This window comes from Mauremys mutica, chromosome 8, assembly GCF_020497125.1.
Source record: "Mauremys mutica isolate MM-2020 ecotype Southern chromosome 8, ASM2049712v1, whole genome shotgun sequence".
NCBI classification, from domain to species: Eukaryota; Metazoa; Chordata; order Testudines; family Geoemydidae; genus Mauremys; species Mauremys mutica.
This window is the reverse complement of record NC_059079.1, coordinates 97,229,113-97,517,470: the sequence shown is the minus strand read 5'-3', so window position 1 is coordinate 97,517,470 and position 288,358 is coordinate 97,229,113. Positions and strand designations below refer to the sequence as shown.

Here is a 288,358-nt window from a genome sequence, read left to right as displayed (position 1 = left end):
TGAAGCACTGGGGATGCTTGGCCTGCCCATATCTAAAGCCCAACCCATCTTAAGGGGCGGAGCCATTGAACTCAGACATCAAATAATTTCAGGGGACAACAAATGAAAAACTGGACCAGGTGTGATGTGCCCAGGGATCCAAAGAGGGACACCGACCAGAGAACCCCGGACAGCGTCCACTGTTCCTCGAAAGCATCCAGGGAAGCAGTGGACACAGCCCAGAGGCACTCTGCCAGCTGAGGGAGCAGCCCCGGCTTGGCTGCGAGTTTACCTCACAGAAACTCCGTATACTGTAGTAAAGCATCTTCCCAGTTTGTTAAAAACAGAGCATGCATTTAAACCCCTGCCCTGCACTACTCCAACTTATCTTTCAACTGCTCAGCTCCTCAAAGATGATAATCAAAACATAGTGGGATCCTTGGCATTTATTCTAAGCCTGCTCCCTAAATTGCTGCCTCTATTATAACCACTGACTAATAGAATACCCGTCAGTTCTGAATATTCTGAAGTATTACTCACGCTGCTGTTTCTGTATCAATGTTCAACCTCTATTATAGTTCAGAATTGTGATCTTTTTATGATACATCATAGTTGATCTGGATAATTGTAAAGTAAGAAAAAAAATGTACTTTAAACTAAGGGCCACTCTCTCATATCCAGAAGTCTCATCACTCATGCATGACGGATGTTATTGCAGAGGTGGCATTATGGCATTGCTATTTTGAAAGTATATTTTAAGCAATTCTTCATTCTCTGGAAGAATTTTTTTCCTAAGTCAAAGATATTGTTAACCATTGCTTCCAGGAACATGCAGAGTATTCTGCAACTGTTAAAGTAAATGCAGATCTTTAAAAAATATCTGTAGCATCTTCCAATGACTGACTTGAGAGCTGAGGTTTTTTCCCTGGGAACATTCCATGTAACAGCATCCTATCAAGAGTGGGGAATGTTTCTAGTCATGCCAGCCCCCGCCTGGACATCTCCTCTGCAATTTTATAGCTTCACGAGCCCGAGTCAGCTGACATGGGACAGCCGCATCACTGGTAAATACACTGAAAAAGAGGAGACAGACAGACACAGAAACCAATAAATCTCCTCACAATACTGACGTGACTGAAGCCATTCATGCTGCTGAATAAACAGCCAAAAAATATTCACACAGCTGTCAAATTCTGCTTTCAGTTATGAATATAAATCTAAAGGAACTCCATTGAAATCATTAGATATTCTAGGGACCTATACTCATGGAATAGAATTTGGACCAAGAACTACTCAAAATGTGTCTTTGTTTACTAAACCATTCACACACACCAGCTATGGCCAGAAAGGAGTGTCCATAGAATAACTTCAAGACAAAGACACACCTGAGCATCTTTACAGCCCCAGACTTACACAGGGTGAGGAATCGTACCAGAACAGCACCAACGCGTTCATGTTAAGCAAACCAAAGACCCAGTCATTACTGATGAGAATGATGCTTCTGCAAGATCAGGATACCTGTATCTAAGTGTTTCTTCATACATAGTTAGAGCATGGGACATGCCCAGGATTGAATGGTCCCACCCTGGAAATACAAAGAGGGGAGAGACTATTTTAAACTACTCCCAAGGGCAGAAATAAATCACAAAAATTAGATATGAAAAACGATTTGTTATTCCACCCCCTGCCAGCGCAGGATTCTTTCCCCATGGTTTATTCTTGAGTGCTTTGTTCAATCCACATTTTAAAATGTCTTCAGCCCCAGGGCTACCACCTTGACGAGATAAAAAGAGCATGTTGAGTTCTGCGAGAAGGTCAGTTTCCCTAACTCACCTGTTTTGAAGCAGTTACCACAACACATGATGTTACCCAAAGCACCCAACAATTAACTGGCATATGCTATCCCAAAAGTACTGTACTTTCAAGGAGGTACTTCTTGGAGCAAAATAGACGCATAAAACTGAGCCCAACAGCTGAGTATATTTCTGTTTGTGCTCTATATAGCTACCCTAATTTCCTTCTGGAAGGCAAAAAATCCTCAGCACTGACTATGCCAGTGTAATCATTTCCAAGAAAAAAAAATCCAAATGTGCAATTGGAAGCAAACAGGTGGTCTGGCACCACATGATATTAAGCAGTAAAAAGCCCCACAAATGTAATGACATTGCACATAATTTGGATCTCCCATGCCAGTTCTCTTTAGCAGGCTTTATGGCGAATGCCAACCACTACTGAGTAAATGCACACCATGCACTGCACCCTTGCAAACTAAGTCAAAGAACACGGCGTGGGATACTAGAGAAAAGCACGTTTTGCCTGTGGTATACAAGGCAGTGGTATACAAGTTTTGCCTGTGGTATACAAGAGCTGGGACGGCTCCACTTTGTTTTTTAGTTGTTAGTCACTTATTTGACTCTAAAAAAGGGTGGCTACTGAACACAAACTCAGATAATACCCGATGCAGAGTGGATTAATTTAATAAAACACGGCAAAGCATCAGTTTGTGAAGAAATCATCCTTTTTATTGTATTAAAATGGAATGTTTTTAAAAATCTCTAGTGTGTCAGAAAGACACGCAGGCCAAGTGCTGTCCTAGCTTTCTGCTCCCTGTGCAGGGTATTCCCATACACGGTCAATCCACCAGCCTGGAATCTGACTTTTGGTTTAGGGATAGCTCAGTGGTTTGAGCAGTGGCCTGCTAAACCCAGGGTTGTGAGTTCAGTCCTTGAGGGGGCCATTTAGGGAACAGGGGGTTTAAAAAAAAATACTGTCTGGGGATTTGTCCTGCTTTGAGCAAGGGGTTTAACTAGATGATCTCCTGAGGTCCCTCCCAACCCTGATTCTATGCCCATCTGGGCCCACAGAGGCAGCTCATTGGTGCAGACCTTGGGCACCAAGATAGCTCCTCCTAGACCTCATTGGATCAGAACTCAAGTATTCTGCATCTGTGCTGAGAGAAGCAGCTTGCAATGCTGCAAATTTGTATTAAAATGTTGCTTAATTATGGTACATGTCTGCAGAAAAACCACTTTCCATGGCCTCTCCTGGGCTGTGCACTCCTCTGTGGCTCTCTGCAAGGCTCCCAGCTGCCGGTGGTGGGACCGTTCAGGGCTATCTTCACCTTTGGCTCCTCCTCCAGGAGCATCCTCTTTAGGTGACTGACCTTGCAACTTCACCTCTCTCAGGATGGAATCCTGTGATTCTCCCACTCTCGTACAGGGCCCCAGAGTACAGCCCCCTGCGTGCCAACCATGATTCCTCAGCAGGCCTGACTGGGCTCAAGCCTTGTGAATCTGCCCCCCGGGAGCTGTGAACACAATGACAAAACAGTCTTTCCAAAACAAAGTATCGTCTAATCTCAGGAGAAGGAACAAAGCATAACAAGAGCAAAGGGCGGCGGGGGGGGATGATAACCCAACAGTGTATTTGCATGATTGACTTATCTAAAGATTAGGCAGGTCTAGTTTATCCAGACAACTCCAGTTTCAGGATTGTGGAGTTGAGTCTGGCTGGCACCTCCACAACCTCTGCCTCTCTAACCTGAACTTCAGGGCTGTCCATTTCTCAATCCCAAAGCTCTGTGTCTCCCTGTATCTCTTGAACCACTGGGGCTGAAGATAGACTTGAAAGGAGTTGGTTCTCTGCACAATAACAAACACAATAACAAACAGATGTCCTTCACAGGTGGGTTTTGCGGAAAGCTCTAATTAATGCTCGCATACGTTTCTAGGTACTTGGTTTCAATCTGCTTTCTTACAACGGATGCAGAGTAGCCAGTCATAGCAATGTCTCTAAAATGTTGACTTTACTGAATTTAGTCAACTTTAACAAAAAGTTACCTGACTGACTTGGGAAAACTGTGAGGCAGGTCTTCGCTTTTTCTGATTCTTCCTGCCCACAAAGATTCAAACTGGAAAGCTCACACCAGATGAGCTCATGTTGGCCGATTTTAAACCTGGACTGAATAATTATAACACACAGCAATCAGAGCAGGTGACCTGGCCGGGAAATACATGAGGATCATGTAACTATTTGATTTACTCAAATGAAACCACATTTTAAAAAAAACAAGGCCAAGGAGGATATGACCTGAGGAAGCATGAATCACTAAGGGGATATCATTAGGGTAGTAAAGAGATGGGAGAAGATAGGGAATTTTTTTTCAATTATGCCAAATTCTAAATTGCCCCATGTGCAAATCAAATCCAGTTGGAAGATCCAGTGCACCCCTTCTTTAAACTCAAGCCTTTGTCTGCTTGTCTTTAGTGAGACTGATTCCCAGCTAGTCGTTAAGTGAGCAGAGCTTATACTGGGCAACCGCAGGCAACATTCTCTCCGGCTTGAACTACCAAACATTTGAATAATGTATTTCTCTGAAGCCTGCTAATTAGTTGTTTGAAAGCCACAGGGTTGTTTTCTTTTCCTTTTTTAGAAGTACAGACCATTTCCTAGCAGCACCCTTTGAAAGTGTTTTGAAAAGGCATAAATCCGAATTTAACCTTGTTTTTGCAGCTGCTTCCCCTGGATATGTTCTGCAAACAACTTATGTCTGGCCCTATCCTTAATTTTTGCTATTAGCTAGTACAGACACCAATTAGCCATAAACTCTCCACAGGAGAAAAGCCAGTTCTGCTGTGGGGAGACCTAATGACTATGATTCATTTTTTCTTATACATACAGACCCCTCCCTCCAAAAAAAATGAGTTGCCTTTTCTTACAAATAAACAATATCACCCAGTGGTGCTGGAACTAGGGGTACTGCTGTACCCCCTGGCTTGAAATAGTAATAACAAACACCAAATACACGGTTTCCCTCATCAGCACCCCCGCTAGAAAAATTGTTCCAGCACCCCTGATATCACATGAACTAACAGTATCAATGTCAAAAGGAAAAACAATGACTTGCAATGTGTTCACGCTCTTAGCTGGCTGATCCACCAGGCAGCTTTCCCTGTTTATGTCCGGCCTGACTAGGAAGAAAAGCCCTTGATTCTTTAAGGTTATCAGTATATATGTAGACACAAAGGATAATATATATTACCCATCTATGGTATCTATCTATTTGATGGGAGATATAAGCTATTCAGCACAAAAAGCATAAAATGCAGGCATTATTTCATAGTGATAGACATTTTACAGTTATAGCTCACATCTCTATTCTGGATTTCAATACAATCTTATCAAAATAAGTAAGTAATTTATATGCAGAATTGCATAAACCCTCTCCACTCTGTCTCTGTCAAGGGAGGTTGTCTTCTTGAAATACAGACAGGCTACACTTGCCTTTCAGTTACTGGAAGAAACAGATCACTAATATAAGCAATATATGGAATAATATTCCTAAAAGTACCATTTGATAAGAGAGTGCAGAATTATTTGACCCAGGCAATTCCCACTATGCTTCATGTGCTGCTGCCAATAGCAATCACTCCTGCTTCTGACTCCAACATAAATGAAAAACAACAAGCTAAAGGCCTTTGAAGCATGCCTCCTGCATAAAAGAACCAGCACATCTGCAGCAATTATTTTCTCATTGGCTTGAGCAATTTTGAACTCATCATAGGTCTGAAAAGTCCTACCATCCAGTGACTTATCAGAAACTGTTTAATTATCAACCATCGGAACCTATAGCATCCCTCTGTTTTATCTGAAGACTAAAGCATCAAATGCCTTGCCGCCTCATTTCAGCCAAGCACCAAGGGCCAGATGTTTAAAGGTATTTAGGTGGCTAAAGATGCAGCGAGGCACCTAGTAGGATTAGCAACCAATGGGAGTTAGGCACTGAACTTGCATAGATGCTTTTGAAAATCCTAGTGGGTGCCTATCTGTATCTTTATGCATCTAAATACCTTTGAAAGCCTGGCCCTGAGTGTCTGCAGGAAGTGTACTGGTGAAGGACACAGCTCCAGTCATATGCTTGCCCCATCAGTCCATAAGTTATTCATTGCCATTGTATCCAAGCATTTAATGAGACAGTTAAAAAGCATATTAAAAATAAAATGCCTTGCCGGCATTACCAATAAAGCTTTAGATTATAAAAGCAGAGAATTTTTTTAAAAGAACACCTGGTTTATGTGTCACCAGGTTAGCCCAGTTTAAGCATGGAAAATAGACTAGCCAACATCACATTTATTTTCTGGTCAGTTTTGTTTCTTGGTCTTCATGCATTAGCACAATACTGCATTGTCTGGATTGCCAACCCCACAGTGGAATGTTTAAATCCAAGCAAAAAACTGTTTTCACTTTAAAACAAAATCTTCACAATATTTCTTTATCTGAATGTTGGGCCCAAACCACTTTGATCTTATGTCAAGATCAGCTGGATTTTAGATCTTTATTTCTGACACTTAATATTTCCATTTCCTCTCCCTCATACTGAGTGTCATGGTCTGGATATATAAGTAAAGGACTGGCAGCTGGTAACTCCAGCATTCCAATCAAGGGTCTGACACTGACTGAATATGTGTAAAGAATGTTGACGCTGAACTCTATATATATGCTAAGTATGATTAACTTTCCATTTCCATACCCCACAGTCTCCAATGAAACAAATTTATACATGCTTAATTTTCATTACTAGAATCACTATGTATGCACTTGTACATGTTTCAGGAAGCACCATTGCAAGCTAGTTTTCAAAAAACACCCATGTGTGAATCTCTCAGCAGCAATGTATTAATAGAAAATATTTCTTACTAGCCACATTATTCTGAGGTTATTAAAATTGCTCAAGTGTTTTGGCCAAAATTTTCAAAAAAGGGTGCCTAAAGTTAGCCATCTGAACGCAGATTTAAGCTGCTAAATAAATGGCCTAATTTTTAAGGGGTAAGTATCCAGAGATCCCATTGACTTGTGTTTAAGAGGTATCTTTGAACTTAGGAAACAGCTTCACTCATTGTTTCTTCAGTCTTGTTTTTGTATGTCTATTATAGAAGGTTATTTCTTGTTCTTGGGAGTATTAGACTTAATAAAACACAACTTCACGGATTTGTGTAGGTTTCTATTTGAAGACGCCCGTAAAAGTTCTTGTCTTTTTCTATTTGCATTTTCTTACTGAAGTAAAACAATTTGTTCTCACTTTATCTCCCTTGCTGCGATCTTTGCTTGACTATTCCTGTCTCATAAACTGCAGTATAGATGTTGCCAGATCAAATAATCCTGCATTATCACCTCCAATTAAGCAATCAGACTAAGTGAATTCACCAGGGGATGGAGGTGCATTTAGATCACTCAACCTGTTTTTTAAACTCCCTGTAGTTTTATATTTTCATTTCTTGGGTTGCCACAGGCAGTTATATGGACATTATACAGGGACTGAAATACTGCCATCAGTTATCCTGTAGAGTTCCCAGGAGGGAAAAAAAAATGTAACAGCACAGCAAGACCAGACCGGCTATTATGGAGGTAGCCTACAGTATGTCATAGCTTCTTGCTGGGAAACAACTACACTACACAAGCAGCTACTTTCATCCCACCTTCTACTACTCCATCTTATTTTTATGTCTTTTAAAACTGCAGAGTTTTGTATTAGCAGCACTGAGCTTGCATTGCATTAGGAAATCACAGCCGCCCCTTGTTTAAGATGTGGGATGTGTACCTAATGGACTAGCTACAACAGGTCTCAGGGGTAGAGAAAATGGTGCAGCTAAGCGGGACACAGCCAGTTAGTCCCATACAGAAGCAGCATATTGTCAGGGAGCAATATTATTGGCTTGTAAAGGAAGCATGATGCAGTGGCAACCTGCTTGCAGTAATATTCTGCTTATTTTTGCCATGACAGCTCTGCGGTCATTACCAGCTGATAGTCACCTGGCTAGAGAAGGGGGTCAGAACTCTTTGCATTTCCTGCTGCTATTTCACGTACCCCTTTCCCTCTCAGAATGTCATTTCCCCAATCCTCTGGCTCCGATCTTGTCCTTTCATGTTGAGGAGTGTAGGGGGCAGGAAGAGCTATGCAATGGCAGTAATCAGGGCCGGTGCAACCATTTAGGTGACCTAGGCAGTCGGCTAGGGCACTGGGATTTGGGGGGCGCCATTTTCTTCGGCAGCGACTGCGGCGGCCGGATCTTCGGCCACCCTGGTCGCCTCCGGCATTTAGGCGGAGGGAGCTGGGGCAGGGGAGCACGGGGAGGGCCGCCTACAGCAAGTAAAGGGGTGGCGGTACGCAGGGGAACTCCCCGCCCCAGCTCAGCCCTGCCCCGCCTCCTCCCCGAGCACGCCGTGGCTGCTTCACTTCTCCCACCTCCCAAGCTTGCGACGCCAATCAGTTTAGGCGCCGCAAGCCTGGGAGGTGGGAGAAGTGAAGCAGCCACGGCGTGCTCGGGGTGCTCGTGCTCAGAGCAGGGGTGAGCTGGGGCAGGGGTGCCTCAGGAGCTGCCGCAAGGGGGGTGTCTCAGGGAGGGGGCGCAAGGTGGAAGTTTTGCCTAGGGCACGAAACATCCTTGCACTGGCCCTGGCAGTAATCCCAGCTTTACTCCGACCCAGGTTTCCTCCATGCTTTGGGATCCCTCAGCTACTCCTTTCAGACAGCTTTATGCCACTCTGGCAGCACAAAATGATCTCAGTGGGGCTTAGGATCTGGCCCCAAGTGCCCAACAAATCCAAGAGCTACAGGCAGGTGAAACCTTGTGCAAAGTGCTGTTTTACCTCTCATTTTAAAAGTGGTCAGGTTCAGCGCGAGGATCCACTGAAAGAGAAGCGAGGGCCCACCCCTAAAAAGTTGCACCCACCCCCCTTCCCTATGTAGATGCCAGTTGGCAGCCACATTCTGCACTAGCTGCAGGCTTTTGAGGTTATCCTCAGGTGTAGTGTACCATAGTAATCTAGCCTGGAGGTAATGGGTATGTGGGTGACCACTGAATAACTTATCATGTAGCCGTATCCTCAGGTCCACCCAAGCTGCATTCAGTGCAGGCTCAGGGGGCTGGAGGATGGATAGATGGGGGGAGGAAAGGTTACTTAATGCCCCTTTTGTAGCTTCCAGATCCTGGGACCAACCATGGGCTGGCTTTCTCCCTAGCACCACTTAGAGCAGCCTCGGTGCCACTCCCAGTTACTCCTAGCTGTCTATGGCTCCAGGGGGGCATGCCAGAAGCCAGGCTTCATCACCCTTACCATGGATGGAGAAAAAATTATACCAACTCTGGGCCACCCAGGGATTCTCCCTAGCCTGGGGAAATCCTCAGAACGCTAGTTCAGATGGCTGAAAGGCCCCTTTGCACTGCCAGGGACCTAGCCTCTTTGTTACAAGGCCAACAGGACTGAATGAAATGTGTCTTTCCTTTTTTAATATTAAATTTAAAAAATATGCTTGAGTTTTCTTTGTAAAATGTATAAAACACCAGCTGAAGTGACATTCACTCTGTGAAGCTGCATCTCTCCACCAAGGCTTCCAAAATGAAACACAATAATATTACAAATACTGGCCATTAATAACTGAGGAAAGCTCCTTCCCTGTGTTATTTTTCATCAGAATGTTGTGATATTAGTAGATAGATAGACAGACAGACTTTTTTTTTTAGGCTGTAATTTGGCCTTCACGATAATGGGCTTTACTGTATGTAAAGCCCTGGAAAATAATGCATTGGAGAGAAGTTCAATAGTGAATAAAGCTGGTTTGTGAAAGGGAATTTGCTTTACAGGGAAATAGAAAAACACTGCCATCTTTTGGACTAAAGAGCTATTTCAGAACAGTAACTAGTTGACTATACACAGTAAATAGTTTAACAAATTTATTTAGGCATAAGTTTTCGTGGGCTAGAACCCACTTCATCAGATGCATGAAGTGAAAAATATTTTTCACTTTATGCATCTGATGATATTTTTCACTTCATGCATCTGATGAAGTGGGTTTTAGCCCACAAAAACTTATGCCCAAATAAATTTGTTAGCCTCTAAAGTGCCACAAGGACTCCTCATTGTTTTTGCTGATAGACTAACATGGCTACCACACTGAAACCAGTAAATAGTTTGTCACCTTATACGTACAAATATGGATGCAGCGCTAGCCAGATGTAAGCCTGAAGAGCCTTAATTTTACCAAGACCCACAAATAATTTCTGGGTCTAATTTAATTCTACAAATGAAAGGATATTTAGGCTACAGTGTCAGGACTCTGTCCCTAACTCTCCTTATCATGCCTGATTAGCAGTGTCAAAAATATCAAGTGTACTCTTTCCTGGTGTTTACTAGAGGCCTTGGACATCCCAGTGATATGGATCGTGTGAGATCTCAGTACTTAATTGAAGGGGCGGGTGTGCTGAAACGTTAACTAAATACTTCTGTCTCAAGGGTTATGCAGAGGTTTTCATCAATGAGGTTTTACAACAACAAAAGTTCCTTAACATATTTGAATTAAAAAAATCATTCACCTCTTTAATTTTCCCTTGCATGTTATAATACTGTCACTTCTTTAGTCATCCAGGAAAAAGATGGTAGGCAGCACCTGAACTTTTTTACTTCAGTGGGGGCAGGATTTCAACGCAGAAGTCTTCGCTCTCTTGTTCCTTCTCTAACCACTACACTTTTCTTTTGTAGAACTCATGAATACATAGGGCCAGTTCACTAACCAACATTATCCCTTTCCCAAAAAGCACTGTGTGTGAGTTTGATGTTGCTCTAATTCAGGTTTACTTTACCTCTCTGTGGCCTCTCCGGAGCTGGAATTTTAGAATTACAAAAGCAGTTTAACTCTGAAAATAAGTTTCCCCGGTCCAATGGACCAAGTTCTGCAGTGCCCAGGCCCAAAGGGATAAGGTGACCAGATATTCCGATTTTATAGGGACAGTCCCAATTTTGGGGTCTTTTTCTTATATAGGTTCCTATTACCCCCCACCTCCTGTCCTGATTTTTCACATTTGTTGTCTAGTCACCCTACAAAGGGATGAGTTAAAGATGGAATGTCAACCTCTCCTTCCACTTCTCTTTTTTCTCAGTTTCAACATCAGATTTTCAATGGGGTTTTTCATATGGATTTGTATATATTATCTTTTTGTGCATTGTGTTTTGGTTGGCTTTTCTTGCAGAAGCAGAACTTGTATGGGAAATTTCCTTTGAGCTTGAAGATATTATGAATGGAATTAGCAATCATCTAGGGCCTCATCTAAGACATAGAAATCAACGGGAGCCTTTCCATTGACTTCAATGGGCTTGGGAACAGGCACGTAGATTGTTCTTCATAGGAGAGTCTTCCAGTTTTCACATCTGTTGCAACAATGATAAAGTGCATGGGAAACCACCTCCACTGGTATCACATTTACTCTTTCATAATGCCTGATCTGTTGCCAATTACATCTGTTGCATGGTGGTCTCAACTCCACTTCACTGACAACTAAAAAAATCCACGATAATGAAAATCAAAATGCACAAGGAATAAAAGTTAACTGTTTCGGGGTTCTTAAAAGCTACTTGGTAACAAAATATCAGAAATCAGTTAATCTAAAATACCAAAAAAGGAGCAGAGAGCAAGCTGCCAGCAGAATACCATTTTTATCATTACATGTTTTTTTTAAGCTACAAACTGTCAAAAATCTAAAAACTCTTTTCAGCTGGTCTTTCAGAACAGCAGCATTTCAGTACCAGCTACAGTGGATTAAATGCAGCAGCTGGAAGAGTTGTTTCTTTTTAAAGACCTGGAACTAAAATAGTAGATTATTCCCCTGTAACTCACACCCAAACTTCACAGCACAATATTTGCAGTGCTTGGCTCATAGCTCATTTGAATTTCACTTACGTAAACTTAAGTGGTGTGACTGGTGGTGATGGTAACCCTTGAAAAGCCACAGATGAGTGTCAAAAAACTGCTCTGAGGAATAGCAAATATTATCCTCTAAGTGGGAAAGGAGCTTATTGAGGATTTTGTCCACAAGGCAAACGGCCCGAAGTGCACGACAGATATTGCACCCCAAAAGGGCTGCCTTCTCTGTGCAAGGCTTACTGCCCTAGAAATAGAAAAGCGACTGTTAATAGCTTCAGAGATTTCTACCACTTTCAGCACTTACCTACCTGCCCAAATGGGGTCGGCCCTTTGGGAAGTGGCTGCCTCTGCCCCTTCAGCACTATGCCCAAGAAGTCTGTTACCAGTCAGTTGATGGCCCTGAACATATGGCTCATTATTCAAAGGCTTTGGAGCACCTAAAGATGCAGATAGGCACCAAGTAGGATTTTCAAAAGTTCTAAGGGCTGGTCTACACTGGGGGGTGGGGGGGAGATCGATCTAAGTATCTTAGATCGATTTACCTCTCGTCCTCACAGCGTGAGATCAACGTCCGCAGCTCCCTCTGTCGACTCCACTACTGCCGTTCACGCTGGTGGAGTTCTGGAGTCGACGGGAGTGCTTTCGGGGATCGATATATTGTGTCTAGATGAGACGCGATATATCGATCCCCGAGAAATCGATCGCTACCTGCCGATACGGCGGGTAGTCTAGACGTACCCTAAGTCAGGCACCTAAGTCTCACTGAAATCAGCAGACATTAGATGCCTGTTTTTGAAATGCCAGTTAGTGCCTATCTGCAATCTTTAGGTACCTAAGTAACTATGGAAAAAAACTATGAAAATTTGGCTCTTTGAAGCCTACATCACACTGAAAGCCAATGGCACAGACTGGTTGTAAAATTTGTGCCCAGTATCTGTGCCACACCCAATTGATCAGCTGCATGGAGCTGATTCTTGGACCAGTGGTATATATATTTTTACCCAAAAAAAAGGTCAGTGTTCACAACAATTTTGAATGTTGTACATTTTCACCAGTGAGATGGCTTTTTGTAGTGAAAATGGTAACATTCAATCCCACCACAATAAAGCAATACAAGTACTGGGTACTGACTAGCTTACTGACGAGCAATCATTGCTTCTACACTGGAGTGCATTCGGGCAACATGGGAATAGTTATACAACACCATCTTGGACAGACCACCAAGGACACAGAGAAAATGCAAACGGTTGGGAAAACTATAGGAGGTTTTCCAGATTTAGGTCCCATTTTATTTCTAATCAGAGCCCCAGCAGGTTCAAATAAACGGCCTTGGCCCATCTTTACACTAAAGCGATGTCAGTTCAGGATTAGCTCTACCAATTTCAAAAATCCCATCAAGACGTAAAATGTGATGAACAAGAAGCAGCTATTAAGCTACATGGTTTATTGTCTTGTCAGCTTGCCTTACTTACGTCTGAAATGGAGATGACAAAACCAAATGAGGAGGAAAAAAAACCATGAAGCATGTCAAAATGGATTTTACTTTGTCATGGAAACACTAGATTTTTGTGAGAACCGAAAACAGGATTTAAGGATACTCCTCAGTAGATGTTCAACTTCCAGCTAATTCTCCTTGGCAATTTAGTGAAGCATATTATAATCCTCACCAGAGACTGGGACTGTACAACTCAGGTCACTCTCTACCCTCCTCCCCCTACACACACTTCATAGAATAACTAAATGAGGAAAATCCTCTCACAATCACACTCCATGTTGTGTGGTTCTCTGTTGAACACCACTTAACTTGCAATGCAGCAGGACTAAATCCACTCAACAAGCCAGTTCATTGGGGGAAGTCACATTTCTTCAAAAAGATGCAAATTGATGCAAAAAAATAAAAAAGCCAAGCATTAGAGTACTAATTTTGTTAGAAATGGTATAAATCCATCATAGGGCTGTCTGCAAGAGCCAAAAACGACAGCTCAATTGATATTGCAACAGCAGGTTTTTACTGAGACAGAAAGATGACCCACATAATAAAGTGAGGCTCAGGGATGCAAGACAGTTTAGTCAACACATAGGCAGAGTAAGTGATGGGCCAAAAGGCCGCTTCAGAATTTGTCTCTGGGGGCTTCCACCTTAAAAAGTCGAGCGTATTGACAAATACTGGGAATGCTTTCAAAGTAATACTCTGTATTCACTGTACCTGCGCTCTCTTCTGGTGATGGATTCGCAAGGCATTGACAGCATTGTGATCAAAGTTAGTGGAGCATGAAACCATACAATGCAGTCAGAAGGATGAAGTTACAAGAAAATAGCAGCTGAATGACTCAAACAATTGGGATGTTTTTAAAAGGTTAACTTTCTTAATGGTCAGGTACATAAAATGGAAGGAGTGGTGGAATGGGGCATGGATTTCTCAATGGCTTTGAATCACCAAAAACCTCACAATTAAAGATATTTTAATCATTCTCAAAATTCACCATTAAACAATTCTTGGCTTGAAACAAAAAGAAAAAGAGTTAGGATAGAAAGGAAGGTAATTCAGGGCAAGGTCAGGCTAACATTAAAGTAGCGAACGCAGTAAAAGCTCTTAGCAAATTCCACGCAGAACAATTCCCTTGGCCAAAGACCAAGTGAAGGAAAAGAGTTGGGACCCTTTGCTAGGCCAGTAGAGGTTAATTGCGTTGTGGAGGTGGTGACTCCAGTCTCTGGAAGGGAAGTCGTAGCCATGCCATCAGGCAGCCCTGCAGCAATACTGATAAAGTGCATACTGCCTAAGTAAGATACTCTGGTGATATCTGGTGGACATAACGGGGAGGTTTGATAAAAAACACAGCCCTAGAGCTTTAAAACTCCTCATGTACTACAGGAAAGGAGTGTCTTATTAACCAGTACTCAACACCCTGTGCTGTAGGATAGAAAACCCAGTGAAGGACAGGAGGAATTGTAAAGGGCCAGGAATGTACTTTCCACTGTACGTGTAACAATCCTTCCATTGGATCCTTGTAGGCAAACCCCTGTGGAGATCCACTGGCTTCAACATGGCTTCCTAGGCGCACCGAATTGCAGGGTTGAGGCCTAAAATACTACGGAGTGTTATCTATCTTTAAAGGTGCATTTGCAAGTGACACTGTACGTTTTTAGAGCTGTTATTTGTACATTAAAAAAGGCTCAGCCCTGGTGTAAGGGCTGAAATGGGCTGTTTGAGAAACGACTGACAGCACTAAAGTTCTATTGAGGGCATTGCCTGGTAATGAAAATTAGTTCATTCTGGGTGCTGGTTAACTTGTGCAATTTTCCCCCTCCAGCAGACGTGTCTCAGAACTCTTACATTACTGGTCTACCCAGCTATGCAAGCCAACTCGTGTTAATCTATACAAAGAAATATGCAACATTTATTCATAGTACTTAATATTCGCTGACAGAACTGACATGTGGATAGAATTCAGCTATGTGTCTCTTCATTCTTTGCGCTATACAGAACAATGCTAGGCTTACTGTTTTTTTCCATTCTAGCTGTATGTCACTGAATTATTGATCTGAAGAATTTTAGTTGGCCACACATCATTTGCCCATTGAAGAAACCTGGCACACTATTGACACTCACAGAATGCAGTACTTCTTGCTGTCACAGCCACAGGTAGGCACAGAACAAACATCTGCATGATAACTGAGACACTGCTGTTTAGAGCACAGAGCAGAGCAAGATGTGTTCATGGTTTTGTTAGGTATTTCAAAACGTGTAGTACAAGGAAGAAGGAAATCCAGGATGATCAGCTAGAATTCCTGGCTTTGTAGTGTGGGTTTGGTTAACAAATAGAGGACACATACAGGGACTGTGATATTCTTCTGTTCTATGCTATGAACCGAAGTCCTCTGATGCTAAAAGTGATCTTGTTTGCATCTCAAACTATGAGAAGTCATCCAAGGATGGAAGACAGCAGAGAACCATCTATACTATCCAGGACAAAGTATATTCTTCAACAAGATCAAGTAAATATGCTTACTGCTGTATGATGAGAGGAAGGAATCTGGTTCAAACATCTCATGGAAACAGCTTGGATACTGATCTGAAATTTAAATGAGCAATGGACTCAAATTATTTAAGGAAAGTAAGTTTAAAATAGGTTTTTCCTATAGCCTAAGCAGGGTTGAGAAAGAAAAGAAGAAATATATAATAAATTAAAGAGAAAGGCAATGTAACTGACTCTACTGTTTCCCCACTTTGTTTTTGGGTTGTTAATATTTATGTTTCCCACTTAAACTATAATTATGAGAATATCATAATAATAATAATAATCACACACACACCACACTTTCCATGTGAAGATCATAGACTTTAAGGTCAGAAGGGTCCATTATGATCATCTAGTCTGACCTCCTGCACAACGCAGGCCACAGAACTTCACCCACCCACTCCTGTATCAAACCTTTAACCTATGTCTGAGCTATTGAAGTCCTCAAATCATGGTTTAAAGACTTCAAGGTGCAGAGAATCCTCCAGCAAGTGACCCATGCCCCACGCTGCAGAGGAAGGTGAAAAACCCCCAGGGCCTCTGTCATTTGCCCTGAAGGAAAATTCCTTCCCGACCCCAAATATGGCGATCAGCTAAACATGGGAGATCAGAACTGCATACAGTATTTCAGACGAGGTCTCACTTCCTTATCTCTACTGGAAATACCTCACCTGATGCACCCCAAGACCGCATTAGCTGTTTTCACAGCCATATCACATTGGCGGCTCATAGTCATCCTGTGATCAACCAATACTCCAAGGTTCTTCTCCTCCTCTGTTACTTCCAACTGATGCGTCCCCAGCTTATAACAAAAATTCTTGTTATTAATCCCTAAATGCATGACCTTGCACTTTTCACTATTAAATTTCATCCTATTACTATTACTCCAGTTTACAAGGTCATCCAGATCTTCCTGTATGATATCCCAGTGCTTCTCTGTATTGGCAATACCTCCCAGCTTTGTGTCATCCGCAAACTTTATTAGCACACTCCCACTTTTTGTGCCAAGGTCAGTAATAAAAAGATTAAATAAGATTGGTCCCAAAACTGACCCCTGAGGAACTCCACTAGTAACTTCCCTCCAGCCTGAGAGTTCACCTTTCAGTACGACCCATTGTAGTCTCCCCTTTAACCAGTTCCTTATCCACCTTTCAATTTTCATATTGATCCTCATCTTTTCCAATTTAGCTAATAATTCCCCATGTGGAACCATATCAAATGCCTTACTGAAATCTATGTTTCCTTTGTCTAAGAAATCTGTTACCTTCTCAAAGAAGAAGATTAGGTTGGTTTGGCATGATCTACCTTTTGTAAAACCATGTTGTATTTTGTCCCATTTACCATTGACCTCAATGTCTTTAACTACTTTCTCCTTCAAAAATTTTTTGCATACTACAGATGTCAAACTAACAGGCCTGTAGTTACCCAGATCACTTTTTTTTTCCTTTCTTAAAAATAGAACCTATGTTAGCAATTCTCCAGTCATATGGCACAACACCTGAGTTTACAGATTCATTAAAAATTCTAGCTAATGAGCTTGGAATTTCATGTGCCAGTTCCTTTAATATTCTTGGATGAAGATTATCTGGGCCCCCCTATTTAGTCCCATTAAGCTGTTCGAGTTTGGCTTCTACCTCGGATGTGGTAATATCTACCTCCATATCCTCATTCCCATTTGTCATCCTACCATTATTCCTAAGCTCCTCATTAGCCTCATTAAATACTGAGGCAAACTATTTGTTTCGCTATCAAAGAGTTTTACAGAAGGAGTCCCCACTCTGTAACACACAGAGAAAGAGAAGCACAGAGAGGTTAAATGACCTTTCCAGATTATATAAGAGGCAGAATCAGGAATAGATCCCATACCTCCTCACTCCAGCTCCCTTTCTCTAATAGATAACCCTCGTCATCCATCCAGCGCAAAGGTGTTTTACGAAGGAATCACTATCCCCACTTTTCAGATCAGGATACTGCAGCACAAGGTGAAGACGTGGGATGCCTAACGTGGCAGTGACGGCACTAGGAATAGAACCCAGGTCTCCTGAAGATGAATCCAGTGCAGTAGCCACTGAACAATGCTGCCTCTCAACACAAACTCCCGAAAGCTGTGTTTCTGCCAGTACCATTGCTTGACAAGAGCCAATAAACAGGAATTTGGACAAATGTATTTAGTGTTTGGAATATTTTTGCAGCTAATTCTTTGCACCACTTATCTAGTCTACACACTGTATGTAGAAGGAGGGAATCAAGTATATGAACATAGGCCACACAGCTGAATTACTCTAAACTGTGAAGTATTTCTCTCTTCAAAAGATAATGCAGCCAGAATACTTCTCACTGCCGCAATAGGTGTGTGTTTGTACTTTAGTGCACACAAACATGTGCCTCCTCTGCACACACAAGCAATTGGACGAGTGCCCACACATAGGCATGGGCAAACTGAGGGTTTTGCATGTTCTATGTAGTAGGGCACAGAAAATCAGACCTCTTATTTCTGGCCACTTGACAAGAACTGGTGACAAAAATGAGATGGGCTCTCACGTGTATCTCATTAAAATGGAAGGAAGACAAGCATCACAAAATCCTACCAATTTAGCCCACTTGGTAACGCTACTGTCTTTGCACCACTCACGGCTCAGCAGCTGCAGAGACAAGATCGTTTTGTGATTGAGGCCCTGGGATTCCTGAAATGTGGGTTCAATTCCTGTTTCTACCACTAGGTGAGCTTAAGCAAGTCACAGAATCTTCAGTGTCTCTGTTCACCATCTGTAGCCTGGGAGTCCCCGTACTTCCTATAACTACTCAGGGCAGGACAGTTTCTTAATGTGTGTGTGTGTGTGTGTGTTTGTTTTTTACAATGCCTAGCACAACAAGGCCCAGCTCCTAGTTAGGAGTCTCTGGATTCTATTGTATTAATAATAATTAATAATAAAGCATATCGCACATTGCCTGACAACTATTTAATGTCCTAGTGGACTTGGCAGGAGTTTTCTTTTTTCTTTCCCTAGCACACTTTGGTATTCTTGATGGGAGATGTCAACTTCTCTTCAATGTAAGATGTCACTTCTACACGGTGGGAGAGCATATTATTAAGCCCAGTAGCAGTTGCTGAGTATTTGTACTGGATTTGAAGAGGAATGTTTTAACAAAACGACAGTCAACGCTGTATTTAATAATTTAATTGGCTAATTTCTCATTGACCAGGATCTCGAGTTCTGTAAGCCTGTGGCTTCACAAAGGTCGGTTTTTAAGTTTTACACTTTATAATTGAATGAGAATGATTTTTTTTTAATATGTGATTCAATCATTAAGGGCTTTTCAGACTAGCAATGCTGCCACGGCAAAACATCTGTCTGTAGCAACAGACTAATCACCTTCCTCCTCAAATCTTTTTTGCATACAGAACTGCAGTGAAATATTCTATTTCAGGAAACAAGGATAGCAGAAATTCAAGAATCTCCCAAGCTTGTAGTGCTGCTATGAAATAAATAAATACTTAAATAAAGTCACTGCCTGGGTACTGGCCAATGTGCATGACACTTACCTACAACTATACAGACTATTCTAATACCAGTGGATTCCCCCCCTTTTGCTTTCGACTAAGCAAAGAGGCTATTGCACTACCACTACAATGAAAAGAGCAAGCAAGAAATAATGCCTTTAGCCCAGAACATTGTTTTTGTGTGTCCTTGATTAATTGTTTGTTCCTTCTGATGTCAACTCCATGGTTGGAAACCATATGTCCTTGTTTAGACGTCACATCTTCAATTACATTTAATTACTTCCCCCACCACTGTAAAACTGAGGGTGACTTCTTTTAAATGTAATTAATTTCTTCTACAGATGGCAAAGGTGTGACTACTAAACACAGTGATTACTGAATGAGGGTGACTTCCAAACAGAGATACACTGAAGAAACAGCATAAAACTAATACCTCTTGTAGTTGAGCATGGTTCAGAGACACTGGCACTTGATGGGGATATGCATACGTAATAAATACAATCGGTCGGACAGATGTAATAACGACATGTGGTGAAAATCGATTTGAGAGAACATAGAATCACAGAAATGTAAGGTTTGGAAGGGACCTCAAGAAGTCATCAAGTCCAGCCCCCTGCACTATGGTAAGACCAAGTAAGCCTAGACCATACCCAGGACCGTCTTTAGGATTTATGGGGCCCTATGCAGTATTATTAAACTGGTGCCCCATGCCTGACGGCAGCCCGGGGAAAGGGATGAGGCAGCAGAGGATAGCAAGACGCCCGACCCACTGTGGCGGAGAGTCACAGTTCCCCACAGAGACCCATGTACCCTCATGCAGAATGGACATGCAGAAGGTACCTAATTAAAAGCACTAAACTTGGGAATAAAAAAAGTCAGTCACAGGTTTTTTGATATGCTCTGAAGTTTGTCAGAGATTTATTCGCAAAAACTTTGTAGTAAGGGTGAATCAGCTGTCTTGCTGACCACAACATTAAATATTATGGAATACATGATGCAGCTCTTCTCTGTTTTACATTTTCTTAATCAGCATTTCTAAGCTGATCTTATATTTAAAATGTACTCTTAAGCCTTCACAACATAATCATTCCAGATTACTGCATATTTAGCTCACTGAAACAAAGACATTATTTTAAATTAATCAGTCACAGAGGTTTAGTGTGTTCATAACCATGTTCATTGTGTTTAGAAAAAGGGAACACTAATTTACTGTGTGTGATCTCCATAACAATACACGTGTTTATGAAATGTCACCAACTTTAAAAAATATGTTTCCAAAGATTTTAGGCATAACAAAGGATTTAATATCTTACTAAGGTACTGATTTTGCTGGAGGCTTCTCTTAAAACTAGTTCATCAGATAGAAGTAAAGAAAGGGAAACTTTTTTTCCAGCTATCTGGAAGGAAAGGGGTGTTGTCCCTTTAAGGGCTCTCTTCAATGGGTGTGGGGTGCGTGTGAAGGGAGAAAGGGATGGACAGAAAGGACAGGAAGACTTTGGAAGCATTTTAGATAAGGGTGGTCTTTTGAAAGATTTATTTAAAAAACTGTGTCTGAAGATCCAAGCATAAAAGGCTAAAGATGATTGTGCATCTAAAAATCTATGCAAGAATTTGTTGAGATATGATTTTATAATCTTCACTAACTCACTAAAGAAATATTTTTAAAGCAAATTTTAAACTAAGGTCCTGTAGACTTAACATGTTGTGAGTAAATATTAGAGTCATGCACAACTGTTTTGTCAGTAAATTCAGAAATTGACAGTAGATACCTGGGGGTTGGCAAATGCCTGTTAAATGGCTTCATTTCCACTTGAATGGTTTCAATGTTGTGCTACTAGGTCTGGCAGGCTGGAAGGCTTTTTCACTTTTAAGTTACTAGATCCCCTCCGGAGTAAGAGTCACCAGGCTGCAGCAGCTAGGAAGGGTCCGAACAGGGATAGGAAGAGGCAGGGCCGGCTCCAGACCCCAGCGCGCCAAGTGCGCGCGTGGGGTGGCATTTTCCCTGGAGGGCGGCAGGTGGGTCCGGCGGACCTTCCGCAGTCATGCCTGCAGGAGGTCCACCGGAGCCGCGGGACAGCGGACCCTCCGCAGGCATGACTGCGGAGGGTGCGCTGGTCTCGGGGCTCGGGTGGACCTCCCGCAGGCACGCCTGCGGATACTCCACCAGAGCCACCGGACCAGCAAACCCTCCGCAGCTGCGGGAGGTCCACTGGAGCCGTGGGACCAGCGGATCCTCCGCAGTCATGCCTGCAGGAGGTCTGCTGGTCCCCCGGCTCCGGTCACCTCCCGCACGCATGACTGCTTGGGGCGGCCAAATTGCTAGAGCCGCCCCTGGGAAGAGGCAGCGGGTGGACACTAAAACCTGGGGTGCCCCACGCAGCCGCATATTCTGCATATGCCTAAGGATGGCCCTGACCATACCTGGGAAGGTGTTTGTACAACCTGCTCTGAAAAACCTCTAATTATGGGGATTCCTCAACCTCCCTTGGAAGCCTCTTCCAGTGATTAACTGTCCTTATAGTTGGAAAGTTTTCCCTCATATCTAACCTAAATCTCCCTTGCTGTAAATTAAGCCCATTACTTCTAATCCTACCTTCAGTGGACATGGAGGACAATTGATCACAGTCCTTCTTATCACAGCCCTTACAATATTTGAAGACTTATCAGGCCCCCCGCCTCAGTCTTCTTTTCTCAAGCCTAAACATGCCCAGTTGTTGTTTTTTTAACCTTTCCTCATAGGTCAGGTTTTCTAAACCTTTTTTGTTGCTCCTCTGGACTCTCTCCAATTTGTCCACATCTTTCTTTAATGTGGAGCCCAAAGCTGGACACAGGACTCCTGCTGAGGCCTCACCAGTGCCAAGTAGAGAGGGACAATTACCTCCATGTCTTACACACGACCCTCCTCTTAATACACCGCAGAATATTAGCCTATTTTTGCAACTGCATCACATTGTTGACCCCTATTCAATTTGTGATCCACTATAACCTCCAAATCCTTTTCAGAAGTACTAGCACCTAGAAAGTTATACCCCATTTTGTAGTCGTGCATTTGATTTTTCCTTCCTAAGTGAAGTACTTTGCACTGATCTCTATTGAATTTCATCTTGTTGAATTCAGACCAATTCTCCAATTTGTCAAGGTCCTTTTGAATCTAATCCTGGCTGCCAACATGCTTGCAAGCCCTCCCGAATTGGTGTCATCTGCAAATTTTATAAGCACACTCTCCACTCCATTATCTGAGTCATTAATGAAAATATTGAATAGTACCAGACCCAGTACTGACCCCTCTGTGGGACCCTAGATACACCTTCCCAGCTTGACAGCAAACCATGGAGACCTATTCTTTGAGTAAAGTCTTTTAACCAGTTCTGCACCCACCTGATAGTAAATTCATGCAGACCACATTTCCTAGTTTGCATACGAGAATGTCAAGTGGAGCTGTGTCAAAAGCCTTACTAAAATCAAGATATATCACATCTACTACTTGCATCCACTAGGTCAGTAACATACAGAGGCTCAATAAGTAGCCAGCTGCACAACTTTGATGAAAACTGTCTGATCTAAACCCAGCAAAACAGAAAAGAGCATATTCTGGATTCCAACACTCCACTGTGGATTAGCTCAGAAATATCATACACAAAATCATTATGTATCAGCACAGAAAGCACATCAATGACTGCACAGACAAGTTGTAAACAATTTATGCAATGGTAATATATAGAGAAGAAGCAGAAAAAAAATGTACAGTAGAACCCGGAGTTATGAACACCAGAGTTACAAATTGACCAATCAACCACACACGTCATTTGGAACCAGTATTACACAATCGGGCAGCAGCACACACACACACACACACACACACACACACACACACACACACACACACAAGCAAATACCGTACAGTGCTGTGTTAAACAAACTACTAAAAATAAAGGGAAAGTAGCATTTTTCTTCTGCATAGTAAAGTTTCAAAGCTGTATTAAGTCAATTTTCAGTTGTAAACTTTTGAAAGAACCATAATGTTTTGTTCAAAGTTACGAACATTTCAGAGTTACAAACAATCTCCATTCCAAGGTGTTCGTAACGTTGTGGTTCACCTGTATGGCAGTTCAATCAGTTCTGGAGGACAAAGAGATGGTGAGGTTGTAACCGAATGCATCCCGTATTCACTCCCTACACCCTCTGGTAAGAATCTTTGTACAAAATATGCCTACTGAGGTATCATTTGAAAACTAATAACTCGCAGATCAATAATATTATGACAGAATGTATAGGAATATTATATGTAAAGTTATGAATTCCCCCTGAATGATGTTTGTAGCACATATTCAAACCCATGTAGCCCTGATTAGGCAGGAGAGATTAAGCAGGTCTATTTTAAGCAAAGGAGTATGTGTTTACGTGTTGCCTCAGTTTACATATAAGTAGTAAACAACGTCCATGAGACAGCAAGGGGTCAGGAACAGACCAATCTGCATTTTAGCAACCAACAGCATGGAACCACTTTCACCATAAGCCTCCTTGCCTCTGTCCTCATAGCGAGAATTAACTTTATCTAGGGATAACCCTCAGGAAAAAGCATTTCAAAGGGTGATTGGCCCATAAAAGTGAGGGACAAAAACACCCCATGGTTAGGGTTGCCAACCCTCCCGGTTTCATCAGGATTCTCCCAGAATCAGGCTCTATCTCCTGGAGGTTACTGAAGCCAAACCAGAAGATTTTAGGCCGCTAAAAGTCTGGTGGCACAACAGGGCTAAGGCAAGCTTTCTACCTGCCCTGGCCCCACTCCCGGAAGCGGCCAGCATGACCTGAGCCCCCTGGGGGGGAGCAGGGGGTCTCCACACACTGCACCCATCCTGAGTGCCAACTCCACAGCCCCTGGGACATAGGGATTCACTGGCCACTTCCAGGAGCAGTGCACGGAGGGGACAACGCGCGGAGCCCCCTGGCCCTGCTTACCTCAGGTGGCTCTTGGTCGGCGGCGCAGTGGGGCTAAGGCAGGCTCCGCCCCCAAAACTCTCATTGGCCACAGTTCCCAGCCAATGGGAGCCGCAGAGTTGGCGTTCGGGCAGCATCTGGAGACCCCTGACCTCGCTGGGGCTGCAGGCATGTGCCTTCCACTTCCAGGGAGCCTGTCTGAGCCCCACTGCACCGCCGACCAGGAGCCACCTGAGGTAAGTGCCGCCTGGCCGGAGCCTGCACCCCTCACACCCTCCCACACCTCAATCCCTGCCCCAGCCCTGAGCCCTCTCCATCACCCAAGCTGCCTCCCAGAGCTTACACCCCACACTCCCTCCTGCACCCCAACCCCTAGCCTCAGGCCCAGCCCAGAGCCCCCTCTAACACTCCAAACCCCTCAGTCCCAGCCAAGACCCCGCACCCCCAGTTAAGGTCATTAGGCTAATGCCGGCACCTGACGTCAATTAACTGACAAAGGGTCAGTTAAGGCTGTTAGGCTAATGGAGACAGCTGGAACCAATTAAGGTCCCACTTACACTGCTTTAAGAGCTCTCCTTGCCAGTTCTCTGGAGAGGAGCCCAGGTGAAAGGAGCTGGAGGAGAGGAAGCATTACTGAGCCCTGAGGTAAGGATGAAGCTTGGAAAGGGGGAGCATGGGGAAATGGCCCAGGGTATCAAAGCAGCGTCAGTGAAGGAGGGAAGCCGCTAACAGCTGCTACCATTAGGGTCCCTGGGCTGGAACCCAGAGTAGAGGGCGGGCCTGGGTTCCCCTCTTACCCCCCACACGCTCTACAGAGATCTATTTTAAAAGGGGAAACAGACTTTGGTCCAGGCAGGAGACCAAACGGTACCTACGGAGCTCTAAGGAGCAACAGAGACTGCGTATTCCACCTTCCCACCTCCCATGCTGGCCTGTGATGAAAATAGCTCAATAAGCTGTAACCTCTGCCACCATACCAGGAAAGGGAGGTCATCTTGAGGGCCTTAGGGAGCTTCTGAGGCCACTGTATCCGCCAGGAAGCGCGGGACCCACCAATACAGGCTCGGAGCCTTGTCACTCTTGGAGCATCCTTACACAGCATTAGCATTGCCAACTGACCCCTATTCACAGAATGGTTAATTCCATCATGTATCAACATCATCCTGAACTGGCAGCATGTACATTTCCTGCTCCAAATGTCTTGCATACTTACAATTCCCATGACTATTATACTGTAACATCGTTCAACACAAGTGTTGTTTACTAATAAATTAGTTTGAATTTATAATAAACTCGATGATGCCTAACTGATAGGTTTAAAAAAACCCCAAACAATTATCTGACACTCTCAGCTATGATCCTGAAACAGATGTTTGAGTGTGTAAAATTATGTTGTGTGGTATGATGCTGCAGATACAATTGCAACCTTCACTTTTATTGCTACTCATAAATGTTAAATGCAACTAGATCTACATTTGAAATGTAGTTATCATTTTTCCTCATATCTCCAAAGCCAAGATCGACGTACAGAGTTGTCATACTGGTAATTACTCTACTCCTCTAATGAATATACAGAAATGAATTGAAATGTTTGTGGAACCCGATTAGCATGCATCTCAAACAAATAGAAAAAAAATTCTAGGCTTCCAGGAAGAAAGGAACTGGCAGTTCAGCCAAAAAAAAAAGTGTTCTATTTACCCCCAGGAGAAGCATTCAACAGCAGGTAGAGAAAGTTGGTCTCTCATTCCCCGACACCATCCGCCAAGCTCTGTGTGGACCATCGAAGGATGAGCTGTGGGAAGAACTAAGGAGGAAAGACATTGCCCCTTTACGGAAAACATGAGGTCATTTCCCAAAAATACAATTCATGCTCTCCTTTAATGGTAAAAAGAACAGGAGTACTTGTGGCACCTTAAAGACTAACAAATTTATTTTGCTGTCAAACTCCCAGTGTGAACAGAAATCAGGACCTTCCACTTCAAAAAGCTCAGAGATCCTGAACTTGGATTAAACCAGAATCCTCCTTGGACACAGAAATAATTCATAATAATAATACTTAATGCTTATACAGCACTTTTCATTTGAGGTTGTAAAATATATTTGCGACAAAGGCCCAGATTTTTAAAGCCATTTTAAAGCCATTGCTGTCAATAGGATTTAGGGCCCTGAGTACCAAAATCTCTTTAAAAAATGAGTTAGACTCCTAAATCAGTTAGGTGAAGCAACACTGAGCTCAGCAATACTGTACCTCAATTCCTTTAAAAATCTGAGCCAGTCTCTCAAACATGCAGGAGCAGAGCAGGTGTGATATTCCATCCAGCAGAGGGCAGCAGTAACACACTAGTTGTTACATTATACTATGCCATGTCTTGTGGTACATCATGGGGTAACTGAAAAAAGTTAACTCATATCACCTTTGTACGCAGTAGACAGAAACCAACTTCCTGCATGACCAGAGCTGCACTCCCTGTTTCTATCATAAGTAAATGTAACAAAATAAATCTCCATGCCATTTGGCTGACAGACGAGAAAGAAAACAGCGAGAGTAACCAGAGGGCAACAAAGAATATCAAATATGACATAAATGTTTCAAAGTATCACCGAAATTAAAGTTGGAAAAGAACCATTAGGTCACCTAAAGCAAGACAAGGATGAAGGGCTGTTGCTAACCCACCTCTAGTGGAAGATTCCAACAAACACAAACTATAATTCTCTGTTGTTTGTTGACCAGGCTGATTCAAACTGAGCTGGGGTGGAGCTGTGGAGCCATTCTGTAGCTTTATGGCCATTCAGGCTCTGGTGGGTCCAGTTCTTATAGTGACTCTGCCCTCCAGCAGGTCACATATAGCCTCACCCCTTCCAGAGAAACAATGTCCCAACATCCAGATTTGAAAACACAACATACCACAAATGGATATTCAGCCCCTCTTTCCTAGGCCTGGGACCTCTGAGGCCCCTCAAAAATGTAAGTAATCAAGTAAATCGACTCCAGCATGTTCTGCGCTAGCAGGCTTAAAGCCTAAGTCTGCTCTGGATTCTTATTTTGTCCTCTGCCCCTCCCTAGGGCCCACTGCTGAGAGAACCCCGTCTCCTGCAGTCCTTGTCAGTTCCTTTCCCCTTCCTAAAGGCTGCTATTGCAGCTGGCTGTCCTGCTTCCCACAGCCTTCCTCAGCACTCCCTCGCCCCTCTTGCTCCAACAAGGAGGAGAAACCTGTATGTGCTCCCTTCCACCTTGCCTGACACCCCCTGCTCCCCAGGTGTAACAGCTACTGCCATTAACCCCCTTCTAGGTCCAACTCCCTTATGAGGCCTCTCCCCCCAGATTGATGCCTGTGTTGAACAGTTACCACAGGTTGGATGAGCCCCTCTTCCCCTTAGAGAGGCCACCCACCCACTTCTGCCACAGGGTTTAGAAGAGGAGGAAGTAGTCTTTTCCCCCTCCAATAGTCCATGAATCAAACACACAGAGCAAAGGCAAGGAGGGATTTTCAGCACTGTGTATCCTAGCAGGGTACACTGAGCTCTAATGCTGTTTCCCTCTCCTCCCTTCCTGGAGTACTTTATCCTCTTGATAAAAATAATGAATGACCCCTAACCAATATTTCTTGCAAACCTTTACAAGAGCCCCAGTGAGTAGAGCAGTCATTTTGGGGAGGAGGAAGAAAGGGAAAGCAGAAAAGCGGGCGTTAGATGTATTCTCAACTGTCGGGAATAGTTTTGTTCACCTCTCAAAGTTTATTTTTATAGCAAGCAGAAAACAGACTTTTCTAGCCAACAACATCTGCTAAATTAGCACTAATTCCCCTTTGTGCTTTAAGGAAGATTAATCTCCCTTTTCAGATTTACTTTGGAGAGGCAATTCTTGACTTTTCCTCAAGCACATAAAACTGTGATATTCTTCCAGTGTAATAAGCAATTACTAATTCTTCCCAGTAAAATCTGTTTGCGACTTGCTTTCCAGCAGAAAACTAGAAGATATTTTGGCTGAATGCTCTCGGTGAATGAAACTCAAACTTCGACCGACAGCTCTTTTGTACAGTGAAAGTTTGTCAGCAGATCTGGTGGAAATAAGCATCTTGAATAACGAAGCACCGATACACTTAGCAATGCACCACTCCCAAAATAGTCAATAACGGACAAGCTGGGAAATGGAAAACAAGATAGTGTCAGGAGTAGGAGCTGATTTTGTAAATTACATGACTGGTTCTGGTTTGTTTTTAATTATTATACATGATCCTGATTTTCATGTTACTTATGCTACTACATGGCATGGAGTCTGGGGAATGAAAACTCATGGTCGGTATTCTCTCTGCTTTGTTGCTGACTCACTCTGTGAACTTGGGCAACTGTGTTAGTGCACCAATGTGCAAAAGAGGTACAAGAACGTTCATCTACCTCACAGGAGCATTGAGAAGTACGCACGGATGTTAAATGCTCTGAGATCCCTTGACAAATGCACTGACGCATCGTAAGTGCAAAGTATGATTTATTAACACAAAAATGCATTCCTTTCTTTTTCCATTCATCAACAAGCCTTTCTTTCCCTCCCCCTCTACTCACACTTTTGGGTAGTTGGCATCTATTCTCATGCTCCTGTATAAGCATTTAGAAGTATCCCTAGGTTAGCTGGCCTTATTCCTCCTCCTTCCCTAAAATGTGTGTGCAGTACATCTAATTAAAAAAAATAATCAGTGCAGCCAATAATGCTTTGCCTTGATATACCATATACTCCACATTAAACACCAGGAGGGCACATTAGGTACTTTGCTGCAGCTGGGCAATAAGAAAAGCAATTACTCACTAGGAAGTTGCATGTAAAACAGGAAACATATCAAGCAAACCTATTGTCTGACATCTGCTAGGAAAAGAGTTCAGAGGTGAGAGTAAATAGATTTCAAACATTATCCCAACACAGAACATCTCGATTCCTTTTAAGAGCTGCAGGAGATCACAATTATTAATAAAACTCTGACTCCCTAAGGAAGGGAAGGGGGAAAAACTTGGATGAATAGTTGACATTAAACGCCACAACCTCACTGCAAACAGCCACCCGCCTCTGCTGCTCCCTCTCCTCTCAGCTGTCGGGGGCTTACCTAGAGCATGGACATCACAACAAATAAATTATTGGCTGGCAGCAGGTTGAATCAGTTCCCTAAGGACTTAAGAAAAATAGACAAGATAATTTAAGAAAAATGCCTTATATGAGTTACCTAATGGACCACATAGACGTCCTATTCTGTCGGAATGTGTGATTGTGCAAGTGTGCGCATAAGACCTTCCTTCCCCTAGGTTCTCCTATATATGAGATGAATATTTCCCAAGGGCAATACGGGTTTCAGAGAAAAATAAACCAGAAATACCAATGAAAAGGGAAGTGGCAAGTTCAGGACGCCAATATCCATATGGAAATAACGTCAGTGACACAGAATCATATCACAATTACAGGCTTTACCAGCAAACCCTGGTTCAACCATCAACATCCTCACTCTTATTTTCAAAGGCCTTATCGGTCCTCATACGCTTCGAAAACTGTTGATTTCCATTTCAGAGGAGACCGAGCATTATGCAGTTAAGCCTGTGGCAGGGCAGAGAATGCCTGTATCCGTTAAAGACACTACCCTCCCCCAAATGTTTCTTTCATCATGAAGCATTCACTCTGTTGGGCTGGTGCTACAGGCTCAAGTCTCAACTATTTTCCTTGTACAGTGCATCTCCTGTCCATAACTCCTGGATCTGGGACTACTAGGGTGACCAGATGAGAGGGAGACAATATTGGAACACATCGGGGGGAGGGGGAGGGGTGTCCGCCGGCAGAGCAGAAAAAAAAAAGGCAAGTGCTGCCCACAAAGCAGCAAGGGGGGGGGGGGAAATAATAATAAAAGCCGAATGCTGCCAGTGGAGCAGCAAAATAAATAAATAAATAAATGATAAAGGCGAGTGCTACCGGTGGAATGAAATATTGGGACAAATTGCGTCCCGACTGAAGATCAGTCGGGACGCGGGACCAACATCTAAATATCAGGACGGTCCCGATTTTATCAGGACATCTGGTCACCCTAGGGACTACTCATGAGCTTAATGTTAACCATGTACTTTAATGCTTTTCTGGACTGAGGCCTATATCAATCAGGCCTTTGCAGGACTCTGCATCCCACTGCTGTGCAACGTAGTTAGGGAGCTTTCTTAGCAAGCCAGAGATAGTAGGGTTATTGCTCACATTCTCCAAACTGGTCAAGGGCAAGTGGCCTCTAGTCGACTAAGCACGGGGCTTGGAATCAGGAAACCTGGGCTCTAGTCCTGATTCTTGGCAGGTCTTAGCCTCAGCTACCTCATCTATAGCATGGAAATAATGATGCTTTTCCACCTTCGTAAAACATGTAGAGATCTACAGATGAACAACTGCTATATAGATCCAAAGTATTGTTATGCTGAAAAGTACTAGTGGCTGCCATGAGGAGTGTGTGTCTTGCATCCACAGACCTCATTAGACCCAACAGATGTACTAAACACGCTCCGGTTCAACAGAGTGTGCAACCTAGCCCTTTTATGAAGTAAACCAGCTGCAGATGATAGGGGCTACCACCCAAGGACTAAGTCACATGGCCAAGCCAGACCTAACTCTTGTGCACGAACAGGGTTTTTCCCTAGCTGCAAACACAGGATATTGGTTGCAGGCTATGTGTGTATTGGAGGGAGCATGTCAAAGCCGAAGGAGTTGTAAGCATGACCCTGAAAGGAAGTAAAGAGATGCAACTTCTCAGGCACAGAGCTTGCTGCAGTGGTACATTTGGGGATTTCTGACCAAGGATTTCTGACCCATCCTGTTCTCTGTTTCTAGTGTGCTCTGGGAAACAGAACTGTGTGTACTTTTTTTGGTAAGTGAACAAGATTACACCAGGCATATACCCAATGTGTATCACTGATTTCTCATCCAAACAGAAGCAACCTGGCTAAGACCCATATTTTGGCTAACCACTTAGACCAAAGGGGCAACATTATCATTAATGTGACAACTAATGTATGAAACATCCACAATAGAACTATCATTTCTGTTTCCCATTATAGACGCCCCAACAGATAGGGAAGGATATTTACAAAGATCACTTGCGTTCTCCCCAGGAATCTGACTCAGTCAGAGGCTTCAGTGCCCGTTAGGATTTTTAACATACTGATAATTCTTTGCTAGCACTGGCTTTTCAGGGGATTCAATTTTCCTTTTACAAAACAAAACTCTAGCTTTAAATGCATGAAGAAAGATATCGTAGTGGTTGGGAATATTGGACTCCTGGTTCCTGCAGCTTTCCCTGCCATAGCATCTAATCTACACTCAGCCTCTAAAGCACACACATGCAGTTTGGGTATTTCAACATAATAAAGACTGCGATCATGCAACAAGGACAATTTGGCTTGCAAGGATAATACAGCTTGCATTTGTCAATCATGCCTTAATACTTCTAATCGACTTTCTATCCACAGACATTTTGGAAATGTTAATGACTAGCCTGATAGCACGCCTAGGATGATGGTGAAATATCCCCACTTTACAGATTAGCAAATCAAAAGATGTTAAATAATTTCCCCCCAGGTCACAAAGGAGGTGAGTAGCAGAAGTGAGAAAAGATGTCATGTCTCCTGCACATAGGCCTGTGCTTTCACCACAAAGCCATCCTTACCATCCAGAGTAAACATAGCCTTCTCAATGGGATCCCCAGGGGTTAATCTTTAACACTCGGCCAGCTCTTTTTTAACCCTGCAAACAATAATGGGAACAATGTTAAGGGCACAGTTATCTACAAGCTCAAATAAGGAAATATAGCCCTAGCTCTGGCCAGAATCTGGTAACTAAAGGTCTCTGGGTCCTCATTTGCTGAACACCAAATTGTATTTGCAGAAATAGGGTGGGCAAGTTTTTACAATCAGGCCCAGTATGTGACAAAAGCCCTAGAAGAGGAACAGGAAAATAAAAAGAATAGTACAGGAAGTGTCACATGCTAGGCAGTCATTTTATTTCGTAAAACTAATCTTGCCTGCACTCTCAGTTTCATGCGTCAGTATTTCTGATGAAAATCTACAATAATAGGAGTGGGATAACCTCAGGTTTGTGTGAAGCTGAAAATGCATCTAACATGAGGGCGCTTTCTTGTAATGAGGGGCAGCTGAAAGGGTATTTGTCCTATATTCACCCTCACTGCACTGTTCAAAATACGCGCCCTGGGCTAAGTGGAATCCAACCCAGGTCTGACAGAGAACCATAACCCCAACTCATGATGTCTCTGTGGCATTTTAAATATATTCATGGTGTTATCAGACATTCTGGTCTCAGTTATCTAATTAAAGCAATTTTAGTTAAATAAACAACTCTTCAGACTGTTCCAAATAGCTTTTAAGGACACTTAAAAAAAAATCAAATCAAAACAACTCATTAAGCGGCAATACTCACTAATGAAACTGCTTCTTGTTAATTTGATTTTACAAAACACATTTCTCACTGCAATATGACAATAAAGGCACTGCACCTTTCAATAAAAAATTTGCACTGGAAAAGCACTTACCAATTTTCTTAATAGTTGGCTTGTGTCTCTAATAGACAGAGCTGTAGGACAGGAAAATTCTACAGACATTCATCAGTTAGGGAATGAGCTAATACAACTTCCTACCATGGAAATCAGATACAGAGCCAGACAAGAGTGTGAAAAAGCAGTGAAGACAAGGCCCAGAACTTTTAATCTGTCTCACTAACTATTAAAAGATAGGATAAGTATTACAAATGAAAGACAGAGTATAAAAGATGCTTGAGAAGAAGACTTGGAAGAATATTGGATTGAATCCTTTAAAGGTCCATAAACGTTTCTACAACCTCAGCCTCTCATTCCAGCACTTACCTAGAGTCAAGACTCTATAGCAAGGGTCAGCTGCTCAGCAACCTTTCAGAAGTGGTGTGCCGAGTCTTCATTTATTCATGCTAATTTAAGGTTTCGTGTGCCAGTAATACATTTTAACGTTTTTAGAAGGTCTCTTTCTATAAGTCTACAATATATAACTAAACTATTGTTGTATGTCAAGTAAATAAGGCTTTAAAAATGTTTAAGAAGCTTCATTTAAAATTAAATTAAAATGCAGAGCCCACCCCGGACTGGTGGCCAGGACCCAGGCAGTGTGAGCGCCACTGAAAATCAGCTCACGTGCCACCTTCGGCACCCGTGCCATAGGTTGCCTACCCCTGCTCTATAGTGACAATGAGATGAGAGCCATTTTGTGCATGGAGATTAGTTTGGGGCCTGTGCCATGGAAAGACTCCCACTGACCTCAGTGGGCTTTGAATCAGGCTCCAAACCCTTAAAATGAAGTACAGCCAGAGACAACTTTTCATTAAAACTACCATTTTTTCACAGAAGTCACAGAATCCACGACTTCCAGTGACCTCTGTGAATTCAGCTGCAGTGGCCGGGGACGGCGGTGGTGCAGCTTCTGGCCGCCGTGGGCAGCAGGGCCTCCCGGAACCTCCTGGAGCTGCAAGCCACTGCAGGCAGGGGGTACCCCTGAAACTCCCGGCCGCTGCAGGCGGCATGGGGTCCGAGCGCCAGGGCCCCTGAGCTCTGAGCCACCAAAGGTGACAGGGCCACAGCTACTGGGCACCAGGGGCTCCCCTGGAGCTCCCGGGTGCTGCGGGGTACCCTGGAGCTCCAGGCCCCCACTGAGGGTGGGGACCCCTAGAGCTCAGAGCGGGCCCTCACAGTTTCCCAGCCTCCACAGGCAGTGTGGGGACCCCAGAGCTGAGCTCCCCATTTTGTCATGGATATTTTTAGTAAAAATCACTGACATGCCATGAGCAGCCTTATGGATGGAGAGGTGGGATGAGGTTAGGGTGACCAGATAGCAAGTGTGAAAAATCGGGACGGGGAGAGGGTAATAGTTGCCTAAGACAAAGCCGATAATATCGGGACATCTAGTCACCCTCGAAGGGGATCCCGGGATGAGTAGGTGTGGCAGCACAATTGTTGGGGAAAGCAGGGTGATTAGTGGATAGTGCACTGATTTAGGCATCAGGAAACCCAAGTTCTACTCCTCTATCCGCCACCGACCTGCTGTGTGATGGATGCTGGGCAAGTCACTTCCCCTCTCTGTACCCTGTTCTCCCTCCCACCCTTTGTCTGACTTGTCTATTTAGATTGTGAAGTCTTTGGGACAGCATGACGGAGAATGATCCTGTAGGTTACTACTCTCATACAAATCACCATGACAACAACCTTTGCTGGAAGGTTCTGCAGTGCTCAGAGAAGTATTTTTCCAAGTCTCAGTGGGGGCCTGTAGGCACTGCGAAAACAACAAGCTGGAACGTCTCAAAGAGCTTTATGGAGAAGAACCATCATGACTCTTGGGACTCAATGGCGCTTATTTTAGAAATACTCGATCATTGCCCAGACCTGGCCATTTGGAAAAGGGATGAGCCAGGAAGCCCAAAGGCTAATCCTGAGCAATTGGAAGCTTAAATCTGCTCCGTGCATGGATACTGGGATGAACACCTATTTAGACCTTCTGCAGTTAAATACAAGACACCTAGTTCTTGGCATGGCTGGCTGGAAGGTTATGACTGTATAATGCCACCTGCAGTGGCTCAAAAGCATAAATACCAACCTCAAGGGAGACTGTTAAGAAGCAGGGCAGAAACCCCAACTTGGTTGTGAGTTCTATGCTTTGATTTCACCAACCAGGTATCAAGTGTAAATGCCCGAGACAGTAGAACAGCCTTAACATGGAGTCACAGACCATCCTCTTGGGTATTCCGATCTGTCTGGCCACCCACATGGGTGTACCTTTGCAATAGATGGTCTCTTACACCAAGAATCACAGCATTATTCAGGTTACTCCCAGCCCCAAAGGACTACTCGCTTATGCCAGTTCAGTTGCATCTTAGATCTCACACCAAAGACAATGCTCGTAGCTAATCCTATAATAAACTATGTATAGATTTATTAAATAGGAAAAGGAAATAATAGAGTTGTTTACAAGGTTAAAGCAGGTAAACATACACACACAAATGAGTTACTATCTTAAGTTTCAAAAGGAAATAGAAGCTTCTATAATAAACAAGCTCTCTCTGTCTCTTAAGGCTAATGCAGGCTAAGCAGCTGGGATCTCTTGCTTATGCCTAGAAACCTTACTCATGCCCAAAGCCCAAGCAGCATAGAGGTAATCAGTTCCTTTTGTTTGGGGCTTTTATCCCCCACCAACCATGCAATCTGGGCTGGAAACTCAGCTGATGGGAAGAATCCACTCGCATGACTCATTTTCACAGTGGGAGATCAAGACAACAAATGTAACAGCTTTGGTTGGCAATGAGCACATCACACAAGTTAATGTCTCTCTCCTGTCTTACAGTCACAGAAGCTCAAAATGCAACCTCTCCGATGTTACCTTACCATATGGGATACAGTGAGATTAATGCATGAAGCAACTCACAAGCATTCAATAAAGTCTAAACACTAAACGTATTCTTACAATTCTACTACTTATTTTAACAATACTAACCCACAAGTGAGCCAGACTGATTCCAGCTATGTATTTGCCAGTGTTCAGTTGAGAATTGGGGATTTTGACATGAGCTGGCACCTGGTCCACCAGCATTCCAGATCTAATGTGGGATCAGTACACCAGTATGTGTAACAGATTTTTGTGTTCGCGGATGGTTCATCAAACAAATCCTTCAAGAACAGTGATTGTGGTGTCTTCATCCTGTGGCTTAATAGAGCGAGAATAAGAAAGAGCCCCAGTTCGGGCTGTATCAGCTTGAGCTGTGTGGCCAAACTGAAAGCTATTCTCACTACACTGCAAGAAATACACAAAGCAGAAAGGGGTGAATGGTATGATGTTTGTTGACTCCCAGACAATGATCCTTGGTTCCTTTAGAAGAAACCAGAATGCTATCAACAAAATATAATTCATAAGGAGGCTCAAAGGATCAAACAGTGAGATAAGAAACTGACTTGTCAATGGAGTCCATCACACATTGGTGTGTACAGGAGTGAGATACCTGATGACCTCGTCAAAATTGGGAGATCGGAAACACAGGTTGGAATGACAATGGTTGAGAATATTGATGCCCTACCAAGGAAAATATTAGCTGAAGTACAAGGTCAAAAGATGGAAGATCCTGTGATTGATATAAAAGAATCTCAGAAAATAACATCCACTGCTGTGGATTGCTGGCCGGGCACACTGCATGAATGAAAATCAACAGCAATGGGATGAAGATATGTCCGTACTTGTAAGATGCGTCAGGAGCCAGCTTACCACCTCCCATGTTTTTTAATGTAATATCATAAGGAAAGTGAAGCTTTTCTGATGGGACATCTTGGATCAAGCCATTACAAAGGACTACATATGAGCTGCTGAAGTCAGTCTCGACCTTTGTGGCCTGATACGATTGTTGCGGGACAAGTCAACAACAACGACATCATCAGTATTCTGAATAGCTGCTTGGACAGATTTTCTGCTGTAGCTTTGGCAGACACCTATGTTATGAAATCTATTTTATTTTATTTTGTTGTTGTTGTTACGGGTTTGCTGAGTTTATTAGTATTGAACTGACTGCTGCTAGCACTTTGGAGGACAGGATTAGAATTCAAAAAGAACTTGACATATTGGAGAATTGGTCTGAATTCAACAAGGTGCAATTCAATAAAGACAAGTGAAAAGTACTACCCTTAAGCAAGGGAAAACAAATACACAACTACAAAATGGGGAATAACTGGCTAGGCAATAATACTGCTGAAAAAGATCTGAGAGTTACAGTGGATCACAAAATTATTAGTTAAATTGGAAAAGATGGGGATCAACATGAAAATTGAAAGGTGGATAAGGAACTGGTTAAAGGGGAGACTACAATGGGTCGTACTGAAAGGTGAACTCTCAGGCTGGAAGGAGGTTACTAGTGGAGTTCCTCAGGGATCAGTTTTGGGGCCAATCTTATTTAATCTTTTTATTACTGACCTTGGCACAAAAAGTGGGAATGTGCTAATAAAGTTAGCAGATGATACAAAGCTGGGAGGTATTGCTAACACAGAGAAGGACCGGGATATCATACAGGAAGATCTGGATGACTTTGTAAACTGGAGTAATAGTAATAGGATGAAATTTAATAGTGAAAAGTGCAAGGTCATGCATTTAGGGAGTAATAACAAGAATTTTAGTTATAAATTGGGGACGCATCAGTTGGAAGTAACAGAGGTGGAGAAGGACCTCAGAGTATTGGTTGATCACAGGATGACTATGAGCCACCAATGTGATATGGCCATTAAAAAAGCTAATGCAGTTTTAGGATGCATCAGGTGAGGTATTTCCAGCAAAGATAAGGAGGTGTTAGTACCGTTATACAAGGCACTGGTGAGACCTCATCTGGAATACTGTGTGCAGTTCTGGTCTCCCATGTTTAAGAAGGATGAATTCAAACTGGAACAGGTTCAGAGACGGGCTACTAGGATGATCCGAGGAATGGAAAACCTGTCTTACGAAAGGATACTCAAAGAGCTTGGCTTGTTTAGCGTAACCAAAAAGAAGGCTGAGGGGGGATATGGTGGCTCTTTATAAATATATCCGAGAGATTAATATTAGGGAGGGAGAGGAATTATTTAAGCTTGGTACCAATGTGGACACAAGAACAAATGGATATAAACTGGACACTAGGAAGTTTAGACTTGAAATTAGACGAAGGTTTCTAACCATCAGAGGAGTGAAATTCTGGAACAGCCTTCCAAGGGGAGTAGTGGGGGCAAAAGACATATCTGGCTTTAAGACTAAACTTGATAAGTTTATGGAGGGGATGGTATGATGGGATAGCCTAATTTTGTCAATTGATCAAAGATCAATTGCCAAATTATCAGCAGGAAAGTATGCCCAGTGGTCTGTGATGGGATGTTAGATGGGGTGGGATCTGAGTTACTACAGAGAATTCTTTCCTGGGTGCTGGCTGGTGAGTCTTCCCCACATGCTCAGGGTTTAACTGATCGCCATATTTGGGGTCGGGAAAGAATTTTCATCCAGGGCAGATTGGCAGAGGCCCTGGAGGTTTTTCACCTTCCTCTGCAGCATGGGGCACGGGTCACTTGCTGGAGGATTCTCTGCAGCTGGAGGTCTTCAAACCACAATTTGAGGACTTCAATAACTCAGACATAGGTTAGGGGTTTGTTATAGAAGTGGGTGGGTGAGATTGTATGGCCTGCATTGTGCAGGAGGTCAGACTAAATGATCATAATGGTCCCTTCTGACCTTAAAGTCTATGAGTCTGTGAATATGAGTCAACAGGCTGACGCAGCTGTTAAAAATATACATCATTCTGCAGTGTAGTAACAGGAGTGTCATATACAAGACTTGGGCAGTGACTCTCCTGCTCTATTCAGCACTGGTGAAGCCACAGCTGGAGAACTGTGTTCAGTTCTGGGCACCACTCTTTAGGGAAGAGGTGGACAAATTGGAGACATACCAGAGATATGTTTAGAAGAGATAGTTTAGAAGACCTGACCTATGAGGAAAGGTTAAAAACCAGAGCATGTTTAGATTTGAGAAAAGACGACTGAGGGAAGACCTGATAAGTTTTCATTATGTTAAAGAGCTGTTATAAAGAGGACAGTGATCAGTTGTTTTCCATGTCCACAGAAGGTAGGACAAGTAGTAAAGGGTCTTAACCTGCAGCAAGGGAGATTTAGATTAGAGAGTAGGAAAATGTTTCCAACTATAAGTCTAGTTAAACTCTAGAGTAGGTTTCCAAGGGAGGGTGTGGAATCCCCATCATTGGAGGTTTTAAGACCAGGATGGACAGACACCAGTCAGGTATGGTCTAGGCTAGGTCTTGCTTCAGCACAGGAGGGGTGGACTAGCTGACCTCTCGAGGTCCCTTCCAGCCCTACATTTCTAGGATTCCATGACTTTTAAAAAAGTTTAACAGTGTTTTACCTGTCATTTTCAAAGGTGTCTAGAAGATTAGAACAACCATTTTCCAGTCGTTTCAATGGGACTCAGACAGCCAAATCCCTGAGGCAGCTTTGAAAATCTCAGCCATTTAGTCCATATACACTAAGAGAAGATTCTTCTTGTTTTTTCTAATATCAGTAACACTTATTTTTATTACGTGCCTTTTTTTCCTACTTCTAAATGGCTATTCAGTGATAAGGAAACACTATAGGGAGATTAGTCATTAAGGAACTTGGGGCTGTGAACATGGAACAGTGCTGAGAGAACTACGCTGCCCTGCACACACATACCCCTTGCCGCTGGGAGAACCATGCCCCCCCCCCCCACAACTCACCCATGCCCCCTTCACCACTGAAAGAACCCCCTACCCCCCCAGTTTTACCCTTAGGATTTCATTATTTTAAGTTTTCAAAAATTCCATTCGTTTTCATTTTTTGGATGCACTATAAAACCAAGGCTGAAGAGATGGACATAGGCTGCCAAGGAGCCTTGTTGGTGGCAGAGAGAGCCATGAGACGGCTGGTGTGCAGAGAAGCATGGGATAGTGTTGACCCATTTAAGTCTCTGTACCCCTTGTGCTTTGGAGGTTATCTTGGTACTGGCTCTGAATAAGTCAGTTTAGAGATCTGCTGGGGATGAGCCCAGGGGGGTTCCCTGAAAAGGGCAGGCAGAAAGGCAGGAGCTGGTACTTCAGCCTGTAGCATGGAAGAGGGGCTGCAGTGAAGCCTTGCAACCTGCCTATGGATTGAGAGAGTAAAAATCCATCCCTCAGACCTTTGCACATAGCCCAGTGACTCAGGCTGCAAGCACAAAGGGATGTTCATTGTTCGGGAATAAACGTTTTAAAAGGACTTTAACACAGCCTTCTCCTTACTGGTGCTCTGAATATTGGCACATCTAAACCTGCATGACAGCTGCTGTCCTACTTAATTGCACTCAAGCCTGGATTCTCAAAAGGATGAGTTTCAAAAGCAACCAGCTAAAATGATACGCAATGCTACCCTCTGGTGGCAATTCTTCCACCCACCACCACTGCATTTAATTCACACTCCTCAGCTTTTGCACTGTGGTTCCTTTTTAATGATTAATGATCAAACTACTGCACAGCAGGATGCTGTTGTCTGACATGTTACAAATAGACCAACAGATATTGTCTCTTTCTGGATCTACAAAGGATCTATAGATCTGAATGCAGAGCTGAGCTCTCTCCTGAAGGTGCTCAGAAGTGCAGACAAAAGAACCAAAGGGCTTAAAAAAATCAGTCATAAATATAATACATTAAATGTGTGTGTGTGGGGCGGGGGGGGGGTGTCTGTCTCAATTTCCTTTGCTTAATACTTTGTTTCTCTGACACTGAAATAAAATATGCCAGCGCTTGACAAACCGATTAAAAGCGTGTCTAATTGCTCAGCAGCTTCTTTAAATACCAATGTAACCTGTGCCAAATTTCAAACAAATGCTCCTCAGTGATCCTCTACAGCAACAATATTCCCCATAGAGTTATGAGCCCTTTTCCATGGGATTTTCAACAGCGAAAACAGGTAAGCTCAACAGTGACTTAACTCTGCTCCAAGTGACGCCAATGGGAGTTTTTCCACCATTGACTTACATGGGAACAGAGCTAAAGCCAACATCGAGCCCTTCTGAGAACCCCACCCTCTGGCTTCTAAATCCTACGACTAGATATGAGTGATGGGCACAAATCCCCATTTACTGCTAGACCGGACCCTGGCATTTTTCTTTTCTTTCAGGGTTAAGAGGTTTGCATTTGTTCCCTACACGTGGCTGTAACAGGTTTTATTCTGCCATTTGAAATAGTCAGGTGTCTCGGCGATCAGCCACACACCCAGTATGATCAAGATACAGGAAGTCTGCCATGCTGGGATGCCAGAGATCAAAGGGGAAGCACATGCAATGAAGTAATCTGTCAAAGAAGAAAACAGCTACCCTTGGGAAATAGAAAACAGATGCATTTTACTTTCCCATTTTAAAGCATTCTTAGTCTTCTATAATTAACAGAAAGAGTTCAGAAGAGCTCTAGCCACGTGTTGTGTAATTTTCCTGTGTTTAACTGGCTGGCTCAGTTTTTTCCTGTGCTCTACAGGCCGAGTGAAAACTTCCGCCAATGGAAATAGTAGTTTTCTGCATATGATAGCGAATGCTGGTAGTCTCGCCTCTGTATGTACTCATGGACCTCATGCTTCAGCGTTTCAACTCTCATGCTTCAGGGTTTAAGCCAATCTCTATCAGAGACCAGAATGAGACCTGTGGAGTTGGGGGGGAGGGGAAGATTATCCCAGATTTGCCGATTGTGGGGGTTCTGACACCTTCCCCTGAAGTATCCTGTCTGACAGAAGGTGTTGGTCACTGTCAGAGATGGGACGCTGGACTATATAGACATTGGGTCTGATCCTGTCTGGCAATTCCTATGTGCCTATGGTTACAACCTCAAGTCTAGACAATTATTTACTTATTCTTAAGGTTCAGTGTGAATTTAACCATTCTGATGATCCATAAATAACTAAATGAAAGGGGGGAAATGAAGAGGAGGCATAACTGTTTTGTATGTTATATGTTGCTTAAATGAGTGTAAATTGGTGTCACTTACACATCCAGGGGACAAAAGAAAGGCTTGTAGCAGGATAAGCAACCTGAAACAGGAGGGATTTGTTTAGCATACAAAGGGGGTGTAATTAGAAACAACTGGATGAAATTAAGGGAAATTTACATCAAATATCAAGAGAAAAGGAGCCTTCTTTATAATGAATCCTATTGACCTGTACAATAGTTTCCCAGAGAAAGTGGTGGACAAATTAATTTATTATATTTAAAACAACTCTTCTCCAGGAACAAGGCAAGGGATGGGCACTTGTACCAAACAGAGTCTGGGCCTTTTTTGTTTTACGTGGTCTTGACAATTCCTGAGGCGGGAGGGGGACTTCTCAAAAAACCCTGTTTATGGAGACCCTCCTGGGTTGTTGAGGATTTTCCTGCCCTCTCCTGAGTCACCTTGAATAGTACAGGAGGAAGGGGAGCAGGATCTCCTTCCTGTCTGAAAAGCAAAAAGGGTTCACAACAGAACACATTCACTATAGGGACGGGAAAGAGCTCCGCTACTTTCCCTGGGATTGGACTGAGAAAACACGTGGCAGATGCTAGTCGCATCGCTTAATGCGCTACTGGAAGGTGCTCAGATACTATGGTGATGAGTGCAGAGCAAGAATCGACACAGAAAAGTTTGGAATCTGCCTGCTCCTTCTCAGCCCCAGGAGAGACCTCACGGATGGATGGTGAGTCAGTGTGAGCACTTCCCCTGTCTGGAGAGAGAGGGCCCAGGGAATGTTCAGCCATGGTGCAGACACGGATTGGGTACATCTAGCCTTGGGGCAGCGTCTGTCTTTTTGTCCTGTACCTTGCTCAGTGGAATTCTGGTCCATGAGGTGGACTTTTCGGTATTATTTGCTATGATAATTACAGATAAATAATATCCAACACTGCATCAGCGTGTGTAAAAAGATGTGGCTCGCAGCACTGGAAGCTAGTCTGACACAACTTACTCTCACCTCAGAGAGGGCAAACCCACCCACATAAATCCACTTGCCCTTCTGTGCAATCTCAAAACACGGAAAGGGGCGCTTGGTGTTTCAAGCTCAATGGGAAGAATAAGAAGAGCAAATGAAGTGTCCATCTTGAGGGAAGAGCCAGGCTGACCAGAATCTTGAGCAGGAGACTGTGGCTGTAGGAATTAGGATCTAGGAGAGAAGATATTTTCCTGTACTTTTGAGACCTTCCTGCCTCTGTTTTGACTGGTTAAGGGTTTTGTCTTATTGGTTATATTCTTACAACATGCAGTGAAGGAACCTCTTGCCCTCCTGAGGTATTGAGCTTATGAGCCACTGCCCTCCTGTTCCAAAGGGAAGTACATGTGGGGAGTGGCAGGTGGGGGCAGGGAGACTTGCACCACTATTCTCTAAATGCAGCGCTTCCACCAGTGGTTTATTACAGAAGGCAGGTAAAACACTATTTGTCCTAGTCTGGGGCTATTCAACTGAACCTGGGAAGTGCACAGTCGGAGGCCCTGGGAGCCTGGAAGGAAGCCTGTTTGCTTTTCCAACCTGTCTGGTGCCCATTTCAGTACATCCACTTGGCCTTGACTAAGTAAAACAGAGGGTGTTTTCTACGTGGGAGGGCATCTCTCACTCGCCCTGCTGTAATCCCATACTAGAGCAGGTACATAGGAAATGGAGTCCTTATGTACTTCTGTTGTGGGCACAGCCTGCCTGGAGTGCTGCCTTTAGCACGGAGATTAGTCTGTGGAATGGGAGGTGGGGAGATCCCTTCCTGCTTGGGAGAGACAGAGCCCTTTCCCCGGCAGAGTGAGAGTCCGAGGGCAGTCCCTGCTCTGATGCTGACAGACGAGGCTTCACAGAAGCAGTAGGGCAAAGCCAGGAGCATTTCTCTGCAGGCCGAGGGGAAGAGAGTCTGAAGCAGAGCAGAGCTAGAAGTCACCACACAGGAGAAAGGCTGAGACCCCATTTTACGTGACTTACTCATCAAAGTTGTAAATTAGTTCCTTAAGTGGGCACTTGCTTCTTTTGGGACATGGTGCCTCGGGAACACGTAAGACTTACCCCTGAGCAGACTGTGTGGGGTACCTCATTTGCAAACCTGGTGCTCCTGGTTACACTTTCCCATAGCAGCTTTATAGGGGGAATAGGCCCCAACGTGCTTGTCTGACCCCAAAACCACATGCCCTGGGCGAATGAGGATTGGTTGGAAGCAGAAAGGCCATAGCTCGCCCACAGCTCTGCCTGAAAGGTTGCTGTACAGGTATAGCACCTCCCCAAACACCTCCCTGGTAGTGAGGTGTGCACCAGAGGATCCGTGCCTCAGGGCTTCTGCTGAGGAGAGGGAGATGGGAGCTAGAGGCTGGAAGGAGGTCACTCTTCTGGAAAAAAAAATGCAAATTCAAAGGGAAAAACAAACTTAGGACTGGTTTACACTAAAGCTGTACGTCAACCTAAGTTACTCTACCTCAGTTACACAACCGCGCTGTGTCGACGGGAGATGCTCTCCCGCCAACTTACCTTCCGCCTCTCAGGGAGCTGGAGTACAGTCGACGGGAGAGTGCTCTCCTATTGACTTAGCGCAGTGGTCCCCAACGCGGTGCCCGTGGGTGCCATGGCGCTCGTGGGGGCGTCCTGGACCCCGGGAGAGCACCCGCCGAAATGCCGCCGAATTTCAGTGGCATTTCGGTGGGGACTCCTCTCGATGACGACGCTTGCCGTCGACAAGTGATGTCATCGAGAGGCGTCGCTCCCGAATTTCGGCGGGGACGCATCTCAATGACGCCGCTTGTCGATAGCAAGCGGCGTCATCGAGAGGTGTCGCCGCTGAAATCCGGCGGCATTTCGGCGGGTGCTCCACCGCTGCAGTGGTCCTTCGTCTGGCGCCCGCCAGACGAAAAGGTTGAGGACCACTGACTTAGCGGGTCTTCACCAGACCTGCTAAATCGACATGGCTGCATCGATCGCAGCAGTGCCTATTTAGCCGTAAGTATAGACAAGCCCTTAGTGGGAAAAACTGAACCTAAGTTAACTTGTATCATAGCTGGAGGCAAAACTTCTGGTGGCCTGATGTGAGCTGCAGGCCCTTGTCCTACAGCCCCCAGCAGCAACATTTTACCACCTCCCAATGCCACAGGAAAGTTGCCTGCCAATTTGTGGAGGAGGGGAGAAGTCATGCAGCAGAACAGCAACGAGCTCTGTGTTTCAGTCTCAGTCACTCTGCCTGCAGACCCAAGGTTAAGCATTTTGTCAAGAAAATCTGATCAACACTGAAGGTGCTAAATTCCTCCATCCCTCCCCGACCAGGCTCCCATTGCTCTATCCAATTTTTATTCCTATTTAAAACTCACTTAATTGCTGTTCCTCACCAGGGCTGAAGGTGGTGCCACAGACAACAAAATGCCACTTCTGACTGCACACTTTGCATATCCCTAGGACTGAACTCTGTCTCAGTGGAATCCTCTGCTTGGTTACACACTTTTATCATCAAAGAAGGTCAGCTTAAAAACAATGAATGTATGTAGATTGTTTATTGATTCCAACATATTAGTAGATTGGATAATAAACAGTACTTTTAAACATTCTCTTAACCAAAAATATAACAAATATTTACAATCACTCAGTAAAAATACAAAAAGCATACAGAGGCACTGTCTTTCTAAAAGACATAAGTGTAAGAGGTATCAAAAAATAGGAGACACATTGCTTGTTACAGAATACTTTACAATCACTGACTTGTGCAGTACAATTGCTATTGGAATATCATTACATCTGTGCAGTTTTTGCCAATATGCTCATATATTTAGAATTGTATTAATACCAAGCAAAACTGCATTCCAGGTATAGAAAAATAAAGATAAAACAAAAAAGCACAACATAAGCTAAAGCTGACTTGGGAATTCAAGATGGGTTTTTCTCCCATTTTTAAATACAATGTATAAAGCTTTTCTAAAGAGAGAGTATCCCTTTTTTCTAATCTGTTTTTCTGAAGGCAGTCGTAAGTATATCTTTTTTAAAAAACTAATTCTAATATTTATATAAAAGCTTAAAATGACATATATTTGCATTGTTGTCTGCAACCACGTGATCTGAGAGAGAAAGAATGAAGACAGACTTTTCAGATTTATCTTTTGCAAGAGAATTATTGATAGAACGTGCAAAGGTTGTTTCCTATAGACTCAACCTTGGAAGTGCTGGCCAACCTCCATCTCCCACTGACTTTAATGGGCAAAGATGACACTCGGCACATCACATAATCATGACCTGTAAGAATTAGAAGGAAGCTATGAATCTCACCCTGCAATCATCTCCCACACAAGAAGCCTCACTGGACCCAATGACTCTACTCAGTGAGTTTGGATTAAGCACGAGTAAGAAAAGGCCTCATATTCCCACTCGGGTAATGATTGCTGATCATTCAACTCCTCTTATTGTCCAACACTTAAAGGAAGCATATTGCAAATATTTGAAGGAATTCCCCTCTAGTTTACTGAATTGTATTTATGGGACAGGCAAACTAATATAACAGAAGCTCAGTTGTCTAATTTCATTATGTGGAGGCCAGTTAAGCTAAAGGTCCTACGATTGGTTGGAAGGTTCTTTCCGAATGATTTGGAAGGTTGAGATTTTAATAGCACAAGGAAATATCACAATGCAGGCAAAAAAATCAAATTGGTTTTAATCAAATCAAATCCTTCACTCATCACTTATGAGCAAACAAACAATTAGTGAAAGAGCAAGCAACAAAATGTAAATGCAGGAAGAATATTAGTGGGGACATGAATTGCTCAGCAGAAGTTAGGGCTGTGTAAGAGAAAGAAATCAAAAGGGATGGAGTGCTGTACAGGTAAGTCAGCTCACATTTTTTAGTTCCATGAGATACCACTTACATGAAACGTAAAACCCGAATTAAGCAGTCTTAATTCACAATTTTCAAAGCTGAAAAAAGGGATAATGTCTCTTCAAATCTATACAAGACACACTACATTTGGCTATTGTCCCCGATCAATGTGATCAGTTGAATTAAAAACCAAATGAAGTCACAGCAAGGACAAGCAGAGGCAAGCCACACTGTCCAAGAAGAAGCAGAAAAAGTAGCTCATTTATCAATAGTTTATGCATGATTTATTTACACTAGTTGTACTGTCTAATAGGAAAATATGATTAGCAAGACTTTTACCCACTTTTAAAAACAATGTCCTGAAAAGTACTGCTGAACAGATTGATGATGTTGATGTGCAAACACCAAGTTTAAATGGGTAATCAATATCAAATGGCTGGCTTAATGGATACCAGATGAGGGCCCCAATCCAGCTCCCATGGGAGTCATTGGGAGTTTTCCCACTGACATCAGTGGAAGCAGTATCAGACCCTTAGATAGAAAGGAGGTCACCTCAAGAACAAAGACTTAATCCTTTACCTTTGTTCAACAGGCTGAAATAAACTACAAATCAATATCTGAGGTCACTGAAACCTTAGGACTTAATTTATCTGGCACAAAACACATGATTTTCTGATTAAAATGGTAAGCCTATTGTGCACGCCGCTTAGAAGCTAACAAACAATTACAGTTTACTGTGGGATTACTAGAATTTGCAATTTATATCTTGCAAGACATCATTTTAAAGATTAAGTTAACATTATATATGCTGAAAGTAATCATTTTGCCCTAGACCATTTTGACACTTACATTAATCTTGATTCATTAAGGCCTACACAAGTTCATTGTAAATATTAAGGCCTTGATGAAGAAGAAAGTATCCTTTAAGAAACAGCTAATCTGTTTTTAAATATGATTTTTCAGCTATTTACTCCTCAGATGTTCATACCAAAAAAATCTAACATATAGTCAATCAACTAATTACGAATTAGGCAGCCTCTCCCCACATTACTGCTCTTGACTGATTTAGGACTTCAGGATACAAGGATCAAAACAGGGTACATTCCAGCCACAGGATAATATTAAATCTGGCACACACATGAACACAAGCAAAAGTTTGATCGAACACATTCTCATGTTTGTCAACATCAGCCCCAAGTAGATATGGGTGATGCACATCAAAGGCTTTGGGTTTTTTTTGGTACTTGTGTCTTTTTCAGAAAATGCTGCATTTGCCCTACACCAGGAAAAAAAAATAGGAGAAATTTTAAAACTCCTCATAACGTAATATATAAATTCTTTGAGGCACCTGTAAAATGACAAACATCTAGCTAACTTAGTCTGTAAACATCCCCATTAAGATTTACAAGTAAAATGTAAAAGTTATAATATTATATTTGATTGGGTTATCCTGTGCTAGAACACGAAAGAAAATGCAGGTATTTCCAGTTTTACCCCATGTGCTCTGGTTGGCTAAGTAAAATTAAAGCAAGCAACTTTGCTTACCCTAATTGTACAAAAAGAACATGAACCCTGGCTCCATCCAAGTAAAAACCCCCACTGATTACAACTAGGCCAGGATTTCACTCTAAAACTTGAAACATTCTAATCTAATTCATTGGATGAATGCGGTAGGTTTTCAGAATCACAATACTATATTGTACTATATCTCAAATGTTCACTTTCACAAATATTATTCCATAATGGCTTGTGTTGATATAAAATTTGTATTTATTTACTGTATTATGTGCAATGGCCTATGGTTAAAATGCTATATTAATACATTTTCTATCTACTCCATAATGGGAGTGGTAACAATTTTCCTTTTAAATAATTCCAGTACCTAAAATATTTGAATTTTGGTACAAGTAGAAAAAAAATATAGGATGATCACAGAACCCACAGAGCACTAATTTTACTTTCTATTGCTAACAATGTGATTTACATGCTGCACCATGCAGTGCAAAATTTGTTTACAGTCCTACTTGGGAAGTTTTGAACATACCAAATAATTTCACAGGAACTACAGCCTCCATGTTTCAAACCTTTAATTTGGGGGAATGTGGGAGAAGAACTCCAGTTATTTTCCCAGCAGGCTGATAATTAAAGACATATTTTTCAGGGTTTTCTAGAACAGGACCAAGAGATGGCAGTGTTTCATTGCTGTATGCACATTAATTTCCAAATCCTTTATTCCATTTACATTAAGTACACACCCAAAATCCGTGTATTTCTAAAGGAGTTGTTAGGCCCGTTACCGGTCTGTTTCAATAGCACAAAGAATATTGACATGTATTTAAGCTAGTACCCATTTTCTTTGCCAGTGTTCACACTAGCCATCCAGAGCACTCCCAGTAAAAATAAAAGAAAACCCTCCATAAACTCCAAATAAATAAATTACTTTTTCAGATACTGCCGCAGTGTCCCCAATTTTGCTTAAGTATGTAAAATAACATTCTTAATTTTAGAATTATAATGGTCATGTGGAAAATATATATCACAGAAATCTACCAAAGGATTATAAGGTATTATATAGAAGAATGCTTCCAAGTTTCAAGTGGTTCTTGACAATTGGTGGTCCCAAAGTACTAAGACTGGTCCTTCTCATCATACTGATTTCAGTCCTCAGGTAGTCTGTACTCCTTGGAAACTGGTATTTATATCACAGGCATAAATAGTTTTCTTAGGCTGTGGTAGCTGACTGTGGTAGAGTGAAGTAAGTTAGAGAGATTTATGATCCAGCCAGGTTCATATTGTCCACGACTGAGGCAAATACAACTTTTGAGGTTAGTAGCAGCAAGTTGTCAGCATTAGCTAACAATCATATGGTTCATATTCCCACGTCCCCTGTGATTTGAAGTGGTTTTCATAGATAGCCCAATGGTTAGACTGCCGATACTTGTTCATCTTCTGTAAAACAAGAAAAACATTGTAAATTGTTACATCAGACATCTTCCATGAACATACAGTACATTATTCGATATGTTGACCAAACCCCACTGTTTACTTCTAGTGATTCTGTGGAGATTGTACTACCATGTAATGCTTTCAGAATCTAATGATCAGAATGAAATAAATAGCCTTATTCAAAAAGTTCCTCTACCATCCTACATGTTTCTTAGCCATTTGATGAAGATACATGGAAAAACAGATGAAATTGTGTATTCTCAAAATATTACTTTGAATGCACTGGAAAATGCATTCCAGTGACTCCAAACCATGCAGAATGGGACAGGGAAGGAGCAAGCAAATTTATGACATGATAAAAGTTATCCAAGCATTTTAAAACTAAAGAGGAAAAATATCTAGAATTGTACAATAAGTTTCATTGCAAACATTTGGAATAAAATGTTGCTTGGCCTCTTTGTATCATTTTTTTATCTCATAGCTCATGAGTTGGAATCATGGTATACAAGGGTAATATACACTACAGAATGATCTAATATCATGCAATGCAAAAATAGGATTGCCTTATATCACAAAGGCTTTGACTCTAAATGTATGTTGGAAATTCAAGCAAGTCAGTACTATGTTCTAATTCAAAAGCTTCAGTTCATTGACAGTGGGGGAAAGGATCGGTAATACTAATGCATAACACATTGGGAGATTGAAAGAATAGCACCAATACATTAGTATGGAGTGATCTTTTACAAATACAGGAACAGCTTTCTGAAGCATAATACTTGACATATATATTGTTGAAAGCAGCAAGGATTATTTATGGCAGTATTGACAGTCACTTCAAACAAGGAGGTAGAAGAATTTAGGTTAAGAAGGCACTGTCAGATCAAGTTTGGCCCAAATTTCAGATTTCGTAAAAACAAACTTTTACAAAATCTAAGAGCAACAAAAAAGTTTTCATTAATTTATCTTGTTCCAAAAATGCTTTAAAACATTCTCTTGCAACATTTGCACATGACAACTGCAATGTAAACCAACCAGAAATGGAAGAAAAACCAAAAGTGGATCAACCTTGTTTCTACTGTCCAGATTGAGAGAAATGCAAAGAAGTGAATCATAATTAGGATTTCAAATATTCCACAAGAATTAATAATCCAAGATGGTATTTTTTTAAATATAATTTTTAACCTGACAGTGTCCTTTTAAGGCATCAGAATTGCTCAAATAAAAGATATAGAATTGAAGGGGAAGATAGCACTGTATAGGATCTAGCTCAGGGGTTCTCAAACTTCATTGCTCCGCGACCTTCTTCTGACAACAAAAATTACTACATGACCGCAGGAGGGGGAACCAAAGCCTGAACCCACCCGAGCCCCTCCACCCTGGGTGGGGAGGCCAAAGCTGAAACCCAAGGGCTTCAGCCCCCGGTGAAGGGCCTGTAACCCGAGCCCCATTGCCCAGGGCTGAAGTCCTTGGGCTTTGGCTTCAGCCCCGGCGACTCCATTAGAACAGGGTCATGACCAACTTTGGGGTCCCGACCCACAGTTTGAGAACCCCTGATCAAGAGTATCTTAATTACACTTTTGTAGATCTCACACATTTTGATAAAGAACCCATTTAGTGACGTGCTTTTTGAAACACAAAGGCACACTTAATTTGAACATATACATTTTCTTTAAAAATAGTTTAGATCTCAAAGAATTACTGAGAACAACTCAAGAACATCATTTTGAGGTAACACTTAGCACAGTACTGAGACTTGATTTACATAGCAGTTCATTTAACATCTATCAAGTTAGTTAACATACCATCCTCTTCACTATCTGCGTCAGTCATATCTGCTAGTTTAGGATGGGACGGTTGCCGTTTATGCCATTGAGGCATCTTCGATGAAATACAGGCCACTGGTTCACTACTGAGAGAAGCTGATGAAAGTCTAGAGAGGTCACTATGTAGCATCTTTGACCTCTGCACTGCCACACTATAGTCTGGAGGCTTTAAGTGTGGGTGATGGGGTGATCCTTCCTTTATGTCCGCTAAAGAAATCCCCATATATCCTGGAGGGGTGGGCGGAGGCTCCCTATACCTATCGTCCTTCTTAGGTGAGGTGACACAGTACACTGGTACAAGAAATAAGCAATGGAAATGTTAATGAAGAAAACAAAGGAAACAAAACATTAAAAAAAACTGAAGTGTTACAATGACAAAACAGAAACCGATAACAAAAGGCAAATGCAGAAACACTGGTTATAACAGCAGCAGCAGATTTTTATGCTTTTAACTTACACTTTATATTTATTTTGAAAAGTTAGTGTAATAGCAAAATGACTGAACTCATATGGTGAAAAGCCTTTTGAAGTTCAATTGAACTATGGTCTCATGTTATTTAAATGCATTGAAATACTCCGATTACAATTACAGTCGTTATAATACTCTGCACTTCTATAGCAACATCCATCACAGGATTTCACAGCGCTCTACAAATATTAATGCAATTATCCTTGCAGTAATCCTGGGAGGTAAATATTCTCCACCTCCATTCTTCAGGCTGGGAAACTGAAATACAAGAGAGGTTAACTGATTTGCCCAGGATCACAATTAGTTTGTGGTGGAGTCAGGCATAGAAAGCAGACCTCTTGACTGCCAGCCCTGTTCATGAACCAAAAGAGAAGTTCTTTAAACAACTGACTTTATTGCAACAAGATTCTACTACACTTGGGCCTGGTCTACACTAAGAAGGGGGGTCAAACTAGGGTACGCAAATTCAGCTACGTGAATAGTGTAGCTGAATTCGAAGTACCCTAGTGCGAACTACTCACCCGTCCAGACACCGCGGGATCGAAGTCCGCGGCTCCAAGGTCGACTCCGCCACCACCGTTTGCAGTGGTGGAGTTCCGGAGTCGACCGGAGCGTGCGGGGAGTTCGAACTATCGCGTCTAGATTAGACGCGATAGTTCGAACTCCGAGAAGTCGAACTCTCCGCGTCGACCCGGCAGGAAAATGTAGACTAGCCCTTGGTGATATGCAGTATGACACTAGTACATATTCTACACTTATCTATGCTGCAGGAAGAAATCAAAAGCTCTGTATGAAGCTCTCACTAAGAAGACAGATTGTACATAATATTTTTGGCTTCACAAACATCCCATGGAAAGTTCCACAGGCTGACTGTGCGTTCTGTGAAGAAGTACAGTAATTCTTTTTGTTTGTTTTAAACCTGCTGCCTCTTAATTTCATTGGGTGACTCCTAGGTTCTGTGAAGTATGTCGACTAACTCAAGGGTTATAAATAAAATGGCTCTTATCTTTCACAAAATCAGTATCAAACAGGCCTTAAAATTTTACTTGAAAAAGATCAGTGATATGGCTGTGGGAATAGCACTGTGTGGGAATCAGGGACCAATTCACGAATTTCAAGAGGAAAGAGGATGTCTTAGATGCAGCAAACATCTCCTGCAGCAAATGGTCTTCAAGCACCTCAAGAGAAATGCCACCAACCAATTAATGAGTTGGGCTCTCTGGCTCCAAAGGAACAGGAAGTCCCAACCAGCCATCCTCACTTGCGTGAATGGTGGCTATTAAACAGATAAAAAGGAAAGCGAATATCCCTACAGCAAGTGCAAGGTGTGAACATCCCCCTCATTTAAGGGAAAAAAAAGTACAAACTATCAGATATCTGGCATGTTTTACTCAGATATTTGTAAAGCGCTCTGAAGAAGAAACATTTGAATGCAAAATATTATTACTGTTACTTTAATTTTCTTATTTATTGTATTCCCAAAGGTGCCTCTATCTATGAATATTGACTGTGAGAGAGTGCCATCCACTGGTAGAGTTGGATGTAGCACCAATACTGGCATCCACACCGTTACATCTCCATTATTCTTGTAACTTCTCACAATATAAATCACTTAGAAACCAGGACACTAAGATACCACGTAAGAAAAGGTTCAATACCCCCACTCTCATTCTGCATGTAAAACAATCCTATTAATGAGCATTTTAAAAGCACATGAGTTCCTTGTGTGAAAAGTGTTTACAGACACTGACTGTTTAATGGCTTTTCATGAGAAATTAAGTACGAGTTCTACTGACTCGATCCTTTGTCTTAAGAGACTCCCTTATTCTGTCCTGTTCCCACTGAGATCTTCTCTTCTTTCAAAAGTCTCATCTCAAACCATCTTCCCACCTCAGAACAGACTAAACAAATGGTGAACTAAAACTAGAATATCTTTGATGTGATGTATATGATGAACTGTGGATGAAGGGTTTTCAAAATTAAACATCTACTTGTGACCCAAGATCCACATCCACCTATTTTTCCTCTTCACTGAATAGGATGCAGTGCACGTTCTGTTGAACTATGTTGCTGAATGCTTCTTAACAATGAATACATACAGTTCAGCAACATGGCTGCATGCAAGGAAAAGTGTGCGATGCGGTACATAAACAGAGTTGGAAACCAGAGAAAGGAGTAAGACATAGGGTGACCAGATGTCCCGATTTTATAGGGACAGTCCTGATTTTTGGGTCTTTTTCTTATATAGACTCCTATTAACACCCCCCCCCCCGTCCCGATTTTTCACATTTGCTGTCTGGTCACCCTAATAAGAGATAAACAAAACTGCATTGAGTGGCTCACATGCCAGAATGTCAGAGCTGATGAAGAGTGCACTAGTAGTTAGGATATGTTACTAGGCTAGGGCAGGGTGTGTATGCATGTGCTGGAAAGAAATGCATACAAAGTACATTGGAGGGGGGTTGCAAAAACTCTCTTAGACAAGCTTACTTTTTCCACAGAGCCAGAAAAAGAGAAGGTCTCCACCCTATATGTGACATAAGGATAAGTCTGCTCAGGCAATTACTCTATGATGATAAAGTAAGTCTCTCCAGCAAACTGCTCAGGAATTAAATTGGGTTTCAGTTTCACCCCCTAACTTCAGCAATTTTTTAGAAAGTTTTACTCCATGTTTAATCTTGTTTGCTACCCAACTCCTTTAGTCTTGGTTGTTTGGCAACCCTACTCACTAAGTCACTGAAAGAGCATGTGCACATTAATAAAATATGCCTTTGGAAGACATATTTTATGTGAGGAGAAGGAGTGCTTTTCTCCAGTAGTATGCAAACGTCAGTTGGCTAAGCAATCTAACAGCAGGCAGTGCAACGTGATGCTATGAAGGGAATCTGCATAGCTTCTGTGCTCCCTGTGGCAGAAGTGTTATGGACACAGTGTGCTCAGTCTCTTTGCATCACTAGTCAACCTCCTCCCTTACTGGTTGCTGGAAGGAGCAGTGTCAGTGGATTCTCACGGGAGGCAGAGGAAAATGTGCAGCAATAAGGGTTGTGTGGGATAGAAGCAAAAGAGGGGGTTAAAAAAGGTGATCCCAAAAGGAAATAAAGGAACACTGAGAGCATATGCAGAAATGCCTGACACTTCCCTGAACATGGGCCTCCTGCATTTCCATACGCTGTAAGGAAGCATGTTGTTTTATTCTTTTAATTTTCCTAGTTCCAAAAAAAAAAAAAAAATTTGGTTTGAAAACACATTGTCTGGGTACTACTTTGATTAAAGCCACATGTAAAACTGGATTTAATATGCAACCCAGCCCCCAGATCTGCTGATGTAATTTCTTAACAACTTAATATTAAAATGCAAAACAGATGTGGAAGCTTCCATAGGTTTTTGGCATGGCTTACCTATCAGGCCTTTTTCTGTACTTGAAGTAACAGTTTTATAATTTGCATCAGTGGCTGGCTTAGAGTCCAAAACCTCAGTCTGCTCCGCTGTAGGGTGCTCCAGCCCTCTCCGTTTAATTGTCCCATAGTTTGTTTCATACGTGTCTGACAGAGAGCTTGAGGAGGCCCAGCTTTGCCGAGACTGATCACGTTCCGTGCTGGCTTTTGACTGTCGGTTATTTTTGGAAAAGGCTTCAGAATTCAAATAAGTCTCTTCAGAGCAACAGTTTGTGGGTTCTACTTCAGCAATGGGTCCATCTAGATGAGTGTGGCGGTAAGCATTCAAGAGATCCCAACTTTTCTGGTTTTGGATATTCTGAAAGTTATCATGAGAACTACTTGAACATGAAGTCCAGCTTCCACGGCCACTGTCTGCAGCTTCTATTGTGATATGTTCATGGGAGATCTCCTCATTACTCATGGAAGATGTGACAGCCATCCCTCTGATTATAGCAGGTCTAGTTAGTGACCAACTAAATTTGAAGACAAAATAAATTAGGAAGATAAAACACTGGTTTGCAGAGAAATAACTAGGACTGTCAAGCAATTAAAAAAAATTATTTGTGCGATTAAATGCACTGTTAAACAAAAAATACCATTTATTTAAATATTTTTGGATGTTTTCTACATTTTCAAATATATTGATTTCAATTACAACACAGAATAAAAGTGTACAGTGCTCACTTTATATTTATTTTATACGTATTTGCACTGTAAAAAAACAAAAGGAACAGTATTTTTCAGTTCACCTAATATAAGTACTATAGTAGTGCAATCTCTTTATCATGAAGGTTGAACTTCCAAATGTAGCATTATGTACAAAAAAAACCTGTATTCAAAAATAAAAAGGTAAAATTTTAGAGCCTGCAAGTCCACTCAGTCCTATTACTTCTTCAGCCAATCACTCAGACAAACAAGTTTGTTTACATTTGCAGGAGATAATGCTGCCTGCTTCTTGTTTAAAATGTCACCTGAAAATGAGAACAGGCGTTCGCATGGCACTGTTGTAGCCAGCATCTCAAGATATTTACGTGCCAGATGCGCTAAAGGTTCATATGTCCCTTCATGCTTTAACCACTATTCCAGGGACATGCGTCCATGCTGATGATAGGTTCTGCTCAATAACAACCCAAAACAGTGAGGACTGACACATGTTCATTTTCATTAACTGAGTCAGATGCCACCATCTGGTGGAATCTCCATCCTTAGAAGTTAAGGCCCAGCTTGACAAAGCCTTGGCTGGGATGGTTTAGTTGGTGTTGGTCCTGCTTTGAGCAGGGGATTGGACTAGATGGCCTCCTGAGGTCTCTTCCAAACCTAATATTATTCTATTCTATGATTCAACAGAAGATTGTTTTCTTTTTTGGTGAGTTGGATTCTGGAGTTTCCGCACTGGAGTGTTGCTCTTTTACGACTTCCGAAAGCACGTCCAACACCATCTCTCTCAGATTTTGGAAGGCACTTCAGATTCTTAAACCTTGGGTTGAGTGCTGTAGCTATCTTTAGAAATCTCACATTGGTACCTTCTTTGCGTTTTGTCAAATCTGCAGTGAAAGTGTTCTTAAAATGAACATGTGCTGGGTCATCATCCGAGACTGCTAGAACATGAAATATATGGCAGAATGCGGGTAAAACAGAGCAGGGGATATACAATTCTCCCCTAAAGAGTTCAGTCACAAATTTAATTAATGGATTATTTTTTTAACGAGTGTCATCAGCATTCCTCTGAAATGGTGGCCGAAGCATGAGGGGGCATATGAATGTTTAGCATATCTGACATGTAAATACCTTGTAATGTAGGCTACAAAAGTGCCATGCAAATGAATGGTCTCACTTTCTGATGACATTGTAAATAAGAAGAGGGCAGCATTATCTCCTGTAAATGTAAACAAACTTGTTTGTCTTAGCAATTGGCTGAATAAGAAGTAGGACTGAGTGGATTTTAGGCTCTAAAGTTTTACAGTGTTGTGTTTTGTGTTTTTGAGTGCAGTTATATAACAAAAAAAATTCTAAATTTGTAAGTTACACTTTCATGACAAAGAGAGTGCACTACCATACTTGTATGACGTGAACTGAAAAATAAAATTTCTTGTTTTATCATTTTTACAGTGCAAATATTTGTCATAAAAATAATATACACTTTGTATTCTGTATTGTAATTGAAAGCAATATATATGAAAATGTAGAAAAACATCCAAAATATTTTATAAATTTCACTTGGTATTTTATTGTTTAACAGTGCGATTAAATCTGTGATTAATTTTTTTGAATTAATCACGTGAGTTAACTGCGATTGACAGCCCTAAAAATAACATTTAAACCCCAAAGTAAAAATACGTACAAATAAAATAAAAAATAAAATGCATCTTCCATAAACAAAACCAGATTTTTTTATGTTGCAGAAATGCAGAAAAAAACCCACATATTGAAATTGATCTGTTACAGACATTTGTTTGTACGCAGTGACTACAACAGAAGTTATATAAGATAAAAGTATTGCAAGGCTGTAGATCCCTAATGTGTGTGATAAAGTTGGAAAATGGCTACATTATTTCTCATGAATATTATGTGTGACTTGGTTTCCCTGCTCAATTTTGTATTGCTATCTTCTTGAACTCAACTCAGACTGCAGCTAGGAGTTGACCTAGACAAGAAACAAAACAAGAATTGAGCCCACATCTATATGTACAGTGCTGAAGTGGTGCAGCTGCACCGGTGCAGCTACGCTTCTGCAGTGTGTCTGGTGAAGATGCTCTATGCTGACGGGGGAGAACTCTCCCATTGGCATAATAAAACCACCTCTGTGAAGGTCAGAAGCGATGTCGGCGGGAGAAGCTCTCCCACCGACATAGTGCTGTGCACACAAGTGCTTATGTCGGTGTAACTTATGTTGCTCAGGGATGGTGGAATATTCAGATCCTGGAGCAACATAAGTTTTGCTGACATAAGCTGTAGTGTAGACATAGTTTCAGACAGTTTCAGGTGCAAACCTTCAGAGCAGCTAAGAAATCAGTTAGACCATTACTGGGAGATGCTACTTCGAGGCACTGGGAAAAAAAACCCTGTTAACTTTGCTAAAGGCTGAGATCCTAAAAAAAATAAAAAAGACACCGAATGGTTTAAAAGATGCCCCTGGCAGAATCTCTCTCCCTGAATAAAATACATTGTGGTTGAAAAGACAGCATTTGATCCCAAGAGGTACTGAGCCACTTGATTTCAATAGAAGTTGTCAAGGCCCAGCACATCACAGGATCAAGCTCAACATTTTTAGATATACATGGCATCTTTGAATGAGCTACTGGTGGCAGCCATCTTACTAAGAAGGCAACAAAATGTCTGGTATGGGAACCTTAGAAGGCAAAAGATGATTAACTAGTTTCTAATCAGCCCCAACAATCATAAAAACAACTTACAAAATGTTTGGGTTACATATTAAACATTAAAGTATTGATGTGACTGGTATTACTGATTACCAGCGATAACTGCTAGCATGCTGTTCTCATTCAGCTACCTTCCTCAACACTGTACAGGAGGGAATTTGTTAAATATCATTCAAGCTCTCAGTGTATTTGCATTTTCCTGCAAGAGACATTTATCCAAAACCTGCTGATGCAGAGAAGCTCTTGTCTGTCTAAATTATACTGCAAACTCCTTGTGCGAAAATGTCTTCCCCTACGTTTTAAAGCAGCTAGCACATTGATTGCTGTCAACAAGTTAATAATAATAATTACAGCATGACCCTTAACTGTGTCTTGACTAAAGTGTTTCATCAGTCAGCCAAGTACCACAGCACAAACACTTCTCACCCAGTGCTAGGCTGGCTATACTCAGCCGATGGTTGAGGAACTTCTTTTCTTTCTACTCCTCCTGCTGAATCCATCACAATAAGAGACTGAGGCAAACATCTCTCATCCTGTAGGGCTGCAGACATTGAGTCGGCAGAGCAGTTACTCACGATGCTGGATCGCGATGAGATCTCACTGTGGCTGGAGTCTGAGAAGTTATCAGATTTAGTGGATGGTATGAGGGCATAGCCTAAATGAGATAAGACATGCAGGAAATAGGAAAAAACATCAAAAAGAAAAGGTGAAGTCTATTTATTCACCACATTAAAGCACTAAAAATATTTCGATGAGGCTATTCAGAAAGATCCTTCTCCCTCATGCCTATTTCTCTGTAGGTTTTATGCCACTACCCTTCATAACAGGAATCAGGATTTATCAGTACAACATGCAAATACCCAAATCAGCTGGTACTTACAGCCAAGACCCACTTAAACCAAGAGGTTAACTTCACATTACATATAATCATGGGGCAATTTGCTGCCGTTGCTGAATACCAGGTTGTTGTGCCAGGTTAGTTCAATGCTACAACCACTCAGCCACAAGTGTAGAACAACCTTAACTAGTGAAACAATGTATTTTCCCCAATCTTCCTGTACCATCTACTGTGCGTGAAATTCAACAGAAAATGAGGAGTGTCTCCACTGCAAGCAAAGGCATGTCTGTAGCACAGCTTTAATCTAGCTAGTATAGGCAATAATAGTAGTTTAGACATAAGAACATGGTTCACAAAACACCAGATGTGGTGGCAGGCTTCAGAACGGGCTAGCAACCAGAGTACATGTTAAATTAAAGCTAGCACAGGTATGCCTACCCATTAGAAATCATGCCCCCACTTGAAAGTGTAGACGTGTGGTGTAATGAGGGTATGCTGATCATTGCCAAACTTTACAAACACTGAAGGATAAGACATATGCTCCATCTCACTTTTCTTATTTACCTCATTATGAATCAAGAAACTCAAGTGGGCAGCTCACAAGTATGGGAGGTAGAAATTTTACAGCAGCTGGACCTGCACTGAGTAAAGCACTCCCACGGTAAGCTCACCACTTTCAGAACAAAATGTACAACTTATTTTTTTCTACTTGGGACACTATTAACATGTTCTTTTTTCCTCTCTCTCTCTCACATACATAAACAATACAACCCCCATAAACCAACCAAGTCTTTTCTTCTACAGCCTGGGAGGGAAAAGAAAAGATTAATAGTTCTGGGGGAGATTTTTTTTTGGTAAGGTTTTCACCTCCCCCCCTGACCCCATATGTCTATTCTGTCAACTTCTTGTATCCTGTTGGACACCTAAACCACCAGCTCTCTGGGGCAGGGACTGTCCTCTGTTATTTGTCTGTGCAGCACCTAGAACAATGATGCCCTGAGACTTGATTCGGGTTCCTAGATGCTACTCTAATACAAACAAATTTAAAGAATAGTAACCAAAGTAAGTGTAATCAGAAATCATTATATTTCTTTTCCAGCTAATTTTGTTTGTTGTTTGTAGATTTTAATTCTACCTCAGGCCTTGATAAGTTAGGAGGAATATTCACAGCTGCATTCAGTGCAGGAATCTAATTCATTACCCACTCTGCACTGCTGCAGAAGCCAAGTGGCAGCATGGAAGGCTGTCAAGTTAGAAATCCCATATGATTTAAGGACCACCAAACTGCTCTTTTCAAGAGGCAACAGAACACTCCTTTCTTGTCAAATGTGATTGGACTTCAAACAAGTTTAACCCTAATCTTTCACCTCTTATCATTGGCAATCCTGACTCTGGATGCTACATGAAAAATATAAATATAAAAACCCGTGTCAAGCAGCTAAGATGCTGCCTTGTATTTTAATACAAGGGTTGCTACAGTTACAAATGTTTTTTCATGTGATTTTATACAGTAACTGAAAGTCAGGTCTACCAGTTCAGTGCCAGAGTATTGTTATCATAGAATATTAGAGTTGGAAGGGACCTCAGGAGGTCATGTAGTCCAAACCCCTGCTCAAAACAGGACCAATCCCCAGATTTTTGCCCCAGATCCCTAAATGGCCCCCTTAAAGATTGAACTCACAACCCTGAGTTTAGCAGGCCAATGCTCAAACCACTGAGCTATCCCTCCCCCTATGTGAGAAATGTGGATTAAAAAAAAATTATCCTGATCTTGGATCACAGAGACGAGGCACTTTGCTCCTCAAGACCTGTATCTGTGGGTCCCTTTTGAATCAACTAGTCTCATAAAAAAGTTTCCTGATAGTTTTAGGTGAGAGGATGTTCATGTTAATGACACTGTCAACCACAGACAGAGGGTACCAGTATAAGAGTTTAAAAAGCGCCACCATCAGAATGATTGCACATTTATGTCTGTGGTCTCCTCCATGGCAGATATTTTTTAAGTGCTTACATATGCTGAGGCTGATTTATGGGATACATAACAATATTCATCCCTAAATAGCATAGTCCAAGATGTGGTAAGAGTTGCACAAATCACCTGTAACAGCTAGATTTCAAATTAGAGCTCCTTTTTTGTTTTTAAATTTAACACGTCACCCTTTCAAAAACAGCTCAGGGAATACATCAGTTTTAGGTGAGCGGACTCTAACTTTTTAGCTTCCGAACTCTGGTGAAAACAGGGGAAATGGACATACAAATCCTTAATTTTTTACTCTAATGCTAATTTTCAGTTTAAGTTAGTGGTCCTCAAGTGCAAGTTGAATGTCATCGGTGTGTCATGGGAGCCCCATAAAGTTTTTGGCAATCAACGCTGGAAGCTGGAGTGTAGCCTAATGCTTCTCCATGGAAGTCCTTAACAAACATGCTGAGAGTAAAATGACTGGGATGGTGAGTGTTTCAATCACAGCAGGCACTACAGCTGAACTAGCATAGTGAAGGACTGCTAGTAATTCTGTATCGTTATCTGCCAGCCTGAACTGGAGTAGAAAAGGAAAATAAAGAGAAAGATTCAAAAGGGGTGTGGGGGGAAGAAGAGGGATGGATTGAGACAAATTAGGAGGAGGAAGAGGAAAGACAATAGAGTGCTCCACATCATTCCTCCCTAGCTTTGGTAACATGCATAATTTTTGCACTGAGGTTTATGTGGGCTACCAAAATTAAGAGATGGACTACCAAAAGGTGTCATTTGCCATGTTACAAAATTGTCATTTCTAGTAAATTTGTCTACCAGTGGGTTCTGGGATTGTGCTATAGCTCTAGACTCATTGAATCAGATTCAGACCTGAAGTCAATTACACCAGCTTACACCATTAGGCCTCTGTTTGCTTCCTTTATTGTAGGTAACATCTCAAACAAAAAGTTTGAACACTACCAGGAAATATGCAGAAGTTTCTTTTTCACTCTGACCAATTTTGCTGGGTTAGGTACACTGTAAAATTCAAACAAACTGAACACACTCCCTCTAGCTGGTGTTTTGTTTTTGAAAACAAGCGACAGAAAAGTCCATTACCTACCAAATAAGGACCCTGCATGCTTAGACTTCAGTTATATACATGCTATGGGTACTTGCCTGACATTTAATGACTGACACATTGTTCTTTGAGATATGTATGAGCAAAAATTAAACAAGGTACTGAAAGTACAGGATGTCTAAACAAACTTTGGTTCTGAGTGGAACTATTTCAGTTACCTTAGGTAGTAACCAACATACTCTGAAATCTATTTAAAATGAAGTAACATATGTTGCAAGCTTATTATGGTTTTGCTAGCAGCTGATATCTTATAGTAGTGATAGCGGTTTTACTGGTTGGCCTCCTGCAGCTTTTCTGTGCTTTCCCTCTAAGTACAGACAGAATGCATTTTCAATAGCATATCATTTGCAATGTCTGTCACAGTTAAATTGCTCTCTCGTTCTGAACTTAAACTCTGTTAAAAGAAAATTATGGCAATTGGTTTTCTGATCCCTCTGAGCTCTTTTTCATAATAAATTATAAGCTGCCAGTGGAAATTTGGCTGGATTGCTGAAGTTTTTTGTTTATATTAATAATTGGGTTGATGTGGTCTAAGAGTTGATTTGCAGAAAATAGTGGCCTCTTGTAACGAGTCAGGTCAGCTCTTGTTTTTCTGTCCAACTATGATAGTCTTTTTTTGGAATTAAAATAGAGGTAAATCAGAAGCAAAATTAACTAACTAATGAGCAGATCTCTCAAATCTGCTTTCTTTACCATTTTGTTTAAGATAACTGTCTCCCCTACCATTTGTGGGTCATTCTTTGATTGAGGGAAACATGCCTTAGACTAAGGCTTCTACCTTCTTTTAATATTTAGATTTTCATCCTTCTTTAGGGTTCCCACAGGGTGACTGGACAAGGTCCACTCTATTTCAAGCTAGATGTGAGCAGTGTCCCCTGCCTGCACTGAGACAGATAATGCTTACTAAGTATTAGAGTTTATATGTTCTATTGGGAGTACAAACACATACATGCGCATAAGACTTGACCCTTCATTTGATGAGAACAGTGGGACATTTGAGAACAGAGACTTCACTTAGCCTCTGTTAAGATTTCCTGGTAAATTAATCAAAGCGCTATCTAATTTCTTCACAGGAGACCATACAAAGCTTGCAGCTGATGCACTGTTCTCAGATCAAGATTCTTTCCCAGTTGTACTAGCATGAATCAACAGTTTCTCACTTTATCTTTAAGTAAAAATTTACATGGTGTACTTTTGTACTGGTAAGTGAAACATTTACTTCAGAATCAGAGAAAAATCTGAACAGACGCATCTATACGAAAGCAATTTTAGTGACATGTATGACTCAGCATGACAACTGATGCCATACATACCAAGATAACAATGATCAAATAACCTGACATTTGGAGGCAATGGCCATGCTGTATAATTCAAATATATTTACAGATTATTATTATTATTATTATTATTTTTTTTTTTTTTTACAGTTTTTGAAGCTTGGGCACGCAAGTTAAACTTTCAGACAGATACGCTCATGTTTATCAAGCTAGAGTAACTGTAACTTTAAGAGTAAATAAATGTATTTAATATTGGCATTTTAGATTAAACCTAATTTATTTACTTTTCAGTATATTAATATGCAACACCATATATTTCTAAATTTCATCTGTTTATGTCTTTCATGAATTTAAATATTTAAGTATCTATTACTTTTTCCCGCTTAATGAAAAGCCAACCTAGACAAACTTTTAAGAGAACTTTTATCCCAGATGCTGACTTCTGAAATTAAACAATTAGACCATCATAACAAACACCACCACTATAGTGGATTTTTAAAAAAAAACAAAACACTCTTCATCTAAGAATCTCAAATAACTTTACAAAAGAGTTCTTGTAGTTGTTGTGAAACAGACTTGCGCTATCTGAAAATTAAATTAATAAATAACAATGTGTCCATACACATCTACTAACTGTAAATATAATAACCTGAGCCTGGCTGGGAGTTTAGCATGGTAAAAAACAGACCAGTAGGAGAGACCATGCTTTTTAAAAAAAAAAAAAAAATTCAAAGCTGGGAATAGGAAGGGATTGATTTATATCATAATGTACATTCTTGGGCAATCAAGATTACTACCCTGTCCCCAGTAAGGAACACTGAAGTATGTCTGACAGAAACATAAGGCAGCATGATACAGCGGCTGATTTTATTAAGCAATATTTGCAGGAGTTTGCAGAAATATTGAGTATTTTTAAGTCTAAATAATATGTTAAAATTTGTAATATTTCTGTGTATTTCAAGAAACTAAAATTTACTGGGTAATGTAAATAAATCAAGATTGTATGTTTACATAGAATTTCTAACCTTAGCACTACAGTACACTAATTCAAATATTTTAAATGATTTCTAATGCCAGTCTCAGGTGAAGAACTGCCCTTTAAAAGATTAGGTGATGGGCTATTTGTTAGTAACTAAATATATATACACACACACACACACACACACACACACACTTGAACATGAACAAATGCATATGTACAATATTGATACCATTTAAATGCCTAATATAAAATGGAGAAAGTGCATCATATAGTCTTCCTCCTCTTGGGCCTCAATTGTGGACAGAACCAGACAAGTGTATTACTGTTGCCATGGCTACTTGTACTTAGGGCATCACTGTCTATGTCCTTTAGTTTTTCATTTCCTTCTGTAGCTTGAATGTGATCTGCCTCCTTTTTACTTGTAAAAGCTGGTCTCTCTCTGGAGAAACTTCTTTCCCTATATCTTCCAAATGGGGATCTCATTCTTTTCCTGTGCTTATTCTCAACTTCTGCCTTGTCTCTATCATCCTCACTTTCTTTCTTTTCACTACTGCCAGAACCATGTGTTGTTCTGCCAGTGATCTCCTGAATTTTCTTTTGTAAATAAATCCCACCTATTCCATAGCTGCGTTGCCCACTGTTCTTGTTGCTGGTTTCACTGGCAAGCGATGAGGAGGAACCAGAGAGATTCATTTGACCACAGTTATCAGACCTCTGGATGTTACCAACTACAAAGAAACACACAATGTACAAATCTTTGTAAATGACAAAATATCTGACAGCAAAATTAACATTTTGATTTTAACCTAATAAAGACTTTTTTCTTAAATCCTGCATAAAGACTCCTTCAGGTAGAGCTCAGAGAATAAAAGAGAATAAAACCTGCAATAGGAGAGCTCACTGAAGTTCAGGACCGAGATAGGATATTTCAGTCATTCGTGAAGTATATTTTGAATTTTAATTCAGTAATGAATGTTAGTACAACATACAAGATGGGATATACACTACCTTGATCAAAACAAGCTGGTACTAAAGAAACCCCCCTCAAAACAAACAAAAAAACCCCACATGATAAAAGCAAGTCAAACTAATGAAATCATCCAGAAGGAACGAAATATGATTCTCATGGAACCATATGAAAGTTAATGGAAATCACATGTTTACAGAAACATACAAGCAAAAGTAAGCCTTGAAAACCTCATCAGAATAAGAATTGGCAGCAGGATTCAATAATAAGGCCACACATACACTTTGTATATTTATGATGACAAAACAAAAACCAATGACACCCTCCTAAAAGAAACAGTGTCTTGTGGTGCCAGAAGCAAATTCTCATGAGATCTTGCCAAGCATGATCTCCTGCTGAGAAGTGTAAGATGATCAATAAATTGCCATGCACGGTTCCCAATCCAATCCAATCCCTCTTTCTCAGGGTTGTCAATAATTCAGAGACAACAGTTCAGAGTGAAGGAAGGCGGGACAAATGCCTTACACTATTCAGCAGCGACCGCTCTGGACAACTAGTAAGTGTGATGTTAACCGGCTTCCAAGGGAATCCCATCCAAATGTGACTCGTGAATATTGTGATGTAGGTCCTTCAAGGCAAAGGGTTTAAAAATAAGTGGACCCACAGAACATCATGATAGCAAGGAAAACTCAGCATACAAACACAAAAATGTAAATGGTGAGACCCAGGATTCGGCAGGATGCATTAATTATTTGCCAATACAGCTTTGTAAGTAACAAAGTTTTCACCAAGATCCTGAATTCTATCTGGCATTGCACCTGTATCTCCTGTCACAGCATATCTGCACAGTAGTTCAGCAAAAATCCAGGGTTTGGCTAAAATTATTTTTGAGGGATGGAGGAAAAAAGTATTTAATGTTTTTTGCAAGGCCAATTTTAATTAAAAAAATACATTAAAGCTAGTAAAACAAAGACTTACAGTATGGTTAGGGAAAAGATTCAAGAGGTAGAGTGTCCCAGGTATAAGATTAATTTAACAGTGTAGTGCTCAAGACATACATACATTAATTCACCAAAAGCAGTGCTCAGTCAGAGAAACTTTTGAAAATGTTATCCTAAATTACTTAGGCACCTAAATCCCATTTGTGAAAGTAATTCAGGTACTCAGGAGCCTATATCACATAGAGTGTCAATGAGACTTTGGCTCCTAAGTGCTTAACTCACTTTTGAAAACTGGACTTAAGTGCTTTTCAAAATTTTAACGAGGTCTAATTTCAGACTTAAGTCTCAAAAATGTACATACTGTAATGGGAAATTTGTGTATTGTATATTATTTTTTTACAGAAATACATTCATCCACTCTTACTAAAAACCCCCACTTATTTCTTGACATAAAGTTGCTATACGCACAGAATCACTTAAATGATAAATGAATAATAAATCCATAACAACCTTTATAGTATAACAAAATACTGAGTTCCTGAGATGGAAGCTTGAGCATAGTATGGAAGCATATACTCCTACCTTTGTGTGGAGAGCCCTGAGGAGAAGCGGGAGGACTGGAGTGCAAAGAGGATGCCATAGATATACTATCTTCTGCTTGTTTCTTACTACTTACTTCCTCAGACAAACTGAGTGACTTCTGAGGAGAACCTGTACATATGATGATGACAGAAATTTAATTTGTACTGTTCTACTTTCAAGGCAATATGTTTGATATCTGTTTTAATTATAACCAAGGGTGAAGTTGCATAATGGCTAGTGTAAAAGCATGAACAGAAAGAGACATTGGATTGTTTAAGGAGATTAGTAATGCAGTAGTGGGTTGACATTTCAAATTTAACTCAGGTCAGAAGTGGTCAAAAGATCTGCTATGTGATGATTGCTCAGTGTTCCATCTCAAATGAGTTTAGTGGCTTTCAGGTGGCAACAGGAACCATCACAATTGAAACCCTGTTAGAGAGCCTTAGCAGAAAGATTAAGGACTGAATAAGCTATGAAGCCTGAAATCTCCTCCCAATATACACTGTTATGACATGGGTAAGTGTATACAATCACTGTCCATGCTGCATCACTTCAAGAGATAAAGAACTTTGTATCCAGGGCTGTCAATCCAATATACATATAAAAGCATATAGAGAACTTAGTTGAAGCAAAACACAGAAATTGGCTTTTCCCATTCTCCACTAGTAAGTCCTGTGTACTGTAGTATATTACAGTTAAACATTCAGTTAAGTTCCTGATACATTGTTAGTGAAACACTGAACTTTTCAAACATCCAGGAGAGAAATAAGACATCTTCGCAGTTACACCATAAATTAAGCACAACTCAAATTGCACAGACACTTTAGATTAAAGCAGAATCATATGCCATTTTTAATAGAGAACACACTGAGGCCAGATTTTTAAAGGAGGAGGCCTGAGCTCTGCACAGAAAAATGCACCGCAATTGCATGTCTACGTGCCTGGGAAATTACCACTATTCCACATATAAATCAGGTTATTGTGCATGCAAATAGAAATGTAAGTGCTAAAACAGTCATCTATGTGCACAAAAGAGGTGATTACATGCCAACCATTAAAATTTTAGCCTCATATTTATTTGAAAATTAAAATTCAGTATTTGTGCAAGTGACTTGATGTTTCAATTGCTGTAGTATTTTTATTGCTCATGACATAAGAAAATGAGGCTGCTCTTTATTAGCAATATAAACCGATAAAAGACTGGATAGATTAAAAAAGTTGTTTTCAGTAAAAGACTAGTACCACCTTTTGCACCACATAAGCCTGAGGAAGGACAAATATTTGGTCTTCACACCCCGCAGAGTTCAGAAGAAATTGGGCTGGGCCTGGAAATCATTCTTACTAAATTGTGCTCTGAGGAGAGATTTATTCCCCAAACAAATTCTTCCTCAGAAAGATTATTTTTCCTGAAGTTTAAGGGGTATTACAGACTAAGTCAAGTATAGTACTTCTATCTCACCAATGTATTTTGTCAGTTGTTAGTAATCATATCGGGCGGTAAGCATCCAAATATGCAGAGGTGAAATGTCAGGTTTAAAAAACTGGTTAAAGAAGGATATGACTAATCAGCGTTTGTTGGAGCTCGAGCTCCAGTAGTTCAACAGGTGTCCTAAACTCTTTTCATAAAGGAGTAGGAGTAAGAGAAAGTAAAGGGGGGAGGGATAGCTCAGTGGTTTGAGCATTGGCCTGCTAAACCCAGGGTTGTGAGTTCAATCCTTGAGGAGGCCACTTAGGGATCTGGGGCAAAAATTGGTCCTGCTAGTGAAGGCAGGGGGCTGGACTTGATGACCTTTCAAGGTCCCTTCCAGTTCTAGGAGATTGGTACATCTCCAATTATTATTATATTTATTATTAAAAACAGACCCACATAGTTCTGGCAGTCAATCTCCAATACCAGGTTGAGTCTGTTCAGCTGGAGTATTTACATTTTATTCATTCACCATATCATTTGAACAGCTATTTAAGTCCACCATTTACTCTACTTCCTACAACTAGAAGAGGAATAAGATGATGACGGAAAATAACCTTACTATAAAAAAAAGTTATATTCCCTGAAAGACATCACTTTAACACACTTTACTTTATTCCTTTGGATTTAGATTTTAAAGAAAGATATGTAAGATGTGGCAAAAATGTATGATGTGCCATAGTGTTGGTTAAGAAGCTGTGAGGCAGTGAATCAGGACGTGTGATAAAGAGCTTAGTATTTTGTTTTTTCACTCACATTGCAGTGCTAAAATCTGTGACTGACAGAACCTGCATCTTCAAACAATCAGGGATAAAACAATTTTACGAGAAGAATCAATTTCTGTTGGCCAATTTAAAGATAGGAAGTTAGAAAGCAAATCTATGTTTGAAATAACAGTAAGAATAAGGGGAAAACAACTTTTGCGAAGTTGAACTAACTTTCTTGATGTCTTCTTTAAGTTTTGAAGTGGAAATCGATGCACAATTCACTGCAGAATTGTTCTACGTTATTCACTAATTTTATTCAATGTTTTATTGAATAATTTAATGTCATTTAAAATTGTTTTAGCTTTAAAATATCATTCAAAAGTATCATTTAAATATCATTTAAAAGTATCATTCAAGTCATGAAGACAAAAAAAAAGAAGCAAGCAACATACATTTCAGAGACGGAAATAGGTCAAAGGGATGTTATTTAGCAGCATTTTAATATAGAACCGTGAGAGCCTCAGACATTGGTAAATTTAGATAACAGGAAACATAAATAAAATACTATTTGATGCTTACTAAGAGTTACTAATAACACTAAAACATATGTTGTTCTGTTTGACCATAATGCCATTACAGTGGTACTCCACAGTTTGAAATATTAAATTTCCTGTGTTTCACTTCTGTGATAACTCACTAAAATGTATTGTATTCATTATGTCATGAAAGCAAAAAGGACTGTAATTCTACTCAGTTTGTAAGATTTCCATTCAGAAGAATAGAAATATATACTGTTTGGCACAATGGTAAATCACCTGCTATCTGCCCTGTTATGATGGTAGGCTTGTATTCACTGTAATTAGCCTGGTTCAGAAACTGAACTAGTTCTACTGTTTTAAATAGCACTCTCCGAGGCAATGATTGTTTTCTTGCTAACATATGTGTTATAGAAGAGGCCTATGAAACTAAAGCAAGAAAGTATCTTTACATACAATGGGATTTGTAATTCGAAACATTAAGAACTAAAAAAGGTATTAGAAACTTAGTTGTGCAAATAATTTAAGGTATGTTTTGTTCTTTCTTGTGGGATAAACATTATGCTTTTTTATATATAACTAAATGGAATGAGTTTGAGATATGTTATAAATGAAAAGGGTAAATGAAACCTTGAACTACTGAGGTTGAACTATTGCAATGCTTCCATAATAAATATTTCAAATACCTGGTTGATTTGGAATCCAATCCCTCTCCCCTTCTCAAACTTACTAACCACACAATTTACTTTGAATACTGGAAATACAAATTGCAGATACTCACTGAAGGTGACATGGTCCTTAGCTGGTCCTTTTTTTCTAATAGGGTACAAATTAACAGCTGGAACTTGGAGAACTTGGCTCATTCTGTTTTGTTGATGCAGATGGGCTTTTGTGGTTTGACCAACTGACCTCATGGGTATTGGTGACATTTCTGAGGATTTTGCGCCTTTTCTCTCATTTAAATTCTTGGTCACTGTTATGGGAAAAAAGTGGAATATTAGTAACTTTGCACTCTAATTTGCAAGATTTATTATAGCGATATTGAAGAAAATGACTGACCAGAAAACAACAGCCTTTTAAACAGCAGTCTATACTATAACATAGATAATATCTATTCAAGGCACTCCAGTCTTGTTATATTACAGAGGCAAAAACATAAAAACAAGTTAAAAATATTCCTAATATTTCAATATTTTTTCAAATAGTTATGTAGGCACACAATGCAATGAGAAATTATTTGATTTACTCCCATTATAACTGAACTCCACTAATAACGTATTTTAGATTTCAATGCAAAATTACAACATTGAAAAGCATGAACATCGCAACTATACAGAAAGTGTCCTCACAGCAACTGTACACGGTGGGTCCTTTGTCCAGCTAGCTGGAAGAAAAGAGGTAGCTTCCCCTATAGGAGGCTCCCTCTGCAATTGGTGGCAGAGGGGAAGGAATGAGTAAGTTTACCTGGACAGAGCAGGGAGGAACAGGAAGTGGCTGGATGAGGTGCATCTGAGAGGGCACTGCCCTTCCAGGTGACCAGGTATTTATATCCTGGGCAGTTCCAAAAAAGTAAGGTGATTGTATTTTCCCAAAAGGAAAATGGGATACCACATGGGGCCGGCCCAATCCCCGTCCTCCCACATGCACGGCCGGCACGGGCCCGAGTCGCTCTCCTGAGCTCTCTCTCCTGCGTGGGGTTGGCCCAGCCTGGGCTGCTCTCCCTCCCATGTGGGGCTGGTGTTGCCAATTCCCACCCCGCCCCCATGTTCCTTTGCACCCCACTAGGGGTTGCATCCTACTTGTTTGACAAAACTGTATTTGTCCTGTTTGGATCAGTTGGCAGGGGCAAACAGGACAAATGCCCAGCTTCGCAAAAAAAGAGAGAGAGAGAAAGAGAGTGTGAGTGAGTGTGCGCGCGCTCGCGCACAGCTGGGACAGAGCTTAAAAAAAGAACTGCCCAGCCAAAATGGGATGTGTGGTCATCCTACAGAGAAGCCTCTTTCACTGTGATCAGGCTGACTTGACTTGTAGCAGATATCAACTACTAAACATGTTTTTGATATTAAGGACATTTATGTGTCTGATTTATTCTCTTTAAATTAACTTTGCAACATTAGGATTACAGAATTACATGTTAGAGTCCATGTAGTATCAAGTCTTGAGGCAAACAAAACTAGGTGAATTTTTAGTATTTAGACAACAGCTTCAGGAGCCAGGTAAATAAAAACTGATTTAAAAAAAATTAAATGAGATTTTTTATTTTAAATTTAATGTATTTTTAAACAAACCTATAAAATTAATTCTGTTATAATAACTTATGCTAATGTCTAAACTATGATCTGTTAACATAATTTAAATTAAATAAAAATAATACTACTCAAGCAGTACATGTTTGCTGCCAAACTTTTAAAGAAAGTCAAACCACTGAACTGGTGGAAGTCACTGGCTGAGTACCTGGAACAAGATTGCTGAAGTGCTAAATCAGCTTTTGACAGAAACAGCCTCTTTTGCAGGTGCAGAGAGAATATTTTCTTCATTTCAGTTTATTCAACTAGTTCAGTTCAATGTACGGATACTGAGAGCAAAGGGAAAATAATACTAGCCCCCCCCCCCATAATGTCTGCAACATTTGCATAAATAAAGGGATATGGGAGGGGTTGGGTCCCCAGTCCACATACCGTACTGAGGCTCCAAATTTATCTCGACGGACCTGGTTTAATTACTAGTTCATTCACTGTTAAACTGACTGGGAGCTGAAAAGGCAGAAAAGCAAGTTTTCCTCTCCCAGTCCATGAATTTAAAACTACTGTAATTGTGAGAAGAGGATATCTACTAGTTCTAAAAACTTGAAGGACAAGTTGACCAGAAACAATCAGTTCAATTCACTAACTACTGATAATACTTCCTTTGTTTAATAAATCAGTTTTAAATGCAAAACACATTTTACAAATTTACTTTTCTTACGAAGCCTGCACACTAAAGGTAGTTTTAATAAAAAAAAACTTTAAAATGCTGTTATGAATTTAATTGAATTCCAAATTCCATTCATCTAGAGCTTGACAAATCATAAGTAAAAAAATTAACCCGCTAGTAAATAAAAAATGCATCATTCAGCATTTTCTAACAAATTTAAAAATGTAAAAATTAAGACTCTGAATAGCTAATTGCTTAAAGAAATGTGTATAGTGTTTTCTCTTGGTTAGGAAAAAAGTACCGAGTTTTATGCAAAGGCTATAATGAGTTGCAAATAAACATATTTTAGTGGTTACTAATCAATGATAATCAACCTCTCTTTAGGAAAATAACAGCAAAGTACAAAGGTGAAAACATACTTAAATTGATTATTTAAATCAACGTTTAATACACTAATTTAAATCATGATTAAAATCAGTGATTTAAATCACCTTGATTTAATTCAATCCACCTTGCTGAGAAGCAGCGTGTTTGTGCTGAATTTCTGAATCTCTCTCTTCAGAAAGATTATCCACTTGTGAATCCATATATATATGCCCCAACTCAGGAAGACACTTGAACATGAGTGTAATTTTAAGCACAGGACTAATCCCATTGACTGGAGTGGGGCTAAATGAATTAGGTACATGTTTATGTACCTTAATAAATTAGGGCCATAGTAGGTTATGCCACTGTGTACTTTTCATTCACAATTCTTTCCACTTCCGGCATGGTATTAAAGTCAGAAAATAGGATTAGCCATAACAGAACAAGTCCAAACACTAGTTCCTGTGATCAGACTTTGGCTGTGGCCTAAACCTGATAGCTGAGAAGAGAGCAACCCTTGTCCTCATTTTTGCAGTCTTCCAGTTGTGAAAGTATTTTTTAAGGTTTAGGGAAAGGGTATAAGATTCCTAAGCAACTCCCACTAGCTGTTAGTTTTTTACTTGAATTACAAAGGTTTGTTTCCTCTGTTATTCGAGCTAGTCCGCTATATTAGTACAGCTCTCTCTGTACTATATTTATTCATGTGTCCACTTAATACCATCTTGTAAAAGCATCACAAAAATCTGACTTGTATTGCTGTAGCACATGGAATTAAAATAGTTAGTACAGACCCTATATCTAAACAAATACATAACTGTAGTGTTGCACAAACAGGATAAAAGGTATTTGAAGTCTGGATGCCATGATTTATTTAAAAGAATTGAAAGATGACCTCGTAACACTCAGTTTCTGACACTTAGGCATGATAGGGTTATCTTTTAAGCTTACACATAAATCATATACTGAGACTTCCACATTATATGTTCTTTTATTACGACTAAAGAAGAAAACTGAATATAAAATGCAGTGCATGGTTCTGCCTCCACGTGTGAGCAAACTGTGTTATTACCATACTTTGCCAAACATACAGCACAAGAAGCAGAAAAAAGGCTGTGTTCATGCTGTGCTTTCTTTGTTCATGCAAGCTACTCTTTTTCTTTACATTACTTGGCATATTCTCTGACAGTGCCAACATGAAATTCAAAATCACTAATTGGATTCAAGCATGGCCATTTGCATGAGCCCCAAATCACTTCCATTACAGAAAACCTTTAATAAATGTTTTGTATAAGCAACAACACTACGAGAAATCTTAAATAGAAAGCCCTCTGCAATTCACAGATGAAGATACTGTCAAAAAATTGGAAATATGACCTGTTAGGCAAGTGTCATTTAACAGAAAATTATAGGGGAATAAAAGGGCCTCTATAAGAAACTAATCACAAACTGATTTTCTAAAATGAATGAGTATTTCTGAGATTGTTCTCAATACTAAAATGGAACAGCACTGGACACTCACTGGTAATGGTGTCCCTGCATATTCCTTAAAAACACACCCATAGGCCTGGAAGGATTCGATTTTTATCAGTAAACACTGATTTCACTATATGCACAAATACTAATGAAAAAATATTTCCATTGAGAATAGAAATTAGCAGATAGACAAAGAAAGAAAAATTGCTGATGAGAACTTAGAGTTTGACTGAAGGATATATACTTGGTATAATTTTGATATGTGATGTTGACAATTTGTATTTTAATGGTTATAAAGCTTTAAAATTTCTCAAACCCAGTGTCTACTGTCATTAACTTATTATCGTCTGATTCGCCCACTGTCCAATCTCCCTGCTTAATTTTCCACAACTGTGAACATTTAAATTGATAAAAACATTAAAATGCTTATAAATAAACATTGGTATTAGCCATCAAAATTATAAAAAAAATAAAAACTGAACTCTGCCAAGTCTACCCATAGATAGTTTGAGACGTGTAAAACCTTGATGATCAGGTCTCACTTCAACTTGGATTCTGACATTAATAAAAAAAAAAAAGAGTAAAGACAGTAACAACAGGTAGATCAGACACTCAACTACTTAACAGACTTTCCTATAAAACAAGACTGAACTCTAGTACAGTGCTTTTCAACCTCTTTTTCATTTGTGGACCCCTACAAAATTACAAACAGAGGTGCGGACCCCTTTGGAAATCTCAGTCAGTCTGTGGACCCCCAGGGGTCCGTGGACCACAGGTTCAAAACCACTTCTCTATAGTAACGACAATCTTTCGCAGACCCCTTAGACCAGTGTTTTTCGAACTGTGGGTCTGTACTGGGTCGGAGCACGTAAGACACTGGGTCACCTTGCTCGGGTCAGCATTGCCAACCAGGATGTTAAAAGTCCCGTCGGCGGTGCTGCTCAGCTAAGGCAGGCTAGTGCTTACCTTTTCTGATACCACACTGCACCCCAAAAGCAGCCAGCTGCAGGTCTGGCTTCTAGGCAGGGGGGCCCCGGGGCTCTGTGTGCTGCCCCCACCCCAAGCACTGGACAATGGGAGCTGGGGGGGTGGGGCAGTGCCTGTGGGCGGGAATTGTGCAAAGCTGCTTGCGTGCCTCTGCCTACGAGCTCGACCTGCTACTGGCTGCTTCCGGGGCACAGCGTGGTCTGCGGTGCCAAGACAGGCGGGAAGCCTGCCACTGTACCCCATCTGTGCCGCTGACCAGGAGCCACCGGAGGTAAGTCCACGCCCCAACCCTGTGCCCCAACCTCCTGCCCCAGCCCTGAGCCCCCCGCCAAATCTGGAATCCCTTCCTGCACCCCAAACTCCCCATCCCTGGCCACACCCCAGAGCCTGCACCCCCAGCCCAGAACCCTGACCCCCTCCCACCCCCCAACCCCCTGCCCCACCCCCCTCCCACACCCTGAACCCCTCATTCCTGGCCCCACCCTGCAGCCCTCACCCTTGTACCCCAACCCTCTGCCCCAGCCCTGAGCCCCCCGCCAAATCTGGAATCCCTTCCTGCACCCCAAACTCCCCATCCCTGGCCGCACCCCAGCCCAGAACCCTGACCCCCTCCCACACCCCAATCCCCTGCCCCACCCCCCTCCCACACCCTGAACCCCTCATTCTTGGCCCCACCCTGCAGCCCTCACCCCCGTACCCCAACCCTCTGCTCCAGCCCTGAGTCCGCTCCCACACCCTGAACCCCTCTTTCCTTGGCCCACTCCGCAGCTCTCACCCCTGCACCGCAACCCTCTGCCCCAGCCCTGAGCTTCTCCCACATCCCAAACCCCACATCCCCAGCTCCGTTGGGACGTGGGCATCAACAATTTTCTTCAACTGGGTCCCCAGAAAAAAAGTTTGAAAACCACTGCCTTAGACAAAGACCACCAGGGTTGACCACAGGCTGAAAACCACTGCTCTAGTACCAGAACACTGACTTCCTGAGGTCCAGCCAAACTTCAGCTCTAAACTCGGAGAAGACAATCCTGTTGTCCATGAGCCTTCCATTCCAGAACCTGCCTTCAAACACCCAAATCCCTCCCACATAGACTTCCCTGGGTTGCTGCTGTTATCAATACTATTCCTCCTTGGGAGCGCTCTAGTATGTAGCCACAAAACAATTTCATTGGGGATGGGGGGAGCAGAGGGGAATAAAAATTACACACAAAAACAAGAGCCTATACCTTGCAAGATGACCAAAGGAACGTGTCTGTACACCACACTTGCCTGTGGAGGTGAAAGTGGGGAAAACAATGCTTTGGAAATGGAAAATATCTGAATACAAACCAATATATTGGGTAACAATATGGCAAGATCACACATCATGTTAACAGAGCAGGGAGGATTCCTAGCAAGCAAGTTAATTCTTGATGTATCTATCATCCATTTCATTACTGTGATCCTAAAGAGAAGAGCTAAGTATTCAGCCTGGGAATCAAAATTCTCAAGTCCTATTCTTCATTCTGCAAATGACTCCAAGTCAGGCAAGTCATTCACTTATTCTGTACTCTGTTAACACATCTATAAAATGGACATAATGCTATTTATGTCATGAGGAATTTCAGAGGCTTATCTAAATTAATCAAAAGGGCTTTGAAATCCTCAGATGAAAGACGGTATTTAAGTGCAAAGTGATCATTTCTGCAAATATGTACCTTTTCTTCCTTCTACCAAACAGTCTCAATTCCTTCCTCACTAGCTCACCTTAGTTAAGGTGTCAATAACTTATTCACAAAAATAATTATCAAAACCACATGCAATTATAATTGTTAATTTAAAAAAATAGGAATTTATTGAACTGTTTACTATATAAGGGTAAAATATATATCAGACTAAACCTTATTTAGTAAGGTAGTCTCAAAGGAGTTTAGTTTACAAGATTTTTCCTAATGCTGCCCTTCATTTTTGACTGTCAAACCATGTCAGTCTCATCAGTCAACGCTGGCAATATTGGCATAACTTCCTCCCTGCTGTTCAACTCTTATTGTAAGCCATAATGCAAGAATTGCTTATTTACTCCTTATCCATGGCTAGTTTCTATATTGGTTTTGTGTCTTTTCATTTCCTTGCAGCGCATATGGTAAATGTTACTTTTATCCTTCCTTAATTCTGTAAAGTGACAGTGCAGCAAGAATGGATCAAGTGTACAATAGGATTCTTTGGCAGACTTATTAAATGACGCACTACTTAACAACTGAAGGTCAAAAATAAGAGCTGTCACTCCAGACTTGTGCAAGTGCAATCAAGACAAATGCTGGGTTGCTGAAACTGTATCAGCCAGGGGTTTTTTTTAGTGTCTGCAATGACAGATAAATTTCTTACTACAGTGACTTTTTTTTTTTGTTAAAAACATTCCTAAATTTATATTTGAAGGTAGTAGGGTCATCATTTAAAAATATTGTACATAATCAAGAAGTGACAGTCCTTTAAAGGGGTCTTCTTCTATGCAAACATATTGCTATGTTTCTAGCACAACAGCATACGTAACCAGGTTCGTATGGCAAGGAGGGTAATCTTCTCCACCAGCAACCTTGTCGAACTGAGTTTGCTTTACTTACAAGTGCTATATGCAGGCTCGCATTGAAGTGACATGATCTGGAATTTTTCCTCATCGGTTTCCACATTCAGATTGGAAAGGTACTGCTTCACCTTCCTGGCCATCTGGGCATCCTCATACAGCTTCTTGGCATTAAGGAGTGAGCTGCGTCGAGCACGTTTTTTGTGAGCACCTCCTTGAACATCAAGCATGTTTGAGTTTGTGCTGCCCTGGCTCAGAGACCTACAAAATGAAAAGACAAATCAGTAAACTTCAGGTTCACTTCAAGAATGAAGTGCTATAGTAGCATATGCTGAAGCAGATTAATACCAGCACACTTCAGTTAGGGCTCGTGCATGCTGATGCAAATGAGTTAAAGAGATGAATAGCATTAAAACAACATTTGTCTTAAAGTAATTTGGTAAAATGTCAAGAGTATATTGAGTCTAGAAAGGATTACTCGTGAAACTGTGGAACTGGCAAAAACCAGGCAAAATGCTGTGTAAGCTGCCTATACAGCTTTGCTAATTTAGTTCTGTTCTGCAAAACCCCTACCATTTCAATTGTGGGTTACGCTGGCAGACAAACGTACCAACAGTGTTGAAGTTGGTTTAAGTAATTTGGTCCTTAGCATATGTTTATCTGAGACTGAAAACCTAATTTCTTGCAGAGGTGAACTATTACTGAATTATCCTACTCTATCACTAAGCTCTCCAAAATGTCTGAAGAATTGGTAAAGTTGTGATAAACAGAAAAGCAGTCTCATATATACAAAGTGCATTATGTTGCTCACTCCTCATTCTGTTTTGCCATCTAGAAATAATGCCCACAACAAAGCTTTTTTTTTTTTTTTTGCTGGACTGATAGCGCAGGAAACTGCAGTCTTCTATTTCTCAAAATGGCAGGCACAGAAGGACAGTGACAGTCCATGCTTTGCTCTTACTGGCCTATCAATATGCTTAAACCCTGATTTGGAGATACCCTGTCTATGGAGGAGTACGTAAGCCTTCCATGTCCCTTTAATCTTTGGTCTCTGAAATTGCCAAAAGGGCTGCCTATTTAGATTGACTTGCTCCTTGAGGAATTAGAGCTAAATCATCAAATAGTTTAACTTAAGCATCCATTGTTACATCTGTTGGTCACTATCCAACTTCGCTAGCTTTGAACTATTGACCTAAAGGTTAAAGGCTCTATTAATCCCTTAGTAGTTTCAAACTGCCATCCACCTCTTGTTTATTGTCAAGGTATGGCCAAGAACTCTATCTTGGTCAATATTAAAATCGAGAAGATATTTTATAAATGTTCATCATGATAGCTGCATTACACGGTAAGTTCTAAAGTAAGCTTTAAATTTAACTCATATAAATGATGCCTGAATATTCTTATAAAGCATTCACAGGTATAACTTTTCTTTTAAAAGTGAATGCTGTGTAAACATATTTATAAAGGTAATTGACTTGTTAAAGAAATCACACGTGGCAGGATATGCAACCATTATTTGGAAATAAACATATTTCACAGGTATACAAGAAGGCATAAGGCCAAAAGCCCAAACGATCCAGGATCCTAAGTAACAATGCTTCACAAAATCCAAGGGAAGTGTTCAGAAGAGAGTAACCATAATAGTAAAAGAGGTGGAAAATAAGCCTTACATTTTAGGAAAAGTTAATAGAACTGGACATGTTGAACTTAAGGAAAGAACGAAGGAGAGACAGAGCTGTCCACTATATAAAAAAAGGAGTTTAATAAATCTTTGGATCAATCACTCACACATGTCAAATTCAAAGTAATAATCATCTCAAATACATCAAGAAGATATAGGTTAATTATGGAAAACATATCATTATTACAGCCATGCAGACGGCAAAAGAGTTGTGGAATCCTCAGCATTTGGATACATTCAATGCTAAAGTAGATACTTATCTATCAATTATGGTCAGGAACAATGGAAGACTACAGATATTATGCTATAAACCATGATGCTCGCTGATATTTTAACAGTACGGTACCAAATGAAAGCTCTCCAGCGAGCTTTATATTGGTGGTAGCTACCGTGAAGCCCTGAAAACTTCACTCTGCTCCCTGGATAGTAGGGGTGAGGGAACAGATTTCCCCATTAGAATCTATTCCAGAATCTCATGTACGGTTTTAAACATGACCTAAAATAGAGAAAAAATTGAGCTAGTGCCCCTTTTTGCTTGAATGTGAGTGATGGCAGCCAAAAATATGTATTTGCCCTCTTCTGTTTTTTACATTAGAGATTCAAGTCCACCCTGGAATGCAATGGATGACTAGTGAACTAGTGGATTTATGTCATCATAGAAGACCAAAAGCCAAGCAATTAAAACGGGAAGCTATTTGGAGTCAGACTTGTTAACAGAAGCAGAATTTTAAAATCTATTTAAATCCAAACCTTAATACACATAGGAAAGAAAAGATGTTTGTGTTCACAACTCAATATCCCTGCAACTAAAGGATGAGCAGTCTCAATCCACATCTTGGACCCCAACAATCTAGCAAAACTAGAGAATCCGATTTTGCATCCTTCGACTTAAAAAAGGAGGAAAAAATGCTGAGACACATAAGCTTTCAGTCTGCCTTTTTGCATCATATAGTAGAAGAACTGGGCACAAACAATTAAAAAAAGTATTTGCAGATCACCTTTGAAGGTCTATGCTTACACCCATCCCCTCCTTAATGGCTTTCTAGCATAGGAGTGAGGGTGACCATATACGGGTTTTTAAATAAATATAAAAGAAACAAAAAGAAAAGAAACTGGCTTCAGCATGAACTGAACTCACAGCTGTAGGTCCTCACTGAAGTATACTAGACTTTCGTGTCCCAGCACCACCTGCTATACCTCCTCTCTATAGTATCACATACAGAGAGATGGAAAGAGGGACAGCCAATGAACAGGTACCGAGATCTCTGCAAGGAGTGGGAGACGTTATTGGCAGAATTTACTATGCTGATTTGCATAAGGAAATCCCACCTGAAGAAGTGTAGGTGGATGACTAGACAACTTTGCACTTAATCGTTAATGACCTATGGGTTTTATTTCTTATGTACATACAGAGTTTTTAAAAAGTCAATTCCCTTTAAAAATCATACACATTTTCTCATTCTCATTTTAATTGTTTTCACAATAATCCCAGGGTTGGAACGTGTTAGCTATGACATTGTCCTTCATACTACTTCAGGAGAAAGAAATAATAGAAGAGGTATGTTGATTATAATTCCTATTTAAATTTATTTATTTTTAGTTTTTATTAGTTTTATTTACTTTTGCTATTTAGTTCTTTTTTCTTTAATGGAAACCTCTAGGATCAAGGATTATTTGGCTCTAGGAAGCCAAATAATGCCAATAATCAGCTCCAATATATTAAGTCATTGTAATATGCAGGCATTGGTTAGAATATTTATTAACCAATCATATTGCACTCTCAATCGTCATCACGTTGGTCCCTATTCTACATTCCTTGCACAACCAAAACTCCAAGTGAAGTCAATGAGGATTTTGGAATGTGCCCAAATGCAGGATTTGATCCTTTGTAAGTACAGTTAAAAATGTGAGATATTGCGCAACTCAGAATTACAACTGGACTCAAAGATTAGCGAGGATTATAATTACAATAACCCAATACAGAGTTGCAGTATAAAACAATAAGTACTAGTTTGAACTTTTGAGATAGGTTTTAAAAGTTATTTTATTTGTTTTCAAAAATACTCTGCATTACACTGTAATTAGATAACAGTTTCTCTTTCTGCATTAAACTAAAGTTGAAACAGCTTATCTAGAACATAAAATCAACTGCTGACTGGAAATAGTGTTTGTTCCTGATTTTTTCTAAATCTGTTTACCAAATATATGTATTGCAGGGTTAATAAAATGCATGCTGTATTTCAAATGCATGCACTAATGAGGAGGATGCAGTATGTTAAAAGTTGCATAACCTTTGTTTATCTTAGTTGCATTCATCTCTACACTTACCCCAAACTCCTCCACCTCTTCTTCCTGTAAGCAAGAGCCATATACATTGAAGCATGTATTTGAACAGAAAAGCACAGGAAAAATATCACAGTTGACATTCAGGAAGAAAAAGATGAAGACAGGAAAGTATAGAAAAGAAAAAATGCTATCAGGCAAACATTCTTGTCAAAGAATAACATACGGTTTTAATGGAATCTGGGGGGGGGGAGGGGAGAACTCCATACAATATTTTAATGAATATAGAAGAACATATTGCATGTTTTTATGTTTAACCTACAAATTTAAAGCCAAACTCCAGTTAACTTGTAGGAAATATTTAACATGAAAAATCAATATTCGATGTTGCATCATCAAATTCAAACAGCTTACCTGTTATTATTTACTTTTGAGAGACAGAATGAAACCTTTATATCTTTTAGAAAAATTCACATTGTGGGAAGTATTATGAGATTAATGGAATTTAATGCATTAGGATTGTAATTATAAGAAACATACTAAGAAATGGGATCATTATAAATTTGTGTGTTTTTCATTTTGATTGCTTGTGGAAAAATATGTTATTTGACAAATATATTCTGAAGAATTAGAAGCTTTGTTCTAATTAGTAATTAACTTGTCAAAGTATTTGCATGAGCACTAAATTTTTTTTGTTCATTTGTCTTTTTAATCAAAATGTTTTATTGGAGTTTTTATAACAGAGGAAACTGATTGACTATACAGGAGAAACAATGAAACTGACTATAAATAAAATGAAAAAAGAAAGACTTTTTCCCTTCTAATCACAGGTGCTAATTAGAACAATAGTAGACAAAGCATTTTATGAGAGCACTCTGTTTGATGTGCCCCTTAAGATGGCATATCACAGGTGAACTATTTATTTGACATTCAATCAATGTAACAATTAGACTTCATTGTCTCCTGTGAAGCATTTAAAGTATAGATAGATTTTTAGACAGAACTGATCTGTAAATATATGATTTACCTATATAACTGTAATGGTTTCTGATGAGCCGCTATAATTCATCAGATGAATATCTTACGGATTTCATTTTAAATGTGGACTTTTTGCTTGTATAATCTATACTGCTATGAAAGCAAGATCCTTCTCTGAAAAGTGACTATGCTAAAACAACATTGTGGTATGCCACATTTGTAGCTCAATAATTACATACCAAACTTGCTCACATTACAAGTAAAATGGTGCTTTTTCTAAACTGCCAGCCCTGAAAAATCACTATATGAACTGAATACCAAGTTAGGTTCCTTCTGGCAAAGGCCTTGTCTACACTGTCACTTTACAGCGCTACAACTTTCTTGCTCAGGGGTGGAAAAAACACCCTCCCCGAACCCTGCAAGTTTCAGCGCTGTAGAATGGCAGTGTAGACACCGTTGGCAACAGGGCTCCCATTGTGTGTGTGTGTGTGGCGGGGGGTTACAGCGCTGGGAGAGCTCTCTCTCAGCGTTGGTGCTGCAACTACACAGCCAGTTGCTAGTGAAGACATACCCTTAACTAACATTCTTACTGATTCAGTATGGGGTATCATCCTGACTCAGCTGCTGCAGCGGCCACCACACTAAAGTCCTACACTTGGGCTGCGCAAAGGGACCATGGGTGAAGAAGGTGGGGGTAGGGGACCTCTGTACTGTTCCAGCATAAGTCAATTCGACCAGATGCAATATGGCAGGCCTACAGAATGTATATTTACATGGATCTCGAGACTAACATCCTGCACACCTGACATGGAATAGCTGCTGCTTCTTTTCCAGCCAATGGACTACAAGTAGCCTCATGTCTTGTCCCAGATTGGAGAAGGTGGTGGTTCTACTCTGCACTCCATCTGCACACAGCCTGATTATACTCAGGCTGTACGCAGGTGTAGTGATATTTCCCTGTGATGCATAATAAAATAAATAGTGTTTGTACAAACATACCCTAAAGTGCTAGCCAGATTATGAAAAATAAACAGGAATATTTCCATTTTAAAACCATGGTAAAATATATTCCTTAATCTTACAAATCCCCTTTGGTACAGATTTCACTCTAATGATAAATGTTAATGATAATGAAATCATAATGGAACATAAATACGTGGTCATGCACAAAAACCCACACTCTACCCACTGTATAAGAGATATCTTTAATCCTACTTTCTTGTTTAATTGCACACCTTTGTCTGAACATTACAGCTGGATCCATGTTAGCAGAGGTCATTCTGACGACTTGTCGAATTTCTTTGGCAATCATTCTAAGTTTCTCAAAATTTACCAGGCCATCCACTTTTGAATCATTTCCTGTGCAATGAAATACGTAGAACAAATATAAGCAATATTCATTACTTTTCTAAGGCTGACATGTTATTTGTCTCCCATAATATCACCCTTCAGCAGATGTCAAAAGCCTTTAATTCAAGTATCAGTCAAAACCAGGAAGTAGCATAGTGGCAGAATACAGATGCCAGTCAGGCCCACTCAAAGTAGATAGGAATGCTCGCTCTGCCCTTGTTAATCTAATTCTAAAGTGGCAGCTGTCAGTAGGGGGAAAATGGAACAATTTGACTATGCACAGATTTATTTTCATATGTTAAAATGGTGCAAATATGAAACTGACAACATTTACCCTTTTAAATTAGTTCAAACAATTCTGAGGCAACAGATCTGAAAACTTGCCATATTTAGAATCCTTTAGCCTTTACTAATGAACAACAGAAAACTGTTAAAAAGGGAAGGGTTTTAAATAAAGAGAAATATTTTAAAGCAAAAGTAACCCTCTGCAAGTCACTACATGAAACTAACTCTGCAAATACTGTAATGATGAGTTTTTATGACAGAAACGTATCTGAAGTGTTCTAAACATTGTTTACTACAGTCAAAAGCTCTTCTATCATAACCTTGGAGGTAGTTGATAAAGATTAAGTTTTTTAAATATTTAATATCTCCACTGAATTTTTAATTTTTGTCTAGCATCTGCCTCCTCTGTTATGCATTCTTCATTATATTTCATTTTAATCAAGAAGATACTACATCATGCATTATATTACGTATTCTTTAGAGTCATATAATTTGGAACACTGGACACAAAAGAAGAAAGGATTAAAATATTATTCTAAGTTTTGATTTATTACGTCTCTACATAGGGAGTTACCTTCATGTAGAAATGTAATATCCTTCTTGACAACAGGAAACAGTGGAATAATTGGAGGCTGCATGCTCTGACTGCTAAGAATGTTGCGGTACTTTGCCATGTTTCTAGATGGATCAAAAAGATCTTGAAGGTCTCTAAGGTGCTTTTCATACTTGCTTGGTAGCTTTTCCCAAGTACCTCTGAGTCGTGCTACTGGTGCCAGATTTAGCCCACTGTAAAAGATAATTTTTTCCATTATCAGCTGTTAAATGGACACTATTGCATTTAATAAGATGGTGAAGGCTTTTTTAAAAAGGGAAAATGGATTTTTAAAAGACTAACTTTAAATCTGGGTATTTGCCACACTGCAGCCAAATAAGTTACCAATAAGCCACTGCTGGGCACTCTCCTGAACACTGAAAATGGGACATGAAGAGTATGATAACACTTTCATAGTCATAGTATGCCAATTAAAAAATATAGTTCCAAGACAAATCTATTACCTGTGTTCAGCTAAGTTAACAACCAACCATTTTTTGACAGTGAGATTCTATACCAAAGAAAGGATATCAAGGGTGAAAAATTAATGAAGTGATTAGGAGGTACAGTTACAGTAAGAAGGCAAGAGAAATGAGCAGAACATTCATTACAAACACAAGTGGGGAGAATCTTAGAAGGAACAGATTGGGAGCCTTTATAATGGGTAGTATTGATATGCAAATTAGTGAAAGAGGTAGATATTTCAAAAAAATTGTTACATCTGACTCATTTGGTGCATGTTACAATGCTTAAAAAATTACAGACAGGTGCACATTTTATAAATCAAATTAAAAATCTCCATCCACTAAGTTAAAGTTGCATAAGAATCATACAGTCATTAGATTAATGACTTTTGTTCATCAGTACCATGGATCCTTATAGTTTCAGAACAGCAAGATGCATTCTATTCTGCCTCATGCATCAGCAAAAATATTCTGTGAATTCTGATTCTCCAGAATCTTTATTATACATGGGTTACGAAGCAGAACACACACAGCTTGATATTCAGATTGCCAGTAGTACAAGTGCAACCAGCTGTTAGAAAAATCTTGCTTTGATATGTACACTGAACAAACCCGGGAGGAAAAATAGGTCAGTTATACTAAGTAGAATGACTTTAAAAAAATTATAGCTACTAAAAAAGATAGCTTGTCCATCATCCTCTCTCACACACCTGCTTTCTATAGGAAGTTTCTTTCAGTATATATTAGATTTGGGTTCCAAAACCAACCAATTGTGCTCTCTGTCCATATTATTAGCTGGGTAGGTATGTCAGTTAAATTCAGCTGCACCCCCTATTTTTCTACTCAGTCACAACTGGTTTGCTCCATTTGCAACCCAAAACAAGACTTATGATTTTCACATTTACACCGCATACATTAGCAATACAGAACAGTCAATATTAGATTATGTTGCACTTAAATCACTAAACTAAGATTTGCTGTTATTGATCAGGACACTGCTCTATGAAACCAAAACAACTGTCCTTTCTGAAAGGCAGCAAATAAATAAGCCTCTTTTTAATATGACATGATAGGGATTAGATATCCTTTTGTTTTATTACATTTTGTCTATGCTACCACAGAAAGCAAGAAATGAAGATCAACTTACTTGTCAGCAGAAAATAAATGTCTCATTTTCTTTTGAAATATAACAACTGAAATTTGGAAGAGTTTTTCCGCCCCCCGATAAAATCATCCCTGTGCTTATCCACTATCCTTAGGGGCAGATTAGGGCACTTAAGTACTGCCCTACACTGGGTGAGGGGGTAGAGTTGCCTACAGGGCAGTCACAAGGAAGCTTTGGGACTGAAAGAGACAATTTCTTCTTGAGGGGAATGCAAAGAGGAAATGCACCTGCTGTGCTCCCTTAGGAGGGTGCATCATGAGCTCCCTGGTGTAACAGCCAGATGCAGCGGCTGTTGGTGTGCAGGGTTGGTCATGGTCCTTTCCTCCTGTTGCCTCTTTAGGGGAAGTTGTGCCTCAAAGAGACCCAGGATAGCAATCACAACTGGCGTTACTCTAGGGACAAACTGAGAGAAAGGCTCCTTGCATTCGGACTCCTTTCCCGTGCGTGCTCATTCAATCCCAGCTAAACCTGGCCTTTAATACGTGATCAGGACATTTTCCAGCCCCACAAAAAACTAATGACCGTGACATGTCAAAATCAGTACAACTGATTTTTTTGTTTGACAGATAATTTGGCAGCCCTGCAGAGAAGATAACATCCACAAAATGCTTACCCCTTAGCATGATTACCACATTAAATACTTTGAATGTGAATATAATATTTTCAATTTGAGAGGTTAAACATGACAGATAATAATTTTCCAACTGCAATAAGAATTTCCATGATAAAACTTTTTAAAACCTTTCATTACAATGCAACAGTCAAATAATAAAGTCAATGAATCAATTTAATCCTCTAAGTGCTGTATTTTTTCCCAGGAATTTACATTTAGGAAAACAAGTAAGGTGTTTCTTTTGCCGTTAACCCTAATTTGGCAGCACAGATAATAGGTAATAGTAGGTAATGGTATTTCATCTCTGGCCTACTAATTTTGAAGCGTACTTGAAATTTTGTATTAGCTCAATCCCTAGAGGATTTTTATGACACTCATATGCTTCCAGTGCTGGATAAGAAGGGAAAAGAATATCATTTAACGTGCTCTCTCTTGTAGAAGGCATTTGGATTCACAGATTATTAATGAAAAGGCTTCCAAGTAATATTTCAGCATCTGATGTTATATACAGGTGAAATCAGAATTCCTTTCAATCAGTATATACTGAGGTATCTGCAGTAATAATATAATAATAATAGTGCACAAATAAGTTGATTAATATTCAGTATATTTTAGTACTCTTTATTTAAAGCAGGGTTGTACTGGTACTTGACGACTCTTATTAAAAAATAATTGGCCCAAGACAAAGTACATATTTCTAGTGGCATTTTACCGTATTATTAATTTTCTTAAAACAGAATCAGTATCTATATTGATACAGATTGAAAGAGTAAAAACAAATCTAACAAAATATATCAATTTATATTTACAGTCAGATTAAAGTGTTATGATCATGAAGCCTAATCTTGCATCAATCCTCATACTAGTCTAATCTGCTGGTTTAATGCCACTCTCTTGTAGAAAAGGGTATTTTTAACATAACATGGACATTATTATTAGTCTTTCGTAGTACCCACAAATATTAAACACGGAAAGACATTCCTGACCCAAAAAGGTTAAATTCCCACAGTGAAAGTATTCTATGCAGATCAGTACAGAGAAGAGTAGAAAACACTTGTCATTTTGCAATACATTCAAAAATATAATATAGGAAATGATTTAAGCAGGAAAATAAGGCACAAATGAAGTTACTTTAAAATATTTATATCATTCTGGTCATACTATAAGGAGATTATCAAAAAAATATACAAGCAAGAATACCACATGATAAAGGGATTTACAGGTCTTAGTTTACAAGGTTACAGAAACTCAATCTATATCCTTTAGAAAAAAGCAGCTTAAAATGATGTATATATTGAACACACACCAAAAAAGCAGATAAGGGAGGACCCTCACTGAGTCCTACAAGCTCCTGAAGGCACCAGAATGGTTTCATGATGGCTCTTAGGATTTATAATATACACAAGGGAAGAAAAGCTTGAGAAGGGTTGGTGTCCCGTGCTAAAGCAATTTTTGAGAGGATTTAGTTTTTATAGGAGTACTTATTATAGAGAACTAGTAGGGGCAATATTGTGAGCCACTATTGGGATGGTTTGAAGTAGCAGGACATATATTTGACTATATGGACCTTAGGAAATGCATGACAATTTTAGTTTCAATAACGACCCTTAGTACAACATTTATGGGATGCCATGCAAACAATTTCTGTAATTACTGTCTCAGCAACCTTAAACAGCTCATACATCTCTGTATGAAAAGATGAATTTACATTTTATTGGAAAAAATTAACTACTTTATAACATCACCCACAATAAGTTTTTTTTTTTTAAAGAACAAAATGATTTGGAAACTCAGTCTAAGATTACCGCTCTATATATCAAAGATAAAAGGAAGTGCATTTTAATATCATGCAGTTATGTAATTCACCATTGTCGTGATTAGTGGAATAAAAAAAATGTTAGAAATTTTGTTTAACTCAAGTACACAGTTGTATAAATAGACTAAAAAAGCATCAAAACTGGTTAATTTTAAAATAAATACAAAATCGGCACAATTTTCCCCAAATACTATTGCCAAATCATTTGCATATCTGATCAATCTTATAAACAAAAGCTATCAGTCATAACAATGTGCCCTCCAGACACATGCAGAAATAACTATGCTAAGGGAAGGAAGGTATTATCCAGACACAGCATGCCAAATTGCAAATGGGTTACTTGTGGCACAGCCAAAAAAAGGCACGTTTCCTTAGAAATATGGGTAAAAACAAAGGCTGATTTCTCGAACAAGACTTCAATCCTAGAGGGCCTGATGAAGACAAAATATAGTCAGGTAGAGTAGTTCCTACCCATGAGAAACTAGGCATTAGGAAATGGCGATGAGGGTATCTATTTCTGCACATCTATATGCACAGTACAGATCTCTTCAGGATTAGCTTCACAAATGGATAGCCCCGAATAAAACAGAATCACATATGTTCCGTAAATCAGGCTAAGGGAATTAAAGGGTGGAAAAAACTTCAAATATCATAATTCTCAGAAATAGTATTAGTGTTGATTGGCTGAAAAATTAGTCCAGATAGACGTATTGTGAAGAATTGTCTTTTTGACAAATGATGGGGTCTAGGCAATTGAGAACAGGACATTTGTTTGGCTCAGCCTATACAAGTCAATGAAGTTGCATATGGTATAAATCAGAATTAGTCCCAAAATGCAAAGAAAGAACCCAAATATATCAAGTAGAGAGAACAGAAAAGGTGCTGAGTGACTGGTTAGAGAACAGAGGAAAATGTAAACTAGCAGACTAAGATGAGACAGACTGGAGACTGGGTTAGGGAAGAGTCTACAAGAGTGAGGGGGGAAAAATGATGTAACCGCCTTATCTCTGGTTTCTTTCAAATACGCAGGGAGAAAGTAATGATGAGTGAAAAGGAAGTATACTCAAAAGCCCAAAGTACTCAGGAATCAGAGAAGCAGAGCAACCAATGAAAACAGCAGCAATATTCAGCAGGTTTCTAAGGTTTCTAAACCAAGAGCACGGCTCGTCCAAACACACTCTCTCCTTTACTTATCCTCATGGACAGCAAAGAATACACAGGTAACAGTTAAGGAGCAATGACAAATACCACAGTACAAACACTTTAAAAAATTGAGGGCAAGGGAGGGGGAAAAAATGTAGTGAATTTATACCTTTTTGTATAGACTGGTACGCTGTGCAACTTGAAAATTTGTTTTAAAACATACTGTACCCCCACAAGTTGTTGGCAGACTAATATTCTCTTTTCTTCCTTACAATGGAAGTTATTAAAATTGCATTTGATGCCACAATCATATTCAGCTCTAATTTAATATGAGTAAAAAATATAAAATTCAGATGATCAATATCTGCCAAAATAATAGTACTTTACCTTATAACGGCAAACATGGAATTGAAGTTCTTGCACTCTCGACAGTGTAGGGCAATTTTAATGAAATGCTTAACAATCTTCATTCTTTTGAGCTGGTTGGGCTCTGTTAAAATTTCTGTGGCAACCCAGAATGTCTCTTGGTTAATGACATCCTCAAACTGTTTCAGGTGAGCATTTCCTGTTTTGGAGTCCATCTTATAGAGGTCATCGATGTATTCAGTAGGCTCAATATTGCGAAATAATTCAAAGTCCCTCATTGATAGCTGAGTAGCCACCTCAATGGTGCTCAGCTGAAGAAGAGAAATCTGACTCTCTCTAAGCAGCTCCTGGGCATCCTCATCTGAGCATAATGTCTCTGTTTCCATATTGTTTTTCAGATAATACCTAAAGGTAAATTGTATTATTATAATAAACTTTAGAGCAGCTTTCCTCTGACATTCTGAATGTTCTTTACATACAATTAAATTTAACATCACCCCTTGATGCCTCAGCATTATCCCCACTTAACCTTGCCAGTTGGTACATCTGTCATCTATAATGGACATGTCTAGCACCTAACAGTGAGAGGCAATTTGGGAATGGAACTCAGGTGAGTTCCAACTCTCAGCTTCTTACTCTACCCACTGCACAATGCTGTCATTACCAAAGTGAAAAAGTTTAATATGCTATGAGGCCATTTTAATATTTTCTTCCTCTTCATTAATCACTAGTTTCTATATACTAGCCTGCAATAGTGTAGAGAATAGCCTTGCCCTTCAGTAAAAGGTCAGTAGCTTGTCTATTTGCAAATGCAGCAGTAAATTAACATTTTGAATGGCCCTGGATCCTGAGAAATATTTGAAAACTTGATGTAAATGTATTTTCCCATTTTTGATGGAAAAATTAGCATAATATATTAACATGTACATGAAGCACACAGTACTCAGGAAATGAAAAGGCATGCAAGAAAATCACTTTCATGGTCCAAAGGAGATCACTTACAGATATAGAAATGACTCTCCTTCATAAATTCTCTATTGCCTTGTAAGGAGAATTGAACAGAATTTTCTACTTTCTAACACATCTTCTGGCCTGGATCAGATCATCAGGCAATGTGCTAAAGCCCTTAACGTTTGTGAGACAACTCACAATGATTTGCATAAAAGCTGATGCACGTATCTTAAGTTAATATCAACTAGCTGTAATATTACATTTTAGGAAAAAGAAAGTTAGCATATCTTTTGATTAGAAGGTAAATATGGTAAACATCATTAGAGTATATATATTATTCCTTTTTAATGTAAACCATTGTATATCTTGCACTGACCTTCTGAATTGAGTTATCTAGTGACTGAACCTATTTCAAACTTTTTTAAACACTAAAGTTTATCTGCCATGTATTACTCAGATACCATACTTTCCTAATAGTCAGATATCCAACTACCACTTATCATGAACCTCTCCTCCTTTACAGTGATGGATAAAACCATACCAGTGACTAAAAATATTTGTAGGGGAACTCACATTCCTACATCCACGGTGAGAGTGTTTTTTATGACCATCACTTAAACTCAGTTTGAGAGCTCTGAAAAAGTTGCAGTGGCCAGGAAAGCTTTCTTGCAAACTCCTGAGACACTAGACAAGAGAGTTCTGAGAGCTATTGGCATTTATGGAGGAAAAACCTTAGCCCTCACCTCCCAGCAAAACATACTTAGCAGCTGTAGGAAGCCTTCCTTCTAGTGCTGATTAATGGCACTGGAATTCAGTGTAAGTATACAATTTTACAGATGGACAGCATCAGAGATCATAAGTACCAGAATGCGAGGAATAAGTTCTCATCAACTTCAGGTGGAAATGATCTCCCTTCCCCACTCCAAGAAAGCCTGAGATTATAATTACATGCTGAGTGGATGCATAAAATATTTTTTTCTGCCATAAAAGCAGGAAAAGAGCAGACAGGTCAAATAAGCACAGCAAGTAGAAACACTATAATTACAGTTTAAAATAATTCATCTTATTTGCACATAGCCTAGGGCAGCAATTCTGTCAGAATATTTGTGTACACTGAAATAAATGCTTACATCTTGAGCAATTCTCAGTAATATAGGAGACAATTCTAGACTTTCTTCTCCAGTTTTAATAGAGACACTGTTCTGCTTCACTTTTAAAGACAAAGTCAAACAAAACAAAACAAAACAAGTACAATTTTACCTTCCATTGAGCTGGATTCTGTCTGCTAATTTGGAGAACTGATCTGGAAGCCTTCTCTGTTTGATGACTCCCTCAGGACTAACAGACACCTCACAGAGAGAGTAGGTTTCTGGGGCTCCTATCAAGTTGAATTCGTGCGCTGCATGACTCACAACTTCTTTTGCAGTAGTGTCTTTGCTTATTATAATGTAACAGCTTTGTTGATCTGCTTTGAAAACTCTTATAACTTGATCTGGAATATCTAAATTTAAAGAAAAACATCTTTAAAATGCAAAACTGATACTTCCCTTGAAAGGATAAAGTATTCATCTGTCAGATGGGGTGGAAAACACTTAGGTCTAGATAAAAAGTAAATTCTCAATATTTGTTCTCTTTTTTCTAAAAATCCATCCTGTTTTTTCCATAATTAAGAAAAGTTAATTACTTTCACAGGATGCAGTGTTCTTGCAGCTGTGTCAGTACCAGGACACTAGCGAAACAAGATGGGTGAGATAATGTCTTTTATTGAACCAACTTCTGATGGTGAGACAGACAAGCTTTTGAGCAACACAGAGCTCTTCCTCAGGTCTGGGAAAGTTACACAGTATGTCGCTGGTAAATTCAAGGTCAAATAAATAGTTTAGCATGAATAGATAGCACATATTCTAAGGGTCCGTTCAAGCTGAAGTCTCTTTTTCCAAGGAAAAAGAATAGTAATTTATGATTTGCTACCAGCAGCCTTTCCCAGTTGGAAGAAAAAGTAGTCTCGCAGCAGCTGTAACTGAGTTGAAGAGGGGACGAAACAAGGTATTGAGAAAATGCGGACCTAAACAACCTGGTGAACAAAAACTGTGATTCTACCAACTTCTTCACTATGGGTCTATCTATTTGTATAGTAAAAGCCGCCTCAGTCATATTAATGAATGGTGGACAACTAAAGTTTAGATCTCCCATATGGGTGGGGGAGGGTACTTAGAAAGAACTGTTAGATAAAAGTAAAAATAATTTGTATGTAAGTATTAATTTGAAGTGGAAAAGCTGAGAACAAACAGGGTAAATATTTTATTATGGAAAAAAAGTGTCTACATTGATAAGAAGAATCAGAAACCAACAAAGGGCCATCTATTGATAACCCTCAGAGGAGTAATGAAACCTTACAAAACAATCTGTCTGTACTGAATAAACAAGCATTATAATGTCTGATTCTTATGAACAGTATTTGATGTAAAAATACAAATTCAATGTTTAAAGCAAACAATTTTGATGCAATTTTGAAAATTTACCAAGAAACTTATCTTGATATACCTGTTAAAATCTACAAAATACATGCGTTAGAACCTATAAATAGGAATGCACATTTTAAAAAATTTTATTACTTTATTTTACCAGTCACAAAGAGAGACATACCAATACCAATTACTTTGGTTTGGGTTCTGTTGCTGATTTTTCTGTTTGTTTTTGTTTAGATGTAAATAGTATTTTAAAAAATCTATTTTCCCATTCATGATTCAATTTGTAGGGAAAAAACAGTGGACATTCAAGTTGGCAAGCAAAAAGTTTTATTACCAAAAAAAAAAAAAAATCAAACATACCACCACCAGATAGCCCTTATATAGCACTTTTCATCAGTAGATCTTCAAGTGCTTTACAGAGGAGGTCAGTCGCATTATTCCCATTTTACAGATGAGGAAACTGAGGCATGGTGTGGGGAAGTGACTTGCCCACGATCAACCAGCAGGCTAGTGAAATAGAATCCATGTCTCCTGAGTCTCAGTTCAGTGCTATACCCACTAAGCCACACCACCTCCCCCATAAAATAAATAGTTGGTTTAGTTAAAAATGGGTTATTGGGTGTGCAAATGTCCAATAAACAACAATAATCCTAATCCTAAAGTTTATGATGCAAATAAAAAATTGTAAACAAATATTGGCAATTAAAAACTATGTTCATTTCGACATACAAGACATGCAATACAAAGAAGATTAGGCTGCCAGAACTCAGGATACTTACAGTAAAAACCAACAGCTGCAGGCAGCAAAAACAAAAATAAATCCATTTATGTAAACATAAAATCTACAGATTACAATAATCATCAATAGTCAAATGAATGTAATATGCTGATCTGCCAAAAAGCTATTTTATACTTCCTTACATTCAAAAATGACTTTGCACACGCATACTATTAAACTGGATACTGGTTAAGAACGATTAACTGGCCACAGCTAATGACTATGGAAAATCCTACACCAACGTTAAATCAAGATTTTTAGAAAAGTGTTTTTACATATAGAAAAACAATGCATTTGCAGCAAGAAGGAAAGTGATTTGTCATGGATATTTATGTATAAGATATATGTGCACATCTATTTTACAAGAGAAGTTATGAAGATAAAGTTAAGTTAAATTTATAAAATCTTAGCCAAAAGGCAGATTAATGAATGTATAATTATGCTTAGAATTTACATATAGAATAAGGAAACACGTGATTCTGGCTTGACATGTTTACCAGCAGCTGCATATGATCAACATTTGCCTCCTGCAGCCACTCCATTCCTATAGCAGCAGCAACAGAGAGGCATAGGTAATAAAACTGAAAAGTTTTATTTTTGTTTTTCAAAAATATATTTGAATGAATGAAATGCTCATCAAGGTGTGGGACCAACAGCACTAGCTCGGTACCATACAGGTCCTACCCTTACCCGATATGCTTTCAGAGTGTTTTTTCATGGACTGCACATGAACAGAAGCTACGGTAGGAGGGGCACAGGCGTTGGGAGGAGATGGTAAAGAAGTGGTGAGGGAGCAGACAAAGCCAAGCCACTCTCACTGAAATAGTGGTAGAGCTCTCAAAATGGCAGGCACTTGAGATGGCAGGTTCTGCTTTTGCTTGGAGAGAAGAGCGAGCTCTCAAGTTACGGCAAAGGAGACCTGGCATGAAGGCTTAAGAGGTGAGGCTCTTTGGGGGGTTTTGTTGTTTCTCTCCAGTTTGGGACCTGACAGGGCCATGGCATGAATAGGTGAGTACAGCTGACAGGTTTAGTGCTAGTAGAAGGTATTGTTTCCCCCAAAATTGGTACATTCAGTAAAAGTTGCAAATAAAGCTTAAAAGTAAACACACTGTGGAGCCTTTATTCACTGTGGCAATGTCATTGTAAACACTATATAAATGCTAAGAACCAGTAAATAAAAATGTAGTTTTGTAAATTACGTTTCACTAAAATATGTAAACATTCAGAATCTCTGTATATTGATTTGGAAATAGACCTTGCAACATCAACTAATATATTCTCAGACTAAGTGCTCCGGTGGGTTGCAGAGTTCATTACACATATACAACATAGAGAGACATATTATTTTACCTGAAGGATTAGTAAAATCCAGCATGCTGGTTGTAGGCTGCAACAGATCAGGACTACTTGATGAGAGTGTTCCAGGGATAGGCATTATGGCCAAACTGTGTCTGCACTGCCTTGTTCCAACAATACTGTCATCCTGCGACTGGCTTACACTGCCATCACTGTAAAATAGTTTTAAAAATTACCTACATTTAACCCAGGCAAAAGTAAAAATCATTTCTCCTTTGTAGGTGCAATGATGTAAAACAAGAACCTTCTCTAAGTCATAGCTTCCTTAACAACAATCTGATGGACAACACAAGATCGAACAGATTAAAACACAGTACATTACAGAAAAAAAAATCCTTGTGATAACACCACAGAATAAATCTGTCCTTTAGGTTTAATTTAACTCCATTTCTTAATTGATTACTTTTGAACATTACCAAAATATTCTGCACAAGAGTAAAAATATTAGGGTGTGAATTAGTTTGGAGGTAAAAGAAATATTGCTCCAAACAAGCTATAATGTAAAATACCTTATAAAATTACCCAATACATAAGTACTTAGATATTGTATCTGACATACTAGCTTGGTGATATATAGAGAGAGACCAGGTGAATACACATTGTAGGCTAAGTCATTCATGCCCATTTACAGCATAACTAGTGGGATGGTGAAAGTGTTGTTCAGCACAGCATAAAACATTGGAGTAGAAATTTCCATATGGGTGGCCCTATGCAGTTCATCTGAACAATGCAGCTGACTATGCCTTTACTAGTCATGGCCAAATGTTTTAATCTTTTTTTATTATAAAAATTAGGGCTGTCAAGCGATTAAAAATATTAATCGTGATTAATTGCACTGTTAAACAATAATAGAATACCATTTATTTAAATATTTTTGGATGTTTTTTACATTTTCAAATATATTGATTTCAGTTATAACACAGTATACAAAGTGTACAGTGCTCACTTCATGTTTATTTTTTATTACAAATATTTGCACTGTATAAAAACAAGCAAAATAGTATTTTTCAATTAATCTAATATAAGTACCGTAGTGAAACCTCTTAGCATGAAAGCTGAACTTACAAATGTAGAGTAATGTACAAAAACCCTGCATTTAAAAATAAAATAATCATAGAACTGTAGGGGACCTCAATCTATCTAGTCCAGTCCCCTGCACTCATAGCAGACCATTCCTGACAGGTGTTTGTCTAACCTGCTCTTAAAAAGCTCCAATGATGGAGATTCCACAGTCTCCCTAGGCAATTTATTCCAGTGCTTAACCACCCTGATAGTTAAGAGGTTTTTCTTAATGTCCAACCTAAACCTCCCTTGCTGCAATTTAAGCCCATTGCTTCTTGTCCTATCCTCAGAGGTTAAGAAAAACAATTTTTCTTCCTCCTCCTCATAACAACCTTTTACATACTTGAAAACTGTTATCCTGTCCCCTCTCAGTCTTCTCTTTTCCATATTAAACAAGCCTAATTTTTTCAATCTTCCCTCATAGGTCATGTTTTCTAGACCTTTAATCATTTTTGTTGCTCTTCTCTGGACTCTCTACAATTTGTCTACATCCTTCCTGAAATGTGGAGCCCAGAATGGGACACAATAGTCCAGTTGAGGCCTAATCAGAGCAGAGTAGAGCGGAAGAATTACTTCTCGTGTCTTGCTTACAACACTTCTGCTAATACATTCCAGAATGATGTTTGCTTTTTTTTTTTTGCAACAGTGCTACACTGTTGACTCATTTAGCTTGTGGTCCACTATGACTTCCAGATCCCTTCCTAGGCAGTCATTTCCCATTTTGTATGTGTGCAACTGATTGTTGCTTCCCGAACGGAGTACTTTGCATTTGTCCTTATTGAATTTCATCTTATTTATTTCAGACCATTTCTCCAGTTTGTCATGATCATTTTCAATTTAAATCCTCGAAAAGAAGAGGAGTACTTGTGGCACCTTAGAGACTAACAAATTTATTTGAGCATAAGCTTTCGTGGGTTACAGTCCACTTCTTCCTATCCTCCAAAGCACTTGCAACCCCGCCCAGCTTGGTATCTTCCGCAAACTTTGTAAGTGTAATCTATATGCCATTATCTAAATCGCCGATGAAGATATTAAACAATCCAGACCCAGAACTGATCCCTGCGGAACCCCACTTGTTATGCCCCTCCAGCATGACTGTGAATCACTGATAACTACTCGCTGGGAATGGTTTTCCAACCAGTTTTGCACCCACCTTATAGTAGCTCCATCTAGGTTGCATTTCCCTAGTTTGTTAATGAGGTCATGCGAGACAGTATCAAAAGCTTTACTAAAAATATACCACATCTACATCTTCCCCTCCACCCCCCCATCCACAAGGCTTGTTACCCTGTCAAAGAAAGCTATCAGGTTGGTTTGACACGATTTGTTTTTGACTGTTTGACTGTTACTTATCACCTTAATGTAAAACTTTAGGACTAAGTGGACTTTCTAGGTTCTACTTCTTGTTCAGCCAATCGCTCAGACAAACAAGTCTGTTTACATTTTTAGGAGATAATGCTGCCCGCTTCTTGTTACAATGTCACCTGAAAGCGAGAACAGGCGTTTGTATGGCACTGTTGTAGCCAACATCACAAGATATTTACATGCCAAATGCGCTAAAGATTCATATGTCCCTTCATGCTTCAACCATCATTCCAGGGGACTTGCGTCCATGCTGATGTTTTTGACTGCAATTATGTAACAAACAAACAAATCTACATTTGTAAGTTGCACTTCACAACAGATTGCACCACAGTATTTGTATGAGGTAAATTGAAAACTACTATTTCTTTTATCACTTTTGCAGTGCAAATATTTGTAATAAAATAGACACTTTGATTTCAATTACAACACAGAATACAATATATATGAAAATGTAGAAAAACATACAAAATATTTAATAAATTTAAATTGGCATTCTATTTTTAATAGTGTGATTAAAACTGTGATTTTTTTGAGTTAGTCGTGTGAGTTAATTGCGATTAATTGACAGCCCTAATAAAAATATGTAGAAGCAGCAAAGAATCCTGTGGCACCTTATAGACTAACAGACGTTTTGCAGCATGAGCTTTCGTGGGTGAATACCCACTTCTTGGTATTCACCCACGAAAGCTCATGCTGCAAAACGTCTGTTAGTCTATAAGGTGCCACAGGATTCTTTGCTGCTTCTACAGAACCAGACTAACACGGCTACCCCTCTGATAATAAAAATATGGTTGCCTAACTAAGATTATGCTGTGATCTCCAAAGGACCTCTGCTCTCTCTGCAACATGAAGCAAATGGCCTTTGTTTTCCTCCCATACAGGGGCACTGCCATTGAGGAACACATCTCTGAATCCAGCAGCTTTTTTTCTAAGGGACCTGGATGCTACTGCTTTCATATTTCCAGTTGTCTGGTTTTTCCCCAGTCAGAAATGCTCCAGAGTATTACATGATGAAGTACACAAGAGCTGAATGAAGCAGCACCTGAGGTCCAGCAGAGAAACTGCTAGACCTGTTTAATCCTGCAAATTGGGCTCTCAATAGGTAAGTGGAAGATCCACGGGGAACCTGGAGCCTGTTACAGGATCATAAAAAGGGAAAGTTCTCATTTCCAAGAAGAGCAATTGCTGATACACTGCTACTCTGATATAACGCGAACCGATACAACATGAATTCGGATATAATGCGGTAAAACAGCCCTCCAGGGGGGTGGGGCTGTGCACTCCAGTGGATCAAAGCAAGTTCGCTATAACGCAGTTTCACCTATAATGCGGTAAGGACAGCATTATATCGAGGTAGCAGTGTATTTGTACCTGGTTTGCACACCCTGCTTCTCTTGATTCAGGTTGCAGCAACACAAATCAACTGGGGAAAAAGGTAAAGGAGAGGCCCAACACAAGAAGAACTATAAAGGGTGACTAGCATTAGATAGAGTGGTGCATCAAGCTAGACAGAGGTGCAGCCCTAAGAAAATTGCAGCCCAAAGCACAAACTGTAAGCATTTGGCCACTCATCAAAGAAAAAAAAATCTAGTCACCAGGTCATGCTTCTATATCGGAAGCAAGCACATAATTCACTTGTGGCAGAGAGTTAAAAGAATTTTAAAAGTCTTACCCATTATTAAATGGAATTTTAGCAGCACTTCTCCCAAAACAATCAACTAAGTTGATGGTTTTGTGTATATTTATTTGCAAAATACTTTTTCTTAAGTATGATTTCAGGGAAGTCAGGGAGGAGTTCTGCATTAAGATATAGGAAGAAGAAATCTCTTTGGTTTATTTAGCAGAACACGCTTTGGTTACTTTAATTTTTCAAAGTTTCTGTCCATACGAAACCAAAACTACCTCATCTCTCATTTTAATGTATCCATTGGAGTCTTTTTAATGTAATTATGGAATTTACATACATCTCACCTCTATTTCTAGTACTGTATAAAATACATAACTACAATTTTATGCAGTATTGCTCAAACAAAAGTATCATTAATGACAGCACATATTATTCTAGTCAACTCATAAAAGTAAATTAAAATAAGCCAGAGGCAACATCTATAGATGTAATAGGACAAAGGTGAGGAGGGAAAATGGCCAAGTTTCAGGGAGAATGATTGAGCAAAAGAAGAGTGGGATAATATATTATACAAAGATGGTTAAGAGTCTCAGAACAAGGAAGAAAGATGGATCTTAAGATACGATTTGCATAGAGACAGAGCAAATCAGGTTCTGCTCCAGATGGTGAAGTTACAGTGACTTTTGTGGGGGGAAAAAAGGAAGAGGAGAACCAAGGAAGCTTCAGAAACAGGCTAAGGATCAGAAAAAAATGGATTAGGGACTGGGGGAAAGGGTTTTGAAAACTAAGACAAAGAATTTTGTGCCGATTTAGAAATGGAGAAGCCAGTGAAGATTTCTGAGAATGCAAGCAATCGTGCTGTGTTTCTGCTTTTGGGTACACAGAGTGAATGAGATGAGTCACTTTTTGGACAAATTGAGGTCTGAAGGGTTGCAACTTTAGGACACAAGGGAAAAGGAAGCACGAGTTACAACAGTTTAGGTGAGAGGAAATGAACATAAGAGTAAGCTTTTCTGCAGAGAAGTAGTAAGTGTAGCATCTGATGGAAATGTAAACAAATGATAGATTCATGAAATGCAGGTCAAAGTGTGGGGTGAATTAGAGGATGAAGGTAAAAAGGGAGAAGCAGATACTATAGTTTGGGAGGTGGTGTTCTTATCTATAACAGTTTTGATTTATTGAGCTGAAAGAATTTATGCCAAAAACTGGAACTGAGAAGGTTAAAGGGAGAAGATCTGAGAAAAGAAATGAAACACCAAAGGGAATATAAACTTGGGCATCAGTTTTACAAAGGTAAGTATAAAAACATATCACAAACTGTGAGCATTTTCAAGATACCTAATTTTTTAATCCAAGTGGAGTACTCAAAATTCTGGTGCCAGTTTTTCTTTACTGTATAGGGCCATGAGCTGAGAGGCATGGTAGACGTGCTTATAATCACATTATTGGATCACCAAAATAGGGTCAATGTAATTGTGCAGTAACCTGACAAAATTCTACAAATTCTTGAAGCATCCCACACATTGCCTTGGGCAGAAGTGGGGTGATCCAATACTTTTCAGCATATGGTACTATAAATCCCATGAGATGATGAAAACTTAATGGTAAGACTTTTGAGTTTATAGCAGGAAAAAGTACTGGAATTATATATGCTATTCAACAGTACCAAAGAGACTGCACAGAAGTGAAAAAGCATCCATGCTTGTGAGGAAGCTGTATTGGTAAACCCCCAACAACATATAATTAGGCAATTTCTTACCAAAACAATCCCCTGAGAAGGTGATGCAGTAACAGAAAGAAGACAATGTTGAAAACACAAGGAAAATACTGTAAACATTTCAACAATTCTATGATTCTACTGAGGAACATAAATAACAAGGTTTATACAGAAGAGAGAGAAGTGCAGAGAGAAAACCAGATGACTAAAACAAAGAAAAACAAAACAAAACAAAATCAAGCAGATGCAAAGACCTATTACAAACAACACATGAAGATTCCACTTTGACAACTGATGTCTGAATATGAATTAACACCGGGGAAAAATTAACTATGACAGAGACGTTTCTTAGTCTTTAAAATGGCATCACACTTTGATCTCATGTTATATTAAAAGACTTCTGCCATTTTTATATATATTCTATGTACTTAAGGACTAAAAGAAGAGCATACTGATTTTTGGGGGTGGAAATGGTCCAACTTGTTTATAATTAGGAGGACTAGGATGAAAGTGAGAACTAGAAAAATGTAGCTGACTATCAAGACAAGTGTCATAACAATAAGACCTATTAGTCTACTGAAATAGTGTCCCAAGGCAAATTGTTGATGTGCCAGTGCTCGAGTCAGTAACATAGGACACAAAGCACTAAAGAATAACAACAAAGGTGAAAAAGGAGTAAATGAGTTGACCAATTAGGTCTTTTCCATGTTTAACTTTTTAATGTTGTTCTACTTTTGTTAACATCAAATTGATTAAAATGCAAATCCAAACTCAGTATTTTGTCTTATCCAGAATAATTCTTAGCACTTAAAACAATTAGTCTTTGAATATGTTGTAAATATATTCACAGTATAACAGGGTGTTGGTAGCTGGAAGGCTAGTAGTCATTACTGTATGATTTGAGTTGAGATTTCTGAACTGTAAGTCACAGAATAAATATTAAAAAAATATTGCACGTTCAACTGCAGGTACTGAACCACGTGCATAAGGAAAAAAAATTCCTTATGTAAAACACTTTTCCAAATACAGTTACAAAATCCGAATGGGTTGTTATAGACAAAAGCACCTGAACAGATTTAACATATCCACTCATTTTAAACTGAAAGCTAATTAATTAATGCTTTCCCAGTGCCCAGATTGCACAGGTAGTTCCTCATACTCATACTATAACAATTGGTGCTAAAGAGAATAATGACAATCAATCAGATATTTGAATTAAATATTGTGGATAGGCATTCAAAATGATGTAAGAGCAAAGCAGGTTTGAAATTAGGCACATGAAAGGAAAAGGCATTTTCAAACCTATTTTGGTCTAATTCTACAGTTGCTAGTCATATTTGCTGCAGTTTTCTTATACCTATGTAAACAATAGTCACATAAAACCTGAACATTCTAAGCCACTTAGAAAACAACAACTTATTAGACAACAGTTACTCTTCTACCAGAGCAGTCTAACCTACCTAAATAGTTTGGGAGGCAAGATGCTGAATCGTGTCTTGTCTAAAATTTTCCTGATTCTGTTTCTTCCACCAGATACAGTGTTTGCTTTGATTTTCTTGTTTCCTTTCTCGCATGGAAACATCTGTTCCATATCTCCGGGCATATCTGGGATGGAGTAGCGATTACTTTTCTTTTCTGCAATTTTTGGAATATGGGGGACTCCATTTTTCTCCTGTCCTATCCTGCTAAGCAGCTCTTTAAACACTGTAAAAGAAGATAAACCTATTAGAATTTCTTTTTACCTCCTGGAAAGCTTGTTCTTTTAATCCTTCTTCCCATCCCCACCTACCACCATAAAAGAAAGAAATACTGGATAGTATAGTTGTTAACATACACACTGACAATATGGTCAATTTAATATTCCTTTCCTCTTACCACTGAAATCAAGTGGAGTTTCGCTATTGAATTCAATGGGAGAGAGAGTAGGCCCTAAATGACTAATGGAAAACAGACTGCAAAGAGAAAAATACTGCATTGGAGGGAATTTCCAACCAGAAATTAAAAAGTGAAGTAGAAGACATTTCATCGTTTTCACTTTTCTTACTAATAAAGATTACAACACATTTCATAAAACTTTGCTGACATCCACTACAGACAATTAACTAGATAAAAGGGGAAACATTATATTTACATTAATCAACATTTTTGTCTGTATCTGTTAGGTAATGGAATGCAGCTGTTTTCTTAAGAACAACCACAAGACTGATTGACACTTTACCGGCTGACACTTCTTTTATCTTCATTGATATTATCAAATATATTCCACATACAGTGTTCTTTTACACTTATCAGATTTAACTGGTCAACTGGTAACAATGACATTTCCAGAAAATACCATTCCATGGGGGGAAAAGTTATACCTATTTTATTTGTGTTTCTGTTATATAACATAAAACCCTGCCCTGCCTAAGCTGTACATGAATTTCTGCCAAGCAGTTTTTTTTATATCTTTGAGGTTGCTGACATCAGAGAAATGTAGTGTTTTCAGTTGAACACATATGGCTGTGCTCACTGAAACAGAACTTACAGCTGCACAGTGCTGATTACTCATGTTTTCCACCCAAACCAGGCAGGCAGCACATACTATGCACAAATACCAAATCAAATTGCATGCTTTTATTACATAGCAAAATTTAGGACTGCACACCTTTGTAGAAGAAATTCAGGTGTGAGCATGGGGATTCACTGATATATTCTCTGATAACTCACTAGCACCATATTAGGCATTTAGCACTCTATTAAAAAATTATAATAGCAAATACAATCTTTGCAAAGGGCTTCAGCTGATGAATTTGTTAAAACACCTCAAGCAGCAGGCAGAGTAAGCACCTTGAATATCTAGCAACAATAAAAAGGTCTCATAATCCGTGCATATACATTTATATGTACAGGGCTGTAATTCTGAACAGATAATCAGGGAGAGAGCTAGACCATCCTGAGTCTTTTTTCACTGACTTGGTTGCAGCTATGTTTCATTTTCATATGAACATGTTAACTTTCAGAGGAAGTTTGTACAAGCTGGTGTACTGCTGCATGTCACCTTGTATTAGCATACATTATTTGATGAAAAGGGTTTTTTAAAATTGTTTTTGTCCTCATTTTGTTTGAGGCAATAAGCTATAGTTAAGTTCATGCCACTTTTTGACCTCTATAGTGATGTAAAGAAAAAAAATTAAAAACAGAAAATCAATAGTGAACAAAGACAAGTAATTAGAAGTAGCAGATGAGACTTAGAAGAAGAAAAGACCACCAGCAACTTCAAATATAATACAAGTCAAAGAAAAGAAACCATGTATGTTTAGGGGGAATCTTGTTCTTACTGTAGTGGTATTTGTGGTGTTGGATGCAGACCATGTATGCCCTGGATTATGGAAAACTAACAGATATTTTGACTGAGGTTTAAAAAAGTTATTTGTTTATAAAATGACAATTTAAAGCTAAAATGGATATTGCACATATACTTTATACATTCTCCATTTTCTCTTTCAGATGTAAAAGATGTTATGGTGCTCACACCCATAATTAAAATTTTTTTTAAAAACCCTGATTTTACATCTTTTGCTATTTCTTGTCAAAACAGGTGACAGAGAGGATTTATGAATGAGTGACTTACTGGTTCATAAACTTTGGGTCAGATTATTGGCCCCCTTTCAGCCCCTTTGTGTGAAGGCTCAATAAAGCTACTTAAATGGTCACATGAGGATTTCCCAGGGACCACAGAGCAGGTTATGCTGCCTCTACCCCAGCCCCATGCAGACCCTGGCGTAGGGGGAGTACCCAGGCTAAAAAAAAGACATGGGGACATGGCCTCTGTGCTCTGGTGATCATCAACTCCTAGAACAGCTCCTTGGGGTCACAGGCAAATGGGTGGAACTTAGTGTGGCCCTGAGGCCTTCAGGATAGGGAACTTTGTCTTCTTTTTCACATGCAAGGTACCTTGACTATGCAAGTCTACTCACCAAAAATGTTTGTTTTTACAGTAATGGAAAGATGAGTATTGTTCCTCAAGATTTCAACAGCTTTTACAAATGTAATGTTCTCAAAGTTCTGTCCATTTACTTCCATTATCTTTTGGGAGAAAAAGAAAAAAAATGAATTTTTAGATTAAATGTCACAAAAGGTTTTCCATTCTCTAAATTTATTATTTACTATTATAAAAAAGATACAATAAATGCTTCAGCAGTTACAATACTGCTACATATCAGAGTGGTATTATGAAAACATGCATTACTAAATATCTTAATAAATTAGCTGCTACAATTTAAATACAAGTATGTCGTATAAACATGTCGGACTTTGTTGCACCTAGAGGGGGAAGTGAAGTCTTTTAGTGGTCCAGCTGAAGAGCTAGAGCCAGAAAGGCCCAGAGAAGCAAAGAGTCTCCAGGGAGGGATCCCTGGTGGATGTGATCCCACACCAGGGCCAGGACTGCTTAAAGAACAGGAATAATTTGAGGGAGCCCAGAAGAGGCTGAGACACAGTTTGGCCAGGGCACCGTGATAGGCCCTGCTGGACTGATTGAAGAGTGAGCCCCTCAATAGGGTCGCAGACCAAAGGACCTTACAGAGGGTAATGAAATTGGCCCCCTGTTGGTCTTATATCCCGGAAGGAGTTTGCTTTGCTTTTATCACCCAAACAGACTATGTGAGACTTGGCCATAGAACTGAGTCAGCAAAGACCCACCATAAACAGAGTGTGTGTGCAGGCACACGCTCTTGGCCAGGGGGCACTCGCGAGAGTGAGTGTTCCCCATTACAACCCTTTTTAACAATGTTTCCTAAAACAAACCATGATTACGATATTTTGGGGGGTTTTTCATATCTATTTTAACTGTAGAAGAGAACTGCAGATGCAAACCGTAAATCCTTAAAATACTACGTAGTTTGGTAAACAGTGAGCAAATTAGTAATATTTTAAGTCTTATATTTCAGACAAATGTTATCTGGCATTTACTGTACTTGGTTAAACCAGGAGGGATTTTTATTAAAATTACATCTGAAACATGAATAATTTTATGCACTTTCTTACCTGATCACCACGCTTAAGTCCAGCTTCTGCTGCTTTGCTGCCTGTTTCTACTGTCTCTACAAAAATGCCAAAACCCTTGTCACTTCCTCCAACTAGACAGAAAAAGAGTGGCGAGTCTCTGGAAGGTTTCTGCAGAGTAATTTGCCTCCACTTTGCTTTGGCGGCACAGGCAATATTCAACAACCTGAGGTGACCCTTCATTTTCTGTAAATCAGAAGACACACAAAGGAATGCAATGTTTCTTCATCTCAAATTAGAAGAACAACTGAAAAGAACAATGCCAGAGAAAAAAGAATCTATGAAATTAAGGATCCAATTCTTACTAAAAAAACCCAAACCCTGTTCTTTCTTGAAATACCATCAAGGGATAGAAATGAGTAGTCTATACCATTTTACTGTTTGATTCTGTACAACCATATGTACAATTTAGACCAAATAGGACTGTGTTAAAAGTTGAATATAGATGGTCGTCTTCTAGCCCAAGGACTTTTTAAAAGATTCTTAAATCACAGATGATAAAAAAAACACCTCACTGGAAAGCATGACACTGATAGTTTTTAGTCCTACCGTATCTTCCAAGTTTTTTTCAAATTCTTCCAGAAATCGTGTCATAGCGGGATCTCCTTCAAAATCATTAAAATGATTGTTCACCCACAATAAGACCACTCTGGTGACCTTCAGAAACAAGATAAACAGATGGGTTGGTTTTGGAGTTAATAGTAAGGAAAAAGAGATGATGTACAATGTAAACATATTTGTTTATGTGGATTTAATCTGATTGCCCTTATTTTCTACATTGATGTTACACAGGTTTTTCACAGAAGTAAACCAAAAGCAGCGGTCACTTTTACTGCTTTTAAACCATCCCTGAGTCATTTTCCTCCACCGCACAATTAAACTGATCAGAGAAGGAAAAATCAAATTGGATCTAAGGGGCTGGACTACTATCTACAGTCACACAAAGTGCTTTTAGTTTTGCTTAATTCAGAAACCTTGCACTTTTCAAATTGCCACTGTGAATGGTCAATTCTTTAAGCATAATTTCTAGGAAATGTATAGTAATGATAAAACATTACATCCTGAGAACCTTCATCTCCATTTTTTGACAATGCAGTTGACTGTGCTACAGAATTACTATACAACTCTCATAGTCAGCCGTCAATTACTCAGTTTCTATTAAACAAAAGTGCTCAACAATTACAGCAGTTTCTTGTGTCTAAAAATAAATTACTTCCTATTTCACTTGCTGAGACAGTTTTCTTTCTTTGCAAGTTCACAAAAAAGTTGCTGTATGCAAAAGTGCTTTTAATTTTACGTTGGCAAAAATGTTATCCAACCCAGGCCCTCCGCCCAAGTCATTTTTAGTATCTATCTCTATATACTCAGCTCATTTTGAAGTCACTCTTTTCATTATGCACAGAAAAGACAAATCTTGAAAGTGCTTGACATGTGTATGACATACCCAGGGCACAATCCAGATTAATGAGTAGCTATGTCACCACTGCCTTCTAGCCTGGGGTGTCCTTTACAATGCTTTGCTGCTGTAGCTTCCAGTCTGGATTGCTCACAAACAGCCTCCGGCATGGAAGTCACTTCCAGTTATGTCTGTGTGTATAATGCAGCCAGCACCTATGCTCTTACTAGCTTGAATTATACTGCAGGGTGACCCCAACACACTCCCAGAGTCCCAGATTTTTCTCCTGAAATGTTTGCCCTGTACTGCCCAGCTCTCTCCTGGACAGTACAAATTTATATAGGTCTGTTATTTCATCAATGGGAATATTATGCACATATTTTATCATCCCAAATGGAGTTTCCCAAACACTTAAATTTAAACACACTGGATTAAATAAAACAAGTTTATTCACTACAAAAAGATAGATTTTAAATGAATACAAGTAACAAGGTATAAGAGTCAGAAATGGTTCCAAGAAAAATAAAGAATAAATGCAACTAATGCCTATCTTAACAAACTATGTTAAATTGAAAGCTAAGTTCTTCTCAATAGCTGCACTCAACAGTCTTAGTGGCCAAACTTCTTAGGCCAGGACCAGGGGCGACTCTAGGTATTTTGCCGCCCCAAGCACGGCAGGCAGGCTGCCTTCGGTGGCTTGCCTGCGGGAGGTCCCCGGTCCTGCGGATTCGGCGGCACACCTGCGGGAGGTCCACCGAAGCCGCAGGACCAGCGGACCCTCCGCAGGCATGCCGCCGAAGGCAACCTGCCTGCCGCCCTCGCGGCAACCGGCAGAGCGCCCCCCGTGGCTTGCTGCCCCAGGCACGCGCTTGGCGTGCTGGTGCCTGGAGCCGCCCCTAGCCAGGACCCCTTCTTCTGTTTGATGGCTGCTTTCTTTGTTCCTTCTAGTGCAGTGAATCAATGTACAAAGAGTGAAAGCAACAGAGAGAAGGGGTGCCCTGGGGTGTTTGTCCCCCCCTTTTATAGTGTCAGTCCCCTCCCACTTGGAAAACATTTCCCGATGAGATTCAGGATGACAGGCAGTCTGTGTGGAAGGAAGCTCCATGCTGTTTCTGTGCTAAGATGTAGATTTTTTGCCCCATCCCTTTTCCTGCCAAAAAAAATGGCCACTTAGCAAGTAATGGCCCATCAACCTTGTTTACACCTGGCTGACATGTCAGCTTGCCCTTTGTCTTTGAGGGACTGGTTTGGCCACTCCCCAGACTTCCCTGGAAAACATACTTTTAGTCATGGCCTCAGCTTATGTTTATAACTTCACATATAATAAAATACTGTTATGTGCATTTTGCCATGACATTACTGATCAGCAAATTATGAGTTTTTAAATGGTATCTCACAAGCCATACTTTATACAAAGATTATTACAATAGTGTGTAGGATGTGGACATGGGAGTATATTCTATCACAATATGGAATAGTCCTGTCAGACAGACTACTAAGATCATGTGGCAGTTATTCCAGATGTTCTCTGTGGACAATTTTCACATTTTTAATTAAAAAAAAAAAGTAAGACTAATTGTCAAAATGCATGGCACAAAAAAGGGAGAAAGAACAACAACATGAAACAGTTGAAAAGCACAGAAAAGCCTCTGTAATTTTAAATACCAGTTCTTTCGCTGGTCAACAGGTTTTGTTGCAGGTAAACTCTAGTATATATGAAAAAAGTCAGCTAAGAACATTATTGCCATCTTTTTCAAATATGAACAAAAACCATCAGACCATATAAATTTTATTTTGCGTACATGTGCATATCCATACAGAACTTCACTTACTTCCATATATAGAAGTATTGTAATTTCATCAATTGCACCATCTACAACCCTTTTCTGTGGTGGCAGTTAACTTCAGATGCATGGTTTGTAGAAAGCTGCTTAAATCAAATGCACTTGCTGCCTTAAAAACAAGGGAAGATAGGTCCAATGCTGTCACGAAAGCAACAGTGATATGCCCAGGAAATCATGGACACTTAATTGCCCTGAATTACTGGCAAAAATGGGTCTTCTGAGAGGGCTGATTGTACCCAGAATATGAGAGAGTACACCTGAAAATATTTGCTCTATGTGAAATTTGTGAATAATAGGTCTTGACTTAGATTTCAGATACATTGCCATTTACATATTAAGATCAGCAATTACACATTTTAGAGGCTATGATGAGGCATAACTGAATTTAGAATCAAAACTTACATGTGTGCAACTATGTGGAAGAATACCTTTTTATGCTACTGAAATATATTGCTATAAAAATATGTACTTTTAGATTATCATGGAACTGCCAGACTTTATCAGCTCCACAAAAAAGGGTTAAAGATTGATAATTTTTCACCCCAAAAGCTGGTCTGTTCATTTGACACCAACCTTATCCCTGAGGCTGTCCACTTTAAACCACTCCAGGAGTTTATCCCCAACTTCCAATGGGCTTGATAGAAATGTCCTGTATGTTAAAAGGAAATCTTCTATATAAGTTGGGTCCACAATAGAATGTTCTTCTATTAAATGCATGATGAGTCGCTCAGGTGTTGCCTTAAAAACAGAAATGCAAAGGGCTTTCAGGAAGTATCACACAGTATCATCACCCCAGTGATGATATCCAGGCTTTGAACCACACACAGTGCACTTTTTTTTCCCCCCCCAAATTATACCGAGTGATTGATAAACGCTTAGAAAGAAAAAGTATCAGTGTGTTTAAGTTCAGTTCACATATTTCAACCTTCCTAAACATTTTGTAGGATTATGCACGATCATGTCATTTATAATAGCATTTTGTTTGCACAATAACATTCCATCGATTCTTTCGTCTGTTTTAAAATACCTCTTCTAATCCAATACAACACACATTAATGCATGTAAAGACACTGACTGGTGGTTTCTAACATAAAACCAGAAAATCTGTACTGAATAGATCCTGTTTTAATTAATAAGAAGCAGATTTTGTATTTATATAAAAATATAAATCCTTTCTAATCAACTCTCTATTGAGCTGTATTAGGAAAGACAAATGTGAATATATGTTCCAGGTTCCCACTGTATTTTCTGACAAATTAACATTTTTAGAGTTTGACAGGGAGAATATTAAGTAAATAAAGAAAATCACCTTAATGACTATATGTCCTTTCCTGGTTCCACTGCGATCTAGCTCTCTGTGCTCCTTTACCATAACAATTTCTCCTTCTTCCTCGACTTTATGAGTGTTTTTTTCCACATGGTTCAGAATCCGCCAGTAATCCTGCTGGGCTATACAAACAAACTGACCCAGAACAATATGGGGACAATTAATAAACCGGTAGTACATAAACACATCTCCACGCACTAAACCTGGGCCAATGTAATGCAATAGCGATAGCATATCATTTGACATCAGTCCAGTCCTGTCCAGTTCCACTAGATATTAAATTGTAAACAGAGTCCAAGTGAAATTGATAATCCCTCATACAGCACTACGATGTTACTGTGCAAAGACCAATCTTAAAAGAGAACTTAGCTTGTAAAAAGTGGAAATGATATTTTCTGTTTAACTGTTCTTATAGCATTTCAAACACACACAAATACCATGACCTTAAGTGGTAAATAGCTACTTCAGCACAACACAAAAGTTCCTGTTTCTCAGATGACAGCAATGTACAAGAAAATTGTTCCAAAATAAGAAGGGAGAACTGACAACTAAGGGCTTGTCTATATGGTGTTTTAGTTTGCACTAGAAGGGTGTAAATTCTAGTCCATACTAGCTTCTTGGGCACTAACTAACCTGTGTGGACCCTGCTGGCCCACACCAAAAGTTCCCTAGTGTGTTAATGTAGCCCTGCAACTTGCACTAGGGAACTTTTAATTAGGGTTGCCGACAGTGCATTTCAAAATTAAGGGACTGTTTTTTAGCATCCACGTCCTCCCTCTTCTCCCGATATTATCATCGTCATCATCATTGTTAATAATAATAATAATAATCAGTACTTACCTACATTCACCAGTGGTATTTCTTGTCGCTTTTTGCAGCAATCAGCAACTCCTGATCTTGTTGTACAGAGAGGAAGACACCCCTTCTAATAAGGGATTGTTGGCAATCCTACTTTTTAATCCATGCCACCAGGGCCCACAAGGCCCATTTATTGCACAACATGCTAGTGTGCACTGGAATTTACACCCCTCTATTGCAGACTAAAGAATTGTGTAAACACGCCCTAATTTAACAGAGTGCCCACCCTTCCAACTTCCTTTATTCTATTTCCGTTATAAATATCATTATGTTAGATGAAACCATATTATCTTTTTTTATTAACCATTTAAAAATGCAAGAAAATTATACATAGGTATAATCTTACCTGACAGTCATCTACTTTGGTCCTAACCACTCCATTCATGTACTGCTTTTCCAAAGAAGGGGTAATCCCAAAACTATTTCCCATACAGAGACTTTCAGTTTTCCCATCTGGATGGCTGATTTCCACGGTGCCGTTTAAAATAACATACCAAGAATCAAGCTAGAATGAATTTTTAAAAAAAAGTATGGCTCTCTCAGCAAGTTCTAATAAGAAAGATGAATCAATGCTTATCTTCCAGAAGTATTTGCCCATGTGGTAGTAAATATGCTTTCATTACAATTTTGTAACATTTCATTCAATACAACACAACATGTCAAGAACTGCTGTTTACTGTCCACTGACTTGTAAGCAGTAAGTGAAGGACGAGCCAAAATAAAAAAGTTTATTTCTAGCTTCGCAATCCACCAAGTGCTAATAATTTCCAAATATTTGCATGTCCTGTCGCTACCCTTTTGACAACGAAGCCTGTGGTGTGATACTATATTTTTTACATAGGCATTAAAACATGTCCACTGGACACTCAAATTTGCACAAGAGGAGACTTGAGTTAAGCCAATGGGTAACAATTGCACAAGATCAAAAACATTTTTTAAAAGATTACTTCAGAAAAGGGATATTATTTCCTGGGCAGAGAATTTTATTTTTTACACTGATAGAAAAGATCCATTCTTTTATGACATTATAAATACAATTTTTGTAAAATAACCCCTAACTACTAGGTAGCAGTACAAAAATAAATTGCAATATACCAGATCACTGTTCAAGTACTATACATACAAATTGTTTAATGCTATTGTACGTTTAGATTTGAACATATTAAAATCCTGAGTTTCAGTATCATACAGTGTTTAAATTATGTAATGTGCTATAACTTACTTCTTGTCCATCTTCAAGTATGATGGCTCCTGCTTGTTCTACCACTTCAAATATCATAACTGAACAAAGTTCTCTTCTTACAGACATGGTCATGTTTGCAAAGGCTGGGAGTTGATGCATAAATTCCAGTAATTGCTCTATTAGATAAAGGAAACATTGATATGAAGACTGCAAGGCCTGTGCCTCTAAGGTACTATACCCCCTGCAGGTATATTAAACCTCAGCGTTAAACTCACTGAAGGAATTGCTCAGTGGTATTTCAATCACTATTAGTGCCTGTGGCTAAATGAGCACAGCATGCATTTTACAATCAACATTAATAAAAGGAACCTGGCTTTTCAATCTTGATTGTGCTCTGATTGACTATTACGGCATCAATCTAGCTAAGTGTAAAAGCACTTGAACTTTAAGCCTTTAGAAAAGTTATAAAGTATTTTTGCTGAATGATGATTGTAAGATAGATAATATCAATGACATGAAATCATTTTTAGTGTTCACAGAAATAATCAGAGGAAAAGTATAAATCTCAATTTTTGTTTTAGTGTTAAACTAATGCCAACTTTAGCCTGGCGCTTGCAGAAACCTCTTTTTGACTCGGATTCCTTGGAACTTAAATTCAGCCTCTTTATATTGTGATAATACCACCAGCCCTGCCAAAAATTCCAAAACAAATTTGCCAGTGTCAGGCAGCTAAATTTACTCCCCACCCCACCCGCACATTAGCAAACTGTAATCACCAAAGTATTTAGCAACTCAGTGCTAATACTTTCAGACACCTAGTTTCTCATAATAAATATAAGAAGAGAATAATAGTCTAGTTTAGTTTATAAATTCTTTGGGACAACAAGAGTTGGAAAAAATCTCTGAAAAGCATCATCCATAGTTATGAGGCTATTTATTAATAATTATGCACTTACACAGATTTCAAAGACGACTATTATTTGAGTTATAAAATAGATCATATCAAGATATTTCTCACCAATGTCATCGTCCGTTTTGTCTGCAGGTTCTTTTTCAAGGCACTCTCGTACAACATCTCGCCCCAGTAATGGATCTGAAGTTCTGTCAATATCTTCATCTTCTTCTTCTTCATCTTCAGAGTCCACAGGTGCTTCTGGGAGACCTGTTAAATCTACATCTCCCATATCACTTTCTGTAGCCTGTAGAAAATAAATAATCAGGCAGTCAATTCAATTTCTACACAGGTTTAACAGTTCATGGCCTAAGCTTATAGGCCCAGTCAGTTTATACCACAAAAATCAAAAAGTATCCGTTGACTAATAATTATGAGCTACAAGTTATGATAACTCAACATGTTTTACCACTTGAATACTTAAGGAAAGATATTACAATGCAATTTACTATTACAGAAAGACTGGTATAAATATCTATCTGGTGCATGTACATATATATGTTTTTATATTTTACATAAAAAGCATACATAAGAGGACAGACGTATTATTTTCATAAATCAGGGATGACTATATGAGTGGTATTCATGACCACTCATGAATTGTAGTCGTCCCTGACTTATGAAAACAAAAATAGTATGTTGCACCATACTCTATCTTTGTACATATACTTATAAATGAGAGAAAACTGTTAAAGTGGAATATACAACCATTGCAATTTTACAGGTTACTGATTGAACTCAAATTATCTAAATGATCTACACCACAATTCATAGAGTTTAGTTAGTTAGTATGTACACATTACGCCTCTGGCGTTTAGGGCAGTGACAAAGCTCCTCCACTCCTGTCTGTTTCTGGCAAGTCTTTCAGTGGGACACAGCTGGGGAACCATTGAAAGATCATACAGTGTAGTTGGAAGATAAAGTGCTACGAAGTATAGTTATTACACAAGCTCAACTTTGGACAGCAGAGTTTAATTTCAATTGTTTGACTATGCCAGAAGAAAAGCACGAGACACTGGAAATGGTTTAGTTAGGTCGCAACTTTAGTCCTAAATGTCTGGGAGTACCTGGCAAATAAAAGTAAGATAATTCCATAATCATTGTACATATACTGGGGGAAGAGGGGGTGAGCCATTGTGGTCCCCAGCCAACCTACCACTGGGACCTAGCCACTCCCCATCCCTGAAGGGGGGCTATAAAGGAGGGGGTTGGCTTCCTGCCATACCATTCACAGGAGCCACAAATCCCTCATTTTTGCTCTTTTAAAGAACACATCCTTTAAGTCCTTTACCAATGCATTTCATCTGATCACGGTTTCCCTTCCCTACAGAGCACCTGCACTGGACATCTGCAGCACACCTACATAATGAATTGCAACACCATAGCCTAAGCACCTTTTCATGTTTACCCCCAAATAAGCCCCCAATCTGATATGGGGAAGGTGAAAAAAACCACCATCTTGGCCTATCTGGCAGGGAGGGAAAAAGTCCTTCACAGACCCCCAAGCAAGGCGCAATTAGCATAACACAGCGGATCATGACAAAAGCTGGTATTTAGCTACCACAATGGGTGGGAGGGTAGGTGCTGCTCCACCTGGTATAGGCAAAAGAGGACTTTTCTCGCACTGAGTGGAACTAAATAATCCTGCCTCTCTTCTGGACACAAGTGGGGATTGGAGAAATGGGTCAGGTCTGAAGCTGCCGCAGCAAGTCGCTTTGGCTCTCTAGCCTTTAAAGGGGCCACACGCTTTTTCTACAGCAGATTGCTAAGACAGGAATGCAACTGAGATAGAAACTGACCTCATGGAGTGCGTACAGACCCCGGACTAAGGCAGCAGGTTATGTCCTTGATAACAGAGGTTAATGCAACCCGAGACCCATTTGGATTGTCTTTGAGCTGATATCACGGGGCCTCTGGATTTTTCCCTGAACAAAAGGAAGAGTTTAGAGGACTTCCTGAACTCCTTAGTCCTGTCCAAGTAGAATGCTAGTGCTCTTCTAACAGCTACCATATCCAGAATTGCTTCCATTGTCACTTTGTGGTTTTGGGAAAAAACAGGAAGATGGATCTGTTGATTCATATGGAAAGTGGAGGTAACTTTATAGAGAAACTTGAGATGCAGCCTCAAAGTTATTTTGTCTTTAAAAAAAGACTGTGTATCCTGGGTGTGCCATCAGGGCCACTATTTCTCCTATGTGTCTAGCTGAGGTGATGGCAATTAGAAATGGTGTCTTCATGGACAGGTGTAAAAGAGAGGAAGTTGACATGGGCTCAAAGGGAGGTCTAACCAAAGCCCTGAGAACTTGGTTAAGATCCCAGACTGGAGTGGGTGTTCTCACATGCGGGAAGAGATTCCCAATGGTGATAAGGAATCCACGTGTCAGCAGGTGAGCTAACACTGAGTAGCCGTCTACCTGACAGTGGAAAGCCATTATGGCCACAAGATGTACCTTAAGGGAGATGAGAGAGGGTTCTTACCGCTTGAGGTCTAAAATGTAGTCTAAAATCAGAGGGAGGGAAGACAAGGTTGGAGCTATGTACTTAGAATGACACCAAACTTGGAATCCTTCCTGTTTTTGTAGGCAAGTATGTCAAGTGGTCGACTTTTGGCTATGCAGCAACACATCTTTTACCTCATCAGGACATTCTGCCTCTAAGTCTTGGAACCAAGAAGGAGCCACGCCTGAAGGCGGAGGACCCGCAGGTTGGGGTGAAGGATCAGCCTGTCGCTTTGAGAGAGCAGGTGGGCAATGGGCCAAAGAGGAACTAGAGGACATATTGCCATCTCTGTCAGGTAAGGAAACCAGACATGCCTTGGCCAGTAGGGGGCAATCAGAATAACTCTGGCTTTCTCTCATTGAATTTTCAACAGGACCTTGGATAGAAGAGGAAACAGGGAAAAGGCATACAAAAGGTCTTTGTCACATGGGAGGATGAGGGCATCTCCCAGCAAACGTTTCCCCAGGCTGGCCCTGGAGCAGTAACAAGGGCATTTCTTATTTCAGTAAGTAGAAGAGACCTGTAATCAGGGTTCCCCAAAGGGCAAATATGTCTTGAAACACCTCTGAATTCAGTTCCCATTCGTGGTTGTGAGAAAAGTTCCGACTGAGACTGTCGGATGTCACGTTCAGTGTTCCTGGTAGACAGACAGCTGAGATAAGCACGTTGTAACCGATGCGCCAATTTCAAAGTTTGAGTGCTTTGGTACAGAGGGAGGGAGATCTGGCACCCCGAGTGATTTATGTAAAACATACAGATCACATTGTCTGTCATGACCTTCATGTACGTGTTTTTGATGAAAGGCAAAAAGTCTGCACAGGCATTCTTGACAGCCCTTAGCTCCCATAGATTGATATAGAGGGTCACTTCTGTGGAAGACCACTTGCCTTGAATCTTGAACTCCCCAGCCTATTAAGGAGGCATCCATCATTAGAGTAAGCGTCAGTGGCAGGTGCACAAAAAGAACACGTGCTTGGACACAGGATGGGTCTTTCCTTCAGTCCAGGGAGTGTAAACTGCTATCACTGCCCTGCGCAGTGATAGCAGTTTAGCTAGTCTGTCCCTGTTTGGGAAATAGACAGAAGTGAGCCACATCTGAAGACACTGCACGAACATCTGAGCATTTGGGGTAACAAAGGTACATTCTGCCTTATGACCTAGCACCTTTTTGTGTTTTGGAAGACTGAACATTGATTTACATTACAAGGAATAATTTTGATTGATTAAATCACAATCAGTTACAATTTTATCTTCTCATTCCTAGAACAAAGCATTGTGGTGAGCAATATCAATGTATTGCATTAAATGCTAACCTCTTAATTAATATTTTTATTAGGGCCGTCAAGCGATTACAAAATGTGCGTGCAATTAATTGCACTGTTAAACAATAATGGATTACCATTTATTTAAATATTTTGGGATGTTTTCTACATATTAAATTATATTGATTTCAATTACAACACAGAATACAAAGTGTACAGTGCTCACTTTATATTTATTTTTGATTACAAGTATTTGCCCTGTAAACAAACAAAAGAAATAGTATTTTTCAATTCACCTAATACAAGTTCTGTAGTGCAATCTCTTTATCATGAAAGTTGACTTACAAACCTAGAACTATGTGTCATCAGCATGGAAGCATGTCCTCTGGAATGGTGGCCGAAGCATGAGGTGGCATACAAATGTTTAGCATATCTGACATGTAAATAACTTGCAATGCAGACTACTAAAGTGTCATGCAAATGCTTGTTCTCACTTTCTGGTGACGAGAAGCGGGCAGCCTTATCTGTAAATATAAACAAACTTGTTTGTCTTAGCAACTGGCTGAACAAGAAGTAGGACTGAGTGTAGGCTCTGAAGTTTTACATTGTTTTGTTTTTGAGTGATTATGTAACAAACAAACAAAATTTACATTTGTAAGTTGTACTTTCACAACAAACAGATTGCACTACAGTACAGGTATGAGGTGAATTGAAAAATACTATTTCTTTTGTTTATCATTTTTACAGTGCAAATATTTGTAATAAAAATAATATACACTATGATTTCAATTACAACAGAATACAATATATATGAAAATGTAGAAAAACATCCAAAATATTTAATAAATTTCAATTGGTATTCCGTTCTTTAACAGTGCGATTAATCAAGATTAATTTTTAAATCACAATTACTTTTTTTTAGTTAATTACGTGAGTTAACTGCGATTAATTAACAGCCCTAATAAACATTAAGACTTTTATATGCTCCGGATGGGGGTGAAGTCTCTGGGGTAGGGCCAAAAATAAGGAGTTCATGGTGCAAGACGGGGCTCGGGCAGAGGGTTGGGGTGCAGGGGGGAGAGAGGAGGAGGGCTCAGGCTGGGGGTGCGGGATCTGGGGTGGGGCTCGAGATGAGGGGCTGGCGGAGCAGGAGGACGCTCTGGGCTAGGACCAAGGGGTTTGGAGGGCAGGAGGGGTTCAGGAGTGCAGGCTCTGGGCGGCGCTTAACTCAAGCAGCTCCCAGCAGCCGCGGCATGCCTCCTCTCCAGCTCCTACACAGAGGGGCAGCCAGGAGGCTCTAAACACTGCCCTGCCCACAGGCACTGTCCCTGCAGCTCCCACTGGCTGTGGTTCCAAGCCAATGGGAGCTGCGGGGGAGGCCCTTGGGGCAGAGGCAGTGTGCAGAGCCCCCTTGCTGCCCCTACACGTAGGAGTCAAAGGGGGAAGATGCCACTGCTTCTGTGAGCCATGCGGCAACACAGCATGTGCAGAGTGGGGCAAGCCCAGCTCCTGCTCCCCAGCTGGAGCGCCCGAGCAGGGCAAGCCCCAGACCCTGCTCCCTGGCAGGAGCTCAAGGGCCAGATTAAAACACTTGAAGGGCCGGATGCGGCTCCCCGGACATAGTTTTCCCACCCCTGCATTAACTGCTTTGGAATTAAGCCCAAGTGCAAACTGTGTTTGGAGAGAGTCTGAGCAGCACAGCACCTTATTCAATGATTTCTAGCCTTTCTACAGCTAATTAGCCTGAATTTTTATTGTGTTTTTCAATCAGAGCAACACAGATTGTGGACCTCACTTCCCAGTTTGACAAGCTCAAGCTAAAATACTAAAGCTTAAGCATATATGCAGAATAAGGGGAGGAGGGTTGTTTGTTTGGTTCTGTTTTTTTCTGATTTAGGTGACAATCAGCCAATAAAAGACATGCAACCCTTCTTTCTACAGGCAAAAGGAAGAAGTGCTAGATTGCATCCAGCCGCTTCAGGAATGCATAAGGGGCAGGGACAAGAAGCAATCACCACCTCCCAGACCTCTGAGCAATCCGGATATAATGACAGTCCACGCAGACCCAGTCTGAAACTGCCACAACAAGTCACTCTGGCTCTCTAGGGTGACATGTTTGTCTACAAGCCAGACAACAGCCCCCACCACTTAATGTGCGGTGAGGTCATTCCCCAAGGGTAAAAGTGAACTTTCTTTTATTATGCCCTAGTCTACTATGCCCGTAAACAAATAATTACCTAAGAAATAATAGATGGGTCTTAAACTGTGTCCCAAGGACCACCTACAGATGACCCACAAAGTGTTCACAGGTTACATAGTGATGGGAGAAAACCTGAGGGCTTTGGACAGCACACATTGAGCTATCTGTAGAAACAGCTGTTCCTGCTGCCAAGAATAATACCACAGCTGTTTCTACTATCCATTATTACTAACACTGTCAACTTCAAAATTCCTTGATGAACGGTTAAATCCATAAATTCATTTATTTTTCAATGAACAGAACGTGTGCCGGTCGCATAGTCTGTGAGCACATTTACATGATAAATACGCAATTATTTAATTTCTGATACATAGAGAGGCCACCATCCCTTAATAACCAGCAGAATGCAATCACTGACTCATCTCCACAAAATCATTACACAAACAAGGCCCTGCAGTATGAGAAGGTGCAGGGAACCCTATTAATAAACTAGCGTTTACCTAAGGCAAAAAATAAAAAAGCTTGAGTAAAACAATGGGCATTACACATGTCTGGAAGGTCAAAGTCTAGTTCTCACAGACAGCCAACTTTAGTTTTCAGTTTTCAATTTTACATAATACAAACACAACCCTGTAATTACACACATTTATATACAAAATGTACAAACAACGAGGTGACACAACTGCATTTGCAAAAAGCTATGCCCTCCGGATTGACCTATGTTGTAGATCTGAAAGACTCTTAAGAGCTAAACTGTTTAGTACTTTAAACAGACTAATATTTACTCCTTAAGAGAATAAAATGCATCAGTCTCACAAACCAGCACCAAAATAAAAATAGCAACTTAATCTACTCTATGAATGATTTAACATTTCATTTCATATTAAGTAGAACTACCATAAGAGCAACAATTCTAAGCACATGTCAATTACGAAAAGGTCAGCAGTTGTCACCTTGTTTACCATTGTGGATGAACATTAATTATTAACCAACACTAGATCAATGATAAGAACAGCCTCCACGTCCAAACTGCACATAAATTAGTTGGAGACGTATTTATTTTGTTTTTGTTTTTTTACAGAAGCTAGCCTATTCCAGGGAAATAGTCTAAGAGGAATGAAGAAATGGCCTTTCAGACAATCTCCTTAATTCACAATAGTGCTACAGAATGGCGTGCCCTCCTTTTAGCCTGATTTCTTTTTAAAACGCAGACTTGAATCTTCTTAAAAACATACTGACAACATCGGTATGTTCCAATAAACTTTTGGAACTTTTAACTCTTATAAAGCATTTAAGTTACAAAGGAACCCTAATATTATTAAAACAAAATATATTTCAGAGGCATGTAGAGCTATTTAGGACCAAAGTTTCAGCTGTCTAAAAATTGTTAGCACATCATGATTGCTGCATTTCAGTCTCTCAATTTGCCAAAGAGGAAAGAACACATCTTCAGTCACTATCATTACACAGCAGAGATATTTAAAGTTTAAATGAAAACAAGAGGTATGTCAACTCAGCAGGCAATGAGAAAGCAACATAGATAGAACAAGTTAACAACCAGCTGTATTCTCTGAAATGCTGACAGTATCCATGGCAAGAAGGGAAGTATTACATCAAAGCTGTGATCTTGTGGTCCTCAAGAACCAGGGTAAAATGCTATAATATTTTAACTATTAAGAAATTATAAACTATGGAGAGTAAAATCACAGCAATGTAACATTATAAGTACCTGATGGTTTTTTTAAGGGGAGGCTAAATTAAGATCAGTAACTTAAAGGGTAAAAAACATTACATTAATGTTTTAATTATTCTAGAACCAAGCCTTACAAATCCAAGAAATTCAGAGTAACATTACACATAACTGAAATCCAGAAAAAGGCTCGTAAGATATAGAAATGTATAGCTGAGGCACCCAAGTAACCTTCACTCTGTTCTGTAGTGGCATTATGAAATAACCATTTGATAATGAATAATGCATTTCAGCATTTGTAGCTTCAGATGAGATTTAACTGGACTTCTAAAGAACAGTTCTTCTCTCATATTTTCCCACCTTGTGGTGTCACTATAGGAAGAAATTCACACTACACATTTTCTTTCACACTGGAACGCCACACAGAAGTTCTCAGTGAAAGGCACTTCATACACACTGACTGGTACTCCTGAAGGAATTTTGCGTCAAAAACTTTAAAATTCTAAGCACAATATTATAAAATTCTGCATATTTTGTCAGTAAATAAATGTGGAGGCTCCAGCATGGCAGTGAGGAGCAGAGGCCATTGACTGCATAGAGGTGGGAGATCATCCTGCAGCCCTCCCCCTGGACACGAACTTGGCGGCAAGGCTGCACCCAACCCTGACACAGGGCAAGAGCCAGGACTAAGCCTGAAACATCCCAGGGCCCTGTCCCTCTGTCTCAGGTGCACCAAGATAGCAAGTGAGAGGGACAGTCTCTCACACACATGCCCAGCCCTAGCCCCCAATCCAGGTGTGGGACAGGCAGGCTCAGCCCAGCAGGATCCAAGTGTGGAGGGACTTAGTGTGTGGGGATCCAGGTGTGGGGCAATCTGGGTGCGGGCAGCTCCGGAAAGTGGGGGTCGGGGTGCAGGGCATCAGGTATTGGGGGAGTGGGGCTTGGAGAGGGCAGGGGTCTGGTTGGGACTCAGTGGAGTGTGGGGGGGGTGGTCCAGGTGCAGGAGGGGGGGCACGTTGGGATTTGACTGGGTGGGGCTCAGAGGATGCTCTGGGTGAAGGGGTAGGGATCCAGATGCAGGAATGGTAGGGCTTGGCGGGGGGATCCAAGTGCAGGGAGTGGGGTTCAGCAGCAGGGTTTGGGTGAAAGGGGGTGAAGCTCAGCGGGGTGAGGGTTCAAGTGTGGAGAGCTCGGTGGGGTGGGGGTTCTGGGAACGGTGGGGTTCTGGATGCATGGGGGTTGGGCGGACAGGGGATCAGCTCCTGTATAGTGACCTCTCCCTCTGCAGCTGAGGAGCGATGGGGGGCAGGAAGTGGGGGGCAATGGAAGTGGTGCAGAGCTTCCTGAAGCCAGGGGAGGTTTCTGGGGGTTGGTATGACCCAACCCCAGATGCTCCTTGCAGGGGAAGAAGTAGTCCTGTCCTCCCCTACCCCCCAGCCCAGCCAGGACTATCAGCTGAGCCTGGTGCAGGGTACGAGCCACCAGCCGGGGCATCCCCAGCCCCACCATGGTGATTTATCTCTTAGACAGCTGCACTGGGCACCCGAAACGATGGGACCAGGCTGCTGGGGACGGGCGCATGATTGCTCTTGCAGCTTCCCTTTGCTTCCCCATCAGAAGTCATTTTTCTGCAGGGAAGCAAAGAAATCTGCGGGGAACATGAATTCTGCATGCACACAGTGGTGCAGGATTCCCCCAGGAGTAGACTGGGTCATTTTCTTAGGAATTAACTTTCAAGGTACGGTCAAAGCTCTTATGGCCCAACTCACTGTAATGTTAGAATCACAACACTGATTGGGAGCACTGCTGCATAACAGCTCTGACAGCCAGCACCGAAAGTGCTGAATGGAAGAGATGAAGACGCAAAGAAAAACAAGAAGGAGAATGGCAAAACTAAACGGATAGCAAGAAGGTAAATCAAGATTTGACAATCAATAATAGTGTGGCAGCTTACAAAGGCAGTGCAAGATCTTACAATTGATACATAAAAACCTTATTAAACTAGGAACAAGACCCTTTTCCTCAAAGATGATAGGGATCAGTTCGGTGTCCTTGAGGAAGTCATTATATGTGACTATTTAACTACCCCTGTTTCTATCTAAACTGCAAAATTTTGCAAAAAGTACTCCAGTGCACTTACAGAAATAGGTGCAAGGTAAGTTTTAAGATAAAATTTAAAAACTGCCACTTCATGCAAAATAAATACATTTCAATTAATAGTTTTGAATTAAATTAATCTATGTATTTTCTTGATCTTAAAAACAGCATGCTGCAATCTGTTGACCAACACAGTTTCTGTAGCACTTGAAGCAAGTCAGAACTTATAGATTCATGAATAGCGATATATTCAAAGGGCCAGCTCCTTGACTCTTCTTAAGCTCCCTTTGTGCTGCTTCAGCAGCTCTAAACAGACTTAAGGCTTGTCTTCACTACTAGGGTAAGTCGACCTAAGTTACACTATTCTATTCCAGCTATGTGAATAACATAGCTGGAATCGACGTAGCTTAGGTCGATTTACCACGATGTCTTCACTGCGTTGTGTCCACAGGGGGCACTCTCCCATCAACTTACATTACTCGTCTTGGAGAGGTGGAGTACCGGAGTTGACAAGAGGGCGCTCTGCTGTCGATTTAGAGGGTCTTCGCTAGATCCACTAAATCGACACCCACTGCATTGATTGCAGCAGCATCGATCTCCCCGGTAGTGAAGACAAGCGCTTAAAGTTACCCAAAGAGGGTAGCTGATGATTCCTGTAGTGTAGGGATTGCTCCAGGGTGGGCTGGGCACAGGCAAGGTGTGTGTCAGGGATAGGAACAGGCAGAGTTGGAGCACGAAGTGCTCCAGTAATCCTTGTTGGCAGATCAGCTCCTTGAGGGCTATTACCTGCCAGTGTGTGTAAGTGCAGCCCTGAGAAGACAAACTTGGGCCAGTTCAACATCTAGCAGTTCCCAGAATTTGGGGCAGATTGGGGAAGGGGGAAGTACCATAAACAATGCCTACCTCCTCAAGTGCAGTGTTCTGCTCCAGATCTAACCCTATCTCTTTATCTAGAGAGAGAGATTCTAATACTCTAGGAGGCATTCATATAATATCGCAAGTTTTGTTTTCATGTCCTGTTCACTGCACTGATTAAACAAAACTACAATAGTGAAGTCTGAAATTACAGCAAAAGTAATTAATAACCCCAAACTTTTTTAACGAAGTCAAGGTGTTTGAATGAACTACCCTCTGGCTGTGTGAACTCTTCCCTGCACAAATGGAAAGCTGCTTGTGAACTGTACCCTGCAGTTTTTTCCACAGGTATTGGAAATTAGTTGAGCCGTATCTGTTCTCTTGGAGGATCAAATGGGTTAGGTTTTAGATTAAATGTGATTATTTCACACAGCTCTGCTTATCTCTTTGCTAGGGAAGCATTACAAGAAATGAAACACTGAGTTTTATCCACAAGAGAAAGAAAATATCTGGCTGAAAGTTCACCATCCGGTGGGTCTTATTGCTACTATGAAACAATGTATACATATAAAATGAGAACAGTCAGCTGTGGTCATTCATTTGATGTTGTAGACATAGGCACAACACCATGGACAGTCAGTTTGAAAGCTCTGTCTACATCCGTTGTTCTAGCAATGATGGGAAAAAAGTCTTAAATTACTTATTTTCAATTGTTTGTGAAATCAATTAAGGGTTTATGAGAATTTCTCTGACTATATGGCATTAGACAGCAATAATTTTCTGCTCATCTAGAATTCAACAGGGGAGTGTTCTTTTCCTGTTTAACATCCTGGAGACAGAAATAGCCGGGATGAGCAAAACTCCTTTTCAACACTATAGCATGTAGAAATCTAAACCATGTTAACAAAACTTGCAAAAGAGGTAACAAAACTTTCCACTGTTCTCAATCTCCCCTTCCTTTCCTCTCCTGACCTCTCCTTCTGTCATTAGCATCACACCAACCATCGGAAAGAAATGAAAAAGATTCTATAAACCAGTTCAAGGTTCCATAAATTCAAATATTTAATTTCAAGCTTAGTTCATCTTAATCAAACTTTTTGTGTTCAAAACACTACTCTTCTTTCGCTGATGTTAGTTTTGTTGCTGAACTTAAAATGTTACCTCTACTACACATGGAAAAAAATTAGTATTCACAAGAAAATAAACTGATTTCCAAAGCCCAATATTATTTTACCTAATATTTTCAGAGTACAAGTTTGTTAAAATAAATTGTTTTCTTCACACTCGCTCAACCAATACAGTATCTTCACATTTTGTTTTTATTGTTTTTAAAAGAAACCCTTAGAACTCCCTAACTTAAACTCTTAAATTGGTTACCATCTTTGCATAACTATGTAACTACTCCAAATAGCTACTCCAAATTTTAAAAAAACCACAGTAAAAAAACTAAAAAAGAGCCAGCGTGGCTTAACAACCATATAAAAGAAGCAGTGAGAGACAAAAAGGCATCTTTTAAAAAGTGGAAGTCAAATCCTAGTGAGGTAAATAGAAAGGAGCATAAGCACTGCCAAATTAAGTGTAAAAATGTAATAAGAAAAGCCAAAAAGGAGTTTGAAGAACACCTACCCAAAAAACTCAAAAGGTAATAACAAAATGTTTTTTAAGTACATCAGAAGCAGGAAGCCTGATAAACAACCAGTGGGACCTCTGGATGATCGAGATACAAAAGGAGCACTTAAAGATGATAAAGGCATTGCGGAGAAACTAAATGAATTCTTTGCTTCAGTCTTCACAACTAAGGATGTTAGGGAGATTCCCAAACCTGAGCCATCCTTTGTAGGTGACAAATCTAAGGAATTGTGACACTTCAATCTGTGACTAGAGGAGGTTTTGGAATTAATTGATAAGCTTAACAGTAACAAGTCACTGGGACCAGATGGCATTCACCCAAGAGTTCTGAAAGAACTCAAATGTGAAATTGCGGAACTATTAACTATGGTTTGTAACCTGTCTTTTAAAACAGCTTATGTACCCAATGACTGGAAGATAGCTAACGTAACGCCAATATTTAAAAAGGGCTCTAGAGGGGATCCCTGCAATTACAGACCAGTAAGTCCAATGTCGGTACCGGGCAAATTAACTGAAACAATACTAAAGAATAAAATTGTCAGACACATAGAAGAACATAAATTGTTGGGCAAATGTCAGCATGGTTTCTGTAAAGGGAAATCATGTTTTACTAATGTATTAGAGTTCTTTGAATGAGGACAAGGGGGATCCAGTGGACATAGTGTACTTAGATTTCCAGAAAGCCTTTGACAAGGTCCCTCACCAAAGGTTCGTACGTAAATTAAGTTGTCATTGGATAAGAGGGAAGATCCTTTCATGGATTGAGAACTGGTTAAAAGACAGGGAACAAAGGGGAGTAATAAATGGTAAATTTTCAGAATGGAGAGGGGTAACTAGTGGTGTTCCCCAACGGTCAAGCCTAGGACCAATCCTATTCAACTTATTCATAAATGACCTGGAGAAAGGGGTAAACAGTGAGGTGGCAAAGTTTGCAGATGATACTAAACTGCTCAACATAGTTAAGACCAAAGCAGACTGTGAAGAACTTCAAAAAGATCTCACAAAACTAAGTGATTGGGCAACAAAATGGGAAATGAAATTTAATGTGGATAAAAGTAAAGTAATGTACATTGGAAAAAATAACCCCAACTATACATACAATATGATGGGGGCTAATTTAGCTACAACTAATCAGGAAAGAGATCTTGGAGTCACCGTGGATAGTTCTCTGAAGACATCCACGCAGTGTGCAGTGGCAGTCAAAAAAGCAAACAGGATGTTAGGAATAATTCAAAAAAGGAATAATAAATATAAGGAGATATTCCTATCTCATAGAACTGGAAGGGATGCTGAAAGGTCATTGAGTCCAGCCCCCTGCCTTCACTAGGAGGACCAAGTACTGATTTTGCCCCAGACCCCATCAAGGATTGAACTCACAACCCTGGGTTAGCAGGCCGATGCTCAAACCACTGAGCTATCCCTCCCTCAAATAAGACAGAGACTATCTTATTGCCCTTATATAAATCCATGATACGCTCACATCTTGAATACCGCATACAGATGTGGTCTCCTCATCTCAAAAAAGATATACTGGTATTAGAAGAGGTTCAGAGAAGGTTCTTCTCAGGGTCCCATATGAGGAGAGATTAAAGAGGCTAGGACTTTTCAGCTTGGAAAAGAGGAGACTAAGGGGGGATATGATAGGTCTATAAAATCATGAGTGGTGCGGAGAAAGTGAATAAGGAAAAGTTATTTACTTGATCCCAGAATATAAGAACTTGGGGCCACCAAATGAAATTAATGGGCAGCAGATTTAAAACAAATAAAAGGAAGTTCTTCACACAGCGCACAGTCAAGCTGTGGAACTCCTTGCCTGAGGAGGTTGTGAAGGCTAGGACTATAACAGGGTTTAAAAGAGAACTAGATAAATTCATGGAGGTTAAGTCCGTTAATGGCTATTAGCCTGGACGGGAAAGGAATGTCCCTAGCCTCTATTTGTCAGAGGGTGGAGATGGATGGCAGGAGAGAGATCACTTGATCATTACCTGTTAGGTTCACTGCCTCTGTGGCACTGGCATTGTTCACTGTTGGTAGACAGGATAATGGGCCTTTGGTCTGACCCAGTATGGCCATTCCTATGTGCTGACCACATTTTAAATAATGAAAGCAATAGATTCTTTGTAATTTCAACACACTATCCCATAATGTATGAGCATTGTGCACAGACTGATGCATTACACAATACTACGAAATGCTACACCATTAAAATATTATGTAATGTTATATTCATACATCAGTAGAATTTTATAAAAACAGTGAAAATATTGCTATGGGTTTATAAGTTTAAGTTGGAATGATCAACGGCCTACAAACTCTGAAAAGAGAACCAGAATCTCTTGATAGACATTTCTATGTTTATAATACCCACAAGAAACTAGCCAACTAAAAATACATACTTAAAGAAGACGTGAACATATCTGATACAAATTAAAATAAAACCCAAATGCAGACATTTTGTTTTCTGCTCACTCTCAACCTTTGTCTGTTACTTGTCTTCCTAGACTGTAAGGCCCAGAACCTCAAAGGTATTTAGGCCCCTAACTCCCAATGAAATCAATGGGAGTTAGGTGCCTAAAAAATCTTTCAGGATCTAAGCCTAAGTGCTTTGGGAACAGGACTGTGTCATCCTATATAGGTGCACAGTGCTACAGTTAATACATTGTGGGTTCTACCACAGCACAGAAAAACAATATAAATAATGATTCCAATCATCCCTACCTGTAGGTTAAACCCACAGGAGAGAGGGAGAAAAACAGTTCTATGACGGGGTGGAGTATACTCCCAGTAGGATAAGCCACATGGTACATATCCAAAATGTCAGACCCTTAAGGGAATTACAAGAGGCCTAGGCCTCCAAACCACCATGCCCTCCAGCAGCATGGGTTCTGAGGATAGGACAATAGAGACTGAGAATATATTATCTTGTCTGAAGTATCTCTGTAGGGACAGAAGATGTGACACTACTCTGGCCTGCCTATTGCAGCCTGCAAGGTTTCTGGATTCAGATGCCCTCTCTAGGGTCTGGAGTGGGTAGAATGGTGTCATAGAGGGTCACTTCCATGCAGGAAGGATGATCTCTACAGAGAGAGCCCCTACTCTGCTTGGATCTGGATTGATTAATTAAATTAATAAATGATTATACAAAAATAGTTTCCATACTAATGCATTAGCTGAGTATGCTACTCAATTATTAATTCCTGTGTTATTCTAACATATAATTTTGTATTCAAACAGATTATGTTAGCACATTTTAATAATTTAGATGATACATGTTAATCTACAAACTAGGGTTCTCAAGAGATAAAAAAATTAATCGCAATTAATCTCGCTGTTAATAATAGAATATCATTTATGTAAATATTTGTGTATGTTTTCCACATTTTCAAATATATTGATTTCAAAAAGCTCAAGACCTCGGGGACAGAAGTGCAGCTAGCCCCCATAACTGAGACACCGTACAAACAGCTTCAATTGACAACACATGATTATTGGTCAAAACATGTACGAGTATATAGATTAATCCATAATGTACTCCTTGGAGCTTATTCACTTTCCATTTATGCCAAGCAATACTGGAACCCTTATATTCTACTACTGAAAATGACTTCATTTTGTCTAGCATGGAGCTGGTAATTTAGTCTGAATATATTTTGAGAATAGAATATGTCATTCACATAGAATAAATATTAAGAATTACTCTTGAGGAATGTGTTTAATTTACATAAGATCAAGCACCTGATGAAGTTCAGGCCCACTGAAGGAAATGACAAGACTCTAAAGGTCACAAAAGTGACCTGAAAATGAGGAAGAATGGAGAAGGCGTGGCCCTGCTGCATCATCATCCTGATGTTGAAAGAAAACATGAACATCTCCCCAGACACAAATACACAAAATGCAAAAACTTTTTCCTGTTTGTTTGTTTTTTAAACCGTAAGCTTAGGTCCTCTTATTTTCTCCCTGAAGACTATCGATCTCTGAAGAACAAGTAAATTGATATCACGAGTACCAAGCAAATGAATCCTGATTAAATTAAAGTAAAAGTTATTTGTATTTATACTGTTTAAACATGCTTTTCTTGCTTGATTTTGTTAATGTGAATTCATCCAAAAGTTTAAAAAAGACAGTTAGAAGAAAATCTCTCTTCTCTAAAGATTAAACACTCCTGCCTCTTTGATCAAGTGCCAACAAAGTTCCCAATGCACTTCCTCTGGTCCTCCAAAAAGAACTGAAGGAAAAAACAGGAAAGACAAGATTTGACATTCCTAATATTTTTAAGCTTAGGAAAAAAACCTAGCCGCAGGAAAAAAAAAACGTCCAGCTTTTTATGGATAATAAAGATGGAAAAAATGCTTACATACAATTCTTTGTATGCAGGTTGCATACAAGGCATGTGTTAAGTGGTGTTCAGGGCTGTGCATCGACTCCTAACTATATTTCACCCTGCATCTTAATTCTACAACACATTTTTTAACTAATACAAACCTGGACTTTATTTTACTCTTATAAAAATAAGTGAAAACGCGATTGCTAATCTTATGCTACTCTCTCTCTCTCTCTGTCACCACTTCTTATGGAGACAAGGTGGGGGAGGTAATATATTTTATTGGACCAACTTCTGATGATGAGAGAGGCAAGCTTTCAAGCCACACAGAGCTCTTCTTCTGGTCTAGGAAAGGTACTCCTAGTGTCACAGCAAAATGCAAGGTGGAACAGATTGTTTAGCATAAGTAGTATTTTGCTGTGACATGGGAGTACCTTTCCCAGACCTGAAGAAGAGCTCTGTGTGGCTCAAAAGGTGGTCTCTCTCACCATCAGAAGTTGGTCTAATTATAGATATTCTTTCACCCATCTCGTCTCTCTAATATCCTGGGACTCTCATAGCTACACTGCATACCACTTCCAATGGTCAGTTTCACCTAGCTCATTGCCAAAGGAGGTGGTGGTGAGGGAAGAAAAGCAGGTGAGATGCACAAAAAATAGGAGTGTAATATGAAGGAAAAAATGTCAATGCATACCTATTAGTAAAGATTTTTTTTAAACAAAACTGTGCCAAAATGTAATAGCTTTAGATAAAATTCTGCACTGACCTGAAAAATCAGACATGCACCCAACACCAAACCTACAGTACTTGCTTAAATGTATTACATGGAAGTGAAAGTTGCACTAATGAGGTAATATTTTACCCTTTTAAATATTAAAAAGGCAAAATGCAGAATGTTACAATACAAATGTTCCCTCCCTGCAAAAAAACAAGGAACTTCTGCAATTTTACCTGGTAGATATCCGATAAGCTGCTGCTTCCAGAGTCACTGGCAATGCTACATCCAGACTGGCTGGAAGGGACATGAGTCACCTGTGGATGTGGATTGTCTGTAAGATGCATCTTGGTAAGGTCTGCTGGAAGCTGTGAACAGAAGGAAAAAATAATCGAACATGTATAAATCTGCTTTGAACACAAGTTACTGAATAAAGCTTTTGCTAAACATTTGATTCAGCCTTCATTTTGTAAGGCACATTTGGAGAAAATGTTAACTTGGATCAAGCTCACCCAAACCCTAACAGATTTTAGATTTGACATGACAGAATAGGAAGGATGCTATAAACTCAAAGTCAATCTCTTTAAAAACAAACACACAAGATGTACACCACACCACTACAAAAGAGGCATAAAATGACAAATGGGTTATGCTAGCCGGCTAACCAGTAAATGAAGAGAAAAACTATTGCTTTCCAAGTTGCAAAGTGAGGACTGAAGGATTCCTATTTACAAATACATTCATTTTATTCAAGAATAATTTTATACAAAACATCTTTGCTAAGTTTTTGGCTGTTAAATATTTTTTACTGTTTTTAATTGTACTAAATATACAAGGAATGCCATACACATTCCTGATCATTAAAATAGAAGAAGCTCTTCAAATGTAACTGTTTTTTAATGTAGGGCTCAATCTTGCAAACACCTCCGACTGAAATCAGTGGAACTACTCTCAGCAGTAAGCATTTGCAGGATCTGGCCCACCTGGAGTTCAATGAAATAGCTACTGTAATCTATTTTATGAGACTGTAATAGCCACGGATACCAGATTTGTTTTAAAAACTCATGTAATTATTTCTCAGCTCATTAGAGGGCCACTATGAAACTTGTGACAGGATTGGGTTTTTTTAAGATCCAGGATTCCAAGTGTGTGTGTAAGTACATTTTCTATATTCTTTGTTAATTCATAAGAATTTTCCCAATGTAACTGGAATCCTCAAATATGTCCCCCATATTGGTTCTGTGGTTCCATTTTTAAAAAAATCTGTTGAGTAAAGAGGTGCATTATAATTTGGACTGAAGCAGTCTGTAGAGACCCCCTCCTAGGATCAGGGTCCCATTCTGTTGGGGACTGTAGGCACATATAATGAAAAACAATCCCTGACACAAAGAGATTACAGTCTAAGTAAGAATGAGCAACACATTTATTTACATAGGATAGAATATTTTATGTATCCAATTAATTAAAGGGTGGTACTATACAAATGTTACTGATTCCGAGTTATATTTACAAATATTGATAAAAACTTGTAGCATAAAGAGAAACTGGATCTTCAGCTGTTGGATGGATTTAAAATAATTTGATTAAAAAAGATCATGTAATATATTTACAATATGCCTGTCATTTACTTTTTAAAATCAGAATTATGATAAAGTAGTACTAGTGAATTGTCTTCAAAAAGCAGGGGGGCAGAGGGAGATAGCTCACTAGTTTGAGCATTGGCCTGCTAAACCCAGGATTGTGAGTTCAATCTTTGAGGGGGCCAGTTGGAGATCTGGGGTAAAAATCTGACTGGGGATTGGTCCTGCTTTGAGCCGCAGGTTGGACTAGATGACCTCCTGAGGTCCCTTCCAACCCTGATGCTCTATGATTCAAATGAGATTGGGAGAACACTCATGCAAGTCAGCATATTTTTCGGTTTTCCAAATTGCTACAGGAAGTTGCGTGATCTGTGAAACCTATATTTCCACCTGTCTGTCTTTAATACCACTTAATTTTACCATTGCTTTTAGTCAACTGGATTCATCTTGTAGGTTCTGAAATAGCCAAAACCTGCAGTGCCGTAATACTACCTTTTTATTTCAAAATATCCACATTGCTCTGGTTTCATCACATTATCATTGAAAAGGAGACATTGGAATATAACAACTTACTGTATATACACGTTCATAAGCCGAATATTTTTGGTAAAAAAGTAACGCATCAAAGAGCGGGGCTCAGCTTATAAACAGGTCTACACCAAAATTTGATTATTTTAAACTCTATGGAATCATTGAATTTAATATCTAACACATTATCATTTTGGCTGGGAACGGTGAACCGTGGCCACAGGGAGCTGAGGGGCTCCATGCCTGCAGACGCTCCAAGTAAACAAAATGTCCTGACCTGCCAGCGGCTTACTCTGATGGGCCGGGAGCCAAAGTTTTCCAACCCCTGAAATATAGGGTTGGCTTATGAAAGGGTCATACAGTTTTTGCTATTTTTACCTATCCATTTTGGGGGGTCGGCTTATAAACGAACAGGCTAATGAACAATATATATGGTACTTGCTTCTGTAAATCTATACCTTTCTTTCCACATACAACTGGAAACAGGCACATTTTTCTCAGTTTCAGAAAAACTGAAAAAATATTTTCAAAGAATCCAATTATGATATTCCAGGGTGTGATCCAGACCATTGAGGGGCTGTGTCACCCTTGCTCTGCAACCTGGGGTGCTTCACAATGCTTTGCTGCTGTAGCTCCCAACCTGGGCCCCTCACAGCATGCATGTCACACCCTGAGTGTCTCTTCTGTATAGCAGCACCCTGCCAGCAGGCTCCAATCACACTCTGGTTCCCCGCAAGCCTTGGTTACCACTGGGAATGTGGGAGGGGGTCACCCTGCCAGTCCTGAATTTCCCCCCAAAACCTGTGCTCTGTACTGTCCAGTCCTCTCTTGGGCAGTTCAGCTATTTTAGGCCCAATGTCCCGCTAAGGGGATCAATATCCAACAGTTTGCTATTTTAAATGGAGTTACCCACACAATTCAGTTTAAACACAACACTGGATTAGTTTTGATTAGACCAGAGAATAAAACAAGTTTGTTTTATAACAACAAAGATTTTAAGTGAGCACAAGTATAACGCATTAAAGTCAGAAATGACGACAAGATAAAACTCTTCCTAGTACTAAAACAAACTAGACTTTGTTCAAGGTGACTTGCCTTACCACATGTTCCCAGTAACGCTGCTGACCAAATTCTCAGGCCAGAATCTGTTCCCAAAATCCAAAGGCTGTTGTCTTCTTGGGTGAAAGAGAGACAGATAGGGAGACACAACTTGGAGTGTTTATGCCTTCATTTTTATAGTTCAGTTACCCTTTGAACTGCATCTTCCTGACGGTTACCCCTAGATTAAGTTCACTGTGCAAGAATACTGCATTGCTGTAGCCCAGACAGGAGGAGATTAAGCCACGTATAGCCAGGTTATCGTCTGCCAGTATAAATTGGAGTCTCCTTGCCAACATGAGACAGTAGAAAGCATTACTTCCAGATATTACATGAGAGCTCAGCATCAGTGAGGAAACCAGGCCATTCCTAAACTATGGACTGAATGGACCAGTTGTAGGTGCATGCCTTCAAGCAATGAAACTGCACTGTAGCTACTACCTTCTAGAAGGGTTTTCCTCTCTACACATAACCCTTGCTCTGGTTTAGCTTCAACCAGCTATTCTTCAGCCACGAGCTGATCTCATCCTAGCACTGAGCCATTCTGGTGGCTGTGCTACAGCTGTACGTGTCAGAGGATAAGTAGAGCTGTCCAGCACTTGAGTCCATGTCATCTTACCAGTTCACCCAAGTAGTTGCATGTAGATGTTGAACAGGACCAGAGAAAAAATTAATCCTGTGATACTCCACAATTAAAAGGCCTGTTGGTGAAGATGAAGTTTTCTCGGCACTACGTTTTGGGTATATCCTTTCAGGAAGAACTTAAACTTCTATTTTAGTGCATTCCTCTGGGACTGTCACCCTCTCTCAGGCAGGACAACAATATCTTATGGTTGACAGTATAAAATACCACAATGCAGCACAGGAGAATAAGAATGAACATCTGCTCTCCATCCATTGACAACAGGAGAGCATCCATCTGTGCCACTAAAGCTGTTTATCTCATATACAGTGCATAGTTTTTTTTAAAAAAGTTATCTTGCACTCAATGTTTCATCTGTTTTCAAAGGGTTTGGTAGAAAGAGAGGTATTCTTTATACTTAAAATTGAGATTATTGCAAGAGAATATTTTCAAAATGGAAAAAGTATGTAGAGAGAATGAGTGTGTGTGTGTGTGTGTGTGTATTTTGCACAAGCACAAGCAGTTTAGGTGTTTCAGTGAAAACACCGCTAACTTCACAGTTGGACAGATTTATTTATTTATTTATTTATTTTTAGAGACACACAAGGTGGGTGAGATAATATCTTTTACTAGACCAACTTCTGTTGGTGAGAGAGACGAACTTTCAAGCTTACATAGAGCTCTGCTTCAGGTCTGGGAAAGGCATTAAGAGTGTCTCATATAAATATATGGTGGAACAGATTGTTTAGCATAAGTAGTTAACCCATATTTCAAGGGATCATTCAAGGTGAAATGTCCTGTTTATGCCCCGGCAGTCATAAGGGTGGAAAGAAGGAGGGCGATAGTAACGCAGTTGGGGTAGGGGGGAGTGTTAGTGGGCTGTAGATTGTTGCAATAAGCCATAAATAGTGTCTCTATTCAGTCCATGATATTTAGTGTCTGGCAAAGTTATAGGTAAACAATTTTTCATAAAAGCAAAAAAGTCCTCATCCTCAAAGGAAACCTACACAACACTTTCAAAAGACAAGGCTAGGAGCTTAAATTCATAACTTTGCTAGACACTAAAAATCATGGACTGAATAGACACTGGATTTATGGCTTATCACAACAATCCACTAACATCCTCCCTCCAACTGCCTCTCCTACCCCCCACCCCCCCCATATGATCGGAGGGATGTTAATAGGCCACTTTACCTTGAATGGTTCCCACATTTGTGCACAATAAGAAAAAATAAATTTTAGGGAGTTTTAAATAATAGTGCTCACTTGCATTTCTACATTTGCACACATTTCATTAGCAGAATGTATGTAAATATTCCCCCCAACATCCTAGCTAGATAAGTGCCTAAGTACATATGCAAAATCTCAGATTTCTGTGTACTTGTGTGATAAATGCTCATGCAAAAGTTGACAATATATCTCATTTTAGTGAATGATCACTTGATTTTTCACACAGTAGTACGATCTGATATAAAATAGTGTACTATCATATGTCTGATTTCCTGAAATATCACATCTTTAAATGTCTAAAGCCTGTATCAACTTCATTGACTTTTTCTAAGTAAAGGAAATGAAAATGCAAGAAACCATGACAATGTTATATTGTGTGACAGAGTTTGCAGGCAAAAAAGTAAAAAAAATTCAAAAAATGGTTTTCACAGCCACCTACTTCTGTACTCTGTTAGGAAAATGTACAGTGAGTGATTACACTGTGAAATAATGCATTAACAATTGAAATTCATTCAATGTGCAGTGTTATTAAGCAATTTCCCATCTAAACTAGCTAAACAAAGAAATGAAAAATACCATTTTTTCTTAGAAAGTCTGTCTTGGAGGCAAAGGCCTTCTGTTTTGGCACACAAATCTATAAATGAAAGCAGTCTGCAAGTCTTCTCACTGAGCATATGCTATTGAAATGTTCTGAAGGTGGCACACATGCTCTTGAGGAATGAAAAATTGGCATCATGTGAAATTCTCTGGACCAACAGCTGAAGCCTGCTAATGAAGCAATGATGGAGGAAGGGAACTGGAGTACAATGCAGTTCAGGAATGTGGCAGGGTTAGTGAAAATAACATGTATCAAATGCTACCCTTTGCCACTCCAGAAATACCCACTGACGGTGAAGACTCTAGAAAGTCCCCTAAGGGCTTGGCTTTTACTGTCAATATTACATGGAAGGTGATCAGATACTATGGTGATGGGCAGCATTATAAAAACCTAAGACAGAAGATAGAGGGTAAAAAATCATCCACATGATATACTGGAGCAGTGGAGGAATTCAAAGAGGGAATCAAACTGATGAATTAAGTTCAGAAAGTTATCTCAGTGAATATGTTTTGTACAGCAATGGAGAGCAGCAACATGATTGTTTGGAGTTAGATATGATGATGAGGATGTTGCAATAATGAAGGAGAGAGAGATAAGGGTTGAGAATCTCCTGCCCCTGGATGCTGGGTAAAGGGAGCCAAAACAGCATAAAGGGGCTCTAAAAGCCCAAGATGTGGTAGGGGGAGCATTCCCTATGTGCAGGAGTTGAGAAAGACTGCCACAGGCTGTCTTCTGAGGTAGGGGCGGTTCTGTGTCTTTTGCTGCCCCAAGCATGGCAGTCAGGCAGCCTTCGGCGGCACGCCTGCAGGCGGTCCACTGGTCACACGGATTCAGCGGCGTTTCTGCGGATGATCTGCTGGTTCCACACCTTCGGCATACCCACCACCACTTGCTGCGCTGGTGCCTGGAGTAGCCCCCGTTCTGAGGGCCTCTATACAAACTCTGGCATAGAGGTGGTATCATAAGTAGGAAGGTATGGAGCCCATAGGCAACTGGTGAGGGCTGCCTAAATTATATCAGCAGCCACTCCCTGGAGCAACCCATAATTGGGAGGATGCAAAAGTAGCCTACAGGCACTCTAGCCCTCAGCCACCCTCACTCTTCTAAGATGCACAGTACAGAATCTCACATAAGAACTAGATGAGGTTTTTTTGCTGTCTGGATGGAGAAAAGCTAGAGATATTGTGGAGGAGGAGGTGTCACAAAAACAGGCTGATATATGGGGCTGAATGGAGAGCGAGATCAGATGTGGAGAGACAGATTTGAGAGTAGTCAGCACAAACAAGACAGTAGAAGCCATATGAGTAGACACGCTAACATGAGAAAAGAATTCAGTGGAAGAAAAGAAGAGATGCAGGAATGGAGCCCTGTGAAAATGCAACAAAGTAGGAGAGGGGAGAAGGCCCCATCAAATGAGACTTGACAACTAAGAAGAGTCAAGGAAAGCATTTGAGAGCTTAACTGGATCAATATATGGGGAGCTAGAGTACAATTCTGTCCTATACCTCTAGCAGGCAGAATTCAAAACTCTCATCTCAGATGGTGGCTGGTGGGGAGCTAAGGTGGCATTAAGCCACCTTTGTGACCTCTCAATCCTGGGCTGCTCCAGGATCTGCAGAGGCTTCCATCGGAATAAACTGTCCTGAAGGTCTGTCTAAGTTACATCACCCCCACTGGCTTCCTAGAATCATCACAGCATTGTGAGCTGCAGTTCTGCTCCCGACATGCCCCTTCCACCTTCCAGCCCTGCCTGCACATGCCCCCTACGCCAAGGCTTGGAACAGAGTCCTCAGAGTGCAGGCTTGAGTAGTGCCTGGGCCAGAGGATCCTTCTGCAGCCAGACATTGAGCTTTTATGAGGAGGATCACGCCACTCTTGTTTAGGAGGTAGTAAATCACACCGTTTAGAACAAAACAAGAACTCTCCCCTTTTACATCAAGAATTTCTCTGCTCTTCAATTGAATGCAAACATTTCCCTCTCTTATTGAATGCAAACATTTTAGTCTAATTTTCCCTACTAAGATCACAACCTGCTTCAAAATCTCCTAAACAGGTACAAGATAAGAGATCTATGCATCTAAATATTTTGTGTATAAGACAGAGAGCAATTTCACATTTTAATTGTATTCTCCATCTCTACACCTGAGCAGCAAGACTTGGATTCCCCATGAAGCCATGTTCAATATAGGAATGTTTTATATATTTTCCAGCAAGTACAGTTAGCTATTACTATGTGTGTAATGAGCCATTATTTCAACAGCTTAATTGGTGAAGTCAGAAAATTCAGAAAAGCATACCATTACTGCTGGAAACACTGCTACAGATGAAGGGTTCATTTATTTACATAAGTAGTGTAGGCTAAGTATTTCCTTTAAAAGTTCTCTATATTTTAAAAGTGAGTGAATTTAATGCTAGTGAAAGTGACTAACAGCACCAGCTACAAATATGCAGGATACAAGCAGGTGGTATACAGGCTTCCACAATGATAATCTGCTAATTGTGCCAAGTAGTAATTAAAACCTAAGGGCTGTAATGGAGTCTCCATCACTGCCAATTTTAAATCAAGATTGGATGTTTTTCTCAAAAATATGCTCTCATTCAAACAGGAATTGTTTTGGGGAAGTTCTATGGGTAGTGTTAAGCAGGAGGTTAGATTAGATGATCACAAGTGGTCCCTTTTGACCTTAGAATCTATGAACACATTGATTCTTCAGGCTTTATTTTATATAGTGTATAATAGAGGTGCAGCTAGGCATGTATATCACAAATAGAAAATCATTGCTCAGACTATATTTTTCTCCATAGACATGGCTACAGCACCTGAGCATAGCAGGTGAAGATAGATACAACAATAAAAAATTAAGCTTATAGAAAAAAATCCCAAAATGATTCTCTTGCATATATAGAGCCTATGTTCACACACACACACACACACCCCACAACGTGACTATGCATTTGGATCCTTTAAGACACTACCCCCATAAAATGAAAATGAAATCTTGTGTACTGTGGTGTAAACTTGTCTTCACCCATGAGCTACAAGGAATATGTTTACCTATCATTGGGAGAGGAATCAAAGCATGGGCAAAGTACTGAATAAAACACTGTAAAATCTATAAAGTGTGTACTGTAATCAAGATAGATTTGGGGTACAACTGCTATACACTCTATAAAATTCAATATTCAATCCTACTATGATAGATTTTGTAATTATCCATACACAATTATTGTGTTTCAATTAAAGATTTTAGTTACTGTTAACTGCATGACTTAAATCATGATCAACTATACAAAAGTATGCCCTTGTAATACAAAGGGTCTGAAAAACCAAAATATCTAGGAACAGAATGAGGTAAGCCAAGAATTTAGATTTCCAGGTCAAAACTGTGGTCAATAATACTCAGATAAGTTTACTTTCCCTTTAGTTTTTCAACAAGGTATAATTCCAAAAGAAGAAGGAAAATTCCCTCCAAACTATTTTCTCAAGCAGAGACATTTGTTACAGCAAATTAGGACATCTTAGTCTAACAAATGACTACCAACTTTTTAAACCTGGTATCCCCCTGCCTGATAGCAAGGGCAAAATTGTTGATGTTATGGGTTCTTATGTAGTTACCTATTAGAGACTTTTGGGAGGAAATTGCTGACCCAAAAATCTAACTTTCTGTTGTGTCAAAGCTTTTTTAGGGAATTGTTTAGGCCATACAGATCCAACATTTTATGGGAGCCATGCACACCAAATCCAGACCCTAAAAGTCCTTAGGAAATTAAATATTTCTTGTAGTACCACAGACTCTAGATGACAAATATTTATGGTCTGCTAAGTTTTTACATAAATATTTATGCAGTTGTGAAGACATAAGTGCAAAAATTAGCTTCCTAAAATATTCAGCACTAAACAAAGGCCTTGGAAAAAAAAAGATATTTTATTGTAAAAGTGCTGACAGACTTAACCATAATCTCACAAATGAACTACCACTATATTCCGTAGGAACGCAACACAGCATAGTGATGTACAGCAGAAACCAATCTACTGAACAGACTTGATTTTGTTCAGTCTTTAGACAGCTTTTTACATGATAAATCAGATGCAATATGCTTTCCGCATTATAGGAAAATGGACATTCATGGCTCCTCCACGAAAACAACGTACTTCTATTTTATCTCAAGGCTCAGATATTTTATGGCATTGTGGCTATTTGCTCAGTATATGAAGTGAGGCTTCCATCTAAATTATTCATTTAACCATATGTGCTACTCAGCTACCACCACTAATATAAAAGCAAACATTTGTCATTAATGAAAGGAGAGAAACCATTAAAGACTAACAATATTTCTCGAATGTGAGCTTTTCAAAGATGAAATACTATTTTGGTTTCTGAAGTGGACATCAGAGGATTTTTAAAGAAATAAAATGCAAGTTATTTATTCCAAGAATTTTTAAAAAATCATGCAGTGAGATTTATAGAATAGAAATTATTAAAGAATATTTTCCAATGGGCCTTGATTTCTCTAAAGTATTTTTTAGAGAATTCGTTAACAAAAAGGTCAACATTTTAAAAAAAAGTTACCTACTCGTAACTGTTGTTCTTTGAGATGTGATGCAGTCACGTGTATTTCATATGAGTGTGCATACCCTGCGCACCACAGCCGGAGAACTTTGCCTAGCCATCACCCTGTGGCCCTAGTCCCTCCCCTGGATGTATAAGGGTGGCACAACTCTGACCCCCTAAGTTCCTTTGCACCAAATGTCAGAAGTGCAGACTCAATGCAGAGGGGATGGAGGGCAGATCATGGAATACATGTCTGCATCACATCTTGAAGAACAACAGTTACAGGTAGGTAACTGTTTTTTCCTTCTTCAAATAGATGAAGCTGTGTCTTCTATGTGGATGATTCAGAAACAGTATTTGCACAACATGGGGCTCGGAGTCTATTTAAAGGAGGACTGCAGGACTGCCTTCCCAAAGTTTGCATCTGATCTGGACGCAGCTGTTGTGGTGTAGCAGTTTGAAAATATGCACAGAGGACCAAGTGGCTGCCCTACAAGCGTCCAATACAGAAATGTCATTTAGAAATGCTGTTGACGTCACCTGAGCTCTCATGGAATGAGCTTGTACCCCCATAAGGAGGCGTAGCCTGGGCTATTTCGTATGCTTTCATGATACAAGATGTTATCCACCAGGAGATTGTCTGTGAAGAGATTGCTTGACCCTTCATTTGGTCTGCAAATGAAACAGACACAGTAAGGAACGGAAAGGTTTAGTTCTGCCCAGACAAAACCTGACATCCAAAATCTGGAGATGATGCTCCACTGGGCTTGAATGTCTTAGGAAGAACACCAATAGATATATAACTTGGTTCAAATGAAACTGGGAAACGACCCTAGATAAAAACAGAGTGCAGCAGAATGTTAGAAAATTGCATGTAGGAAGGCTCCTCCATCAGATGTTATTTGTTGAGATTGCAGAGGTTGAGGATAGGTCTCATCCCTCGCTTGGGCTTGGAAATCAGGAAATAATGGGAGTAGAATCCCTGTCCCTGATGTTGCAGTAGGACCATCTCTACAGCCCAATGGCCTGTTTGAGAAGCAGTGTCTCACGAGGGGGGTCCTTGAAGAGAGACAAGGGAATGGGATGTACAAGGGAGAGGAACTGTATGGCTGAGTATCCATAGCTCCCATTAAGGTCAATGATAGTGGAAGGTACTGGGTACCTCTGAAGAGTCAGGCAATTAATGTCAAGCATAAGTAGGAAAAACGTCAACTCTTAGTGAAAGAAACTTCAAAGTTTCACTCCCTCTGAAGCTTGTAGACACTGAGGGTGTTAGGGATACATTAATGTACCTTTCCTTGTGTTACAAAAGAAGCACCATGTAGCAGAGACATGGAAATAGACAGCGACTGTAGCCTTTTTAAGTGTTATATATGACAAGAATAATAAAGAAAATTAATTCTGTTGAAGGCTCATAGTAAAATTAGTGAATCAGTGTGGCTTCCCTCATGTAGTCTATGTTCCCAGAAACCCTCAATGGTATAGCCTTATTATTGTCTGCAAAGTTGGATGCACATAAATCTGTTTTGTGTGCATTATATTCTTCTGTTTACAATAACAATCTCTTTAGAAATTTCCAGTTAATTTAACAAAGCAATGGTGAATTTATGCTAAGTCTATTATAAACAAAACTTTGTCACTGATCATTAACAACTTGATCCTTTGGTCCAGTGGTTTCAACCTGTGGTCCGCGGGCCCCTGTGGGTCCACAGACTATGTCTAAGGGGTCCACGAAAGATGGTTATCATAGAACAGTGGTTTTCAACCTGGGGTCCGCAGACTATGACTAAGATTTCCAAAGGGACTCTGCACCTCTATTCAAAAATTTTTAGGGGTCCACAAATGAGCAACAGCAGGGACGGGGAGCTGCTTGCAGGGAGAGCCAAGCCGCCCGAGGTGAGCGCCTCCCATGCCATGGACCTCAACATTTTTATGACGGACACATTGCTGACCCCTGTGGCCACTTAATTCCCCTTTGTGCTTCTGAAAATTTCCCTTAAATCTCTGACCTCCCTGCTGAGACCAGTGACAAAGGTCCCAATTATTACGTTTTGGGATTTGTTTTTGTGAAATGCACCTGTAATCAGACTATATAATAGCTAACAGTCTACTAACCTGGGCCATATTTTAAATAAATAGGGTAAAGCTATTAGCGAGCTATCTTGTCCTCACCAATGAGGAAGTCTTAGGGCTTGTCTACACAGGGAAATTTCTCAGAATAGATATTCTGGGATAACCCTCCTGTATGTGTGTTCTATGCTGGAATAAAAGTGATTTTATTCTGGAATAATTACAATATGGAATAGTTATTCTGCTATAGTGATTCCAGGAAGTTTCCTAGCACAGACATAGCCTTATTGTTTGCAATTGTAAGGAAACACCTGACTTAAATCTCAGGGGATACAGTGCTGCAGAAGCACTAGGCAGCTGCTGGGGGAAGAGAGTGCCTTCCCATCACCCAACAGTGATTTCTCTGCTTGGGGGGGTTATTTTGTTTTACCATTAGGTTTCTATATTTTATTTTGGTTTATTCTTTTATGTTTAATACCGGAGATGCCCCTACAATGTTCTAACTTCTTTTTATATTCCTGGCATCCTCAGGGCTCCACATCATAGCTTTAGGCTACCAGGCAAGGATGACTGGATGAGAGTCTGTTTGGAGCTCAATCATGCTCTTGAAAGCTAAATGATTTCTTGGTTTTTTTTCCAGTGCTATTTAAAGACAAATAAATAATTAAGTCATAAGGACTTTCTCTTTTTAAGCAAACCAGCTGCACACTGAGGACACAAGCTAGGAGAGACAGAAAAGAGTGATGCTAGGTTTGTGTGCTTTAAATGCACCCACTTTTTCAATGAATTCATAAAAGCCAATGTACTGCAGACTGAGGCTCTGGAAGAAAATTCTTTGTCCTTCACGTCATCTATTAATCCAAGGTGAGAGATCTTTAGACGATATATACAATACTTTTCAAGATTAAGCATACTGAAAGACTGCTTAAAATTTAGGTACTGTATTAAAAAGTGTAAACTTTATTCATTTTTCAAAACTCTGTTTTGGATTTTAAAATAACTAATTTGTAAAGATGAATGTATATAGCTAGATCTACTACCTATCTTTATAAGATGAATATTTTATAAACTGATTAGATCTACTGTTCTCTACATTAGTACTGAAAATATTTCACTCCTCTTCCTGACATTGTGTGTGTGCGCGCGCGCGAGTGCGAGAGAGAGTGTGTGAAAGTGAGTGTATAGAAACATTTGAGTCTTAAGAAACCAGAGATACTTTTCAGAAACTACCACAAAACTTACTCAAATGTACAGATTTTTTTAAAAATAAAATATTTATTCCTCCCTACTGAATAGAGTTTCAAATGATAAACTGCCAAGTCATTTCACCCTCTGACTTTCTTACAATTTACTGAAATACTTAATTTCACATAAACAATACTGAAATATCTTCATTATCAGGATTAGCAAACTCAATCAGTTACAAAACATCCTCTTTTGTACAAACATCCTAATGACTGAACAAAATTTCCAATTGCTCATACTGCTAGCAGCATGATTTCTCAGGTCCGGTACCTGAACAGTTCTATTTCAGTTTCAATTATCATTCCTACACCAGCAATAAAGAATTTGATAAAATCAAATCTTTACTGAGTACTATCACTTTCTTTTTCTCTCTTTTTTTTTTTTTTAGCTTCAGGAACACAGTCTAGATAGAAGTACAACCACAAATATGATGGTATGCTATTGCTATCCTTACAGCACTAATGATATTACAAAACTAGTTTCAGCATCTATATTTTAAAAATGTAAATACTGCCACATTTTAATATGAATGGATAACAATCATAGTTATAGCAGCAAATACAGCCTCTTGGGAAATGTACAATACCATATGGACAGGAAATAAGGAAGAGCAATCAATGACAAAAGCATTAGTCAAGTCTTCTACCTTTCCTTTACATCAAAGTTCAAAGAATGGTCATCAGTTAAAGTGATTAGTTCCTTAAATAAAAGTACTTATCTCTAGTTCTAAACCAAAACAATACTCTTTGGTTTTGTATCATTAGAATGTATGGGAAGTGAGAGATGTAGATAACGTTTTAAAATTTAACTAAACTTAAATAATGCTTATTTTGATAAATACTCTGCATTAGTCTCTCTTCACACTTCTCAGCAAATATTTATTAGTAAATGCTACAGTGAAGTCTCATTTTATTATTATTTTTACTATTTTATAACATGTATTAAAAAGTGTGGTTTTGGTATACTAAGAACCATTAAATAATTGAGACTAAACCACAATTGACATAGCAAATGAACAAACTATTTTGAAATGAGGTATCCTTGCTGTATTTTGTTTATTCCTTAAGTTTTCCTTTCAGTAATGTGAATTAGTTGGGTTCTGTTGTAGACATGTGTGCTATATCTCCTACATGGTGGAGATACCCTTGAATAAATTTCACATTCATGTTATAAATGGCATTTACCATGCATCTTGGATTGCAAAGATCTGTGCTTTGACCACCAATACTCCTCCCCTGGACAAGTCACTAGAACTCTGAATAGACCACCTTTTTACTTTTCTTGATCCAACCTGTAAAAAAAAGTTCCTACTCCACACTCCCAATGTGGACTTTATTTCTTTATCTTCAAAATCACAATGATCTAAGACACAAGATGGGCACTATTTAATCCTGGACCACTGAAACATTTACAGTGTGACATCTTATGATCCATTAGGGCTACAAATGGTTTCATTCTTCTGTTAGAAAAGGGTGATTCTAAAGCTTTCCACTGAAGCATAATGTACATTTTCATAAAAGGTCCTGAGAGACACTGAACATTAAAAATTACCATATTGCACTGGGGATTACAACATTATAGGTGTTGTTTTTCTAAGAGAGTATTCTAAGACTAGTCATCATTTTCTTTTCCCGGAGTTCTGTACAATTGGAATCATTCTAACGGGATGGAGAGGAAATAAAAAACAGCCCTCATACTATGATTAAGAACATTAAAATATTGTTAATTTTCCTTTGTAAAATATGTGGGTAATAATAATTCCTAGCTCTTGGAGACAGTCTTCTTGTGTAAGCTTATTTTAATGTCTTTTTTTTAAAGTAAATAGTTTTTTAAAATCTACTTTCCCATTCATGATTTACTTTGTGGTTATAGTAGGAGAAAAAAGAGTGGGCATTCAAGTATAAAGCTTTATTGTAAAAAGTCAAACCTAATAAAATAAGTCATCACCACCATCATAATACTAAGGTCTTACATATAGGGCTTCTCATAAGTAGATCCCAAAGTGCCTGACAAAGGAGCATCATTGTTCCCATTTTACAAATGGGAAAACTGAAAAACAGAGGTGAAGTGACTTGCCTGAAGTTACCCAGCAGGCTAGTGGTGGAACTCGGAATAGAACCCACGTCTCCTGAGTCCCAGTCTGGTGCTCAAACCAGTGATGATGTGGTGGAGAAGAAATGTTTTATTTGAATTCATTTGATTGATGTGCATAGCTCATTTGTGTCCTCACAAGTTGTGAGTAATTTATCCATTCCAAGCTGAAGCAATAAAATATCTGACATCACAATTTCCTGTATCCTCTATACACGTTTATATGAATGTGCATAAAAGGCATACGTTTGTAAGTACATATACACTCAGAGTAAATATTTGGCTGCATAACATGGCATAAAAGTTTTAGCCACGTAAGCTTGAGATGGTCACATTACTTATGACTGATGAAGGTACATTCCAAATGACAAAGCTTAAAAGACCTGGACATTCCACTAGAACTGCAGTGATAGATAGGATACTCACAGCTGGACCATCTTTTTCCTCCCCTCAAGATGTGCACTTATTGCTCCATTTACTGGCAGGAAGGCCAACAAACTCCCCTATCTGACATCAGATCTTCCTACTATTCTCAAATCAGATTCCCTTGTCTGGCAAGTCTTCATCAAATGAGCCAAAAAGGAAGGGAGAAACCTGGGGAAATAGCACTCCCATTACTTTGACCCATGTGTGAGAGAGAGAGAGAGAGAGAGAGATGCAAGCACACACTTTTTCTTTTTAGTCTAAAAGCAATCAGGAATTTTTCTTGAAGGTTTTACCAAGACATGAAGACAGTCAGCTGTATTAAGTCTTTTTCATTAAAAGATTAGACCATTGCCAAGTAATTAACCACCTTTCATATCTGAAGCAGCAGCTACTTTGTCTCTCTTCCTGAAATGTTTATTAAAGCTTTCTCCTGACAAAATGAAACTGTCTTGAGTGAGGAAGAAAATGGTTAACCTTGACACAGAGATCATTATACAAAAATGTGTTTTAATCACTGTTTCTTTAGGAGGCTCCAAACTATGTCCACTCCAGTTTCCCCAACATACATGGAGTTAAAAAACTTCAAATAAAATTAGCTATAAAATGGTTGAACTCACTGAAGTTAATACAAAAGTTTAAGCTGCATTCAAAAAACACTAATTTCAAATCAATGCAACTGGAAGTTTAAAAAAGCATTATGCTTAGAAGCAAGGAAAGGTCCATTAAAATTGTTCAGCTTAAAGACCTGTATAATTCAAATATAGTAATTTACCCAACTACACAAAAGACAAATTTAATTAACATACTGGAGAAAATTAGAATACTAATATAGCACACAAGGTACTACTGTAGTACAGAAATTATAACAAAAGCATTAGAGGAAGTTATTTTCAACCTGGAAATTCTTAACATGGGGTGGGAGGGGTGAGAGAGAGTGTCTATAACACACCAGCTGACAAATTATATGAAATGTCTAGTTCTATTTGCAATCAACAAGCTTTAGCATCCTGCACAAGTTGAAAAGGAAGCACGTGCTCTTAAAATTAAGTATTAGAAGTACCTCTTATCTATGACATGGAAAGATGAATCTGTGTGAGGGCTTTAGGGGAAGGGATGCATTTCTTTGGAAAACAAAGCCATAGAAGTTCAATTGAAATCCATACTCAAATCTAATTTCAGATTTTCCAAACCTACAGGAATCTTAGCCCCATTTTGTGAAAAGATGGGATCGATTAATGCTGACAAAAATTATGCTCCTAAAGCCCCAGGCATTAAAACGAGATAATATTCTTCATTGTGCAAAGAACAGTGGTACTGTGACTGAAGGTTGACAAGAAGTACTGATAAAATAATAAATAATAGAATATATGGAGATATACCTATCTCATAGAACCAGGGGCGGCTCTACATTTTTGGCCGCCCTAAGCAGTCATGCGCGGGAGGCGCCCCGGAGCCGCGGGAGCAGCGGACCTCCCGCGGGCATGACTGCGGAGGGTCCGCTGGTCGCGCGGCTCGGCTGGACCTCCCGCAGCTGCGGACGGTTCGCAGGTCCGGCGGCTCCGCTGGAGCTGCCGCAGGCATGCCTGCGGGAGGTCCAGCCGAGCCGCGGGACCAGTGAACCATCCGCAGTCATGCCTGCGGGAGGTCCACTGGAGCCGAGGGACGAGCGCCCCCTCCGCAGTCATGCCTGCGGCAGGTCCGGTCATCCCGGGGCTCCGGTGGACCTCCCGCAGGCATGACTGCGGCAGGTCCGCCGGCCCAGCCTGCCGCCCCCCCGGGAAAGGGCCGCCCCATGCGCGTACTTGCCGCGCTGGGGTCTAGAGCCGGCCCTGCATAGAACTGGAAGGAATCTTGAAAGGTCATTGAGTCCAGTCCCCTGCCTTCACCAGCAGGACAAAGTACTGTCCCTGACAGTTGTGGGGTTTTTCCCCCCAGATCCCTAAATGGCCCCCTCAAGGATTGAACTCACAACCCTGGCCAATGCTCAAACCACTGAACTATCCTTCCCCCGATTTTACTGTGCAAGATTATCAAAACACTAAGTTTCAGAGTAGCAGCCGTGTTAGTCTGTATCCACAAAAAGAATAGGAGTACTTGTGACACCTTAGAGACTAACAAATTTGAGCATAAGCTTTCGTGGGCTACAGCCCACTTCTTCGGATGCATAGAATGGAACATATAGTGAGAAGATATATATACACATACAGAGAGCATGAAAAGGTGGGAGTTGTCTTACCAACTCTGAGAGGCCAATTAAGTAAGAGAAAAAACTTTTGAAGTGATAATCAGGATAGCCCAGTACAGACAGTTTGACAAGAAGTGTGAGAATACTTACATGGGGAGACAGATTCAATTTTTGTAATGGCTCAGCCATTCCCAGTCTCTTTTCAAACCTAAATTGATTGTATGTAATTTGCATATCAATTCAAGTTCAGCAGTTTCTCGTTGAAGCTTTTCTGTTGCAAAATTGCCACCCTCAGGTCTATTATTGAGTGACCAGACAGGTTAAATTGTTCTCCTACTGGTTTTTGAATGTTATGATTCCTGATGTCAGATTTGTGTCCATTTATTCTTTTGCGTAGAGACTGTCCGGTTTGGCCAATGTCCATGGCAGAGGGGCATTGCTTGCACATGATGGCATATATCATTGGTAGATGTGACATATGCCAAAACACTAAGGTTATTCAATTGTTTGTGTGAATAACACAGCAGAGGTAAATGAAGTCTAGCTGAATGCACATTTATCCAGAGTAATTTTTCCTTCTTGTTACTCTACTAAATACTTACTATCACCACCACCACCAAACATTGACATAATGCCTTTCATCCAACAATTTCAAAGCCCTTTACAACTAGTAAGCCTTACAACACCTCGGTTCAAGTGAATGGAAGTTAAGGCCCAACATTTCCTTATGTTTAGTTTTCAGGTTTTGAATACCCAGATTGAGACATTTGACTTTCAAAGGTGCTGACATGTCATCAAAGTCAATGCAAATAGTCACACAGCTAACATTTACATAGCTCTTTGAAAAAAAGTTTTTCCCCTACCATCTTCACTTTCTAATCTAATATTCAAACTACTAATAATGTTGTGCCTATATTCAATAAATGCTATTTTGGGTCACAAACCACAGAAGGAGCCATTTGCCAGTAAGCCTGATGCCCTTGATTCTGAGATTAATTAAATCAGGGACTTTACAATATAGTACCAGAACCCTCCCAAATTAACACACAAGAATAATTGCTAGGTACAAAAGTGGAGTGAATCAACCTTGCTGGCTGGCAGCAATGCAGACGGCATTTGCTGTCAGCAGTGAAGTCACTTATAGGTATATCTACCCCTACAGCAGCAGGTTGAGTATAGACATTACACTCCCAGCTAGCACGTTATAAATAGTAGTGTGGATGGTGAGGCCCAGCTTAGGCAAGTTATCATGAATTTCATAAGAGATAGAGAGCATCCACATAAATCACAAAAGGTAATCGACAGAAGTTGCCATCTAGGAGGTCTAGTTTTTTCAGATTTATGTATCTATTTCTTTTCCTTCTCAGGGATAGAAAATAGAAACATTTGCTTTGGAGAAAGGATCTGTCCTCTTCTTGTGTCACAACAGAAAGGGATAAAATATTCCCCCCTTTGAATTACTTCAAAGCTCACTTCTATCTTTGTTACAAAATATTATAATATATTACACTGTTTGATGTGTTTTAAGAAATGTCATGTTATCTGTACAAAAATAGCATCACCCAATATTTTATGTTATATGGTCAACAGCACACTTATTACCCACATTAAAACACATATTTTAATGAGATATCACTGAAGGAATATTCTTGGAGAACTTATCAGTAAGTGTCATGGAGTCACCGGGCAATGCTCTGGAACTACTCCATACGAAGCCAGTCAGGACTCTGGGAGAGCCTCCTCTCTGTGAGCATACTGGCTCCAGGGCAAGACGCTTACACAGCTTCGACCTTCCTGGGTCTGACCTTGGAGCATTCAACATCCCCTTTTCACACCCTGTGCTTTCCACAGCGAGTCCGCACAGGCGGAGCTCCTGGGAAAGCCCGAGGGCCCTGCACCCCAACTCCACAGTCAGACGTGACTCTCAGCCAGCCAGTAAAACAGAAGGTTTATTTGTAGACAGGACCACAGTGTAGAACAGAGCTTGTTATTACAGACATCAGTGACTTTCAGCCAAGTCCATCTTGGGAATCCTGGGCCAGACGCAAATAGCTTGTCAGTCTCACCTGCTCCAAGGGCCTCAGCAAAAATCACACATGCAATTCCCACCACCTAAGTATTGGTGCAGTACACTGGGAAACTAAGGAACACACAGCATTACATGCAATATAGCAAGACGAATAAGACCCCCACTTTGTCACAGTAAGTGATACAACTAGCAAGGAAAACATACTCAGTGGGTTTTAGCCACTGCATATTACTTGTCTAAAGTAAAAAATTCTGAACAGGATTGAGTTAAAGCACATTAACAAACTGTTAATGCATGTCAGCAGGGTTCATGGCAGGCTAATGTGGGGCAGATTGACATCTCAGCTTTCTGTAAATTAATTGTTCATGCACCAAGCCCTTGGTTTCACTTTTTGCACCTCCGATTCTTTGAAAGCATTCCTTAACCAATGTTGCTGGACCCTACAGTGATGTATATTGCTAGTTTGTTTAGACAGAATATATTGCTAGTGTCAACCTCAGAGACAGAAATATTACATTCTATTCTTGTGTCCTAAGGTGAAGCAGTACTCACCTAATGCTATTATTCCTTGGTATCTTTCCTTTTAGCCCGGTGGCCACATTTTTCATACTTGGCTTAAGGATGGGAGTTTACATTACACTTTATTTGCCTCAGTGAAGATCCCTGGACTATTGACAAAAAGGGTAATATTAAGATACAATATTGGAGTTAAAAATTATGCAACAAAGGGGAAAGGATGGCAAAGCTTATCAGAAGCTCATATACATTGTCAATTTAGGGCTTGTATAAACTCTTTCTCCCTCACCAGTACAAATCTCTAATGTATATTTACTACACCAGTGTAAAAAATTATATGGATTAGCTACACCAGTGCAAAAATTTTCTGCAAAACCCAGTGCGGACAAACATGGTGAAGATATATTAGAAGTAGTCTACTGCTAAGACATGCACTTATAGCACCAAGGGTGATCACATTTGCTAACCTTTGAGATTCAGGAAATGCTGCCTCTCAACTTCCATTACACTCATTTATTTATTTATTTATTTTAAGGATAACAATTTTACTTCATAGTTAATGTTCAGAGCAGAAATTTATAACTAGTCAGTTGCAGATAACTTTTGCTTAATTTTAGATTAGGACATGAAGGAATATTGGACTGCTGAACACAAAAGATCACTGGAATGAATAACTAAATCAGAACAGTCAAATCACTTTTAAGTTTAACTACTGGTTCCCATATGCCAGCTATGGTCACTGTATCCTTTCAACCTCCTTATTTTTGACTGGTGAGTTATTTTCTTTGAGACCTTTATTTAGAAACCTTTATTGTATATTTACTACTTCGAATTAAATAGTTCTGTCTGAATTTCTTATTTTCAAACTGGTATCCCAAGGTCTCAAACTTAGGGCCAGTCAAAAAGCCTTGCTTTGCTCAACTTTGCTCTCTTATAACAAATTTTAGCATAGATTTCTAATGCCTCAGTTAATTCCTATTAAAAATCAGCATTTCCCTATAACAAGTCTTCAGTCAAAAAATTGTTTCTTTTAGTATTTGACAACACAATAATTTCATTTCCAACATTAGCACTAAATTCTACACACTTCCAAACATCAACCTTATTTATCACCCTGGTTATGTTTCTTGGATTATGTCCAGAAGAAATTCCAATGCAACGTGGACAATAAACTGCATAAGTAGTATGCATCTACAAGCAGAGCAGAATTGCTATCACAATCAATAACTGTAGATTTTAAATGCCGCATGATCAAAGGCTCAGCCTTCTTAAAGGCCCTCTTATATACACATAGAATTTTCCAATATATGTTATCTAACAGCCTTGATCTGTAACATTCAAGAATCACCTGACTAATTATGGCTGACAGCAGAATTACTGATGTTTCAGTAGTTGGACTGATATTTCAGACTAAGCGTTTATGTAATTTTCTCTGTGCAGCCTCTCTTTCCTCACCAATATTTCCATACTCCTTGCTCCTTTTTGCCTGTACCTCTGTATACTGGTGATTTAGTTGGTAGTTATTTTCATGATCCAATTACATCCCTATTATTCCAATTGCAACTTCAATGTATCCATTTTCACATGTAATGTGTAACAAGATATTTAGTTTTCCTTTAATTCTATTTTTTACCTCACCATCTCCTACAAGGCTCACCCTGGCCTATGCTTCCATAGCTTAAGATCTAAACCATCACTCTAAAATTTTATCCTTCCCAATCACCAGTTTAAAACACAAAGAGCATTAGGTTTGTTTCCATATGATATAGATGCAGTTATTCATTTTTCAGGCAAATAACCTCTCCTTAACCTCTTCTCTCCTGAGTTCCCTCATGCCCTAGCCACACTGTTCCCAATACACTAATTCCCCTTTTTCTAAATATCCAAAATATGTTTGCTGGCAATAGTAAGCTAAGCAGCCTTTCTTCTCCTTTATCCTGCTGATGAATGTATCACTTCTACCAGCTACTCATAAGAATCCATAAAACATAACTTTACAGTTCTCAAAAAGGTGCCTGTATTTCTTTGCTGTCTCTATGCCAGGGCTTCACATAAATTAATTCTGGTTCATGTTTCTTAAGCGTGGAACCACAACACTGCTTCCTGATCACTCTCCAGGAAAATCCTTGAGATAGCTGATTAATTTTTCATCATTGAAATAGCAACTCTTAAAAATGTGATTGGAGTTAGGTTAGTGGGAAAGAAGAAGGAAAGATGGCTACTTTGACACACCAGGAGGACATTTGTTACATGTGTTTGTCCATATACAGCATGAAACATGAAGCATAAACCTAGCCATATTTCCTACACACATCAGTCATCAGCTAGCTATATATACACAAGCTATCAGAAATTACACTGGATTTCTGCTCAAGGAACACAGGTCCTCAAACACCTTAAATAAAAGGAGACTTTTTCAGGTTAAGTAATAGCACGTATACTCTCTTATTTTCTATTTACTGAAAGTCAGACCATTCCAAATTAAATCCTTGGAGGAAATCTAACACCCATCAGCTGATGGCAGTGATACAGATAAGCTCAAGTCAGTACATCATATTAGCTTATTAAAGAGTCAAATATATGTCATCTTGAGCAGCCCCAGAATTATTATAAAATTTTATAAAAGCCAATAGTCTGACACACATAAAAACAATGTATATGAAATTGCATACATATTTTATAAATTTAAAAACTTCAATAAATGCTATTAGCAAACATCTCTGTGTTCAGGAACTTCAGTTTATTTAGTCTCACTGACTGTACTCCATACCTATTCATCAAATTGTTATTACTATTAGACACATGTATGCAATATAGTTAAGGGCCATATCAATATTTTTCATTACCAAATTTTCATTTTCAGAGATTTCAAATTTATCCATGGAATCTGCACTGGAATGACTCTTGAGTTACAAAAATTAATTTGACTCTTTTCAGTGTAAAAATATAGGGAAAGTGACACAAAAGACATCAAAATAACAGTAAAAAATTGTTCTAAACCCAAGATCTTGAGTCTTAAATCTGCCCTTTGTGGCTTATATAGTAAGATAATACTTCTAAGGGAGTTTCAAAAACGCATTATAGCTGCTTAGTTACAATAGGGTGAGTTAAGGACATTGTTTCAAACTAGATTCTGATGTTGGCTTAAACCAGACATGTAATGTAATTTTAACTTAGTTTTTGTATGTCTAAATTATAGATTATTTCATTGCGGTGCTTTAAATCAGGACAATGCTAAGCATGTTCTCTCTCTCTCTCTCTCTCTCTCTCTCTCTCACACACACACACACACACACACACACACACACACACACACACACACCCCAAAATAATTTTAATGACTAAATCTTTTACTTCAATGTGAGAAAACTGCCAGTAAGTATCAATGAAAGCTCCATAATATGAGTTAACAGTCCTCTGATCCACTTACAATGGTATGCAGAACAAAATCCTAAATTTATCATACTATTGCAAGTGGAGCATACAAGGAAACTCAATGGATTCTCCAGAGGTCCAACTTTACTGGCTTCATTTGCCACTAAAAAATAAATGTATCACATGATGAAAAAGATGCATTTGTCTAAATACATTATAGTAAAATACAAGTTTATTGGCAAATAATATTAAAACTATTTATGGGTTTTATGTGTCTCATAAATCATTAAAGCTCAATTAGCCAGGTAGGATACAGCAATTTTCTGTGTTTGAGTATCTCTTATTTTGATAACAGTATCCCAGGCATATGAATATCTAAACTTACCTTTTCAAAAGTTTTACATTACTTAAATAATTTATAACACTCTTATATGCACTGTTTGGCACAATATTATGGAGATAATAATCTCTCTTTACATATCCTTAGGCTGACACAACTTATCTTCACTTCGTGGCTGCCTTCACCATAACAACCCGCAAGTGACAACCAGCTACAGTAATGAACTTATATACATCTATAACCATGCACAAATCATAATGCAAATACAGTAATTCCTCAAGTGATAGACTGTCTTCGACATTTTATTTCACAGGCAAGGTCTTGTCCCTTTGCATAATGAAGCCCTCAAAGACCCTAGTTATGTAAACAGGGTTGACATACAAACCCAACATCTACATTTTCTTTTTGATTCATGAAGAATCCATGCATGTAAGTGACATGGGAATCATATGCTGGGTCTGAGACTAGCATATAAATGCAGATGGTGATAAAACTTTGTACGCCATTTAAATTTAAATAAAATTACACAAAAATACATTTAGAATAAGAAAACATGTTTCTTATCTATGAAAGATGAAGGAAACAAGGGGATCAAAATGTTTATGTTTTTGATCGTCAATCCACTCAGACTACAAATGCAAAATACTATTCCGGAAATTTGTTGGAGTCAGGTATTTCTGCTGAGAAAATAAGACATGCTCTCTGCATATTTGCCATGATTTAGCCTCTGCCTTTGCTGATTGTCATAGTATTTTAAGCATGAGCATGAGGACAGTTACAATTTTCTTCAGTAAATGGGCAGCTACCTTCTACTATACCATTTTAACTTGAATTGTTTTAAACCACTGAACAAAAAGGAATAAACCAAAAGACAGTTTTACAGAAGGTTTGTGGGTCACACTATGTACATTTATTTTAGAAAAGGGAGTTAATTTCCATTGAAGTAAAGCAGGAGTCCTCATATGCTGACCCACGGGACACTTGAAGGTCATCCTCAGACTGCTCAAGGGTCAACTGGAGTAAAGAGCAAGTGGGCGGGGCACCGCACAATGAACTATACTCAGCAGCCAGTAAAAGCATCTGCTGATTCCATGAAGAGGTGGTGCCTCCAAGTAATGGTCCCTGCATAAACTAAGTACATGGAAGGAACATAGCTGCCTCTACCGAGTGCCAATCCTTCCGCTGAAGAGGATGAGAAGGTAAAAAAATCCATGAAGGAAAATAAGACCAGGAATCAAACTTATGAGATGCTGGAGGTAATGCCAAAATGTATGGAAAGGGCACTGACGAGAGGGAAAGTGAAAGTCATAGCACTAGTGAGAAGCATCATGGAATGGGAAAGATGGCCCCAGAGCCTTGAGTAGAGTGCTGTAGCAGGAAAGAACAGGATCTGAAATTATCAGATAATGTGATATGCAAGAGACCGGAAAGGGCAAAACTGGGAGAAGTAAGAACTGAAATGAAGTAGGGAAAAAAGGAGAGCCAGTGGGTCAATTATATCTTCTTCATTAAAGACATTTACAAATTCAGAAATAATATTAAGATTGCTTTTTCACATAATCAAATATAGTAGCTGACACAAGGAGGACATGGACTCAAGACTGGTAAGTGCTTGCATTCCTCTTGTTACACGGAAAACAACAACTGGTAATTATAAAAAGCTTTTCTGCTGAGGGTCTCAAAGATTAATCCAGTGGACTGAGACAGGCCTGTGAGATAATACATTTGTTTTAATTAATTTTACTGATGGGTAAACTAAGAGCATGTCTACACAAGCACTTACTATACAGCAAGCTCAGATGTAAATTTATAGCGCTCCAGCAGGTGTAGATCCTACCGATGTGCACTAAAAATTCCCTAGTGTGCTTTGACCTACTGCTGCTTCAAACCCACTGCCATAAACCACTTCACATTATGAATTTTAGAATTCTCTAATAATGACATCATGATGTGTCAGTGTTTAAGAGTCTAATACCAAAAAGCACATACACATTCTAGACAGAGTTGACAGAATTCCAAAGACAGCTTCAAAGAACTACTAAACCATTTTTGAAGTTCTCATTTTTTATATTACAAGTATTTACTGTTAACATAATACGACAGAACAGAGACAGAACCTCATAACTTTCTTTCCTGCCACCCATTATCTATAGGAGTAGTTCCTTGTAAACATATGCAGAACCATCTCATCGTCCTCCTTCACCTCTTTCCTTAAAACTCTCCTCTGCCATGATGCCTACAAAAAAACTCGATATTGTTTAGATGGCACAGGGCCAGTTCCAGGGTGGGTGAACAGGGCACAGCTCATTGTTGGGTTGTTTTGTTTTTTTCTTGCAAGGGCACTGAAAATGTTTTCCACCCTTGGCAGGAAAACAGCTAGGGGCACTCCTGCTTAGGCAACTGGTGTGCCATGACCACTGCTTATCATGATCTTCATAATCATTATTTCTTAATGCTGCCCATATCTGTTTGTTGTCTCGTCTTATATTTAGATTGTAAAGTCTTCAGTTTAGGGACCATCTTTTTGTTGTGTATCTGTACAGCACAATAGGGTCATGATCGCTAACTGCTAGGTGCTCGTGCAATACAAACAACCACCACAATCTTCGTGCACAGAGGCAGTGATCCCTTTTGGGCAGTCACAGAATAACCTGCAGGGCTTTAAGCAATACTTTCCTGGCTTCTATAGGAACTTATATAAAAGAAAGGAGTGGCTTGTACAATCCTCATGCAATTTGCACAAATTCACAATACATCTTTTTTCTGGCGACTACTTAGACAATACATTAGCTTGCATGGACTATTTTACATTTGCCTATGCTATTCAATTTCTCACAGTGTAATCCTCTCAGTGGCGATGGGCATCTTGTGTATTTACATATGACATTTATTTTTTTTATTAGTCATACTTTTACACTGTTTCAGTCACACAGGCTAGTGATTGACCAGTACCCGGATTAACATTATTATGGTAACATCACCAGTACTTATGCAGCAGTCCAACTGTCCTTTTAGGACCCCAACTTTTCCTTAAAAGATTGTTTAAGCACAAACATTATCCACGTTGTCGTGGTTAGGCCAAAATCCTAAAAGAAAATCCTTCTTTAGCACTGTACGTGAAGACAAGCCCTTAAGCATTAAGGTTAGGGATCTCGATCCACACTTGGTAACATAAATAAAGGTGAGCTGATTTTCTAAGGTACTTCATACCTGCAGCTCCCAGATGCTAAAACAGAGTGAATTTCCATTTGCCTTTTAATTGACACAGAAAAATGAGCAGACAAAAATGCAATGTAGATAGGAATTGTATATACTTGATTGTATACCTCTCCTGTCCACTCCCACATTTTCTATATAACTTAGATTCTAAACTCTTCATGGCAGGTGTCATGGTTAAATCTTGGCTCCTCTGAGGTCAATGGCAAAACTCCCTTTGACTTCAATAAGCCCAGGATTTCACCCGATCTTCATACATTACCACACCTAGCACAACCCAGCCCCCTTCCTGACATGGACCTCTAAGTTCTACTGTAACAGAAATATGAAATAGGAAAAATAATAATATATACACATCTAGCCTCTGGCTGTTTGTAGTCAACTCAGACATAGGCACTGTCTTACTTCAGCCCTGGCAGCCAGCAAAGCTAATGAAACACAAGCATTTGGAGTAATTTTTTTGAGAGAAAGAAGCACACAAGTACTATATTTGTTAACGTCTTTAAAGAAGTCACCTCAAGACAGGTTTGCCTGCTTATGTATTCTTGGTTTACATTATCTCCATTAAAAGAAATAAACAGTTACACAAAATCTGCATTTTAAAAATGCACATCAAAATTATTATTGTTATTTGAAGTTGTTAATTGTAAATACAAAGCCCAGCTACTGAATTAACCATTTCTCCAATATTCAGTCTTGGAAAGCAATAGCATAGTATAATATATCTTGAAAATTAAACCGTGCACTCGATTCGAATATCAATATTTATCAAGTTAACAATATGCACAAGCAGTCATAACCAATCCTATAAGCATCATATTCTAGTAATATTTGGAGTAATACTGTAGATCTAAAATTCAAGTTCTGTGGGTTAAAAAAACGTGGTTTTATACAACATTTTAATCTGTATACTATTAATATACTGATTGTCAGATTTCAAGATTCCTCCGCCCTTTTGGGCATTATGCATGGATTATTCTTTTGGGGTAGCTGAGTCCAACTTCACATGCAGAATAGTACAAAGGATGTTTTGAAAAGTTCTTAGATCAGAAACATTTTAAAAGTACCATGTTTGTCAATATGATTCAGAGAGAATTTATTAGTGACTACTTACTTTGGAGGCCCATGGCTGCAGACAATTGGCGTAACAACGAACAAGAAAAGCCATTTCTTGGGCTGAGAAGGAAAGTTTCCTCTCTCAGAAAAAAGCCAGAGAGGAAAATTATTTAGTAAAATCCTTATTAGATTCTCCTTGTAAATCATAAACCAAAGCAGTGGATGTATATGCACACAACTGTTCAGGTTTGATTTTCACACTGATGAATTTGATTACAGCTTCTACTGTATCTCAGTAGTTTTCAGTGTTGCAGTGAGTTAGCAGCAGCAATTCCTATAAAAATGTTCCAGTTTTAACAAGCACATAAATGCAAATCAAAATGTTTCAGTACTCCTGGCTCTTCAAATACAAATATCCATAGGCTCCCCCAAGCAATAGGCATGCAAGCGAAAGCTGGTGTAGAATGGAATTAATTCTGAACTGGATTAAAATTATATATTAATCTAACATTATACTAAAAGGTGAGACCTGAATTCTTCTGAGTCTTTCTTTTCCTACTAAAATGCAGGTAAGGCTGGTTTATCTTCCGGTTCCAAAACTTCACATTTTAATATTGTAGTCAAATTGGGAAAGGTTCTTCTGCATCTTAGGCAACTCAGGAATCCCACACCCTTGATATTAAAGTTTCTTCTTTATACGCTTGCCCACCATAACTGCAAAATTCAATTCATGTCCAGATTGTAGCTTCAGGATATATACTCTAACAGGTTTGCACTATGGAATGTCTCGGAACCTCTGCAATCCAAACCCTTTTTCTTTCTCTCTATTTTATCATGCAGAGTTTACAACTCTGCAGTGTTGCTTAGTATTCTAATGCATCAGCCAGATACCATGGTTAATCCAAGCCTAGCTTTTCCAATTAAAACAATTATATAATGCACTACAAAATATACATCCACAGCTACGGCAAGACTGAACGCTGGAGTCCTAATTCCTACTATTTTTGCTTGCTTCTCAGCAGCTCCCTCAGGAAAAGCTTCCATCGATTGGATGCTCCGCAGCAAGATGAAATATCTAATAAGGAGGAAAGAGAGTGGGAGGGGAACTGAGCTAAAAGGATGACATCACCTGTATAGAAAGCCTTTAGAAACTGCATTAGATCAACTGGCTACTGTATCTGCAGATGCAGCCAGCAGAGCATCTTTATTAACCTAATATAAATACACATCTCTGTACAATAATTTAGCATAACATTCTTGTTCTACATTATGTTTGTATCATTTTTATGATTACCAGAGCACATACAATAACTATGAATTTTTTAAAAATCAGCTTTGCAAATGTGTGTCTATATTTACACTTCATTTTCAACAATATTCTGGGCAAGTCACATTTCTTATCTTTGTATTCAACATACTTCAAGGTAAAAAAAAAATCTTCTCAAAGTAAAACAATTCCTGTTTTTCAAGTGTATGCCATATAATGACCTTGCTCTGGCTGTCATTTTTACAGCCTTCTGTTCATTCTTTAAGGAATTTTGTCCAAGAATTATATAAACTTCTTATTAGAAGGAGATGCTCACGTAAAGCAATGAGAAATCATTTGAATGAAAAAAACAAACATGTTAAAAGTTGTTTTTAAAAAACATCTGATTTTTTAAAAATCAAACTACTGCAATAACCCTGAAAGAGCAACAATTCTAGTTTCTAATTAGAGGGCAAGAATTACAAGATATTTTCTTTTTGCAGCTAAAAACAAACATTTTTCAGTAGCTCAGTGACTTGGATGGCAGTCTAGCACACAGGAGACCTACTCTGGGTATGTCACCTAGGATTTCCTGCACCTTTGGGCAGGGAATGTTATGATGCACTCAATTCCTAGAAGTTAATTGGCCACTGCCACACTCTAAGGAGGGGAAAAGAAACTATAGCAGCCCAAATTCAAAGCCATTATTTAGTATCAACGTCTTTTTACTTCAAGTACAAAAGGGGCCACTAGCTGTCCACGCAGTTCCCCACCTTTTTCCTCTATTCTCTTTTTCATAGTTTCCTCCACTCCACAGGCTACAAGTTTCTGTCACAACTTCACCATCTACACCCAACACTATATGCTGCCTCTAAGCTGATTTGGAAATTAAAAGCCATACCTTCTCCTCATCGACCAAATTGCACTGCTGCTTCAGCTAGCTGCTAAGTGGTGGCAATAGCGATAAGTAGGCTACTAGCAGCAAAGTCCTTTTTTACTTCAATTCTGAATCAGGCCCTTTGAGGCTTCCCAGTGAGAAGCTTTGCTTCATCCACTGTGCCCATCCAGGGGATTCTCACTTTCAAGAAATTCAGCTAAGTCTGTTTCACAGAGAAGATACACGCCTCATCTCAGACTATAAACTGCTTATGGGTAGGCTTGCCAACTTTCTAATCACACAAAACTGAATACCCCTGCCCCGCCCCTTTTCTGAGGCCTTGCCCCCCACTCGCTCCATCTCCCTCCCTCTGTCGCTTGCTCTCCCCCACCCTCACTCATTTTCACCGGGCTGAGGCAGGTGTTGGGGTGCCGGGGGTGAGGGATGAGGACTCCGGCTGGGGGTGCAGGCTCCGGGCTGGGGCAGGGTTGGAGGGGGGCAGCTCCGGGAAGGAGTTTGGGTGTGGGAAGGTCTCCGGGCTGGGGCAGAGGATTGGCATGCAGGAGGGGGTACAAGGTCCTGGCAGTGCTTACTGCAGCTCCCAGGAAGCAGCAGCCAGGTCCTGCCACCCCTAGGCGCATGGGTGTCCAGGGAGGCTCTGTGCGCTGCCCTCGCACCCACAGGCACTGCCCCCACAGCTCCCATTGGCCACGGTTCCTGGTCAATGGGAGCTGCGAGCCGGCACGAGGGGTGAAGGCAGCACGCAGAACCTCCCTGGACACCCATGCGCCTATGGGGCTACAAGGACCGGCAGCCACTTCTGGGAGCTGCATGGAGCTAGGGCAGGCAGGGAGACTGCCTTAGCTCTGGGCCCCCACTGCACTGTTGGCAGTGCAAACCAGAGCCACCGGGGCCTGGCCACCCTACTTATGGGTACTATGATTCTACTTCCACTTGGCTTTCCAGAACAAGGCCGTATCAAAGAAGGTTAGAGTTGAATATGACTTCTATATTTTCACCTCAACTATGAGATGAACTCACTTTCCAAAACTATCTTAAAAGACAAATAATTTGTATCATTCTTAAAACCACCTATTTTGTGAAACAATGAAAAAATCATGGCTAAAAATATTTTAAGATGCAATTAATATTTTTGATTTTGTAATATCAAGAGGGAAACAACTGCAACTTATTTGACATCTAGCATGTATTTAATTTTAAGGTTCTCACACAGAGCCAAAATCTCTTCCTGTTTTACACGATGAAGGAATTTTAGATAAATATTCCACCCTTGAAGTGTTAAGTACCACCAGACAAAGAAAATTCAATTCACTATTCTTTCCACAGTATTGCAGCAGAGCAGGCTACAGAGCATCAGCCTCATTGCAATAAAGTGTGTTACACCTTTTGAAATGATTCATGCAGTGCTGCTCTACAACATTTTGAATATAAACATCAGGTTTATAGCCACACTAATAAGAACCTTTCAGCTTCAGTAATAATTAGGGAACGTCCAAACTCTTCTGGGTTGTATTACTTGTTTTACTACAATTACTATAATTACAATTTTAAAAAAAAACAACAACTAAAGGAAGACTCTCCCCTTGTCTGCATGTGCACTGATAGCACACAAATTCTTGTCCAGCTAAACAAGAGATATTCATCTCACAACTGCATTTTAAATTGCTGCATTGTGCATGAAATTCAATCCACTAAAGATTTTGGAGTGAATGCCATATTTTACAACTACTGTAAACACAAGCTCAATAATGGGAACAAAATTCTATTTCCTTCTAGTTTTGTCTTTAAGTGAAGATGACATCATCCTTTTCCTATTCCTACCAATCAGACTGAAGCTACTGCAGTTCTCCAGGGGATAAATCCGAGACCCTGCATGCAAACCTGCCAGCCTAACAGCTATGAACAGGGTGAAAAAATTGACCTAATTCTATACTGGAGATTTTTATTTTTTTTTAAACCTAAGCGCCTTATAGTACAGTGCCACAAGTTCTTTTACAATGATTTGTTGAAGATAAATGTCAGATCACAATACAACAGTGACTTGAGGAAAAATCTTTTGTGAAGATTGTTTAATAGTGATCTCAACCAAAATACAATTTTAAGAAACGTGGTAAAACCAGAAACAGTATTTTGTTTTTCTCATTTTAAGATTAATCCCAATTTTTCATTTCCTATGAAAGCCTTATTTAAAAAATAATAATAATCATCTTGATCTGTGCTTCCTGAAAAACCTTCCTTGTTTCTCAATGATACTTTCTTTTCATATTTGGAATATCACTCCATAGGATTATATCTATGCATAGATGTATGCACCCATAAATCCACCCATAAATGTATCAGAATTTTCCCACTCTGCCTGTTAGACAATCAAAACATGGACATTTATTTAACAAGACTAAATCATTGAAGAATAGGATTTTTAAACAAAAAAATGGCACTAAGACACTTATCTGGATCTTTTAAATTTATATTTAATTTAAACTGGATTAGAGGTTTCTCCTCTTTGCTTAAAGAGATCCCACCAATTAAAATTATGCAAAATCATATATATTTCACAGCTGACACCAGAAGATACCACCCCCAATAGTTACCACTTTTCCCAGATCAACCCAAGAAATGCCAGTTGTTTGAATATTGCAGCTGTGCAGTGAAGGCAAGCAGTGATATTAAAACCTGCAAGCACTAGCTAAAAAGGCAAGATAGTTGCTTGCATGCCCAGCAAAAGGAAGGGTGCTGGCTATGACTGCTGGACTTTTAGAAAAAAAGACCAGAACAAGTCACAGAGTGGGAAGACTTTTAGTATAACTGAGCACCCACTCTGAGCAAAGAGGCATGGCAGAAGTAGTCAGCTATAAAGATGTTCTCTCTCTGCCATTTTCTTTGAGTACAGTAACCACTATACCCTACCACCAAGTAGGTTTGGGGGAGGGGTTTGAGGGATTAAAACCAGCTGGTTGCAAAGCAATCTGACATTTCACAAACTGAAGCAAAGGGGTTTGAGCCTAAAATAGTCATTTTCCTCTCTGGCTTTGCAGGTATTAATTTCCAAGTACAACAGCCTAATATACAAATATTCTAATGTAACAGCACCAGTATCAAGGGACTAGCATCATATATTTGAGGACTTTACATCGTTTGGAAAATGAAGGGAGTGATGATAATAGAGTGCTATATACAGTGGCAGATGCACCACAAGCTGGAAGCATCCCCACACTGCCTTGATTTAGTACTGCTGGCATCCATGTCTAATTCCCTTTCCCCCTCCCCCACATTTAACTTAAGTATCTTAAATGAATCATTGTATTTTGTGGCAAGGTTAGGCTCCCATTAGAACTTCAGGAATTCCGGTTTTTCAAACAACTCTCCACCCTATTCCTGACCCTTCTGAACAAGGGAAATAGGACTTCGCTTCCCTCAGTTCTTTAGGGCAACATTGCGTTCTGCTATTGGTTACTTATGTGCATCAGTTTCCACAGCAGCTAAATGCTTACTAACATGCTGTAGAAAAATCTTATTGAAAGGATCAGGAGGATTCATAAGCAGTATGAAAATATGATCTATGCTAAGTGAGAGAGGGAGGCTGTCATCATAACTAAAGTGATGTAAGCTTCTAAAATTAGAATCAACGCTACAGAAGGAACAATAAAAAGGCACCATTAATTCAATTTCCCTGCAGCCTTGGTAGCTATACTACTCCTCTTTTTTCAGCTGTTGCGTTAAACATGAAAAGGTCACCTCCCATTCAGAGCATTTGACATTTATATATTTTATAAAACTAATTTGAATTTTTATAAATTGCTGCTCCCTTCTGCAGACTTGTACGTCTGTTATATACATATACTCTATCCACATATTCATGTAGCATCATGATCAGCATAACAAACAAGAACAATTGGGGTGGGGGAAGCACCTTTACCAAGGATTTCAATTAAAAAAAAAATAATTTCTACTATTTGAGCAGAGATGGGCCACAACTGAAACCTTCTGTCCCTACATTGCTTCCCTGCTGAAATTAGGAATCAGATAGGGAGGGACTATGGAGGTTGCGTGATCTGAGCCTACCACTACGCACTGGATTGCAGGTTGGATCCAAAACTTGTTTTCTGGACCTGGTTTGAATACAGCCCAATATATTGAAAATCTTAGGAAGTGTCTAGTATTCCTCACTGAAATCTCACAAGAACATCATTTAAGATTTTGCCATCACAGAATATTACTCTTGTTCAGTCTCAGAATGGAACCCTTGAACAACACAATATGCATCTGAACAGTCTCCTTGGCTAGTTCTCATCTAATTGTGACATTTGTTAGCATTTCTAAATTTGAAACTGCGGGGAGAGGGGGAGAACAAACCACTCACCACCCTACCATCAACAACAAAAGCACTGTCCATCTCTTAAAAGTCACATATATTTTAAATAGCTTAAATAAAAGCAAAAAGTACATAACACAACATTATATAGTACACAGCTCTCAGGTTCTGATGAGCCAATTATCACAATTTGTCTCTTGAACAATTTGGGGTACCAACAATGTTCTCTTCCAAGAAAAGAATTTACAACTGAATTACCCTGATGACAGAAACTTCCTGGATACAGTTAAAATCATTAAAAGGCCACTTCAAATATTTTCTATATCATTTTCCTCACTGATTACCACTGCTTTGGAAACCTGAAACTGAATTTTTTTTCCTGTATGGATTACTTCCCCTCACCCGCACTATCAGCAAACACTGCTTTATTATGGTCAGGTTGTTTATAAGCATTAGCCTGCTGCAACTTATTTTTTAAGGAACTAAAAAGACATTTATTCTGAAAATGCATGCACACCTCTACATATACAGAAATTATTGACCATTTGTATTGTGGTAGCCTAGGTCACATTCCGGGTCTATCAACTTGCGAATGTTCCTTTGCATATTAGAGTTTCATATTTTTTCTCATACTCCGTAAAAGATGTTTCAACAAGTGCATTATTTGATATGTTACATAGAAATCATTTATTTGAAAGTAATAAAAAACTCCAAGTAGGAGAAGGCAACATGAGTTTCTGGAACATTATAAATAAGTTTCCAAAATAGTGATATGATGATTAGAAGTCAATGAAAGATTTTGATTAAGCTCAAACAGCATCCAATTATGTGCATATTCTCTAGTTTACAATTGCTATTTTTGCAAGAGGTCCGCTAGCCACGTTTATTATCCCTGAGCATAAAAGAATCATAATTAGTCTGTGGTTATTTACCCATTTGACTTTGTAGACTTCTAAAAGTTACAATGTATATTTATATTAAAGATGAATTTCACTACCTGTTTTCCTGGGATGTGGTTTCAGACACTACAGACAATGGTTTTTTCTCCTTTTCCTGTCAGCTAAGCCAGCAAGCTAACCCACAAGCTTTTGCTCACTCTTCCCCTTCTGAGTGCTCCCTAACTCTGCTGCGCAAATGAGAACCTCCCCCCCGCAATGTAAGGAAACATTAGCCTACTCTAGGCACTTGCTGGTATCCTGCACCTGAGGCGATGACATGAGTGAAGGTTTGCCCCATCCCAGAAAACAACTGACAAGAAAGATATGGCTTCAACCTGTGCAGACACTGTGGCTAGGTGGGCGAGCTTTAGAAGAATATAGCATTTGTCTTGAGTGGCAAACAAAAAAGTAGGTGGGGCTCTGATAAAAGGAAAGGGAACAACATGGATTAAGTCCCAAATTCAGACCTAGCACCCCCAATCCAAGGGGCTGCATGAGCTCATCCCTCATGATGCAAAATTTCTCTAAAGCACCCACCAGCTGAAAGCTGCATGGGCTGAGGGGATCAGATGCAGGTGGTAGTACTTGGGAATAATGTGAATCAAATGCCAATGTACTATTGGGTGATCCGGGAGAGGGGGCGGGCGGAAGCCCACCCCATGCTAACGGATCCCCCCCAGCCTAAGGGGAGGATCCACAGGGCCACGGAAACCCACTAAGTGCGGGGGACAACTAATAAAAGAACAGGGACAGGAGTGAGGTCAAAGGGTCATAAGGAGGGAGCCTGATGGGGACACCGAGCAGAGAACCCCTGACAGCGCCCACTGCTCCTCGAAGGCATCAAGGGAGCCAGCGGACGCCGCCCAGAGGAACTCCGCCCGGAGACGTGAGCGGACGAGGGACCAGAAACAAGCCCCACAGTCGCAGGAGTCTCCGTCGGCCAACCACCTCTCCCTGGTCGCATGGATGGCCTTTTTAGCCAGGGCGAGGAGGAGGTTGACCAGGAGGTCCCGCGACTTTGTGGGGCCACGGATAGGGAGTGCATGGATAAGGAGGTGAGGGGAAAAGTGCAGCCAGAAACGTAATAGAATGTCGGTGAGGAGCCGGTATAGGGGCTGCAACCTGGCGCACTCCAGGTAAACATGCGCCAGGGTCTCCCTCACGCCGCAGAAGGGGCAGGTGTCCGGGACAGGGGTGAACCGCGCCAAGTACACGCCCGTGCTCACGGCCCCGTGAAGGAGCCGCCAGCTGATATCCCCGGCGGGCCTCGGGACCAGGGTGGAGTACAGGCTGGCCCACCGGGGCTCCTCACCCTCCACAGGTGGCAAGAGGTCCCGCCACTTGGTGTCGGGGCGGGACACGAGGGTGAGGAAGTGAACGGTATGGAGCACGAGCGCGTAGAGTTGTTTCCTTGGCGCGGTTTGAAAACGGACCGGCTGCAGATCGTGCAGCCGGCTGGTGGAGAAGGGGCGGGGGGGCCGATCGGGTCCACGGGGTAGGTGCCCGATGAAGAGGTCCGGAGGGCTCGGGGTGGGGGGTGGGCGGGGCGTGCCCTCACGCAGGACCCGGTCGAGGTAAGCCCGAGCAGCGGGCGGCAAAGCGGCCTTCACCTCCTGTAGTACGCGCCGGGGAGTACAAGGTCTGGAGAGCCCCATCCGCCGAGCGAGCGTCAGGGGATCCAGCCAGTCTCCCCGGTCGTAGTCCAGGAGGTCTCCGACCCTGGTGGCTTCTGCCAGGATCAACCTCTGGCGCACCGCGGGGGACTCCGCCACCTGCACACGGAGCTGAGGGTTGCGTAGCAGGGGCTCCGCGAGGAGGTCTGCCCCCTCGGAGGCCGCCACGGACCTGGTCGCAGAGAACAGCTTCCAGGTCCGGAGGAGGTCCTGGTAGAAGACCGGCAGCCCGGAGAGGTCTCGCGGAAGGCCCCTCGGGTCGAGATAAAGGAGCTGCCGGTCGTATCGGAGCCCTCGGAAGCGGCGCAGGAAGGCGTGCGCCAGGGCTCTCCATGCCGGACTACCCGCACCATAAAGGAGCCTCTGCAGTGCCTGGAGGCGGAAGACGTGGACCTGAGTGCGGAGGCACTTCAGGCCCTGCCCTCCCTCCTCCAGGGGCAGGTGGAGTACCCCTGCAGGGACCCAGTGCAGTCCTGGCCAAAAGAACTCCAGCACCACCCTCCGGAGGTCGGTCAGGAACACCGGGGCCGGGACCAGGGTGTTGAGCCGGTACCAGAGCATGGACAGGACCAGTTGATTGAGCACCAGTGCCCTCCCTCGGAGGGAAAGGCACCGGAGGAGTCCTGTCCATTTCCGGAGCCGCTCCGCCACCCTGCCCTGCAAACCTTGCCAGTTCTCCGGCGGAGAGGGATGCGTGGCAGAAAGGTAAACGCCGAGATAGAGCAGCGGACCCACGCTCCACCAGATGGCCTGAAGCGCGGGTGGGAGGGAGCTCGCCTGCCACCCGTCCCCGACCACCAGGCCAGAGCTCTTGACCCAGTTGACCCGGGCGGAGGAGGCCACCGAGTACACGGCTTGGCAGGCCTCCACCCGCGCCAAGTCGCCCGGGTCCTGGACCACAAGGAGCACAATGTGACAGAGCTCACCAACAGAGACTTCTCTCCTCTGTCTTCTCAAGAAGCAAAATTCTTCCAGTAGAATTAGAAGCAGCATTCCAGGCAGGAGAGACAGGCTACAGAGTAGATCTTCTCGATTCAACAATGAACCCAGAAAGATACAACATATTTGAAGGCTCTCTACTTTCAAAAAAATGAACGAAGAAGGGGATTTCTAAAGTGGTTAAGAATGAAAAAGGAAAAACTCATTGTATTTTGTGGCAAGGTTAGGCTCCCATTAGAACTTCAGGAATTCCGGTTTTTCAAACAACTCTCCACCCTATTCCTGACCCTTCTGAACAAGGGAAATAGGACTTCGCTTCCCTCAGTTCCAGGACAGGACCAGCCGCAGCTCCGGCTCCCGAAGCACCAACCCCGTCAACCTCCTGCGGAGGAGACAGAGGAAGGGCTCGATCGCCAGGGCGTACAGCTGGCCCGAGAGGGGGCACCCCTGCCGCACTCCCCGCCCGAAGCTGACCGGCTCGGTCAGGGTCCAGTTGAGCCTGACCAGACACTCTGCGGAAGCGTACAGCGCCTGGAGAAAACCCACAAACTGGGATCCGAAGCCTAACGCCTGCAGAGTGCCCAGGAGATACCCGTGGTCCACCCTGTCGAACGCCTTCTCCTGATCCAGGGACAGGAGGGCGAACGACAGACCATCCCTGCACCCAAGCTCCAAGAGATCCCGGACCAGATACAGGTTATCGAAGATGGTACGGCCCGGGACGGTGTAGGTCTGGTCTGGGTGGATCACGTCCTCCAGCACGGACCCTAGCCGAATCGAAATGGCCTTCGCAACAATTTTATAGTCCGTACTGAGGAGCGAGATGGGACGCCAATTCCGTAAATCGCGGAGGTCCCCCCTCTTCGGCAATAAAGCGAGCACGGCTCGCCTGCACGAGAGAGGGAGGACCCCGCTCCACAAGGACTCGGCCCAGACGGTGACTAGGTCTGGGCCGAGGACGTCCCAGAACACGCGGTAGAACTCCACGGTCAGCCCGTCCATGCCCGGGGATTTATTGGTGGGCATGCGACGGAGGGCTTCCGAGAACTCGGCCAGAGTGAGAGGCAGCTCTAGCCGGTCCCGGTCGCCCGCGCTGACCGTCGGGAGTCCGTCCCAGAGCACTTTGCAAGCGGCAGGATCGGTCGGATCCGGGAGAAAAAGGCGCGGTAGAAGGTCCGGGCCCTCTCGCACATCTCCGCCGGATCCGTGAGGGGGGAGCCGTCCTCCGCCAGGAGGCAGGTGACGTGCTTCTTGGCCCCCCTCCGTTTCTCCAGGGCGTAGAAGAAGCGGGAGCCGCGATCCATCTCCCGAAGGAGGCGGATGCGGGATCGAACAAAGGCGCCCCGGGCCCGATGGTCTTCCAGGACCCGGAGCTCCTCCCGCTTCTCCCGGCACGCTCCGCAAAGGGATGGATCCTCGGGGCTGGCGGCCAGACGCCTCTCCAGCTCTAAGACCTCCCGCTCCAACTGCCCTATTGCCGCATCCCTCCGTCGGCTGGCGCCCCGGGTGTAGTCACGGCAGAAGAGCCGGGCGCGCACCTTCCCCACATCCCACCACCGCCGCGCCGAGGGAAAGGCGCGCCACTGCCCTCGCCAGGCCAGCCAGAACTCCCGGAAGGACGCCACGAAGCCCCCATCCTCCAGCAAGCTGTTGTTGAAGTGCCAATAGGCCGGCCCCGGCCTCTCCGCGCAGAGAGAGGCCGTCACGGTGACGAGGTGGTGGTCCGAAAAAGGGGCCGGCCGGATGCTGGAGGACTGGGCCCGTGAGAGATGGAACCGGGACAGATAGATGCGGTCCAACCGGGAGTGGCACGACCGATGGGCTTCCACCCGGACATAGGTGTACGTGGAGGCGTCGTCCGGGTGGTGGTCGCGCCAGACGTCCACCAGGGAGTGATGGGCGACGATCTCCCTGAGGACGTCCGCGGCGGCCGGGCTCTGCTCGGTTCCCAAGCGGTCCCGCTCCTCGAGGACGGTGTTAAAGTCCCCGCCCAGGACCAGGCACTCGCGAGGATCCAGGGAGCCGAGGAAGGCGGACGCCTGCCGATAGAACCGCAGCCGCTCCGGGGCAAATGCCGGGGCATAGATGTTGATGAGGTTGACCACAAGCCCCGCCATGCGGACCCGGAGGTGCAGCAGGCGGCCCGGCACAGCCTCGGCGACCCCCAGCACCTCTGGCCGTAGGTCGGGGGAGAACAGGGTAGCCACTCCAGCCTGATGGGTGGGGAGATTAAAGAAGTCTTCCTAAAATTAATATTTAGATTTAATAATACAAATAAAAATATGTTTGCCATACATACCAACAGTTTAGGTACATTGTGGTTTTTTTTCCCTCTTCAATTTGCATGAAAGCAAAGTCTACACAATTAAACTGGCTTAGCCCTTTAGTGAACATCACATATGGCTTCCACGTGGTTAATATATGCAAAGTCAGGAGTGTGACAGGTTGGATCACAGAAACTCCTTTGGGACTGCCGACTGATGTGCTGAGACTACTTCTAACCCATTTTCCCTGGTAGCTTGGGATTTCAGAACATTGCCTGTTTGAGCCAGACAAGCTAGTCTGCTACAAACTCAGACCCAGGTCTGAACAACATCCCCCAAAAGCTGCAGGCTTAACTGAAAACAGCTTAAGAAGTGTTCTTGTCTCCAACACTCAGATGCCCAGCTCTCAATGGGGTCCAAATCCCAAATAAATCTGTTTTACCCTGTATAAAGCTTATACAGGATAAATTCATAAATTGTTTGCCCTCTATAGCATTGATAGAGAGATATGCACAGCTGTTTGCCCCACCCCCCCAGGTATTAATACATATTCTGGGTTAATTAATAAGTAAAAAGTGCTTTTATTAAATACAAAAAGTAGGATTTAAGTGGTCCCAAGTAATAACAGACAGAACAAAGTGAATTACTGTATCAAGCAAAATAAAATAAAACACGCATGTCTAAGCTTAATATCGTAGGAAAGTGGTAACAGATGAAATCTCACCCTCAGATGCTCCAGTAAGCTTTTTACAGACTAACCTCCTTCTAGTCTGGGTCCAGCAATCATTCACACCCCTGTAGTTACTGTCCATTGTTCCAGTTTCTTTCAGGTATCCTTTTGGGGTGGAGAGGCTCTCTCTTGAGCCAACTGAAGACCAAATGGAGATGTCTCCCAGGGGCTTAAATAAACTCTCTCTTGTAGGTGGAGCCCCCTTCCTCTCTCCTATGCAGAACCCAGCTGCAAGATGGAGCTTTGGAGTCACATGGCCAAGTCATATGTCCATGCATGACTCAGAACTTTACAGGTGGCAGCCATTGCTCATATGCTACCTTGAAAGTCCCCAGGAAGACTTCTTATGTGGATTGGAGTCTTCCAAGGTCTATTGTCTGTTAAGTGTTTCTTGATTGGGCACTTAACTTGCAAATTCCTTTCTTAAGAAGCTGACCAAATGCTACTAAGGCTACTTAAAATCAAACAAGTACACAGCCAATATTCGTAACTTAGAATACAAAAATGATACATGCATACAAACAGGATGAATAGTAGGTCATAACCTCTGCAGAGATACGTTACATGGCCTATCTAGCATAAAACAGTCTAGTTATGTCATATTTACTTTCATAAGCATATTTCCATAAAGCACTATGGGGTGCAACATCACAAGGAGCACTCAACTACGCATTCTTTTTCAGCCTAAGAATACAAAAACATTTACCGCAAGTGTGTTTCTAGCCACATTATGATAAGCCTATGCATAAAAGAAAAGGCTGTGCTAGTTACAGATGAAAGCATAATTGGGTTGGTTTAGTCCAATACATCATATTGAACAGAAACAACCCATGGGGAGGAAATAAAAAGAAAACCAAAACAAAGTGCAGTATCCGTATAAAGTATGCAACATCTTGACCACATTTCCTTTAGAGACTTTTCTACGAAAAGCAGCTCATACACCAATTAAAAATACAACTACAGTGAAGTACGGCTGCAGAAAAGTTAAGGATCTGACAAAGTCACAAAGAAAAGGATTTAAGGTTTCCAGAAAGGCTGATAATCCATTTTATAGGCCTATAGGATTGCCTCTCCCCACCAACACTATATGTGATGTACTACAACTGTGATCAGCAGAGGTGCTTGAGCTAGAGTCCCAGTCTGGTTTACATATGACAGAGCAGCCGGCAAGGCATTTTCTATGAGGAATATGACTGAAAAGGTCCCTTCAGCAGTTCAGAGCATAGATTTGTTAATCTTCCAGGCTTGCTCCTTTTCCTGTCAGGGGAGAAGTAGATTTGGAAGAAATAGATGGTTCAGAGGTTCCTATTATTGTAGGTAAACAAATATTCTTTTATTGCATAGACAGTTTATTAGGTATGCTATGAATTTTTATTTATTGTGTATTTTTATTTAGCAAAAGGTAAATGTTGGAAAGATAGTTCACATATTGGCATGAAGAAGTAAAGCAGAGCAGGCTGGACTAGTACCTCCCTCCCACAAGGAAGACACGAACTGCTGCAAGTTTGGTCAAGGGTTGGAGAATTCCCTAGTCCACTTACCACTGGGAAATAGGAAGGTTTGCCTGGAAAGTTTGGGGTCTTAAGTTATCAATTTCCACAGAATTTAAGATTTCACTTTAAAATAAATTGTGAATGCTTTACGATTGTGAAACTATATGGCAGTCTTTCTAATACAAATGTGAAATAAATGTAAACTAATGAGCATTGTCTTCTGGAGTTGGCATGCAGACAATACCAGTGCATCTACTGTTGTGCATTACTATGGCAAATACTAACTTAGTGAAATGAACAAGATTGTTCTATATTCAGAACCTGTCCTCCAGAATTACGTTAATTTCAGGTTGACACTGGAAGAAGCATAAACAGCAGCAAAGGTAAATGCTGGAATTATTTAGGAACGAGGCCAGAGAAAAACAGAATAGTAGAGACCTGTGCTTACCCTCACAGGAGGGAGAAGAGAGAAAGCTCCTCCTCCCTTACAGCAATCAGAGGAGTAGAACTTGAAATATGTTGATGCCTACAAGAATAAGGAACTAGCCTGTGACAAGAGATATAAATCAAAAGAGACATGAAAGATAAAGACTGATGTAAAAGTCAAGGATCGTCACCCTAGCAGAAATCCCTAAACCACTCCCTTCCCCACAGTAACTCAACATTTTTAAAGGCCTAATGCTGGTGATTCAGTCAATAACGAGCTTCACCTCTGAGTCTGTGATGAAAATGTCCTACCCAACATTTCGGAAACTGTGCAATCTTTCAGAGGTGATATAAGAAACAGCTGCTGACATACATGATCATTAAAATATATCTCGCATATTTTTGAAAGAAGGGAGGACTGTTAATTCTAGGAACCTGGCCAAATTCCAATTTGAGTAAATACAGGTGCCCGCCTAAAATAAATTTCCTGCAGTTTCAATTGGATATAGTTTTCTTTGCTTGTTATGTAGTATTCTTGTATGCCATTAAGTAGGTGCCCATTTCACTCCAGAGCTGGTTGGATTTCTGAAGCAGACACAGTGATTTTATATACAATCTAGATTAGATAGATAGATAGATAGATAGATAGAATCTGTAAAGTCTAAAGCACTAAGGGTATGAATATTATGTTATGAATGTATTGGGGTTGCACTAATTATGTCATTTTTTTAATGAATTTTCATTCTGGGAAGACCAATTTTAAAGACGGTACATACAGAGATAACCAGAAGGACATTTAATAACAGTATATAGTTTTCAAAATATCAAAATGAGCTATTTTGAAAGCTACATATTCTGTCTCATTACTTGACAGTAAACCTTTAAGGATACAAAATAGGATTTTCAAATATACTTTTTCTACTCTATGTAGTAATATTTCATAACCGTCAATATTTTGCAGACTGCAGACACACATATTAATTGATTTGGCTGGCCGTCTGGAAAGCACCTGTGGTTTATGCAAATTGCCCAAAAAAATTTAATGCATTGCACCTTTGAGCATTCAAGTTCCTGCTAATGATAATCATGACCAGTGACATACTATGCCACGGACAAGTATTTGATGGTGGATCAGCTGACAACTAACAGAATCAGCACTGAAAAATTAATAAATGCAGACAATAAAGTAAGTGAAAACTTGATTAATACAAACATTTATTTGGTGGTCCTTCTCTTCCTTAAAAATAAAGGAAAAGGTACAATAAAGAAGCCATCATGGCAAAATCATCACTGAGTATTAGACAGCTTATCTTCTTCCTCAGCCAGTAATCTTGGATGCCATTTTAAACCTGTTATATTCTGCCTCATTTAGCCACACAAGCAGTTTCCTCTAACAGTTGACACCATCAGTTAACAGCACTCTGTAAGTGATACAACTATCAGTCCTCCCCCCATTCTCCAAGACAAGTATGTCAGCCCTGCAATAATTCTGGTTTCTCACTCACAGATTCAGCAGTCTCTTGTGTCTCAGACAAATTTTGTTGCATTTTTGTGAAATGTACTGTGGCCATGCCTACAAACCAGACACACATTCTCTTCCCTGTAAGCATTAACATGGCATGCAAAGTGCAGACTTAATTTAGATCTAGTGCATAAAAAAAAGATAGAGTAGTCTGCTCCTTCTAGACTGTTCAGGAAAGGAATACACCAAAGACGCAACTTCTTTCTGCTCGCACAAATAATCATTTAAAATGACATGAATAGGCCACAAATGCAAACATCTAACAATTGACATGAGTTTTTGCTTGGGTTCTTCCCGAATATATGTTCTTAACAAATCTACGAACGCTAAAGACCTGTCTACTAATACATGTAATATATGTAATCCATAGAAAGGAGCATGAGCCATTACAGCAGAAAAAATGTTAACATCTAAGTTAGAAGACATACGTGGCTATTGTAGAATTATAGGACTGGAAGGGATCTTGAGAGGTCATCTGGTCCAGTCCTCTGCACTCATGGCAGGACTAAGTATTATCTAGACCATCTGTGACAGGTGTTTGTCTAACCTGCTCTTAAAAATCTCCAATGACGGAGGTTAACAAGAACAATTTACCTCCCTCTTCCTTGTTCTTTTATGTACTTGAAAACTGTTATGCCCACTTCTCAATCTTCTTTTCTCCAGATTAAACAAACCCAATTTTTTCAGTCTGCCCTCATAGGTCATGCTTTCCTAGACCTTTAATCATTTTTGTTGCTCTTCTCTGGACTCTCTACAATTTGTCCACATCTTTCCTGAAATCTGGCACCCAGAACTGGACCCAATGTTCCAGTTGCGGCATAATCACCACAGAATAAAGCAGAAGAATTACTTCTTGTGTCTTTCTTATAACACTCCTGCTGATACAGCCCAGAATTATGTTTGCTTTTTGCCTTTTGGGGGGGGGGGGGGTGCAACAGTGTTACATTGTTGACTCATATTTAGTTTGTGATCCACTGTGACCCCCAGAGCCCTTTCCACAGTACTCCTTCCTAGGCAGGTCATCTCCCATTTTGTATGTGTGCAACTGATTGTTCTTTCCTGAGTGGAGTACTTTGCATTTGTCCTTATTGAATTTCAGCCTATTCACTTCACACCATTTCTTCAGTTCATTCAGATCACTTTGAATTTGAATCCTAGCCTCCAAAGCACTTGTAACCCCTCCCAGCATGGTAATGTCCACAAACTTTATAGGTGTGCTCTCTATGCCATTGTCTAAATCATTGATGAAGATATTGAACAGAACCAGATCCAGAACTGATCCCTGTGGGACCGCACTTGAGATACTCTTCCAGCTTGACTGTGAACCACTAATAATTACACTCTGGGAATGGTTTTCCAACCAGTTATGCACTCACCTTGTAGTAGCTCCATCTAGGTTCTATTTCCCTAGTCTGTTTATGAGAAGGTCATGCGAGACAGTATCAAAAGTCTTACTAAAGTCAAGATATACCACATCTACCGCTACCACCACATCCTTAAGGCTTGTTACTCTGTCAAAGAAAGCTATTAAGTTGGTCTGACACAATTTGTCTATGTTATCACCTTATTATCTTCTACTTGTTTGCAAATTGATTGCTTAATTATTTGCTCCATTAACTTTCCAGGTACTGAAGTTAAGCTGATTGGTCTGTAATTCCCCAGGTTGTCGTTATTTCTCTTTTTATAGATTGGCACTATATTTGCCATTTTCCAGTCCTTTGGAATCTCTACCATCTTCCGTGACTTTTTGAAGATAATCGCTAATGGCTCAGATATCTCCTCAGTCAGCACCCTGAGTATTCTAGGATGTATTTCATCAGGCACTGGGGTGATTTGAAGACAGCTAACTTGTCTAAGTAATTTTTAACTCATTCTTTCCCTATTTTAGCCTCTGATCTGACCTCATTTTCACTGGCATTCACTATGTTAGATGGGCTCTTCAAAGTTCCTACGACAAAAAAAAAAATCAAAAACAGAGAAGCTAAATTACCTCTTTGCATTAGTCTTTACTTCAAAGGATGCTGATAAGATATCTAAGGTAAAATCTTGGCCCCTATTGAAGGCAATGGAGAAACTCCCATTGACTTCCTTGGGGTCAGGATTTCACCCCTACTCTTCAAGAAATAAAGATGAAACACTGTAGAAGTTTGAAGTGCCAAAAGACAAGCCGCTGGAACAAACTGAAGTACAGAAGAGCAATACATTATAAGGACTGGGTGATATTTGCTAGAGAGTTCTGAAGGAATTTAAGAATGGAGAACAGATTGCTATTCCATATAACTAGAGGGTAGCAAATGTTACACCAATCTTTTTAAAAACAAAACAACCCCCACCCCCCAAAAAAACAAACCAAAAAATGGAGGTTGAGGTGATCCTGGGAACTACAGATCAGTGAGCCGTGTTTCAGTACCCGGTAAATTGGCTGAAATTATAGTTAAAACAGATTACAAAACACCTAGATTAAGCATCTTGCATGGGCAGAGAGAATGTACTGGATTAGTTCTGATCCGGTATGCTAGTTCTTATTCCCACCACCACCCAAACAAGTGATATGTCCTCTCCCAATTACATGATATTCTAGATTAATAACAAGATCCTCTGAATAGAATTACATTAAATATATTGTACATTAAGTAAAAGAACATTTTAAAGTAAAAGAAATGTGCCACTCAAGTACTCCTCATTAGCAGATTGCTGTAAAAATTGATACCTCTACATGTCGCCAAGAACATTATTTAAAAGAGATGTGAATATTAAAGTTCACAAAATACATGTGAAATACATCCTAGAATACTTAAGGAGCTGGCTGAAGTGATCTCTGACCCATTAGCAATTATCTTTGAGAACTCGTGGAGAACTGGAGAGATACCTGATGACTGGAAAAGCCAAATATAGTACCTAACTATAAAAAGGAGAATAAGTACAACCCAGGGAATTCTAGACCAGTCGGCTTAACTTTGGTACCCAAAAAGATAATGGAGCAAATAATCAATCGATTTGTAAGCACCTAGAAGAAAATAAAGGCAAAGTAACAGTTAACATGGATTTGTCAAGAACAAATTATGTCAAACCAACCTAATAGCCTTCTTTGATAGGTTAACAAGGCTTGTGGATGGGAGGTGGCAGTAGATGTCACATACAGTATCTCGACTTTAGTAATGCTTTTCATACTGTCTCACGTGACCCTCTCACATCTATGATTCCGTGTCCTGTTTCCCCCCCACTTTTCACTTTGTGGCAATTTATACCCCTGGGGCATACAGAGGGAGTACTGCCTATGCTGCCCAAACACAGGAATTGCTGCTTTCCTTGGACTTAGTTCTGCCTCAGTGCAGGGGAGTAGACCAGATAACCTACTGAAATCCCTTCTAGTCCTGTATGTCTATGATTTCTATGATTAAGAAAACATCCCAAAGAAATGCCAAGATTGTGCTACATCTCTTACACCTTCTCATCCACTGACTATAAAATAGTTTGAAAAATGTTGTCTTTCAGAGAAAGGGCAATGTTAGTTTAAAATATACAGTACTGAGCTATGAATAAGGAAAAGGTTGAGATGTAAGTGATCACAACTTCTTGGTAGATACTTGTGTATTTTATAATTTATTGTATCTTTGCAGTATGTATTATTTCCATTAAATTTTTATATTTAAAATGTGAGAGGTAATATCTTTTATAGGAGCAACTTCAGTTGGTGAGAGAGAGAATTTTTTGAGCTTACCCAGAGCTCTTCTTCAGGTCTGAGAAACATACTCAGTGCCACAGCTAAATAAAATTTACCTCCCAGGCTAATATTTTGAAAGTGTTGTACAGGTTTCCTTTGAAATTCTCAAAGAAAACCTTCAAAACACCTTAAAAAGACAAGCCTAGGACAGTAGTTCTCAAACTTTTGCACTGGTGACCTCTTCCACATAGCAAGCCTCTGAATGAGATCCCCCTTATAAATATATAAAAAAGTGTTTTTAATTTAACACCATTATAAATGCTGGGGGCAAAGTGGGGTTTGGGGTGGAGGCTGACAGCTCGCGACCCCCCATGTAATAACCCTGCGACCCCCTGAGGGGTCCCGACCCCCAGTTTGAGAACCCCTGGCCTAGGATCTTAATTCATAACTTTGCTAGACACTAACAAACATGGACTGAATACAGAGACTGGATTTATGGCTTATTACAACAGTCTACAGCTCACTAAACCCATCCCACAGCTTCACCCTACCCCAAATAACTGGAGAGATGTTAACAGGCCACTTAACACACATTTCAAGGGATCATTCAAGGTGAACTACTTCTGCTAAACAATCTGTTCTACCTTGTATTTTGCTGTGATGCTCTGAGTATGGGCAAGTCTATACTACAAAATTAAGTCAACTTAAGTTATGTCGATGAACAGCGCCTGCAGTAATTAAATTGATTTTGCATGTCCACACTAGCTCCTTCTGTCAGTGGTGCCCGTCCTCACTAGGAGCACTTGCACCGATTTAACTGTCAGCGTGGGGCATTTGTGGGGCACTGACAGCCCGAGCCCTGGTGTGGTGGGACTCTGGCTGTCTGGCACCAGGGACTGACAGCTAGAACAGTCTGATGTAAGCAATGCAGTGTCTACACTACACTGTTAGTCAACTAACTACATCAACCCAAGTACTATGCCTCTCAAAGAGGTGGAGTTATTAATTCAGTGTAGTGGCAGACTTTTATCAGTGGGACCAACATTGCAGTGTAGACGCTTACAGAGTTAGGTCAATGTAACTGTAGTGTAGACCAAGCCTGCATTTCCTAGACCTGAAGAAAAGCTCTGTATAAGCTCAAAAGCTCTCTCACCAGCAGAAATCAGTCCAACAAAAGGTATTACCTCACCCACTTTGTGTCTCTAATATCCTGGGACCAACTTGACTACAACAACATATTTAAAAATGTTACATTTAAAAAACATCCTGGCTGCTTTCACATAATGACAGACATTTTTTTAACAACCATATGCCATTAGATTATAAATTATGTATTTATTAAATCTAAAATTTACAAAAGCTGTACTCTAGACATAGTGACCCGCCCCCATGAAACGTGTAAATTGTTGTGACCTGGTTGTCGTTTTTCCCCACATCTGTCAGAAATGCTTACTAAATAAATCACTACCCTTATGAGACAGATTATAAAAACAAACTGTAAATTATTTAGTGCATATTTCATCTATGCCCATTGGGATGATTATTTTTGTAAATTAAGAACGCTGGTAACATTGTCTATCACACTGAGCATTCGACTGGGAACTACTACTGCTACTGATCTGTTGTGTCTCCTTAGTCTCTGTCTCAGTCTCCCTCCTGCCAAATGGGGATAAGTGTACCTACCTAGCAGAAGTACTGTGAAAATGAATTCATGTCTGTTTATAAAGAGAGTACAAAGCTATGTAAATGGTAAAATGTCTTCCATGTGAGTGAGGGAAAGGGAGGTATAAACCTTGCCATTATATAATTAGTTTTTCATCCTGTTAGGGGGGAAAAAGAACAGATTTTTCCAGAGAGTAGAAATACTGCTGTGACACAACTCTAAGAACCTGCAAGGATATACTAAGAAAATAATCTGTAAACTATACAAACAAACATGCAAACTTCCACAAAACTAAATTAACTAGGCCAATGTTGGTTCATTTTTTTCCTTTAACCACTGTTTAAATTACCTACATTAAAAGGAAAAATATGAATGCACAGAGAAGACAATATAAGCAAAATGCAAAAAGAACTCTGTACTTTTATTGCAATTTGCATTTTAATTATTGTAAATTCATGTAGTTTACTGAAATAACCCTCTTAGCTTTTAGTGCATTTCCCCATAATACCAAGTAACTGTCATCAGGAAATTAACAGTTTAGAATACTTTAATAAAGTTAAATTAAACTATTTGGCAGACAAATGACTAATATAGGACTAGATCTGCAGCTGCTCTGTGTATAAAACTTCCTCTGACATCAACAGAAATTCCATACATGCAGCAGCTGCAAACTCAAGTGTCTGAACAGCGGCACTTAACAAGTTATGTTTTATAAAAACAAAGATTAACCTTATTCTTAATCATGAGTCACACTGCATTTAATGTGCAGAAATTTGCACATTTAAGAGGTTAAGGGGGCAACATGGAGAGTCCCTATGCATAGGAATAACACAAGGGAGCCTATGGGAACGAGTTTTAGACTGGGGTAAACCACCAGAAACTCTGAATCATGAACAAATAAAAGTTTAGTTCTAGGTTAAGTCTTCACAGCAAAAAGGTGTTTTATTAATTTGGGGGTAGCTAACTCAGATTAAATTAGCAGTGCAGACAATGTGAATGGCATTTAACTAGGGTTAGCAGCTTGAGTTACAGCCTATACAATACCTGGGGTTGAATTCAAGCTGCCAACTTGAGTTATTAGTTGAAGCTGTGTCTTCACTGCAATGTTAGCCCAAATTAACAATACACATGGGTGCGTGTGTGTGTGTGTGTGTGCGCGCGCGCACACACGCCATGGAGACATACCCTTGGCTTAGAGATTAAAAGGTTACATGTGCCACAGAGCATGCAGGCTACATCTACACAAGGATAAAAGCCCCGCAGCACTACTGCAGCTGGCCTGCGTCAGTTGACTTGGGCTTGAGGGTCTCGGGCTGTAGGGCTGAAAAATTGTTGTATGGTTTCAGGCCCAGGCTGGAGCTTGAGCTCTAGGACTCTCCACCCTCGCAGGGTCCCACATCTTGGGTTCCAGCCTGAGCTCGAACGTCTATACAACAATTTAGCAGCCCAGTAGCCCAAGCCCCGTGAGTGAGTCCGCTGACCAAGGCCAGCTGCAGGTTTTTTTATCCCTGTGTAAACATACCCTCAGAGTCAAAAACTCACACAAATAATGCTATGTTGTATACTTATGACCTTTGGAGCATCCCAGTGTCAGTGTACCCCAACACACTATGGTTATAACCTGTGTCTAAAAAGATGCCCTGTAAGATATCCTTGGAAAACTACTAAACTCACAGATCATTAATATTCCTGCATAATGGCTACACAAAGTGTACATAAAAAATTATGAATATATGCTGAAATTATGGAAGGCATGTCAGGGGAGTTGGTAAACAGGTCTGCCTTAGATAAAGGAATATGTATTTGATTCTCTGACCAGCCCAGTCTTCAGGCAAAGACAACAAAGGTCCATTTTTACAGATTAGGTAAACAAAACTATTAAGATACCAACAAGTGGGAGGAGAAAGAACGTAGAGCTTCCTTTACTATCAGACACCATGTCACCTTCTTCGCAGCTTGAATAAACTTTACTTTCAGGGGCAACCTCAAAAGAATCCATTTCAAAGGCTTACTGATCTATAAAGGCAGGTAGGCAGAATCTCAAGTGATAAACAATTGAATCAATTGATTGTATACAATGTTACTTTATTATACAAGCTTATAAAGTGAGGTTTTTTTCTGGAAGCTAATGGCACAGTGGTGATCAATATCATTGTGAAAAGTATGTATTAACGCTATATGAGAAATATCAATACTTAATGATATTACGCTTTAAAGTCTGTGGCCAAACAGGGAGAAACAGGTTCCCTCCCAGACAGGAGGAACGGCAGCTATTTACCTGTTTCCTATGTAAATTAAGCAAGGTGTGATCAAAAACAACGGAAGTCTCATTTACATAGAAATCAACAAGGGGATGAGAAGACACAGGAAGAAAAAACAGCAGGAGGTCATCCTGTCTCTTGAAACAAAGTTAGTGAACTTTGGAAGATATAAGCAAAGACAGAAGTCATCTTTGGCATCCATCTCAAGACATACACAAGGGAACAGAGCTTTTGCAACCTGAGAAAGATGGGTCCTTCAATCAAAGGGATGGGGTTTGAAGTCTCTGGAATCTGAACGTAGGTGAAAAGCATGCTTTGGCAAAGATCTTTCACCCTCTGTGGAAGGTCCTGACTGAGGAGAAGCTAGCCATGGCTGGGAAGAATGAAGACTGGTCAGAGAAACCATCTTGAACAAAGCCTGTACCATACTAGATTAAGTTTTAGATTTTTAGATATGTGCTTTCACATTTATTTGCTTGTAATCCTATCTTTATTCCATTTACTTGGCATCCCTTATCTATGTTCTATTGTTAATGAATTTGTTTTATTTTTACTGTAAACCAATTCAGTGCTGTGTTTAAAGGGAAGAGTGTATTAACCCCAGTTAATAAGCTGTGATGTGCTTTTTATCTCTTTACAAGAACAAATGAACCATATTATGTCTCTCAACTGTCCAGGAGAGGAATGGGACATTACAGAGCACATGGTTTGGGGAAAATTCAGGATTGGGTGCGTGCTGGGGTCACCTTGCTGGTTGTAACCAAGTTCAGAGTAGGGCTATAGATTGTTTGCTGGGGTCACGGCTGCTGAACTAGTGCTGTCAAGCACACACACCCTTCAGAGTGCGATCTGCATGCTTGTAGGCTGGGTGTGAGCATTGTAAGGCAGGTTGCAGGGCAAGTTGTGACCACCCCTTCTTGGTCTAGATTGCCCTCCCTCTTCCCCCCCAGACTCATGGACTACAGGATTTTAAATACAAATACCTAAAATGGACTGATTTATACCCTGAATGTAACGCAATGAGTGCCATATGGAATAATGTGATCATTAAATATGGCTTAAATAGAAGATCTATCAAACCACATTCAGCCTCTATCAAAGAGCAGTTAGCCTCAGGCAGAAAAGTGAAATAACATACTGCAATTATTAATTATAATCCTGTCAGTGAGGCAAATTTGTTGGAACGTTTGTAAACAACTTCCCAGCTCTGGGAGGGATGCTATTGCAATGTCTTGCCTATTGCAAACTACAGTCAAAGTTTCTCTACACCACCTTTAATCACAACCATAGTTAAATATATAAGATTTTTAAGAGTTTGATTCCTGAAAATCTTTTCACACATTGTCTACTGCTTGTACTTTTTTCATCATTTGTTCCTGAAAAGCTGACATTGATCAAGTTGCAACTGCAATCACAATTATATATAGAGATATCCCCAGTGCAGATATAAGGACTGTAATTATGAAGTACTGTCAGATGATAAAATGTATGTATTGATATGCTGAAATGTGAAAAGGTAATTATAAGAGAGTCAATGGTTTATCTGAGATTTTCAAAACCTTAGGGAACCAATGATCTTATATTAGCAGTATATTTGCTATTCAGTGTGCACAAGTAACTCACACCAATGCTAATGGGATTTATATCTGCATATGAAGAAGAAACCATATTACTTAATGCAAGATGTTTTAACTAATTATTTTACTAAACTTTGACTAAATTTAGTGAAATCTGCACACCCTTTTCTTTCTTTTAATAATTTTGTTACTTGCTGAATGTGGAACAGGTAGATATATTCTATTATGTTTTGATTTCTTAATCATCAGTCATTTGTCCACTGAAAAGCTTTTTTGCCACAGAAATTATCTGAAACTGTCATACAGGTAGCAAAATGTCATGATATATAAATGATATTGGTTTCTCACTTCAGTCAGCTGTTAACCAGCTGAGACAATCAAATGACAGATTTCCTTCCAGAAATGTAGTTTGTGAAACCAAACTGCATGGAATTAAACTTGGTGCCTAAAATAGTTGACTCTGTAGATCCTTGTATCCTTCAAAATCATACGGACAGAATCACAGGATCTGTTATTCATGAGATTCTCTCTTCCTTACAAAGTGGTCAAAGAACGAAAACTTTGAGAACTACTGTTTTCTATGCTGATTCAGCCATAAATAGAAATGCAATGAAGGAAGAAAGATGTATATTTTGTCACAATCACAAAGGCTAGACTTTCATCCATGATCAAACACTTAGGCATTTCCCAGAGCTAGGGGACATAAATTCTCACTTTGGTGACTAGCTCAGTTTGTTTACTAATTCTTAACTCAGAACAAAATACATCACGCATCCTGAAATGGGGAAGATACAGGAAACTGAACCTAAAGTATACACTTGCTGTTACAGCAACAATAGCCTTTCTGCTGAGAAGGCAAATGGCAACATAACCTATACTCCCTGAAGTGCCAATGTTTTGGAGTTTTTAAAATTATCTTCTAAAAACATTAATATTAATCACAAGCAAAAAAACCTAATTTACTCAAACATAGTCAGAAAGTAGTTGAATTTCAGGTTTACGATTGTGTTATAAATGCTTTGCAAGCCTCCCAACAAGAAGAGACCATTAAGGTTGTGGGGGTTTTGTTTTGGGTTTGTATTTTTTTGTTTCAGAGAGAATGTTAATTTGTTTTCCTTTTCCTGGCCTGAAGACTCATTAAAATTTGGCTCCACTTAAACCCCAACATTATAAAATAGCAGAAAGTATAATTTCTGATAATGTGAACATTTTTAATGATAATTTGTTTGATTTGCTGGTAATCTGACTTAATGTCAAACCAACAAAACATCTAGAACAGTTACTTTCAAATGAAACCTTTTGTGTGGCCCACACACATACAACCCACCACTAACAGGATTTTAGCATGCAATTACACAAAACTAGTGGTAAACAGAACTCCGTAAAAAAAAAATATTGTGGCCTGAGAATCACAGCTGCATTTACCTTGGCACAATACAGATTTATATATTTAGCAATATTTAGTGTGGTAAATACCCTCTTGGATGGCTAATTTCACCTCACCAAATTCTGCTGTTTTCAAGTAAACTCTCAGATCTTTATACCGAATTGAAAAACAGGTGAAACATCAAGATATGCATTCATATTGTACAGTAGCTGGGATTTCATAAAATACTTTTCAACATGATCTAAACTGAATAGAAAAACAATCTCAACATTTTAGGATGAGTACTTGATTTAAAGATATTACAAAAACAACAACCAAGTATCCATGGAGGTCTTTGAGGAGGACAATCCTTTCACTGACCAATAACCTTCTAAGCATTTTCACTATTACACACAGCTGCAGATCCTTAAACCAAAGCATTTTTGCTCTCAACTACTGAACCCGAACTGCCGCCTATAGCTATAAAATCCAAAAAGTGTTCTCAGTGTTCTCCAAGGAGAAAAATGTTTACAAATAAAATAAAATAAAAACAAACACTTTATCTCCTTCTGTCCCTGACCCTAAAAGACCCAAATGCTCAGACAATGAGAAACCAACTAGGCTGATCCGTTTTTGTTAGTGGAAAACATGCTCACCGAAAGATAACTGCTAGCATCCACATTGTCTGTGATGGTCTGACGTTCTCCCCGCTGGTTAATCTTCCTAAACCTTCGCCGAGACTGCCTGAGGGGAACTTCTCTTTGCAGGATATTCTCTTCATTGTCTTTGGAATTCTCCACCTGAAACACATGTTCAGGATCCTGGTTAAACATCCAATTCTTCCATATTATTGAAAGTCGGTGGAGTTTTATTAAGCTCATGAGGAAGGCATTAACATTAGCTAAGAACAGTTAAGTCTTTCTTAGGAAACAGACTACACAAATTTCTTAAGCAAATGCTACGTGTCTTGAAATTATGTTATTACAATGAGCTGGAGGCCACAGTTTCCTTCCAGGAAACAGTGTAAAAAAAAAAAAAAGTCCGTCTGCCCCCTCCCACCCACGCACACATATCCTTTAGACAAAATCACTTACAAGTAGTAAAGACTTCTTGTTGCACTTACACATACTACACCATAACAATTAAAATAATTACATATTGCTCAGTTCAAGGGGCATCATCAACTCAAAAAAATACCTTTGAAAATTTTATACTCCCTATGGTTACAAGGTTGCTCATTAAAACATGTTAGCTCGTTTGTTTTAAATAATATAATATGATTTTACAAAGTCTTTGCAGTGTAGACAGGGCACATCATGCTTAAAAAGGTGTTAGGATTGTCCATGACCAGCTAGGTCCTAGCCCATCCATCCAACAACTATAAGATCTCATCTATTATTAATGACCACTTCACTGAAAAAATATAAAACAACTTTACAAAGAAATAACTAGAAACTGCCGTGAGCGTTTCACACTCAACTTTATTTGGGAATAAATTTTTTTAAAAAGCAGTGTATTTAAACATATGAACACAGGTAAACAACATTAAGTACTGTACTTGTATCTAGCTTGTTCCAATTCCTCCCCCCCCCCCCTTAAAAAGCAGGCCCATCCTTCCACATTTCCTTCTGATGTCTTGGAAAAACATATCACAGCAGGAAACAGAACAGACATGTATATACAAATAAAGCTACATCCAGGCAAAGAATTCTTTTAACATATCTTTAATACATAGCAGTTTCTACTTTCTTATTTCACATATTTAAAAGATTTAAATTTGGAAATTCAAAAACACAGCTATAAAAAATTCCTACTGAAACAGAGACCGACAACTTTATTGACTCTTGGCAGTCATCTCAGTATACCTTCATAAATTTACTCAGGTTCAGAAGCGTACAAGGAGGAATGGAAACAAAAAAGAGACAGAAAGAGTTGGAAGACAGTAAATAAGCAAGTAACTAAGAACATAGAAGTTATTCATAAATATGTTAAAACAACTCACGTTCTACATTAACTGAGGCAGCAGGTCTCTATGTCAGGAGGAGAACATAAATAATCCTTTACATTTTAAACTTTTTTTTTTTTTTTTTTTAAACACGGAGGAAAAAACAATATCACTTGAAAATAGCCTCAGTATAGTTTCCTTTCTAATATACAAGACATTATGCTCCTGACTGGTGAACTGACCAGGCGGATGCAAATCTGACATCACAGCTGGGAACAATACAAAAATTTCAACCTCACACCACACTGGTACCAAAAAGGAGGCAACTAAGCAGGTGTCCCACTAGCATTTAACATTATTTCACAGGGTTTGCAAAGGCAGAGGTAAAAGACTAAAGCAAAAATTGGGTTTTTACTTAGTGATAACACTACTGTCAGACCCATGAAAGTGGCCATGGCCAAAATCCTGAAGTTTTGCTTCTTATAAAGTGGTTCTATTAAAGTAGCCAAAATAATGAACTATATTTCATATTAACTTACATGCGCACACACAAACACACAACACATGCAGTGCTTTACTAAATGTATTATATGCTTCTAGAGTCAGGAGTGGCAGAAGCTTCCTAAAAGTGGGGGGCCCCACCGGCACCCGAAACCGTGGCCTGGCCTCCCCACATCACCCCTTCCCCTGAGGCCCCGCCCCCATGCCGCCTCTTTCCCCCTGAGGCCCAGCACTGCCTCTTTCCCGAGGCCATGCCCCCTGCTCACTCCTCTCCACCCCCCCCTCACCTTCCATCGCTCACCCTTACCACTAGTAAAAAGGGGTGCGACCATGACCCCCGTGGCCTTCCCTGTTCTGATGCCCCTGTCTAGAGTCCAATGAGCTGTTAAGTAGTTAAGACAAGGTGCTTAGCTTTGTTGCACAGACTACAATGGGAACTGAGGGTGCTCAGCACCTTGCAGGAGCAGACAACATTATATAGTTTTGACACTGATGTTCACAACATGACTGACTATTCCATTTTCAGAGAGTCTTAAAACTGTGGAAAAAGAATACTGTACTATACTGTGAGAGGAAGCTATTTTTCTTCCCTCATTCTAACTGAAAACTAAGCAAATTAGGCATGAAAATGTTTTTGCTTTATGTTAAGAACTAATCAATCAACTGTTAGTGGAAACTAAGTAACTGAGGCACCTGCTTCCTTCAGTTAATACCGCTACTGTACAACTGAAAAGAAATACCAAAAAAGCTGGGAAGCCCTTTGTACTACAGCACATGTAAGCATCCTATTTTCTACAGAATTCTGATTCCCGTTCCATCCAAAGCAGTAGAGGTCTCAAAACCTACAATAGTAGGCTATATTAAAGCAACCTTTATAGGTAGTTAGAGTTAATAAATGATCACTCAATTGTTGCAGAATTCAGGAAGTCAATAGATTGGTTAAAACCATGATTTATCATCATCTACAACAGCTTCCACCAATGTGCTTATTATAGGCAGTGCAAGTAGTGATGCCTATAGTTAACATTGCCTGACACTTCCTACTATATAAAGGCTGTGTTTTTGGGTGCTTATAACTTTGCTAAACTTAAACTGTTCAGGCTGAAGTTTTCCGTACTGGATGTCTGCCTCAGACAGAATTTGTTTTAAAAATTTCTGCAAAAATGATTCAGCCATTTCTGAGAAAAAAGTTAGCAAAAAAACAAAAACAAAAAAACAAAAAACACCATTGTTTTGCCCATGTAAAAAATTTCTTCCAAGAGTAGCTCTAGCAGGGACTTGAAATCTGGCAGTGGGATCACTGTGGCATCAATAATACGACTTTTGCCATAAAATATCCACAAATATAGCCACACTATAAACCTCTAAAAATCTCAGTTCGCACATGCCCAGTAAAGACTTGTTAGAAGTTTGGCAGCTCAATTCTCCGAAGATTCCATCTATGCTGAACATGCTCCATCCCCTGATAGGTTTCAGAGTAGCAGCCGTGTTAGTCTGTATCTGCAAAAAGAACAGGAGTACTTGTGGCACCTTACAGACTAACATTTATTTCAGCATAAACTTTCGTGGGCTACAGCTGCATCTGAAGAAGTGAGCTGTAGCCCATGAAAGCTTATGCTGAAATAAATCTGCTAGTCTCTAAGGTGCCACAAGTACTCCTGTTCTTTTTGCATCCCCTGATAGCTCCTATAGGCAGACCAGACCGCATATGCATCATCCCCACACAGTGGCTGAGCATGCTCCATCCTGAGGCTGCAGAGGTTTAGCAGGATTTTCCCTTGCAACTGCTTCTTCCACCTGTCTAGGGACACTGTGGCACCAAGCACTGTAACTCGGGGCAGAGAGATTATCTCTCCTGTGCTCTCAGAGTTCTTTCTGCTGATCCCAGGCAGTGTGTGTTGGGGTGGGTAGGGAGGATTGAAGAGGAAAGGCTAGGAGCATGGAGAGGTTGGGGAGACAGACACGGACAGGAGTGGGGTGGACAGACGTAGGGATGGGCACTGGGCAAGAGATGGGGAGAGGGAAGGAAGAAGCAGCAGCAGGATAGGGAGGAAGGAAATGGGCCGGAGCCAAGCTCCTGTGGAAAATATAGGATGTGATCATGTAATTAAAGACTAACATTATGCCTACAAAGAAGCTGATTGAAGTTGCACAGGCAAATTTAACTCTCAAGTTTCCAAACTTTTGAGTGCTTGACTTTGCAACTTTAATGTTTTAATGTAATTTTTTGGGCTATAACAACCATTTATATAATACACATTCCTCATGTCCGTAAAATGCTTATAACATCTATTAATCATTATCAACCGTTTATAAATAACACCTTAATACAAAGCATTACATAGACATTTTATACCCTCCATTAGCTCCTGAGGACCAAAATTGATCTACATCTCTCAAAAATTTGAGATGCACGTCTTTAAGAAAATTAAATTGCTGAAAAAAAAATAATGGAAGAGATTAAAGTAGGAAAAAAATTATACAAAATCCAAGAATATTCCTAGCAGGGACAAATTCAAGCCAACCTAACTCACTATACATTTCTCTCTTTTTTCCCCTCCTCTCTGTGGTGCTCTCAACAATTCATTCTTCAGGCCAGGCTCACAGCTGCCTGAGAGGAATCATACTATGTATAGGAGTAGAAGGAGAAGCAAGTATTTTAGCAGAAAGGAGACCTAGCCTTTCCCATATCAATTCCCTAGTCAAAGGGGTGCTAATAAAATAAAATAACTCTACAAAGTGAATAGAAGCTCTTCCTCTATTTTTCTTGTTTGCGCTGACACACTTTTCACACCATATAAAGCACTGTTTGGCAAATATTGTCCATTAAAATACACTTGAAGTGGTTTTGTAACATTTGCCATTTTGCTCCATAAAATTACTATGTATGCCAGTGCTACAGGGTGAGCGTAGCCAGTCCCTCATCAGCTCACTCCAACTTGACTTACTTGAAGGCAGGGGAGCAGCAGAATGGCTTACTCACTAACGTCTCCAGGACAGGAAAGCTGCACCCAAGAGAACAGTAAGAGTGCCGGGAGAGGGGAGGGTTTGAAGGATACTTCCCTGGCAAGGATGATCTCCCAACAGACAGGCTCTGGGGGTTCCCACTGAGAAGAGCGGGGCTTCACACTATCAAGAAAGACTAGAGTGGCTGTGCTGGCAGAGGGACTGAACAGGACGGAGAAGGAACATCGATATGGCAGAAGACACCAGAGTATGGTATGGAGAGACTCCCAGCAGAGGCTGATGGAAGGTCCTGTTAGGAAGAGTAAGGACTTAAGAACTATATCCACTTGGTGTGGGAAATGGATTGTATTTGGGACTTTTTGTCACAGACTGAGTTGCACTATGCTTTTATTAATAAACCAACCTCAAGGAAGGATATTATTGAAGCAAGACAGCCTGAAGTGGAATCCTTGGGTTACCTGAGAGGGCAAACTGAGGCAAGCACACGTATCCTGCTATGACCCGCCTTAAGACAGCACTCCAGATGGGACCACCCTCTGATAGCCATTAGTAGCAATGCTTCCATCTTTTCTAAACATTAAATAACCATTCCTTTTGTGTGCTGTTTCTTAAAGACTATGAGCGTCATCATCCCATGGATATGTAAACCTGACACTGTTGTAGATATTGGAATGCGCTCACTTGTCAAACCTGATGATGGGTATTGTGAGGAGAGATGAGGGGGGGGAATGGAGGAGAGATACAAGCCCTCATGCTTCATGCCATTAGCAACCTCTAATTGAGACACGGTAGGGAAAAACTTCCCATATGGGCTGGTTATTCAAAATTATTCATTCCAGGGTTTCACGCATCTTCCTCTGAAGCATCTGGTATTTGCCTGGTACATAGAACATTAATGTGATCCTATATGGCAATTCCTATGTTCCTGTGAAAAGAATGAAGTGTTGGGGAGCCTTGAACATTCTCTACTCTCAAGAACAGAGAATCAGTTGTCTTTTGATTTCCAAAATGTGTGGCTCCACAGGAGATGAATTGCCAACTGTCAAAGGATTAAACTATAGATACTGCAGACTTGATACAGTGCTCATGGATAACAATATAGGTTCACTAAAATGGAAAGTTGAACCCAGCACTAAGTAAAATATATTTTGGAAACAGCTGAAGATACAGAGGATCACAGCACAGAGACTCTAACATGACTATTCTAGAGGATGACTTTTTGGCCCAGAGGTGGCTATAAATTTCTAGGATTAGGGCATCAAAATTTAGGAGAAAATGCCTTTTTGACATAATTAGGTAGGAATAAATCAAAGAATATTGTCACACTGATGTATAGGTAAGACAGAACAGAAATAATATGGGTCTGCGGTTAGCATGTGGTAACTTCTATAAAAAGCTTTGAGTCTTGTGATGTATTAGATGTGTTTCTGAAAAGGAGACCGACTCTCACAATGAGCCAGTTTTCCAAGACGGATGAGGATGATAAACCAAAGGGAGTTAGATAACCATTATTCTCAGTAGATATCATGTGATCCAACTTTAACCTAAACATGCTGAGCGGACACAAAAGATGATGAAAAAGAGTAGGTCACAGGCATACATCAAAGCAGGAAATGTGTGTGCCAGCAAACCATTAAAAATACAAATGAAAGGCTCATATTTTTAAAACATCTGTTTTTTAAATTACACTATGCTTGTAGATATATCGTTCTTTTAATGAACCATGCTTACTTCTCTACAAAATACATATCGACATCCATGCCTTACGTGGAATAAGAAAGCAGTAGCATGAACTAGATGATGCAAGAATAATGCTTTTATAAGTACACTGCTACTAGATGTATTACAATTGAAAATTACATTTCATAACTACCAGTTGAAAGTACAGAAACAGTAGACTAGAAAACTAATATCACTGGTCAGACATTTTCCTGCACAAAGAGCAATATTGCTATCAGTATGAAGAACATGGAATCTTCTGTACAGTACAGGTATCTTCCTATTGTAGATCAATACCTCTTTGTACAATTAACCTAACTTTTTCTCCACCATAATCACACAAAATTAAAGCAATTAAATAGTACAGAGGAAATCTCTCCGCATTTAAAAGAAAGGGAATATATACCTAATTTAAACACAGATATATTAAAAGAGCTATTAAAAGATTAGATATACTGAAATGCTAATTTTTAAGAGGATTGGTAATGTAATTTTGTATTATGCAGTGGCATCAGTCACATTGGTTCTTAGGCACAATATAAAACAATGTTCATATGCTTATTTCTCAAGAACCTTAGAATAATCAGCTGGAAATTGAGAAAACTTTTCAATATACAAATCTGACAAGAAAAAATAAACTTGTTATCTTTACACACACACACACACACACACACACACCCATGCGTGCACCTGCTCCTTTAAACTGCAAGAGAATTTAAAATAATATATTTTTAATTAATTAAAGAGACGCTCATTTGAGCTGGGGAAATTCTTTGAACCAGGTAGAGATAACCTACAACGATTTGATCATTTAAATCTTAGACAATACTTTTCTGAAAAGAGGTTATTTCCTCAATAAGTTTCAAATTATACTGTTGTTTTTAGAAAATGGAACAATAATTTTACCATTGAAACCAAACACACTGTAAGCTGAGATAATGCAGCATGCCTTACTGGACAATTAAATTGAGTTCAATCCACCTCTTTATAGTGGGGGTGGTCTATTTCAATATTGCCTGCCCCCAAAATTCAAAAATCATGAGTCAGGACTCTTCCGCCCCCACATTCCTGAGGTTTTAAGAAAAGATTAAGTTACGTTTTTTGGTCTATCTTCTGATTTTTGATCTCTTCCTCCCCACTGCCAAATTCCACCAATTTGGCCATGACTGCAGGAGTTCACCCTAATAGAGACAACTGAAATCAAATTACGGAAATTTGTATAAAGCACTGCCTGAGGGTACAAAGGGCTTTCTAGCTTCTTCCAAAATGCTAATGAAGTTATCCTGTGCTTCACACTAATTAATTATGTACCCGGGTATCTGCACATCAATTAATTTTATACTTTCATACCCACATCAATTCTTCAGCATCTGGCCCCACATCTGCCCATTGCACCCCAGAAGCTTCAGGGGCTCTTTACCCCTACACCCTCTTACATTCCAGGATTGGGACACATTTTGGCAGATGTGTTATATTCCAGGTAAATACGAAACATCAGTTGCAACTGCTAAGCAAGTGTACCTCTATCTTCATTCTATATTTAGAGCTCAATTCAGACAGATGGGCTTGCATCTCTAAGCACAGCAACAGAATTTGGAAGATAAGACAGTGTTCATCTAAGTATCTGAGATTAGAGCAGAACCTTTACATTTCTTTTACTAAGTCAAAGTAAAGAAAGCCAGAGATAAACCTTGCTAATTTCTTTAGTTTACAAACACTAACAAGAGTGTGTGGATATTTATAGATAACAGAAATTAACCAGGCAATCTAGATTCTGAGAATAAATAATTGTCATGTTGAAAAAAATAATCTGCTATTGTTTTCCATCCCCGGAAAGTCATGATGTAGAATATGCTGTTGAAGGAGCTTCCCCGGTCCTTATGAAGACAGGGTTTTAATGGAGTTCTGAGGTGCTCCTAATTTTTCACCCCTCCCTTGTTGTGGTCCTCTATCATAAACATGGGGGGGGGGACATCGTGGATCTTATTTCATAGTCTTAATTTATTTGACCAGATAAGCCACTGTTAAAACAACATTAGGCAGCCTCTCTCTCACTACCAGGATACATGTCTGCCTCTGCAGCAGTACATTAGCCTGAGAAGCAAGAAGCAATTTTTAGATGCTTCTAAAGTACACAGTCACAATATTAGTCCTTATTTTCAGTGTGTAACAGAAAAGACTAGAATGACTGATTTCACAGTGTAGTCTCTTGTCAAAGATATAATTTTATTGACTTAGTATGTACAGCTGCAGTCAGAAGTACCAGAGCATTTCTGTAAGGAGCAGTAAGATCACATGATCTTACTCGACAGCCAGTGCTAGCGGGTAACATCCTTCTATTCACAAACACCATGCTGCTCTTGTGAAATCATCTACTTGAACCTAAAGAAGAAAAAAGGAAGCACCACGAATGAAAGGGGGGAAAAGAGACCGCAATACAGTTAGATCTGCTGCAACTTTTGGTGACATCAATTAGGATATGATTAAAACCATCAGTTTAACAATAAACAGGTCTCTTTGTTAATCCAGTAAATCACCTAGTTTCTTAAATATGATTTGCCATGCCCATCCGTGTACGCTCTGTTATCCTCATTAACTTAGCTTAGGCTGACCACATTTATGGCCTTTAAAACGGGTCAGTTCTCAGAGGAATCCCCTTAAGAAATTGATTTATATTCTAGGAAGAAGGAGGAGATAACAAGAGATGTGAAAATCTGTCTACAAACCTATTAATAATCTATGCTGCACTTGTATGTGGTGAAGTGGCAAATATATGTTGTTTTTATCTGGTCCTCATATAAAATGCTAAATTTGTAACTGAAAACAAAAAAACAACAACTGAAAAACAGAAATTAAACACGAGAGAAAATCAGAGAACTGAACTCAAGGCTCCTGTGAGGCATGTGTACACCACAAGCTTGTCCTTTTTTTTTTTTTTCCATTTTAAGTTCCATGTAGAAATGTGACAGACTTTGTCGATTTAGTCAGTTATGTTTAGCTATAAAAGGTGAAAGCTAACATCATGGAGAAGAAACAATGCGTTTTAGTAATTTGCTTGTCCTAGGTGGAAAATACACTGAAGTTCCAGAAAGGAATTTAGAAGACCCAGATATTTCTCTGCACTGCCTAACTGGAATTTAAGAATACTTTAAATTGTATAAATACTATTAAACACAAATAGTTTAATACACAGTACAGGAATATAAAAGTTATGTATTTCTCTCCAGTAATGTCTACAATGTGCTTGATGGTTACCAAATAACTAGACTGAGAATTTATATTTCTAGATATTAAATGAAAAATAATTCATGAAAATATATTTATGGTATCATCGGTTCAATTACAAATAAGGGCATCAGTATTTCCTAAGGCTTGCACACCTACAAGTATTTTGACCAGAGATTATGTTCTGTGTCATTTTGCAAATCACATTGGTAGCTAGTGAGTCAGCAATTAGCATTTTAGAAAAAAATCAAATATCATCATAGAATTTTTTTTCATGAGTCATTTCCCACTTCAGCGAGTTCCTACATCAGAAAGGAGTTGCAAGACAAAATGCATGCAATTTGTCCAGATAACAATGTACCAGGTTTACTAATGAAACTATGCATTAATACATTGTAAGAAAAAAATTGTTCCTAAATTACTTATAAAGAATGAGCCAAATTCTTCTCCCAGTTAAATGAGTCTAAATCCGCTGACCTAAATGGACTTTACCATGGACATTTACGCAAAGCAGGATTTGGCCCAAGAACTCTCCTCAAAATGTCTGCTTCATTTAAAGGATCACAATTATTGTAAATACATAAAACCTAAAAATTATCAGAGAAATTAAATTTGGAACTAGGATAGTCTATGACTGTGGGATACAGAGGTTCCAGGAAACTTCAGATCAGTTTTTATATTAGAACGGTATAAAAAACTGGCTCACACCACCAGCCATGTACTGGGTAGCAGCAGTAAACCAGCAAAAATTTGAAGTAGTAACAAGCAAAATAATGCCTGAGGCATTTCACATAGTATTTCTGTACACATCACCATCAAAACAGCCCGAACGAGTCCAAGAAATCATGAACAGCTAACACTTGTTCTTGAGAACATAAAGGACAATCACGAACTTACATGGCATTTTCTTACCTCAGAAATGTTGTGGAAGCGGCCCAAACTATTCTACTCTTCAGCCCCTGGTTTCCTTTTTTCTTGTTATACTACTAATGCCGGTCACCCATTAAATGCCTGTTATATTGCTGCTTAAATTGACAGTAATCTTAAAAGTTATGCTTCTGTCCGAAAACTTCCTACCTACGATTTTTACTTTTAACATCTAACATTACTATAAATGAAAGAGAAAGACTAATTTTATCTAGTGCTTGATACTGAAGACTACTTTAAAAACATAATTGTGACTTTTGTCATTGTTATGACTTAAATTCATCTGTATGTTAAAAAACTAACACACACCAGTTTCCTCCCTACTACTACTACTAACCCCTTCACTGAATTAGACTGTGAGCTCTTTGGAGCAATAACTCTGTAATCTTACTTGTACTCTCAGGCACGTAGTACACATTTGGGCACTGTAAAACAAGCAACCATCACCACAAGATATATTTCAATGAAAACTTTAAATTCTGCCTCTAAAGGTGTTAAGGGGAAATGTTCCCTCTTCAGTAATTTCCTTTCTTCAGTGTAGATTATAGTTCATCCCCCTCATCATATGGAGATAGGATCTTAGCCTTCTAATAATGTCACAGACACACCCAGCAGCAGCAGCTGGGGACAAGGGTGACACTAGCCCTGAAGTGAGTTTCTGCTCCAAATGACACATCAGGCTCTATGTTTGTGTCTCAAGGATTCCAGATCAAATTTTCTCAGTTCAAAAGTAAAATGATGATTTTCCTAACTGTCATTATAGCAAACTCACAGGAGATCTGAGAGTCAACACCTTCCACTTGGCCTCCTGCTCACCCTCTCTCTCTGTTCTATTTAGAGGAAGGGGCTATCTTTTTAGGCAGCTGGGGGGGAAAAAGGGAGAAGAAATGTTCTTGGGTTGAGGACTTCTGCGCATGGAAAAGGGCTGGGTCCAATCTGTGCTTTCCCAAGGGCCTTCCTCTTTGACAAACTGGTGTTAAAACCCTCTCCCTGCCTGTTTTTCAATGTCAGAGTTCAGTCCCGACACTGAAGCAGAAGGGTCCCTGAATCCTCAAAAAAGTCAGACACCTCCTGAGCCCTTGACAGGGGCCTGGCACCTTTGTCACAGTCAGTCATGATGGATGCCAGCTAGGGGAGTTTGGTGCATGGGGTTGTGGGCATGTACACTGTTCATACCTCATATGGGCTATCAACGCTGCTTCATTCAATAGCATGCCACCGGGCTTCCTAGGCCTTTAAAGCTTGCTTCAGCCCAGCTACCATGAGGATTCTCTCTCCAGCTGCTGAAGGATGTAACAACTGAAGACAGACTAGCTAGACCCTCAAACTTGAGGTGTAATGTCACCGAAAGACTTCATGAAATGCCTCCATCTGCTCTTAGGGAGAAACTATACCCCAAGTGTCTGTGCTGGTAAAGAATATCGAATAGAGAATGTTAAAATCAGGTAAGCCACAGACAGAAGCCAAATATTACTGGGCAACTGACACTTTATTGCTCAGATACTGACCTTTGTCAGTACAGTCATTCAAACAGGGCTTCTAAACTGTCACTATTAGTTTAACTTAAACATGTTTACCAACAAGGGAAGATGGATTGGAAAGCTAGACTGAGGTAACGATTAGGAGCCTTTCAGCCACTGCAGAGACGTTATAGTCCCACAATAGTTTTGTTTCACACCCGATAGTGGCATAATAGGAAGACAAACCTGAAGATCTGCCTGGTTTCAGTACAACGCAAGTGCATTCTGGAAGGGCCCTGTGTAGTAGGACAATAACATTGGGAATGTACTCTGGGAAAGCAGCTCCAATGTTCCAGCTGTTGATAGGATTTGTGTGTCAGTGTGGGTAAAACCCAAATCACAATCCACAAACTGAACTTGGCAGTATTAATAATCTTAAAGAAACTAAAGCCTTTTCCATAGCTTTTCCAAAGCATGCAGGTATGCCGGGAACAGCAAAGGCAGAATAAATCTGAGATCAGAGAGTCAGATTTCAAAAATTGGCTAATCTTCAGTACCAGTGGTGGAGGTAATGGAGGGGGTGGGGTGGCGTGGCGTGTGTGTGTGTGGGGGGGGTGTTAAAGCATGAAACTGCCCCCCCCATTGTCCTTTAAGGGTATGTGTGTGCCTTTTCAAGCATATTATTCATTTGAATAAAGGAGATTTACTGCATGCATTTTCACATGGGGTGGAAAGAGAACACTCCCCACACTCACCTGGCTGTGACAGCTACTGTACTACAGAGCTGGGCCCAGCTACCCACTCTGGGCATTGCAACATGGCACACAGAGTTATGTGGTGCTCAGGAGCGCCACCAGCTTTTTTGGCGCCCTAGGCGGCGGAAGGTCCCACCCCTGAAATACCACCCCCGACAGAGGTGGCCGAAGATCCGGTCACCTCCCCCCAAATGTTAGTGCCCTAGGCAATCGCCTAGGTTGCCTAATGGGTTGCGCCAGCCCTGGTGGTGCTGCAATCCTGTGCACCATGTCACAACACCATTCACACAAATTTGGCCCACCAGTGACTCCGTCATGTCACAACAATTGGAGAGGGGAGCCAGGCCTAGCCCCACAGAATAGGAGCTGTCGCTGCCGCACGAATGCAGGTTGGGCTTGCTCTGCAGTCAACCAATGACCAACTGCCCCCCCCCCGCCAGTTGCAAAACCTGGCTCCACCACTGCTCTCTACATTCCTCCCTACTTCACCACAGATCTTCATATTAAGTGGAAGTGCAAAGGCCAAGGGTACCTTAGCTAACAGAGATAGCATGTCTGGGAGATCTAGTGAAAAAGGAATAAAATGGGAGATAAAATATATGAACATACAGCAGGACTGACTAACGCTGACTGAGGAGTACCCAATTAGTTAGCACTGATGGGGCTGTAAAACAGAAAAAATGAGTCATTTTAGAAAGGTTGACGTTACAATCCTAATCATCATCATTACCCATCTAGTTACATTTACATAGCTGTTGCTGTCATGAAAAGGTAGCACTGAGTATAATTGAAATCAGACCAATTTTAATGCAATTTTATAGGAAGCTTTACAAAAAGCCTTCTGTTACCAGGTACAAAACAGTTGCTAAAAAATACAGAAGCATTAAGCACATTTTTAAAAGTCTGTTCTTACCACGATCATTTCAGAAGGTTCCAATATAATACACTCACAGCCTCTTTTTCCTCCAGACTGCTTGCCAAAACTGGAAAAAAAAGGGGAAAAAAATATTACATTTTACCTATTTTGGGGGTAAAAACAGTTAACAGAAGGTGAATAATTCAATAACCTAAAGGGGTGGGGAGAAAGAAAGTTCATGGAAACTACTATACCTGAGGCAACAATTTAATTTTCTCACACTGTCATTAAATAATTCTTTGAATTTGTACAGCACCTCTCATCAGAGCACCTCCAAGTACTTTATCTAAGCAGGATACCTTTGTGAAATTATTATTTATATTATACTAGAGTCAAGAGAATCCAGTCATGAACAGAACTCCATTGGGTTGGTGCTGCTTAGGAAAAGAAAAAAAGGAAGACAAAAGACAAAAGAAAAGAACAGCCTTTGCCATAAAAAGCCGACAATATAAATAGGGAGAAAGTATAAGATGTGGGTGTCGAACAAGACAGAGGGGAAAGATGTGTGACATTTACAGGAATATGAAGGTTCCATATATTCATAATTTTTATGAAGTAAATGTACAAATTAGAGGCTTCACAACTTGTTTTTCAAAGTGAACAACAAATATAGGCAACCTTCCTAACCATTATCATTTGGCATTTTACTTGGTAAAACAGTATCTATTTTACAAGTACATAAACTGAGGCCCAGACATGTTAAGTGACATGCATATGGTCACACAATGCAATAGTCGCGAAATAATACAAAAACAGCCTCAGAGCAGTCAAAATCTGGCCATTTCATAAAAATAGCGCTGATAACCATTAGTGATAAATGGAAAGTGCTGTTTTCTAAGAATTCTAATAGAGATGAGTTTCTCCAGAAAGTGTTACCAAAACTTTCAAAACTTCCTATATTAGGAAAGGGACAAAATTACAGGAGCTAGCATGTGATTATTTAAAAACATTTAAAAATCTAAGCTGGCCAAATATTTAAAAGAGAGAAAAGGTTAGAAAGAGGGTCAACACAATAACGCAGTGTTATTAATGCGTCCTGGTTTAGTGTGCTGCTCTTTGTGCTCTCTGCTGTCAGAGCTGAAGTCTCAGCTGAGACTACAGACTTACAATGAGACTATAATGAGTTCTCTCCTATGTCTGTTTCCCCCCCATTTTGACATGTAGTTATTTTCTTCTCCAGAGACAGCGGCAGTTGTTGTGGTGGGGGTTTACCAAAACTGTTTTTATTAAAACACCGAACAAGCTGTTGATTCTACCACACGTAATAACTTGATACAGACGCCGACTTATATGTATTCTATTCACTGATGCGCCTCAGGTTTTGTTAGAAGGCAGAAGGATAAAAAAAATCCTTGGATGCTATGGGGATGAGATGGCAGAGATCAGCAACGCTGAAGTCAGATATGTCTCCAAGAAAGAGAGCTTAGAACTGTATGGTTTACAGAGTTCAGCACTGTATATTTTGTGCAATAGCCAGCCATTTTTGTGTATTTAGCAAAAAAAAGGGAGAAATTAATATTATAAACATTATCTCAAATTAGAGGGGCTAGGCCAAGGCCAAATGAGGGTTGGTTTTTTTTTTTTTACTACTCCTCCTCATTGTAGTACATTCCTTGAGTCATTCTGAAGGTCTATTATTTTAGGATTGTCAGTGGTCCCGATTTTATCGGAGATCCTCACTCTTTGTCCCCTGCACACGGGGACATGTCACAATGATTTTTATAGGTGTTTACCAATATCTCCTATTTTCTGAAACCATAAAACAGCATTTGTTTTGAAGAGATTTCAGTGTGTAGGAGAAGATCAACCCACAGTGGTCGGAGATAAGAGTATTTAGAGATAAATCCCAGCAGTAAGATAGTCAGACAATTGGATCTACACTTGTACCATCTCTTGCAGAAGTCAATGCAGAATACAGCATGCTTCACATATTAAACAACACAAATTCTTATGTTAAAGTTTGCATTTAAACACTCAAACATCAGGAAACAGAAGAGGCAGCTTCATTAAGCCAGCCAGGTACTGTACATTTTATTATATACATTTGACAAACAAATTTTAAATTTGTAGATTAATCTCACAAAACACATTTAGGCTTGTCTATAATTTACCATTTTAATTAAAATCAATTTTAAAATAATTTATTTAAACTGGTTCAAACTCCTGCATGAACACCCTGAAATCAATTTACAACCAGTTTATATCAGTTCATAACCAAATGAATTCAGTTATGTCTCTAAATCAGCACTTAGTAAAATAATTGATATATGATTGAAGTACGTCATCTTCATAATCACCAAGGCAAATCCCAAAAGGAAGTAGCCTTCTTGCAGATTGAGCACCACCTGGATCATTCTTTAGGGAAGTCCTTAAGGTGGTCTGGATGGATGGACAGTCTATGTAGGGATATCCTGTAACGCCACTGAAGCTCTTGGTGCCCACATGATCACCGATCGTGTAGCAGCATTCCGATTCAAGGACACATCCTATCAAGGTAATCAGTGTAATGCTCTACAGCTTGCACACAGAAAGTATTTACTCAGTGTTTCCCAATTTTGACTATTTTGTCAGTGGCTTAGAAGTTAAGGAAGAAAGTACTTCAGATCCATTGTCCTTCACTGCAAATATGCTTTGAAAGTACAAGTAGTATTGGGTTGGGTAGTTATCTGAAAAGCACCTCAACAAGCTAAATTTAAGTACACACGTGTTACACTAGAGAAAAGGATATAGTAATCACAGAATTAACAAAACGTTCGCTATCTATCTTGCCCTCTTTTTCTAAGATAGACAAACCCTTCGAAGTGGCACAGATTTTTGAAGGGAAAACAACTGCATTTTATAATTCATCACAGGGGAAACAAGAAGTCTTAATAGCTGGGCACTGGGCTGCTGCAGCTTTTGGACACCTGCAAAAATACAGCTAAAGAGTACAGTAGCTAGTTCTCTCTGCTAAAACAACCAGTATTAAAATGCGTAATAACTTTGAAATTACTAGGATTCAGAATTAACCTGCTGAGATGAATGACGGTGGTTCACATTTCTCAAAAATATTGTTTCACAGGCTAAAAACTCAGGAAACCAATGTACACAGATTTGCATTAGTTTATACTCAGATCGCATTTGGAAGGTTACCTTTACAAACAAGCGCTAGGTTTGTTTGTTTTTTTAAATGAAAGTTTAGAAGCAGAATTCTGCAGCAAAGGACTGATTCTGCAGCCAATTCTTTGGTTATGAAAAACAACTCTGGCCATGAGAGCACGTGCAGCTCAGCTTCACTGAACCACCAGCTCATTCTCAATAGTTGTCGCTGGCACATATAAGACATGAAGAATCATGTAACCTTCTGGTGAATGACTAAATAGGAAAGGGGAGGGGGCTAGTAAGGTTGTGAACTAAAAAGGAGGAATAAAAAGATAAGAGTAAAAAGCAACAGTGTCAAAAGAACAGGAAAGAACAAACATGAGAAGTACCAGCACAGAGGGAAGGGAGAACAAATCATCAACCTATCAGGTACATTTGTACCTTTACATGCCACAGACACTACATTCTTATGCATGGGCACACTACAGAAATCTTATGCTGGAACACATATAGCAAAAGGGTTAGAACAGTTATCCATGCATGGAAAAGGATGAACTAACTTCAGTGGATATTTTAAATTTTTATGTCCCAGAAACACAGATAACTATAAAGACAGCTTCATGCAGCTATTTTAGCGAAACCTCAGATCCTTCCAAGCAACAAAGTTAACAATCCTAACAGTCATTATGATAAAGCATTATGACCAGTAGTAGCATTGCAATTTGAACTGTCAAATTCTGAATTTTGATAATGTATTATAGAAACTGTAGTCTTTAAATAGAACTGCCACACAGTTATCATGATAATGACTAAAATGTTCCCTGCTTGTACTGTAATAGTAAAGAAGCTTTTAGACCATGATTTCCATATTGAAATATGTCAGTTTCAGAGTGGGACATCCACACTAGTAGCTGCTGGCTAAATTCTGTGTCTTCTGTCATGCTTCTTCCATACAGTGCATGACCCAGACAACATAGTCAAACAATCTCCCATGTTTGTTCCTAGCCTCTGTTTGCCAGACGCTGGGAATGAGCGACAGGGAATGGATCACTTGATGATTACCTGTTCTGTTCATTCCCTCTGGGGCACCTGGCATTGGTCACTGTCAGAAGACAGGATATTGGGCTAGGAGGACCTTTGGTATAGTCATTCTTATGATTCTGTTGATTCTTATGTTTATAACTCATTTGCCCACTCTTTGCATGATGCATGCTATTATAAAATATAAGGAAATTCAAGCAGTTCATCTCTAGGTCAGGACTGGTTAGAATTCCATTTTATTATTTCTGCACCACAGTCTAACATATCTAACCAAGGTGTCCTGTGGTCCTGCAATATAATTCTTCTAGAATTAAAACATTGGGAAAGTTCTTTCATTAGCTATAGGGTAATAAATTAATTCACCTTCAAAAGTGATTGCCTATTTCACTTCAGTATACAGCAAGGTTTAGTGGTGCTGCACAGTATGGGACTACTTTGTTCTTTATGACACTGCACCAGTTTATCACATATGCACAATAGTTTAATATCTTTTTAACTTTCGGATGAAATCTGAATACAAAGAAGTGTTACAGATGAAAGTTTAAAATGTTACCATTCAAAATGATTACTTATCAAAAATATTTAAAACAAAACTCCTTTAGGTTAAACCTTCTGTAAGTTAAACAGTTCAGTCAATTAGTTTCAATCCCATGCAACTTGAAATTAAAAGTTGACAATATTTTTAAAACATCACTGTAAAGCTATGTATTGTGTTCAATATAATGCATTATTGAACAAACAGTTTTAGCATTTTTTACTTTTCTTTTAAAACTGGTAAATACTTTTCTTATACACACACGTACGTAAGTTATGAGTAAATTATATTTTACCCAGAATATTGTTCAAGTGGGGCATGATCAATATAATTTCAATGTTGTCAAAATACTACTTTGTTTACATAAATATATACAACCATTCACAAATTCATCTCTTTACTGATGTTGCAACATTTGGCAATTGCGTAAGTGAGAATAAACGTTAATAAACACTAAGTGTATACTGACAGTAAGAAAGGTCAAGCTCCTTACACAGTCAGTTTTACACTATCAAAATATTGTACCATTATTGACCACTCAATCTGAATGGGCTATGTGCCAGTGACAACAAAACTCACTGCTAACCCTGAAGAACAAATGACTCACTTTTGCAAGTCAATAAAGTGAAGTTTAGTTGACTGACCACGCCAGGTACTGTTTTATTGATTGAATTATGAAAGCACAGCTTTCACAGAAACTTCTTTTTTGCCAGAACTATCATATTTTTAAATAATCATTTTAACATTCCTTTTAATAAGTTACTGCACACATTTCAATGAAATACAAATGGCTAGCTTCAGTGCTATATAATTTAGCGGTTCTGCTGACTTGCGCACATGCAGTAAACCTCCTACAAATTTCAACAAATGCTTAAGAGCTATAATAATTCCTCTTTGGCTTATAGTACAATATTAACATGAGGAAACAATAATTAGAGTAGGCACCGAATAAGCTATGAAATTACTCTTAGGGGGAGATCTTGTTTTCCATCCCAACCCTGTGAGAAGATTTACAAACAGTAACATCCATTAGTGCTGGTAGAGTAACTCCTGTAAGGCTTATTGGCACAGGTGGAAGAATAGATGTAGATATATTTGCACAGCACAATTTCAACCCATTAGCCATCTGTCTGCAGAACTTTCACCTGAAGATTAATTGGCTAACTAATCTGAGTCCTAATATTCACTTGGCTAGTTATTGTCCTCAGGACAACAACAAGGGCACTATAATTACTTGATCTGGCATTAGCCAGGGGATTATACCTGAAGAATATTAAATGATGTTTTCAACATTTTTGCTGTTTATAAAAAAAATTCTTCATATAAAGTTTCCTAAAATGTATTTATTTGCATTTCATAAATTAACAGTTGTTCATCAGTTACTTGAATTTAAAAAAGACAGGCAATTCTCCATGCTTTCCTAGGTCCTACACTCAGTCCTACCTTTATTTTATTGATTTTGAGAGACCAAGAGAATGAGCATGCAAGCATGCACTCTAGCTGTGGGAGTAAAAGAAATACTATTCTCAGGACCCCATATATTCTGTAATTCTCTGGCTGCTTAATTTGCTGCAGAATTCATCCTCTGCTGCACAACTGTGCTCCAAAATCTCAGTGTACAATTAAAAAAAAGTTTTTAGGCTTTTATGGAATGTTGTCTTCCACAGTTCAAAAAGAAACAAACTATATTTCTGAGAGGTCTGAGCTACCCCATGCATCTGAGTTAAAGCCCTATGGATTCCATGATTTCATAATTGTGGAATTTGGCACACACTCTCTCATATACAGACACATGCAGCCTCAGAATTTTCATTTTGCTACAGCTAGATGCCTAATGTTTTGTTCCCTGTCTCCTTACCCGGCTGGGACCTGTTCTCACAAGTCTCTTGCTTTTTTTCGTAACTGTGCAGCTCGGAGTATAGTGCATATCTAACCTAAAGGCTCTCTACTCATGTAAAAACATGTCATTATCAGATAAACACACAGTACATTGTGAGTGCTGTCAATGTACACATAGTAAAATACAGTACGTGCCAAGGTGTTTTTATCATACCTTTTGTAATTTCATAATTACAAAAGGGATATTTGTCTGTTCAACTTAAATTCCAATATGTTTATGCAACTTAATCATAGACTATCAGGGTTGGGAGGGACCTCAGGAGGTCATCTAGTCCAACCCCCTGCTCAGAGCAGGACCAATTCCCAGACAGATTTTTGCCCTCCCAAGGATGGAATTCACAAACCTGGGTTTATCAGGCCAATGGTCAAACCACTGAGCTATCCCTCCCACCAGAGACTTAAGTCAAAGAGATCATGTTAGGAGATTGACAAACAAAGAAGGAAAAAAATCCAGCACACAGTATGGGCTACATGCCAGGTCTATCCTAAATTCACATGCTGATTGCTGTACTCAATGAAAAGAGACCAGATGTTGAGCATCAACTTTCATATACCTTGCTGTTGTGTATAAAATCAGATCGTAACTGATGTATAAATTAGACCTCTATTAAGATTTGTTTGCTTTCCTTAAACTAACTCTACTCCACTGTATTTCATTTTAACTCTAGCTTGTAAGACTTACGACACAGTTAATGTTTTTAGGCCTGTATTTTTGCAAGGAACACGAAACGTTTTTTATTTGATAACACATTGTAAAGGTTTATGATTATTATTATTGTTTATAGGAGCAGCTGGTAGCAAAGCCTTATACGTAGGTTGCCCTAACACTTCTACCCTAAAAGATTTTTGTGACCTTTTCTTGAGAAGATAGAACATCGCCATTGTTTGTATCGGGACTTTAAAGTTCAGTAGGGAAAAAGTCCTAGGTGCAAAGAAGTGCCTTTTCTTTGTCCAATGATAGTCTGTTCACATTTAGCTGAGTATAGCCTTTGGAAAAAAATCACTATTTTCCTTCTGTCACTTGTGTTATTTACTAAAATTCTGGGAGCAAGCTAAAACAACTGGACACAGACATTCTAACGGGCCAGGTCCAAACTGCCACCAACGCAGCAGCAGCACACGCTACACCAAGAATCCCAGAAGCAGGCAGCCTCTGTGGAATGGGAAGACCCACCTTGCAATCCCCCTTCACGAGACCCAGTACATGGTCCTCTAGTTTGGGGGCACTATTTATGGTAGGCTCCCCCAATCACTTCCTCAACCCAGCATGTGGCCAAAGCTACACTTTTTTTTTTTAAAAAACACACACACACACACACACACACACACACACCCCGCTAACAACTTTCTCCTGTGGTCAGCTAAGATAGTCCAGGATTGTCGGAATCAAAAGGATTTACGTGCTTAAAGCAGCTGAATGTCACAGAACTCCATTCTACCCCTACCAGAGTCTTCCTATGTAATGCTGAGCAGTCACAAAGTAAAATTTTGGCAGGTGGCCACTAATTAGGTGTTCCTTGTTTTGTGGGTGCTCAGCTCAAGAATCCTGGAGCCTCATATGCAGACGTGCTGAGCACTGACAACTGTATTTGCAGTCAGTCAGTGGGAACTATGAATGCTCAGCACCACTGGCAGTAAGACCGTCTGGGCTGAAGGAATAAGCACAGGGCTGGGAGTCGGGAGGATCCAAGATCTAGTATTATATGACCCTTTAACAAGTCTGTCTTCCCCAACTGTAAAATGGAGATGACACTTATCTCATTGTGAAAATAATTTCACTAATGTTTATGATGCATACAAAAACTGCAACAATGAGCACCCTACAAAAGACAACAAGGTTATGAATATTTGCACATTAATACCAGGCTCTGGATAAGCGTGCAGTGAATAAGGCAGGGGACACAAAGGAATGAGGAAAATTAAAATGAACAGCTGTTAGTTTTGAGCACCACCTATTCTGTGCACTGAATGAGGCAGGAATTGAAGGGAAAAGTGCAGTATATGATCAGATAATTAAATTATACTACATATGTTCAACAGAGCAAAATTAAGATTGCACAAGCAATCAAACTGGCATTTCCTAATTTACGAATACCTGACTCTGCAAACTAAATAAGATAATTACAGTTTTGTATGTAATGTTTAAAACAAGGATAAACTAAGTTCAGCTTCAGTCAGTCAAATTAAAAACGAGTTGGGCATGAGAAAGGGCAAAAGGAATAATGAATGGAGAATGGAAAAGACAGATAAAACTTGGCAGTGGAAAGAACAAACAATAAAATAAAAAGTTACGCTACTAAATACAAAACTCCAAATGAGCAAGACAATTTTTGTGACAAGATAAAAGCCTTTTCATATTGAGCCTGTACATACAAGGCCAATAGTAAAATCTTACCTCAAACTCAAAACATGTTTTTCTTATTAAAAACAGATCACCACAATGCAAATACTTATATGGCCCTCATTTATCTTAGTATCCGAGTGCTGCTCAGGAAATGGAGATAATCTCTCCCTACCAAGAACATCTTCCACTGAAATACCTAGAAATTACGCCTGAGGATTTTTTGCTTACTTGTGTGGTGGGTATGTATTGTGTCCATGCATATGAAGAAACTGAGGGAGCACTAAACTGGAAAAAGAAGTTGTGCATTTAATTCTGAAGGTGCTAAGGAAAATGGCGATTCTTCTCTAATTCAGGAGTCAGTACCATAGTTCCAGCGCCTGTAAATTGCATCTCCCACACTCATTAGTATCCTGCTGCTGGTTGATAGGTCCATTGTTTCAGTGTAATACAGTGCTCATATGAAGTCACAGGCATTGAGGAGATGCCAGGTAGCTAGATCAGTACAAAGCCTTGAACTCTCATGTAGATGTCAGATGAACATCAGTGTATTTTTTAGCAACAGAAATGAGGTTTACAACATATTATAGCCATCTTACACACTAAACACTTCCCTATGAAATTAAAGCATGTTTCTTTAAGTCTTCTTAGTATTATACAGGGATAGAAATATGGAAGAACTGGAAAAATATATTATTCAGACAAAGCACAAGGCTAATAAAGCAATACCTCTAGGGAAACAAAACTAAAGACTAGACAATCTAATCAAAGTAAAGAAAGCATCAGCTGATAATTTAAATAGGAAATCCTCATTTTGGTACAGTATGTTACATCTTTTTTAAGGCTTACAGAGAGACAAGAATGAAAATAATCCAATTGCCAATTTTAACTTCACTAAAAAGATATGTCAAGATAAATGTTAAAAAAATGGAGCGTATGAGAAACAGATTTAAATATCTGCTATAAATATCTATTGGAAATTTCATTGGTTTGCATACTTTATTTTATTTACAGAACTACGAAAGGCTTAGGTAAGAATTACAACATTATTATCCAATTATTGGTTAGTATTCGTGGTCAGACAATTCAACCATAATAATGTATTGGTTTATCAAGACTTTATGGCTAATGTTTGCCGAAAGGATGCTTTGAACAGTTTTCTTTAAAAAACACAGTGAGCTTTGATTAAATATTTAGATAACCAAAAAAGCTTATTCATTGGAGTACAAAGTCGTAAACTAGATATTAGGAATCTACTGGTTTTTTGCTGGCTGAAGCCCAGAAAAGTCAGTTCTCTAAGCCAGACTGCAGCTTTTCAATAATTGTAATATGTGCACCTGTTGCTTGATATCCAGACATAACATCTATATTATTAACTGAGATCAAGTCACTGGTCTGCAACACAGTTGCAAGACAAATGCCTTCCACATATTAAAAAGTCTTTTCTTTTCATTGGCTTTTGTTTGTAAAGCACCTCATTTGCAGTAGACTTTTTTCCCCCACTTTCTGATTCACTGCTGTTCTTAATTAACGGTTTGTAAGCTAACATACACCAGGAAGAGAAAATGTGAGTTATCAGTGCTTCACTAATTATACAAGGTCCAGAAACACCTTTTAAAAACAAAATCAGTTCATTTACCTTACTACAACCAGAATAAAAACATCATCAAGAATAAAATTGTGTCTTTTTAGTCCCAGTACCTGAAACTGGTTTCTGATTAAAACATTAGTGAGGATCCAGATGTAAGGAGCAGCAATGCAAGTTTTCCACTCCATCTGTCCATACAAAAATAGTATTTTAACTGCTTATTTCAGCTTTATTTAATTCAGAAGTGAAATAATAAAACACATTATGCTTTACTCCAGGAATTCTTGTGTTGTTCTTTAACACAAGAGAGGTACATTGGTATGTGGATACCCTGGCCTTTATAAATTAGGCCTACATTCCACATATCCTGAAGATGCTAAATAATGTGGATATGCAAATGTTCCCTAACTTTACAAAGAATCACAAGCAGATTAATTTGAAGTCTACAGAATACTAAATACTGCCTTATAATTTTATGGATTGCATATAGTTACACTCTGAGATGGCTAAAAAAAAGTAACTGGACTGATCAAATCCTGCAGGTATCCAGCATGTGGCCTGAATTTGTCAGCCATATTTTCTAAAAAATAGCATTACATTTCATGTAAGTTTTAATGTAAATTTGATAGAGCCACAACACTTAAGCACTAATCCTACAAACACTTAAGCATATCATTAATTTTACTAACATGAGTAGCCCAGTTGATTTCAATAGTACAACTCGTGGCAGTAAAGTTAAGCATGTACGTAAGTGTTTGCAGGAAGTGGATCTTAGACATTTTAAAGTACTTGGTTTTCAACCCCAAGGCCCAAAAAGCCCGCTCAAGTAGTATGGGACCCTAATATAACCCACCCATTTATTAAAGTGCTTTACAGCTTTTATAAAGATACAGAGAATCTTGACTATAGAAATCTCTCAAATAGCAGCAGCCTTTAAAACGCCTTCTCGATATAAGCTTTGAACATAATAAACTGTCTTTAATATGAGGTTTAATTAACATTTAAATGTGTGTAATCTGGGGGGAAAAAAGCAGGTTTTTTAAAGAAGCAAGCATAGTATTAGGAAGTTAAATCTCACAGACACCAGCAGAAGTAATATTTTTTTCTGGCCCATCTGTAACCTAACAAATGTTAGTGTGCTTTATTGAAATAGTCTTTTTTTAAAAACACATTCAATAACTATCTTGATTAGTCTCTTTAATCCATGTAAAAGCATCACCAATCTCATGTGCAGTATGATTTAGAAAGAACAGCAAGACATAAAGGAGCCAGTTTACAGCCAAAAAGAGGAATTCAAAACATAGGCTTACTGCAACAGATCCATTATTTATTTTTGGTAAAAATTTCCCCAACATGCAAAATTTTCATCACTCCTTCCCCATCAGCAATGTTTACCGGAAAGCTGAATACAGCACATCACATTTCTCAAACAACCGATTACCTTGTCCCAGGACAGAGGAATGGAAATTAGTTTTTAAAATATTGTTTTCAGAAGTCATAGCTTGTCTTTGTTTTTGCTTGGGAAACACTTATTTCCCACCCTCATCATCAAGAATGAATAACACAGGGCAAGGGCTGATGTTCTAAGCGTCCATGTGCTCACACCCCATGTTGAATCAGACAGTTTTCTGAGCAGGTTGTTCCAAGTGCTGATGTTGGCTGCCATCTTCAAGTGACTATGGTATATTAATGACCTATTCAATGTGACACCGAGGTAAACTAGGTTTTGGATCATGCTGCAGACGCTGGTCATTGGAGAAAACTCGTGGCTTACACTTGAATTATACAGATGAAATACGCTAAAAATTGTCTTGGAAAAGCTCAGCTGCAGGTGCCATCATCTACAATAGTCTGCCAGGAGATACATTATCAAGACCTCGTCAATTTCTGAGAAGGACAAGCTTTGTAGCTGCAGCAGATGTCATTGGCATAGATAAACTTGCACAAGAGTGTAGCTGGCAGGTTGTTGATGTACACGTTGAACAGTATCAGTGAAAAAACTGGCCAAGATCCATGAAAACAGCATCCTGCCTTTATACACAGAGCTTTTCAATCACCCGCCAGCTCACCTGTCTTCTAGATGCCCTTTATGGTCATTTATGCTACCACAAGACAGGACAGTGGAATCTAATTGGTGCAACGAGTGGTCAGTGACAATAGCAGTTAATCATTCTCTCATCACTGACCCACCGTCTGTCCACCAGGTTTTGATATGCCAAGGCACCTGTCATCATCTCTGAACCAGTTTTGAACAGGACCGAGCAATTGCGCAGCCAATCTCTTTAAATGGGGTTTTTCTAATGACCCCATCATATAGCTGCATTCAACTTCAGACTATGTCATGTATCCTTAACAAGTGCCCACTGATTTATTTTGACAGTGGTCTACCAACTCTCCACCAGGCTGATGATGACACCATCAAATGGCTGGGCACATTGTGCATACCCTGAGAGATCATCAAGAAAGTGTCTAATGCATAACACACATTCCAGCAAACATTCAGCATAACTACAGCAATGCATTTGCCCTTTCAGACTTAGTTTGCAAAGACATAATCACTTTTCTCAACTAGGAATTAACAGAATCTCCCTGATATCCCCAAAAACGTAGAATAGCAATGAATGTTTAATAGGCAAGTGCATCTTATAAACAAATCTACAAGTAATGCCTTTTTTAAAGAATAGGAACATTTGGATTTTTTTTTAAACTCAGGAGGATCAACAACTTCCATTTCAAAGATTCTCACATGTATAAAACATTTTATTTTTCAAGAGATGTCATTCATAATGACCATATTTTCCATTATGTGTTCCAAACCCTCTTTTCCACATAATTCATTAGAGGAAATAAATAATAGATTCAGATTTCCAGAGGCAAGTTAGATTTCCTTCCAGAGTAGCTGCAAATAAAAACAAATATTATTATTTAGATATGGCTCCCCCGCCCCAGACATAAAAGGAGTTAACCATGCCTTGCCCCAAAGGGATCAATGGAGGAGAAACCTCCAAGCAGCCCAGAGAGGCTGTGGGAAACACAGCCAATCAGGGAGGAGTTGCAGGGAGCAACCAATCCAGTCTCAGTAGGTTCATATAAAAGAGAGCTGCAGGGCACTGGCAGACTGGAGTCCATTGCTGCTGGGAGCCCAGGAAGTAAGGACTGCGTCCACGGAGGACTGAGAGAACTGCAAGTATGCTGCACAAAGCAATGGCTGGCTCCTGAAACTGAACAGCTGAATACCCTTAGGTGAGGGCGAAGAAGGTGGTAGGGTGAAAGGGAAGTGGCCGAGGGAAATATAGCATCACTGATGGACATTACAGAGGAGCAGCAGGAAACTTCTATTTACTGGGGCCCAGAGTAGAGGGTGGGCCTGGGTCGCCCCACTGTCCCCTGGGGAAGTGGCTGGACAATAGGATGGTGATATGCACCCCCCAGGAGGGGGAATATTCAGAGGACTGAGTCACAAAGAGGGCACTGAGGTTCTGGGAGCTGAGAAAGGAGACAGAGGCGGGAGCAGAGACATGGTGATGGGGTGCAGACCACAGACATGGGTGTTTGCATCGAGCTAATCCCCAGAATAACCAGGAGTGACACTAGTCTGGCAATGAGGGCTGCACCCCGTGACACATGCCTAATAATTGAAAAATAAAAAAGTTAGATGACAGTTAACTGCTACACCTAGCGTCTGTCCAATTTAGTGTTGATGCCTTGTTTCTTTCTCTTTACTGCATCTTATTCTGTAAAGGAGACAGAAGTTTACATCTGAAGAGGTTTATTCCTACATTTACAATTTATTTTGAGTAAAGCATTAGGAAAAGAACTGTCTTGAAAGATAGTTAAAAAGCAGTTTTATACGTTGTACAACATTTGTTTTCAGTCTACAGTAATTCTCTAAAAAAGAATTGGAAAAATTTTCATTACTCAAAGCTAACATTAGCTTTCTCTCCTCTTACACTCCTTCCCCATACCACCCCTGCAACTCCTCCCACCAGAATATTTTAAAACAGAGTTTTTTATATTTTACAATCCCAAACAAAGCTATTTGGGTCAGAAATACAAGACCCAATGGATTAATAATTTGACTGATTTTTTTTAATCTAGTAGATGTTCATATTGTACAATAAGACCAAGCAGCAGTTCTGAATTTAATAAACCATGTTCTCTTCAACTAGACTCGGCTATTCTAGCCATACAATGATGTACTATGAAAATAACTGAAGTCTGATCAGTATAATTTCTGATAGCTCCCAGGATGCAGTACAAGCCCGTGTGCTGCCTCCCCCGCAACCCCTCCCCCAAAATATAGCCTTGTTTGGTTTTGCATCTTCAATGATAATTGCAAATACAAACATCCTTTCCAAGCCTTTAATGAAGTATTACCTTTCTCCACTATTACTCCCCAATACAAGTTTACTCTCCCACTTGAAAAGCAGAGGGGGGAGGCAAACTAAACAAAGCTCCATACCCTAGCAATATGCGATAATACGTTTGTGCAGTTGACACTGAATGAAGCGGAGGGGAATAAAGAGAGGAAGGAAGGTTTGCTTTCCCATGCAGGGGCCAAGGTACCTCAACTTAATCAGTTCTCAAAATCTATAGAGAAAGCCCAGGGCCTTCAGGTCATTCACACAGAGGCTTACGGGGCTCCAAACTATTGCTCAGACCCTCAACACCAGACGTGGGCAAACTACGGCCCACGGGCCCGTCCTGCCCAGCCCCTGAGCTTCTGGCCAGGGAGATTAATCCCCAGCCCTTCTGCAGCCACTCTGGCCTGCCGCTCGTGCTGGGCAGCATGGGGAGCGCAGCTGGCTCTGACCAGGTGTCACAGCTGCAAGCTCCTGCTGCTGGTAAGGGGGCAGGGAGTGGGAGGATTGGGTAAGGGAGCGGGAGGTCCAGGGGGGCAGTCAGGGAGGAAGGGGCAGTTGGATGGGGTGGAGGTTCTGGGGGAGGGGTCAGGGGTTGGGGAACAGGGAGGGTTGGGAGTGGGAGTCCCGGGGGTTTATCGGGGGTGGGGATGTGGATAGGGATTGGGAGGGCAGTCAGGAGACAGGGAGCAGGGGGGTTGGATAAGGGGGTGGGATCCCAAGGGGCAGTTGGGGGGGGGGTCCCATGGGGATGGTGGTCAGGGGACTAGGAGCAGAAGGAGGTTGGATGGGGTGGGAGTCTGGGGGGGGGCTGTGGATAGGGGTGGGGCAGTCAGGGGACAGGGAGCTGGGGGTTTGGATAGGGGGCAGGAAGTGAGAGGGGGCGGATAGGGGGCAGGGGCCAGACTGTTTGGGGAGGCACAGCCTTCCCTACCCGGCCCTCCATACAGTTGTGCAACCCCAATGTGGCGCTCGGGCCAAAAAGTTTGCCCATCCCTGCTCAACACCCATGACAGCATGGCGCCCTGAAAAACAGTGCTACCATGTGATCTCTAGTCATTCTCAGGCCAAAACCTCTCATGTATGGGTTGGGAGTATATAGTGGGAGTGTGCATACGAAAGAGAGTCTTCTGTTATCCCAAAAATCTTTGCTGAGGCCTGATGAAATGAAAAAAAAAAGTTCAAGGTCCACTTGCTCCTTGCCTATTACCTAAGAACTACAAAGAACAAAACAGGTGGTCTTTGCACAGGTGTGTTTTCAGGGTCAGAAGGAGAGGGGAGTTATATGGTGTGGGCTCAACCTCCTCCTGTGTGTTCTGAATATTTTATTTTAAACAGATAATTCAACAAATGAGCCCAGGGTCAACAAGCAGCATCTCAAGTACTTTTCTTTCCTCATATTGCTTTTTAAAATTGGCAAACATTGGCACAGTGCTTTGAAGATGCAATGTGCTTTGTAAGTACGGAATGTTTAATTAAATTATTTTAAATATTAGAATACTTAATTCCAGTAGCAACTTGATTATATGAAATTTGAAACTAAAATGTAGTCTGCATGTAAAATATTTGTTTATTTAACTTCCAGTCACCATCAGTGCGATAAAGAGGCCCACCACTGCCAACAGACAAAAAGTTCACTGCTCTCTGTCAGCAATTCCCATCAGGCCTGACACATTCACCACACCTAACACACCTCTTTCACGGTATTTATCTATAAATAGAGTACTGTAAGGTATCTAATGAAAGTGGGTGTCAGGCTGGTCATAAATATCACTGTAAAATGTATGTATTGATTATAACAGGTTTTCTGCCAGACAAAGCATGGCTATGTGTCAATTTACATCATAGATAGGTATAAAGTAAATCAAAACAGGAGCTACATTTGCATTCCAAGTCAACATGAGGATATGAAGCCAGCATGGCGGGGGGGGGGGGGGGGGGGGGGGGGGGGAAGGACACTGGAAAACAAAGGGCATATCAAACGTTTATGGACTATAACTGGAGACAAAGACATTTTGATCATCTATTTACTAAGGAAACCCCTTGAAGGGCATGGGAAAACCTGTGATCTGGTTACTGAAAATCAGCAGCTCTGTCAGAGTTGGTATCCTTGGGAGAAAAATCTACTTTAATAAATAGGAAAGGTAACCATTAAGTATAGATCTGGGGTTGTGTTTTACATTTTGTTTATATGTGTAACCATGTTTCGACTTATTTTTATTCACAATACTTTAAAATGTAACCTTTGATAATAAACTTATAATTGATTCACTGTAAATATATTTCAGTGCTGTAATGTTATTAAGGACCTGATCCTGAGTCGTACCAATCAAGCTATGTGTATACTGTTCCTTTTGGAATAGCAAACCTGGTAATTACTCTTAGTGTCCAGTGACAGGAGCTGGACACTACAGAGGTATGCTTCAAAAGGAACTCGGGGACTGGGGTACACCAAGTATTAACCTGCAAGGCAAAGTAAGCGATGGCAGAGACCTGAGTAAACTGTCTAGATTCTATAAAGATCAAGAAAACAAAATTATCCAAGGCACTGCTTCACAAGAAAAGTTAAATAGGGACCGTTCTAAAATGTGCAACTCCATTGTATGGCATATAGAGAGAGAAAACATGTACTCAAATGACAAAAAGGAACCTGAAATGTACCACACTACTATAGGGCACAAAATTCATAAATGGTTAATCTTTCATTCACATTGAAGCTCTCACAGTGTGCAATCTGGTCATAAGGATTTTAGTCTGTTTGGTTTGGGGTTAGGGATACACACGTATTGTCAAAGGAAAGGGAGCATCAAGCTGACTATTTCATTATAAAATATGAAATCTTTTGGCTTTAGACATGGTCCATTGTTACTCATACTTCTGAAGTCTTCTGGTCATTTCTGACAGTTTATATCCTTCATTCTTTCTTTATTCAAATATTAGTGGCATTCTATCTTAGCAAAGCCTAAGCTTGAGCACACCACATTTAAAAAAAATAATTAAAAAAATATATATAACAAGATTTAGAACACTAAAAAGTACAAAGAAACAGAGCTTGTTTAAATAAATACCCATACTAAAATATATAAGTTAGCATGAAATCTTTACCTTCTGTCACAATACAGTTTTCTCTAGACTTGTACATGTCTCAAAATCTAGTGTGTAAAACAATGCATTTTTTATTATCTAACAGGTATGGCAGTGTAAACAGTACACATAGCAATATGTATATTCTGAACACACACTGACTCAGTAAAGAGGATTTGAAAATCTCAGTGCCTAAGTATTCCATCATAATCACACATGATCTCTTAATCACAAATATGAGCGCAATGTGACTCTTTAAATGTATCTAGAGCAGTGTCTCTCAACCATTCCAGACTACTGTACTCCATTTAGGAGTGTGATTTGTCTTGCGTACCCTTACTTAAAAACTACTTGCTTACAAAATCAGACATAAAAATAGAATCGTGAAAAATTGCTTACTTTCCCATTTTTACCATATAATTATAAAATAAATCAATTGGATTAGAAACACTGTACTTACATTGCAGTGCATAGTATATAGAGCAGTATAAATAAGTCATTATATGAAATTTTAGTCTCCACTCACTTCGCTAGTGCTTTTCATGTAGCCTGTTGTAAAACTAGGCAAATATCTAGATGAGTTAATGTGTCCTCTGGAAGACCTCTGAGTACTCCTATGGATGCGTGCACCCCTCGTTGAGAACCACTGATCTAGAGTACATAGTTAATGAGAAAATTTGCTCTGAAATGCTAAATTAAGATCAGAGTGCTGTGCAGAGCCTGACTAAAGTTTGTACATTAAACTTTTCCTTTCTTAGCAAATATCTTTGGCAGGCTAGGCCAAGCACGCAGTGTTTCTAATGGGCAATTTCATTTCTTTTAGTGCCACCTGACTGTGTGTAGAAATATTTCAGTTCTTTTGCACCCATTTTTTTCTTTTCATAGAAAAGTTTTACATTCCCCTTAGAAGAGCGAAACGTAATTGTAATGTTTTATGTGATTATGGAAGAGGCCAAAATCTCTGAAGCTTTTCATTCTCATACTTAAATCATAAAAATACTGTTAATTTAATTGTGGAGGTTGAGCTCCAAGTATTTTTTTTTTCCTTAAAGCCTTTTGTACATCATACAGGTTGTCTCATTACCCAAAAGGAAAGAATGTTCATTTTCTTCCCAGATGATCTCACTAACTAAGTAGACTGAAAAACACCAAGAAGCCCATGATTTAGACTGTAAACAGTTTCATACAACAGAACATTCTTACCCTTATTAAAGTCTGGCAGCCGCTTTCCCTCATTATCCACTATATAAGCAGTTGTAATCTCATTAATAATTCAAGGGAGACTTGCACTTTACTTTTTTACATAAGTCACTTAAATCATTCACTCCTTAAATTCAGGTAAACACACCATTTCAATGCAGTCTTTATTTAGGCTTTATGCACATATCCACTTGTGACAAACTTCAGGCATTGCTGAACTTCACTCCAGAATGGTTGAGAGTTTAATTTCCTGCCTCTAGTTAGATACTAAGCTCAAAAACATTTCAGTCCTGTTAAAGTTTACCATAAAATTTGAGTGCACAGATGTAAATACAGTGTTTGTGCACGTGCGCGCATGCACAATGGTGCCAAAATTTTCAGTACTCATTCATTGCTGCTGCTTGTCTGGATCTCAGTTTAATAACTTACTAGTCTGCATTGGTGAGAAAAGAGAATTACTTATTAGCATTAAAGTGGCACCCATTATTTATTATTTTTCTTGCAGTAGCACAGGTGCTCCTGTCATGGATCATGGTCCGTTCCCCACAAAGAACTTATCTAAATAGAAGAGACAACAGGCAGATACAAACAGATGGGAACATGAGGTGACAAACAATACTACTAAATACGAAAAGCAGAGGTCACAGCACAATAACCTATTCTCCAGAACCCATATCAAATCCGGGTTCCACTGTAATAAATACTGTACCCAGTTACCGAAGCTCCCGTTCCCTTCCCCAAACAGCTTGCAACCTAAGGCCTTGAGCCTGCAGCAGATTCATTCTTGAGGCAACTTCCCATCATCTCACTGACATCAAAGGCTGCCCAGACTGGTTGTCAAGCCAGGTCTACACCTTTGTGGACTAACTTTTAAACTCCTGGCATTTCTCTTATAAAAGAGAAATCAAATGGTACCAAACCACAAGTTGATTAGTTGCAGTTGTGAGCTGGCAAACCCTTTCACCAAAAAAACCCAGCACTAAAGCTCAGCAATTAATGCTAGCAAACACCACCTTCACCACCAAGCTGTCATAGGAGGCAGGAGACATAGCAAGTAGAATCCTCTGGGGGATAAATTTCCTTTTCAATGGCTCCAAGAGAAGGGTAGCAGCATGAAACACACAATCACCAGCTGGTCCAAAATAGGATGCAAGGATATGGCAACCCTCTTAGATAGGAGGTTCCCAAATCAGACATGACTTGTGGCACTTGAATTCTTATTTGGTTTGAACTAAGTAGATGCATGTGTTAATTAATGGTTCACTTGTATACACAAATTACATAGACAAACAGGAAAAATATATATAGTAGTACACAGAGGCTTTGCTAATATTTAGCTATATGTATTAAGATAATCCAGTTAAAATGCACCAAGTTCACCTTCTCCTTGTTAAAAACTTGTTTCCACAGTCTGAGGGCAAGTGCTAAGATTTGGTTTTTAAAAAGCTGAAGAGCAGTCACTTAATATGTTCTCTCTGGTGTAAAATAAAAATTAACAACTGTTGACATAATGAAAAAAACTGGCAAGATATAGTATCAGAAGGCACTGTAGTTAATCAGCTCTGTCCTACAATGAGGATGGTGAACAACAATCTATTTAAACTGGTTGTCCCAGGCACCTCATTCTGAAGAAATCATTTATCCTGTAACTTTTCCTATATATCTATTTTGTCAATTTTATCCTTGAATGGCTGATGAAGTATTCAATCAATTTCAAACTCCTGAGAGTCCCATCCCAACACTAATTTGCATTACTGATAAACTAGATAGTGTCAAAACACTATTTTGACAGAGAATTTACGTAAAGAAAAGCAAACATCTGAGTAATAGAATAAGAAAAATAATTAGGTCTGTCGATTAATCGCAGTTAACTCATGTGATTAACAATTAATCGCAATTTTAATCGCATTATTAAACAATAGAATACCAATTGAAACTTACTGAATATTTTTGGATGTTATTCTACATTTTCAAATATATTGATTTCAGTTACAAACCAGAATATAAAGTGTACACTGCTCACCTTATATTATTTTTATTACAAATAATTGCACTGTAAAAGGATAAACAAAAGAAACAGTATTTTTCAATTAATCTCATACAAGTACTGTAGAGCAATCTCTGTCATGAACGTTCAACTTACAAATGTAGACTTGTTACATAACTGCACTCAAAAACAAAACAATGCAAAACTTTAGGTTTAACTTCAATGTTTATCAGGTTAGATATCAGAGGGGTAGCCGTGTTAGTCTGGATCTGTAAAAGCAGCAAAGAATCCTGTGGCACCTTATAGACTAACCTTATAGTCTATAAGGTGCCACAGGATTCTTTGCTGCTTTTATCAGGTTAGAGCATCAGAATCTAATGTCTTTCCTGTTTGTGGGCATTGGCAGTCACAAAATAAACAGTACTACCTCTGAAACAACAGGGGAGCAAAATCAAGGATTGCTCATTTGCTTCAATAAGACCTCTTTTTGAAATTATAAAAGATATGGCCTCAATGGACATACTTTGACACAAATTTGTACCAGCAAGGCCTTCATGCTGACATAGGCTATACTGCTATAGATTTACACTGCCATTGTTTCACTATCTTAGGAGGACAAGTTTTCACTCTTTTCTCCCCACCCGACACACAGATTCCAAACATACAAGGAAATTAACAACTTCCATAAAGAGCATCAGACACAGTCAAGTTGCTTCTTCATACAGAAGCCATTAATCTTAAATTCCACCTCCTCCTCCAGACTGGAAATCTGATGCTTTTCAACTACAATTCCTGAAGATGTATCATGAACACAAATATGCCAGGTATGGCTTCATAACACAGTGAAGTAAAAAATTCAGACTAGGTTTACCAGATAGCAACTGTGAAAACACGAGACAGGGGTGGGAGAGTAATAGGCATTTATATAAGAAAAAAAGTCCCAAAAACGGGACTGTCCCTTTAAAAACGGGACATCTGGTCACCCTAATTCAGAATGATATACAAGGTCAAGCAGAATATCACAGGGCAGCCAGGTTTAACCCTAACTCTAACCCTAACCCTAAATCAGCTGTTATGCTTCAGTTTAAACAAGTCACCTACTGTTCATTGTGCTCCAAATTTGAAATGTTGTAAGACTTTTGTCATGTTTTCACTGTGACTGACACCAATCCTTTTATTTCATATAAAAATCACATACTGCTATTGACTATAATCCCAAATCACGTGGAATAGACTATTACGCAGTCATATATTTTTAGATAAGATTTTATTAAAGAGCCCAAAACAAAAATAAAAACTTTTCCCTAAATTTCAAGTATAGTCAACAGGAGCCATTTTTAATTAAGAATACCTCTGATGCAGTATTTGCTATATGAACTCTAACACACAGAGAACTAAAAAGGGAGCCTGGTAAATTGAAAGCTACAATTGATCTTCAATGTTTAATCTGAGAGAAATTTGAAAATAATGAAAAATAAATTCTATTTTTATGTTACTGAAAGTGAAAAAATTAAGGCAGTCTTTTTAACATATGCAAGGAAGTATATGTTGATTATGTCCCTTTAAGCAGTTAAATTAACTTGTACATACCTGCATGGTGGTAAAAACATGGAGTCCTTCATAAGGACAGATCCAGAAAGAAGAATATACCAACATCTGGCAATAGTGTCTGAACTGTAGGAAAGAAAATCAAAATAACTGATATTGTCATCTATTTGTCATCATATTCATAAAATATGATATTTAAGTTATCACTCTGGTACTGAAGCTCCACATTTTACCATACTGAAGATTTAGACTGTAGATTGAAGTCCAAGAGCATTGCTGATATAAAATGTTAATTTGTGGCAGTGTGAGTATTCATTTATATTTAAATGGAATGGCCTGTGAAGAATTTTAAGCTGAAAATTAACTTTTATCCTAAATCACAGAATATTTTGAGCCTATTTAAAAATGAATATTCAAAAATAAAATTATATTAACTTGTATTTAAAACATTTTCATCCCAAAGCATGTTACAAACTACATATACAAGAATGATTTCACCCTGTACTAAAATTCTTTAGCATTTTAATAGTGCACAATAAGTTTAGGACAGGATGTGAGAAATATATATAAATATATCCCACAAAAAACTATGGGATGAAATTAGATAAACTATTTAACTGTCCAAACAGGAGTTTAGCAAATACTCTAGAACTAACATACCTAGCTATTTCTAAAGTGCCACAGGATTTTTAAATACCAATAGCAGCGAGATCTAATGTTTAAGTTCCCAGTGCTAGAGTGCTTCCCCCAGGATCAAGACCCCTCACAACATGCAGAGGAACTGGTCAGTACCAACTCCAAGGGAAGGATGCCATCTACTGCATGACCAATACCATGTCCATGAGCATGTCAGGTTTTCTTCATGTGTCATCTATATACATTTGAAAAATATATTTTGGAGGTGCGTGCACACGCACACACATTTATGGAGCTATGTGGTCCAATTCTGTAGGCACTTCTGAAAATCTCAACCAATATATTTGTACAACCACTTAATTTTCAGAGTTACTAATATACTTATTTGCAGTGTATTTGTAGCTGCGTTGATCCCAGAATATGAGAGAGACAAGGTGGGTGAGGTAATATCTTTCACCAGCAGAAATTGGTCCAATAAGACAAGCTTTCAAACTGTGATGCTTTGGGAATCACTGACACCAGTAAGCGGTTCTGTCACCACTTGGCTTGTAACTTTGGGTGTCTTAATACTATATTGCTATGGTGGCTCGGAGCTCTGCCACCAGTAGCCAGCCTACTGGCGTGGACTGCACCCTCAGCAAGTTTGTCAGGTGACACTAAACTGGGAGGAGTGGTAGATACGCTGTAAGACAGGGATACGGTTCAGAATGACATAAACAAATGGGAGGATTGAGCCAAAAGAAATCTGATGAGGTTCAACAAGGACAAGTGCAGAGTCCTGCATTTAGGAATGAAGAATCCTATGCACTGCTACAGACTAGGGACCGAGTGGCTAGGCAGCAGTACTGCAGAACAGGACCAAGGGGTTACAGTGGACAAGAAGCTGGATATGAGTCAACAGTGTGCCCTTGTTGCCAAGAAGGCTAACAACAAATTGGGCTGCATTAGAGTAGGAGCATTGCCAGCACATCGAGGGACATGATTATTCCCCTCTATTCGGCATTGGTGAGGCCTCATCTGTAGTCCTGTGGCCAGTTTTGGGCCCCACACTATAAGAAAAATGTGGAAAAATTGGAGAGAGTCCAGCGGAGGGCAACAAAAATGATTAGGGGGCCGGAGCACATGATTTATGAGGAGAGGATGAGGGAACTGGGATTATTTAGTCTGCAGAAGAGAAGAATGGGGGGGGGGCGGCGCTGATAGCTGCTTCAACTACCTGAAAGGAGGTTCCAAAGAGGATGGAGCTCGGCTGTTCTCAGTGGTGGCAGATGACACAAAAAGGAACAATGGTCTCAAGTTGTAGTGGGGGAGGTCTAGGTTGGATATTACGAAAAACTTTTTCATAAAAAGGAGGGTGGTGAAGCACTGGAACGGGTTACCTAGGGATGTAGTGGTGGAATCTCCTTCCTTAGAGATTTTTAAGGTCAGGCTTGACAAAGCCCTGGCTGGGATGATTTAGTTGGGGATTGGCCCTGCTTTGAGCAGGTGGTTGGACTAGATGACCTCCTGAGGTCCTTTATAACCCTGATATTCTATGATAAAAGGTCTCAATCTTCCACCAGCCTAGTTACTCCTTGCAGGGTGACCTCAACAACCCCCGCTGGTCCCAAGTACCCTCCAAATCTATCTCCCCGAGTTCTTAACCACCACACACTCAGACTTTTTCCTTTCATCACCTCCAAATGAAAGAAACCTGTCCCCTATCATCAGTTCACTTTGGAGGGACACACTCCACAAAGTTTGCACATCAGAGACCTGCTTGTGGTAAAAATAAACACATGTAATTAATAGAAAAATCATAGAAATGGTAAGGAAAAGAAATACATGCAAGTTATATAGAAAATAAACAAAAATGTGATCTCAGGCTTTGCAATTCTATATTAGTTAGTTTCTCTTTTCTAATACAGATTTCCTATTGTTCCTGAACAGCTTCCTAGCATACTCTGTCCTAGAGAGAGGATCCAATCTTTTACAGACAGCACCTAACTTAGATGTTGTCCCTCAGTTCCCCAATGTCCTTCACTTCAAATCCCTTCTCTTTTACAAGTTTGCAGTTTTTGAACTTTTTTCCCCCAAGCTCACTTGAAGAAGCTCTGTGTAAGCTCTGTGTAAGCTCAAAAGCTTGTCTCTCACCAAAAGAAGTTGGTCCAATAAAAGATATTACCTCAGCCTCCTTCTCTCTCAAATAGACTTTTAATTACTTTTGTCAACCTTAAATGTTGCAGTATTTTGTATTTACAACAACAACAGTAAGACAAAGTTTACATATATGACAAATTTGTTGGTTTATTCTGTACCACTTCTGAATTATGGATGATTTTATGAAATTGTAACATGAAGTTACTATCATGGAAAGCCTACATGTAGATGGATCACCCATGAGTTAGCAGGGCTGTGTCAGATACACCTCTACCCCCGACAGAACGTGAACCGATATAACACGAATTTGGATATAATGCGGTAAAGCAGCGGGGAGCCCCGGGCCCTTCAAATCCTCGCCCGAGCTCCACTGCCGGAGCTCCGGCAGCGATTTAAAGGGCCCGGGCTCCCCGCAGCGGCTGAAGCACCAGGCCCTTTAAATCACTGCCGGGGAAGCCGGTTCAGCCTGGCATGGCATACCGGCTCTTGCCAGTATGCTGTACCAGACCGAACCCAATATAACGGGGTCTCACCTATAAGGAGGTGAAATTTTTTGGCTCCCAAGGACCGCGTTATATCGGGGTAGAGGTGTATCTGCTAGGCTAGAGACAATGGTGAATGATAAGCACTCAACAATGGTCTTTTCAAAGTGAAACAGACCTTGAGTCTATGGGATAGCTCTACTTGGTAGAAGATACTTCCTCCTCTTGTCTGATTGAGGTGGGGATTGGAAGTAAAGGAAAAAGTTACCAGGAGGCAGAACAAAAGAAGCAAGAGACCCCAGCAGAAGTCTATAAAGGAAGGGTGAGCTATTTTGCACCAGAGTAAGATGAGATTGGTTGCTGCAAGGCAGGGTAGGCAAGGGGATAGAGGACTCTGCCTGCCTACCTTCCAGAACCTCCAAGGTCTCACAAGGGAAGGACAAGCTAGGAAGTGAGGGACATTTACAGTTTTGTATGATCTGTATTCTCCTGTGCTTTACGTGATTAAGGATAAAAGATCATAAAGATGTTAGACTTGGCAATGTGTGCATGTATTGTGTTGACTGCTTCACAACTACTGCATGCCCCTGAGTGAGTTAACACTGTAAATCTAAAAAAGTTTCACACATTTTGGGGTGAAGTTCTGGGAGAAGGGTGCATTTAATTAACAAGGAGTCTGAAGGTCAGTGCTGCACCCATAGGGGTTCCAACACTCAAGGTGCAGATAGAAAGTCTGCACCCTGAGGGAGTGCACCTAGGGATCCTGAGATTGGGCAATGGCTAGATTCTGTTCAAGCTCCAGGAACTTGCAACACCCTGGAAATCCAGAGCACAGAGGCTTGGATTCCCCTCACAACAATCCTAGTCAGTGATCAGGAGGGGGCACTTGTTGGGATCTGTGAAGACACATATAATTTGACATGTAAGCAAGCACTAGATTTCTCCACTATGAGGGTGATGATTGTGGCTTAAATGTACTTACCAAAAAAGAACTTGGTTGCCCTTGTATCTTTCATAGCGAGCACTTGAAGACATTATTCTGAGAAAAATGAAATTTTAATTTAGATTTTAAACTCTAAAAATGTTTTTAATCTATTCATCTTTCAACAATATATCACTTTCTTTACGTATCAGGGGAAGTCATATGAAAGACTACAAATTTGGCTTTGCTTCTTGAACCATAACTTCAAACTTAAATGAAATTTTCATTATCCAAATAGATAACACAACATATTCTCTGAGTGTTTAAATCACTCCTACACACTGGAATTAACCATAGCAACAGTAGAAGAACAGAGATACTTCTGATGCGTATTTTGTGCTTTGTTTTGTTTGCCTCTTATTTCATATGTGCTAAGATAATTGGAATACACATATTATTAGAGCATTTGCAACAGAAAGTTAAATAGGATATAATTTGTACTGGACTATGCTATCCCCCTTATCCTTTACCTTAGCTGATGTTCCCTGAGATGTGACAATATGTCCATTCCATGAAGATAAGAATAGATAGTATTTAAGTCCTGCAAACAAAAAGAAAATATCACTTATATGCAATTCAGATTTTAGGAGTACATCTCTACCCCGATATAACGCTGTCCTCGGAAGCCAAAAAATCTTACCTTGTTATAGGTGAAACCATGCTATATCGAACTTGCTTTGATCTGCCGGAGCGCACAGCTCCACCCCCCCACCCCCCCCCCGAAGCGCTGCTTTACCGCATTAGATCCGAATTTGTGTTATATCGGGGTAGAGGTGTATCTAATTTTCCCACTATTTGTCAAAATTATTATGCAATAATAATGTTAACATATTTAACCATGCTAAACATATTTTTGAACAAAAAAATAGAATAGGAAACAATTCAGGGCAAAAGTACGCCTGCAGAGCCAACCTACTCTAAGCAGTGGACACAACAAAACTGGTTTGCAACTAACACTTAAGTACTGCCATGGGCAAGATCCTGATGTGGTTTGTTAGTCATAGCCTCTGCATGTACAGCATTTATATAGAAGCATAAACGCACATAGCTCTACAGAAAGTAGAAGACACCAAATAACGGTGCCTTGCATCCAAGGCCTTACATCACCACTTTAAAGTTGGGTATACTTATTTTACAGAAGAGGCACAGAGAAGTTGAGGAAGATGCTCACAAATCACATAGCATGGTAGTAACAAAGAGTCAGGACAGAATCCAAATAATGTACTCCCTTTGAAACATCTGAATGATTCTCCTTCGTCAAACTGGAAGTGTTGCATTTTGCGGCACTGCTTTCTCCTCCCATTTCTAGGACACTGGCTCCAAGACATTCCCAATGCTTACCAGCACTGAAAGCAAGAGACCTGCTTACTGGGACTGAGCCTTTGGTCAAATGCTTGTCAGCACAGACCACCACCAGAAAGGCAGCAGATTATCACCATGAGTTATTTTTACTAAAGAATTAAACTCTATTTCTAGTAGTAACTTGAGGTAGTAAGCATTCAGCAAGCCTTTCTTCAATTATCTTCATTAAACTTACATATGTATACATCTGTGAAGCTAGAAGTACAATGTGCTGTTTGTAGCAGCTAATATATTTTTCAGACACCAAATTAAAACATGCTACTCCTAAAATATTTAAAAAATTTACTTTAAAGATTGGACCTTACATGAAAATACTAATCATGAGATACAGTTGTTTAAACCTCTCACTGCAAAAACTCTCTTTAGTCACAAAAATATTTGTGGTGATAGAGTAGACCACATGCTAAGGCAAAAAACACTAGAGCTATTCAGCATTTAATTTACTATCCAAAACAGGTGTGCTATTAGTTAGCATTGAACCCATGCATCATTCAATACACACAAGTGTAAAACTCTCACCAGATTGAACATCTGAAAACACGTGTTCCTAAGTTTCCAGTGACAGGGGATGCTATTTCTGCAACATATGCAAATAAAAGTATGAGTGTAGGCTTTGGAATTTACAGTAGCTTTTTTTGAGAAATTTCTTGGCTTAGTACTTCGCTTCAGAAACATGGTGGATATGGATTCTGTTCCATAAAAAAGAAAGGTCATGGATGGTTTGTATGAGAGCTTTATTACAGTTTCAGATTCCTAATGCTATGAAAGTTGCAAAAGTTACTGCTTGCTTAATAAGCTATCTATCAAAGGGCTTATTAGCATGATTTAAATTTCCAATGGTGAATAGCTGCATATCTAAATCTTAAGCAAAGCCCTTTTATTACAGGTTCTATTGTAAATATGTTCTTTCGACACAGAAATATTACAGTGATAGACATTTTTGTGATTGCAATAAGTGATGCATGTATTTTTCAGTTCAGTGTATGATGAAACATTACATCAATGTACTAGCTATAAAAAGTAATCTTTGAAGAAAATCAAGTGTAACTACTGAAAAATAACAAGCCTTCGACCAAAATTTAAAAAAACTTCATGATATACTATAGAGAGACAGTTTATTTTAGCATCATTATTTGAAATACTGTAGTCACAGCTTTTGTACAAGAATGCGTCAAACAATATTACCTCATAACTGAATTTTTCTCCTCATATTTCACTACTTAATGTGTGTTTTTTAAATCCCAAAAATAAAGTGTTGTAAGTAATCTTTGAAACTCAGAGCTTCCACTGCTTTTTAACAATTTGTAAAAACAAATTCACTCTCTATTGACAAAGTAGTTTTGATCAGGACATGCAGGCAAATGAACATAACACACTCAGGATGGATTTTAAGATGCAGACTGCAACTTTATTTATTGAAAGCTGGAAGGCACATTACATGCCCCAACTGTTGCGGTCTCTTACCAGACATTTAACTAGATCTAGTGCAGTGTTCAGGACTCCCACCGTACAACTAATAATTTTATAGACCTGCTTGAGCCCACCCGTTGAGGACTTCAGTGCGCAAGACTTCATTTCTCACCTCTTCCCATAAACAAAAAGACCACCAGCACAATCCCAGGTCTCATTTACTTCTGGGAGCTGGTCCCTTTTATCCTTAGATGATACCAGCCACAAGTTGCAACAAGCTGACACAGGGTTGTTTACATGGAAAGTTAGTTAGTGCTAGGGTGGCCAGGTGCCAGGTTTTTGACTGGAAAGTCCAGTCAAAAAGGGGACTTTACCCTGTCCGGTCAGATCTACTGACCGGACACCCAAAGTCAGATTACTGCAGGCAGCAGAGGCAGGGAAGCACTGAGTCATAACCGGTGCCAGCCCCTAGTCATCCGGGGCCACCCCATACCTGTGTTGGGCAGCTACAGCTCCCAGCCCCAGCCAGCATGGCAAGAGTCTCTCTCCTGACCTGGGCAGGGGGGGAAAGCAGCAAGCGATGGGGAGTGGAAAGAGGAATGGATGGGGGTGGAGCCTTGGGGGAAGAGGCAGGGATGATGCCTTGGGGGTGGGGGAGAAAAGGTAGTACAGGGGAGGTTCCGGCACTCCTGCTGGAATTTCCAGTTTTTAATTACCACCAAGTTGGCAACCCTAGTTAGTGCATGGCAAGCCATGGTGTGAATCTATAGTGCACTAATCTATCACGTACTAACTAGCCATGTGGACCCTGCTACTGTGCACTAAAAGTTCCATAGTTAAGTGTTGAATAGAAGTATGTCAAAGTGCACTACAGAACTTTTAGTGCTCGGTATCAGGGTCCACATGGCCAGTTACTGTGCAGCAAGCTAGTAAGCTGAAGATTCACACCCTGGCCACGTGCCAACTATCCAGATGTAAACAATCTCTCAATCTTATTTTTGCTAATATTACATCTTTTTAAGTGTTAATATTATAACATAACTGTGCCTCCATGATGCTGCAAGGAAGGCAAGAAAACACTCTCAGCAGTTCTGTGGGGATAGTGCATGCGCAGTCTGGTCAACACTAGGAGCTGTGATGGGCTTGGGTATGCTCAGAGAGGATGCAACCTTTGGAGATTTGAGAGCTTAAAACTGAAAGTCTCTACTGAGCATGTGCGAAATACAACTTTTCGGAGGCTTATCACCTGATCAAGTTTTGCAGGTTATGAGGATGGCAAAAGGTACAACTTAGACATAAAGACACCGTATTTCCTTACCAAATTTTAAGTCCCTGCTCCAAAGCTAAAATTGTTCAAAGAAAACGTTGCCGGTATTATTTTTGACATGGACAAAACAATGTCTCCTCCTCTAGCCTTGTTCTCAGAAACAAGTAGGCCATTGTGGTTGAAGTTTTCTGGCAGGAAAAAGAGGCAGCCTGAGGCAGACACCTGGCATGGAAATTTCAGACTAAATGGTTAAAGTTTCACAAAGTTATAAGAAACTAAAAACAGGGTCTTACGAGCCGTGTCTGGCAACCTTACTACTACTACCTCTGCCTATATAATCTGTAGACAGCTGTTGAAAACAGATGCTTAAAAAAAATCATATTGGCTAGGTGGGAGCTAGGAGGCTAGTTATTTTTTATACTATTTATATATAAAAAAAAGTGCAAAGTCACAGTGACTGCACATACAAATGACCACTCAGACTGCTCATATGCATGGACACGTCTACTGATCTGGTCCACTCCAGCCAGACCTTTAAATAGCCATTTTGTTTATATGCTTGAAGGAATAAAATCTGTTGTGCTCCTTCATTTTAAAAGTGACACAAGCACTGGGAAAACAAAGTATGAACTAACAATAAATAACACCTAAAAAGAAACCTCCAGTTTAATTAAAAACCTATTTACATCAAGATATATGAATGTTAAAAGCATACTTATTTGCCTGTTGGCAATTTTTAAGATGGTGAGAATATGGTTTACGCCAATATTAAAAAGGGTCTACGTTTTCTGCAGTTTACAACTTTTGTAGGTAAAAGAATGCATGAGAGAGACAGGTTTTCAGGGAAGTCCTAGTGAAAGATTGTCCGATAGGAAAGTTACAAAGCAATTATACAATGCCAAGAGCAAAATGGCTGTATTTTAAAATTTAAGATGGCAAAGTTACTTAATAAGAATATTTTACAATCCTTCTGTTCAAAAAGTCAGTCAGGGATTTTATTACACCTTCCTCACTAAACCTGGTTTAACTCTTGCACAGCAATTGTGTTCAAACTACACAGGAGGTCAGACTAGATTATCATAATGATCTCTTCTCAGGGTAGATAAAAATCAATGATTTTTAAAAAAAAATAAAAATCAGATTTTTTTATAAAATGCTTTTTGAGGGGAAAAACCTATCTAAATATAGTTTTAATTAAGATACATTATAGCTCAAAGATATCTCATCATGGAATAGCGATTATAAATTCTAATTCTATAGTATGAGACAATATATTAATGTAATGTTTAAGAAAAGTTTTGTAAATGAGTTTCAATAGTTCATGGGTTAGGGACACAATCTTGTGGAGTTCCAGGTGCTTCTGTATAGATTACTTAGGTTAATCATTCTATTTACCCAATGGGACTCAATGCTCAGTCTAGAAGGTACCATCAGAGATGCTTAGTTTTACAGTTCTCAAATTGTGGATTTGTGTATCCAGAGATAACATGCTTGTTAACAGCAAAAATGTTTTTAAATAAATAAATAATATACAGAGGTAAGAAATAACAGACCTCAATCCGATTGTCTCTGTAACATTGAAGTCTATATGATTTTATAAAAATATGCTAATGAGTGAATATAATGTAACTGGAATATGCTTCATGCAAAAGGTCTCTTGTAAAGTATCATTACAAAGCTAATAATCTACTGAGTGTGATCATCCTATTTGTATAAATGTACCATTCTTGTATCTGAACCTAGAAATATGAAATATAACTCTGAGGGCCTATTGTAATTATGCAAAGTGTGGGCCATTAATAGTGGTGTGGAATCTTGAGGACTCCCAATAACCAGGACAACTGACTGCAAATGGCTCTGGTTTTACCTGTAAATCTTCCTGCATACGTGTGTGCTGGCAAGGGGTAATGAAGTCTTGCAGTGATGCGTGATCATGTCACCTGAACTGAAATCCATCTTTAACCTAGTGCTTTTCCACTGAGAAGGGAGGCGGGGAGACCCAGAGGGACAAAGGATTCCCACCTTATGCAAAAGATATATAAATGGGTGGAACAAAACAAAGGAGAGAGCCATCATGAAGGATCCCCTAGCTACCATCTGAGCTGGAACAAGAGCTGTACCAACGGAAAGAATTGTGCCCAGGCCTGGAAGGTGTCCAGTCTGAGGAAAAAACTTACTGAATCATCTCTAAGGGTGAGATTATCTGTATTCAGTTTGACTAGACATAGTTTTGCGTGTTTTATTTTATTTTGCTTGGTGACGTACTTTGTTCTGTCTGATACTACTTGGAACCACTTAAATCCTATTTTCTGTATTTAATAAAATCACTTTTTACTTATTAATTAACTCAGAGTATGTGTTAATACCTGGGTGGGCAAACAGCTGTGCATCTCTATAAGTGTTAAGGAGGGCGAACAATTTCTGAGTTTACCCTGCATAAGCTTTATACAGGGTAAAATGGATTTATTTGGGTTTAGACCCCATTGGGAGTTGGGCATCGAGTGTTAAAAATAAGAACACCTCTGTCAGCTGCTTTCAGGTAAGCCTACAGCTGTTAGGGAACGTGATTCAGACCTGGGTCTGGGTCTGCAGCAGGCTAGCGAGTCTGGCTCAAACCAGGCAGGGCACTGAAGTCCTAAGCTGACGGGGCTGGAAAGCAAGGGCAGAACAACACATGGGGCCACAACCGTGGGGGCCACAACCGTGGTACCCCTAACCCACCCAGCAATATCGTCAATCTATCCAACCACACACTCAGCCCAGAAGAAACGTCTGTCCTATCTCGGGGACTCTCTTTTTGCCCTGCCACCCCCACCAACATGATACAGTTCTGCGGCGATCTGGAAGCCTACTTTCGCCGTCTCCGACTCAAAGAATACTTTCAGGACAACACTGAACAGCGCACTGATACACAGTTACCCTCCCACCAACAGCACAAAAAGAAGAACTCCACATGGACTCCTCCTGAGGGTCGAAATGACAGTCTGGACCTATACATTGAATGCTTCCGCCGACGTGCACAGGCAGAAATTGTGGAAAAAACAACATCTCTTGCCTCATAACCTAAGTCGTGCAGAACGCAATGCCATCCACAGCCTCAGAAACCATCCTGACATTATAATCAAAGAGGCTGATAAAGGAGGTGCTGTTGTCATCATGAACAGGTCTGACTACCAAAAGGAGGCCGCCAGACAACTCTCCAACACCAAATTCTACAGGCCACTTCCCTCAGATCCCACTGAGGAATACACTAAGGAACTGAACTCAAGACACTCCCTACACTAACACCGGAACAAGTCAACATACCCTTAGAGCCCCGACCAGGGCTATTCTATCTACTGCCCAAAATCCACAAACCTGGAAATCCTGGACGCCCCATCAACTCGGGCATTGGAACTCTCACTGAAGGACTGTCTGGATATGTGGACTCTCTACTCAGACCCTATGCCACCAGCACGCCCAGCTATCTCCGTGACACCACTGATTTCCTGAGGAAACTACAATGCATTGGTGAACTTCCAGAAAACACCATCCTGGCCACCATGGATGTAGAGGCTCTCTACACCAACATCCCACACGCTGATGGAATACAAGCTGTCAGGAACAGTATCCCTGATGATGCCACAGCACAACTGGTTGCTGAGCTCTGTGCCTTTATCCTCAGACACAACTATTTCAAATTTGATGACAATATATATCTCCAGATCAGTGGCACCGCTATGGGCACCCGCATGGCCCCACAATATGCCAATATTTTTATGGCTGACCTGGAACAACGCTTCCTCAGCTCCCGTCCACTCACGCCCCTTCTCTACCTACGCTACATTGATGACATCTTCATCATCTGGACCCATGGGAAGGAGACTCTGGAAAAATTCCACCACGATTTCAACAGCTTCCACCCCACCATCAACCTCAGCCTGGACCAATCTACACGGGAGGTCCACTTCCTAGACACTACGGTGCAAATAATTGATGGTCACATTAACACCACCCTATACCGAAAACCTACCGACCGCTATGCCTACCTTCATGCCTCCAGCTTCCATCCCGGGCACACCACAAGATCCATTGTCTACAGCCAAGCACTGAGGTACAACCGCATCTGCTCTAACCCCACAGACAGAGACCAACACCTACAAAATCTCCACCAAGCATTCTCAAAACTACAGTACCCGCACGAGGAAATAAGGAGACAGATCAACAGAGCCAGACGTGTACCCAGAAGCCTCCTACTGCAAGACAAACCCAAGAAAGAAACCAACAGGACTCCACTGGCCATCACATACAGTCCCCAGCTCAAACCCCTCCAGCGCATCATCAGGGATCTACAACCCATCCTGGAGAATGATCCCACACTTTCACAGGCCTTGGGTGGCAGGCCAGTCCTCGCCCACAGACAACCTGCCAACCTGAAGCATATTCTCACCAGTAACTGCACACCGCACCATAGTAACTCTAGCTCAGGAACCAACCCATGCAACAAACCTCGATGCCAACTCTGCCCACATATCTACACCAGCAACACCATCACAGGACCTAACCAGATCAGCCACACCATCACTGGTTCATTCACCTGCACGTCCACCAATGTAATATATGCCATCATATGCCAGCAGTGCCCCTCTGCTATGTACATCGGCCAAACTGGACAGTCTCTAAGGAAAAGGATAAATGGACACAAATCAGACATTAGGAATGGCAATATACAAAAACCTGTAGGAGAACACTTCAACCTCCCTGGCCACACAATAGCAGATCTTAAGGTGGCCATCCTGCAGCAAAAAAACTTCAGGACCAGACTTCAAAGAGAAACTGCTGAGCTCCAGTTCATCTGCAAATTTGACACCATCAGCTCAGGATTAAACAAAGACTGTGAATGGCTTGCCAATTACAGAACCAGTTTCTCCTCCCTTGGTTTTCACACCTCAACTGCTAGAACAGGGCCCCATCCTCCCTGATTGATCTAACCTCGTTATCTCTAGCTTGCTTCTTGCTTGCATATATAAACCTGCCCCTGGAAATTTCCACCACTTGCATCTGAAGAAGTGGGTATTCACCCACGAAAGCTCATGCTGCAAAACGTCTGTTAGTCTATAAGGTGCCACAGGATTCTTTGTTGCTTTTATCATTTTCTATAGTTTAACTTCTATAGAATTATCTGCCAATGAGTGTTTCAGTCACATCACGTATGTCTCATAGCCACAGTATATCACCTGTAGCAAAAAGAAAAAAAACTCCATCATCCAGAAACAACCATAGATAAGTTTGTGATAAGAACCACCAGATTACAAAAAAAAGAGGTAATTGATGAAAAAATTGCCCCATTTGTTTATGCAACAAACTCTCCTTTCCGTATGATTGAGAACCCACACTTCATTAACATGGTTCAGTCATTAAGCCAGCATACAGTCCACCCAACAGAGCAGATGTTGCAGGCAAATTGCTGGATAAAGTGTATGAAAGAGAAATTGCAAAAGATCTAGAGAGTGAAATTGTTAACCTGAATCTTGATGGGTGGAGCAATGTCCACAATGATCCTGTTGTATGTGCTTGTGTGACAACAGAAGAAGGGAATGTCTTCCTTACAGAAACAAATGATACATCAGGAAATGCACACACAGTAGACTACTTACAAGTAGCAGCAGTAAAAGCTATAACAAACCGGGGGGGGGGAGGGGGATTCAAATGTCTAGCATGCAGCTTGGTCACAGACAATGCTGCAAATGTATCCAAAGATGAGAAGAAATTTAGAAGAGAATCCCAAGCTGCTAATATATGATTGCAGTGCTCATTTGATGCATCTCCTAGCCAAAGACTTCAGTGTTCCAGAAATAAAGGCCAATAATGTTGAAATTGCAGAATACTTCCATAACAACCACTTTGCAGCAGCTGCTCTGAGAAAAGTGGGAGGAACCAAGCTAACTCTCCCACAAGACATGTGACGGAACTCAGTAGTGGATTGTTTTGAGCACTATATCAAGAACTGGCCTGATCTGATGACAGTTTGTGAACAAAATCATGAAAAAAAATAGACGGAACTGTCACAGCCAAAGTTCTCAACAATGGGCTTAATAGAAATGTTGAACACATGCTAAGTACCCTGAAGCCTATTTATGTAGCCTTGAACAAAATGCAGGGCTATAGCTGTTTTATTGCAGATGCTGTTGAAATTTGGAAGGAACGAGTGAGATCTTAAAAAGAAATATGCAATGACAGAGTTAAATTACAAGCATTAAAAAAACAAATGGGACAAGCACTGTCTCCAGCTCATTTTCTTGCAAATATTCTCAATACTGGGTGCTGCTGATGTTTTAAAGAAAGTCACACCAGCGAACTGGTGGAAGTCACTTAAGCACTTGGATTCAGAGACTGTTGAAGTGATAATCTCACTTAACAGCAGTAGCTTCTTCTGCTGGTGCAGAAAGAATATTTTCTTAATTTGGACTAATTCATTCCAAATTGAGAAATCATTTCGGACCTGAAAAAGTAGGAAAGTTTGTTTCTTTTCCAGATTATGAACAAACAGGAAAATGAAGGTGAAGACGACTGAGTTAGCTGCAGAAGCCAATATTTTAAGTTCGTCATGTTGACCTAGCTGACACAGTCCATTTAATTTTGGTTTTTTTTTTAATATTTCATTTAACTATTTTAGTTAAAAACAATTTTAACAAAAACAAACCTATTTTAAAAAAACTTGAATGTTTAACTTCATTCAAAAATTAATATGCTTGTTTTGTTAAAATATTGTATGTTTGCTGTTGAAGAAAAAAATCCAGAATACATAACGTTGTTGTTTTAGTTAAATAAAACAATTTAAATGTCTGTCTGGTGATGTTTTCCTCCTAATACAGCATGGCAAGAAAATCCTCCAAATATTAATTAACCTGTTGAATTGGAGATATTTATGAAGTCATTAGGAGGTGAACTATCTGCTTCAATTACCTTTGGTAAATGAAATAACCAATCATTCATTTTCTGATATAGCTGTAAAACTAATCTGAAGTTTTCAAAATAAATAATTTTTAAAAATGTACAGTGTGTACCTTCTAAAAATGAAACCTACATCTATCTCTGAGTTGTGAAGAATATGTTTTAACAACCAACAAGAATGCACTTTTATGTAGAAATCCACAATTAAATCGAGTATTCCTGACTAGTGATTTAAATCATGATTTAAATCAAATCCAACCTATCATCTCTTTTGGCCTTGTACAATATGAAATAAATTAGTCAGCTTTCTAACTGTCCCCACTTAAAAAATAGAAAAAGCCTCTGCCAAATTCATCCTTGGTTCACACTGATGTGACCATACCTGTGTCCAGTTATAGCAGGGCTGAATTTGGCAAACATGACTTCTGAGCATGTCCAGAAATGTATCATCTGTTTCTGTTGTATTCACTATCAGCAGTATCATAAATTAGTGTTTCAGGTGGACTAGAGATAACAAGCGCACAATATGTCAAGTGAATTGAACATTTTAATGGAATACTGCCAACTCATTTTTTAAAACAGTATTTTCAGTTATGCTTTGAGACTAAAGCCCCTTAGTCTCAAAGCATGTTTGTTTTCAGATCAGATTTAACCAAAAAATTTTTAAAACTATTTAGGAAGTTAACAGATTTACAAATCATTGCCATGTAAATATCAGAAACAAAATGCTAATAATTACAAGTAGTAAGCTATTGTTTGTTTACTGAAACATTCACTAATATAATCACAAATCTCAGTTTAACAGAGTGTTATATTACAGAATAAGCCTGCTTACACCATCCAGGATGTGTTTATTCTGGTGATTTTATTAAATTGAGTGAAACTACTGATTCTACTCATATTAATCAAACCCAGTATGTCTATCAAATGTTAATACTAAAAAAAAAACTGGACAGATTTATGCACAAAAGCCTCCCTTATTTATGGAGCCAATCCTCTAGTTCTGGACTGTTTTTCTTTTGACAAACTCATTTTCTGATACCTATTCCTTTGCAGCTGGAAACTGATGACACATCCTAAATATTTGCTGTTCATGTGCATCAGCATGACAACAGTAGCATACTCATACACTGCTCTGGAAGCCACACTCACTCCCTTTCATTCACACTAAGAAACAGGATGTGAGAAGAGCAGCTGTTCAACTTGGTTTGTTAAAGGGAATATGAGTAAATATATTGTTATTTAATCATATTGATATTAGAACATTAAGTGCCTCCTGAATTTATGTATTCCTATTTGCACTACAGCCTAATCCTAATCCCACCACCAGCCACCAATCATCACCTTTTTTTAAACTAAAACAGCCTCACCCACATCCAAAAAATCCCCAATAGATTTCTCCATTCATCCAATCCACGCAAATCCTCCTACAAAAGATCTGACAGACAGAACTTCAGGATTGTTTCCCGCTCTTCCAATTCAACCCCTAGACAACAGTCCCACACACCACAGCATTTTGGAGAATTTAATGCTTATTATGCAGTTTTATTGTTTCTCTTTCTACAGTGACCTACAACTTGTGCTTTAAAACAAAATGCAGCACAGTCCCTGCCCCAATAACTTTGGCCTAAACAGGCAAAGCAGAGAGAGAATAGAGAAAACAGGTATCTGATGACAAACTTCCATGTCCCAATAATACAATGTTTTTACTATTTTTCCTGGTAAGTACTCCAAAATTCTGTCACAGACAGCCAATTAGGTTCTTGTAAGCATCATGGTAAAAGTGGGTCATTAGAAGACATATGAGTGTTGAAAATGTAAAAGCCTAGCTCAGGAAGGTGTTCTGTATGAGGGGCTGCAGAGGAGACACAGGAGACAGTACAGTGATTCTAGTGGGCTAAGCAAAAAAGTGGGGCATTGCAAAATGGACAGGATCACCACACAGATTCAAGGCCAGGGAAGAGTAATGCACGGCTTTGATCCTGGTATAATTGGCTCTCTTTTCTTTTCCCTGACCCCCACAGTGGATGTATGCTTTAGGTCAAAAATATCCTTCCATAGTTTGTCCTCTCAGAAAAGCCCAGATCTGAATGCTTCTGTGAGCCATCCTACACCTGCACATGCATCGTCTCAGGCAAGTATATATAACTTCAAACACCAATCTAGGATGTTCACGTGAGGATTTTCCCATTCCACCACTAGGCCTCCCCAGACGAAAAAACATTAATGGAAAAGTAAAGCATTACACATACGGACAGAAAGACAGCTTACGGGAAAGGGATTCTAAGTTTACTATCAAATGGTATCATTTGACAGTACTTTGATATAGGGCATTCATAGCATACATCTTCTATAAACACTGGTTATTAACAAGGATTACTGTTGTGTGAACTTTCACTCCATTTGCCAGTGCCTTTAATCCTAGTTTGAAATGGAATGGAAAGGAAAATACTATTAATTCCCAACTCCACATTCTGTCTTGGCAATTTCTCAGCAGAGTATAATACACCAACTGCGCAAAAAGGCTTGTTTTGTTTAAATGTACACTATCAAGCACCTAAAGGATAGCATTCTGATGCATTTACTTGGGTCTTAAGTCTGAAACAAGGGTCTCCAGAAGTCACAGACTTGTGTATTTCATCTCATAAAACAAAACAAAAAATCCATCAAGCAGACCCAAAATTGTCATCTTGTATTTTGAACAGAGTAATTTTCTCAGTGCCCAGCTGACAAGCTACTCTGGGAAATAAAAAAGTACATAAGACTTCCTTAGAGAAAGTCATATAGGTTATATACTGAAATCATCATGTGACAAAGCTGAGCTATAACAGACTAACCTGAAGAGAGAAGAGTTTTGTGCAATTCCTGAGTACTCTGGCTTTGTACTGTGCATCTTTAACTATGTTCTGAAGCTTTTGGCTACCTAAATATAATTCTGTATGGTTCAATTTTTTTTTTTTTAAAGTTCCTTAAGTTAATTTGCTAAGACTAAAACCAGCCACGGTCTGCACCTGATTGTAAACCACTCTTTTCCAGTTTGTACTTAAGTTAAGCTTTAAACATCCTCCTCCACCACCGAATATTCCACCTGGCAAAATATAAATAAAAAACAAAAACAAAAAACTCTCAAGAAGTTTAAAATTAGGTTTTTACTCTTTATAAACACAAAGGTAATAAAGTTTTATTGTCAGATTGAAGGCAATCTTCTAATAGTTCTACTTATGATTAAGGTTATAAAGGAATATACCTTTAAAGTAAATGTTTTTCATTGAACAGTTAATTTGGCATAAGTTATGGAAAAACAACCTGATAAACTCATTTTTAAATGCAAGTTTTGTGTTATAAAAAGGCTTTTAACCTGTATACTTTAGGAATTAATTGGTTCCTGAGGGATCTCCTGCTGATGGGCTTGGTTATGAACCAGGCATCTGTCTTAATTGTTTCCATTCACAACACACACACACAAAATAACATGACATGAGTCTATGAAGGCAAAGCAGACCTGCTTCCACAGACCTCAGATCCAGCTCACAGCTAGAAAAAAAATGTTTGTCTTAGAGGGTAACTAAATTCTTCCCATTCTCCCAATCCTCCTGTACTAGGAGAAAGAGTAGTGCCAGGTCAAAAAGGGGATGGGGGGGGGGGGGAAGAGAGAGAAGAGGGGAGATGAAGCTAATGACACCAATGCTTAAATACCACTGCAACAGGAACGTTACATCATTCCTACTGTTGTATAGACGACTACATCAGCTCAAAGGGAGACTTGCCCAGGAGTGAAGATAATATTTGCCAGAAACAGTTTTAATGATCAGGAATGACCCTGCAAAAGTACAAATTGTCCCTTCATTACAACTCCATATGAGATGATTTGATTGGTAAAGATGGTCTTAGAGTAACAGTGGGAAAGATAGCTCACTCCAGTATTCAAGTTCCTGCAGATATAACTTCTCACAGGCAACTTCAGATGAGGCTACGAGATCCACCCTAGACTTTTTCTCATTGTTTGAATAAAGAGATCAAAGCACCCCATTTTCTCACAAAACCTCTTTCAAGAGCTATGCTTTGCATTGCACTTATTTCTGCAGCTTTGAGGTGTCACATGCCCCAAAACATCACACATTCTTCTTGTCCTGCTGTCTGTACAGGTCAACAGCTGCAAAGACCAGATAGCCATATGTACAAGTAATAGGCCAATCACTTACAGAGCCAGTTCAGCACCTCCCTGCTCCTTGGAGGGGTGATTGAACTCACGAGAGAAACTTCACCCCACTGGATGTCTCTCCTACTGCTGCTCTCACTTGCCAGGCACCACATGCAACTGTGAAGCTGAGCCATCTCCTTTCATCCCACCCTCCTACCCTGCCACTGAGGGCCAAGCCAAACAAAACAATCTGCTGAAGCTCACACATCCCAGCACCAGTTCGGAAATGGCTGCAGCTGGGAAACAGGACCAAGAGCTGTCTGGAATCCTACCGCTACCTTATTTAGGTACCTGACAAATAAAAGGTTAATGGATGAATGAGGCAAAAAAAAATTTCCAAGGTGGCTCAACTGTAGGACAATATCCCTCATTTCAGAGGCATCTATACTAGGGTAGAGCAGGAAGATGAGAGGAAGTTAAGTTAGCCCTTCATATCTTCTCAGTATCATTACACGTCAACAGTGTAATGAGTCTGACCTACGTTAACTGGGCTACTAGTTAAAAGTCAATGCTGTTCAATGCACATTCCATAGGCCTTCCACTTAGTTATATTTGTAGCCTACTTACTCATAAGCTACTACAAGCTAGAAGTGTTTACAGAGATCAGTCACTACTCTTTCCCTAAAAATTCTTCTATTGTAAAGAATCAACTGTTTCTTTAATGTGGATAACATGAGAAATTGGCGTGCCATGGAGTAGGAAGGTTAATCTACAGAATGTGTCTATTGGGATTGTGAATTTATTTTTGTGCTTTTGCTACAGTATTTTGAATATATTATATCTACAGGCTCCAACTTCTGCCTTAATTAAAGCAATAAAGTTCATAAAAGGCAATGGTTTATAGTCAGTTAAACATTCCCCCCACCACCCCACACCTACACACACCTCAACGCGTTGGGTGTATGCAAACATTGCTGTCAATGTTGAATCATTTCTGCTGATGAAATTAAATTTTACGTACATTATTTTGATGAGTTTCCACCAGTAACGTCATGTATAACACTTTTTTTAAAATAGCCTCTTATAACAGCACTCAAACAATACATTTGTCAGGAGTTTACAGGTTAATACAAGTTACTAATACAGGTGGCTCTTGGTATTTTTACTATGTATTTAGGAAGTATTAACAGGTTTACAAAACCTTGGCTTGTAAGTATCAGAAATAAAACAATTGTAACAACAGTGAGCTTTTGTTTAAAGAGACATTATATAGTACTAGACGTCAATCTATATATCAGGTGTTACCATATTACAAAGTAAGCATCATTACAACACCTATGACGTTAATAAGTTGAGTGAAATCTCTAACACCACATATATAACAGAAGAGGCATGTCTATCGAATGTTAATATTAAAACTGGACAGGTGTGCTTTTTTTCTTTTCCAGATGAATGTATTTTTTTGAATATTAAACAAACAGGAACCAAATATCTAAGTATGTATTTGTCCTCCATCTATGTTTCTGGGTATGTAATTGGTATTTAAAATTCTTCTGTAACAACCTCTCAGGTTTTTTTAAACCATTCCTCTATAGTTGGACTATTTTCCTTTTTCCAATGAGATGCTCTCAGTACCCTAGCAGCTACTAGTGGCAGATGAGAGATTAGGTCTTAATTTCCTTTTGTGTGACCATTTCTGCTGGAAGCCCCAGGAGGCTAACGAAAGGATCACTTGGTAACAAATATTCAACAAATTTGTGATATTAAATTTGTTTATTAATTCCATCCCAATACTCTCCAACAGGACATGTCTATCATATTTGCATAAAGTCTCCTTTCACCACAACTTCTCCAATATTTATCCCCATTCGATCTATATATAATTTTTAACCTGACAGGTGTGAGGTACCACTGAAACAGTATCTTAAAAATTTTTTCTTTCATCATACTACAGACAGATGGCTGATCCACTTTTCTAGACCAAACCCCCTTCCATCTAGCGTAAGTTGTCTATCCAGATTCATTTCCCATCATGGAAAAGATGGACTTTTTTGGGGTTAGGAAAGTTGTCTGCAAAAAGATTTATATGAATTGGTTATAATTTCTTTTATTCCAAATTGCGCAGACGCCATCACTTCTATAAAAATTAGCTTTCTGTGTAACATTTTTTTCTAGAAAGCTGAGAAACCATGGGAGGATGGATTTAATCACATTTCTACTCAACTGATCCATCTATAGATTATCACAGGATAGGTGGCCACCTAGTGGAAATACATATTATGTTTCTGGAAATTCAATGTTGTTTCCATATTAACAATCTGTTCTACAGAAAATCTTTATTCACATTAATGGACATCAGTTTCATTTATACAGTTTTTATAAAACTGAAAACAAGATTGGGAATTTTTATAATATGTACAATTCAATTTAAAAAAATAATGCTAGTTAAACAAACCAGACTGATAATCTTAAAAGTCCTAGTTAAGGATGCCAATTTGTCATGGCATTTTTACATACATACATACACATACACACACACACACACACACACACAAAAGAGGAACCACAATAAATTTACTAACTTTACCATGACTGCTTACTGATTTCCAGTTTAAAAATGGCACCCTCCTTGATCCACCCAGGGGATACTACCCATCTGCAGCAGCAGCACCCTTCATCCCAGCACTGCAACCCTAATCCTGCCCAGTGAGAAGGGGAGACCAGGATCAGGGGTTGGAAGATGAGCCCATCTTGGTGCACTGCACTCACTGTGGGCAGCAGCTGCTGCTGCCCGCGAGGTTCGGCCTGCCTGGCACCCCACTCCAGGCATTACAACCTAGCCCACGGGGTCACAGTAATACGCAGGTTTCTCTGTCTCTTTCACGCACAAAACAGGAGCCATCATTGCCCAGGGTGAGTGCTGCATACCAGGGCAGGAAAGGCTTGTTGTCCTGCGTCTTTTTCCTCACCGGGCCTCCCCTCCACACTGGGCTGGCAACTCATCAGCCACCATTTGGAAAAAAGTCAGACAGGAAAAAAAGGTCAGGGACAAACAGAAAAAAAAATTACAGTAACTGTGACTTCCTCCCTCCCCCCACCTCCTATGGCAAACATGCAGCCCTAATCATAGTAGAAAGGGTACCAAGAACACCAAAATGAAGAAAAAACTAGCATAGAAGAAAGTAAAGCTCTATCACCACAAAAGGGAGTATATCAAAACGCAACAACGTCATTATTGGAAATACACTAAATAGCTACTCAGTTTTAAACAATTTCCCCACAACCCCACCCTATTAGCCTATCCTCCCATCTCTACTCCATTCCTTTACAATGCCCTCTTTGGGTACTCCTCTCTTCCCAAAACAACTGAAATCCACCTAGGGCAGGGTTTTATTAGATTTTTTTTTTTAACCCTTCCCTATGTTCTGTACTTTCCTCACTTTAAAATTAAAAAACCTGCTATTTTCTATTACCTTATTTCAAATGTTACATCCATGTAAATGCTTCAGTCTATGAAAACTAATCTAAGAAAATTAATGGAGATATTACTGGACCTTGAGGGCTTTTATTATACCAGTTATGCTCATCAGTAAACAGAAGTTGCAGATCCGTGGAGAAAAAAAATCTAGAGGTGGAGCAGCGTGGATGGAGTCTTCAGTGACTGAAGAAAGGGATGTTGGTGAGTAGAATCTATTTTCACTGGATGGTAAAGAGAGGGAAGTGGGTGGAGTTGTGAACTGTCATGGGGTTAGGTTTGCTAGAATCCAGAAACATCTGAAAGGTGAGCAGGACACCTGACAGTGCAGTTCTGGTTGGTGTTTTTTCATTTTCACTATAGTAAATAAGAAGCTCTTACTCCAAGCTATTTTTATTTAAACAGTCAAGAGAACCTCCAAATTACTAGTAAGGAAGTGAGTTTTGGAGGCATCTCTGGGTTTGTCATTAGCATCTCCTTTAAAATGTTATGACCAGGAATTGCGTTTTTCCAAGTGTAGAATGTAGTGCTGTAACTGATGTACCAAGAGCTAGTGCCAAGAAAGGATTACTGTTATGTATTATTTCTCTTCAGAAATGTGCCAAACAATGCAGAACAGTCAAAGTTTGTTTATTAATCCAGGAAACTTGTTGAAGCACAAATTATTACTGTCCTAGGGCTAAAAGTGATTTAGAGAGCCTTCTTTGAAGTTTATTCAAGTTAGCTTTTAATAAGTTAAATTTCTTACCTCAGTAGTGAGACTCCTAGATTGCCCCTTACAGAGGAAGAGTTTATCCCTGTCTAGACTTCACTCAAACGGATAAGACTAATCAACTTTCAAAAGTTTTGCACCTTTGCATCCTATTATCTCCCCCATTTCTAACTTCCTCCACCTCTCATTTTAGTGAACAACCTTCCAGGGGTAGAGCTGGTAATATATAATATAATAATGGTAAATTCTGAACACACACACACACACTTATTTTTCCAGATGAAAAAAATCTCAACAATGCTACACTGCATAATTTCCACAGCTCAGTAGGAAGCAAATGGATGGTTTAGGGCAGAAAATGTGAGGGGGCATGAAACTTCAGAATAAGGATACAGGCATTGGGTTGTAAATTTATCATCTATGTATCAAGTAAGTCCAACATTGAATCTGTCTGCTCTAAATGATGCCTCCCCAATGAAGTAAGTAGCCTTGGGAATGCTTTATTCTGAAACACAGAGCTATTTTACTCAAGTCCAGTACAGATGAGATTCTGTTCTTAATATATTACCTTCTGCTAAAACACAAGTTATTCTGAAATGACTTTATAGTTTTGAATTTGAGCATTCAAGAAGGGATTGGACTTTATTAATTGATATCGTCAATGAGAGAAATGGGTGGTCCCAGGAAATTCTCCTTTTTTTTTTTAATTATTTCTATTAATACTTTAAACAACATTTCAGAAAACAGCAAAAATTTACACCGCAGTATTAGTACTTCAAATCCCCAAGCAACAAACAGCTGTGTCTGTATGTTCTAGACAGACTGCTCTCTCTCACACACAAAAAATCTCCCTGCCCTTTTTTTTTTTTAATGTTAGAAATTCAGATCTTGTCTATGACTGATGTCTGTGCAGTAACTGAAATGCTGACATCACAAAAATCAGGACAGTGAAAGCTTCGCAATAAAGACACATTTTAGGCAAACTTTGTTTTTGTTAGCAGTGCACCTGTTTTAACTGAAATTATGAATGTACTGAAGAATTAATATGTATTTAAGATTTAATACCCCCTTTGGTTACAGTGTCAGAGCTCACAACGTTGAACAAATCCCTCAAAGAATTCTCCAGGAGAATTAAAGACCAGGTTTGGCATTCATGATATTTAGATAAAAACAAGAAACATTTTAAAAGAGACACTTTTGATGCTCTCTTTATATGTGATTTAAAAAAACCTAGTGTTTTTAAAAATCCTTTTCAGCTTATCTTTAACAAAAATGAAGCCACTTTATTATACTACATTTGAAAGGGACTTCTGCTTTTAAGACAGCAATTAAGCCAATATGGTAGTAACAGTCTTACCAAATATCTGTCACTCAAGTGCTAGTGCAGACCTTGCCTGTATACATAAGGACGAAAGTCTGTCAGGGAGCAGGTAGCACAGTTGAAAGCTGCCACAATCTCCCTCTGCTGTAGACCACAATGGGCTAGCGCTGCCCCCCAAAATGGGAGAAGAGAATCAGGAGGGGATATATAGTAAGATGGGGCTAAAAAACATGAAATGGAACAGAACTGTAGGGGTTTTAACTTGATGTTAGACAAAAGCTGAATTCCTCTGGCTCATGTAGTAGATTCCTCAAATTTAGATACACAGCTTTCAGAAAAGCAAAAAAAGCATTTCTTGGAGCACAGTCAGAAGGTTACATAAGAAACAAATGGCAGGCTTCCTTCCAGCCTTCTGTGATTGCCTGCCTTATGATGTCTCAGCATGCACCTCTGTACAGATGGAATGCATCTTGTATTTAGGAATCCTGTCACTCTCAATAAAGACCTGATTGTCAGGAAAGAGGAAATGTTGCTCAGTGTGGTTCATGTTTTTTTCCTTGCGTCCCCGTCTCTTAATTCATAGAAGACTGGAATCTGCCTGATTTCCTTTATTCTCTGCTTAAGGCCAATTATAAAAATAGTTACTCCCAAATTCTTTCTGTATAGTGTAAGTGATAAAGACAAGAAAAATAATAAATTTAAATTCTTTAGGACGCTTTTTAGGTGCTATTATCTCTCCACAAGTTTAACTACTTAGTGGCATGTTCACTGAGGTTGGTGCAAGAATTGAAATCTACACATTTTCTGCCAGATGGAAGGCAGGCGATGCCTCCTTTGAAGTTTACACCAGGAAAGAACTATGTTCAAAGTTAAACACTATACTGTGGCTCCTCAGGATTCCCCTGGATAAGAGGGACAGCATGAGATGTACTAAATCAACACTTCCTTGCTGCACTGCCCACACCCTTCCGTAATCAGGGCTGTCAACTTTTTAATTAATGAAAGCTTATAACACACACACACAAAAAATACCAACAATTCAAGCCCACTTGCTCAACATCGGTGAACAGTTTTTCAAGCCCCCAACACAAGTAGCAACTCACAAAATGACCCGATGGTGACCCAAAAAAGCTTGAAAGTGTACAGAATTAAATACCGAGACTCAATCAGTGAGGGACTGGAATTTGCAGAATAGGTAGACCATACAAAGGTGTCTTACAGAGTAGTCTGCAGAATGAAATAGCCAAAGCAGTAATAGCAAGGAGTGCAATGACATCATGTCTTAGGATAGAGGTACTGTAGATAACACATACATGAGTAGGCTCAAAATGACTTGAGGTACATCTTATAAAACTGAGACAAGAGTCTGCAGAGATTTGCTGCTAGAGGTCACTGCCTGAGCAGACGCCACCCTGAAGCGTTTGTATGAAATAAACTGGTTCAACAACTTCAGAGGTAGTATTATGTTCTTCAGACAATATCCTGGCATTAACCTCTCTAACAGAGAATGATAATTTACAAAGAAAACCTATACCAAAAAAAAAAAGTATATTTAATCTGCTTTTCTTGAACATAACCCTCCCAAAGACAGTATTCCCCTTCCATTTTTACTACTCCCTCCCACTTTTCTACCAACCTAAGTTTGTAGAACATGAATTGTAAGCTCATCAGTCTCTAAGGTGCCACAAGTACTCCTGTTCTTTAAGTTCATCAGGGTAAAGCCTGATGTACCTGTAAAGCACCATGCTCCCCAATGGTGCAAATCAAGCACCACGCTCCAAAGTGGTACAAATGGATCCCAAACTTGGTCCATACAATAGTTGGTGAACTTAGGAAAGCTGGCTTGTCACATGGTGCTAGCTCTCTCCTCATTTCCAGTTATTTCTAGAGATTTCCAGGCTTTCTAGCCATCCATGGGTCTGGTTCTACCAGCATGAGAGGATGCTCAGGGGTACAGGAGAGAAGAGGAGGACCAGACTGATGGACAACATTTGAAGGGGAGAACAATACCAGAACAGAAGGTGGGATAAGAGTAAAGATAAGAGTAAAAAGTAGCCAAAAAACGTATTCTAAAATAAAAACTGTTACTTTTAAACAAAAGGAACAGTGGTACTTGCCAATGGAATATTACAGAATCACAAATTAGAGCTAATATAATATACTAAGACACTGCCCACTGTGAAAGTTTTTCCCCATTATTCTAACACACAAAATTAACTCTTCCCTTCTATTTAATACATTATTCCTTTTTTTATTATGTATAATTGACCCTCCCAGCCACCTCTCTGCGCGCGCGCACACATGCGCGCATTCACACACAGGATTGATGTACTTACATAGTACGCTTTTCAGGGCAGGGAGTTTCTTTGTTGCACGATAAAACAGTGGCTAGCACAATAGAGCTAATGGCTTTAGGCACTGCCACATTATTTATATAAAAATAAAGTTTCTATCCTCATCTCTCATACCATGCCCTGGTAACAGTTGCTACCATCTTTTCTTTTCTTTTTTTTTGGTCTCCCCTTGCTCTTTTTCTATCTTCTCCACTCCATAATACTTGTTTCTTAATCATTCCCTGTTCCCCGCTCACAAAAGGGCAGCCAAAGATTAGGCAGCAGCAGAACTAAAACTGGAAAAATAAAATAGTATTTTCCCAGGTTCCATATAACATATCACTTCTGGGTTTACTTCACAATTCTCTTCTAGCATCTCACAACATAGTCATGATATAAAATAAACTGGTTCTGGAGGATGCAACTGGAGCTGCTAAGAGGTTGGTACAGGAACTGGTAATATGGTATCAAAATTTTTGGTTATTTTAAAGCTCTGCTGCCACGCTGTCAACAAAAGGATGAGGTCTCTCTCAGTGCAATAAAGTAGTAACAGAACTAGCAAGTAGCAAGAACTGAGGCCCTGCAGTTGGAAAGCTAACATTCAGAATGAGATTTAAAGTGGGAAGCTTTGAGTTTTGAGTATCTGAAGTCCAGTCTCAAGCTTGATCAGACCTCAGGACAAACTACATTTATAAAAAATGGGGGCAAGAGGGAAGGAGGATGGGCATTTAAATTAAACACCACCACCAAGATTCCAGAGATGGGTTCTTTGTTTTAGTTTCGAAGTTATTTGGTGTCAGCATTTAAGCATTAAACTAATTAAAAAGCAAAATTCCCAATGGGAGTTCTGCACATATAGGAAGAGCACAGTATTTTAGATGTGAAGCACGATGGATAAAGTTTAGAAAAGTAGAGTACTCTATATTTCCAGACACCATCCCATTAACATGCTTTAGCACTTACTTGAAAAAGAAAGAGTGAAATGGGCACTTCAGTCTCCAAGCACATGGGCCATCACCAATTGCAATATAGACACTTGAGGAATGGGAACTTGACCAAGATCACCAATTTCTTTTATAGAGCACAAGCACTGAACTTGTAGCAGCTTTTTTGGCCAAATCTATTTTATTTACACTCTATTTGAGGTTAGAGATGTCAATTCCAAAATTGTGAGATTAAAACAAAGATAAGTGTATCAAGTTTTTATAACAACTGAAGCACTTTGGTAAAAAAATAGAAAGTCTTTAGGAGACCCCTACTACTTTATGAGGAAGAGATTGCAATACACACATGCAACCTTAAATTAGATGACAGGCACATTCCAGATAAAAATAGGTTGTTGAAAGCAGTTTACCATCCAGTCACCACTACTTGCTGTAGAAATATTAATCCAATTTTGTGCAATTATATGAATGTCCCATTTTCAGAGCAATTGATTTTCCCATATATAACACAAGTAGCCTCCACACGATATGTACAATTCTCACTCTCACTTTAAGTGATCCTTTTGTCTAATCTATATTTGCTCCACTCTGTATGCACTACACACCATTGTGAAGGTAACAAAACAGCCGCTGTTTTGCCACAGGTATCTCAAGCACAGTGGAACAAAGACTAATACAGGTCAGTTCCCAGACTGCTGCACTGGGCAGCACAATATAGGGAGGAGGTGAGCACCCCTCAGTCGTGAAAGAATAGGTTAAGGACTATTTAGAAAAGCTGGACATGCTCAAGTCCATGAGGCCAGATCTAATGCATCCGAGGGTGCTGAAGGAATTGGCTGATGTGATTGCAGAGCCATTGCCCATTATCTTTGAAAACTCGTGGTGATCAGGGGAGGTCCCAGATGATTGGAAAAAGGCAAATATAGTAGTGCCCATCTTTAAAAAAGGGAAGAAGTTGAATCCGGGGAACTACAGACCAGTCAGTCTCACATCAGTCCCTGGAAAAATCATGGAGCAGGTCCTCAAGGAATCCATTTTGAATCACTTGGAGAAGAGGAAGGTGATCAGGAACAGTCAACATGGATTCACCAAGGGCAAATCATGCCTGACAAACCTGATTGCCTTCTTTGATGAGATAATTGGCTTTGTGGATATGGGGAAAGCAGTGGACATGATATATCTTGACTTTAGCAATGCTTTTGACACGGTCTCCCACAGTATTCTTCCCAGCAAATTAAAAAAAGTATGGATTGGATGAACAGACTATAAGGTGGATAGAAAGCTGGCTAGTTCGTCGGGCTCAACAGGTAGTGATCAACTGCTCCATGTTTAGTTGGCAGCCGGTATCAAGTGGTCAGTCCTGGGGCCAGTTTTGTTCTACATCTTCATTAATGATCTGGATGATGAGATGGATTGCATCCTCAGCAAGTTCACGGATGACACTAAGCTGGGGGGAGAGGTAGATATGTTGTAGGGTAAGGATAAGGTTCAGAGTGACCTAAACGAATTGGAGGATTGGACCAAAAGAAATCTGATGAGGTTCGACAAAGACAAGTGCAGGGTCCTGCACTTAGGACGGAAGAATCTCATGCATTGCTACAGATGGGGGATCGACTGACTAAGCATCAGTTCTGCAGAAAAGGACCAGGGGATTACAGTGGACGAGAAGCTGGATATGAGTCAACAGTGTGCCCTTGTTGCCAAGAAAGCTAACAACAAATTGGTCTGCATTAGTAGGAGCATTGCCAGCACATCGAGGGAAGTGATTATTCCCCTCTTTTCAGCACTGATAAGGCCACATCTAGAGTATTGAGTCCAGTTTTGGGGCCCCCACTACAGAAAGGATGTGGACAAATTGGAGAGAGTCCAGCAGAAGGCAAAAAAAAAAAAATGATTAGGGAGCTGGGGCACATGACTTATAAGGAGAGGCTGAGGGAACTGGACTTGTTTAGTCTGCAGAAGAGAAGAGCAATAGCAGCCTTCAACTACCTGAAGGGGGGTTCCAAAGAGGATGAAGCTCGGCTGTTCTCAGTGGTGGCAGATGACAGAACAAGTAGCAATGGTCTCAAGTTGCAGTGGGGGAGGTCTAGGTTGGATATTAGGAAAAACTATTTCACTAGGAGGGTGGTGAAGCATTGGAATGAGTTACCTAAGGAGATAGTGGAATCTCCATCCTTAGAGGTTTTTAAGGCCCGGCTTGACAAAGCCCTGGCTGGGATGATTTAGTTGGGACTGGTCCTGCTTTGAGCAGGGGGCTGGACTAGATGACTTGCTGATCTTCTATGAATACAAAGGAAAAAAGTCTCTGCTGCAAATTTTTCACCATAATATTAGTGCTAGGATTTATTTAAATGGTTTAGGAATCCTGCATAATGTATATAACCATCCCATACAATTAAGATTTTGTTATGCATCACTAAAGACTTCTACATAAAGGTGAGCAAATAAAGAACATTGAGTCTGGAAGGAAATTAAATGTTGTGTAATAAATATTAGCACAGTCAACACAAGATCTGATATCAGGATGATGGAACTCTTACAACCACTGTATACTCAGCTGATAGCAGGTATATTAAACTCTATCATCTGTATGAAAAGCCTTTTAACGCCCCCTTCCCCCAAAAAGTCACAATATTGCATCCAGCTAAGGTATTGTATATTTTTAATAAACATGACTAATTAGGTTTTTCAACGTGTCTGTCTCTTCTTGCTTAAGGTGCCAAGTAGAGCTGGGTAAAATTTTTCAGCTGAAACCTTTCTTCTCTCTGAAAAATGCACATTCAGGTCAACTAAAATGTTTTGTGAATTCATGTAGATTTTTTGCTCGTTGTTTTTCATAAAAAAACAAAACAGCCACACAAAAAAAAAGTCAGAAGTGTCAACACAAACTGTTTCTATATTATCAAACATTTTGATTTTTGGGGGCTAGATCTAGGAGCTATTCATAAAACCACCAGAAGAGGTGGCTGTGGTGGTCCCTCGCCCCTTTATGCCCAATAACCTAGTGATTAGGGCATTTACCTGGAATGTGGGAGACCCAGGTTTGGATTCCCAGGTATTCCCTCTCCCAGGTGAGTGCCCTAACTATTGGGCTAGAGAGTCATTTTCTCACTTTCTGTATAAAATTCTTGAATAGTCATTGGGCTGAAGTGGAACATCTTCAAGAGGAAAGATAGAGTCCAACCCAGAGAAGCCAATAGCCTGATAGCTGGGGCATTCTTCTCAGAGGGGAACACACGGGTTCCAGTTCTTGCTCCCATATCCAAGCTAAGTGCCCTAACTATTGGGTATAAAGGAGGAACAGAACCACTACCTCCTCTTGTGGTTTTGTGGTCTAGCTCTCCATTTCCTTTTCTTTTCTTGTAAGTACCCAAAATAAAAACATTTCATTTCAGGTTGGGCTGGACCCAAATTAAGCTTTTCCAACTTTTTCAATTGTTAAAAAATTGCAAAAAGAATTCCATTTTGGTTCACCCTGAAACATTTTTTTTTATTTTTTTTTCCAGATCTGACAGTTAACTGAAAAAAATCAGTTATTTCACACAGTTCTAGTGCCAAGATTGAAATGGAAGGAAGCATTTTGTAAAAATGGAAACATCCTACCAGCTTTTTCATTACCAGCATAAAAACAACAGAAGCACCAGAGGCAAGATCTTCCTCACCTGCATTCCAGGCCCTTTATGTCAGCTCAAAGGGCCTTAAAGAGCCCACATTCAGCTGGGAAGGATTCTGCAAGCGCTGCAGAAGACAGATGTAAAGCTGACTTCCAAGGACCCCTCCCCTGGCATAGGGAGGCATGGACACAGCACACAGCATTGCAGCATAGAGGGCAGTCCAGTGAAGCTATCATAATTTAGGCCTCCAGGGCTGTCTTAAATTATGCTGGGAGCCTCTCTAGCTCATGTAGTAGCATCTGAGCACAAAAGTAGCTTAAAGCCTCGTTAGTCAGCCCCTATTCCTCTTAAGAGGTGCAACAGAAACGCAGTCCAGATTTGGTATAATCAAAATTCTATTGCAGCCACTCCAGTTAAAATCTCTTCACACGCACGCACAGTTAAAAATAGGATAAAGTTCATTAACAGGAAGAGTCACTAGCTTCACCAGCACCAAAAAAACCACCAAACAGTATCTACCCTACCATTATAAACAGATAAACACAAACTACATTACCAGAAGTTTGACAATTAAAATGTTGCTGTTCTTAAGTACGGCATGCTCTAATTCAGTGGTTCTCAACTCCTCCATACTGTCAAGCTGTCTGGATTGGCTCAAGAGCATGAGTACCAACCTCAGGTTGACTATTAAGAAGCAGAGCACAAATCCCAAACTGGTTGTGAATGCTACACTTAGATTTCACCTAGTATCAAGTGTAAGCCTCTCAGAACTATAGCAGCCTAACCATGCAGTCACAGACAGTCACTTGGGTACTGCAGTCTCTCTTGCCACCTAGGCAAGCTTGCCTTTGTAACAGACGGTCCCTTACAGCAAAAGTCAAAACAATATTCAGGTTACTCACAGTCCCCCAAAAGTATTTTTTATAAATGTGACTGGCAAGGGAGTGGGTGCAGGTGTAGTACCTCAGTTTATTCTGAACTCACTTTTTCAGCTGATTAGATTTCAAGTTGAGTGTCTTTTTAATTATTTGGGTATATGTATATGAAGGATACAGTTTGTTTTAAACCTGCTGCCTATTAATAAAACAGTCAGAAAAGTAATCCTAACCAAAAGTTAAGCATGCATCGCCAATTCACAGATGGAGAAAACAGGTAAATGGCAACCAATGCGACCAAGGCCACAGACTGCATCAGTACTCAGGAATTTCTGGTTCCTGATCCTGTGCTCTGTCCACCAGATAATGCAGCTACCTATGCTCCACCTATCTACTTTCCACACAGCACACCACCAAATACCAAAAAACGCAGAGGCTGTTAAGGATGCAAACTGGGGAGCGGGGGGGAAGGTGAGGGGGGGAGTCAAGAGATATGGACACTATGCAACATGCTCAACTTCTCAATTCTCTGAAAATCAACACTAATCTGAAGCATGGTACCCTAGAGATTGGTCCAACAACTAATGCAAAGCTTTTTCAGTGCTATTCAATTTTATCCATAAGAGGTCACATCAGACCCCCTTATTATGAGGAGAGATTAATAAGACTGGGACTTTTCAGCTTGGAAAAGGAGGTGACTAAGAGAGGATATGATGATAGGTCTATAAAACCAGGACTGGTATAGAGAAAGTAAATAAGGAAGTGTTATTTACTCCTTCTCATAACACAAGAACTAGGAGGTCACCAAATGAAATTAATAAGCAGTAGGTTTAAAAACAAACAAAAGGAAGTATTTCTTCACACAATTCATAGTCACCGTGTGAAACTCTGCCAGAGGGTGTTGTAAAGGCCAAGACTATAACAGGTTTCAAAAGAGAACTAGATAAATTCATGGAGGATAGGTCCATCCATGGCTATTAGCCAGGATGGGCAACGATGGTGTCCCTACATAGCCTCTGTTTGTTAGAAGCTGGGAATGAGTGACTGGGGATGGGTCACTTGAGGATTACCTGTTCTGTTGATTCCCTTTGAAGCACCTGGCATTGGCCACAGTCAGAAGACAAGATACTGGGCTAGATTGACCTTTGGTCTTACCCATTATGGCTGTTCTTATATTCAAGTGTTTTTTCAGTAGTCCCAGATAGAACTAAAAGGCACATCTCTGCTTTTGAACAAAGACATTTAACAGTTATTTGCTGAAAGTGAACATGCCTAATATCGAATTTTAACAAACAGCACAAGTACATGTTAGAAACAAGGCAATGAATTCATCTAGCAAAGAGGCTTTCAACTTATCAATTCAAATTAAAAACAGACACATTCACAGGTGCTGAAAAATAAGATCTGCAACAGGGAACAGAATGGTTCAATGATAGTCACAACATAATGATCCTAGGATGGTGATGCTTGCATCTGAAGAGATGGAGGATTCCTATTCCTATTCAGGAGACTATGATAATAATAAACACAAGGATCCAACATTTTTGTCAAGAGAAGTGTGTATGCACGCATACACGGTGTTCTTGAGCATTCTCTTAAGATCAAGCATGGCTATACTACACACTTTAATGAAGAAAATTGCTTTTGTTTCAAGAAAGTAGCATATTTGTAATGGATTAGAGTCTCATTGAAATGAGCAGACTTTAATGAACTAGTTAAATACTTTCCAGGCGTATTCTTACTAGGAATGCTAACAAAACCAGAAGATCCAATATCAAAAGATTTTCCCCTTAACTCAAGTGTACTTGACTGTAGAGTCTACATAATTATTCAGGTATTTATCTTTGAGTGCTTTAATGAGGCTTAGAAAAAGAAAAGAAAATCAGCATTAGCAACACAGTGCTGATCAGAGATGCCATGAAGAATGCAGGCCTCTGATTTGGGAAACTTAAAATGTAAAGGTTTACACAACTAGGTCTTCAGTGTTTGTCAAAACATGCGCACCAGAACATCCATTTCTGAGAGGTTTCAGAGTGGTAACCATGTTAGTCTGTATCAGCAAAAAGAATGAGGGGTACTTGTGCTCAAATAAATTTGTTAGTCTCTAAGGTGCCACAAGTACTCCTCGTTCTTATTTCTGAGAGGACAACAAATCTGATCATAGCTATATGGAGCCATGTTGTCCGAGATCTTGCTTATGAGTCTAAGGCCACAACCACTCTCCTAGCTGGAATTTGCAGAGGAGCCAGCTCCTGTGTTGAGCAGCCACCGTCACCTTTGGCCATAAGGAAAGACAACTCAGTAACACTAGACAGAGTCTGAGCTGTGGGTTAGGCACGGAACTGAGAACTAGGAAATGCCTCCCAATCAAAACACTGCCAGATTCTTCTGTGGCTGTGGTGATGTCACTAAACTTTCTGAGAGAGTTTGTTCATCTGTTAAAATGGAGTATCATTCACTCATCTGAGATGTGCATGAATCCAAGACAAACAGGCAGTTGGTGTTTGTAAAGAGCTAGACCTGCTCTGCTAAAATTCACTCTGAGCTCTCCCCGCCTCCCGCCACTTCTGGCGGACAACACTTCCTGACCAACTTGTGGGTTTTGATCTTACAAAACAATATGAAGACACCACACAGGCACAATTAGGTCCCAAATAATTTTACTAAATATGCACAAAAATGCCAGGCTTAACATACATACATACATATGTACTGGCTGCTGTTCTGATGGGTTTCTAACTGGTTCTACAACACAGAACACATTAAGCACCTCTCAAGGACTCCCTATTTGAAGAGATATCACCCTATTCCTATACACTTTAAATGCTGACAATTATGTTTGTGCCAGCTTTTGTGCATCTGGGCTCTTCTTTTACAGCTGGAAGCATATGTGTAGAACTAAATCTGCCTCCTCAATTCCTACCATGTTCATTACATGTAGAATGAATCAATCAATCCAGTGTGTAATTTCAAACTTTCTCTCAAATCCTCATTTCTATGCCTAGTGGTATTGTATGTTTTGGTGGTGGCAGGTAGAGTAATAAAAATATTGTTTTTTATTCAGACACCAGAAATGCAAGAGCTGGCTCTGACAAAGCTACAAAAACAAGCCAAATGTTCAATTGCTGACCGTGAACTAGGAAGATGACAGTTCAATTTTAAGTGTTCAAGGAGAAGTTTTGTTTTTTAAAGAGCAGTTTAATTAAAAACATCTTACCAGGATTTCTTAATTGAACCGCTGGCTATACAAGTGGTATAAGGTTTTGCTTGTGGAATACTGGTCTATCTCCTATAGGTAGAAAGGGCTGTACAATCTGGATGGCTTCCATCTCAGGAGAAGAAGAACAAATCTTCTAGCCAGCCTATCCCCTGCCTAGATTAGTCAGGACGGTATTAAACTAGCAAGAGTTTAACAGGAAGAGGAGCAGTGTAAAGGAGGAACAAATGAGCACTCCGTACAGAATCAAGATGTTGAGAATAAAATTAACCAAGGTCAAGGGACATGGAAAGACGACATTCTTTACTTTCTTAAACACCAGTGCTAGGAGTGTGGATAATAAGAACTGGAGTTGCTCCTTCATAGGCATAAATTCATCCTCGCTGGTATTACTGACACCTGATGGGAAGAGCTGCATGACTGAAATGCTAGAATCACTGGTTATAACCTATTTGGGAAGGACTGAGTGGGCAAAAGGGGAAGGGGAATGGTACTCTGTCAAAAATAGCATCATCAGTTTCCAAGTCACAGAGCTCAGAAGTAAGTGCTCTTGAATGCTTATGGACCAATGTTGAAAGCACAAGATGGCATACTAGTTCATACCTGTTGCACACCACCAAACTATGCCAAAGAACAGGCTGATTGTCTCCTTAAGCACTTACTTCACTTGTAAGTAAAAGATAATAATCATTGGGGACCTTCAATATGAGATATGAAACTTCCAGAATGTGCCACTAATACTAAAACATTCTTGGAAATGCTAAACAATTATAGATGATAATTTTCTAACTCAAGAAGTGTTGTATCCAACATGGGGGAATGACGTCAACCTGACTGATAAAGTGCAACTGATCACAGAAAGAAGTTAGTGGTTGCTGAGGTGCAAGTGATCATGATTTGACCCAAATCAACTAGAAGAAAGATTTTAAACAGAAAAATTTGACTAAGAATTGGGAACTATTTAAGAGCATTCTATTTGATCCCAAACAAGCCACAATCAAGAAAGAAAGCTAACAATGGTATTGATCCATTACTAGACTGAAATTGCAGGACTGTCAATAAAATGCAGAAGTATTCAATAAATTTCTGTTCCCATTTGGGAAAGAGCCAGATGATTTATTCATACCAAAGGATGATTAAATACTTTCCATTCCACTAGTAACTCAGGAAGATATTAAACAGCAGATACTAAAATTAGACATGTTTAAATCAGCAGGTCCAGATAACTTATATCTTTGTGTTTTAAAAAAAATGGCTGAAGAGCTCTCTGGATCATTAATGTTCATTTTCAATAAGTGTTGGAATACTGGAAAGTTTCAGAAGACTGGAAGAAAGATAGTGTGTGCCAGTATTTACAAAGGGTAAAACAGGATGACTCTGTTAATTATAGGCCTATAAGCCTAATACCAATCCTAGGCAAAATAATGGAACTGCTGATAAAATAGAGTAGATCTTTACTCAATTAGTAAAGAATTAAAGGAGGATTATATAGTTAATGCCAATTAATATGGGCTTTTGGAAAATATCTTTTGTCAAACTAAATTGTAATTTAATCAAAAATATCAAGTTTGATTGATAAAGATAAACAACATTGATGTACTTCTATAAATCATGGTACTGCATGACATTTTGATTAAGAAACTAGAACAAAACAATATAAAATCCACATGGCACACTTTCAATGGATTAAAAACTGGCTAACTGTAGATCTCAAAATGCAATTGTAAATAGGGAATCATCATGGAACAGATGTGCTCCTTTCCAGTACTGCAGAGATCAGTTCTTAGCGCTACACTTTAAAAAATGGTAAAATCAATGACCTGAAAGAAAACAAAATCATTACTGATAAAGTTTGCAGACAACACCAAAACTGGGGGACTGGTAAATAATGAAGAGAACAAGACACTGATTGCTCTATATCAATCTCTTGGTTAACTAGGTGCAAGCAAACGTGTGTTTCAATATAGCCAAATGTAAGATCAAACATCTAACAAGAAAAAAAATGCAGGCCGTACTCATTATCCTGGGAAGCAATGACTCGGGGGGGAGGGGAGGGGGAAGAAAAAACAAAATAAAACAACACTTGGATGTCATGGGATAAGATGAACACAAGTTCCCAGTGCAACGCTGTGGCCAAAAGGATTAATGCAGTTCTTGGATGTATAAACAGGAGAATATCAAGTAGGAAGAGGTAGAGCTCTGCAAATCTGCAGATATCCGCTTTATATTGACGGATATCTGCATCCGTGCTTGCAGATCACGGATCAGATACGGATACACATTTTGAATCTGTGCAGGTCTCTAGGAATAGCAGCCTGGCATGTGGAGTCTCAAATACAAGCTGCCATGTGATCTACTAAAGTGAGACAGACTTACCAAAGTTTTGGCCAAGTGCAAATTTTTGAAATACAAAATCTTTTGATGAAGGTCGACTTTGGCTGACACAGAGTCCAATTTTGCACCTATAAATTCAATTAACGGAGTAGGAGTGAAAACAGATTTGTCCTGATCGATCTCAATGCCTAGTCAGGAACACCGTTGAAAGACCATATCAACATCTCTGGTGATCTGTTGGAAGAATGCCCCCAAAACAACCAACTGTTGTTTCCACGTGGCACAGTGTTGTTTTCCTCTGTACCAGTTCCTATTCCAATACAAGCTACTTTTACAACTTCTGCAGACATAATCACTTCTGAAGCAGCAGCAGATTGCTCAGGAGGAGGCATATCAGACATGCAGCTCGGTACCAAAGGAAACAAACAAAATTAAAGCTTTTGCCAACAAGCACTACATGAAACTTATTAACTATAAAACTACTTAACTAAAGCCTAAACCTAATCTAACATTGTACAGGGAAGCAAATGGATGCTGTGTTGTTCTATAGCACTGCCAAGGGAGGCAAGAATGAAACAGGTGGCAGCTGGGGCTGTTCTGTTCTTTATACCCTCTGGAGGGAGGCATGTACAGCCCCAATGGATGGCACTGGCTAAAAGATTCTGTGCTCATGCACATGGGGTGCACATATCCACACTAGAATCTATGCAGACAAATGCTCTACGAAGAGCTTTGGGTTAACTGTCAATTTATTTTTTATGAGAATATGCCTGGCAGAACTCTGCTTCTTGGGGAGCACTGTAACAGAAACATAACATTTCTTACGACAGCACATCCTGTTCTCTCTTTAGTTGTAGTAAAAGTTGACACTGAGCCCATCCTTACACCGATTACTAGGAGCCTATGAAACAGATTTGTTAAAAATAGATGTTATGGAAAAATTGTTTCTGTCCTATACACACAGCCTATTTAAAAAGATATTTTGATCTACTACATCAGAGGTGGACAAACTACGGCCTGCGGGCCAGATCCAGCCTGTCAGGGCTTTGGATCCAGCCCGCAGGATTGTTACTCCTATGGCGCCGCAGGCCCCGCGCCGCTGCTGGAAGCAGCCGGCACCACATTCCTGCAGCCCCTGGGAACTGTGGCCAATGTGAGCTTCGGGGGAGGTACCCGCAGGCGAGGGCAATGCGCGGAGCCCTCTGCCCCACCACCCCCAGGGGCTGCGGGGACATGGTGCCGGCCGCCTCCAGGAGGGGTGTGGGGCCAGAGCAGGTAGGGAGCCCACCTTAGCCCCGCTGCCACCCCGGAGTCACTCCAGGTAAGCGGCGCCGGGCCAGAGCCTGCACCCTGAACCCCTCCTGCATCCTGTACCACAACCCCCTGCCCTGAACCCCCTGCACCACAACCCCCTGCCACACCCCTCCTACACCACAACCCCCTGCCGAGCCCCCGGCCGCACCACCTGCACCCTAACCCCTTGCCCTGAGCCCACTTGTACACCCCACACCCCTCCTGTGCCCCAAACCCTTGCCCTGAGCCCCTTCCTGCACACCACATCCCAACCCCCAGCTCCAGCCGTACATTCATGGCCCTGCATGCAATTTCCCCACGCAGATGTGGCCCTCAGGCCAAAAAGTTTTCCTACCCCTGCACTACATAAATAAGGAAATATTTCCTTTATAAAAAAAGTGATAAATTTATAATACATTTTTATTCAGAATACATAAAGGGACTGTGATTCCACTTTTCTGTGAGGAATTAACCCCCTCCCCAACACCAAATCTCTGTTCAGACTTCAGAGACAAGGATGGGACAAAAAAAGACAGTTCCTTTTATTTGGCAACAGATCCAAATGCCAAGAGTATTTGACATTCACGCCCACCTCTATCACACCTTCCCCTACCCTTTTTCTACAACTCCCATGTCTCCAGAATGTTCTCTTAGTATGGTTGTTCATGAAGCCTTTGATTTATCTTTTGCAGTATAGGTTAACATTTCTGCAAAGAAATTTCTAACTACAAAACATTATGTAATATTTGAAATTCTACTCACAATTAGTAAACTAACCAAAAAGCAAAAGCCATCCAGCAATTTAAGACTATAAAATGGGAAATAAAGAAATAGCAAAATGTAAATAAAGTCTGAATTAATTTTAAAAATAAATTTTAAAAATGTAATAAATGATTTCTTTTTCTCTACCTTGGAAGCCTGGTTGTTGCATTTGTGACCTGATAATTTCCATAAGTTCATGGTGCCATGGAGTACTATAAATATGATAAAATAAAGTACCATAACCAATTTAAGAAGTCAGAACTTATCCTGGATTTTTACTCTTCAGGAAGAGTAACTAGAAGCCAGGGTAGGACTAGCTGTCTTATAGCAATAGACTTTACATGCTGCAATATAGGAGAAAGGGTTTTAAGTTCTTCACATACACCTTCTGCCTCCCAAAAGCCAAAAAGGCAGTGCCTCACCAGTAAGCCTTTCAGCCAGAAACCAGGGCTGTAATGCAATCTCTCATTGTTGTATGTTCAGAGCCTAGCTCGGGAGAAGAAGGTCGGGAGCTGAAGGGGGAAAAAGACTATAGAATTATTTGGAACTCTGACATTTAAGAGTAGTTTATGACAAAATGATTAAGAATCCAAGTGAGGTTGTGAAGATTTTCATTAAACCAATGTATTTAGTTTAATATTTGTTTTTTGGAACACCTATGTATATCAAATATATCAAACTTCCCAGTTTCTAAAAGAAACTAAACCTGTTAACTTAGAAATAATAGACATACTCTAATGTGCTAATACAAAAAAGATAAAAATAGAGTTAAAAAAAATGAACCACCACCTTCTAGCAGAAGGGACAACTTCTGTCAAATGAAAGGTTCATCTGCACAGAAGTGTCAGATTTAAAAACTGTAAAACATATTTCAAGAACTCTGGAGTCTGTCTTAATTATCTCACATTATGCACAGCAATCTTGGCAACTATTCTTGAATAGATTCTGAAATTTTTTTATCATACTGTTTATGTTTAGAAACAAAGGGAAATTGCCCTTAAATACATTACTACAATTGCTCATTAGAAAGTAAATGACCGTCAAAAAAAAAAATATCAAGGAACAATATCAAGGCAAATCCTCATTTACAATGGACATATTCAAACTCTATACCAAGCGCACACACGCTCCGACACTTAGAAAAGTAAATGCTGCATTGCATTTTTGCTGTTTAAAAAGGTTTCATAAAGTTATCAAATCACAACTTAAATGTAAGACTATTTACATAGAAAAACATAGTAATACCTTAAAAAAATTTTAATCACACTGATGCAAAATTTCAGCAGGAAATCACTTATGCTTTCAAGTTTTTTGCACAGCTACACAAGCATTTTCCACCAGATTCAATGATACTAATATTAATTTTAAAGAAAGTAAACACATCCCATTGATACATAGTTTTTAATCAATCTTATGGCACGTGAGAGACTCTCAATCTAGAACAAAGAGAGGAGATTTCCACACAAATCTATGATATATTTATGGGCACCTTCCAGGTAAAAAAATCTAAAAAATAACAGTAAGTCATGCAAACCTAGTTGCAGTGGTGTTACTTGGGGTCAGAGTAATTTTCTTTAGACCCTCACTGATTGCCTATTGAAATTGGAGCTTAAAATTTACAGAGTTTTGTCTGTAAAAAATAAAGTAACTTTTGCTTTAAGCAAACTTCCTCACTGTGCAAAAACGGAATCAGGCAATGCAATGAATTAGATATTTCTTTCATATGTAAAAAAAATCACAATACATTATAGTTTAAAATACAGATGCTTGAATTCCATTACAGATTGGATTAGAACTGCTGGAAGCTGTGAGAGTGGCTAACTTGCAACACTTCTCATACTAGTCATTTTTATTAATATTGCTTCCTCTCACACTTGCTTATTTAAAAAATTTAAATTATCTATACATTATTTTGTTGGCACTCTTAACAGAATATATACCTTAAAGAACACAAGGCAGAAACTTTTGGGGCATTAAAAGCTACAAGACGATGCATGCAGCAATCTGTCCACTTATTTCCTGTGATCAAACCACATGATTACTCACCATCTAATTTTAATGAATCAGACTTGGAAATTATGTTCAGCAGACAAGCAAGCATGGAAGAGTACAATGCTTTTTACCTTGTCTTCTGTAGCTTAGTGACTCACTAAGTACCAACCCTGAAAATGCTACAAATAATGCCCACACACATACTGTTGTTGTTAGAGTTAGTAATGCACAGTAATTTGAGGCCTTCTCACACAAACACAATCCTGTATAGCTGCAGGCTTTCCAATGCATGAAGGAATCAGTGTAATGGTGATGTGAGAGGAGCAGAGGGAGTAGGATGCTGAGAGGTATGCTCACCAGCTCATTCTGGCTGACCCTGTGGAGTGAGCTGGAAATGTAAGGGGAATTCGACTTCTGCTATGGGTCATCTACAGAGTCTGACAAGTCTCTAGTCTTCTAGAAGGGAAAATAGCACTTTCAGATCCTATGTATAAAATCAAAGAGCATTTATCACAGTGGTGGAAGTATTATCTCTATTTTTCTGCTGGTTTGTGGGCCAAAAGGTAAAGAAATTCTATGCTGCAACATCAAAAGAAAAAAAAAAGTTAAAAACCCACCAATTCTGACCCTGTGTTAACACTTGTTTAGTTTACACAAATTCTTGTGCCTTCTGTGGGGCCATGATTGACAGCTGTAGAATTGCCTCTGAATCCTAGTAGGCAAAAAAGCAGGAATCCATGTGAGGAGGCATCATGGAAATGCAACTGAAGAGAAGTTTGAGATGCTTTTGTGATTCTGTAAGTACTGCATGTTAATACATCACAACATCTCAACAATCGTGAAAAGTTATTTTTGAAGGAATTCAATTTTCCTGGAAAGAAAAGCTAAGTCTCTAGCCAATAAACAAGTCTTGTTCAGGACTCTGTTGCAATGGGGATGGGAAAACTCCCAGAACTGTGACCATGAGAGAATTCTCTAAGCAGTGTTCCTGTGTTACCAGTACTAACTTAGGTTATAGATAAAGACTGCTGAAAGTCTAATTTACTTTTTAAGAGTTTATGGTACTGGTTTACTTTTGGCATTTCACCACTTACACTTTCAAGCTGGAAGTGGGCAGTTTTTCCTCTGGTTTTCACACACATTTTATAGTTTGGAGATTTTTTTTTTTTTAATTTAAGAACATTGTTTTTAAAAAGCACACTATTTCTATTTAAGTTGCCTCTTCCCTTCTCTAATCTCTGAATTTTGTTTAAAAACAGCTTCTAAATGGAAGAAGTTCACATGGAGACTGGTGCTATACATATTTTAAAAACAACCTTGGAGCATGCTTCATGTAGCAGCTTCAAAATTCTCAATACTGCTTACTCATACTTGTTCAAGGTACTAATGTAGACAATAACTTTGGTAGAATAACTGAAAATTAAATAACATGTGCTTGTCCATGACAGTTCCCTAAACCACTAAGTTTACAGTACTTTAACAACTAAAGCCCCCAACCCTGCAAGCTGTTCTATGAAGGTGGAACTGTATACCTGAATAAAGCCCGACTAAAGTCAATGGGACTGCATGGACACAGAGATCCCATATTCTGAACAGTTTATGGTACAGGAGCCTAAATAACAAAAAAAGAGAACTGGAGTATTCCCTACCTCTGTGAACCACAAGCAAAAAACCCTGTAGATATTTCCATGCAGGCCACAGCAGCAGAACAGCCAAAATACACACTTACATTTATGAATATTGTACTTGTCCAAGACTCGCAAAAATACAGCCGTATGTCTCTTAACTAAATTAATCCAACGGTGAATGTTAGGAATCCTTCCCATCTATTCATTCAAAAATAGTGCTCAGTGAACAGTCAATGTTGCAAAATATAGCAATCACTATCCTAGTTAAAGTTCCATCATCAAGCCATTACAAATTTTGTATTTGAAGACAAACTTTTTAATTGTGGGATAAAACATAACATACAGTATGTTCTAAGCTCAATTATACTTCAGTTGATTTTAAAATAGTTTCACTTATAAATAATAGGTGACTTTAAGTGTAATTAGTGGTGATATTAATAATCTCAGATATTTTGTTACAGATAAATAGAAAAAGGCCCTATTTAACAATTATTCTTTAGAGCTTTTGTACTGGAACATGAAGTAGGACATTTTCATACTTTAAACTGAGTAAAAGGCAATTGAGCATATACAGTACTTGAATAGTCATGCTCAGCTTTGCATACTATTCTAATGTGTCTTTCAGAAAGTGTTATTTCATCAGTCTTTCCAAAGTAAGAATGCAAAAGGAAGAACATTTTAATGCATGTCAAGTATAGAGATGATTTTCAAACCCAGAGATCAGCTTAAGGGGGGGGGGGGAGGGGAAATCAGGGTATTGGATGGATCAAGCAACTGGTAATGCAGTATGGAGCCAGTTTTGAATTCTAAACATTTTTGTTTAGTGTCTAATTCTGGACACTAAACAAAAGCCACTGCTAACCAATATTCACACAGTGGTCTCACTATTTTATCCTAGAAATTCTAATGGACAATAGTCACATAATCCACCATAATGAGCACCTTTGCTGGCCATCTCAGAGAACTCACGGAATGAATGGGCCACGGAAACTGAACTGCTGTGAGGAATATTGGAAAGGCAATTGCACTGTCCATGATGTGCCACTTAATTATTTATACTACAGTAGCATCTAGGGGCCCAAGATGAGATTGGGGCCCCTTTGTGCTAGGCAACTGTACAAACACATGGCAAGAGAGAATTGCTTACCCAAAGATCTTACAAATGAATTAGGATTAGGACAGGAGGAAAAACAGAGGAACTGACAAGTCAAGTTGTAATATATCAGGTTAGTGGCAGAGGCAGGAACAGAATCTGGTTTCCTGAGCCCCAGTCTAATGTCCTATTGACTACTAGACTATACTTCAGCCTCTAGGGTTGCCAATGCAGCACTACTTATGGGCATTAAATTCCCTTACTGTATTTAGTTGGGACGGAGCAAGAGAAAATGAAGCTAAGGAAGAACATCTTTGATTTTATTGGTTAAAGCCAGATGCTGACTGTGTATCATTAAATTCCCAGAGCTGTCCCATTGAGTAGGCAACAATGTTTTCCCCAAATAACTAAGTCTCCCCATGGCAAGCCTTAAAAGCTGTGTCAGTCACTAATTTCAAGATGTGCCAAGACAGTCTCAGTTCTCTCTTCATACGATCATCCTGAACTCGTTTACTAGACTGCTCCTAAACCCGACACTTACGGTTGTATATTGTACCAACGGTAATCTGATACAATAAATCCAGGAATTTAAGGGTGCTAAGGAATTTGTTCTTTTTCAGAGTTGGCATTAAATGTTAGTTTTTCTACTTATATTCAGAATACAGAGCAACTGCATAGTGGACAAAGCACAGGAACTCCCAAGCTTTTTTCCCCAAAATTCAGCTACTAGATCACCATGTCACCTTGAGCAAAACATTTGAATTTTCTGCTTTTATTTCTCCCATGACATAGCATGGAGATAATACTGTTACCCCTTTTGACTCATGCATTTCACCAAAGATTCAGGATCTTGTAAGTTATTCCAATGAGGAGAAATTGGTGATGAGCTCAGGTGTTCCTTTGATGCAATCATGTTTATTTAAGAAGAATGTACAAACCCCTTCAGCTTCTCTTCCAAAGTCCTTTTTCCCTTTGGCAAACTTGCTCTAGTCTTTCTGGATTCACAGGCATAGGGATTTTCCAATTAAGGGAATGTTCAGTCTCTGAGTTTTCATTTAAGAGAATCGATAGGGGTCTGGCTTATTTATGGTGGTTACATATGGTTAATACAGCTAAACAATGGGTCAGAGTTTATCTTCAATTCTTCCCTCTGGAGATCAGCTTGAATCTGGTCTGGTGAGTCCTTGTGGGCGGTGAAGGTTTACAAGCTGTCTTCCTCTCAGCAACTCTGTTGCAAGAGTCAGCTAACTCTGAGGCACAGCAGTATTCCAACTGGTTGCCACCCCTTCCTGTAACAAGTTCTCCCTTTTAAGCTTGTTTCTTCTATGCAGAGCAGGCTCTGCAGGTGCACCTATTTAGTGCCAAAGATGCTCATTAGCCTTCTCCTGATTGGGATGGGGGAAAGCCCCATCACAGGTCTGTTTCCCTGAACACAGCAGGAATCAAATAATAAGAGCTTCTTTTCTCACTGATGTAAGCCCCTTCAAGGCAGCACTCAGCCCTAAAAGCTCTGCTTTCTAGGCTTTTCTCAGGGCTACACTCCTAATGCTTTACTAACATCCCTCAGAAAAAGTTAAAGTATTTATTATTTCAAGACGAGATATGAGCAGTAGTGCTTACGTCCGTGTGACTCCAAAGATCAATTATTGTTATCAGAGCAGAGAATGGCAATCTGTTCATGGTATAAAACTATGCTGCCATTAAATAGCAAACTGTCAATATATCACTCCCTGTTAGCAATCTCTTCCTTGAATTACTGATAAGCTATACATTGATTACAAAATTTGTTTTCAAAGGTCCAAGTATGCAGCCTTGGAAGTTACCAAATGGATATCCGTCTGTACAGATTTAATCTCTGGAAAACTGCAGTCAGTGCTGTTAATTTGTATTAATCATAGAATCATAGAATCATAGAATTCAAGATCAGAAGGGACCATTATGATCATCTAGTCTGATCTCCTGCAAGATGCAGGCCACATTAGCCGATCTACCCACTCTTTTAGCAAGCGACCCCTGCCCCATGCTTCGGAGGAAGGCGAAAAACCTCCAGGGACACTGCCAATCTGCCCTGGAGGAAAATTCCTTCCCGACCCCAAATATGGCGGTCAGCTGAACCCCGAGCATGCGGGCAAGACTCTCCAGCCATACCCTCTGAAAGAGGTTAAGAATATCATATTATTGACCCAATTTGACCCAATTAAGTACCAGTTTGGCACTTAATTGACCTATTGACTAAGCCCGTTATCCTGTTATACCATCTCCTCCATAAACTTATCTAGCTTAATCTTAAAGTCATGGAGGTCCTTCGCCCCTACTGTTTCCCTCGGTAGGCTGTTCCAGTATTGCACTCCCCTGATGGTTAGAAACCTTCGTCTAATTTCAAGCCTAAATTTCCTGACTGACAATTTATATCCGTTTGTCCTCGTGTCTACATTAGCACTGAGCTGAAATAATTCCTCTCCTTCCCTGGTATTTATCCCTCTGATATATTTAAAGAGTGCAATCATATCTCCCCTTATCCTTCTTTTGGTTAAGGAAAACAAACCGAGCTCCTCAAGTCTCCTGTCATACGACAGGCCTTCCATTCCTCGGATCATTCTAGTGGCCCTTCTTTGTACCCGTTATGTACCCGTTAGTTATGAAACCTTTTGGTTGCAGGCTCACATGCTTTCAAGTTAAAAGCCAATTAAATATAAAATCATTTTGAATTTAAACACTCCCAACATAATAAAATGTGTATGTGTATAGAGAGAGAGAGAGAGAGAGAGAGAGAGATTGGCATTTTAAAGGTTTTTTTTAATAGAGAGTGTAATGAAAAGAAGGATGCATCTTGCATATTATCAATTTCAGTGCTAAATTTGGGTTAATATTGATTATAAAGTGTACCAGCCTGAAAGATGTTAAAGAAGCATTAAAAAAAAATGTTGTGTCAGAATTTTGTGCAGTAACTTCTAGTGGGCCAAATAATGGACTCAGCTCTCAGCCTCAAGAAACAGGCTGGATGAGGAGGGGCAGATATGTGAAGAGATTCAGCTTGTCTATACCAGGAAATTGAGTAGCGTAGTTATAAGGGAATAAACTTTCAATGCAGTGTAATGATTCCAGTTATAGTGACCACATGGGGAGTTATAGCAATTCTTACTATACCTGTGCTAGTCAATTTCCCTGTATAGACAAACCCTTAGGCATGTGCTTAACTTTGGGTACTGTGAGTAGTCCCATTGATAAGCGTGTACCTGAGTATCTGCAGGTTCAGGATTCAGAATTGGTCATATTACTACCTGTGTGGGGACTAGCTACCTCCTGATATGGCGAGTTTATCTTTGTAGTAGGTTCCCAACATATATTTTAACTGCCAGCTTCTATGATTAAGACTACCAAAATAGCACAGCTACAATATGTTGCACCCGGAAGTGAGATATTTTTGCACTAAATTACTACCACCCTTCTTTCAGTTTGAGACCCAAATTCTCATTTCCATAAAAAAGGTTTTAAAAAGACAGATTAGAATTGGCACATCACGCACTAACAAGAAGAGGGCAAAGCAAGACATGAGTTTTAAAAAAAAAAAAATGATGTCAGGAATCACATTTCCCTCATGAGGCCCAGATACTAACATTAGAATTTTTATTAAATACAAACCAGAATCTGTAATTTAAGTTAACACAAAAGGTTTCTTTTTAGTTAAGACATTTGTGAACGTCCAATACTATTTGCAGAGATTCAGATATTATTAAATAGCTTTTTAACATACACCCTGTTAAGCGCAGTATAGCCATATAGCTTTCAAATAAAGTACTAAAAAAATGGATTTTAACAAATACTACTCCCATATTTCACCTCCTAAGCTTACCAAAAATTAATAGAGGCATGAAAAAACTACTTTAATACACCAGTTATTTCTAGAAACAAGAAGCAGATGTTCTCTTCTATTTGTCTCAGCTGTGCTGCAGTACAACAGAGTCTCTGTTATGCTGCCAGCAGTAATTTATATTTATTTATTTATTACAGCCATTTTATAGTGCCCATCACTGTAGTGTCTGGGTACACTAAAGTATCTGGGTATGCTGTACATGATTCAGATTAATGCAAAAATATTTCTTATGAGCAGATTACAGTGTGATTTTTTTCCTTACATGGTCTTAAAAAAAAAAAAAAAGGGAGGGGGGAGAAGAAGAAAAACAGGGTTTGTTTCCAAATAATAGGAGTACTAACATCAACCCCTCCCAAAAAAAAAAAAATACTGAAACAGAACATAGTGCAAAAGGAGTCATATTACATGCTTTTAAATTGCAAAACTAGTCTAAATCTCCAAAGGCAAATTAAGACCAATCTGCCATTATGGAGGGAATCCATAACAAGAACAAAGTCGTCCAAAAATCTGTGCAAAAAGAGGGAACAGGGTCCATTGGAAAGAAGACAGTGAGATCAAGGAAGGCTATTAGCATAAGTCACCTCATATTTAAGTTAATATTTTATCCTGCCAGCTCAGACGTTACCTTTAACCATTAAGCAACTCTCCATCTACATAACACCATCACCACAGCTTTTGTATGGATCAGACAAGGTATTCAGGGACTCAAACAAGTAAGAGACCTTTAATGATGCTGCTTACACTGATGTAAACACTCACATACCCTCAATTTGTTTAAACAAATGACAATTCTTTCATTTAAAATATCCTCAAACCACACTGTTCAATATATACATTAGTAACACGTAAAATATATACATATATATTACATTGAAGAGCTAAGGCACTATAGGAAAGTGCACCAAATACAATCTCCTCTGGTTGTAAAAGTTAAGGGTTCTGCATGTCTAAACATTCCCCTATTTAACACCAAGCTATCAGTAGGATCACCATGCCTGGAGTATTAGAAGAACAGCAAATCCTTCCCTCAAGTTATTTTATATACTCATATTTCAGAATATTAAAGTTTTTATACATATTTAAAATACTGTAAAGTAAATGTTTGTCTATTACAGACAAGGCTTTGTCAATGAACTGTCAGGTATCAGGGGCAAGATAGTGTGATTTGTTATTGAAACCATCTGAGGATCTGTCCCCATGACAATAAACTGTGTCACAATGCAAATAAGCTTCTGTGCTTAATCATTCTGTGACAACTCAGTGACTGATCACTCTTGGTCACATGACTTGCCCATCTCAGTCAAAACACAGGATAAAACAAGGTTCCAAGTAATATCTCATGTTCAGTAAAGTAAATCTAGGAATAGACTTTTAAAAGATTTTTCCACAAGACAGAAAAAGCAGCAGCCTGCTTTGCTTCATACATGCAAATATTGCCATGAATATGGGATCAGTGGTCCATACTATCTTTAGGTTGGCAATACAAGCATGAGAAAGAGAGGAGAGAAAAGAATACTTTAGTATAACAGAACCACCAATACGAAGTATCTCCGGCAGATCATCAAAATAATTACTAATTTGATATCTCAAAAGCAGGTTATAATGTTTTTCACAAGGAAATTAAAAATATGAATTCGTAAAGTACCTACTCAAACAGGAATCAAGTGTCTACATGTTAGTACACAAGTGACGTATATTAGATAATTAACAAGAATTGGAATGTTACCACAAGAATGAAATCTTGTTCCAGCACAGAGATTTACAGTCACAAGAATCTGCACTATCAGGAATAAAAACCTTGATCATGAGTTGAACACAATATGTCTCTACTATGTGACATCATCATAACAACAATAGGTTCTTGAAGTAGAGTAAGTTGTATACACTTCACTAAAAACAGTAAAAAAAAAATTTTCTATTTCTATTTACAAAATATAAGAACAGTAACTCTATGGCAAAATTGCTAATTATCTTAATTTGGATGGTAAAGCCACTCATGCTTGAAAATTAACAAGCAGATTTGTTGTCTGTTAGATATGCAATTTCCAAAGAGACTTTTCTGTATCAGTAATACCACTTATGACACAGAAGATTATGTGCTAACATATGAGGCTTCAATCTTGCAATATGGGCAGGCAGACAATGCACTTAATTTCAAATTCTGGGCCTACGAGAGAAAGTTACACTGTAACTTCGATTTTTTTTTTAAATATTGATTAATAACACTATCAAGTTTAAATTTGGAATCAATTTTTTTTAAAAAACAAGTTCTTATAAAATCAAGCCTAACAGAAGTGCTTCAACAATTTTAAAAAATTCTATGAAATCTGTTATTTAAAAAATGTGTACTGTTCAAAACACCAGCACTAAACCCACTAAGAAAGTGAAATGGATGTAACTGATTTTCATTGTCAATGCTGAAAGACATGAAAAATATAAAGAACATAGACCCCAGTCTTACAAAGATTTAAGCACACTTTAAGAATGAGTAGTCCCACTATGAAACAAGTGTATAAATCTTTACAAGATCAAGGTCAGTGACAAATTAACTAGTTGGGTATTTGTTTCTTTTACTTTTTAAAAATCACACCACCAAACCCTTCACCTGCACATAGCTCTACTGTAATCAATGGGAATCCACAGAGGCCAGCCCAAAAGCAGGATCAGGGCCTTGGCATACTTACAGAATATGACTTAATTCAACAAGATTAATGTCATGTTTGGGTTAGTTTAAATTGATGTTTTTAGAAACATGGGGAGGGATAGCTCAGTGGTTTGAACATTGGCCTGCAAAACTCAGCGTTGTGAGTTCAATCCTCAAGAAGGCCACTTAGGGATCTGGGGAAAAAATTGGTCCTGCCTAGTCAAGGCAGGGGGCTGGACTTGATGACTTTTCAAGGTCCCTTCCAGTTCTAGGAGATTGGTATATCTCCAATTATTACCTAAACACATTATTCAAGATGCTTTTATACACTGCCCCTGAGAGTTCTGTAATAATCAGTGGTATCAAAAAAAAAAAATCTTGGGCTGAATATAAAAGAATATTTCAAATATTTTACTCTAGTACTGCAAGCAAAATAGTATTTACCTTGCAGCAAAAGTCTGAAGCATTAAGTGCTCCCAAAAACAAACCTATGAAGCAACACAGCATGGCATACCAACTCATTTATTGTAAACAGGACCATTCAATGTAGATGCCTGCCCCTGGATACTAACTAGGTCTAAAACATAAAAATGGTCATACTAGGTCAGAACAATGGTCAATCTAGCCCAGTACCCTGTCTTCCAACAGTGGGCAATGCCAGATGCTTCAAAGGGAATGAAAAGAACAGGGCGATTATCAAGTGATCCATCCCCTGTTGACTGGTCCCAGCATCTGGCACTCAGAGGCTTAGAGACACCCAGAGGAAAGGGTTACATTCCAGATCATTTTGGCCAATTACCAGGTATGGACCTATATTCTGTGACCTTATCTAATACTTTTTTGAACCCAGTTGTAGTTTTAGCTTTCACAACATCCCCTGGAAACAAGTTCCAGAGGTTGATAGTGTATACTTCCTTTTATTTGTATTAAGCTTGCTGCCTATTAATTTCATTGTATGACCCCTGGTTCTTGTGTTAAATGAAAGGGTAAATAACACTTCCTTATTCATTTTCTTCGCACAATTAATAATCTTATAGACCTCCATCATATCCTCCTTTAGTTGTCTCTTTTCCAATCTGAACAGTCTCAGTCTTTTTAATTTCTCCATATATGGAAGCTGTTCCATATCCTTAATCATTTTTGTTGCCCTTCTCTGTACCTTTTTCCAATCATAATGTCTTTTTTGAGATGGGGTGACTAGAAATGCACACAGTATTCAAGGTGTGTGTGTGTCTCAGGATTTAGATAGTGGCATTATGATATTTACTGTCTTATTATCTAGCCCTTCATAATGGTTCCTAACATTGTTAACATTTTTGATTACTGCTGCACATTGAGCACATCGAGCAGATGTTTTCACAGAACTCTCTACAAAAGTCTCCAAGATCTCTTTCTTGAGCGACCACTTGGGGAGTTATCCCCATCATTTTGTAGCTATAGTTGGGATTATGTTTTCCAATATGTATTATTTTGCATTTATCAACACTGAATTTCATATGCCATTTTGTTGCTCAGTCACCCTGTTTTGTGAGAGCTCTTTGCAACTTTTCACAGTCTGCTTTGGACTTAACTATCTTGAGTAATTTTGTATAATCTGCAAACTCTGCCACCTCACTGTTCACCCATTTTCCAGATCATTTATGAATATACTGAACAACATTGGTCCCAGTACAGATCCGTGGGGGTCATCTAATGCTGCAAATCGTGAATGGAAGAAGGCAGAAGAACAACAAAGAGTTAGAGCAAGAAAAAAAAAAAGTGACTGACCTACCAGACTAACCAAAAAAAAAAAAACCCAACCCATAACAACATCCTATCCCTTACAGACAGTGCCTCACCATTAATTCTGACACCAGGAAGTAAGAGGAGAATAAATCTCCCAATGGAAGGTAAATATAAAAATTGGAAGGATGCACAAGTCTCTTAAAATGCATTAATCCTGTTTTTAATCACTGTCCCGGCTCAACACATTTCTAAAATGATCTCTGTATCAGTACTCTTTATGTAGCCTTTTGATAATTAGCTCACAGAGATCAGGCAGGACATTTCACTTTCCATGAAGTATCAAGGGAGAACAGATGTTTCCCCATCTCAGAAGGATTCAAACATGGGACTGGAGTGAATCTTTTCAGAATGCTCTTCAACTCTTGATCACATAGAAATTGCAGTAAGGCAAAAAAGCACTGTAAGCAAACAAACCAAACCTCTCACTAATGAGCAAACAGTGTCAAAAATACATTCCATGGTGGAAATTAACATTCCATAATGCTGCTCTTCTACAGCCTGCTGATCCCCAAAATATGGTTGATTAGAAGCTAATTATTTTATTGGAACTCACTGTTTTAATGTAAATAGACAGTCCTGCAAATTTCTACTCTCCCACTCCCAGGGGAAGTTTCTTTTCAATAGGCATACAAAAACATATTTTTTTTAAATCTGCATTATGGTGTTGGTGAGTAGATTATGTCTGGACTGGTAATCCGTCATGACAGTTTTGCAAGACTGAAATAGGTATAATTTTTAAATGATGCACATCTGCCCCAAGCTCTATCTATCCCAATTAATTATTATACTATCCATTTTGAAAATCATGATTTCACAAGCGCCTTGTGTCTCCTAAATGCATTACATGCTGATGAGTTTGAAAGGCCCTATTTTCCCAAAAAAAAGTACTCACAGTGGGAGGAATATTTCCTGCTCATAAAAAAAGTGTCAGTCCATGAGTGTCAGCACTGCAATTTTCACAAATGAAAAAAATATACCACTGAACTGCTGATCTGTCTGGTAACATAGAAGAAAACTCAAGCAAAGAAACAAGTGAAAAGCAAATTAAAAATGCATTACCTCTTGAGTCCTTTCTGATGGTTTTTTTCGCAAAGCCTGTTTAATCTTGGGATCCACAGGAGAGGTCATTCTACTACTTTAATTCTCCAGTTATGAATTCCACAAAAATAGCTTATTACTTGGGGGGGGGGGAGAGAGATGAAGTGATCCCTTCCAGGTCAAAAGAAAAGCAATGGAAACTTCAAGTTTAGATTTTGTTGTAAGCTTCTTTTTCAACCCCCTTCATTCCTCCCTGAATTTGGATGTAAACTTTGTGCCAGGCTTATGTTGTTCTTTTTAGCAGTCCAATGAAATCAGCAATCTGGCAAATAATAGATTTCCTCAATTAGACGGAGCTCAGTTCCTCTGGTGCATTTCCCCTTTGCTTCTGCAGCTTCCAAAGGGTGGAAACAAACATCCAAAATTTCCTTTCATCTCTCATGACATTCAGAAAAATCTTTGTGCAAAAAAAGTAAAATGATGAAACAATAGCAGCAAAAGTTTCTTCAGTCATCCAAGAGGATAATCCAGGAGATGAGCGAATCTCATCACTCCATCAAACTCAATGAGGGGGAGGGTTGATTTTCAGGGAGATTCTGGGTGGTGGTTATTGATTTTTGGAAGGAGGACCAGTTGAGTGGCTTGGTGCATATGTTATTGGGGTTGGGGCTGTTAGAGGCAGGGTCCAGGTTTTGGAAGAGATAAGGTCAAATTTGCGTGTAACATGGGTTTAAGGGGGGAAGTGAAGGAGGGAACTGAAGGAAGTCAGGATTAAAGGAAGTGGTGAGTGGAGTCAGGCTAAAGGAAAAGCATGGGGGAGTGGCTGGGCCAGTCTGGGGTGGATTTGAAGGGCAAGGCTTGGAGAAGTGGGGTGAATTGGGGGCAAAGGGCTTCCGGGGGGGAGGTTCAAAGAGAAGTGGACTGGAAGGATCCAGGAATTGGGGGGTCAGTGATCAGGGGTTGGTGAGTCTGGGAAGAGGGGGGTGTTCAGGAAAGGCTCAATCCCGCGGGGGGGGAGGGTTAGTGAATAGGGGCCGGTCAGTCGGGAGAAGTAAGGTGCCAGTGGTTATGGGCCAGTCACGGGTGGCGGCGGCCCGCGATGCAAGGCCGGAGGCGTCCGTGCGTGGGGGCCAGGGTCACTGACGAGGGGCCAGGAGGGTGTCAGGGGCGAGGGGCCAGGGTCGCTCGGGGAGGGCCATGCGGAGGCGCTGCCAGTCGCGGCGCGGGGGGTCTGGGGCTCAGGGAAGCGGGATCCGTGGTGGGGGGGGGGAGGCCTATGTAAGGGCGTTGCAGGGGGTTCCCGCTTCCCCCTAGCTGCTCACCAGGCGGCTGGCTCCCGCTCGGGGCTCCGGGCTCCCAGCTCAGCGGCAGCACATGGGGGAGACGGAGGCAGCCGCCACATGCTCCCCGCGGGCGACCCGGCTCCCCATGCCCGGGGACCCCCGGCAGCGTCCCAGCCCCTCCGGCGCCGGCGAACGTGAGGCGAAGTCTCGGGACGCGGGCGGGCTGGATGGAAGTTACCGGCCGGAGTTGGTCTCCCTCAGCCCGCCTGCTCGCAGGAGCCCTGGCTGACTAACTGTGAATCTCCTTCCGTCCAATGAAGAAGGTGAGCGGGCGGGCGATTTGTGTCGCGCGCGGGGAAGAACCCAGACTATCCTCGGGGGCATACAGGCGGCCCACCGAGGATTCAACCTAACACGCCCCGAACGCAGTTTCCCCTGCTGTGTACCTCGATTGGAAATTTGGCCCCGACAAAAACTAGTGAAAGCGGGCGCTTAACACTCTGTATTAGCGAGAAGGGTGGAGGAAAGGGGGTGGACCCGGGCGTGGGGAAGGGGCGGTGATTGGGCGTGGTAGCGCCAGGTCCCGCCCTATCCCGGAGATTGAAGGCGGAGCTGAGATTCAAAGCTCCAAGTGGAAACATCGCGAGGGTTGATGCGCAAGGATGGAGGGGTGTGCGCATGCGCAGTTGGAAAGGAACGGGCGGGGCTGTGTTTTACGCTGACTCTGTAGCCGAAGAGGAACGCGGGGTTCCTGAGGCTGCACCGGGGGAGTGGTGGGGGGGTTCCCAGGAGTGGGGGATGAGGGAACCCACGTCGCCGGGGCTGCCCTCTGCCGTGAGCGCTAAGCAGGGGCGAGGCGGGGCGGGGCTGCTCACGGCGCCTCCGCCCCGGAGGGGGGGGGGGTCGGGCTGTTTGTTAGTTCCCTGGCTCCGGGCGGTAAGAAAAGCGCCGCACACTGAAGGGGGGGGGGTTGTCTGCAGGGCAGCAGCGCTGTGGGTGGTGCCCGCTCCGCCTTGTGTGTCAGTGACCCGCTGCAGGGGTCTCAAGCTTTTGTACCAGTGACCCCTTCACAGAACAAGCCTCTGAGTGCGACCCCCCCCTTATCAATTAAAAACACTTTTTAATGTATTATTATAAATGCTGGAGGCAAAGCGGGGTTTGGGGTGGAGGCTGACAGCTCATGACCCGCCATGTAATAACCTTGTGACCGCATAAGGGATCCTGACGCCCAGTTTGAGAACCCCAGACCTACTGTTACCTTACAGACCAGGTCCACCCTAATCAGGGATCCCAGACTAACTCCACAGAAATCTGTTCAAACCATTGACTTGCAGCTACCTCTGGGTAGTAACAGGAGCGAGACAGTAAGGGCTAGTCTACACTTACCAGCCGGGTCGACGCAGTGAGTTCGACTTCTCGGAGTTCGAACTATCGCGTCTAATCTGGACGCGATGGTTCGAACTCCGGAAGCGCCGCGGTCGACTCCGGTACTCCACCACTGCAAACGGCGGTGGCGGAGTCGACCTTGGAGCCACGGACTTCGATTCCGTGGCGTCTGGACAGGTGAGTAGTTCGAACTAGGGTACTTCGAATTCAGCTACGCTATTCACGTAGCTGAATTTGCGTACCCTAGTTCAACCCCGCTTCTTAGTGTGGACCAGCCCTAAGTTGGGATGTGCAATGAAGAATATTGTGTTTAATTAACGCTGCAAGGGAAAACTCAGAACACCACTACTCAATTTAGAATTAGGCAGCAGCCTTAAATTAAGGCACCCATGTCACTTAAAAGTGCTAGAGGATTTTTCACAAGCAACAATTTTTAAATAATTGGAGATAGTTATATCTCCTAGAACTGGCAGGGACTTTGAAAGGTCATTGAGTCCAGCCCCCTGCCTTCACTAGCAGGACCAAGTACTGATTTTTTCCCTAGATCCCTAAGTGGCCTCCTCAAGGACTGAACTCAACCCTGGGTTTAAGGAGGCAAATGGTCAAACCACTGAGCTATCAAGTGTTCCTTGCTTTTTCATACAGTCTTACGGTATTGTAATTTATTAAAACCAGAAGAGCCAGCCAAGAGTAACTAGGATCAGTAGGAATGAAAGTCTGCTTTAATTTGTGTATCTCATCGCACCTGTTAAGATTTTTTCTAACTCACAAAAACCTGATTTTGGTTACAACACAGATAATAACTGCTGCAGTTATTTCAGTAGCTTTTACAAAAAAATCTTGAGAATTTTCAGCACAAGAGAAGTGAGTGGCATGATCTCATCTAGTTACTGGTATAAGGTACATGTCTCTACACAGTAAAAGTTACACAGGTTGAAGCTTTCACATGCATAATGCTGGGGCTGGTTTTAAAGTATATGGTCAAGTAGAAAGTTTATTCATAAAGAAAAAGGGAAACTTTACTTCATTTTAAAGCACAAGTGTTTACTGCACGTCCTAATTTGCATTCATCCCAAAAGAAACAGAACAAAGCATAATATGTCATCTTTTTATGCTGAAAAACATATTGGGGAGAAGGATCAAGATCATCACAGGTGTTTTTCTAGAATGGGTTCTGCTCTAAGGTAAGATTCAGTCTTTAACCTCTGAGTCTACAAAGATAAGTTAACGCATGAAGAGATGCCCTTTGTCCTGCTAAAACAGCTTTTAACGGAAAAGGATATGTTCTTTCAGTTGTTCAGTTTCCATGGACTCTCGCAAAGCCATCCTCTAATATCATGCCTTTCAGCACCATGCACACACTGTAAAGTCTTTCAATGTGGAAGACAGGTTCCTCACCGCTCCAACTAGAATATATATCAATTGCATACAAATTGCAATTAATTCTGTACATTTCTTGTTGCCTGTACATTTTTACTACAGCCTGGCAATTTGGTTCCTCTGTTTCCTAAATGCACAAGTATATTATGGCTCAGTAAGCTGAGAACATTGTTTTTATGATGATTTAACTTTGAAAATTCCCTTGAGAGGTTAATTCAAGTGATTGTTATTGGTTAAGCATGAACAGTGTGCTCCATACTCTTCAAAACCCAAGTATCTACATGTTCTCTGCCCCCAACAATTTACAATCAAAGAGTAGGTCTGCACTACAAACTTGCACAGCTGCGCCACTGTAGCGCTTTTGGTGAAGATACTCTAAGCTGATGTGAGAAAGCTCTTCCATCGGCTTAATAACTCCAGCTCTGTGAGAGGCGGTAGCTATGTCAGCGGGAGAAGCTCTTCTGCCAGTGTAGTGCTGTCTACACAGAACGTTAAGGTAGATATAAACTATGTCGCTCAGGGTTGTTGATTTCTCACATCCCAAGTGACATAGTTATACCAAAGTGTGGAGTGTAGACCTGGCCTAAATAACAGACAAAGTGTTTTGGGAGACCCAAAGGGAGGAGTTGCTTTAAATACAGTTTTAACATACATTCGTGTGTTGGATGCATTGTTTACTGTTAGTGGGAATGTCTGAACTGTAGGTGTAAGGCAATCACAATAGCTTTTGCATTTTCATGTGATTTTTGCCCCTGCAAAGTTTAGCCTTTTTATGAAATGTCGCAGCTGGTTTTTGTATCAAATTCACTTTTTGTCATATTTGGATGTGAAAGTTAATCTTTGTATGAATAAAAATTTGAAATTCAAAATTTCAAACTAAAGTTGTTCCAGAAACTGTAAAATTTCACCATTATTTCCATAAAATAAAAACTTTGTGAAAAGCGCCAATCGATTTTGAGACTTGCAAATTCCACCAATAATATTTCCCTACACTGCCCTAATGTTTATCCCCTCTGGGGCTAAATTCAGCGCCTCAGTTGTGCTCCCAGCTCTTTTAGTCAGAGAAGCCGGAGACTGCAAATCAAACCTATATCACCTAGATGCCAGTGTCCTATATTCAACTTAAATCAGTTATAAAGTTTATCTTTAGTCTGCAGACCATAAAAAGCCCCTGATCTTGCAATGAGCTTTGTGCAGACAGATCTCGGTGTCTACATTCTGCACCATTGTTGTCAATGAGTTTGTGTCTGGATGTGGGAGTCCACCTACATGCAGCTCACTGCAGGATTGGGGCCTAAGTGATGAGAGAATTTCAAAATAAAACCACATTGAAATAAGATCAAACCAAGTTCCACTAAGGAAATAGATTATAACAAAAAGTGATATAAGCAAAGAAATTCACGCAGTAGTATCTATCCTTGTATAGGCAGATTTGGGGGTCACCTAACCCTTTTGTTTACATACATCTTTTACTTGAGTTTCAATGCAAAGCAGAGTATGAAATATAGGATTCAAGAATTAAAATGAATGAGACTATTGTAACAAAACTTTTACAACTAAAAAAGCTTTCCTTTTTTAAACAGTTTAAAAATGACATTGCTTTCCACACACAGATTTTGCCAGAAGTGTAAGACTAGAAAGCCATTTCCATCCCAACAATTATAGAAATAATTATTAAAGCTGAAGAACAGTTTGGTTGTAATCAGCTACAACACCAAACTGAAAAAAAAAAAAAAAAGACCTAGCAATGTTTTACGTATGGGGTATATAAGGAGAATTCATGCTTTATCTTAAATTGTGATGTTCCCTGTCACACATCCTTAACTTTCTCTAATGTGAGTGCTAGTGTGAACGTATTAGGAATACAATAAGTACTAAGATTGAAGGGCCTTGAGACCACATTAACATGCAAGGAGACAAGGATGACAAGTTGTAGCTGCTCACTGAAAAAAGAACAAACGAAATATCTCTGGCATGGAATGATTAAGCAAATCATACATGTCTTACAGTTTGAGAGAAAGAAACATGCTTTTTACAGTACAAGCAGTTTACAAAATGTCTATAGGAAAGGCATCTATGGGAATAGATGGAATTTATGAAAAACATGGTTATGGTTAATTCTTATTTTTAATCTGTGATCCAACTATTAAATCGTTTGGTTGATATTGTGTGTAGAATAAGAAAGGAGAATTTTCACTTACGATCCAAAAAAAGTTAGAAATGATTTATTAAAGCAAACATTAGATGACTAGATTCACTTACTGACACTCCTAACAAAACAGTGACTATCCAGGAACACAGCACATCTGAAAGGTTCCAGTGTGAAGGCTGTGGAAATTGCAGTCCTTTATTTATATACAGTGGTAGTGCCTTTCCCACCAGCAACCCCTCTGTTCTTCCCCCCACACAAACCATTTTCCTTCCAACCCAACCTGAAGAGATCATCTCTATAAAGTATTGTATTGTGATGAATCACTCAACTGACATGCCAACTATAATTGTATTGGAGATCTTAGCATCTGCCCATTAGGTACTAGATTAAGGTCACCAACCTGCCATCCAACTATCAAACTATATCAAATTTGAAAAGGTGAATTTAGTAGTTAAAGGTCCATTACCAATTCCCTGAATCACCTTGTTTGCCTCCAAGCAGATTTCAGTATGCAGAATTCTAACTAGTGTAGGCAACGGAGCAGGAACTGACAAGTGCTTTGACAATAGCTATAAAACACTAATCTAAAATATAATCAGCTGCCATCCTCAGAGCTGAAAAACAATGAAAGAACTGCTGTCCTAAGCAGAGGTATGCATACAATAATTAAGCAGTTCCATGTCTTTTGTTTGAAATGGGTTCATAATAAAGCTCGCTACTTTAAAATTCTTGTGCCGTTTTCCTTGTTTATTATACAAAGCCTATGATATTTTGTGGCTCCCTCAGTACTTTGACAAAAATCATATGGGTCTGTTTAGATATCCGAGGTACCCATCAACAGAATACAGATGTCCACTTTCTGGTGAGGAGGAGGGTGAAAAAGTATTGACAAGAAACATTCTGTTGACTACATTGTTTGCCTTGCCTTTGCCATTAAAATCAAGGTTCTCTAGCAAGTATATTTTCTTGAATTGTTCGCTGGACACTCTTGGCTTTTGTTCTTATAACCATCAGGAAAGAGAGAGAAAGGATTTGGCATGTATAAACATTAAAAAATAGCATTCCTGTTCCACAGGTAACACTGCTCATCACTTATAATTCAGTAGCCAAAAACCAACACATCCCCTACTCTAAGCTGCAGCATCCCTTCTAGTCACTCATGGGCCTCCCTTAAGAAGAGCAATTCCCAGTGGTGCCAAATTATGAGATGATTTTATAAGTATCCCAACTTTTGTGAATAGTAGCTGTTATATAGCTGCTCAGGAGAGAGGATGCAGTGTTAATTGAATAATGATTTAGAAAGGCAGGAAGCCAAACACATGTTCTACCTATTACCACCATTGTGGTTATCCAGGACATTTATACATAGATAGCACTTCAGCTGATTCTGTTAATCTGTCAAAAGAACTGGGTACACCATGTGGTGAACTTCCTCACCGAAGAGTCAGTCAAAACAGAATTCTGTCCAAAAATCAAGAGCTCTTTTCCAGTAGCTCCAACAGAACCAAAGTGATGTAACTGGAATAACTCCTCTACACATGACAATAAGAAGAAAAAACCATCAGAATAACTGTAATAAACCACCTTCCTGAGAATGAATAACTAACCGCTGACATAACGTTTCTCTGGTGCAATGGATTACCTTTTCTACTTTTTTGGGGGAAATACAAAGTACTAACAAAACATTTGAACAAGAAGCAAAGCTGCAATATGCTTTTAAATGATAGTTTGGAGCAGGGAGTGGTGTTAAATGATATCTTGTACCAGTGGTTACTCTTTTGGTATCTGATAAGGGTACATACATTTTGCAATTCCCATTTTCTCTTCTCTTTAGTAATGGAAATATATGCTAGACTGGAGGGAATAACCAAGGGACCGTAAGTGCTGCTGCAAGATATTTCTTGCCACTTTTGGGGAAGCTATATTCGTACCTTTGCTCACTGCTTTCCTCAACGCCTTCCACCATACAAACCAAAAAGAAATTAGAACTCAGATAACCAGGTGGCAGAATGGGAGAGAAAGCAAAAGTGAACTTGTCTATGCAGAAGCCAAGGAGGTCAGTTCTAGTAGCTAGTGGAGCTGCTGCAATGCTCCTGCTTCTGTTACATTATACATATATAAGTAGATTATAGATAGATAGATATACATTGCTTAATTACACAAACAAGTAAAATGATTTTGTAGACTGAGTACAGAGCTGGGAGCCAAGAACTCCTAACTCACTGTATGGTCTTGGGAAAGTTATGTAGGCCAAATTTTCAAAAGCAGATTCTGATTTGGAGTGTTAGACTTGGACACCGACTCTAGAATTGATTCTCAGAGGTGCTGAGTACACACAGGTCCAGGGCCAGCTTTAGCAAGTGCAGGGCCCAATTCGAACAGTTTCAACAGGGCACAAGCAGGGATGACTGAAAAAAAAAAAAGACACATAAAAAAAACACGTGGGGCTTGTACTCACCGGGCAGCGCTCCTAGTATTCAGAGGCAGGTCCTTCACTCACTCTGGGTCTTCAACGGCGCTGAAGGACCTGCCGCGGAAGTGCTGCTGAAGACCCGGAGTGCCACCGGGTGAGTAAAAATTAAAAACGAGCCTCTATACAGGAAAGGGATTCTCGGCCAGGTACCCACCCTAGCGGCCTTCACCCTAACCCTAGCTCCAAGTACCCTTAGGAACGCTAACCCTAGGGCGGGAAGCCCTACCCATAGGAACCCTAACCCTAGCTCCAAGTACCCTACCCTTAGGAACCCTAACCCTAGCTCAAAGCACCCTACCCATAGGAACCCTAACCCTAGGGCGGGAAGACCTACCCACACGAACCTTGACCCTAGCTCCAAATGCCCTACCCTTAGGAACCCTAACCCGAGGGCAGGAAGCCC

General features: G+C 39.9%; 1 protein-coding gene across 1 annotated transcript; it reads right to left on the bottom strand.

Annotated features, from left to right (window-relative positions):
• Positions 1–45,193: 45,193 nt before the first annotated feature.
• On the bottom strand, positions 45,194–281,034 carry RAPGEF6 (Rap guanine nucleotide exchange factor 6). Its single transcript, XM_045026507.1, has 31 exons — positions 280,604–281,034; positions 279,303–279,738; positions 229,705–229,775; positions 229,235–229,291; positions 225,038–225,121; positions 202,328–202,397; positions 188,572–188,715; positions 132,422–132,553; positions 114,984–115,164; positions 114,005–114,141; positions 113,129–113,287; positions 111,907–112,059; positions 111,171–111,335; positions 107,907–108,014; positions 107,340–107,543; positions 106,271–106,379; positions 103,772–104,015; positions 96,535–96,692; positions 93,196–93,436; positions 91,006–91,389; positions 85,400–85,611; positions 84,426–84,549; positions 82,258–82,281; positions 78,289–78,509; positions 70,734–70,925; positions 67,242–67,370; positions 65,366–65,479; positions 58,989–59,217; positions 55,144–55,655; positions 51,256–51,567; positions 45,194–49,456 (listed from the first exon to the last, which is right to left on the bottom strand). Exons 2-31 carry the CDS (start codon positions 279,369–279,371, stop codon positions 49,431–49,433), a joined length of 4,965 nt encoding a protein of 1,654 aa, XP_044882442.1. The 5' UTR covers positions 279,372–279,738; positions 280,604–281,034; the 3' UTR covers positions 45,194–49,430.
• Between the last annotated feature and the right edge of the window lie 7,324 nt (positions 281,035–288,358).

Excerpts from the sequence above, each read along its gene's own strand:
- RAPGEF6 (XM_045026507.1), bottom strand. The coding sequence starts at position 279,371 with ATGACCTCTCCTGTGGATCCCAAGATTAAACAGGCTTTGCGAAAAAAA. Across the intron at positions 106,380-107,339 it reads GACTTAAGCGTGGTGATCAG|ATAATGGAAGTAAATGGACA; the intron begins GTAAGAAAGTGC and ends TTCTCCCAAAAG. Across the intron at positions 91,390-93,195 it reads AGAATCCAGCTCAATGGAAG|GTATTATCTGAAAAACAATA; the intron begins GTAAAATTGTAC and ends ATTTACCTTTAG.